General features: G+C 38.6%; 7 protein-coding genes and 1 long non-coding RNA gene across 16 annotated transcripts; 3 read left to right on the top strand and 5 right to left on the bottom strand.

Moving 5' to 3' along the window:
* Positions 1 to 21,712: 21,712 nt before the first annotated feature.
* Positions 21,713 to 70,338, bottom strand: FNIP2 (folliculin interacting protein 2). 2 transcript variants are annotated; one of them, XM_040063759.2, is made up of 18 exons: positions 52,912 to 53,193; positions 47,876 to 48,002; positions 45,770 to 45,901; positions 44,607 to 44,707; positions 44,453 to 44,524; positions 43,744 to 43,844; positions 43,455 to 43,544; positions 42,260 to 42,331; positions 41,526 to 41,655; positions 37,831 to 38,032; positions 37,165 to 37,253; positions 36,155 to 36,301; positions 35,849 to 36,018; positions 31,261 to 32,572; positions 30,319 to 30,475; positions 28,363 to 28,563; positions 24,639 to 24,754; positions 21,713 to 23,413 (listed from the first exon to the last, which is right to left on the bottom strand). In XM_040063759.2, the coding sequence occupies exons 1-18, from the start codon at positions 53,094 to 53,096 to the stop codon at positions 23,335 to 23,337; spliced, it is 3,483 nt and encodes a 1,160-aa protein (XP_039919693.1). In that variant the 5' UTR covers positions 53,097 to 53,193; the 3' UTR covers positions 21,713 to 23,334. The 2 variants fall into 2 exon arrangements, with proteins under 2 accessions (XP_039919693.1, XP_039919694.1); XM_040063760.1 differs by lacking the exons at positions 43,455 to 43,544; positions 52,912 to 53,193 and adding an exon at positions 70,219 to 70,338.
* Positions 70,339 to 79,462: 9,124 nt separating this feature from the next.
* Positions 79,463 to 93,826, top strand: PPID (peptidylprolyl isomerase D). Its single transcript, XM_040064657.2, has 10 exons — positions 79,463 to 79,599; positions 81,265 to 81,405; positions 81,857 to 81,963; positions 85,311 to 85,499; positions 86,245 to 86,367; positions 87,876 to 87,982; positions 90,518 to 90,659; positions 92,869 to 92,955; positions 93,034 to 93,076; positions 93,596 to 93,826. The coding sequence occupies exons 1-10, from the start codon at positions 79,515 to 79,517 to the stop codon at positions 93,682 to 93,684; spliced, it is 1,113 nt and encodes a 370-aa protein (XP_039920591.1). The 5' UTR covers positions 79,463 to 79,514; the 3' UTR covers positions 93,685 to 93,826.
* ETFDH (electron transfer flavoprotein dehydrogenase) lies at positions 93,007 to 113,346 on the bottom strand. The gene is made up of 13 exons (XM_040064655.1): positions 113,234 to 113,346; positions 111,175 to 111,321; positions 110,537 to 110,766; positions 109,600 to 109,681; positions 109,210 to 109,328; positions 108,822 to 108,899; positions 106,175 to 106,321; positions 104,261 to 104,401; positions 102,178 to 102,321; positions 97,493 to 97,661; positions 95,625 to 95,807; positions 95,063 to 95,284; positions 93,007 to 94,753 (listed from the first exon to the last, which is right to left on the bottom strand). The coding sequence occupies exons 1-13, from the start codon at positions 113,265 to 113,267 to the stop codon at positions 94,590 to 94,592; spliced, it is 1,860 nt and encodes a 619-aa protein (XP_039920589.1). The 5' UTR covers positions 113,268 to 113,346; the 3' UTR covers positions 93,007 to 94,589.
* Positions 113,347 to 113,556: 210 nt separating this feature from the next.
* Positions 113,557 to 114,232, top strand: C5H4orf46 (chromosome 5 C4orf46 homolog). The gene is made up of 2 exons (XM_040064658.2): positions 113,557 to 113,718; positions 113,814 to 114,232. Exons 1-2 carry the CDS (start codon positions 113,557 to 113,559, stop codon positions 113,967 to 113,969), a joined length of 318 nt encoding a protein of 105 aa, XP_039920592.1. The 3' UTR covers positions 113,970 to 114,232.
* Positions 114,233 to 115,411: 1,179 nt separating this feature from the next.
* On the bottom strand, positions 115,412 to 162,667 carry RXFP1 (relaxin family peptide receptor 1). Of its 5 annotated transcripts, XM_040064654.1 has the most exons (19): positions 162,448 to 162,509; positions 153,344 to 153,429; positions 146,727 to 146,882; positions 133,855 to 133,959; positions 132,950 to 133,055; positions 131,587 to 131,658; positions 129,948 to 130,019; positions 128,828 to 128,899; positions 127,910 to 127,981; positions 127,084 to 127,158; positions 126,733 to 126,804; positions 125,734 to 125,805; positions 124,913 to 124,984; positions 124,440 to 124,511; positions 122,337 to 122,408; positions 121,877 to 122,106; positions 120,064 to 120,474; positions 119,336 to 119,554; positions 115,412 to 117,309 (listed from the first exon to the last, which is right to left on the bottom strand). In XM_040064654.1, coding segments are annotated over exons 5-19 (1,887 nt in total). In that variant the 5' UTR covers positions 132,952 to 133,055; positions 133,855 to 133,959; positions 146,727 to 146,882; positions 153,344 to 153,429; positions 162,448 to 162,509; the 3' UTR covers positions 115,412 to 117,007. The 5 variants fall into 5 exon arrangements, with proteins under 5 accessions (XP_039920588.1, XP_039920585.1, XP_039920586.1 ...); XM_040064651.1 differs by lacking the exon at positions 153,344 to 153,429 and having other exon boundaries at positions 162,448 to 162,667; XM_040064652.2 differs by lacking the exon at positions 153,344 to 153,429 and having other exon boundaries at positions 122,337 to 122,405; positions 162,448 to 162,652.
* A 12,795-nt stretch (positions 162,668 to 175,462) lies between these two features.
* On the bottom strand, positions 175,463 to 197,558 carry LOC120753245 (uncharacterized). Its single transcript, XR_005701031.2, has 3 exons — positions 197,435 to 197,558; positions 177,289 to 177,391; positions 175,463 to 175,866 (listed from the first exon to the last, which is right to left on the bottom strand). It is a non-coding gene; the product is annotated as an uncharacterized LOC120753245 (long non-coding RNA).
* A 20,094-nt stretch (positions 197,559 to 217,652) lies between these two features.
* Positions 217,653 to 233,044, bottom strand: TMEM144 (transmembrane protein 144). 4 transcript variants are annotated; one of them, XM_040065266.2, is made up of 13 exons: positions 233,016 to 233,044; positions 230,863 to 230,947; positions 229,257 to 229,450; positions 227,971 to 228,093; positions 227,517 to 227,616; positions 226,833 to 226,913; positions 224,757 to 224,838; positions 224,011 to 224,084; positions 222,994 to 223,112; positions 221,609 to 221,728; positions 221,015 to 221,112; positions 219,067 to 219,120; positions 217,653 to 218,197 (listed from the first exon to the last, which is right to left on the bottom strand). In XM_040065266.2, the coding sequence occupies exons 3-13, from the start codon at positions 229,393 to 229,395 to the stop codon at positions 218,114 to 218,116; spliced, it is 1,074 nt and encodes a 357-aa protein (XP_039921200.1). In that variant the 5' UTR covers positions 229,396 to 229,450; positions 230,863 to 230,947; positions 233,016 to 233,044; the 3' UTR covers positions 217,653 to 218,113. The 4 variants fall into 4 exon arrangements, with proteins under 4 accessions (XP_039921200.1, XP_039921203.1, XP_039921202.1 ...); XM_040065269.2 differs by lacking the exon at positions 233,016 to 233,044 and adding an exon at positions 232,152 to 232,517 and having other exon boundaries at positions 223,003 to 223,112; XM_040065268.2 differs by lacking the exon at positions 233,016 to 233,044 and adding an exon at positions 232,152 to 232,514 and having other exon boundaries at positions 229,263 to 229,450.
* Positions 233,045 to 237,895: 4,851 nt separating this feature from the next.
* On the top strand, positions 237,896 to 250,222 carry GASK1B (golgi associated kinase 1B). Its single transcript, XM_040064944.2, has 4 exons — positions 237,896 to 239,071; positions 245,580 to 245,794; positions 248,778 to 249,004; positions 249,306 to 250,222. Exons 1-4 carry the CDS (start codon positions 238,075 to 238,077, stop codon positions 249,511 to 249,513), a joined length of 1,647 nt encoding a protein of 548 aa, XP_039920878.1. The 5' UTR covers positions 237,896 to 238,074; the 3' UTR covers positions 249,514 to 250,222.
* The last annotated feature ends 12,121 nt before the right edge of the window (positions 250,223 to 262,343 follow it).

Raw genomic sequence — 262,343 nt, 5'->3', positions numbered from 1 at the left:
TTATTTTTATCTGCTTCTAGCCTAATAGAGACTTGACTATTTTGAGAACTCATAGGTTTCATTGCTATGGAAACTAACTCTGTATCTTTAGGTCAGTCTTGCTATCTCTGATTTGCAGAGTCCACTTCTAAGCTTTATTTTTTTAAAAAAGCATAGTTGTTTTTGCTGTTTCAGTCCCACTGCTCATTACCCTTTGTCTCACTCCTGAGTCCAACATTCTTTACAGGAAAGAGAAATTGGGATATTAGCAATGCAATGCCAGGTTACTGGTTTCCATGCGGATGAGAAGTGAGGGGATTTACATTGATAGTACAGACAACCAACACAGGATCAGCAAACAAGTCGACCTTGTCCAGGGGTAAAAAATCCCCGTAAAGATGACCAGCCTCATACAGCTGTCCTCTCCTTGTTTCTTTCTTGCCTGGGTGAGTGAGCCAAAAGTCTCACTGATGATCTGAAATGCTAAATAACTCTTTTCCAAACCTTAGATCAATAGTGGGAGGATTTAGCACTTGCATGGACAAGGAGACCTTCTGCCACAGGGGTGACTGAGCTGGCAACAACTCAGTAAAACAGCCTGGCCTCATCTTATGCTGGTACTTCTGCCTTATTATGAAATTGTGGAGCTTTTCTCACCCTAACAACCTTTCTTCTGCACAACTTCAGCTACTCTCATCTTACAGTATATCCAAACTTGGTCCAGAGACATTTCTGGGATGGTACAGGAGGGGCAAACATCCCTATAGGAAAACTGGGATTTGACACACCTCAGTTTCTTTGTAGAACTGACAGAGCTATGAGGTGCTTGCATTTCTTGGGGTTGCTCTTCCTTGGGCTGTTTTCAGAGGTAGTTCAAGGACCAATGTATGCTGGTGTTTCGTGGTCTCAAAAAACTCTTCTGCATAATTCAACCTCACAGAGAATTCACATCCAGAACTTTTTAAAACTGTTGGAATTCTACTACTCTAGTAACACCAGAGGTTTGTCTTTGTTTTTCTTATTCTAAAAAAAAGTTGTCTCTTCAATGACAGAAAGGAATGATTTCAGTTGTGATACATACCTACACTTCTGCTGAGAATTGCAATTCTGCTGTAGAAAAAGTTAGTCTTTTGGCAAATCTACCAAGAAGGCAGTGCCTGTCAGTAAAAATGAAACATCTTCCTCCAAAATGCCAACACATATACTTGCTCAATACATTACTCCCTATTATAGCACATATAATCTATATATCCTAGTACAGGACAAATATGCCTTGTCTCAGTGGCCTCATCTATAGGGGGAGTTCTGTCTGCATTCTTCTTTGTTGTTGTTTGATCTTTTCAGTTTTAAGTTATTTATTGACTTTTTTTTTCCTCCTTTGGAGTATGAGGTCAATCTCTTCTACTGGCTCAAAGACGGATGGTCAGGTTTTTTTTGTTGTTTGTATTTGATTTCATTTTTTTACCTCCACAAAATTCAGGCTGTATTCCTCTTAAATTGATGCAGGGATTTTTTGTTGTTGTTGTGTTTTGGTTTTTTTCCCTGCATTCTCCTCCCCATTGTGAGTGAAATCACTATCTCACGGTGCTCCCTTTTTATCCAAGCCAAATATTAAGTATATAAGATCACAGGCAAGCACTGAAATTTTTGGACAATCAGGATTATGCAATGGTGGAAAATGAGAAGAAAGCACTTTCTAAAGGATGAAGGGCATTCAGCTTCAATAAGCAGGAAAATCCCACAAGTTTAATTCCGGTAATGGATGGCAGTGACACTCACTCTGTTTTATGGGATACTATTCCATAAAGGAATGCAACATAAACCAGTAGTTAAACTAGCACAGATGTTGCTGGAAATATTTAGAAGATATTTACTTTATGCGATTTGTGATCAAATATGCAATGTTCTTGGGTATGTCATCCTCATGACTTCCCACAAGACATAATATTTTCCTTGTTGGAAAAAGAAAATAACTAAGTTGTAGGCAGCTTTTAGTAACCGAGATATTTTGGACTGGTGATGTAGTTGTTTAAGCATCCATCAGCAAGACCATCCCCCAGCCCAACCACTTCCCTGGGCTTGCTCTACTTATTCCCTGCCTTCCTTAAAAATGCTTCCCCCATCTCCCAGTCACCCTCTCCCAGCCCAGCACTGATACTTTTCCTGGTAGCTTTCCAAGGAGGAACTTCCAACCTCAGCTCTCTGGAGCAAGCTGTCCATTCCTCCCAAGGAATAATCTGTTTCTTACTGTAGTTTACTGGGTGGATATCTCTGGGCTTGACTTAAGAAGTGAAAAGGGATTTTTCTGATGAGGGTGTGAAACCAACAAATGGAGGTTTCCTTCACAAAGCCCACAAAAATTTCATCTGTTTCAGTAAAACTGCTGCAACCTTCTCCAAGGACATGCCTGTAGTCATTAAAAAAAATAATAATAAAATAAATAAAAAGCACTGCAGTTAATATGCTCCTGTAAAAATAAAGCAAATTTAAGACTTTCTACACTCAAAGTTGCATTAATATAATCCCCTTTAGCTAATCAGGTGAGCTGTATGTAGAATGTACCCAAATCCTCTACTGTAGATGAAAAAAGACCGAGCACCTGCAAAGAAAGGGAGGTGTGAAATCTACTTTCCTTTCTCTTTCAAGCCTCCTCACCTTCAGACCCAAAGCAGATCCTATTGCTCTGGAGCAGGGACAGAACTGAAGAATCATGGAATTTTTTAAGTTGGAAAAGACATTTAAGATCACCAAGTACCACCATCAACCCAGCACTGCCCAGTCCACCAGTAAAACACGTCCTCAAGTGCCACATCTATGCGTCTTTTAAATACCTCAGTTTTGGTGACTCAGTCATTTCCCTGGGCAGCCTGTTCCTGTCCTTAGGAATCCTTCCTGTAAAGAAATGTTTCCTAATATCCAATCTATACCTCACCTGGTGCAAGTTGAGGCCATTTCCTCTTCTCCCGTCACTTGTTAGCTGGAAGTAGAGACCAGCCCCCACCTTGCTACAATCTTCCCATTGCCCTTCTCTGGACACGCCCCAGCACATCCATGTCCTTCCTGTAATGAGGGGCCCAGAACTGGATGCAGGATTTGAGGTGAAGCCTCACCAGTGCTGAGTACAGGAGGACAATCCCTGCCCTGGTCCTGGTGGTCACACTATTGCTGATTGAAGCTAGGATGCCATTGGCCTTCTTGGCCACCTGGGTACACGCTGGATCAGGTTCAGCTGCTGTCAGCCAGCACCTCCAGATCCTTTTCTTGCCAGGCAGCTTTCCAGCTGCTCTTCCCCTAGTCTGTGACCCTGTGCAGGGTTGTTGTCACCCAGCCCTTCACCTTGTTGGACCTCATACATTTGGCCTTGGCCCACCAATCCAGCCTGTCCAGACCCCTTTAGAGCCTCCCAACCCTCCAGCAGAGCAACACACCACCCAGCTTGGTGTCATCTGTAAACTGACTGAAGGTGCACTCAGTGCCCTTGTCCAGGTCACAGATAAAGACACTACACTGGGCTGGCCCCAGTACTGAGCCCTGGGGAACACCACTGGTGGCCAGCTGCCAGCTGGATGGAACTCTGCTCACCAACACTCTCTGGGCCTGACCATCCAGATGGACATCCAGTTTTTTACCGAATGAAGAATGCACCCATCCAAGCCATGAGCAGCCAGTTACTCCAGTAGAATGCTGTGGAAGCTGTATCAAAGTCCAGACAGACTACATCCACAGCCTTCCCCTCATCCACCAGATGGGTTACCTTGCAACAGCAGAAGATCAGGCTGGTCAGTTAGGACCCGTTTTTCTTGGATCCATGCTGTCTGGACATGATCCCCTGGTTTGTCTTGCACCTGCCATGTACAGTTTTTCATGATTTTACTGGTCTCTGCTCCTCCGCCCTCCCTGTCCTTCACCACTTGCCTGGCATCAGCAGCGTCCTTGCTGACCCCAGTGACCTGTGGCTTCTGAATCCTCCCATCCCACTTTCCCCTGAATAACTGCCCTGACATTGTCCCAGGGCCAGATTAATTGCCTTTTTTCTTTCTTAAGGAATAATGGTCAATATCACTTTCTTGAAGCCAAAAAGCAACACTCTTTTTCCTATTTAATTCTTAATATGTACTTGTATGATGCTGAACTGCTCTTCAGTCTCTTACTTCCCATCTACCCTCCTTTTTTGGTTCCCTACCCACTGCTCAGTGACCTCCAGTCTCTGGGGCACCAGGGCCAGCATCAGAGCAGGGATGCACAGTGGGATGTCACCAGGCAGGGCTGTGGCTGCAGGGAGGGGATTGTCACAGGCCATGGCTGGACCTTGTGCTTGGAATTTGCCATACAAGGGTGTTACCTTCCGCTACAGCAACAGGTTGTGTCCCCTCAATTCCTCAGCCTCCTTCATCTTTTTCCTCTGTCTTTTGTTCTGCTTTCCAACACTAGGAAAGCACTGGAGCAGCCAGAGAGACTACAGCTGACCTTTCCCAAGTACCTCTCCTATGCATCTATCTTTTATGGGGATTGAATATTTTCGCTTGATTGTGAAACATTTTGGACAGTAGATGATGGCTGGTGAGGGAAGCTTGATTCTAGAAGAGCTGAAGCTCTGTGCTGGGGTGGAAAGTCAAAATATTGGGGAGAGCTCTCTATACCATTACTTCTTAAATGTTCATCTGCTAAATACATTGCTTTTATTTCATTTACAGAACCTTACCCTGCTCTGAGGCCTTTTCTTTATGTGTTTGCTGTGGTATGGTCATAAACAATTTTTGTCATCAGCCTGATGGCAGAGAAATTCATACAGCTCTTACACCACTGCAATGCCATTGACTTCACGAGAACGACTTCCCATTACAGCAAGTGAAATCAGAATGAGTAAATATGCCATTTCTCTGCTGTTCACCATTAACACTGTAATGTTCACTGGAGCAGTCAGAGAAAGCCGGCGATTGGCTCTTGTTTGACTCCGTATATCTTGTGTGATGTGCGGGGCACCCTCTTTCCACTGAGAACCAGAACTGCTCTGACAAAGTGAAGAGCCAATGGCAGAATAATTAGGGCCTATCTATTTTTACTATACATTTGGAAATACTTTTTAAAATTTTCTCTATCTCTTTATGGAATTCAAGTCATTCAGTAACCCACAGAAGCCTTTCATCCTGTTCTTTTAGTTGGGAAAACTCTGAGACACAGACATCTTAAATAATTTGTCCTTGGCCCTGGATGTGGTGGAGACAGAAAAAGTTCCGTGCCCTATATTGGCGCTCGAATACATTTAACCACTAGACCACCCTTCGTCATGACTCCTTAGTGTTTAATTTAGACACAAACATAAGAAGGCAACAAAACAAGTAAAGTTCAGTTTCAGATCTACTATGGATCAGACACACAGAGCTGCCAAACTTCATCCAGCCATCACATGGTTGCTGTAGGAAAGGCTGGCAGTTATCTCCCCGTGCAGAGGTCATTGACAATCGCATACAATGGAGATACTCCCTGGATGGGCTGTGAGTTATTCTGGAAGAGGAAGAGAAAGGATCTGTCAAAGCTAGACATGTTCTGAAGACACAGCCTCATAAACAGACCCAGGCACCACCAACCCAAGCATGTGCTAAGTGGATCTCAAGGTCACAAGTGCCTTGGGGAGCCCCTGCTAGGTCTACCTGCCTGCCTGTTTCCCTCCATGTGTATTAATAGAATAGCCTATACTAGATTTTTAATCCAGAAGTTACTAAATTACAGTATTTCCCATTCCAATTTTAATGCAATTTTTTCCCTGGCATTTTCCATTAAGACAAGAAGGAATAATGAATTTCTCAATAATTAACATCTCACAGTTCTTTGTAACAGAGGTCATGTACTTTCTCAGCAACTTCCCTCTCCACAGATGTAAGCAGGGGGGGTGATAAGGTCAAGTGGGCACTCTTCTGGGCTCTGCCTCCGTACTCAGCTGTATCCATTCAAGAGAGCAGCAGCAAAATGGCTCAGAACAAGGACACCTTCAGAGGTGAAGGTGGCAGTCCCAGCTCACAGCTGTCTTGTCTCACTGTACACAGTGTTGTGACCAAGGAAGAAGATAGTTTTCCTATCTCCACACTCTCAGCTGCACACTCATTCAAAGCTTCAAGGTTTTCTGCTCAGGACCTGGAATATATTTTTGTTTTAAGCAATGAACTACCAAAATTATTTTCTTGCCTGATACATTCTCAGCAGTGAGCATACCTTTCATTTTTGTCTAAAGTAAACAGATTCCATCTACCCTTCCTTCTCAGTCCCCTCCTCCAAGTTAGAAATGTCAGGAATCACAATTGTTGACACTGTTCTTGCTGCAGGACTACCAAGAACTGGGGCTTTGGTACAAGCAGAAATTTGACCTGCTGTTTTCTCAGCCTTCATCTGAGAGAAAGAGGATGTTGTCTCTCTCATGAAGGGGTTTCGCAAGGAACCCACAAAACCTGTTTTCAGCCACTGCTGGTTTATCATTTCAGTCAAAATTGTAAGTAAATGAGTAGGGATTTACTTGGCTTAACTAAATGCTTCTACTTAAAAAAAAAAAAACCAAAAAAACACAACCAAAACAAAAACATTAAAACATTGCAGCTCAAGTTTCTCCTGTCACTCACTCATGACTTAAAGGCTGCCCTGTAGCGAAACTGTAGAAGTTGAGATTTAATATTTGCAGCAACTGATCTGCACAGGCTACAATAAATGCATTTGCAGATTTGCAGAAGAGAATAAAGAGTCAAAACCAGGTCAGTCCCTTCGTTTCCACTGTAGTTTTTGCTGTTGCAAAAGGCAGTTCAATTTCGCATAATCACAACAGCAAGCAGCTATAACAGAATACATTAAAAACACATTTGTTCAATAAAAGAATGCCATTTCACAAAAGGTCATGCTTTCAGTTTTGAGGAGACTGCTAGTCATTTGCTTAAATGCCAATATATCATATCACAAACCTTTGACTTCTCTATTCCCTAGCTGCCTTGGCTACAAAAATGAGGCAAACAGTATTTACCTACCTTCTCAGATGCTGAAATATTTGGCTATAAATTAAAAATACATAGTACTGAATATTTAAAATGAGGCACAGGTGAAATTAGATATACAGTCCCATAAAGTGGATAACATGTGGGAAATGCACTGTTAGGAGTCTCCTTGGGAAAAACAATGATCTTCGTAATTATGAGTTTTAGCAGTTTACCTAATTGTGCACAACATTCCATGGCATTTAGTTTGAAGCCAGCTAGTTCATACTAAACTTCAAATATTTAAAGACAACCTGGCATTTCAGGGAGCTTCTCCCCTCCATCTGAATGACAGCAGCCCCTGCAGCCCCTTTCCAGTGACAGAGTGAAGAACATCACCATAGATACACAGCACTTCTGCATGATCTCGCCCATAGCTCTTCGGAGATATTCCCCATCATTTTAGCCTGCACCCTGTAAAGATTCCAACAGATCTGAAAGGTGACTTTTATACTAGAAGAAAATTTGGTTTTATCCCAGGGGTAAATTTATTGCTTCATTTAATCTGCAACCTCCCCTTGAATACAGGAACCTAGCTTTTTGTTCATTTGTCTCTTGGGCACTTAGTTAATGAAGGGGAAGAATTTTGCTGATTGTACTGGCTGAATTTTTTGTCTTTTTAAAATGTTGTCCAAGCAAAAAAATGAGTTCTCATCAGTCCAGGTAGATGGGGAGAAATATAGTACCACCTGTGATAATAATTCATTTCTTTTTTTGTTCTGCATGACATTTAAAAGAAGCCAAGTTTCTGTATTTCAATATTACTACGAAGAAGCACCTGTAACTATGATTACTTTTTAAGGAACTATTTTTGAAAAATTTAGATGTTTTCCATAGAAACCACTCAATTAAATTTGATGCATGGGTAGTCTCATTTTTAAAAGATCCACCTCTAATGGATCATTTTTATCTCAGAAACTGGGGAATGTAAAGGTATGTTTCCTTCCCTATATTACAAATAAACAAGTAGAAGGAATGGGTTTTGCTAGGTCCCACACGTAGTAACTCCACAAAGGATACCTGAAATTCCTCGAGTGTGCCGTCATGAGGAGGTTGTGCTTTTGGAGCTTCCACCAGACCAAGCCTACAGCTTGGGACACAGAGGTCATCATTCTCAGAAGCAATCTATAAGAATTTGTCACCTGAGTTCCGTGAATATGCCCAGTTCTGCATGTGCTCTGTGTCCTTTGAACAGGCAAAAGACAGAACAGGTCTAAAGATGAGAAGGTGTGGAAACAGTACCAAGCAGAGAGAAGGTGACCATCATGGAAAAAGATGAGAGTAGAAGAGCCCAAAGCCAAAAGCAGTAACAGAGGATGAAGAAAAGGGCTGCAAGGCAGGAGGGGACAAGACAGAAGCTGGATTGTAGAGGTGAGAACTTAAGAGGTTTTTAATAAGTCCTCTCTCACACTTTGTTTCAGAATTTGGCAATGAAGAGACATCTCTTGAACCTCAATATGCCTCTGCTGTCTAGCTAACAGCTACAAAACCCAACAGGGAAAAATATTTTTTCTCATTCCCCACACATTCTGCCTTTAAATGCTGCTTTCTGAAATCTTAATTTTAATTTGATTTTGTTTTTCAATGTAATAAAAAATCCATACTGTAGCAGCATTAAAAGACAGTGAAAATAATCAATAGAGTTGACTACCTAGAAGTTCTGGTCCCCTTACAGAATAACTGCTGTGTGGAAATAAAATCTTTGTCCTATCAGTTACACACAGGCTGTATTTTTTTTTCTTATGAACATCTTAAACATCAATTACCCATGCAACCTGGGAAAAGCAATCATAATAGATGCTCTCTTTTTCAAGGTAAATTCTAAGAGAAAAGTAATGCTCTAAGCGGGAAAATATTCAAACAAAAGCACTGATTATATCCCTGTTATTGATATGAGCTTTTAAATGGCATATGATACAACCAGATTGGTTCAGTAAGAAAACAGGTTTAGAGTTGGATGGTAGCTGAGATTTTTCTGTTGTTTTTTATGGCTAAGGATAGCCAGATGGATAAGGATTTTATTATAGGTATTGGCAACTTAATGCGCTGAAAGCCTGACACATGACGCATTGACTCAAAGTTGGAACATTAAATTTTCATCAACGCTAAATTCAAGCAAATTTTTCTGAAACTGCAGCCTGGATGTGCCACTGTGGTTTACATATTACCTACCTCAGATAAAGAAAACCCACAAACATTGGTAATCATTCCCTCTGAAGTGAAAAAGGTGAGCAAAGAGCATTCATGCCAAGGCAAGAAGCAGAATTCTTGAAAACTCAAGCATGCAAACACACATGCTGAGCTCTGCTCCCCTGCACACCCTGTCGCAGCCAGGTCACAGAGCACACTGCCCTCTCCACATCTAGCAGCCTGGAAAACAAGGTCTTACTGTCAGTCTTCTGCTGCCTTCCAGTCCAGTCTCCAGACCAGGAAGAAGCACTCCAGTAATCCCCCAACCTTGCACTGCAGATGGACCTCTAACCGACACGTGATTTGTTGAAAATACATTCGTGTATTCATCAGTTACAGACATAATTTCCTAACTAGGCATGAAAGCATTGTTGGCTTGGAAAACATAAACCAAAGCAAGAGTGCTGGACGTGCAAAGTCTCCAAAGGAGTCTCCCATGGGTGACATTTATGTACGTTTCTTCATTTGTAGTATAGACAAAGGGAGTCATTTACATTCCTGGAAGAACTTGTCTCAGCAGTTTCCCTTCTGAGACGGTAAATGGAAAGAGGTAACTAATCTGTCTGTGGCCTTCCAAAACCTTTATAGGCGTGGCCAGGTACCTGCCTGGGAAAGCTCGTGGTAATATTAGATATGCCAAAATGAACATGAGGGAAAGAATACCATAGCTAGAGTAGGGTTAGCAAAAAAGAATTCTGGTCAGTAAGACAACAGAGTAACTTGATCGGTGCGCTTTGCACAGCACGACATGTCATTGTTAACACAAAGGATAAAAAACTTCACCATTAGTATCACTCAATCTGCAGTGATCAAACATCTCCCCGGGGTTTCTCCTCTCATCAGAACAAGAATTCTTCCTAAATTTGGCCCCTATCTCTTAGCCAGCATCACATCAGGCCTTCTCCAGTAACACAGGTGTCAACTGCAATAATGAACACCAACTGTTATCTGAGTCCCTACAGAAAGTCTCCCTGAGCCGAGCCAACTGCAGCCGGCAGCTCAGAGAAATGATCAGAAGGCTGCCGTGCCTGAGGTGCAGCAGGCAGGGTCCACATTTTCCTGACTAATACTGGATTTGGGACAGGAGGCTTTAGCAATGAGGTAGGTTTTGGACGCTGCTTCCACCATACCCAGGATCTGCTTGGCTTGTGGTGTTCCCAGCACTCAGCAGCCCATAAGCACCACCGGCTCGGGCTCGTGACATCACCGTGGCACTGAGCGCATTTGTCACAAAGTTAGACAGCTCAAATCCAGCCTGTTAGCCAAGGGAGCTTATGGAGCAGCCAAACTGCTGGCTGCAGGTTAAGCTTTCTTGTTTTGTTGGAGTGACCACATTTTTCAGCTGCAAAGAGCTCATTTTTAACAAAAGAGTCACTGTCTTTATCATTGGTTACACTTGCACGTCAGAACAGCTAAAAGTTAATTTTTGAAACGCACATAATTCCTTCCAATTCTTCTTTGGTTTTCTAAAGGGCCTGAGGTTTTTGGTTGTAAATTTTACTCACCAGTAACTCAACTCTCTTGTGAAACGTGCAGAAATTGCAGAAAGCAGTTTGATAAAGGAAGGCACATATTTAACCTCAGTGAGACCAGCCCCTGGGAATAATACTCTTTTGTACCACAGCACGGGCAGTCTTGTGAAAGAGAAATGAATCAGCCACGCACTCTGCCCCATAGCCTCATGGAAGCTGTACAGAACCACTGGCTGAGGGGCCAGCTTTTCACCTTATTATACCTTTGGGGAAGAGAAATTACTATAGTTGAGGCATTTTGCAGTGTGCTAAGAGGTTTCACAATCCCTGGGCAGACAGAGATGGTGAAAGAGCCTAGACTTGTGAAGTTAAAGGAGTAAATCATTGCTCTGCTCACGTGTCCCTGGCAGCCATCACCCGCCGGCCTGCACTGGGGCTGCCTTTCCCTGGGCCAAGAGAGCGGTGCTGCCCATGCAAGGATGGCGGATTTGGCTGGGGGGAGGAGAAAATGCTGCAGCCCAGGTAGTAGACCTGAGGCAGAAAGGCCAAGCCTAAGCCTGGAGCTCTGCTGCAGTCGTGCAGACACCAACACATCTCACGGGAGAAAACCGTATCCTACCTGACACGGGGGCTGTGGCTGGCTCCTCAGAAGAGCTGGTTTAGAAGAGACCCATCTCTTGATTTCAGAGCCTGAGGGTTCACATCCTGCTCATGACCTCAGGTGAGAAACTCACAGAGAATTAGTCTTAAAGCTCTACTTAAGTCTACTTTATGTTGACCAGAGAGAAGTCAGCTGCTCAGCAAAACAGACTTCTGCCTGCTGTTCTATGCCGTATCTGAGGATGGCATAGCATCAGACCTTTGGTAGAAAATGATTTTTAATTCAAAGCTGTAGTGTTTCAAAGTTCATCTGCGTAGCTGGTCTACAGGTAATTTTAAATTGAATTTTTACTGCACCAGAAAGTATTGGGTGCCAGCAGAAGTGAAAGGCAGAAGGCGGCTCTATTCCTCCTGCTGGTTTAAAGGCACAGTTCTAATAGTTTCCAGTTCCCTTGGGTGAGGGAAGCTAGCTGCAAACCAAACCACAGAAACGAATGATTTGCTACACTTCACATATAACCGAAATAATACACTGCAAAACAGTCACCATTCTTCAACTGTAAAAATGTGACCAATATAACTGAGAACAAGTCACACTGAAGTAGAAGTTTGAAAAACAAATTTGAGGTTGATATCATTAGTATAATTTTTTTCTAAATCAACAAGATGACCAAGTACCAGTGACACTCCAATGTGCCAAACACAGCAGAGCTCAAGTGGTTACTACTTTAGTGTTCCCTACTGACTTTTTCTTTTTATAGGATGCCTAGTGCAAAATCTCAATCTGATGAGAACAACAACAAAAAAGCTTTGAAAGAGGAAGACAGAATTTTCTTACTCTCTGTTGGTGGCGCACAGCCACATTTCCATGCACAAGACAGCAGTTTAAAAAGACGTGTGGGCTCTTTTCTTCTACCCAGTCATGATCATTAGGGTCTGATTTAAGATATCTGAACTCCTGGGTGTACTCAGCTATTAAGGCACGATTTGACCTTGATTTCCAAGCAGTCACTGCTCTAAGCCTCTGCATTTTTCTTTGAATTGTTCCACCTCTTTATAGATTTTTCCAGCTGACCCTTTTGATCCTATTTGAAGAAGCTGTGTGGGGGCAGTTCATTGCATGAAGGAATACTAGGCCTGAAAGACAACAGCTGTAGCTCCAGCAGAAGTTAGAAAAACTTCTATGTGGCAGTGTTTTCCTTTTAATTCCTATGCAACTGCCTTCTGAGTGCAAAATATGCTTCGCAGTTCATCTTAATTCTCTGATGACTTTGCCTTTCCCCAGCCAGCAGGACAGCGATTTTGCAGCTGCTGCTACTGCACCTCATTTATCAGCAGCTTCCCTTGCTGGCGCTCGGAGCACTGACAATTGTGCTCATAATTCACACAGAACAGGGACTCCACTCTGGAAGGAAACAAGAGCCACACAATGCCCTTCTGCAGCTTTCACAGCTGCGGGAGATACTTGGATGAAGTGGTTCCTGCTCCTGCTGATGCTCGCTGCCAGCCCTGCGTCCCTGACGATGCTCTGTAATGGCCAGAGAGCAGAGTGAATATAATGGGAACAGAACAAATATATTCTGGAATTTTCCAGGAGTTACTCCTCTTCTTAGCGTGCTATTAAGGTCAGAAATAATGACAGCTACCCTCACAGAGTACTTCTGTGGTGAGGAAGGGAGAAATTAGGATGTATTTCCATAGGTTACCTTAGGCAGTCTCCGGCAGAATAACAATCAGGTCCGATAAAAACATCATAAACAGCAAATAGGGTTTGCAAAGCTGAGCTATTTGATGCCAATCTAGAGCTAGGCAGGCAATCTGAAACCAGCTTTTACACTAACTGCAGCTGGGGAAAAGAAACAGGACTGGCACTGGTCCCACAAAACACACGTTTTGGTATTATAGCCAGCTGTAGCTCTGGTACTTCACCAGCCCTTCGGGGGGCAGTTTTCCTGTTACAGCTACGCTCAAGTAATGGGGAGACGATGCTGGAAGGAGGAGCCGTGCTTCTCCTTCTCATCCTTACACCTGGCTACGGAGTCTCAAGGCATCACAGTAGCAGCTCTCATCTGACCCCTACTGCAAGCAGGTGGGTAAGGGCTTATTTTCACCAGCAAACACAAGGGATCAGCGGCAGTCTGGCTTAACTAAGGTGAAACTCACCGCCCCAGATTCCCGTTTCATCACTGCTTTAAGCAGACCTCAGTGAAAGGGGCAGACCTGCTGTCCTCCTCCCTGCTGCAGCCACTTCACTTCCCTTGTGCTGGCAGGAGCACCTGCACTGGGCGATAGCTGAGTGATCCAGCCTCATCCTCATCACGAGCACCAGGATCAAATACTGTTCATTGGCTGGGTGAGGCTCTGAGCAACCTGATCTAGCTGAAGATAGCGCTGCCCATTGCAGGGAGGGGTTGAAGTACAAGACGTTTTACAGGCCCTTCCAACCCAAACTATTCTGGGATTCTAGAAATACTACTCTTACACCAGGCACCCAGCCTTCTCTTTCTCTTGCTGTCAAACCTTGCATTTCTTCCCCTTGACACAGGGGGGGAAAAATTCAGTCTCCAACTGGGTTTGGCATTTTCCATCCTTTAGAAACTGGTGGTGTCTCTCAGGCATTTACTTATACAAGAGTCATTACTTAATCTCAAGCAGCAGGAAGAAATCATTTAATGGCTTTTGTTTTGAGACAGTTAGCACGCTTGTCTAATTATCCAAAAGGCACCTTATCCCCAGGGGGATTCACCATCTCCAGCTTCACAGCAGCTGGCCAAAATCAGCCATCTCCCCAACAGCAGCAACCAGGATTGCCATGGCAATTTATCCCCTTAGAGTACGACAGTCACATCTTGTCTGGTCACGGCTGCTTTTCATCTTTGGATTCCGACCACATGGATTAAAACAAGCAGCACCAAGACTGAATCAGGAACTCAGACAGTGGTACACAGTCAAATGACATTTAGGACCCATTTTTTTTTACTTTTTTGCTCATTTTTATATTGCCTCCTGCCCCTATCCTTTCAGATAGTTTAAAGACATCACACTGGCTGCAGTATTTCAGCCCATATGCCTAATTCCAAGAAAAACTGCATTATACCACTGTTCTCTATATTAAAATGGACAGATATAAACACGTTGCATTGCCACAGCACAGTGCCATCAGGGATACCTGCACACCAGTGTGTAAAAGCTAGCTGTTTCTATGAAGCAGTAAGTTAACATCTTGTACGATCCACACACTTGCCTGTAACACCTTCCCACTGCCTCAAACAAGGAACTCACTCAGACTTTGATCTTTCATTTCTGCCTTTATTTTTCTGAAAACTAGCACTTCCCTTGGGTGATTACTGACTCCTGCTATGTCTCCTGAAGTGTTGCTCAGCTGCTTGTCATGAGTTACTTTTTCCCACATAAGTCATGCATCTAAAGCAAAAAATAAAGATGCATAACAGCAAAGAAGCAGGTGTTCAGAAAAGCAAAATGCAGTTATTTGGCAACATCCACGTGGCAAATACTTTAGCTGAACTAGCCTTATAGGCAGAATTGTAATTATACACAGTATATAAGAATGAGCACACATTTTCTCTTTTTAAATTTCACAAAAGATATGTCTGAATGCCAGCCATGATGTCTCTGACTCTTTAAAGCAGTTGCCAGGAAAGGAAAAGGGAGGTGTATGCATCCCCCCCAGCCCAGCTTTGCCAGTAGGACTATTCCATGATGAAATCATTATTTGAGGACTCAGGAGATCAGGTACTAACCTTTGACACAGTATCCTTGTGCACCTTTGGCCAATTGCCCCATCCTTCTGTAATGAACAGCAGTAATTACCAGAACGCTGAGAAAACAAGCAGGAGCTCATTTTATGATGAGCCACAGACACAGAGGGAGAATTCCCAACCTGCCACCAGTGAAGCTTAGTCAAGAAGCAGGAATGGTTAATCAGCGTGGTTAACCCAGCACGGAGCTGAGATAAAGATGTGTTACAGGGTGAGTAGAAACCGGTTTAATGAATCCAGAGATGATCTCACTACTACTGCAAAGCGCTGTGCTATCAGGATACTCTGTGATACACATCATCGCAGAGTACGTAAAACTGCATTTAACTTGAGCAAGCCCAGCACACTGTAAAGTTCACAGCCATATCTCAACCTTAGCTACAATGAGCTCTGTGCCACAGCTCTAAGAAGGGCAGCAGTGTGCACTTTGGCAGCCAACCATCATCAAGCTATTGGAATTGTCACACGGCAAAGGGCAGGCTGGTGCTGCAGTGACTTCACCCCAGACCATTAGCATCTTTGTGCTTTTTAGCACAGTCCCCGATTGTTAAGAAAAGAATGGCACTTAGCAACACTCAGCAAGACGAAATGAGATGAACTGCAGGTGCAGATTGTTGCTTGGATTCAGTAGGACAGCAAGTCCTAGGGAGCTCTCCTCCAAGAGCTTTGCCTCCTGGGTGGGACCCTTCAGCTCTTAGCTCTCCAACTAGACCAAGATCTAAAATCTCAGCACTAATCGCAGAGCCCATACCAGCTTTTTTTAGGGCTGGCAGAGCAGTTGCTGGCCACAAAAATAGACATGCTGTAAAAGCTTTGTATATTTAGAAGAAAAGAGAATACTAATTTGAAGTGAAGCAAGGCAGGATGGAGGAAAGCCAACTTCCCATTAAAGTTTGGTATGATCCCAGGGATGAACTAGTTAGATTAGGTCCTTTGCAGCAATATAGACTAAACATCACAAGGCTCAGGACAGGAAGCCTTATGAAGTCAAGAACAGCCTTCTCTAATTACCAGCTTGCCTATATATCAAGAGCATCAGCACTTGCACTTGGGAAGCCACCAGAGCTTATTTAATTCCAACATATAATAATGCACTGCTACTCCTGCAGCCGCTCCCAGCAGCCAACGAATTACCTGCGAGACTCAGAATTTATTTAGCAACATTTACAAATGGGCTTTGCATCTTTCTCTTGTGGTGTTTGCCCACTCCTGAGCAACAGGAGACACTACTGCATTCTTGTGGGAAGATTGGCACACGGCAAACCAGGGGCAGCTGTCTATCTTTGGGGAGCAGCCGTGGCTCAGTGTAACATGAACGGTTTAAATACCATTCAGTGACAACCTCACTGGTGGTTATGCATCAGCTGTACCAGCACAGCTCAGTCCATGGCTTTGGCAATGGCAGCAGGGCAGGATCCAGAGCGCCCTGCCCAACAAGCCTTGGGGTTCAGTCACCCTTTCCACGTTAGGGACATCAGACTGTGACAGGAGACTGCCAGAAGTGTAATTTCACTTACAAAAGGACAATGGAAAAAAGCTAGCTTTCTCTCAGTGCTAATTCCATTTCTGTTTTATCCCTGCCCATCAGGCAGCCCACTCCCAATATTCCTGACCAACCAGACCATGATGCAGAGCTAGGCTCTCTTCACCCACATGGTGAATGGGTGCAATGATGTAGCCCAGGAACCTCTGCTCCCCAAATCAAAAGTTAAGGCATAATTTCTCTATTCGAAACAAACCTTTACAGAATTAAAGCACTTACACTATGACTGCAGTGTCCTTACATGAGCCAGTCCCTTAAAGAGGGCAGGAGGAGCTGATGGGATGGTTTGGAAATGTGATTTGTAATTTCACATTGCTTTCAGAGCAGTTGTGTTTCAAGATCAAAAAACTGGATGTTGTACAGAATGACACAACTAGTTCAACAAAATACATTCCCCTATATTTTTCAAAGCTAAAGTGAACAGTTTTAGATTTCTAAAGTGAACAGTTTTAGATTTGTCCATTTTGAGGCTAACAGGGCCTGTGCAGATCTTAAACAGAAAAAAGAGGTGATGTTATACTGTAGAAAATGAAAAACAAAAACATCTATGTGACACACAGAAAAGAAAACTCAGGCTCATTTTGCCTAGGGAAAAAGAGAGGAGGTAGCAAAAGAGAGCTAAAATGGTAACATTACAGATCTATTTGAAACAATTTTGTTATATGCAGGGTTGGAATTCAATCCAACAGAAAGCAGAACATTTTTGTGTGCCAAAATATCCCAGCCCTTGACACCATGGCACTCTTATCAGAACACACAAACCCACCCTGGGAAGATCTCAAGCAGATCTCAGTATCACTTCTTATTTCCATATCCATGACCATTTCTCTGTCCATAGGAGAGGGAGCTTTATTCCTTGGTGAAAAACTCATTCCTCAGGGAAGTCTGCTCTCTCTCAAACACCATTTTGTCAGATCGCAGTGGAATCTCTTTTATAGTTCCAAATGGGAAAAAATCCAGTTTATGGGATTAATATATGAGTACTTGACTGTCACTCCTAAGCCCTCCAGCCATGTGTTGACCTTTAGGATTTCAAGACAAAGTGCTACTCTATTTGTCCTGCTTAAACTGTTCTACCTTTGGGATTGTGCCAGACAGACAACTGACTGCAACTATTATAAGAGCAATTTTCCAGCATGTGGATTACTAGCATGTGTCCACTTAAGCTAATTTTATATGGGATCAGAAGCCTTACATGTCACAGCCTCATGGTTTGTCACTCGGCTTCGTGTCCTTTATATCCAAAATCCTGTTTGTATGTTTAGTCCTGATTTATCTCTTCAAAGGTGTTAAGTACAGAAAACCAAAGGATATGGTGCACAGATGATCAGCAGAAAGCTTTGCTATATAACTTTTTCAAACAGAGAGAAAAGTATGGAAAAAGACTGGCAGAATTTTGGCACAAGACTTAGCTACTTTGGAATAGAGTTCATGTTTACTGCTGTAGCCTTGATACCATTTTTATATATGAGAACTCCTCCATCAGGTCTGTGATCCTCCTTGCTGCTTACATAAGCAAGAAAACAGTTCAGTTGCTTGTTCACTATTAACATTTGTATTATTTCTAGTCACATCTTCTGAACAAACCATGGAATCTGACCAGAGTTTGAGGATTTTTCCAATCTAGGTATTATTTTTTCTTTTGCAGCTCTAAGTTCTAAAAGCTCTTTGGTCACCTTCTCAGCCATACCATGTAAGTATTCATTAATGCAGCTCTCCACCCTTTCCCAGTGCTTGGCTATTTTATGTCTGCTGGCGTCTGCATTGCCTCTTCCTAACTTGCCACCATCCCAAACATTTGGATTCTGAGAGACTGGCTAACAGCCCTGAAAAAAAAAAAAAAAAAAAAAATCAACCAGCTGATATGATCAACAGCTTAACTACAATTTTTTTAAAGCAGTGAAATCAGAGCAGAGGAATTTCAGGGACTCCTACAAGGTTTGGATGTAAAAACAGGTTGGTGAACTGCACAAACCACCAAGACAGCCCAATGGTTCACAAGTATCAAAGGTCAGGGACTGGAGCAGTCCCACCCTTTTAGCCAAAATAAACCTGTCTACCCAGCAGCACTTTTTTTACTTTGCAAACACACTTGACCTGCCTATAAGGGACTCAATGCACAACAGAGCAAGGCACAGAATAAGCAGCTTGCAGATGCAGCTGGTACAACTGCAAGAAAGAGCAGACAGGTAATTAAGTTTTCTCCTCACTACCAACTCCTTGATGCCAAAGTTCCTGGGCTTTTTGTCTTACTTCCAATCCTTGTTAGCCTGACCAACAAGCAAACATTTCAGTCTACAAGTAAGAAATGCTTAGACCCCACAAATCAGACTAACTCAGGCCTGCTCAAAGAAGCACAAATACAGTTGATCATCTCATCTCATTTCTGTTTTTATTTTGAAAATACAGATTTTCAGTAAACCTCATAATACCAAATAGATCTTCCATGTCCTGACTTTCTGAGAGAAACAAAAAATCTTTATTTGAAACTAAATCAGATCAAATGCACTAACCATTTCATAATCTAGCAGACATGAGGGGTCACTCCTGTTCAGCTGAGCAATTTTCAAAACTGGATTTATTATTTAATAGCAACACATTTTTCAGGTAGCTCAAATGCTTATGGAAATAACTAAGTACCAGCCACACAGGTGTGTGGAACCTCTGCAGCACCTATTCCAACAGACACTGTCTTCATTTTCCACTATTTTTTGCCCATATTTTTCACACTATAAGAACGCTTGTTTACATGTTATTGGGGTAAAGCTTCCAAGGATGACAATACTGCTCAACCAAGCTCCAAATTTTGTGCAGCCTTCCTGTTAAGACACTTCTCATAACAGTTACTTACTTTGTTAATGGGTTATCTAATAGTCCATGCACTGCTTCACCTCAGCTACAACAATAACAGCTATTTCAGAAGCTTTAAAAAGGAAGATACCAAATACCATTTCCGTTGATTTCAGAAAGTTTATTACACCAAATGCCGCAAAGGAATTGACCAAAATGATAGCATACATAAACAACTATAAGAAAAAAAACCCATGTAGTTTGACATTGGTATTCAGTCATTCCTAAAAAAAGCCTATGTTCTTCAAACATGCAATAGTAACACACATCTTTCTACTATGGAAAACTTGACATATACGTCAAATTACCGCATTTGACCTCAACCCTCCTCCCCCACAAAAAAACAAACAAAAAAACCACAACCCCCCAAAAAACCAAAACCAAAAGGAAAATGTCTAGACTATTCAGTAGTTCAGTCTTGATTTTCATTTGGGTCCTTTTAACTGAAGTAGGAGTTATACTTGAAGGGTAAATGATCATTTTGCGTAAACCTTATATACAAGTGTTTGATGCATCTGAAAAGAGGTTTGGACTTTACAAGTAAAGATGTTTATAACATGGAGTGAGGAAAAAAGTCGATCTATAATTCTGGATGATGCCATCAGAAATCTGAATTACAGCATCAGTGTCTATTAGTTTTTCGCAAGCAAAATAAAGTTGTATAGATTAGTCCAGAGAGTACCTACTTAAATGAAAATGTTTAAATCTTGGTATTGTTTGGGGTAAAGAATTAATTTCAACTAAATTCTACAATTTAGCAGTTCATTCTTCCCCTAGGTTTAAGTCTTGCCTGAAAACAGCATACATTCTTTAAATTTCAGTGTGTAAACTGCATTTATGTGGGATTTTGGAAAGACTGTGCACTCCCACCTAACCAAGAAAGTATGTATTTAAGTTTACAAAAAACCTACATAATACTGATAAAAACAACTTTGGAATATTTGAAAATTAAGCTACATTATCAACTTTCAACACAGCTGTACATTCATATCACTTTTCATCCTATTAAAATAAAACCAGAAACATGCCCTAAAAATGTCTAAAAAACACATCTGTAAATACTTACTGCCCTGTCATGCCATACCAATTTACATAAACATCAAGATGCTACCAAAAACAAGTTAAAGACTTCGAGTCAAAAAAAAAAAAGCCCTAGAAAGTGGAATCCTGTCAACTGAGGTAGTACATTTGGTGGAGGGGGATATAAGCAATTACCTTTCATTAGTTTAAAGCCTTTTAAAGGTAATAAAGAGCTTTCATTTTGAATTTTCTTTCCCCCAAAACTAAAACTGTGAGAATAAAGTAGTTCAACGTGTAATTTCTGAAGAGCAGCAAAACGTTAGAGAAAGCAGCAAGAACTATAAAGTTTTAGCCTGGGCTGAAGAAAATACAAGTGCTTTCGACCATCGGTTCACATGCCACCACGAAGTTAACTGATGTCTCAGCCAAAGGCAGATTTTTTTTTTTTTTTTAACAGCTGATGTGGTAAAATCAGGTCTGTTATTGATTATGGTACTAATCTTGAAATCACTGAATGTCTGCAGATCTCTGCCCCCTTTAGTAAACTCTGAGATAACAAAAGCACATCTTTATGTTAGCATATATTTCTTCGAACAACTGTCAAAGTCTGTTCAGATAAAAACCCCACTTTAAAAGAACTGTTCTGACTTTTAATGATCTCAGTTACTATTTAAGAGTGACATGAGATAGAGATAGTACATGAGGAATTTTATATACACTCAGAAGCAGTTTCATAGTCTTACACATGCGCACACACATTCTCTATCAAGAGGGTAGTTTAGGAATAAGTGACTTGCTCTATGGTTCTTACTTCGTTTTAGCCTTGTGAAATAGAAAGTGGTATCTGCCAAAAGCCATATGCAGAGGTAAATTTACTTTCCAGCAGATAGGATTCACAGATCAAAGATACGAAAAGTTTGCTTAGCTATAAAGCAGGAGGAAAAAACCTGAACCATAGAAAGATTTTAGCCTTTTTAGGCAGAATACTAGGGAGACGTATGAAAATGCAATAAAAGAAACATTTGGAATGTCAGGTCAGAAAACCAGCATAGATGGAACAGCTTTAGCAGTGTTGTATCAGAATATTAAGTATCCCTCCACGTGGAAACAACCTCTCTTCACAGTAGGCCAGTCTACCTATTTCCCTCAAAAAGCAACACAAGGTTAATCAAGACCCCCATCACATTTAAACAATTCACAATAAGCACATTTCATTATTTCAAATCATTGAAAGTTTACTGTAGAAAAGTCCAAACATCAAGGTAGTATGAAATAAAAACACTTTTAATAAAAGTGTGTCCCTTCAGTGTTAAAAATCTGTAACCACCAACAAGGAGAACTCACAACTGGTGACCAGGAGTTTCTTATTAGAATTCACTATTTTCAAGCAATTGTGTTGCCAGAAATTTGCTTGCAAGATGACAATTACAGACACCGTATTCACAGCGGCTCACAACAGAACGGTCCAACATTGAGTTTTCCATTTAAGAATGTTTTGATCCTTTGTTCTCTCCTCAGTCTGGTCCATAGTTTCATATCCAGCTTAACAGTGCTTTATGCAAAAAAAGTGGTTTCTTACATTCATTTTAATCAACCACGTGAAAACAGTGAAGTACAAAATTTTATTTTGCTTTCTACAAACACCAAAGGCCAGTATCAACTAGTGGAGAAGTAGTTTCTGGTGTCAGAGTAGTTAACCTAGTAAGGAAAGGCACCTGGATGATAGTTCAAGATTTCTGTAGAACCAAAAAGGGTAAATTCAAACATTCAGAGCAATATCAAATATGGAGGTTTGCCCCCTACATTTCATTTTACTTCAAACAACGTTCCTCCTTTATTCCTATTCAGAGTGACAACTCGTAGCTGGAAAAAAGTAATACTTTTGATAAAAGTTTGGTGGGGGTTGTTTGTTGTCTTGTATTTCCCCAATATGATTGTCTTCAGTTTGTGCCAATTGTTTGGTGTATGTGCACACGGACACGTGCTCACAGCACTGGCATCGTTCAGAAGGTTTTCAAATTCATTCTCCTTGGAGATAGCAATACTTGATGACACCAAGACAAGTTTAGTTCCCAGGACCACAGTCATACAGCAAATCAACAGTTACTGAAGTTGCATCAGCAACAAATGTAAACTTGTAGCAGAAGTTCCATAAGGCTTTCCCACAAAATCCCTCTCCTAGAAGTCCATTCCATTCCACTTGTAGCCAAGGGCCCACTTGAACTCCTCCTCATTAAAACAGAAGCAGCCACAACTCTCAACCTCTTGCCCTTAAAGGAAATAGTACTATCAACCTCATGCACACCTCCATTCCAACATGACATTTGGCTGCTGAATCCAGGTGCCTTGTTCTGAGCCCATCACTTCTACTATACAAAACCACATGTATGCTCTGCAAGAAAATTGTGTCCCACCTAATACACCTTTGTAAAGGAATGCTATATACAGAGTTTACAGCTCCTCCTCCTCCTCCCCAGCAAAGAAACATACACCACACTCACAAGCATAGTATTACGAAATCCATTCTAACCCACTTGTTCTTTTTAACTGGTACTTCATGGTTTTGAGCAGCGTTTTGGATGGCAGCACCCAGTCTGCCACATAGTGTTAACTTTTGTCCTTTGAATAAAAATAAAATGCAAGGATACAGTCTCCTTAAGTCAGAAGTGAGACAGTAAGAAAAACCTGAATGCCTTTTGTGTTATGTAAACTGAAGTCCTCCGATAAAACTTCCGGTTGAAATCAGAATCGGAAGATGGTACAATGTACAGTCATCACCTGCTTTCATCAGTGCTCCCCTTTACCAGTGTTTGGCACCTCTGTTCTTCATTCAACATTCCCATTTTCATAATTGTACTTTAAGGGAATGACTATCCTGAGAATTTAATTTATAAGAGTATTTGAGCAACATATGGGGAATGAGTACTTGCTATAGCAGCCAACAAAGGCAAGTCATTGGATTCAATCCTAGAAATTAAAAAAAAAAAAAAGAGAGACAGATTTTAAAATAATATACAGTCACTTTTTCAAGAGAAATACAAGATGATACTTTTCATCCACTTTAAAGAAATTGGAAGTGTCTTGCTATTACTAAGTTCATTGTTTAATCATTATTTACTGTCAATAATCATATAATACCAGTAAAGGTAGGTAAATAATGCTTAAACCCAAGAAGTATGCTAGCACTTTAATCAAAAGACAGCAGTAATACATTCTGTGCTATATAATATTTTGTGGTTTAAAGAAAAGATCTTTTATTTATTTGCTAAACCATAAGCCTTAGATTGTAGTCTTACCAGTGAGTAGGCACCAATAAGCCCAGTTTAGCAAAGTACTAAGTATCAGTTTATGGAAGATTATGCATTTTAGGTTTTGAATATAACTCAGTTCACTACATAGGAGCTCTTTTGTACCAAAAATGACCAAGAGCTGAAATTATTAATTATTATGCAATAACAGTTCAAGGAACGTCTCTCAAGTGCAATGGTCAGTTTCCAACTATTTCCAAATAGTGAAGCTGCTCAGAGGCCAAGATTTCAGTACATATTTATATGTATTTAACACGTACACACACACAGAGAAAAGTGCTTATTTTAGGGTTTCATTATTTACATTTCTGAGCATGAAGTCTTGTACAGTCTGGAAGGAGATAAATTAGATTTAAGCAGAAGTGCTAAAAGACATCTTGAGAAAGTGTATTTACTTCTTCCCCCTTTTCTGCTGTCAGCAGGCAGATACCTAAAGGTTATATGCCATCAAGTACTATTATTAGAAGACAGCTGCTGAACTGGACACCTGTTTATTTTTGAGACCCTCTTGTCCCTCAAGATACAAATGCACCCTTTTCATTCCAAAAATCCTGAAGTATTTGTTGGGATGAAGTTTCCATTAAGAAGATCACAACAGAAGAGAGTGTATATGAATGCATGGATAACTTCCTAATGACCAAAATCCAAACTCTCTTATTTCTAAAGATTTTAAAATGACAAGTATTTTGTTGTTGCTGTATAAATGTCCCCTCCTTCAAGATAGCTCCGTAGAACCCATTTTTGCAACTTATTAGGCACATGAAAGAGGAGTGTTAAATATGAAGCAAACCCTTGTGAGAACAAGCTGTCAACACTCAGATGAAAAGGAAAAATAACTGCCCCAGCTTTTGCCATTGCTTAAGATTGATACCTGCAATACTCACCCCAATACAATTCCTAGTTCTTTTACATGCACTCTTGTATGTCCTCGCAGATATTCTGAAAGCATTTTGCTTTTGAGATACATCTCTTGCAGTCTATCCTCAAGATGCATTATGCACTGTAAACACAGACCAAAAACCTCAGAACAGCTTTTGCAATTGCAGGCAAATATAACAGAAACATAAGCATATTGATTTACCTTCAATCTTAGAAGATAAGCTAAACCTCCACTCCAAAATCTAGAAGAGGAACTGGATTTATTACAACTGTGCTATAAACATTAAAAAGTTACACTACCCCAGAAAGAGGAAACCCCTCATGGAACTGGGGCATTCCAGCTCTCTTGGGCAGCAAGTTTGCTGCACAAACTGCACCTCTACCTCCATTCAAGTCTCTGCATTTCTGCCAACTTAAACAGTTTTATACCATTCTGTATATCTTACTAAGAATTAAGGCAGAATTCTTAGATCAAGATGTCTTTGTTATAAGTCAGTACTATTTTTCTGAAAGACTTGGTTTAGACAACATTTCCTAAAACTATCATTCTAGCTCTAAGGCTCTAGTGCCATTCTACTAAGAAACAAAGACTAAAGAAGTGGAAGACACCAGTACTTTATTCATCATAGAACTATAGCTCTTTTGCTGACTGCTTTTCTCTAGCAACTAAGTTACAAATCCATTTTAGGCACTTGTTTTCATACTTCCTAAGTACTTTCAGTTTAAAATTGCTTAAACATTTGATGCTGATTGCCAAAAGGTAATAGTTCAAGTGGAAACATCAATTTAATCATTCCACTTTTCTTCCAGCAGTGGAATGCTAGAAATGAATATTATTTTTTAATGCAGTCATGTGATTCATGGCAATTTCTCATATCCCAACTACAAGAGAGCAGATGAACCTTGGCTTCAAGGAGGGAGAGGGGTTAGTTATTCTGGGAAGACAAGGTCAGCAGGCAGCATGTAGTAGGCAACATGTAGGCAAGCTGAGTGGGTCGGAAGTCTTACAAAGTATTTTGTTCTAGGACAAAGGTACTTTCAAATTTGATACATTCCTTCTTTTCACAGGGACGACCACTTCAAAAAAGTTAAATTAGTTCAGCTCTCTGAAATCTGGAGATGAAAGCAGGAAGCACATGTAGAACCTCACATTATCAAACATATAATCATCCAGCAGGCACAGACAGCAATTAGAAACAGTAGCAGCAAATAGCTTCAGGCCATCATCCCATGCACGGGAGTTGAATGAAAAACCCTAAGTATTAGAAGTGAGATCTGGTGAGACCAGTTTTGTTAATTAAAAAACTAATGAGAAAAAAAAAAGGACTCAGACTTGTAGGTAGCCTAGTATGTATTTTTTCTGATCATCTGGAGTAAGATGAAGATATTTAATTATTCTTCCAATGAGCTAATATTGAGTCTTAATAACGGAAAATATAGAACCATTTTAAAAAACGTGCTTCATGGTAGTAGAGGAAAATCGCTGCTGCCAGTGGAGGAAAGGCAGAAGGTTTTTGACAACAGTTTGATCCATTTGCGTCAAGCAAATTTTCACTCAAGTCATTATAATCGTAACATTTTAGATTCTGGCCAAAAGGGAAGCAAGCACTCTTATCTTTTCCACGACAGGTAACCCTCATGCAAAAAAGCTATGAGCACTTTCTCAGTGGTTCAGGGGGGCATGAAACTGAATCACAAAGTAGCAGTTCAATCTCTTTCAATTCCAGTATTTGTGTTAAGGATTATGGATTTTTTTTTCAAGTTATGAGGGAGCAAGTAAGGAAGAACCCCACATTCTTTTAAAAGAAGAGTTGTTTACATCATATGATCTATTCCTTCTGAATACCAGCAAAGAATCAAAAGACATTTCTCCCCACAAGCTTGGTACATTAACCCATCGTGTTCAGCGTCCACAAGTCCTTTCTTTTTTTAATATTAGCTTCCTCTGTAGTTTCTCATTGACCAAATGGAAAAAAAAAAATCAACTTCTAAAAATACAAGAGTAGCTTAAACTGAGTTTAAAGGTGCAGATAAAAGTTTTGACATATTGCTGAAATGCAGCAGTTGCAGTCAGCACTTTACCAGGGCATACTGTAAAGCTCTCTCCAGCACAACTGTCTGAAGTGGTACAACAAAGATATCACCACAAAACCCCCAAAATACTTATTCATCTGAACAGTAACTGCCTGTAAAGAGGTATGCACTCCTAAAGGAAACTCCAAACATACAGCATTGTGGTCATCACTGATTGATATGAGTACATCAATACTTATGTTTCTATCCAAATTTAAATCTATAGAAATACTACTATGAAAATGTAACACTTCTAGAGTTTAGGAACACTTAGCTTCCATGCACTAATGCTGTTTTAGCAGATTGCAAAATCCCCTGACAGAAGGATCAAAGTGTCTCTAACACCAATTACGAAAAACTTGCAAACTACTAGCACCATCACTTCACAGTGCCTTTTTGTAAGAAAAAGGAAATAAAATACCCTGAAAATATTCTGCCTCCAGACATCTCCCAAACCACACAAAGCATATAGAAACTGCATATACAAATCCTAAGGTAACACTGGAAAGAACACTTCAGTTGCAAAATCAACTACGCAGTTTAAAAGTGGCAGGATTTAAAGTGTGACTGTGCTAGTGTTAGGATACAATTTCAACCACAGTTGCATATTTTTCAATGCCCAGAAGAATCCAGAGAAAACACTCAAAAATGTACCCACATATTTTGCCTAACGCTTGACTTGAAGAACTTAGTGTAGTCAATCCCACCATTTTAACCCAAAACAATGCCAACCAATACTATCTGGAGCTGTTAGTGTCTAGCTCTGTCTTCCACTTTCATCTGCTGGTGCAGCCATTACACAGGATTCCTACAGAATTTCTCAAGGCTATCTGCTGCTGGAGGACAAATCAATTCTGTGTATTAGAAAAGGGGTGACCACTGAAAAAACACTCTATCTCCCCTCACCAACAATCATGTGCTAAAAACCAAATTACAGTTATTGCAGTCAGACTTGTGGGGAATTTTGTTGTAATCAGCAAAACCAGCATTACTGATTTGCTCTGATGAACTCCACTACAAATGAGGACAGGAAAGGATGCTGTGGGATAGGGAGTACGCAACACGACAAAGTAACGTTCCCTGCTGCAACCCACCCGCTCCCAGGAGTCTCATCCCACCAATAATATGGAGCCATTAGGAAAGCTACCCAAGACAGCACTTGCCAAAATGGAAGGGTCAAGTAAATAAACAGAGGCACAGTTAGTTGGAGGGGAGAGAGAAGAGGCATCCACTGCATAGGGTTGAATAAAAACCCCGAGAAAGCTGTTTGCCGGAACCAGGATTTGGTAGATAGACACTTAAAACAACTTTCAGAGTAGAGAAGTGTGTAACTTAATCAAAAAAATATTAAAAACAAATGTAAGAGTCCTAAACATAAACACATGAGGACCATGCTAAAACTGCCTAAACAACTTATGTTCTGGCAAATGTATTTTGGAGCTGTTAACTTTAATCTGATCTATTTAATGTAAATTACAGGCAAACCAGTGTCCAATACTGGGCTGTAGCGTGGATTCCTTACAATATGTTACAACAGCTCTGGATTATATCAGGCATTAGTTCATGGATATCACAACACAGTTTACAGAACTCTGTGTTTGCTATCTGAGCTAAGCAATTTCCATTCACTTCGGCCTTCAATAAAGAAATACTTACAAAGTCAGCGGGGACGTTGAGTTTGTAAAGCTGTAAAATAGATTGCAACAGACTGGATACTTGACTCGAAACTAGAACATCCTTGCCTAACTTCACACTGTCCATCATCTTTCTCTGGCTTGTAGCTACTTGTACATTCCATTTATCTGTGTCGGCAATAATGCAGACAGCTTCTGCTATGGGCTCGTCTAGCACTGGATGCTGCAACAGAAACAAAATACAATTATGTGATACTTTTGTATACATTTCCACAGTTGAGTCTGAGGTTCTAATTTTATTCACACTGTTGTAGCAAGTAAGGAAGATTCAATGCATGTTTTTGTCCATTAGGGAACTAAAGTAATCTCAAAAAATGACAAGGAATACCAACTTTAGTGACAAGATTCACATTCGGCATTCAGGAGCACTGGATCTGCCAATTTGATCAAGACATTTGATTTTCATTAGTGCCTGAAAGTCACTGCTCCATTTGGTTTTTCTTCATGTATTCCCCCTACACTGAAGAGATTAGTTTCTTTCAAAATGAAGAGCATAATAATTACAGTGACCCAGTGATGGTGAAAGTACATTCAATGTTTCAGAGATACAAGAGGGATTTTACTATTCACAATCAAGCAGGGTGTAACAGAATAGCTGCGGTTGCAGGGGACCTCTGGAAATCCTCTAATCCAACCCCTTGCCAAGGCAGTGTCCATTAGAGCAGGTGACACAGGAACAAGTCTGGGCAGGTTTTGAATGTCTCTAGAGAGGGAGACTCCATGACCTCCCTAGGCAGCTGGTTCCAGTGTTCTGCCCCCTCAACAAAGAAATTCTTCCTCAGAAGCTGAGGTGGAACTTCTTTTGCTTTAGTTTATGGCCATTGCTCCTTGTCCTGTTGCTGTGTGGTCCTGAGCACCACTCTCTTGATACCTGCCTTTAGGATATTTATATGCATCAATGAGATCCCCTCTCAGTCTAGTCTCCTCTGAGAAGAGAGATGTTCCAGATCTCTAATGAGCTTTGGGGCTCTCCACTGGACTCTCTTCAGTAACTCCTCATCCTTGACCTGTGGAGCCCAGGACTGGACACAGCATTCCAGATGTGGCCTCACTAGGGCTGGGTAGAGGGGCAGGTGCACCTCCCTTGGCCTGCTGGATTGTTCCTGCTATGCACCCCAGGAGAGCCCTGGCTCTCCTGGGAGTAAGAGCTGCGCAGGCTCATGGTCCACTTGTCATCCACCAAAGAAGAGCCAGCACCACACTAGATCAATGTGATGTTGCCTAAAGAATGTATATACAGACACACACATGTATCACTGTTCTGGATAGTACATGCAGTCATGCCAACAGGATGATTTTTAATTGCTACAGAGAGAAGCTGCTGCCAATTACTAGATAACACTTTAAATTATATACTGAGGTCACACAGTTATTCCAGTGAAAGTTTAGTTATAAATTTTATAATTTAGGAGTACTTACAGTAGAAAAAGAACACACCAAAGTTCTTATATATACAAAATTACCTTCTGTAGTCAGTCATTTCTGCTACAGACTAATATCATACAGGCCTCAACAAGACTTTACCTCATCTGCAACACATGCTACTAAGTGGCAAAATAAGAAGTTTCGACTTGCATATAATTTTTCTGAAATACAGATAATTTTGTCTGCTATTGTGATGTAAAAAAGAAGCAGCTCAAAGGTTTTCTTCCTTGTCTGTAACTTGAAGTTGCAAGCAATCTTCCTTGTGTTAATCTTTGAAGAGAAGCCTCAAAAGTAATAAAAGAAAGCACATGATTCTTGCATGAACAGACTTTGCATATAGTGAATTAAGGGCTTAGATCTTTCAAAAAGGAAGACATGACAGGTGTGGCTGTTCAGCACAGGTAAGTAAAAAAAATTAACCTACTGAAATAACCTGTTTCTGTAGATTTCAGTAATATCACAACTCCTACTCTGACTCAGTACTTTAACTCACATGCATTGCATGAAGTAGATCTGCTAGTAGACACTGCTTGAGTTTTTCATCGTTATTTATTCCATGCAGCACTAGATCAGGTATATACGTATGACAGTAACCACCCAGGAGTGATCTTCCAAAGTTTTTCACACATTGACTGCTGATGGTGTTTGACCTGAAATACAAAAATACAAAGCACGTAAGACTCTTGCTTGACAAACTGCTTTCAGATTTTGCATGAATGTAAAGTCATGCCTGCTTCTACTGCAAATATTAATCAACAGTTCTACTCCAAGCATACAAAAATGTTCACACCAGTAAACATCTGCTGGTGCTCTTTGAAATAAGAATTTTAAAACTGAAATTTAACAATGTGTTGATTTCTTCAAACTTGTAAATAAGCAAATTTATATGCAGTGGAGTTCGCGGGATGTATGAGCTCCATGCTCTGCAGATTACAATTTTGCTAAATTTGAATTTTCTTTAACTCTCATGCTTAAGGTAAGTCTAGAAACTGACCTTAAGCACCATCAACCTCCATGTGCACCTGTAATGCTCAAAAACTTTCAATTAGCATGCATGTTTATTCCAAATCTGTATTTGATTTAACAATTATGTCAAATCTAAACAGTTAGCTTTTTAAGCTAAGTTTTGCTAGTCCTCAGATGTTCTATCTACATGTCTACATTAAATATTTCAGTCAGTTTACATAAAAAGCCTGATCACCTTTTGTTAGGCATTTGAAGTATACCTTTTTTATAAAACTTTATTAAACCTGCTCTGTTTTCTTTCTGCCAAATCTCCTTTCAAGAATTCTAACCACATCGCTGTCTGCTACTGATTTGTTTGCAAGGAACTTAGTCAAGATCCTAGAAGATTTCAGACTTGAAACTTCAAATAACTCCAAAGTAGCTACAGCTTTTGACTCCATTTAGTTCTAAATTAATCAGACTTCAATACCTTGGCAAAGGAAGTTCCACTTCTGCAAATTCTTCAAGTCGTTTGCTGATGTTATGATGCACTTCATCAGGGATACAACAATCACCTTCTTCATCACTAGCTCCAAGAGCACTGTCCGAACTCTCATTCCTTGGAATGTCTCCTTCAACTCTGAAGGAGGTTTTCCTTTCAGAATCCCCATAGGGGACATTTTTAGCACCTGCTTTAGGGGAATCGTGTTTGACAGCAGAATCTGCTTCTACGCAGTCAGAAGAATAGTTCTCCAGATTGCCAGAGCATAAAGTTCTATTTTCTTTCACGTTTGGCAATTTTACAGTTTCTACATTATCCGTGGGCAAAAGCAGTTCACTAGATATTGAGTTAATTAAATTCACCTCAGTTCCTTTACTTTCCATATGTTGGTTAAGTATGCTTTCCTTTTCCTCACACAGTGGGATTTGTGCATAACAAACATTATGTTTACTGATGGGTATAAAGGCAGCTTCACAACTGTCTTCTCGATTCTGAGAAGCATCCACAGTCAGATTTGTGGAGCTTGAGGCACAATGTATGACCTCCAGATTTTTAATTAATGCCTTCAGATTTTCTTCCATTTCTCTTCTATGAGTTTCTACGTCTGACTCTGGTGATGCTGAACTTCCAATCCGAAAAGTGACCTTTTCTAAGTGTGAACTCCGGTGGCCAGACCTTTCAGGACAAGGTAGGGCAGACGACCTACTAGAAAACTGATTTTCCACTTTTCTCTCATTCTGGTTCTTGTTCTTTACATCCATTACATCCTCTAATTTAGATGATTCTTCAGAGTGGTAGGATACCATTCCTGTATCAGTGACAGTTCTTTCGCTACCATCAGCTGCTCCTTTACAGAAACTGCTAGTTAGACAGTCAACAGATGTTTCAGATGTCTGAGTGGCCTTTCCTATTGCTCCCCTCTTTTCTTTTGAAGAGACTGGGACAGCCTGAGTGCTTTCTGGTTCACGCACCCACTCTGCAGTACTGTTGTTCTTATTTCCATCATTCTTTGGAGGTAGGATTGGAGGCACAAGAGCAGGTTCATTTTTAACAGTGACAACCACATAATCAGATTCCTCTACCTCTCCCTTTTCTAGTGCAGTTGTGATCTTGCTTCCATTTAGCACCTGCTCTCCTTCCCCAGCCTTCTCAGACCACGTCAGCTGGTTTTCCTGCAGCTCAGAGCACCGGATGAAGTAAGTTAGAACGTAGAGCAAGCGCTGCACCAACTCCTTGCGCTTTCCAACAATAACAGTTCGAGTCAATCTAACAGGAGAGCCTATGGCACCATAAAGATCACCTACATAGGAAAGCAAAAAGTTCACAGCTTCATGTTGCGTGGTAATACAACCTACGCTGTTCAAATTCAACACATTTTGAAAGAGCATTTATTATGGACACAACTAGCCAGTCAATTTCTTTCACAGTAAATTCATAAAAGTCTTAAACAAAGAAAAACAAAGGAAGTCCCTGAATGTTTCTTACACCTGGCTTTTGTCTGGAAGGGTTTTTGTGAGGAATCAGCTGCTATTACCCATTTCTTTCTGTTAAGAGCCACTAAATTTGATTGACGCAATGCTTACAAGATATAATCACCTGGAAACTGACACAAGAGGGGGCAAAGAAGAATGTAGATCCAGCAAAACTCTGAAGCCAGCTATACTATTTTCTATTAATTTTCTTTCACATCAAAATTTTTCTGTTTTAGTGCAGTGACCTTTCTGATAAAAATGGGCATTTTTACACAGACAAAAATCTTAATTACATTTTTCAGGACTAAGGTATCAAAAAAGAAAAAAAGGAATAAATATTAGCTTAATAAATGAGGTTCAGAAAAAATGAGGCATGTAACAACCCTACTGAGCAAGGCACGTGCTGTGTATGTGGGAGCCAACCTCACTCACATGAGCATTTAACTTTGGCAGGGGGCAGTAGAGAAGTAGAAAATCAAAATACAACTGCAATATGAAAGGCAGGCGCTACTACATCATCATCTGAGTCCCCCCCAAGAACAACTTATTTATTATTTTTCCTGAAGAACTGCTCTTTTAACAGAACTAAGATCATACGTATCCTACTTTTAAAATATTTTTTGGGACAGTGGCAATTATCTTCCAGCTGCTTATAATCATCAGCTAAAGGATTCCTACTCTGGAGTTCTGGGAGAAGTAAACATAGATAGCCAGTAAGGGAGTGTTCACATGCCCTATTGGTCAAAGATCAGCTAACTCAAGAAATACCTATTCTTAAGATGAGTTAACCCAGTTCTCTTCACATGACACCCATCAGAGAACACTCACTAAATTGTCTTAGCTTAACCAAACTATGACTGATCTCACCAGACATAACAGACAGAATGGCTGATCTCACCAGACAGCCAGAAAAAACTAAATTTTCTTCAGCTACCTGAAGTGTGGAAAGCAGGCTTCTCTACCTTGAGGCTTGATCAGCTACCTGCTAATCTATCAGACTGCTTTCAGGTGCTAAATCCTTCCCCTGCTGCTCAAATTCTGTTCTGAATAGAGCTTGCCATCAGGGTTTTGTACTAGACCTCAAGAAGCAACATAATATTAAGAGTTATAAACAGAGCTTCAGAAAGGTTTCTTCTGAGGACAAGGGGGCCTCTGGTTTCAACACTAATGCAGCAAAAAAAACCCCAAACCAAACCCCAAAAAACAAAAACAAAACAAAAAAACCCCCACCAATCCCAAAAAACCAAAGAGCACATTGATGTCCAGCCTCTTTCTCATTATAGAGAACATAAAAGGAATAAGGCTCCCAACTCCATTCCTACAAAACAAGGATCAATGAGACAGCAATTCCATGGCTCTCTTACTGTCCCCCTTGCTAAGATCTGCCACTTCCCATGATGCCAGTGAGGCACCGGAGAGACTCCTGGGTGGTGGGATCAGCGGTGCCATCTTCCCTCAGTTAGGGACACCCTTCCAACCAACCCCAGAGCCTAACAAGTCAGCAAGTTCATTCCTCAGGAGCCAAAAGTGGGCTTCAGATTCCTCAATCTCAGAGGCTGGTAGGCCGCAAGGAGAAGCAATTTGGAAATTAAATTTGAATATATTGTTTTACTTTTGAGTTGAGCACAGTTGCTATGGAAATCAGATTCAGGCTTCAAGTTCATTTGCACAATTTGCTTTTCTATAAATACTAATAAGACAGTACAACAAATCATGCTCTTCAAAACATACTAATACTTGTTAGTACCATTAGATTGAAGCTGATGTTTAAGAGACAGTATGTCTTCATGACAGAGGGACTTACAATTGCATCAGTATGTAATTGCAATTGATATGTAATGAAAATACAGGTCTGAAGGTGGAAAGCCAAGTACATCAAAACCCTGCCATTTCCGTTTTTAAGCACCAAAGTTTTCCTCCCTCTTCTTAAAGAGAAGGACCAGCAGAGGGCAACATCTCACTTTCTCAATCAGTTTTTGCAACCACATCAGTAACAGATTTTCGGGCTTTATAAGAATGAAACAAAATAGAGAGCATTTTGAGTTCAGGCACTGAGAACTTGGCAAGACAAAAAGAGAAACAGACTCTTGATTAGTCACCAGTGGTGACTTCTGAGAGCGACCACAAGAGCTACTGCTGAGCTTACGCCTCCAGTCCAGCTGGTTTTTGTAACTCCAGGCCGGGCTTCGTCCTCAACACACTTCTAATTTCCCCTTCAGTCTAACCTCCGCACAATGTTTAAAAGACATCTTAAACCCAGAAACAATTCAACTACAACTACATGGGTAAAGTAGCAAATCCTTCCTAGAGGTTACTGAGAATAAGAAGCCTGAGACAATTAGGAAGTAAAAATACCAGCACCACAGAGTAAATCACATCATTGCCTCAGCATGCACGTGTGTTATTTTACATGGCAATATAGTTTATCAGCTAACGTGAAGGGCGGTCTGATGTCAGATTTTCATCTGCTGCCAAGAAGAGGAGGAATTTTCAAATATTTACCACTGACAGGATTACTTTCTCAGCTTTCATTCACCTACTCATTTCACATCAGTTATGTAGATCCTTGTACCAAGATAATTTACAAGCTATAAAATATTTGTCAGAGACCAGCCTGGGGCACAGAGCATAGAAAAAGAATCTTGCTCCAAGCCCATTCATGTAACAGTAAGTGAACAGAGGTACTGGCAATTGCCAGAATTCTGATCTATTGCCCTGCTCTCTATCCTAGCTATGTGAGAAAGAGACAAAGGGACGTAGCCAAATTTAATTACAAAGGGCCTCCAAGGCCCAAGTAACTCCTCTAAATCCAGTCTATTTCATCTTACTCTTTCCCAAACTGCTCAGACCATTCACAGCATTTGCACCATCTTAATTCCTCTATAACAAGTCAACCAGACAGTGTAACAGAGGATGTCAACAGGAACAAGAATAAAAAGCAGGCTATGCAAAGAGGCCGCCAAATGCTCTGATTAATCGGGCAAAAGACACCTATTGGTAACAGGAAATGTGACCTGGATAACAAGTAGCCCTTATCTAAAAGGAGTGGATGCACAAAGGTGCTTGTTACAGAAAAATCTGAAGCCCTTCCAAATCATACTGACCCAGCTGTGCCCAGAGAGGGTTATATGGGTGGGATTTTGCCAGCATGTTCACAGACTGGGATGTGCGCTTCTCAGAGAAGGCCTTGATGGGAGGATGGTCAACAGGCATCACTGTCGGGACCCAAGCCAGGTGATAGGTCAGCACTGCAGTCAACAGAGCAGCAAAGAACCTGGGAGAAAAAGTAAAAAAAAGGCATGTCCAAAGTAATACCAGCAAAAGAAAACCCCATTAAGTGCTTTAACATTCACATGCTCTGAGAAGCACACATGCGCTTTCTTAAGAAAAAGGGATTGGGGGAAGCTTACTGATTTTTGTTGATCTGTTCTATCAGAAATGTAAATTCTTTAAGAAAACGCTGGCATAGCTGATTCTTTTCCAGGGTGCTGGACATCATATTAAGCCACACAGGCTCTGCAATCCTTGGAACAGAATATAGGTTCCAGATGGTAACTCTGCTCAAAGAAAATTCCCAAAAAGCAAGTGTGAATATGCACATTTAAATTCTGCAAATAAATATAAGTAGCCCCTTTCCTCATCTGTTGTCCAGATTTTAATTTGCTTTGTTTGTTTTGGGTTTTTTTGGGAAAGATTCAGGTGGCTAAACAAACTGGAAGAGTTTTAACTCTTCCAGTAACTGCTAGTGTCCAGAACACTAGTCTGTTTAATTCATATTATCAGTAACCCAGTGTCTTCATATGAGTTACGTATTTGGCTTCCCTTTTTCGCAATCCCATGTGAATTTCATTCAGAGAAACCATTCAGAAATAAGTTTGAGGGGAAGAAGAACCCACGCTATTCATTGCACAGACTCAATTCTGCATTCCAGATATTACACAATCTCCATTCCATTAAAGCCTTCTCCCTCTCCTAGGCTGACTTTCTTAGCATTTGACCATCCTATCCTTTCTCAAGTACAGAAAAGAGAGCTTTTGACTGCAACTTTCTTGCCAATTACATTGTTCAGCATCTATGGCTAGGAGTAGACACATCCATCTGCCTGAGTACATCAATCGACCCAACTGTGCAGGCATCAGCAGAAGCCAGCTCTTGATGAGATGTTTAGACTTTAACTGACAATCCTAGGAACATGTGAATGCAACAGAACTACTTTCATTCTCATTTGGAAAGTGGCTGAGCTGGTTTTGCTAAACTTTTCTGAAAACATTTACCCAATGCAGAAGATTCATTCATGATAACTTCAAGACTGTCTAAAATACAAGACCTTACATTCAATTGCTTATAACTGAAAGTGACAAATATCTTTCATGGAGCATGAAAAGCCCTCTCCTTGTAATTCAATATTCCATCAACTCACCTGAATTCTCCCAGGGCATCCATGACACGGCTGATATAAACCTGCACTCTCTGGCTGGATTCTGCTATTTTTCTACATGAGATCATGGCCTTGATTAAAAGTTAAAGACACAAAAACAGCTGCTTAAAGGATTCACATGCTTCATCTCTTTAAACTTCATTAACAAGTCAAAATTACTAAGATCTAGCCCCAGTCCTATACAGCCACTCTGGAGAGCAACAAATGCCAACCTCCCTCCACCTCCTAGGAGACCAATCCCTAAAATATTGGACAAGGGGACAGAAGAGAACATTTCTGAGAGTAGGAAGACGGCAACAAATATTTTGTGTCTCTCTTTTAGACACTGCATGAAAGATAGAGTACCATCACTTCCACAGTCTCCAGGGAGTCAAGAAAACCTCGAAGTAAAATACGGCAAGAAGGAAACAAGGAAAGAAAAACCACCCATAGCATAAGACTCTCCATTCTAATTCTGTCTAGAAAAGAAACTGCACCTCTTTCAGCACATGCTGAGTTCCTACACTGGGCTCGAGCTCAAGACTGCATGTGTAAGGAGGGAGGCAAGCTTGAAACCACGCACCTTCTCCCACTCTTCATCTATCAGATTCTAGAATACTTCATTCTGATTGACATTTTTCCACATTATGCCAAATTAGTATTCTGTACCTTTTCTATTGCATATTTCAGCTTGTTCATGTGAGACTCAAAAAGAGGAAAGTGAGAGAAAAAGAAATCCTGGAAGTTTCTCTGTGCTTCTTCTTTTTCAGGCAGAGAAAAGATTATGCTGATTGCAATTTTTTTCCTCCGAACCATTGCAGGATTGGAGCTGCAGCTTTCATCAGCCATACTAAACATTTCTTCAGTGGACCTGTAAGACAGATTTGTAAGGACAGTTACCTGTGTACTGAGAGATAATTCAGCTTTTATCATAGCTCTCTATATAGTGGCAGGTAATTAATTTGTAGGACTCCTTTGACTGACTACATGTTTGCTGTCACATGTTTCTGAACAGAGGATACCTGACATATTGATGGATTCAAACAGGAAAAAGACAATCCCCAGAGAGGCCTGGTGTGAACACTTTCCTCTGAAACAGAACTATTAGATTCTCTCCTGGCATTATCTTTCAAGGAGATGAAGAAAAGGGAACCGAGATACATCACACAAAATCATAACCAAAAAAGATTAAAAGTAACTTTGGACCTCTGAACTGCATCCAGCACTTGAGCTCCTCTCTAGGTGCTCAGCAGCATATTTATGATGCTCTTGAATCTGGACTATTGCTCATGAGGGATGCTGGGAAACATATAACCTGTACTACCTATATTGCTCTGGCAACTTAAGACTGATGTTTGCACTTAACCATACAAAAGAAAACCTTCTATATTAACTGAAGACAAAATGTCACCACTTAGGAACTACTGTGAAAACACAAGCTTAATGTCTACAAATACATGCTTGTACAGCTCAAAGTTGTGTAGACTTCAGCTTAGAAAGATTTGTTTTCTGCTTAAAATGATAAAAAAATACAAAAAAAAGCCCCAAAAAACCCAACCAAAACAAATATATCAAACCAAACAAATAAAAACCCAAACACACAAACAAATAACAAAAAACAAACAAAACCCCACCCAGTAGCTATTTTACAACAATTATTAGTTCCCCGAGTTCTGTTCATTTCCTTGATAGTTCTGTCCCATTTCTTTCAACAATTTTGTCTCTTCTCAACATTACACATGGGTTGCTATTAGGATCAATACTGCTTAATGCTTTGATTATCAGCCTGGCCTGTGGATCACAACACACATTCACTGAGCTTGCAGATAATGTCAAATGGGGGGAAAATGGTCAGTGAAGGGGACAGCAGTGTCCAGAGAGGCTGTGGAATCTCCATTCTTGGAGATTTTCAAGACTCAATCATGAGTCAGGTTCCACAGCCACCTGATGTAAATTCCAAGCTACTGCTTTGCACATGCAACTGATGGATGACATCCACAAGTTTCAGCCCAGTTTTAATGTGATTATACAAAAGGGTGGCAATTCCCTCACCCTGTTCTTCTATAAATACTGGTCTTCCAGTGCTAGATACTGATACTGCTGAATTCACAAAAGCGTTAATTTTTCTTCCTTAAAGAGTCTTGATAAATTTCACTGAAAAACAATGATTTTTATAGATATATACACACACACACATAAATAAGTAAAACAGCATGGACAAAACGTCTGTTGGAAGGGACTTCAACTGAATAATGGGTTTTAATCTACTGAGAAATTATAGGAGAAAAGGGTAAAAAAGACAAAAAGAAAAGTCACAGAGACATTTTGAGCAGCAGCTCATTTGGAAATAGCTTGGTTTTATAGTTTCTTTTAACTTAAGACTCCAATACCAGTGAGTGGTAATTAAAAGTTTGAAGTCTTTTCATATCAGAATTATCCTGAAATGGAGTCTGTAGCATTTATAGAACACTGTGAAGCAATTAACAAAAGGAAAGACTCAGGGCTAAGCATTCATTCTTAGTCCATTCTAAAAATAAGTGGTTTACAGTTTAATTGGTTTGACAAAGTTAAATATACAAAAAATTCTCATCACAGAGGCATGAGTCCATGAACACAGGATAAAACACACAATTAAACCCCAGAAAAAAACAGCTTGTGGGAAAACAGAGTTCAAGACAAAAACATAACCTCATCTGAACTCCAGGAACTTGCATACTGAGACAGAAATTCTCAAGGAAGTCGGAAAAGGATGGTCAGTCAGCATCTAAGAAACATCACAAACTTTTGTACTGCTTCCCAGGAACAGAAATTGAGGAATTTAGGTCTGAGAGAAGCCTTTTCAACAAAACTGCTAATCTAGCTTGCTTGCCAATCAACTATGTAGAGTTCCAGCTAGACACTTCAATTTCTTTGAGCTATTGGCCTAAAACACCAGTCACAGAGACTGTAGAATCTTGGCTGTAACAACCTGGGGTGCAAACTCTGTGGCACTGAAGTATTCAACCAGAAGCCTACTGTTTCTCTAGCAAGTAACCAAAAAAAAAGTAACTGAAGAGGCTTTTTGGCTTAGAAAGAATCCCAGTTGAAGAATAGTTCTAGACAGTGAAAATAATGGTGTGCTGTTTCCAGTATCTTTCACCAGCACAGGATTTCCAGTGTGGAAGAAAACAAGCAAACAAACAAAACCAACCCTGCTCCCGACAGCAAATAAACAGCCCAAAGAGGCTACTTCCCTCTAAACAATTAGTAACTTTCAGAACACTTTGTAGAAATCTATATTCACAAAAATTTGGCTACTTCTTAAACTAGGTTGAAATGATCTTATTTTGCCTAGATGTTTTAACTTTTTTTACATGGGGTGATGTCCACCTTATTTCTTTAGGAAACTAGACTAAAAAGTACTTCAGTTTACCCAAAGCAACCAGTTCACTCTAAACTGCAAGTGTGATTTAGAACGCATAACTGCTACATTAGTACCATGGCACAATTCATGTTAAAAATGTTTCACTAAGAATACCTAGAATAAGCTGCAATGTTGGTTGACACTGGGGAAAGAAGTCTTTTCAAACAGGGTTTAATTTTTATTTTTTACTGACTACATATTTTAACTGGCAGCTTTTATGCTTCTCTTAACTGAATAGGGAGACAGGCCAAATAGCATGAATTTCTTGTAGGTCTCCATTAACTCCATTCTGTCTCCGGGTACAGGTGGATGAGGACGGAGAGAGGATAATCAAGAACCATTTGCTATTTTGCAAATGACAAGGGAAGAATTTGCTTATTAGCTATGAAGAGTCTGCTGCATTCCATGCTTTGTTATGCCACTGAGCTACAAAAGCTAATAAAATTCCAAAACAGAAGCCAAGCTTTTTGATCACAGCTTTTTTTCTTCCTGTTTTGGCAGAAGTCACATCAGGAACATCCTGTACCAGCCAAGAGAGTCATCATGGGCTATTACTCCAAAATTTCACTAACTGCTCACTAGTCAGACTTCATCATAGTATAAAGTCACTATGGCAGCAGTGCTGTTAATGTCCTTTTCATCTCAACAGGATGCTCTGCTCCTTCAGAAACAGTTTAATTTATTTTTCAGAATATGGCCTCATACACAGCCTATACATTCACACCATAATAATACACAGCCAATGTCTTAAATAAAAATAATTATATTCCAAATTGGGCTTTGGAGTTCACATTCAGCCAAAACTAATCTTTTTTTATATTGGCAATCTTATGTAACAAGAAGACGGATTGAGTCAAGAATGTTTAATAACAGGAGTTGTACTTTTAAAGAAAAGAGGCTTAAGCTCTGTTTAACTTAAATTACAGCCGAACAGTTGTAAGAAGAAAGACGCTATACTCACCACCTTGGAATAATTCCATTCTCTAAACTGGTTGTCTGACTTCGGAGCCAACGACGTTGGTAGCTGCTAGAAGATGATGATGAAGAGCTTGGAGATGGGAAAGGAGTAACCAGAAGGCTGCTCAGAGATGCTATGAAGAAAACAAGAAATTCCACATAAAATGAATCACAAAGAGTGCTGGTTAAATACTTTTCTTCATACTCTAACAATAATTTCTCACAAATATTGCTCTTGCCTGCTGATCTTTTTCACACAACTCACTTGTGACAGGAGAGACAATTATTTAAATAAATCCTGCTTGAGGACATTCACTTGGTATAAAGTAGTACTGTCCCTACTAAAATATACTAAAGTGTATCTTATTCTCATTAAAAGGGTTCTCTCCCAAGAGTTGTTGTACTCCCACTACAATAGACAGGATGACTTCTGGTCTTCATTTCCCTATTCAGTGTAAAAAACCAATTCCTCTTCATTTGCACTAGTAAAGGCTCCAACCAGTTCTTCCTCCAAATTAAAAATTGGTTAAGAAACCAGAACATGGTGGCTGTAAACAAAGAATATAATTACAAATATTTTTGCATGAAGGCTTGGGGCAAATGAAAAAGGCAAACCACTTAGCAGATAAAAACAATTGTGGATTTACAGGTCATGAGGTATCTATATTTCAGGTGAATCACTGCAGCAAAGAATTGTAACAATTTAAAAAGCAGGCAAACAAGATAGACAGCAGATACCTGACCGAGCAATGCCACTGTCTCTGTCCTCATTTTGTCCTCTGCTAGGCATATCAACAGGTGTGCTGTGTGCTAAAACAAACAGAGCAGATCAATAGAAAATATTACATAATTCATCATACTATTTGTCAGCATTAAAAAAATGTTTACATTTAAAGGTCATACACCAAAAAAATTACATCCCGTCCTGTTGCTCAAAATCAGCATGGTGTGAAGAGAGGTGGCAGCAAACCTATGCTGAGTATCATGTCACTAAAGGAAGATTATTTGCCCCAATGTAAACATAAAAAACATTTCTAAGGAGCTTAAGAATATGAATGCAGTCTGCATTATCAGAAATCAGATATACTTTGAAAGTGAGGGCTGGTGGTACTCCCATCCACCACTCTTGATAAACTCTGAGTTGCAAGGATGTCCTTTAACACCTTAACACCTGTCCTTAACAGGTTAAGAACATAATGAAATAGTCTAGCACAAGGTCCATTAAAAGCTTCTGTTTCACTTGGTGAGCTGAGATTTACTGTCCACAAAGCCTCACAGTCAGAAACATCCAACCTATGTCACGTTACATTGAAGTGTTAGTAGTGCAGAATCACACAAATTGTAGAGCATGCAAGATTTGCAAAGGCTGTGAAGAAACTGCATTGGTATTTCAGTTCACATTTTTGCAATTAACAGAAGAATTAGGCCTGAGATCTACCCACCTGCATGGATCATCATTCTGCCTGTAAAAGGAGACTTTATGTAGCTTAAGGCTTTGAGAATTAAAGAAATTGATATTGCTTGAGAAAAAGAAAGCCCTTAAAGCCTCCCAGACTCAGCCCAAGAATTTTGAATGTGTGTCATCAAATTAAAAAGTAGCAAGAGATAGAAGAAGATAAAGCTGTACACCAGCAAGACACCTGCATGTTAGCAAGAAACCAGCAATAAGTCAGGAAACATAAGTTCTCTAAGAAACATAAGGGCTAATTCATTTTTAAAAACACGGCATAAAAATCTCTTTTAAATTAAACACTGTAATTTAGCGATTTTCTCAGAAGACATATTTTTAAGCATACGCCAGACACACCTGTTGTCACTATTTTAGCCCTCTGTTTCTAGAGACTAATTATGCATGTCCTGCAAAGATTCAGAAGGAGCTGGATTTGTGTGTGCATATGGATGGGTTACACCGTGGCTGGCATTCCACACAAACCTGCAAAGAAAGAAGCACTGCGGATGAGCCGGAGGGGACCTCCTTCAGACACACCCTGCAGCAGTTTGCTGCTACACAGCTGTAACACACCTACGAAACAAAAGCAATGTAGAGAAAATGGAAAAAAATAAAACAATTAAAAAAAAAAAAAAAAAAAAAAAGACACCACACAAGAAAAAGAAAAAGTAAAAAAACCCAAGGAGGTGATGTACTGGGAAAAAAAAAGGCAAAACTGAATGAACAGATGGCCTTGTGTCATCAGAAAGACATAGAACCTGGAAATATTTACCTAAATTACTTCCACTGCGACAGGTTCCCAAACCATTCTGATTGGAGCTCAGCTTCCCCAGGCTGGGATCTTGGTTGATGTATTCAAAGCTATCTTGCAAGCTAAAACATGGGGGAAAGCCAGTGTTCCTTGAGAATGTGATCAATAGGCATTAATATTAGCTTAAGGTTAGGTTCATTTTATAAAGAAAAAAAGGCTGAATGTTAACTTTACAGCCAAATTAAAGGGTAAGTAGGTTCATGAAACTAGAAGGAAACAGGCAATTATTTTTCATATTTGAATTATTGGAAGCTTCTTTTTATGACATTTGGGATTCACTTTATTCATATTTACCCATTTTGGGGAGGAGTTACAACAGAACAGCATATCTGTTGAAGAAAACAGAAGTGGGATACAGGGACCAAGCAGTCTCAACATATCCCTTCCTCATCCTTCTGACGGCAGGAAGAGATGGAGGTTTTGATTGTCCAAAGCACCTAACCTCTGAACTTCATTGCATGTGCTGGACAAATTAAGAAGTAGAAACTTGGAGATTTTTAAAATTTTTTTTATTAAAACCTTGGCTGGACTAACTAGGATCTATTCAGAGAATTCTTCTCCACAGCTGCCTTCCCGATTTTCTACCAGAACTACAAAAGGAGAAAGAAAGACAGACAACAGCACTGGCTGGGAAAGGAAAAAAAATACATATAAAAAAAGATGTTCTTACTTATTGTTGCTTCCACTGAAGCTTCCTACCCTGGCTGAGAAGACTTTACTTATCATCAGCTGTGGGGGAGAGCTGAAAGGATAAACAGACATTTCAGTGAGTCATCAATTCCAAGTGCCTAACGAGACAGTGTATCACAGAAGAGGACACTCACCGTATGTAGTGAATTTTCAAGGTGGAGCCTTTGTAACTCATTGCCACTGAGCCAAACATCATTTCTCCCAGCATATTGACATCGGAGGCTGGTCTGGTGTACTACACAGACAAGAAGATAGGAACAGCAAAGTCAAAAATAACTTGGCATACTATTTTAACTTCACATAGTGCCAGAGCCATGCATTTGGAATGGAGAACACAAAGAAGTTCATCTTTGCTATGCAGAGTAAGATCAGCGTGCACTCAGTGTGGGTTTAACACTCTGGGTTTAGCAAGTAGAGCAGGAAGAAATCCTGCATTTTGCTCACTAGATGAGCAGTACTACCCTTTTTCCAGGGGGACCTCCAAAGGCAAGAGAGAAAAAAAGACCCACTGCATTTCTAAAGAAATAGCCATGCCCAGCAACAGTCCCATATAACAGAGTGTGTGATAAAAAGCTGTAAATGTTAACAGGACTTGGATTCTGTGGTCTGGATCCCCAAAAATAAACTGCCTTCCTTACTCAAACAAGTAAACTCACCTTCCCTGCCCTTGCAGAAAGCTTCTTGGAAATGCTTTTTATTGGAAAATGGTTTGTGATTATACTTAGAAATGCAGTCTTCAGATCAGCTGCTTATTTTGTTTCAAAGACTGATCATCAATAGCAAATACAAAGAGGTTTGTTAATTCTGAGGAAAATCATCTTCCAGTTAAATATTATTTTCTTTTCCCACCTTAACTATGCTTCAAATTCCATTTTTAGGTGAAATGCTAACACTTTTACTAAGAAAAGAGCCAGAGTACCTAAAATTTAATGTTATACTAAGACAGACTAAAGGGACTCCTAATACACTATGTTCAACAGCTTCTTTAGACCTGAACCATAAGCAGACATGAACAGAGAACAGTATATTGCTTCTTAAGACCTTCTTATGACAAAATGCTGTTAGATATATTTCACAACTCCTTGAAAGATAAAACCACAATAGACCAAAAGGTTAAGATGCACCCACACATGTTTTTATTCTACACTTTAAGAATATTAGAGTAGATATCTCAAGGTTCAGATTAATCTGTAACATAATAGAAGCCAAAGTCATCCAGTGCATCTATTGATGTCTTTAATAAACTAACTTCTTTGGTAAAATGGAAAACCAAAAGCAACAAAGTTACAAACATTACCTGATACTTCGGTATCTGTTCTTTGATATTCTGCACACAGCTTATAGAGGGACTATGGGAAGAAACGGTGTTCCCATTGCTTGCTTGGCAGCTCTTGGCAGAAGTCTTTACAGAAGCCTCATCTGCCATTTTCTATGTCAAAACAGAACAATGTGATAAAAACTATTAAAGTAAATCTGAGAAGTCCCATTTCTAAACATATCATGGCAGGAATCTTCTTAAAACTACAGGAAAGCAACAGAAATAAAGAATACTCTTATTTGGTTCAAAAATATGTATCAGTTTTAAAATATTTTTTTAAATGCCAGCATCAGAGCAAGTGGAGAACTGCTCTCACATTCACACTGTCAGACAGGTTTTCATAGGAGTGAAATATAATTGGACTAATTGGTCAGTTTCATGGTAAGATCATTCCCAATTGTTATGAATTACCCTTTGTAATATTTACCAAAATTTATGTAAACAAAATCTCAGCTTTTGGGTTTCTTACAAACCAATTCCTGTAATCATTTGCACAATTAATCACTCAAATTGCACATAACTTTTGCTCCCCAAATAATTAACGGATTTCTAAAACAGAAGAACAGCCAGCAAAAACAAAGGATGAATAACCTATCATTTGGTACAATTAACAGGTTAAAGACAAACAATGTATACGAATATTCAATGTGAATAAGCTTTACTATATTTCAGAAAAACCCACAGTATACACACATACGCTTCCTTGACTTTAATTTAAACAGGACTGAGTTTGAAAGTAATTTTGCCTTAATTTTACATGAATCAAGATTTAGTTTTGCTATTTGATAACAACCAAACACTCAAAATCATTTTTAATGTCTATGTGTTTGCATGGCATTCAAAGTACTGGCTGTTTTAAAAGGGTACCTAGATTAGTGTCTGGCTAGAAAACAGATTTATAGTCTGTATCATGTGTTATGAGGCAAGCTATAATCTGTTTTATGTCAGTGTTGCATAGAGAGTTTCTGACAGGACATTTCCTAGTTAACTTTTAGCTAAAGTATTCCAGCAAGTGGAATAATTTAAATATTTAAATAAAGCCAGAAATGTATTTTTTGCTAATGCTGTTTGTTTTAAAACAACTTAAAATACAAAGTAATGACCTTGATTTTGGGAGAGGGTGGAGCAAGAGGAGAAGCAAGATTAACAGCCAGTCTGACCCATTTACGCTCTTAAGTAGATGATCAGACATCAGCTGATGATGCTCATCAGTCTTACTGATTCAGCACAATGGCATATTTACAGTGTGACTGAAATAGAGATTGTTGCTTTTTAAGCATCTTTGTAAGTTCTACAAGTTGTGACTATTCTTATACAGGTATACATGTAGCTCTGCAATAATGCTAGTCTAATAAGATGAACCTGATGGTTCTGAAAAGAACTTCAAGCAAAAATCTGAAATAATTCAGTGTAGAAGAGAAACAAAGGCAGTAGAAAAAAACAAGCAAAACTGCCACAAAACAGAAAACACTATTGGTTTACTGATCTTAAAATGACCTAAGTTTGCTGAAAGCTTTACTCCACAATTTGTGTGCTTGGAGAGAAGCAAAAAGAATTTGCATCTTGACAGCATCTGCTCTTGCTTCTATGTGTCACCAAAACTTACACTACCATATATATCGCCATGTGTCATACTTACACAATACAACATGGTTAACCAGAGAAGTTGTTTTAATACACATAAAGACAACAGCTTTACTAATCCAAACACCAAAGGAAAAAGATCACCTTTAGACACATGGTGAACATCACTGAAATGCATTGCACAGCCAGGACTAACAACAAAAAGCAAACCCAATCAACATTGGAAAGGCTGAAGAAATACTCAGTTTAAAGGGAAACAGATTTCTTTGCCTGAAAGCAAATTTGGATTGTTACATTTGAATACCATATTTATATTATAAATACCAAAATACCAAATATCAGATATATTCATAGGCTCGTTTTAATCTAACACATGCTTGTTGCAGCTATCACAGTGAAAGATCACAAGATGAGGAAGTTGACACTGTCCTATTAAAATAACTGCTTTTGAAAAGGAAAACAAAAGAGCAATAGGACAACAGCAAAATGAACATTTCATACCTGAACCACAGTTTCATCAATTTTGCGGACTGCTTTGGAATCAAATAAGACCTGTCTGCCCCTCCTCTCACAGTCTTGGTAAACTATCAGACGGATTTCATTCAAGTCAAACTCCGAAGAGGACCAGCTACGGATTAGAAACACAAGATGTTAAAATAGTGTGTTTACTTTGCAGGTGCATTTAAGTGAAGAAGCAGCTATTAGGCAAAGACATATTTTACTTATTGTTCACAGAATCCAGGGAGCAAATCACATAGCTCCAAGCAAAAAGGAACTCCAAAGGAGTGCTTAAGCTCAGTGTCACTGACAAAGCCAGGCACAGCCAGACCAATTTTCATCCAATCTTTTTCCAAAATTTTCCAGAACATGAAACTGTCACAGCAATCTGCTCCAGGCCTTATCTCTTATTATTCTCTTCTCTGTACACAGCCTGGATCATCCTTATTTTAAGGTAAGCGTACTGTTTTATGCAATACCCCCAGTGGCAATAAAACACAATGGATTACCATCCTCTCTACTGCAGCCTTTCAAAAGCACAAGGGTTACACCCTCTCTTCCTTCTCTAAACAGCACAAGCCTAATTCCTTTTGACCTATTCCTGACAATGTAAGTTAAGATTTTTCCCCAAGTTTAAGTCCTGCAACTGAAAAGGTTTATGTTGTTCCATTCTTTTTCCCCCTTTTCTGAGGCATTTCAGTTGTTACAGAACAGCCATTGATTGCTGAGACTTGATCTCCAGCTACAATAAAAACCATTTAGTACATGAAACCAAGATACTTGAACTTCAACCTGAAGCAAAACAATCCTCTCAAGCCAGAATCTGACCATTCTCCAGAGACACAGTATGCCTCACTGCACTACCACAGGGGCTGAGGAGCCAAACTGATCACTGTGGCAATGACAAAAAACCTCATTTCCTAATTTCAAAAGCAGTCAGTCTGCACATCAGAGCACGGACATTTGCTTGGCCTCAGCTTCAGCTACAGAAAACACTTTTCAGGTTATGTAGCTGACAAGCTGAAATCAATGGAAAAAACCTAGTACTGCATAAAGCAGTGCCACAGAGCACTGATGCTCCGTCACACTGCCCCAGCCCTGACCTGGATGGACTGCACCTGGGGGGTGAGAGTACAACTGTTATTAATGGTTGTTGGTTTAACAAACAGCATAACAGACTTCAGTCAAGGCCACACTCATCTGCCATCCAAAAGGAGTTTGCATTTAGTAATAGCCCCCAACTGTGCTCTACAGAAATGGAAGGTAGATAATTGAAGGAAGAGCATAAACCCCCCATACAGATGAAAGACTAGAATTTATGAAGCTATTTCTTTTATTCCATGCTGTTGTGTCAACATCCATAAATCAATAGTGAGGTAAACACTATCAAATCCTGCTAGAGTCAGGATAACTGTTTTAGAAGTACACTTGCAGAGTTGTGGTTTTAAAATAATTTTAAGCAAATCCAGCTTAATTTCTTCTTTGTGCTCTTTTTACATAGCTAAAAAACCAAAATAAGCATCTTTTCCAGACCTCAGTCTGGAAGTCTATTTTTGAACATCTTTGGACAAAATAAGTCAGATACTTACCTTCATTGTAAGGTACTCTGATACAAGTACGCTGTATGTACATAATATGCAAGGTTCCCCATCATGGAACAATGCTAAAGGCTATTTCGGCATCCACAGTGAGGAAACTTCTTGATGTGTATGTAACACGTTGCCTCCAGAACTGCTGAGGGTGCCAGGCAGATTTCTTTTCAAGCCTTCCCTTTCAAAGCCAGTCACAGCATTACGTTAACTTGCATGAGACCAGACCTGATACCATTGTTGATAGTGACCCAACAAAGATCCTACACACCTTGCTTACACAGAGAGCTGCAACTACACCATCTGTTTAAGAAGTCTGTTACTAGTTTCTCAGCCCACTGCCTGTGCAGTGCTATTACAAAATCCAGTTACACTGAATGCAAGAGAAGTCAGAGCCATCAATACACTTCATCCTAGTCTGTCACATGAATCTGAAGCTCTTCAGTATCAGATAACCCAACATCTCTTCAGTTACACAGCTAACTATTTACTTACTTGCTGCAACAGACAACCTGAAGTAACTATGCTGTTTTCTTAAAAAGGCTGCAGGTCCTTCTTCCTTTAACAGCAAAGGTACATCTCTATGGCTTTTGCTTAAATTCTATGCAAGAGCAAAGCTTTGTTTACCCCCATGACTGGCACAGCAGCATCCATACTTCAGAACACAGGCTTGCAAGTCTAAACTGAGACAGATTTATTTCAGATACAGATTGAGCCAGTCTAACCCTGCATTTGCCTTCTGATGCAGGGTTGCATGGATTCAGGTTTCCTCATGTACAAATGAACTCCCTCATTATGCACTAAAGAAAACCTCACGTTGTTCATGCAGTGCTGACTTCTGTATAAGACATGAAGTGGATTTTATGTTAAAGTAGAAGCAAATTTAACAGCCTTTTCCACACAACATGCTGGAACTAAAGATTGCTGCAATCTGTCAGAACTACAAAGAGATTCTCTAGTACCAGACAGCAATGAGCTAAGAAATTACATAAAATCTATCATACAGAGCTTTATGTGACTAGCAAACCAAATCTAGGGAAGATAACACTTCTTTTAGTTCTAACCAAATATCAAACTTGTGTTGTACTGATGCCATTGCTTACAGGTGCACTTCCTGCAGCAGACCTACCCATTGCAGAAGAGATCCTCATTTGACAACATCAAACCTATCTATAGGCAATTTATACAGGCATACAAGTCCATGTAGTCCCATTACTTCCACATGGAATCCAGCAGCAGCCCAAGACTAGTCAGATGACCGGGATGTTTATGCCCATCACAAAAGCTGATGAGCACTGCGTACAGTACTTCCACCCTTTATTGGTTAAGTGAGATTATGTAACACAGATCCCCAAAACAGGGACAGCAGGAGTATTCAATCATCTCCTAAAAGCAGAGTGTTAAAGAATAGAGACAGTATACAGATTTATTGGTCAGCTCTGTTTTCACATGCATAAAAACGAAAACCCCAAAATGTTACTTATCTCTGTATCAGCTTCTGTATCAGGTCCTGCATATTCTTAAAAATCAACTGAATTAACTAAATTAATATGTTCTTGTGTATATGATCACATTTCTGACTGAACATGTTTTCTTATTTGACCACAAAAGTAAGAACTCCACATATCCTTTCACCCGTTTTTGTAACTATGCGACCCTTCCTGTTACTTGTATCTAGTCTGGTAATTGTTGGACCCTTCCATATGTACACTGAATTCTCCACAGCAACAGAAGTCTGTCCAAGCACATGAAAATGAACCAGAAACATGATTGGACAAAGGAAGAAGTAGAAGGCAGTGGAACCTGCACCTCTTGGTGGCAGCACGACTTACACGAACTCACTTCGTCCATGGAACTGTACCCTTAGGAAAGGTCACAAAGAAAACGTTCCAAATATAGTCCTAGTAAGTATTGAGGCTAGTTGGGATGTTAATTGAGTTTTCTTGTTTCCAAGTCAGTTCTCTGTCTGCTTAGTGAGTTGACTCCCTAAAGGGAGACAGTTCTAAAAGGACTTGAAAGGCCAAGGCCGGAACAAGGGGGAAAAGGACAAGAGCATGATGCCAAAAATCAAAGGAAGAAGTGGCTCCTTCAACACCATCAGTCTGTTTGAGCAGGTAAGTTTAGCTTCAGACTGTATCTTTACTGTATGTGGAAGATGCTAGAACTAATAAACATTATCTTCAAGTCAAAAATAAACAAACCAAATCAAGCTGTCTCTATTCATACAACAGTAGAACCGGGTCTAATAGAGATGCTGAAATGCTATGGATTTTGTTTTATTTTTTGAAAGAAAGCCACAAGTTTGGAACAGCTCACAGATATCCTGAAAAGTTTTGTCCCCAAAGAAGATTAAGCTTGCTTTATTTTCTCCTACACATGCATATAAACTACTTTCCTTTGGCTTGTTCAACATTTCTTCAATTACAGTTATGAGACATGGGGGCAAGATCTCCCTTACTTAGGGGAAAGCAGATTTGTTTGTTCCTGGAAAACATTCACAAAAAATTTGCCTCATTCTTCCCAGAATAAAACCTTTCAGTTAATATAGATCTCCAAACTCTAATGTTTACCAAGAAAGTTTTTGCTTCACCTTTATAATTATCAGCATGCATGCAATAACTGAAGAGTGACCTATTCATTTATATTCAAAAACTACTTCAGTTGACCTTAAACTGTTTTTGAAAGTGATTAACCCCTCACTTCTTCACAGCCACATCTACATACAGGCTAGAGAATCAAACAGGCTGAAACACCCTTTTATATTTATCTATATTTTTCAGCTTCTTAGACCAGCGGCCCTGAAAGTAGAATACTAATTCTAACACCCTTGGGTGCTAAAACTTGGAAAAAGCCGCCCTGAACTGTATTTTCAACACAGCTATGCAGCTATAAAGAGTCAGACATTGGAGACATGCTGGCACATGTCTGAAAAGGACAACACAAAAGTTAAATAAGCACTATTCCCACTTCAGATTACTCTGATGTAATGCTCAAATTAGAGGTAATTAACAAGTAAAGCAGAGGATTCCCCTCTCTGTTCTTCCCCCACTTCACAGCATTCTCTCCTGTCAGCTCTGCACACTGTTAGTACTTGACCCACTAACACAGGAGATGGCAAAAAAAAAGTAAAAGAGGGGAAACTAATTAGCATACTAGAAAGAGAAGGTAAGATTATTTAACCTTAATTGAAAAGAAAGGCAATTACCCTTTCTGCCTCCGTTTGCATATACATAAATCTTACACATCAGAGTCAAGAATGTATGTTCAGTTTCAAGCAGGAAAGACTTTCTGGAGTTTCAGTTAGCATCATCATCAAGAATAAGCTTCTAACAGAACTTTTTCAATTATTTATAAAATAGCCATTCAGGCACATGATTATAAATCTAGCGTTACATTAAAATGTCCTTTCTTTGTCAAAAATCATATACATCAAAAAAGTTACATGCATACCTGTTTTGCAGCAGTCTAGTCACTTTGTTCGCACAGCTGACACTGTCATCTCTCAAGGACTTCCTAATTCTTTCATCCAATTCGGTACAAGAGAGATTATTTCCAAGTGGTACATCGTTGTTGTTTCTTGCTCTTCCTATTTGTCCCCCAGTGCCATTTGCAGTTTTTGGTGTACCCCCACACATTTTCTTAGCTACAAATCCTCTTGTAAAGCTCCCTCAAAGAAACTAAACACCTGCTGAAGAGAAACAGCCTCAAGCAGATTTTTTCACTATCGATCAACCATTAACAATGATAATTTACCATCAGCTTTCTTTCCTATAAAGAAACACAGTCTGCTGAATTTCCAGCTGGGGGGAAAAAAACCCAAAGCAGTCTTCATATATTCTATATGCCATTAATACAAAAAGAGAGCTGTAGCTAATGTACTCCTGCAATTATTCCAGACAGAACAGACATGACTTTCAGGTTTCAGAAGCCATCGTGGACTTGCTCCTGCTGCTGTCAGAGCTTTTCCTACTAAGCCTGGTGCAAAGCTGTAGCAGATACAACAGCTAATATTGACTTTAGCTATGTTTGTTTCCTGGTATGTGATTTAGGTAGCTGGCAATTATGTAGTCACAAGACTGAACCATATGGCCTCTTTAAAAAAAAAAAAAAAAAGAAAAGCATAGTTGCTTTTGCAGTGACTCGCCCTTAGTTGCAAGGTTGTTCTAACACTGGCTACAACACCCTGTTAATGGCTCTCATGTGAGCAAGTGTCATCTGACAACCCCTAGCAACCTCATATAGCTTAGAAGCAAGTAAGAATCTGTCATCATTGCCATATGGTCACCAGTTTTAAAAAACCCAAGTACCAACACCGAGGAACACACTAGATATTCTGCACTGTAATGCTTTTATTTCTAAGGACAAATACTACTTATACTTGGTCAAGAACTTGACATTAGTACTTTGAAAAGCTTTTTTTTAACAAGTATGAAGTGAAAACAGTGAGAAAAGGTTTGTTGCAGGCTTCAAGTTGCTTGATGAGGATTTATAGTCATGTGCCTCTTAAAATAATTCAATGGTAATACTGATGTCAAAAGTATCTAATAAAATACTCCTGACCAAGTAAATTTAAAATTTTGAACAGAACAAAGGAATCAGATCACAGAAGACAGAATATCAAGTCCAACTCCTGGGCCTGCACAGGAGCATCCCCAAGAGTCACACTTATGCCCCAAAGCATTGTCCAAAGGCTTCTTGAACTCTGTCAGGATTGGTGCTGTGACCACTTCCCTGAGGAGCCTGTTCAAGTGCCCAAACACCCTCTAGGTGAATAACTTTTTTCTAATATGCAACCTATACCTCCCTGGCACAGCATCAGGCCATTCATTCCCTGGGGTCCTGTCACTGGTCACCACAGAGGAGAGCTCAGTGTCTGCCCTTCCTCTTCCCCTCATGAGAAAGGTGTAATTGCAATGGGGTCCTCTCTCAGTCTCCTCTTCTCCAGGCTCAAACTGAGTGGCCTCAGCCATTCCTCAGACAACTTCTCCCCAGGGCACCATCCCTGCTGCCCTCCCTGATAGCTTAAATATCTTTCTAGTATTGGACTGACCAAAGCTGCACACAGGATGTTCTGTTAGGCTCTGGTAATTCTACTGCAGAACAAAGCTCTCTTCCCAGTCTTTGCTTTTAAAAAAGTTACCCAGACATATCTGCTCATAATTCTTGTCTCTCATGAATTATGATGGGCTTTCTCCCCAACAGTAAAATTTTAGACATTTTATAAGATAACAGCCCTATTGCAATTTCCCTTCTAGGTTAAAAAGGGAAAATAATTTTGTTAATGGTCAACCAGACCAGCTCTAGAGTTAGAAGCAGGATTTCAAAACCCAGTGCTACGTGCTACATGTTAAGCACAGCACCCTTAAAATGATTTTGTAATCATAGTTAACCCCAACCTCTAAAAACTGGACAGAAATGAAGCAAAAAAACTAGAGCAAGGTTAGGTTGAACAACTTGCTCTGCTGCTGAGGGAAACCTATAGCAATAAAAAGAACAGCTCCACTTCAATCCCCAGAGAAGTGACAAGAACCGGATCACAATCACTCCTTTTCCCAAGTGTAGGAAACAAGTGAAATATTTGGCGTGTTCTCATATGATTTAAATGATCTAGGAGAGGACAACTTTAGCCCTCACCTCATTGAGGAAGACTACTTTAAACAAGAGTCACCAGTCATCTTTGAAATGAGAATGAAATAAGTGAAATATTACACTTCAACTAAGATCAGGAAATCAGAGCCTTCAGTCCTGTACTATCTTTTCCCCAAAGAAACCAAAATTCTGGAACATTCCTCAAACTATCAAATTCACATCAGACATTAGAACAAGGAACTCCTGTAAACTCACTAAATAGATTACAACACTACCTCATCTGTAAATGCAATCATCTGTAGAATAATATAAATACTCCAACAACCTGGAGAATTAACATTGCAAATCCACAAAACAGATTCTAAACAGCAACAAAATAATACATAAATTCACACATGGAAAACACACAGAGTCCATAAATAGATAACAGAGAAAATGGAAGAAAACGTCCTGCTCCGCAGATATAATCCTCTGTGAAGCAGAGTTTAATCACTCTTTTTCTAGGCTATGCGAGAGCATGTCACCTGCTCTGTTTGTAGGTCATTTCCTGTCCTTCATCTTCACTTCGAGACAATTGCCTAAATGATTTCAACTCAAGGTAACACTTTAGCAAGAAAATTTGGGGTGGGGGAAAGAGGAAATAAATATATGTGATACAGTTAAGAATAATCTTCTGTAGAAGTTACAGCTCTCTACTAAAACTTAAGCACTGTTTTCAGATCTAAGAGAATATTTTCAGAGATCCTTGCACGATTTTATTTTCAAAACAGCTTTTAGAAGTGGCTAGAGAAGCTTAGGAAAAAAAGTTTGAATCACATCTGCTGTTTCAGTGAGCATTTGTTTTTGCAGAACATACATTTAGCACAATTGATACACAAAAATGCCTTGACTAAGACATTCAGAATTAGTGCCAAAACACATGTTTAAAGATGAAGTGCAATCTCTTTTGGATTGCTTAATGATGATTTTCCCTCTTTCAGTCCATTGAATACCTTATGTGGAAGACAGAGGTTCCAGTCCTCCCTCCTAATTTGAATCATTTACCCTGCATTGTTTCCTCTCTTTCTAAAACCTCAGATATGGAAGACTGGTGCTGATGCCACGCCACATTCCTCTTCCACAATGACTTAAAGTAGTCCTAATATGGCAAAGCTCTATTAACCTCAGATGAACTACCTTGTTCAAGCATGATACATAGTTACAAGTTTCACACAAGTTAGGCGGGATACATTGCAGATTAGTCACGCAACAAGTGAAGGAAGGTATTACTTGGAGCACTGCTCTCTCTCAGGACAGATTTTCCAGAAGAAAGAGTTCAGGAGGAGAAAAATGAAATTCTCAGTATCAAATCAATGTACAGGAAGGTAACTTTTTTTTTAGGATAATTCTCTATGTTCCTCTACGAAGTCCAAAACAATATGTATATGTTCATTGAAAAGCTAGAATTCCACAGATTCCCTGCTTAGGAAAGGACAATATACTGGATTTTTGAAAGGCTGGAAGCATTTTTTCATCATCTTTGTTGCTACAAAACAATATCATCATGGGCATGCACAAAAAATGACAAGACACACACACTGCTGATAGAGGATAACAAACAGATCTACGCAAGTCAGAGTTACCATGAAGTGCACACATCAGCCTTCCACAAATAAAGAGCAGCCCATTAAACCAGTGCGTCACAACTCCTCTAAGTTATCAGGAATCACTGGCTTATCTACAAGCCTGAAGTTTGGGAGCTAGCTTTCATACAGTATCTCAGTAATAATGTAGAAATAAAAAAATAAAACCCACAATAAAACAAAACCCTAAATCAAAGAAAACAACCTGCAAGTACATTGTTTGAAGTTGAACCACAAATAGCACAGAGACAGCGCACTCAGCTGCTAGCTCCAAAAGTGGAATCCTTCATTAGCAAAGAGAAGAGCTAAAGGCTTGTAATTGCATGGAAAAAGGCATGCATTTAATTGTATTTAATCATTAAGAAAAGTGTGTTTTTTGTTAAACTCGATCTTTAAACAAAGAAAGGTAAAGTCTGCAGTAAGGTTAGCACCCTAAGTCCACAAACTAGTTCTTTCCTCCATACAGATAGCCGTGCTTAGTCTTAAATAACTTTCCCCTTTCCATCCCGCTTTCTGCCATCATCTCCATAGCTTCTAACAGCGTCAGGAGAGCTCAGCTGACCCAAAATAAATCAAGTATTTTGCAGAAGCTGTTTCAAAGTGATGATCTTCATCATTTCAAAGACCTGAAAATTTGCTCGCAATTTAACACTCTCCAGGATTTGACTCTCCTTCTTTCCCTGTTTATTTTTTCAAGGCACCTGCAGTAACCAGCTTCCAGCTTTCACTGGAGCCAAACAGCAGTGGCCATCCAGGAGCAAGCAGCGCTGGGTCCGGCGTCTCTGCTGCGTGGCCGGGCACGGGCGGCCGGGCCACCCCACCTCCTCCGGCACGCAGCACTGGGTCTCAGCTAATGCATCATTCCCGTGTCACTTGTTCCAGCGGCGCCATGTGACTGGGCCAGCGGCCAGGAACACGGCTACTAAATACAGACACTGCCAAGGCACGTCTGGGAACTGCCTCTGCCAGAAAATGAGATTAAGAGAAATTTTTTATCCTGCCTCTGCCTTTCCCCACCTCCTCTTGAACACAAGGAAGAACTACACATTGCGCATCTGAAGGAGAATTTTGAGCAACAATGCAAGGCAGAATCTGGTATTTACAACACTGTACTAAGCTCTTACTCCATTGCAATGCTCTATAAGAATACTGACAGATCTCAGACCTTAGTATCTCCTACATAAGTGAGCAGGCCAAGACAGACATCACCACACCTTAGGGCTGGTATCCTCAGGCATGGGTTTGGTTGCCTGCTCTTTCCTGTTCCTTCTCCCTCCTCTATAAAGCCCTATATTCTGTATCTTATTCTTTTTATTTAAGAAAGAGTCTGTGCACAGCTTTCAAACCTCTGTTCAAAGGATTAATTTTAGAATATGAAAAAAATCACTAAGAAGAAAAATAATTTATTGGACATAAGTAAATACATAGATACAGAAAGATGAACAATTCCTGGTGTTTAACATTCCCCCAAATTTTTTCTAGCTAAATGAAAAATATCTTCTCTGCTATAACACACACAAACACCTTCACTCAAAGTAGCTAAAAACCCACGTGTCAACAGCAACCATTTCTTTACAAATTTCCTCCGCTTCTACTATGAAAAGGCCACATTCACCAGAGGCCTTTGTGAATTGCAAAGGCTGTGGCACTTTCTCAAGCCTTACAGACAGAAGTTTAGGGTACTTTCTCCAGGGGCACAGAAAGATTGCAAATCCCCATCTCTCATTGTTGTTCTGAACACGCACTCCCACTGCACAAAAGAGCACTTTCAAGGAGGGCTAGAGGCAAGTGCTATCCAGGGACCCCACGTCCCTCTTCCAAAGGAAACTGCTTCAGAAGGGGTCAGTTTCATCTAACCCAAAAGCACAAACTCAGCAGTACCACTTCACTTAAAAAAGAAATTAAAATTTACCTCCTAAAGTCCTGTTCTATGAAAATAAATCAGAGGTGGCTCTCTAACAGTGCTGAGAGCCCAGTTTTTTTGACCAGCTAACATAATATTGGTAAGACCTCTGTAAATGGTTATGTTAAACTGTTATAAGAACAAGATGTGTCTTGACCCTTCTGAAACAGATTGAAACTGAAGTTAGTCTGCAATAACCAGGAAGGGAAGGAAGAAAAACTAATGTGAATATTTATGAGACAGTACTGATTTACCCAACCAGCAAGAATATGGGAAAGAACGCATACACAAGGAGCCATGCTTGATCACCCAAAAGCTGCTATAGCATGAACAACAAAATCCATTGCTTCGGTCTAGATGAATGCCAGGAAATCCTGACTTAGATTGAATGAAGTGATAACATGGACGGATATAACGTCAGCTCCGGCATTTTTCGCTAGTTATAGCCAAAAATGTGTTTTGCTCCTCTTGTTGTTGTCATGATAATTTGTCTATTCCATCCAAAACACTTTCCTTAACTCTCTCTTGTAGACAGCATAGAACGTAGCTTTCTAGTAGCTAGAACTGAATTTTGAAGGCTTAGACAGATTTATTTCCAAGTTTCAGTGGAAAGAGAAGGAGGAACCATGTGTTGGGACCGTGTGCAGAAGACCATGGTAATTAAATCACTCATACCATATACCTTCTCAATGAAAAAGACAACACACAAAACCAACCAAACAAACCACAGTCCTGCAGCTGACTGGCATGGGCAAACCTAACCTTGCTGCAAGCCACTATGCTAAAGACTTACGTTCTGTTTACCACCAATTGCGTAGGACTTTGAATGTATAAATAGTCATTAAGTTATGAAACAGTCTCCCCTCCTTAAAGCAGGCCAACCACTCTAAACTACTCACATAGGATCCCAAACATTTTCTCAAAAACACTGGTATTATAGTAGACTTAGGAGTTTATCCAGTCAGGTTTGTACATAATTACATCTGACCACACCCAGTAGCATGCTAACATTTGGACGCCAAGTGTCAGTCCATCAATCCTGAAATATTTGAGGAAAAAAAAATAAAATTTGCACAGCAAATCCAGTTGCACCCTTGCCCTGCAATAAGAATGATTTGTACATTGACAGGTGCAAACAAATTTTAGTCAGCAAGCTTATGTTGCAATTATTTAGACAAATTAGAAAGCTTTCTCCTCAGAAGAAGGTAAAAATTGGTCAAGCTCCTTTAGCGTTCCCCAGAAAAACAAATGTAAAAGAAAGTCCTTTATAACAGACCTGACTGACTTCAGAGATGAAGTCTACCAGGGCAGACTCACTAGAAGCCATCCTAACAACTATAGATTCAGGATAACTTCATTTCATTACAAACAAAACTTTCTTTTCATTTTCTGTTAAAACAGGACCAAGGATACGACTCTAATGAAGACTAAGTCAACTTTCAGTGCTTCAGTAACACAAGCAAAAAGCCAAAATCAAATCAAATTTCTAGTTCGCATGCAAACATACTTCAATACAAATACAGAATTTTTTCTTTAAGTAAACAAAGTTTAATTCAGAGGTTCAAGTCATCTTGGGCACTCCACACAGCCATGTTTTGCTTAAAAACAAAGAAATTTGGCATATGCATTATCAATCTGCACATGGGTTCATTGAGTTGACTGATTGTTTCAAAAACCCCACATTTACTACAAAATACATTGCTCTGTTTGCATTTTCATCTTCTTTGCATACCTATCCCTGCACCCATTATCCAGTCCAGCTATACATAAGCATTTTACAGCATTTCCACCAAGTGCTACCATAAAGTTACAGACAGAAATACTTATTTTCAAATATACGTTATTTCCCTAGTTCTATTCAAACGCATTCCCAAATATATCCTTGTCTGTAAGACTGCTTACAGGAACTTCTGAACACAAAAAATTTAGTATCTGAATTTTTTTGAACTCAGTTGTACTGTGATCTAGTCCACAGGAGGTCACTGACATCTGTCCCCAAGCACCAAAGTCATTTCATATTACTCACCCACTGCCGAAGTTAGAATTGTGTCTGAAATCATTTTAGTGCTTTGTAAGCATGATTTATATGCATGCGGAGGCAAATCTCATCAGTACCTTTATAAGGAGAGAGGGTTCATTTTTCCCACTCTTTAACTTGATGTGATCTAGAAATGCTTTCAACAGTTGGGAGGGTAGAGGTTGCACTCCTGAAGCTGTTTCAAGCAGCTAACACAGGAGAGCAACCTTCCTCCAGGCTAAAAGCCAAGACCAAGTAGGAGCTAAGATGCATGTCACTGTGGCTGTCTGCTAAGTGAACTGAAGTGGCCACCAAATCCCTGCTCTTTATTCCAGCCTTCTCAACACAGCTGAGGACTAGCCCTCCACAACCATTCCTGCATATTGTGACAGTGTAACACAGACTACTGTAAGAAGGAGCTAGTTCCATCACTGACCTTTACACAGGCAACTGAGAGGCCTTTAATGCTGTTCTATCAACACAACCATGGAAGTGACAAATGTCCAGCCAATACCCAAATTCCAGCACAGAAGAGGAGAATGCAGCAGCATCTTGTAACATTGGAGACATTCACCAAGACCAAGCCTTCATGTGCATGGACTAACCCTGCTGTTCCACAGCTGAGCAAAGTGGCTTCTCCACCAAATTCCTTCTTCCTTGTGCCTACACCTTCCTTTGCAGCACCCTCATAGGACTCTGCCCACCTTGTTCAACCCAAGCTGTTAAACAAGACAGGACACTACAGAAACAAAAGGCTCATGACCTTTCCTACAGTAAAATTTGTCCTAAAAAGTACAACTCATTTTAGAGTGCAAGTTAGAGAGCAGAGTGTTAAAAGTGAAAATTTTAAAAGGTCATTTTGACAGAATGTGAAAGGAAAGGCAAGCAAATGTGACAGAAACAAGCACTCAACTGTTCAGCAATAGTTGGACAAGCTCATGTGCCCCCGTAGAAAAACAGAAGATACAACAAAAAATTGCCTAAACATAAACTAATTTCTGTGAATTGCAGCTTTCAAAAAGTTCCAATAACTGTCTTTTCCAGACCACAGAGGGTTTTAACATTACAACACTGTATTAAATTCTGTAAAATTATCTGCATTCAGTGAAATAATAATAACTTAAGAATAACTAGCTCAGAACTAGATATTCAACAGTTTGTACAGCCTTCTCTCTGGGGTTTCCTTCAAAAACTTTATCTAATGTACTCCGCTCAGATTTTCTGTACTCCTGGAGCTGTGCATTAACAAACCCAACCCCAAGAGTTGAGCAATTTCAGGTGTTGGATAACATCCAGATTCAGAATTCAGTACAAACACCCTGCACAGAAATTTGGAGCACTGAGTTCATTCAAGCCTCTGTTTTCTTTCATAAAAGTCAGTAAACTCAGTGAAAACAAAAGCTGAGTTATTATAAGAAACTTCCCTATTCCTTTATAAAAAAAATAAGTACTACTGTGTTCAGATTTCTAATTTGAAAGTGCCAATAGCAAATTTAGACTGCTAGCACCTCTACTAGAAAAATAAATAAATATTGTCAATTGTTTACTTAATACAGCTGATTTCGTTAGTACACCTAAAATTTCACTGAGCACCTTGGAGGAGAAAAGTTGAGCTGTATTGCACTGAAGCGAGAGCATCCTGCAGAGAAAGCTCCACACTGATTTAGTAATTACATCACACACAGCTCAAGTTTCACTTCAGCACAGCCCATGGAAGAGGAATCATGACTCAGTTTTAACAGTGGCAAGTGTGATGTAAAGCCCTCATGCCCGTTTATCAGTACAATTCTAAGAACCTAAGAATTGTGCTGACTGACCAAAGAGATTTCACCTGCTGGTCAGGTAAATGCACCTGTACTCACCCTAGTCGATGTGGGGAAGACACAGACACTCACTGCTGCCTGAACTCCTAAGCTCATTGTCTCAGTGCCTCAGAACACTTTGCCTTGTAGCCTGCACAAGAGCTTGTCTTGTGACCTCAGCCTTGCACATTAAAACATGACATTACTAAGGTATTCAAGAGACAAACCCAGACAAACAGGGCAAATGGAGTGACTTGAGGAAGGCATTGTTAAGGGGGCAGAGAGCAGAACAGAGAAGAACCTTAGCATGTAGATTAAGAAGAAGCATAGGCAGAACACACACAGATTCATGACAGGCAAAGGTGAACTGCATGTCCATGCCTGTTAGTCAGATCAGCAGCAATCTGAAACTATCAAAGGAAGCACACAGAAAAAGTACAGACAGGTATTTGCTGTTTTCACATGAGTATCCCATTCAAAATCTTCCTTCTCCTGCTTATTCTCTCTAGCCAGCCTGTTCACCACCACCCTACAGAACTGCATTCCTCATCTTTTGCCTAAGAAGTGTACCCATGGAAACCTTCACACAGCAAATGTTGGTAATTAGGACAGCCTAAGAACATTCTTCTCACAAAGCTTCATTTAAGCTCCACACAAGATAACAGCGTGCTCTCAATCAACGGTGCACCTAGAAGTAATTCTTGACAAATATAAAACACAATACATGACTCCAAATCTGAATTTACTCTTCAGAAGTTACCCATGAACATCACTAAGGTGCAAAGTACATTATGAAAGTACGTGATTATTAGTGTCGGAAGGAATTCTTAGAGGAACAGCTACATCACCAAGGTTTGTAGCACATACAGTGAGTATTAATTCAAAGAATTTTCTTTGCAAAGGAAGTCCTCAGCAACTTCAGCAGTACTGAAATGTCAGATCAAGGAATTATCTATATGAGAAAAATTACCCCATTTTCTTCACCCCTGACCCCAGCTACTTTGTCACTTCTGCTGTCTCAGGGCATTTGGTCTGCTGTTGCTGTTCAAACCAAAGGAACAGCTCAAGGCCACTACCATCACTGGAAATACCTACATCCCACAGCATCAAAGTGGGATGACATGATGACTAATGACTAAAACATTTTTGTCAAAACTCTTCCACCTTCCTTTCCCCTAAATTTAATAAAGCTATTTTGTAACTTTAACTTAGTTTACATAAGAACAGTTACAAAGTTTATGTAAGTTTATTTGAAACCAGCCTCTACTGGCAACAAAGCTCTGCATCGATTTTTAAAGTGTTTCTCCACAAATTCAGCTTTTATGAACGTTTGTCTACATTTTTCAGCCCCAAGCAGCTTTATTTTCTCATCTGCATCAAGCCATTTATGTCCACCGGTATTCCCTTACAGCACTAGCATGACTGTCAAATTGCAGTGTTTCTTACTTTAAGTTGTGCCATCAACAAGGAAAGATACCTCCAAGGCTTTCAGCTGCAACTATTCCCCAAATCACTTTCCATATCACTTTTGAGCATAGTATGTGGCACAGTACTCACCCAGTTTTGGACACGTCAATGGCAAAAGTGCTCTAAGAATAAGGAATCAAGCACCTACTATCCAACTGCACACCAGTTTGAAGAATCAATGCATGGAACTCCACGGATAAGTTACCTGTAAATCAGGAACAAGATAACCTACAGGCAAACCCCATTTGACTACCAGGCAATAAAGCATCTATTAATGGAATTAAATAACCAAGGTACATCCATCCCACTCAGAATGTCAGTAACTTGTGCATTTCCACACTTTTTTTTTTTTTGTTATAGGTGGCAAAAAAAACCCAAAAAACAAACCCAAAACAACGACAAAACCCACAGGGTGTCTTCTTGCAACTTTAGGAGAGATGGAGCTAGACTCAGAGCAAAGCCAGGGGAAACCAAGAGGTTGTTCAGTGACAACAGTGTTTAGGAGACAGGAAATCCAAACAACTAAATAAGAATGGCCTTAGTTCCTGCAAAGCTCAAGACCAGAGGACCTGGGGCTTGTTTACCTTCAAAAAAGCCCCAGGCTGGAAATGTGGTTTCCATGTCAAAAGACCATACTTTCAATTACTTCCTATCTAAGCTGTTTGGTTGTGGTTTTTTTTTTTTTTTTTTTTTTTTTTTTTTTTTTTTTTTTTTTTTTGTTTTTTGTTTTTTGTTTTTGTTTTTGTTTTGTTTTTGTTTTTGAGTGAGACTGTAATAAATCTCTTTCTGCAGAACTTATTCTTTAGCTCACTTTACTGATGAAAGAAAGACTAACATCAGCACAAAGATATAACACAGCAGCCTAAGGCTCATCTCCAGCTGTGAAATGGTGTACGGTTTAGATCTGCTCCTTGACCTTTCCTGCCCCCATGCTCAGATCTGGCCCTGGGCTGGATCACCCTTTTACAGCATATAAACCAGTCATTTTCTTTCAAATATTTTTCAAAGGGTTTACAGCCAGATGTTTATGGATATTTCCACGTATGAAGATGTACATGTGTGCTCAGTAGGGTTATCGCTGTGTGGATCCCTACAAAACTGCAAGAAGCTCAAGAAAATACCCAATTAGGTCACAAGAACATTCTGAGGAGTGTTTCATTTGAAGAAACTGACATACAAACAGACTCCAAGCTCACCACTGCTTTCTTTCCTTTTTCAGAAGGTGGAACATTGCCAGGCTGGTAATAAATGCTGTGAAATAATGCTTAGCAAGTAGGATCTCACCAAGCATTTCAGCACGATGACCAAAGGAATCACTAGCACCAGCCGCCAAACAAATGATCTCATATACCAAAGCTAACAAACTGTTACCAGATAGATATCCTGCAGCTACAATATGACATCCATTCCATTATAGACACCAGAAGGAGTAGCTGATACTTAAAGCTGAAGAAATAGCGTGCATGCAAGTTTCAGACACAGGTGAAATATACAACCTTTAAAAAAAAAAACAAAACAAAAAACACATAAAACAAAGTTATTCCCTATCTTACCACATATACCAATATCAAAGAAATTTAATCACATGTCACAATCCAGAAATTATATATTCAGCAGTGAAAGCAGTCTTCCAAAAACTCCAAGACATTTATTTTCATTTTAAAAACCCAAAACCAAGTCAAACTATCAGAGACTGAAATTAAGGTGAAGTGTGAACCTGCAGCTTAAGGATAACCTCAGACTTTATGTTGAAAAGTACAGAAAAGCACTGATGTGAAATTCTTCTAGAATCAGGTAAACATAATTACAGAAAAACTGCTATCAATTTAATTAAAATCAAACTATATCAACTCATATCAATTTTCTTAAAGCTACCCCCCCAGTACCTTACTCAAATAAATGCTTAGCATTAGAGACATTCTAGTCTTGAGATACTATGTGCTTATACTCTATGTAATCCCCAACACTTAATGGACTGTTCAGTGGGTAAGGAATTGGTTGAATGGCCACCTCCAGAGGGGGGCGGTCAATGGCTCAGAGTCCTGACAGACATAGTGACAAGTGGCGTCCCTCAGGGAATATCAATGATGGAACAGCGTGCACCCTCAGCAAATCAGCAGACAGCACCAAGCTGTACTTGTCCGCACACCAGAAGGATGGGATGCCAGCCCAAGGGACCTGGACAAGCTCCAGAAGTGGGCCCATGGGAATCTCATGAGGTTTAACAAGACCAGGCGCGAGGTGCTGCACCTGGGTCAGGGCAAACCCTGGTATCAACACAGGCCGGGGATGAACAGATTCAGAGCAGCCCTGTCCAGAAGGACTTGCCCAGGGTATGCTGGTGGGTGAGAGGCTGGGCATGAACCAGCAATGTGCACCTGCAACCCAGGAAACCAAACATGTCCTAGGCTACATTAAACAGAGCATGGCCAGAGAGACTATTCTATCCTTCTACTCTGCCCTTGTGAGACCCCACCGGCAGTGCTGCATGCACCTCTGGGGGCTCCAGCATAGGACATTGACCTGTTGGAGCAAGTCCAAAGGAGAGACACATGCTTAGCGGGATGGAGCATCTCTCCTATGAGGAAAGGCTGAGAGAATTGAGGCTGTGCAGTCTGGAAAAGGGAAGACTTTGGAGCAGCTAATTGCTGCTTTCCAACACCTGAAGGCAGCCTATAAAAAATATGGAGAGATGCTATTTTAAAACACATGTAGTGTAGACAGGACAAGGAAGAACGGCTTCAATCAAGGAGAATAGGTTTAGACTAGATATTAGGAAAAATTCTTTACTGTGAGGGTGGTGAGGCACTTGAAGAGTTTGCCCAGAAAACTGGCGGATGCCACATTCCTGTAAATGTTGAAGGCCAGGTTGGATGGGGCTCGGATCAGTCTGCTCTAGTGGAAGGTGCCCCTGACTAAGGCAGCGATGGTTGGAACTAGAGGATCTCTAAAGTCTCTTCCAATACAAGCTGATCTATGATTCTCCTGAGTACACAACCAAAGTAGCACTCCAAAAAAGTGTACAAGCTACACTAAAGCAATCTTGTAGGGGAAGTAACATTTCGTAAGAAAATAAGAAGTTTTAGGTGAATTTATCCACATAAATACACATTGCTTGCATACAAAGTAATTAGGGTTTTCCCAGAGCCTCAGAGGCTAAGAAATATATTCAATTACAGCCACTCAAGTGCCTCTGTTGAAAGGGATGTGTATATACACACACATCTTTACATATGTATCACACACACAGATATATATTTTTTCAGTTAAGGAAAGCAAGAAGCAGCAGTAAAAAAAGAAAAGCTCAAGTCTGTACAAAACTGCTTAGAACAAATGTAATATCTCACTAATACATGCCTGTTGTCCAGTTGGTTCATAATATCATTTTGTAAAAAAAAAAATTAAGCTATTCTATAATTCTAACCACTACCCTTCTACCACTTCATATTTCCATTATTTTGAAGGGAGACCCGGGCCACTAGAAAATCCTACTATCCCAATAGCTCTGTATTAGGATCTACACCTCATGTTTACATTCTCCTCATCCAGTAGGTAAGGGTTGTGCTCATGGGAATGTGCAGTGCAGCTCAGACCAGTTCCAGAGAGTGCATTAATTGGTGCTAAGGACCCGACACCCACACTAAATGTATTCTGGAGTTATACTTTTGACCAGCTGTAGTATGGTTCCAGGGACTGAATACCCATTAGTGGTTGGAACACACTTTCTAATTTCATTCATTCCAACAAGAATCCATTTTATGTACTGAAGCCACCTGGCTTTGTGAGCCAAAGTGCAGTTAGTGGAGACGATTTAGAGGTTTTCTTAAAAAGAACACTCCTGAGCCAAATTAATATGCTAATATTCATGCACCCAGGAAATCATTTCCTATGGCTCCACATTCAACTATAGGCACCATGTCTCTTGCTCTTTGAGGCTGTATCAGCTTATCCTGGTAAGCAGCATGGACCTTGAAGCTTGATGTTTCCTTCAGAGCAGAAAAGACAAAGCAGCATGAACCTCTGGCCAAGATCTAGCTCCCATTAAAGGAGAGAGTGCAACAGAATGAGTACATGCAGTACTTGTTACAGGCAAACTGCAAGCCTGGTTGATACCCCTCTGCAACAGAACTTTTCCTGGTGTTCCTGGAAAGACTAGAAAACACAAAGCTTCCCAACAATGCAGTTGAAAAAAGTTGTCAGATTACATTAATTTGAGGGAGTATTATCTACTAAAGAGATTTTTGGTGATTCCTCTGTTGTTCAGGGTAAGGAGGGCGTGTGAATACACTTAAGCTTTCCAGGCTTTCATAACAATTGAAAGTCCAAGGATATAGATTGTTATTGGTCTCACAGGGCTCCTTAACAGAGCTAAACTGTTTACCTGTAAACACGTTGAATGTGGAGGGATCTCACTAATCAAAACCTGGAAGGAATAAAGCTAACTAAAAATCCTTAAAAAGACAATCTTATCATTAGAAAATGATTCTGCCATTTTGCATCTAACACTGACCAGCAGTATATACTTAATACAGGAGCTACCAAAGGATTATATCTCCTACTTTACTTAGATCAAATCACATCTCTCCACTCAGAGATTACTGTTGAACAGAAAGTCTATTAAAAGCATTGCAGCAAAGCTTCTAAGACCCCATAAGTATGCTCTTGCAGATCATGAGCAGATTGCTGAAAAGAAAAAGCACTATAGCATACTTAAAAGTTGTAATGAAGAAGCTTAATATTAACAAGCAATAAAAACCCCACCATTCACTTCAAATAATTTTATTAACCTTAGGTGTGTCAAAAAACATCAGATAGAAAGGGAAGGAGGAAAAATAGGGGATTAAAAGAGTGAAGGATACCTACAGTAGTATTTTCATTACATTAGCTTTTATGTGATGTGTCACATCATTTAAACATTACTCAAACTGAAAACCAAGCATGAAATATCTTACCCCCCCCAAAAAAAACGGAAGGAAAAAGCACAATCCCTAACTTCACTAAATACTCCAGATGGAATAATCTTACTGATTTTAAGGGGAAATCACACTGTGCAAGGAATCTGCCTTTGTGGAGCTACTTGATAATCCAATAACAAGCCAATAATCCAGAACATTTTTAAGTACAAAGCAAAATAATACAGTTAGCCTGGAACTGTCAGTTTCAATGTGGAAAACTGTTTTCTTCCATGTTCAAGGAGATATTTAACTCATAAGATGAATAAGTGCTAAAAGAAGTAAATAGCAGTTACACAAATGTAACCTACAGTTACGAGTACAGCATATACACCCCACAGCTTCACAGAATTCACCAGATTTGTTCTCTAATATGAATGCAGATCCAATACTGTCTCCAATCGCTTCCAAAGGAATCACTTTGTAACCCAAATACATTGTCATTTTCATCTTACATCATTGTTCTCTATGATGCGGCAACTTTAGCCACACAAATGGCCATGTCCCGTACAGACCATCTTTGAAATTGTAATGGTTCCACGACTGCGATCTTTCATACTTCACGCTATGGCATTTTGTGGATGAGAATATTGCCCACTGCTCTCCCTCACCATCCTTAGTAGTCTCAGCGGTGAAAGCCCAGATTCCACTTCAACCTCGTGTACCATCTGATCACAAGACCAGTCAACTCATGCCGCACAGAAAAGCAGGCACAGAGGTTACCGGGCATGCATGTGATTGTCACTGCGCTCACCGGGCCGCTCGGTCTTGTGAGCAGCACAGATGTCACACGAACAAAGCTCCAAAGCACCAGCCTGAGCAAAATGCTGTCCCCGAAGGTTCAGAAAACACTAACAGTTCAATAATACACAGAGAATCAATATTATATAAAGGTTATAGACATAAACCCTGAAGCAGGGATAGCTACTGAGCCTCACCTTTCAGCACGTGCGGTACCAAAAGCAGGGGGCAGTGAAAGGTGCCTAATGCTTAGCGGGTCACCAGACTGCGCACGTGTATTCAGGTCACGGCAATTAAACCGTTTCTTAATTTTCCTGTGCTGATGAGACCCAGGCACGAGTTATCACATCCACCGCACACAAACGCCAGACAGGAGGGCCGGCGCCTCTCCCCCACCGCCGCGGGCCCCCGGGCGTGCCGCCGCCAACCCGCGCAGAAAATGGCTGAGAGATCGAACGAGAGGCAAAGGCGGGAGAAGAGCCCCTCCGGCGGGGCCGTGCCTCCCGCCGCACCCCCTTCCCGCCGGCCGCTGCCCCGGAAACTGGGCGCCGGGGGACGCCCGGGGGCTGCGGCACACCTGCGCCCCACGCCGGCCTCTCAGGCGCCTCGCCCCCTGCCCCGCGGGCGCAGCGCCCGGGGGCCGCCGCCGTCCGCCCCGGCTCACCTGAAGGCGGGCCCCTCCCCCGGAGCCCGGCCGTGGGGGGCCGCCGCGCCGCCGCCCCTTTTGTTGAAGAGCTTCTGGAGCAGGGTGGGGGCCATGCCGCCGCCCCGCCCGGCGGCGGCCCCGCCGCGCCCCTCGCAGCGGCTCAACGGGCGGCGAGCGGCGGCGGCCGCGGCAGCATCTCCGAAGCCGCCGCGGAGCCGCCCAGCATTCCGCGGAGGCGAGGCGAAAGGAGCGCCGGCCGGCGCCGCTCCCGGCGGCCACCCGTCAGCTGACCGAGGCGCCGAGCGCTCCCGGCCGGTGGTGCCGACACCGGGCAGGGCAGAGCAGAGCGAGGCAGCGCTCCCCGCGCCGCCGGCGGACGGAGACAGGGACGGGACCGCGCTGGCGCCGCGCCCCTCGGGCGGTCCCCATTGGCTGCGCGGCGCCCCCGCCCCGCCCCCAGCACGTGGTAAGGCGCGGGGGCGGCCTTAAAGGGCCAGGGCCCGGCCGGGCCGCGCCGCGTGTGCGGGGTGAGCCGGGACTGGGTGTCAGCCCTGAGCGGCGTGCGCGGGTACTCGACCCGGAGAACCCGTGTGAAGGGACTAGAAGGGGCCTTAAAGGTCATCTAGTCACAAGCTGCACTCTCATGGGCAGGGACACCTCCCGCTAGACCAGATTTCTTAAGGTCTTATCCAACCCGGCTTTGAATATCTCCAGGGTTGGGTCGTCCACAACCTCCTTGAACAACCTATTCCAGTTCCTCATCACCCTCACAGTAATGGATTTCCTTCTAATATCTAGCCTAAATTTCCCCTGTTTCTGTTTGAACCCGTTATTTCTTGTCCCATCACTACAGTTCCTGACAGAGTCCCTCTCCAGCTTCCATGCAGGCCCCTTCAGACGGCGAAAGGTTGCAAAGAGGTCCCCACACAAGCTTCTCCAGGCTGAGCAGCCCCAACTCTCTCAGCCTGTCTCTGTATGGGCAGTGCTCCAGTCCTCTTAACCTTGTGGTGCCCCTCTGGACTTGCTCCAATGGTGCTTATGCAATGATGCCTTATGCTGGGGACAACCAAACTGCATGCAATTCTCCAGGTGTGGTCTCACAAGAGCAGAGCAGAAGGGGAAAATCACCTCCCTCAACCTGCTGTCCACTCTGCTTTTGATTTAGCCCAGGATTTGGTTGATTTTCTTGGCTGCAAGCACACATTGCCAGTGAACGTTGAGTTTTTCATCCACATCCACGCACGGATAATGTGTCTTTTACAATACATTTCTCTACAGACAGACCAGTGTGTGCGTACTTATGTGTGCTCTGTGTGTGCACACATGTAAATCATGTGTTTGCAATTTAGAGCACTGTATTTGTGCAGTCAAGCAAGAACAAGCAAGCACTGCCTGCATCAGAAGCGGCGGTTTCCCTGCTTGGGCTGACAGCAGAATGTGGTGTCCAAGTGCCCTCCCATCCTTCTTGCACTAGCCAAACCCACAGTTTGACAAAACTTCGCTGGGTTTCAGGAAGCTTACATGCCTTGTTTTGCTCAATGCACCAATCTGTCATTGGTCCAGGAAAATTTTCATGTGATTTTTTCCCTTGTCAGCACTAGGATATCTGTAATGGAGAGATCCTCGGCATATAATTGTAGAAGTACTGTGATTCCCTTGGAGAATCTGAACTTTTACTTTAGCCTTTGACCAGGCAATATTTTTGCAGGAAGGTAGGTCTGCTGGAATGGTGCCTATTTTCACACAGATCTATTCTATTCACAAATAATTAGATGAGGCTACAGTATGTAGGTATCATTTGGAGCTTTATGAGTTTTTAATTTGAGGGAAAGGATTGTTTGTGTGGTTTTGCCCAGCAGCAGGATGACACCTCAACACACCTACCAAGAGAACATGACTTCAAATGCTCCTTTTCAACCAGTTAAGTTACTACATACTGTGGTGGAACAAAAAACAAACAAATCCCCCCCAAAACCCCAGGAAAAGCAGAATCACAATAACTTCCCTTCCTGTGCTTTTTAGGAAACTGCAAAATGAGACAGGGACTATAGTGGTTATTATAATAGCTGTAAAGAATCATTACAATAGTCTGCAAACTCAGCATCTAGTAGTGGTAGAAGAGGTTTTTGTAGTCAGCCTTTCACTGTGTGGAGAAACCGATTTCTTTTTAAAATAAGAGGTGACTGTCTACTGGCCTGATAATCTGATCAGCTGCACCCTTGGCAGCACCAGACTGGATCTTGTAATGCTCAATTGATCCTGTACGGAGGTCCATTCTCAGCAAGACTTTAACCACTTCCTCTGTGAGACTGAATACCCAATGTAAGTGTAAATCTTTCAGCCTGGATGTTGTTACTGCCCCAGTCATTAGACTCCACTCCAACAAAGCTGAAGGACAGAAGAGAGAAGGTACCATGATGACAGCACAGAGAAAAGTGAATAGCAGGGTGTGGCTGGACAAGATGAAAGACATCACAATTGACAGTAATCAACACAAATGAGAATCTAGGCATCCAGCTCCAAAAATAATCACTGGACTGCATTTCTCAAGGAACCGTCCTGAGAAACTTAAAAGTTGCACACCCGTGGGTGCCCCTCTATGGTCCATCAGTATTAGCAAGGAGTGCTGACCTGTGGGGGCAGAATCAGAGGCTAACAACCAGTCATCTCCCAATGTCCACACCACAAACTGTTGGGGAGGATGAAACTAGCAAACATTTTACATTTTACATAAACACTTTACCAGTCCATTTATTTTGGTGCTTATTTTGCAGTCTGGTCCTGTCAGAGAATGCATGTCAGTGGTTGAAGAACACTGAATGTATTTCTGAAAAATATGTAGTTTAGTTTCATCTGAAAATGATCCACTTTGTATGCCTAAATGCCTTTCCAAAATATGAAGCAAGACAAAGTCAGTGAAGACAATTGGGACACTCTCTTCACAAATAGCAGTGTAAATGCACCCTACATGTTGGCTGATGCTCAGTGCAAAATTAGTTCTCAGTGTGTTCTGTTTATGTATGTTACCATCACCACTGAAATTGATAAAAACACATTAAGACACTAGTGTTCAGAAAGCTATTTCTGGGGGGAAAAAACCCACCACCACCAACAAAAACCCAAAACAAAAAACAAACAAACAAACAACAACAACAAAAACCACACCAAAAAAAGGGAAAACAGCAGAATCAGCAAAGGACTACAAAATAACTTTTCACAATCAGAATGCACTGTCAAACCCCAGAGTTGGGCTATACAGAACACCTGGCAAAGCCAATGCAGTGATTTTTCACTAACCCCAGAGTGCAAATAGGAGCAAATGTAAAGAAAAAAGTCATACCAGCTGTCAAGCAAAGATCATTTGCAAGCAAGATAGTGCATTTACAGCCCTCGCTCTTCTAGGAAATACAGGAAATAAAAATGGCATTTAAAGATCAAAAACTGATATTCTGCCTGAGGATCAGACTCTTTATGGGCAGAGAAAGATAATTCAGTTGTTTAAACTTCATTCAGAAAAGGATTCAGATTCTCAGTGCAGAAATAGATGGGACTTTGTTAGGAAACTGACAATACATAAAAAGGATCCTTCAAATCCAGGCACAGCTGAATGCTTGGAAAAGCATATTAATGTTTCATAGTGCATAAATCTCTCTAAAGATTCTCTCCTGAAAATGTAGCCAGATTTAATAGCCAGGACAGGTAGAACTAAAAGCCAAGTCTCCTAAGTCACACTTTGTCTCCCCATCACTTACACCTGGATGAACTGTTGAGTTCCTTTATGGATGCTTTCATTCCACTCTGTTCAGCCCTAAATGCACAAATCGAAAATGCTCTTAAACCTCTGTTGTCAGAACTAGGCTTTGGAGGTAGTGCAAAGAGATGCCAGAGGCCAGAACAGGTAAACTCTGAAGATTTAACAACAAGTTTGGTAATCCAAGATGTTTGTTGATTTACTGCTTAGTAATTCATGTTGCTTAGGTTACATGAACACAGGTAAGCCTTGCTACACTTTGCAATGCATCAGCAACATTTTTGATTCTGTAAAATAAATAAAATCCAGTTTTTAATGACAATTCAAACATGTCAAGTAAAATGTGATATTAAGAAATACACATAATTATTCTCTCTCCATATTGTTATTTTTACTATTTAGCACATTAAATCTAAATTACTCTCTACAGAGGATTTAAAAACCTATTGTAAAATGTATTTTACACTTCACAAGCAGAGACAGAAACTGACAGAAAAGGAGAGCTTGGGATTGCAGCCCCCTGCAAACCAGCTTACTCATCCTTCATTGAAGCATTACATAACTTGAGCTGTTGCTGCAGCAACTTTCCTCAACCCCTGAAAAGAGCCACAAAGGTGTTGCCATAATACAAATAAGCTGTATTATATCACTGTCTTTTTACATGGAATACACATTCAGTTAAAAACCAAAGAGAGTTTGGAGGGAAATATTAATTTAATTGTTTCAAAATTACTGGCAAATATTGATGTACATTATGAACATTTAATTTTCAATAGTCTTTGGTGTTAAAAGCAAAGAAAATGGCCAGATGAAGAATGTATTTTTTCAATCACCAAAATATAAATATCAAGTAATATGGAGAGAATTGGATTCTGGGAAGGTGATAGGTACAGTCCTCTGAAATCACTACTGTACATAAGAATCTTGTCAAATTTCCTAAAGCAAGGATACACTAGTTTTTCCTCCAGAAGAGCCTGAAAATGTACATACCTGTGAATGTTTAAACACTTGTTTAGAAGCTGGTTTGGTTCCTCTTCTCAACAAAACTCTTAGCATTGGTAAACTGTATTTGGAAGTCTCCTGCCCAGGACTCCATCCAGAGTCTAGCTGGAAATCCTCATGTTGCAGATTTTCAATGGTGAAATCCGCCATGGGTCTTCCTGTTTGCTGGCTGCACTGTTATCTTTGGGTCCATGCAGGTGTAATTCACTTTGGACTCCGTCCTACCCACAGGTAGGTGCAGACCAAGAAGATTTTCTACATGAGAAAGACTGCAGTCATCATAATTGATGTTTCAGTACCTTTTGGTGGTAACTGTGATAAACATGCATTTACATGAAATTGCAATATTATCAGGACATACATTTGTATCAAAACTGAGGGCAGGAATTTAGCAACTAAACTGACTGACATCCTGCAGGTCTGCAGCAGTGACCACCTGCGAGCTGATACTTTGGGCCTCTCCTTACAAGCCATGACTTTACTGTTCTCAAGAAGTTGCAGGCACTCTCTTCCACACCTCCTCACATCCTGAGGTCCTAAGCACTACTCTGAATAGTTGTATCGAAAACATGTTTTCAGCAGACCTAAAAATACATAACAAAAAAGTCTGCTTATTCTTGCTTGGTTCTTAACCATTTCTTCAGGGATCAGCATATCTGAAATTTAGTGCCAAGTAAATGCATGACTTTATTTTCAGTTTCTGTCATGTCAGCTCTGTGTGGAAAATTTTCTTTTTAAAACATCCTCAGACAAGAACATTTGGTTCTTTCATTGTTTAGCATCACATTTTAACTCAGCTTAGAGGAATCTGAACAGTTAGTAACTGCTCAGTATGAGTGTAATCTGGGCCCTTTTTATTCAATTTTACACAGAAAAATACTTGGTGCAGGTGGGTAACAATAAACCTGACGGTGAAAAAACAGATTTATTTTTCCTGTCTCGTGTGTCTCTCATGAAGGTGACATGCTTGATGCGCCAGGTCACATGGGACTAGCACACGATGCACCCTGTGTGTCACACGGCACAGGGAGGGCTGAGTGGCTGCTCTATTTCACAGCCAGCAGTGAAAGCGTCCTTTCCAAGAATGTTTGCATGTTGGGAGCTTCTTGATAGCTGTTCTGAAAAGCTGATGAGGTATGTGTTTCAATTGCTTGTCAGATGGATCCCATCAGTACTGCACCATATTCTGAAGCTGCAGCTCAGTCCAATGAAAACCTCACATATGATTGCTTCTGTACAATGCAATGTACATTCTGCAAAATGGCTTTTAATATCCTTAGACAAGGCAGTCCTGCACTGAGCCAAAGCACTCACTTTGCAATGGAATTACCATATTTAAACCTCTATTTTATTTGCAGTGTCAAATACATATTTAAAGGTGAAAAAAAAGCAAGAAAAACAAAACAAAAAATTCCTAGTCTGTATGTATACATATTTGCCCATCTTAACACAATCTGCAACAACTATAAATCTTTATTTTGCAGTCTATTCTCTTGTGAATGCAAACTGATAGGCTAGAATAATTATGAAATTGCTTATTGTGTATTCCATCAGAGTACTAATTTTAGAATTACATATGCATTTCTATGCATTTATCAATGATTGCTTGCTTATTTAGTCAGGAAAGGAAGAAGAGGTAAAACCAGAGATTTTATAACAGGCTGATCTTTGAGTTTAATTAGGCTGGAGAGTGATACTCCAGCAAGTATGATGTACTTGGTGGAAGGGAGACCTGTACTTGAAGCCATTTGCTTCAGGATTTTAACAGTCACAACACATTTATCTATTGATAATGATCAAACTACTTTCCTGGGTAGCCAAACCTGTATATGTGAGAAAATAAATAGGTGAATTAAAAACCAATTCAGTTACAGTGAGTATTTTAAATGTACTGCTTTACAGGCCTTTACTACATAAACTACTGGAAATGTCAAAATATAGGAGGTATTTTGGTGATAGGAAATTTTTTAAAATTACAAGATCATAAAGGATTAGAGGAACATAAGGGTGATTTCACTACTTGAAAACAGATTTTGGAGGACTTTATAATGGAAGTCTGACTTTTTAAGAGGTTATTATATAAATTCAGAGCATAATTTAATATATTAATTTGAACATGAAATCACTCAGTAAATTCTTGACAGAAGTCACATTATGCTTGTTTTTTACAATCTGTCAATGACTATGAATTAATATGAAACTAATTATGCTACTGCAGTCCTTGGGAGATATTAATTCAGCTCACATATTTTCCAGAATCTGCTACTGACATTGAGAAAATCACTTGATTTCTCTCTTGTTTAGCTCACATCTCCAAATTTTCGTGGAGATGCCTCTTCCTTTGTTTCTCTAAAGGGCTTTGCACATAAGGTCTTCCAAGCAACTAGTGTAAAAAGAATTACTCATCTAGAATCTAGACTATTCCAACTTCAGCAGTAAAAAAACCTGCAGGGACTGAATTCATTCTACTCCTGGAAGAATGAATCACTGCTTCTTCCTGAGAGGAAGCTGCCAACAGCTCTTGCGGGGGACACACACCAACAACACACACTTTACTCTGATGTCTGCTACAAAAATCTCTTCTAGACTCTACTCACTTGGCTGGCAACTGACTCACTGAGATCATAGAATATTTTAGGTTGGGAGGGACTTTAGAAGGCCTTCTAGTCCAACCCCCCTGCAATGAGCAGGGGCATCTTCAATTAGACTAGGCAGCGCAGACCCCTGCCCATCCTGGCCTTGAATGTTTCTAGGGACGATGCATCTGCCACCTCTTGGGGCAACCTGTTCCAGTGTTTCACCACCCTCATTGTAACACTCTTCTTTCTTTTATCTAATCTAAATTGACCCTTTTGCTGCTTAAAAAACCATTGCCATATCACAACAGGCCCTACTGTAAAGTTTGTCCCTGTCTTTCTTATAGGCCCCTTGAAGAACTGAAAGGCTGCATTAAGTTCTGCCCCAGAGCCTTCTCTTCTCCAGGCTGAACAATCCCACCTCTCTCATCCTTTCCTCATAGACAGGTCCTATAGTCATCCCTTCCTCCTTTACATGATCTTGGTGTCCTTCCTCTGGACTTGCTCTAACAGGTTGTCATCCTTCCTGTGCTGCGGACCCCCAGAGGTGCATGCAGCACAGAAGGTGGGGTCTCGTGAGGGCAGAGTAGGACAGAATAGTCTCCCCCGCTCTGCTGGCCACACTGCTTTTAATGTAGTCTAGGATATCGTTGGCTTACTGGGCAGCAAGTGCACATTTCTGGTGTGAGACCCCTTCTCCTACATCACTGCACCTCAGCTAAGTGTAATGATAAAAATATCTCAGCCCGTGACTGTGGCCAAATGCCTTGTGAATTACAGATGACTCAAAGCTTTGGTGGCCTCTGACATCGTGGAGCATGCGAAATCCCTGACACAGCTGCATGACCTGGCTCAGAGAGAGAAATGCCGTAGTGTGGTTCCACTGATTTCTCACTTAAGTGTTCCCATATGGTAGCAGATGTCTTTTCCTTCTGTTAAGGGTTCCCAGATGCAGTGTGTAACAGCACTCCGTGCCAATCACCTCTCCTACCCGACATCTGTGCAGATGTGTGGGAATGATTATAATGCAGTACATGGACTGCAGTTATTAATATCAATGGTACTTTATCTTTCAATCTGGGAATTACAACTGCCCTCTGACACATCATGTTGACAGCATACTGAGAGGGAGATGAAAACCAGCTTGATGAAGGTCAAGTCCAAACACATAGACATGAATTATAGGGGAAAGCCTTTGGATAACACAATGAATCAAAGAATGAATGTAGAGGTTTCTGGAATGGATTAGAAGAGTCCAAGAAATACAGAGGCTCATCAGCAGCATTCCCAGAAGGACTATAAGTTTGCAGGAGTCAGACCCCAGCACTCTTCTGCCCCTTTTATTTTTGCCACATGTACCTTGCCTCCATGATGCCATTCAGTACAGAATGTGGCCGTGTTGAACCCTTCACCTGCTTGGGAATCTACACCTTGAGGAGCTCCAGCCAAGTGCATTGATAGAACTCGTGTCTGTTGGTCAACACAAATGTCCAAAAGAGATTGTTTGCCTTGGAGCAATTATCGCAATAGTCATCCTTTGGGATGAAATTTAGGAAAAAAGACCTTAGGAAGGCTGGAGTTATTCTGCATTTCTAAACCTTTATGGGATAATAGTCACTTTTGACAATTTGCCCATTTTACCACGGATCACCGGTTTTAACACAGCCTGCCATTTCTCTCATAAAACATAAACCCAGGCAAAACCTACAATCTCTTTCCTTCCCCCTATTTCCAGGCCTTGTATGTGTGTATAACCTCGGGAAAGCAATGCTCCTCCTCAGCGGCTTATCTCCGAGTCACTCGAGGCCGCACAGAGGCAGGACCAGGGCCGGCCCGGCCCCGCAGCCATCTGCGGGCTCCTGGCTGCAGGGGCCCGGCCGCCCGCCCCCGCCGGTGGGAGGAGCGCCGAGCGGCCCCGACCCGCGGCGGCCGGGATCGCGGGCGGCCGAGCGGGCGGAGCCACCGTGCCGGCGGGCAGCTGCGGGATGTCGCACCGGTCCCCTGTCGCCCGGCCCAGCAAGGCCAGCAACCCCCGCGCCTTCTTCGATGTGGACATCGGGGGCGAGCGAGGTGGGGAGGGGGCGCGACGGATCCCGGGCGAGTCCCCCGGGCCGGGCCCGGGCTGCAGGAGCGGCTCCGGGCCGGGCCGCAGCGTTCAGGATGAGGGGGGACTCCGGGCTGGGCCGGGCGCTGCCCTGCGGTCTACGAGCGCACAGTCCCGGCAGCGGGAGGAGGAGGAGGAGGGCGGCCCCGCCGCGACCGGGCCTCCCCCGCCAGAGCGAACGGGCCCGGGGAACACGGAGAGAAAGGCAATATGGCAGCACAGGCGCCCGGCCGCGGGGTGCCGGCGGTGCTGCCGGGGGTCGGGGCACGCCCGCCGCCGCTGACCCCGTGCCGCCCGTTCCCCTGGCAGCCGGCGCTGCCCATCGGCGGCTCCCGGAGCTGCCCACGTGTGCGGCCGCTGCCGCGCCGCGCTCCACGTGCTGCGCTGTGCCCGGCGCGGCCTCGCTCCGAGCCGCCCCCGACTCCCAGCCCTGGGGCCCCGCCGGGGCCCGGGACCTGCCGCAGCGCGGCGGGCCTTGCCTGGCTGCCGGGCCGGCAGCGGGGGCCTGCGCGGTGAAAGCTCGGGGAAATTGGCAGCGCCGGTGCTGCCCGAGGTCATACAAAAATCTGGGCAAACGGTCAAAATGGAAATAAGGAAACAACACCAAGTTAGCTGGGGTACAACCTGAAACCGTAGGTTTAAGAAATTTAAAGGTAAAATGGATAAAGATAGGGACTGCCTAAATCTTGTTAGGATGTTGCTTTTCACTTAATCAGTTCTGTTACTCAGAGGAATAAAAGAAGAAGGTCTGTGAGATGATTTGCCTTTTATTGACTTTCAGTTGTCTAATTTGTTTTCATTCCTGTATTAATTAGAATCAATATATTTACATTTATCTTCCGGTGAAGTTATGTTAATTAATTGACTGTGAGGCTGATGAGAAAACAAGAGTATCAACTGATGGCGGCTGCTAGGAGTGAGAAACAGCGCTGTGAGAAGCCAGTTTGTGAAGGAATGACAGTTCGGCACAGAATCCATTTATCAGCTATTACAGGATAAGTTAGCTACTCAGGTTTATTTTCCTTCAGTTAAAACATGTGCAGTTTAGGATTTAACAGTTGCTTGTGGTGTAAATAGCCATGATTCATATGCATATTAAGTACCACTGTGTCTTAGTAAAATTCAGGTTTAAGAGAGTGAGGAGTAAGGGATATGTTTGGCATAAGCTTTTTTATGGATTAAAGGTCTCCACAAAACAGTCTTTTTGTATTGTATTTACTTTTGATTGAACAAACTATAAATATACTAAAATTGACATAAGTGTGCATATTAAAATTCATAAATTGGCTGTAATAGCTTTAATGTATGTGTGTGTGATTTCCCACACACCTTTTTTTGGCAGAAAATGTGTTTGACATTTTCATTAGTTTTTGGCAGAAGTTTTTGGCAGTCTTTATTTCCCCTACAGTATTCTTGACAGGTGAATTCACTGTTGGTAATAACCTTGCTAAAAACCCAATGTAGCTCTGCAAGCAATTGCCATGGAACAACCCCAAGATAGAAATTGAATAGTAATCTAAATAATAATAATAAAGCTTGAAACATTAATTTCTTTTGACTTATAATGCTCAATGTATCGCTGTGCCAAGGACAAGACTTAAAAATGTCTAATTCTCTCTTTGTCATTTCAGTTGGACGTATTGTCTTTGAGTTATTTGCTGACATTGTACCTAAAACTGCTGAGAATTTCCGTGCGTTATGTACAGGAGAAAAAGGAACAGGGGCTACTACTGGAAAACCTCTCCATTATAAAGGATGTCCTTTCCACAGAAGTAAGTTCAGTTAAATCCTCCATTTTCCTATTGGTAACCAAATTTGTCTACCATGAATATTTGAAATAACATTAAACAGTATTTTAAGTACCTGTTAAAGAAATAACTTTGCTGAAGGAAAGTTTTTCAGTTTTTGATCCTCCTAATGTCTACTTTTTCTTACAGTGCACTGACAATAGTAAATTATAAATCTACTAGTAATTTTGCAAAACTAGTTTACTCTGAGTTGTAAGCAGGTTGAAATGAATCTTGGGTAAAGGTTTAAATATCAAGTGATATCCACGTAACTGAAAAGGAATACTTAAGTGACACTTGGTAAATAAAAAATAGATTTTAGTTCCATTTAGGTGCTGGTGACAAGGATTGCTTTTCATCCTAAGAGTTACTTTTTTTTTCCCCCTCCTGCCTTTTGTGCCTTGCTGATACATTTTATAACTGTTTTATTTTACAGTTATTAAGCAGTTTATGGTTCAGGGTGGAGATTTCTCAAACCAAAATGGCACAGGTGGAGAAAGTATATATGGTGAAAAATTTGAAGATGAAAACTTTCATTATCAGGTACTCTATTGAAAATACTAATTCTGTTTGGTTTGTGACATTTCAGTAATGTTATTCCTGCTGCAGTAATAACAATTGTCAGCATTGGCATTAACCATTTTCATATCATGTTACATATGGTAGCATATGTGGGACTCTCAACACTGACTAAAAAACTTACAGACATCACTGTCCCATGGTTAAAGCAAAGCCCTGACTGCAGTTACACTTGCCCCCAAACAGTATTTTAGGTAAAGAAAATGCAGCAATCCTCCACGAATCAGATAATCAAAATCCCGTATCAGGCTCACAGAATCACAGAGTCTATTAGGTTGGAAAACACTTTCAGCATCAATGAGCCCAAGCCTTGATCAAACACCACCTTGTCAATTAGAGCATAGCACTAGGTGCCACATACAGTCAGGTCTTGAACACCTCCAGGGATGATGACTCCACCACTTCCCTGGGCAGCCCACCCCCTTCTGTCAAGAAATTCCTCACAGTGTCCAACCTTAACCTCCCCTCATGCAACTTGAGGCCATTTCCTCTTATCCTATTGCTGATTGCCTGGGAGAACAGACTTACCCCCCACCTTGCTTTCAGGTAGCTGTAGAGAGTGATAGGGTCACCCCTGGACCTTCTTTTCTCCAGGCTAAAAAACCTCAGCTCCCTCAGCCACTCCTCACAGGACTTAAGTTTGGAGCAAGAGCTGGAAACGTGATTCCAGTATTAATCATAAACATAATTCCAGTTGACTTCTCTGCAGTCTGACACTGGTGGTGCCCACAGCACTGCTGCTAGCAGTGTCTGTTCATTGGTACTGTCACAGGATCACGTCCCTGTGAAGATGACGTTTTGTCATTATGTTTTTAGTTGTTCTTTGCGATCTGGAGGTAATTATGAACATGATACAAATGATTCCCATTTCTGTACTTCTCTGATTTCTCAGCTCTAACAAATGTTGTCAAAGTGTCAGAGATGAGTTGAAGAATCCATTTGGATCCTGTACAGAGTCTGAGTCTTCCTGTTATCTATTTGCCAAGTATGGTAGGATTTTACTGGGAGTTTAAATGTCTCTATTATGTAGAAATTTCACTGGTTCTTGCACTTAATCCAGCAGCCCTGCAGTGGTCTCACCCACTGTCTTGGAAAACAAGAGAGTTGTTTCTGGTTATGTTGGAGGACACTGGAACTGTGTGTTCTTCTGCTGGCTGCATGGACAGTTGCAAATTGCAGTTAACTGCAAAACTTATGTCAGTAGTCAGTTTATCATCTCAGATCAATCCCACTAGGCTTTTCTTGATGCCGCTTCTCCAGATAATGGCACTGCTATTGTGGAACACCCAACTTACACAAACGCTAGCACTGTTACTGTGGCATAGTTTCACAAGCCTTGGATCTGTCAGAGAATCTGATTTTGTCCAGATTTTTTTGCTTGCTTTATGAGCTTACACAATAACAGCAAAAACCATAATGGGAAAGACACTGCATCTATCTGCAGTGTTTTTCAAAACACAGCAAGAAAATTCATGAGTGACAACAGTTTTCTCTATAGAGACTCTCATCATTTGGGACTAACCTTGAGATTTGGTCCCAGATGAAACAGGGTTATGTATAAGTGGGGAGACTGAAGACCCCAAACTGTTCTCTATAATTTCCAACTTGTCCCCCTACATCTTTACAGACAAAAAGTAAACCTGTGGCTGTAAGGCAACACCAGACCTTAACTGTTACTTGGGTTTTGTTTACAAACCATTGCCGTCTAGCGTTAGCTGTAACTAGGGAGAGAAGGGGGAGGGGGGGGACGGTAAGATTTATAGGTCTTGGGCAGTGAAGCAGTGACCAGCCTCAAACGGTATTTGCAAAAATCTGCTATGGGGCAACCCTTCTGTTTAACCTGTTTGCCAGCAGCTGCAATGCAAAGTGAGAGATACTTGTTTTGGAGGCTGCAGTCCTACCAGCTGCCTTCTCTTGCTTTTGAACACAGGCTCCTCTGTCATTTGCCATCTCTGACTCCCCAGGGTGAGTTTCAAGGTTAGAACAGACAAAGCCAAGATTCCAGTAGCTTTCTGTTGGCTGGCTGTGATTCTGGCTGTCAGCTGTAGAACCTTTTCTCAGAGTTTCTAAGCCAAATCCTGACTGAAAAGGTCAAGATTTACTGTGCCTTATGACCAGATGAACAGTTTAGGCAAGGAGGTTTCCCTACCACCATGGAAATCCAAACTGTGTGTGAGAAAACAGTTTTCAAAACAACAGGTTCTTTGAACTGGTAGAGAATGGAGGGAAAAAAACCAGATGCTTAAATACACCAGGCTCAGACTGTTATCTCAAACTAATCAACCTCCCATTGAGCTCTGAAATCTGTTTCTATGTCCTCTGTGCTGTCATCATTTTTTGCCCCTCCTCTCCTTCCCACAGTATCAAGTTTCTTAGCAGTACCACAGCATGATTGCTTTAGATGTGTACCAGTGTCTTAGTATAACATCCTCACTTACATTAAATGGAGCTCCTTGCACTTAATAACCAGACCAACTTGAGGAGAATAATATCTTCATGGCTGGGTTGTGCCAGTTAAACAAGACATTCACAACACATATGAAAAACACATTTTTGCAGTACAGGTGAAAACTAAATAATCTACATGACAGGACAAGGAAAGTCTTAGTTCAAAAAAGGAAAAAGTACTTGCAAGAAACAAGATAAACAGTATCTTCTTACATTGGGCTGTTTAACAATTTTCTTTTAGTTGGAGGCCCAGTGGTTTAAGTGGCAAAATAATTAGATGGTTAAAAATCCCAACAGACTAAAAACCGTATTCTAGAAAAGTGAAGGAAATAAAAAAATCTCCAAGCAAAATCACCAACCTATAAATTTTAAAGACCACAGTCCTGTAAACTCCACAGTTCTATACCCTACTTTGTGTGAGTAGCCCTTATAAAGTTCACATTACGTACCCATCTTAGCAGTGCAACGTCAAAGTTGGTTTCAGTGGTGTTTAGCCTCCTTTCTTCAGGCCAGTGGTCTTAAATAATTCAGTGAGGAACTTCACTCGTTTCTCAGGTGATCTGCTTAAACTCAGCAGCTGTGCAGGGGATGGAACGTAGAAGCAGCAGACAGGTGTTAAAGCATTAATTCACACATGTGGCTGTGCTTGCTAGATTGGTAGGGGGCAGGTAAAGACCCAGATCTGAGCATTTGCCCTTTTCAGTGATGGTAGGTAAAATTAGTTGTCACCTAGATGTAACTGTCTGGTTTACCAAGTTGTTACGGCTGTCCTGACCATGTTTATGATCAGCCTTACAGAATCTTTCACATGATTTTATAACATATTTTAAATGGTGATGGTGATTTTTTTCTCCCCAACGCAGCATGATAAACCAGGTCTGCTGAGTATGGCAAATGCAGGACCTGGTACTAATGGCTCTCAGTTCTTCATTACAACGGTGCCTACTCCTCACCTGGATGGGAAACATGTGGTATTTGGCCAAGTGATCAAAGGAATGGGTGTAGTTAAAATACTAGAAAATGTTGAAGTAAAAGGAGAAAATCCTGCTAAGGTAAGCAAAATGCAAAGTACTGAGGGGTGATATTTATTATTTCATTATATGATGTATAATAATTTCTTCTAAATGCTTGATGTAATATTTAGAACTATTAAATGTTAGTCAGTTATTTTTACTAACTGGTAATTTCAGTTTTACTGTCCTTGTTAAGAGGCTTTTGTTCTTGAACTGTAGATTTCTCTTGCACAAACCATTTATTGTTCAACACAGTGTGAGGGTGGAAGCCTTTGCTAGAAGTGTAGGATGGGCGATGAAATTAAAAGGTGGAATTCGCAATCCCACCTAAATCACATGTAATTCTTATCATTTTTATGTCAGAAGTCATGTTTCTGAAAAAGCAATTGGTGTATAGGTCATAGCTGTTTGTGGGTATTTGATGAATTAATACATCTAAGTTTAAAAGACTTGGCAGTTGAAGAAAGAACCATCTTCTCTAATGTAGTAGAACTTCCATGTCTTGTGTTTTGCTGCACTTCAGCCTGCTGCCAGTTCCTCTTCCAGCCTCTGTGAAGCGTGGGTATGGTGTTTTTGGAATGCTGATCTTCTGAACGCAACACTTTGTGTGATAAAAGCCTTTTGATGAGGATAGGCTAATGATGTGATGGGTTTCTGAAATAAATGCACCCAAACAACAGATGAAAAAGCCTTTTTATGGAATTTCAAAGAGCACTTGGAAGTTACTGCTTTTTTAAAAATTGTCTTAATAAGCAATAGTACTATTAACACTTCATTTTTTCAGTTGTGTGTCATCGCCGAATGTGGAGAGCTAAAGGAAGGAGATGATTGGGGAATTACTCCCCAGGATGGATCTGGAGATGCTCATCCAGATTTTCCTGAAGATTCCGATATAGACTTGAAAGATGTAAGTATTTTTCTTCTTGGATATTTTACAGATTGCAAGACTTGTAGGTAATCTGAGTTACATGGTGTCTGTGATGATGTTCATTAAGCTTTTTTTTGTAAGAATGGATCGAGGTCCTGATTAAATGGTGACATTCCATTTTAAGAAAGAGAACGCTGTGTGGGAAGGGATTGTTACCTCCTTTTTTTCAGTGCTAATTGCAGCCCATTTTTTTTCCCCAGTAACTAAAACCTCAGTTGCAATTATCACTTATTTTCTGTTCTTGATTTCTTTTTACTTTTGTTTGTGCTGTAATGTCAAATTGCAATTACTAGAACTCCATCCTGCAGATGACTAACTTAATGTTATTACCCACACACTTTTTAAAATACCCACCCATTAACAGACTCTGCCCCACTTATTAGAAATAAAGTATCAGCCTTTAAAAAAAGTTTTTACTATTTACTACATCAGAGCTAGTTGTTCTTAATTCCCAGTAGTTGTTTACCTTTTAGATAGTTCAGACTGAAGGAAGATCTGTTGTTGGGAGTTAGGGAGCAGACTGGTGAAAGCAGCTCTTCTGCAGGTTTTTACTTTCTCATGAAGGTGAACCAGGCAAACTGTGTAATTCAGTGATTTGTGAGAGGGGGAAGAAAAGGGGGCTGCATGAGTAGATTCCAAATAGAGAATTAGAATAGTAAAAATCCATTTGAGCTAGAAAACAAACTCCTTGGCTGTTGAGAAGCACTTCAACTTACGAAAATGTTTTTGGACAGCAGTTGAAGTGGTGCGGAATTGAAGTTGGCAGGTGCTTTTGCCCTTTAACTTAAAGCTTGTTCATACAGAGCAACTAAAGAAACCATGATGACATTGGTCTCACAGTGATGAGTTTTTGCAAAGGTTCTTGATTCTAGTAGGGTAGAATAGACAGCAGTAATTGTGAACTATTTATTGCCACTGGAGAAGTAACTTGATGTGTATGCAATTCTGGAAATAGAAGTGATGGATTTGATAAAGACAGGCAGTTGTTCTTTTCTCCTTCCATTGATCCAAGCATTCAGAGAGGAGAATTGTGTTGATAATGACTTCCAGTTGGAGAGTGTGTAGAGTTCACTTGAGTGATATTGTTTGGAGAAGCAGAAGACATTTCATCAGGAATAAGGAAGTCTTGGTTGAATAATTGTTAATATATCTTCTTTTCTTTGAATAATGGTCAACACCTTTATATATAGCTCTGTGTGGGTAGCAGCATTTAAGGAGAAGAGTTGGACTGCTATGTCTTCTCTAGTATTTTCTCACAGAAAACCCACTAGGAATTTCATCTTTCAGCCATTTGTGTTACGTAAAGTAGAGAATATTACAGAAGTGGTTTGAAGGTAGTATTTTGTCTAAAATTGGAGTATTTCTATTCTGAGATTTTATAAGCCTTGAAAGAGGATGGGCCTGGGATCAAACTGTTAAACATTAGTTAATTCATTGCTTCCTTCATAAATACATTCATACTTTATATTTCCCATCTATTTTATTAGGTTGGCAAGATTGTGGCTATAGCAGAAGACACAAAGAATATAGGAAATACTTTCTTCAAATCGCAAAATTGGGCAATGGCAGCTAAAAAGTATAGTAAAAGTTTACGGTAAGGCTCTCATCACTCAATCAGGTAGTTCCTGTAGCCCAAATTAATACCGCTATTAAGCAATGATTTGTGCATTTAAAAGGTGCCTGGTGCAGTGCTCTTTTCTTTTTTAAACAAAGCGCCTTCTGAATCTGGAAAACATCTGGTTGATTTTTAGCTATGGAATCAAGTAGGTCTTCTACTCACTGCTAGGTAAGAGCTATAGGCAGAAAGTATTGCTTAGAACTGACTAAATACTCTTTTTATAATACTGTCACCGTGCTGGTACACACCTGGGAAGAAAAGCACAGTAGCATCCAGGGTAGTTAATGGACAGCAAGAAAGGGAAATACTTTTTCTATGATGTATAAAAAGCAATAGGTTTAGGAAATTGATTAAAAAAAAAAAAAAGTGGCCATTACTCATTCATTACTATTTTTTTTCTGAGGGTCCATACCATTCATCCTGACTCCGTCTATAATTCAGACTTGCCTTCAAAACCATAGTCTTTCTACTTTTGTTTCCATACTGCTCCTTTCATATTTTCATGCTTTTTGCTTTAACTATATAAACATCTCCTAAAAATAAAGTTATACTTACTGACCTTTATCCTGACCTTCTTAATGAGCACTGGTTAAGCAACAGTAACAATGAAAGAAAAAAATTCAGGCATATTGAATTTCATGCTTCAGCTGAGATTTAGCGGACTGGGTTTCAAATAAATGTCATCTTTCTGAACCATAAAACAAATCCTTTCATTACAGATATTAACCCAAGATGCAGTGTCTCGATCTGCCCTCAAAAAGAAACAGAAACCCCAAAGTAAAAAGGATTTCTATGCAAACCTTTTGGAAATCATACATAAAAAAGGCTAGAATAGATCTTTCAGGATCTTTGTCTTGTATCTGTCCATTTTTTCTCCCCATTCTTAGGTAAATGCCAGGTATAATTACACCATCCCTTCCAGTTAGGTGTCTTGCTCACTTCTAAGCACACCTAGTGAAGGATCTTTCTGTCTGAGCTGCTTTGGTACTTATTTGTTCTTGTAGGTGGAAATCAGTAATTTTTCTAGGCTAAACAAATCTGGTCTTTCCTTATAGGCCATATTTTTATGGACATACCCTATTATTGTATTGTAGAATCTAATAATTTATGTAGGATGGTGACCTTCAGCTGGCACTTCACCAGAACTGACTGGAATAGAATAGCTCTTACCAGGGTATCTCATGGCTTAGGTACAATTCACCTGGCACACCATCTGACAGTGCTGACTTTTTCTTTTCACCTACAGTAACCATTACAATCTTCTGTTCTTTTTCTTGTTTTATTGCTTCTTAGTCTTTAAAAAAAATAAAATTACATGTTAGAATTCACACCTTTTTTTTTGTAAAAAAAGTACTACTTCCTATTATTTCCCTTGATACTCACTTCACTGATTTCTTTGACTTGGGAGCTGTAATCTTATTTCCAGAATGACTGCAGTTTTTTTTATGTTTTGGTGTGATTTATAAATATTATACATGTGTTCCATTTGATTTGAACATAGTACAGATTTGTGTTATAACTCTCCTTACCTTTTTACTGTTTGCTCTTTCGTCTGGTTCTCATCTTTTGCACGATGCCTAGCACGTGGAACAAGCACTGGGACTGCATCTAATTTACTTTTTAAGTACCGCTACTTTTTGTGATCCAAACATTGTATATGAACAACAAAAAAGACAGGGCATGCAAAAAGTGAACTTACATAGGTACTGATCTGCAGTGCCTACAAAGATTACATTAATTCATGGCATGCTTAAAATGTGAATGTATGCTAGCATAATTTTTGTTTTTTAACTAAAACTCACAGAGGTTCTATCAAATAGACCATTAAGGAGTTAAAACTTTTGTATCCACAGCAGACCTTTGCCACTGGAAATAAACACCAGACAGCATTAGCACATTGTAAATTAAGAAATCTGCTTTCGAAACAGAGATGTAGTAACTGCTGTGGCTCTGTCCTGAACCGGTGTCAGTTTTGAAGTTCAGGAAAAGTCATAAAGGAGGACAGTGGGAAGAAGGTGGTGTAACTAATGCTCATAAACCACACTCACTTACAAAAAAGCTTCAGCTTTTACCCACCAATTCTTAATTAAGAGATTACTGGGGAAACTCAAGAAGAGGTGAAGCTTCTCATGAACGTGTAAGGTGCAGTGGTGGTGTTGGTTTTTTGGGGACTGATGAGCAACATGTTTTTTGAGAGATAAACATGTAAACTGAGATAAATTCTGATGCTTTCCTGTAGTAGAATAGTTCTTTGTCTAAGAAAAAGAATGTGCTAGTACAGTGGAGGACTAAGAGTAACAGGAAAACATTCCTTAGTGAGTTGATTGGTTTTTGTTAGGGTGGATTTTATGTACTTGGTTTAATAAAGATTTGTACTAGTTGAATGGAAGCTGCTTTAGAAGTAATGTGGATAGGCCAGTTCACACGTATCTGTGGAGAAATAGCTAAAGTCAGGACAAAATGCAAGTTGCAACACTAATACATGTTGTGTGTGAATCTGTTTTTCTGCAGGTATGTAGAAGCTTCTGAAGCGGTGGCAGAGGAGGCAGACAAACCCAAGTTAAAAACTGTTGCTTTGACCTGTGTTCTAAACATCGGTGCTTGCAAACTAAAACTGTCAGATTGGCAGGGAGCCATTGAGAGCTGTTCAGAGGTAAACATAATGTTCAGTATCTTGGTCAAGAATTGGCCTGTACAGACAAAACTACAGAGCTTTCTTAAAGAGTCTTCTGACAAGCTTATGATTTGAAAGTAAACAAGTAGAAGCTCATGGTGAAGGTAGTACTAACTTTCCAAATGCAGCGTTTTAGAAAGATTTTGAAATTGAAATGAATCATTAGAAACAACCAAAAGAGGGCTGTTGCTTACTACCAGGAAAAAATGCACACCATTGTCAGTTTGGTTTGCAGAGCTGTGTCTTACATTACAGTGTTAAACTGTATTCAGTGAAAGAAGAATACTTTCCTCTGGAATAGTAGTATGAGAAAATGTTTTACTTGCCTCTGGATTTGATGGCCTTGTATTTTATTCATGGCAGGGACTTTCTAACGAAATAACTAACCTTTCAGGCAGGCTTAGTGGTGAAATAAAACAACAACTGCATAGGAAGAAACAAGGTAATGATAAATATGGAAAAAAAAACCCCAGTAGAATTAAAGAAAAAAATGAATCGTGACATGGACATAGTGCAAATTTAGTAAATTTGAGGAAACTTTAAATAATTCAATAAAACTCTTAATAGATTGAAGGAAACAGAGGAAAGAGTGCTCTTATCTGGTAGCAAAGGATCCTGAGCAGCATCTCCTAGGGCTTCCTGCTGAAAGCAGGAGTCTTGGCTAATCTGTATGAGGTCATTAGAAAGCTGTCTTGCTTTCTAACTTGCTGATAGTGGAAAACCTTCATAAACCTATATTCAGAATGGACAAGGGAATGAGGAAAAGAAGAAAATAGGAAAATTATGTAATGTGATATCTGTCACCTAGAAAATGGTAAAAAACTGACACAAACATGTTACAGGTAGAAATTACTACAACTAATACTTGCCATTGTGGGAAGAAAATCACACTTCCTTTTTTTAAGATTAAACAATTGTTAAATAAAGGCAACTCTGTGGCTATAATAGACTTCTGTAAGGTATTTAGTTTATGTCTCATAACTGTGTCAGTGCTTTAATCAGAACACCAGTTTCCTAAAGTTCTAGGTTAATTGTTAATGAGAAACTATACACTTAGACTTTTATGACTTCACAAGGCCAAAAGCAATTTAAATTAACAACCTGGAATACGTGCATTGTTTGGTGTAAATAATGAATTATGAACAGCTGAACCTGTTCAAACAAACCTTGCATTGAAATGGCTGTAAGCACAATGGTCAAGGTAAAACCAAAGAATGCTACCTCTGTGTATACAGCCCAGACAACTAATTAGTACAGATGAGGCTGAAGGCTTTATAATAGATGGGTCAAGAAGAGCACCCACAGTAACACTTCCTTCGTATTAACAGCCAATACCTAAGTGATTTAAAAAAAATATGGATGCTATTGATGATTTAAAGTTAATAAATTAAATTAATAAAGCAACACATTGCTGTGAAGACATTTCCTCTAAACACTGAGAAACTATTCTTAAAAATAATAAAGACACACTACAGAACTAACTACAACAAAAATGTGATTTTTCACCTGGAAAATAAGGTAACAGCTAGCTGACCAAATTATCTGAGGTACTCTGAAAAAATAATCAAAGTAATCAAATAGTGGAACATCTCTTTGCCCAGCCACCGTATTTCCTATTTTGACATTGTCATATTAGAGCTGGCATATACACATTATTGAAAACATTCAGCTCAAAAAAGGCGTAATGACTGGAACTTGGCAAAGTTCCTGAAGCATGACAAGATGGATTGCTTGCATGTACCTTTCTAGCCCACAGTGAAAAAAATCTTTACAGGAAATCTCTGTGTTTTATTTATGATGCAATTTGAGGAGGTTTTGGTGCGAAGGAAGGAGCTGCAATAGAGAGTTGCCCTGTGAGACTCAAGGTTAGGATAATTTGAACTGCAAACTAATAACTCCTCAGCCTTGACAGCTATCTATATATACACACACACACAGCTGTTCCATTTGGGCCTCGTATATGCTCATCCTTCACAAAAGACCACTTTTGGTGCAGTGGTACTGAAGCTGATTACTTGCTATTCAGTGTGCTGCATTATAGCATTCCTTTTTACACAGTTAATGTTTTGACAGCTTACCCTCAAACCAACTGCGAAGATTGTCTGCTGGTGTGAATTGTGCCATTTGTGGAGATGGGAGGCTGTGAAGTATAAGAAATGTTAATGTGGCAATTTTATTAAATTTACAGGCTCTTAAAATAGATCCAGCAAATACTAAAGCTCTCTACAGACGGGCTCAAGGATGGCAGGGAATAAAAGATCTCGATCAAGCACTGGTAATGATAAGTTTTTTTTTCTCCTTTTAAATTTAAAATACTGACAGATCATTAATTTATATTTTTCTTTTATTTAAGGCTGATCTTAAAAAGGCTCATGAAATAGCCCCTGAAGATAAAGGTAAAATAAGCTGTTCCTTTTAAAATGCCCTTAAGAATTTAAAGGATCCAGGGTAGTATTCAGTTGGAATTCATACCAGTGTGATGCCTAAAATGCTAGCTTCTTCAACACTGATGTTCTGAGCACAGATGCTTCTGTTGCACTGGAAGACCTGCCTTAGACCTGTAGGTCAGCAGCATTCCTCTTGAACTATGACTGTATCTCACTGGGCTCTTACTAGCTTAAATTTCCTGCTCTAATTGGGTGAGAGTTTTAGCTCCTAAGTCCTGTGTTGGCACCAATACCATGCTCGCTACACACTGTATGTGGTTACCTTAGCAGTTGAGATGAAGCAAGGGACAAGGCTTTTGTTGCTAGTATCTGACCTAATCAAAGACTAAATGCAGTTTTATGAAATAAATGTTTATGAAATAACACAGTGAAATTCCATAATGAGTGCTAGCAGTGACCTGGTGTTAACCTAGGAGGAGACCTAATGTGAAGAGATCACTGTAACTCTCTCATTTTCTTTTTGAGCAGCTATCCAGACGGAAACACTCAAAATCAAGCAGAAGATAAAAGCCCAAAAGGAGAAAGAGAAAGCAGCTTATGCTAAAATGTTTGCTTGATTTTTTTTCCTAAACATTTGAATCTATGCACTAACTCATGCAAAATGATAAATGGAGCTGCTTCTTTCATTTGCCCTCTGCCACAGTTTTCAGTGTTTACAACACAGAAGTCTAGTAATAAAGACAAACTGTTCAAAGGTGATATGGTTTTCTCTTCTTTTTTTAGCTGTAGTAACTTGTGTTTTGCAACTCAGGTGGTTTTTTTTAATGTGTAAAGCAGTGGTGGTTGTTTTTACTGATTAATAGTGCTTCCTAAGCAGCTTGGTTTCACATGAAGAGAATTTAGGCATTTTCACAGTTCCTATTACAGCAGGCCTGATATTTTGTTAGGAATAAAGATGCTGGTAGACATAGAATGAAGATGCAAGTTGTTGGGGGTTTTTTTAACCACTTTATAATAGATAGTCTCTATTATCATCATCAGGAAAAAACTGTAAATTTGATGTAAAATGTAACACTTTAAAGCAGTGAGTTTTCTAGACCAATCTATTTCCCTGACTGCCAGGTACAATTACATGTAAATCACTCCATCTAGAGAGAGAAAATACTTTTTTAAAGGTGGGTACTAAATTATTCCACCATACGCACAGTTCTGGATATGGCTCCTGTTATCACTGAACTTCAGCAGTAAATCCAAGATCCAAAGCTCCTTGTCAGTCCTGATAAGAACTTTTGCCTGCCATACAGCTCCTGTAAAGAAGTCCTATTTAAATAAGGCTAGGGTTTAACCAGAAGGCACTGACTTTCCATTTAATGCAACAGTCATATGTAAAATTCAGAATGGCAAATTAGTCTCAAACTCTTTAACATTCAGATCAGTGCTGTACATTAATTACGCTCCAGCATAAAATACTCCCAACATATTTGTTGGTGATCAGAAGTCACTGAATAGATCTCCTGTTAGTTTACATTCCATTATAAGCCGGTCCTCCTCCACCTTCAGGTACTACCCAGTTAATGTTCTGACTTGGGTCTTTAATATCACATGTTTTGCAGTGGACACAGTTCTGAGCATTTATCTGCAGCCTTGATCCTTCTCCTGTTTCCAGAGGAACATACTCATAGACTCCTGCAAAGACCAGAAGGGAGTTAATCATTTTGCTGAACAGCTTCTACCTGCATGTATAACTCTATTTACCAGCAAATGTAATGGGGGAAGTATATTACTAATGTGATTTAATTCTCTTCTAACACATTTAACAGTTATTTCATCACAAAAGTACTGCTAACATATTTTAAGACCTGCAACTGAACCCCCTTCTCGAAGGAAAATTGGTATAGAATGCTTGAAGTAAGTAGTAGGCCAGGTAGACCCTTCCTGAAGTACTTAGTCTTTTATTTTGGAGAGCCAGCTAGCACATACATTTTTGTTACCTACCTGCTGGACAGAATCTTTGCTCTGGTCCATCGAATACAGCCAGATTCCTGCTCACGGGGATGCTGTCATCTTTGAGAGTTAAATGAGCGGGCTGGTCATGTTCATGGTTTGTACCACTTAAAGCCACAGATGACAGGAGATCAAAACTGATTTTTCCATCAGGTTTTGGGTATTCAATAGGAGTGCAGTCTTTGGCTGGCTTGAGCTGAGCAAAATCTGGTCCTAAATATATTTTTAATAAATTTCAGTATAGAATTATTGCAATTTGCCGTTACTCAAGATCAAAGCTGTTTTAACTTCCCTTATCATCAGAATGAAGTACTTCATAAAAGGCCGCCTTTTTAATGAGACAGAAAACTATACCAAGTTATACTAAACAGTGGTTTAATATCTTAATTGACATTGTGTGGTAGCTAATACAAAAAAGTCATCTTCAGTGCTTTATCACCTATTTCTTTTGTACACTTTAGGGCCTCACTACTGGACCATGTGCACTAGCTGCAACTAAGACCAGAAAAGACTGACATAGAAATTTAGAATCTTCAGGAAATAATGAAATTACCTGGATGTTTTAATGTCCATGGTTCCATTCCTCTCAGCAGCCAATAAAATATGCCTGTATATATCATTCCTCCATACACACCAAGTACGCTATGGCAGGATGGTCGGATGTTTCTTACTGCATACAGCTCTTTCCACACCCAGGACTTTTTCAGGTTCTCTTCATATTCTTGCACATCAAGTCCTAAGGCAGTGCATTACTTGTTAGTTACAGTACATTAAGACTATCCTTGAAATCAATCAATAAATAAATGCTGAATAAAAGCAACCGCTAGCAATGAAATCCACAAAATAAGAATTTCAGAACTGCAAGCTAGGAGTATACTAGACAGCATGCTCTTGAATCAAGAGACCTGTTTTGTTGGCAGATACATACTGCTCCTTTGTAGCCTCTATTAAATGAGCCACAAACAGTAATAAACTGCCTTAAACCTCAGCGAAGTATAATCAGACAGGTGGCTATGTTGGCACCTCTGTGGGAAAACAGCTGCTCACTCTTTAGAATCCGAGTGCTGAGCAGCACAGTCTACCTGTGACCCAAAACCAGGTTTGCATTCTAGTGTCAGGTTCAAAAGCTTTTTCCAAAGAAGTTTTGCAACCAAAGTCTCACTTCAGTAACTATAGCTATGGCCCAATGGATAATGCCAGTGCTAGATAATTTCTCCCTTTGTAATCAGCACATTCATGAGATATATTTGACTGCAAACTTTTGATTTAAACTCTTTGATTGTATTCTTTACAAATACTAGACATTTCACACTTGACATATCTACCACAATGTAGTTAAAGTCAAGTAATTACCTTAAAAAAGAATGTTTCTTCAAATGAAAATTATTAGAGAGCTTTCCCTTCACCTTTCTCCATTACTACTGTATAGTAATCCCTGTCTACATATGCAAAGCATGCTTCACTCCATATTTCCCATAACACCTATTATCCCTGCAAAGAGAAAAAAGTGGGCTGTAGTAGCGCAGTCTTGAGAAGACTGGAAAACAGCATAAAACCTGTCCATAATCAAGCAGGAGTGGCACACTACCCACCAACAGTGTTTATAGCTTCAGATGGATTCTAAGCATTTTAGCATGTCTAGTTGAAGTTTTAATTGCTCAGCACACCTTCTGTGTATGGTGCATTTCAGCTGAATGAGAGCTCATTAGGCCTGAATCCATCAGTGCAGAGAGGAGACTTCTAAAATAATCATGTGGCACCTGGCTATAGTGTCTTACCTCCAGAGTGACTGAAAATCTAATTCGCTCTCTAAAGACTTTATTACAGATTTAAGGGGACAGCTAAGACTTAAACAAGTAACTACAAGGTGGTTAGGACCAGGTGATTACTACAATGTGCTTGTATTATGTATAAAATAAAATACATGTAGTCTCAAACTGAGATGACAAAGATTAAAAGATAGAAAAAGGGACTGAACAGGATCCTAACAACAGTAAGAGCAAATATGAAACATCTCACTCTCTTTTGCTTGCATTTAATCTATTCCTTTTTTTTTCCTGTTTTGGCAGGCTTTCAGTAACACTTCCTCAATCATAAAGCATTACTTTTTATTGTGTTTGTAGGAATGAAACTATTTTGGTTTTCTTACACAGGAAGCATAAGCTTACTTTTCAGATGGTCATTAGAGTTTCTAGCAGTAGGATCAAAACTTATGAATAACTGAGCAAATATTAATTTCTTTCATAAATAATTTGACATTATCAATAGTAAATAAACAGTAAGATATATTTTAAACACATCCATTTAATGATTTATTCACATTTCCAATTAATTCATTCAGCCAGATTAATTACTGCTGTTAGTTGGTGGTGGTTCTAATTGAACATAAGGTAGTTACATCTCAAAGTACAGTGATCTTACCTACTGTCTTTGATTGGAGATTTTCGTTGATTAATTGACTAAAAATGGCTTCTGAAGCCAACATGCCACTTTTCATTGCAGTATGTGTTCCTTTGATCTTGGGAACATTCAGGAGTCCAGGACTGCAACCAATTAATAATCCACCTGGGAAGGTGAGTTTGGGTATTGACTGAAGAGAAAACAGAAAGAAAGATGGTTGTTTTATTCTTGTTTGTTAAAGTGAAAATAACATTCTGGAAATTAAACTGGCATAAAGCTTGAGTGTCCTTTCCATTTTCAGACTTGGCATATGCACTCTCTAAACATACACTAGTTATGCCATTTACTCATGGAATTTGAGTATAGTATGTATATAGGAACAGAGACACTTTACTTGTGCTGAGTATGAAAGTGACAACCTTTTCCTTACATCATCTCTCCAGCAGCCTTATCTGCAGCAAAACTCCAGTAGTGTCATCCACCGATATGGTTTTCCCTCCTTCAACCTCAAGGGAATTCTTTAAAATAAAGAACCCAAACCCCCATTTCTTTTCCTGATTTCCATACAGTAAGTTGCACTTGTCTCATGCCACCTCACAGTGCTTTTTTCCACTAATCTTTTTCTGTGAAACTGCCTAATGCTAACATGCCTTCAAAAATGCAGACTGCAGAACTTGAGCAGAAAGCTCTGATCAAAGCCCAAGTCACAAATTGCTGAAGGGAAGTTTGGAACATACCCTTCCTCCAAAAGTCTTTAGTACTGAGCAGCACATCTTAATCTAGCATCCTGCTTTCATTAAAACTGTCTGAAAGAATTCATTTTGCAGTAACCTAAATACTAAACAAGTCATAGAATTTCATGAAAAATGTCCAAAAAATATTTCCCTTGGAATTTAAGATAACCCAAACCAAAAGTTTTGTTTCCTCGGCTTGTTCAATTGTTACCTCTTTGCTAGTCACCCAGGACTGCTTCCTTTTGTACAGTCATATAGCAATCAATAAAAAAAAGTTATATTACACAGCATTTCCTCTGTGTTTTGTGCAATTTGTTTAATCAGAGACATAGGGTTTTGGTTCATAGGAAAAGTAATTCAGGCTGAAAACACAACTACATTTACTTTTTTGGGATAAGAAGTTTGAAGTTCAGCTACGTCACACTATTTCAAAGGAATTAAGTATGTAGGATGTTCTCTCTTTCCACAGAAAACAGCCATTCTGTGTTATCTATTAGGATTCAATGGTGCAGCACTGACATAAGCATAGAAGGACTTCTTGACTGACTCTCTGAATTGCATAGAAAGATGGTGATCAAGTACTCTTCTTCTGCAGCCACTGTTTCACATAATATGAACACAGTGACCCAAAATACTGCTAAAGAATAAATGAGATTAAAGATGAGTCATATAACACACAAAAGGCAGCACATACTGCAGCTTTGGTAGTAACTCATTATTAGTACTATGGCACTTGGTGCCTGCTTTCACAGCGAGTTGAAGAAACACATCATACCCCTGAGACACAGACACTGTTTTAGAGAAGGGGAAACACCTGCTCCTTGCAGAGTCTTTTGTGCCAGCAGACAAGAAACCTCATGCTCTTCCTCCCCTTAGCTCAGATCAAGGCTTAAAATCTGCTAAGTGAGTCTAATATTTGACACTTAAATGGGTTGTCAGTATAAAGGTTTTTCCCCTGATACAGCATACACTGCTCAACAACTGCAACACCTTTTTTTCCACAAAACTCTTATAACTTTCAAGAGTTTTTGATAAAATAGAGACAAAATAGAGGGTGCATGGTGCATTTAAATGCCCTGCTTTTCAATTTTAATAAATGTAAGAAATAGTAGCTACAGAGATTAAGTTACTAAACTCTGATCCTTCCTTCCACATGCATTAAAAACCACATGCACTCTCTCTCCCCCTTCACTCTGTGCTAAAGACTGAAGATCAAGGTCATAAGGTTATCTATAACAAAAAAGCTGAGGTTGATGGTAACTTTATACACCTATTTGATGCAATTCTGTTACCAAAAATCAAAAACTGGAGCTACAGAATGACTTACATAAGAAAATATTCCTGGACTACAGTGATACAAATGAGTCAGACTGCTACAGCTATTAATCAAAGCAACACATGCAAAAGAAGAGCTAATCTTAAAACCCTTCCTAAGTGAATCATCAATAAAGCTTTTTTTTACTGAAGCCATGTATTAAAAAAAGTTTTTTAAAAAGAGTGACTTCATGATCACATAGACAAAACTATCTACAGGAAATAATAATAATAAAAAAAATTTAAAAAAAAATTTAAAAAAAAACCACCACAAAACCACCAACAAAACAAAACATACTTTTATATTAGGAGCAATGCAAAGTAAGGAACATATTGGTTTAAATCCAGCAAAGACCTCCAAAGATGAGGCAGAGACGTGCAAGATCTGTAGTTCTACTGCGTAACTTAGCACAATGCCTGTAAGTGACTTTAAAAACAGTGTGTTCTTTCAGCTATAGGTTTTGAGTAGAGGGAGGGTGCAACTAAAGTCACAATCTGGCTACTTCACCAAAGCCAGACATTCAATGACTATGTGTGGTTTTTGAAATAAGCCAGTGACACAGCTATGTTACAATGTGATATGACATATTTCCACTGCAGAGTGGACAAAATCATGCTCAGACTTATTAAGTGTACAGCATGGGTGTAATCAAGAAGTTGCTTCCTGAACCCACATGACTCACTGCCAGGAATGCAACTGGGGTCAAAGCCTAACTCCACATGACTGTGACAAGAGTGAGGCTGTGATGAAATTTCACTTGTATTGCAAAAACTGCGTGAAGCCACATTTATACTAAGGAGAGGTTCAAAAAGGAAAGGCAAAATAGTCAGAGGGCACAGTGACATGGGCCCACACACAGGCTGCAGATGATGAACACTCGGGCTAGTTTTAAGGTCCAAACTGAGAAGAGCATCTGGAAGATGGATCTGGGAGTATAGAACACTGCCATGCCCTGTGTTTCAAGATGAGAAACTAACAGGTTGAAAGTACTTTAAAACTGTTAAATGTAAACTACAGATCATTTTTTTGCAAGCTTTTCCAGCCCTTTTAAGGGACCTAAAGTCTTGATGAATACATATTCAAAATTTTTCCTTTTACACTACTTAAGTTAACAAAATTAACAAAGTATTCCACCTCCCAGGAAAGCAGAAATTCAAAGCTGTGCGTGAAAGAAACTCAAGGTACTTGTATTTGAAGAGGTAAAGATGTACCTGCCAAACTACAATACAATTTCAGCACCTTTAGTGACTTAAGGCTCAAGCACTGAAAAGGAGCTTTTTTTGCGGGGATAAACAAGTAATTTGGAAGACCCCACAGGAACAGATCAGTGGTACTACCCTGTCTTCCCCAAGATTCCAGGCAAAGCAGAAGATTGTCTGTGGCATCTTTGCTGCTGAACATACTTGACGGCCATATAAATTCCACTTTACTGGCTGATCATGGCTTGGACAAACACCCTGCTGGGTAAAAAAACTCTCTGATGTCTGGGCTCAGAGACTGTTGGTGAATGAAGTTACATCCAGTTGGCAGCCAGTCACCAGTGGGGTTCCCCAGGGCTCAGTACTGGGGCCAGACCTGATAAATACCTTTATCAATGACCTGGACAAGGGGATTGAGCACACCCTCAGTCAGTTTGCAGGCAGCACAAAGCTGGGTGGGAATGCTGATCTGGATAAGATGGATCTATGCACTGAGACCAATTACACAGACATCCAGTAAGGAAAAGTACTGTGTCCTGTCCTTGAATTACAACAGCCCCATACAGTGCCTTCGGCTTGGGGCAGAGTGACTGGAAAACTGCCTAGCAAAAAGGACATGGGGAGTCCTGCCAGCTGAACATGAGCCAGTGTGTGCCCAGGTGGCCAAGAAGGCCAATGGCATCCTAGCTTGGATCACAAATAGTGTGGCCAACAGGACCAGGCCAGTGATTATTCCCCCAGAGTCGGCACTGGTGATGCTTTATCTTGAATCCTTTGTCCAGTTTTGGGCCCCTCACAAGACACTGAAGTGCTGGAGTGCATCCAGAGAAGGGCAACGGAGTTCACGAAGGCCCTGGAGCTCAAGTCTTATGAGGAACAGCTGAAGGAGCTGGGGCTGTTTAGCCTGGAGCAAAGGAGGCTCAGAGGGGAACCTTACTGCTCTCTATAACTACCTGAAAAGGAGGGTGCACTGACGTGAGGGTCAGTCTCTTCTCCCAAGTAACAAGTGATAGGAGGAGGGGAAAGGAGCTCAAGTTGTGCCAGAGGAGGTTTAGATTGGATATCAGGAAAAATATCTTCACCAAAGGGCTGACAAGCACTTGCACAAGCTGCCCAGGGAAGTGGTTGAGTAAGACACATGCATGTGGCACTTAGGGACATGGTTTAATGGTGGATTTGGCAGTAGTGGACTAGTTATTGGACTCAATGATGTAAATGGTCTTTTCCAATCTAAATGCTTCTATGATTCAGTATTTCATTTAGAAAGCAAGTGAAAATGTCAGAAGATTTTCAGTATGACAGAGCCTAAGTCTAGCAAATCTCAGCAGCCAGTACTCAGCAAGACAAGAAGGTTTTTCTGTCCAGCAAAACATTTGGTACAGCATGCAATCCAAATCTACAGCACTAAATACATGGCTATAGAGAACTCAAAGATAAAAACTTCATGAAAAAGATTACCTGGATACCACCTTCATTTAATGCTCTGGCACCGTAAGCAATCCTTGTTCCACCTTCCAAAGTAGGCTGTACACTAGGATGGTGCTTCCACCTCTGAAATTCCCTAAATGGATTCAAATAGGGATTTTGATAATCTAAACCAACCTTAAGAAAAGAAAAAATGCACATTAATAAAAATAAGGCATGAAATGTCAACAAAAATATTAAATTAAAACAATTGCAAATTACCACATCAAGTCTTTAAATCTATTTTATACTAAAGCAACCTTAGGATCTACTTAAACTACTGGCAAAAATATATCCTATTAATGGTACAGCAAAAGCAAATACAAAAATCTGCTGCTACAAGTCTGCTCTCATCCCCACCTGAAAGATGGAAAATATTTAATTGCATTGTAACCTCCTTTCAGCTGTCTTTGGTATAAAAAGGATTAAATTAAGTATGATTTAATGGGTGGGATAAGCAGCAAAACTTGTTTTAAATTTGTATTTCACACCTCCACCCTAAAAAAATAGGTAAACAATTATTTTTTGATTGTTATATCCCTATGCTGTCATATTTTAAACAGTTCTTCAAATTGTTTAGAAGTCAATTATAATTTGCAGTTAGGTGAGCCATTGTAATAAAGCACAGGAGAGCAATGATGAAAGCAGAAAATGGGGTAAAAAAGATTGCCAGTGGGCTGGATGCCCAGGATTGTTATGCATTTGAGAATTTGCCCAAATATATCCCCTGCATTTCCCACCTGTAAGATACAAAAATAATCCTCTTGCCAAATTTTTCTCTTTTGAGAAAGGGATTATTTCTGGTTCCTGTGAGCTTTATTGGAGATAAGTAACAAAATATATCATGAGTCAGCAGGAATCAAGACTTTGATATCTGTGGGAGCTCACTGCTTTTAGAGCACGGCTTCCATCTGCGTTGCTGACAAGACAAAATTAATGCACAAGTTTCAAAATAAAGGTAAAATAACCCTACCACAAGAATCATCTCAGACTGAAATAGGTATAAAGTTCAAAGACAAGAAAGTGATTGTGTGTTCACGCAGAAGTTGATTTTTCCTCTCTGGAGAGAACATGAACACTACTGGTTAATTACCATCCTCTATGAGAATCAGAGCTCTCAGCCCTTCTAAAATCAAACAGAACTTGAATATCTACTGCATGTACTTATTAATTCCAATACTGGAAATCTGTACAGGACAAGTACATGTGTCTGAGAAAGATAACAAGTTTTTTTTCAATGCTTCTAACAAAACAGTTAGACAAAAATAAGAGTTTTTCCACACAGTCTGTAATCCCTCTGATATCTAGTAGACAGAAGTGTCAGCTCAGTCCCACGCTGCTGAAAGTCCAACTTGTATGCTTGACTCTTACAACATCTGTGTTAAAGCACGTGCACAGGGTAAATAATGGATTTTTCATTTTGAACTGTAGGCGATAGAGAATATTTCCAATCCTTGCTCCTCGCATCACCTGGCTGACAGAATGACACCAGACTATCTCTAGTGACCTCACTGCTTCTGATAGAGTGGCAATGAGCAGGAAGAAACCGCCTGCCCAATTTGGAAAAGCAGCTGCTAAAGAGGCCAACGCCAACATGGGTGAAGACTACCAAAAACAAAGTGAAGAGCTCAGAAATTACAGTGACATTGCTTGTAGCACTGCAGTGCTTCCACTTTGGACACTTCTCTCTAAAAGTGGCGTTACACACAAGGTTGACACATGAATTAGGAAATGGAACTGTACAAAGTGCATGTGATTTAGATTTCCTAACTTACAAGAATTTTTTGAGCACAGTTTTGATTAGTCATTTGGTTTTGCTGTTACCAAAATTTGCTTGGTTTGCAAAGAAATTATTCGTAAGTTTACTAGTTGGCCTCAATAAAAGACACTGGATTAAAGACAGATTAATATGACAAATTAGCCTTCCTTAATATGGGCATAAGCACACTTAAGATTGAGAAAGGACTAAATTTGGTCTGTTCCTATTCTTGTATTTACATTTTCTCCTTAAAACAGAGCAAAGAAATAAAATGAAGATCAAACAACATGCAAGAATGAAAAAACTAACTTCACTTACCACAAATCCAAGAGCAACTAAAGGCTCACGCTCATTTAAGTGATAAAGAAAGGATCCTCCATATGTATGCCTGTCTAAAGGCCAGCCTACAGTATGTTCCACTCTTCCTGGTTTCCATTTCTTTTCATCAATAGTCCATAACTGAAATGAAGATGACCAAAAAATTACTTCAGATTGCAAAGTAATGGCCTTTCAATAATATATTAAAAGACACACACAATTACATATAGGGGGGAGACTTAATTTACTCCTATGAGCAATGCAAAAATTCCTACAGCAAAATACCAACTGTTCAGTATAGTTTTTTGGATTACCATTTAGGATTTTTCCAATACCTCTCTTTCTTTAAATGTTGTGTATCAAAAAATGTGACTGAGACTCCAGTACTACACCCAAAATTTTCATTCAACCACAAGATTCCCAATATTAGTGACTTTGACAGATACTTCTGCCATGGAATGCTCATGTTGACTTTTTTCTTTGAAAGCATTATTTTTTCATACGATTCTATGAATATCTTTTTGAGTCTTTCAAGGTCAGGACAAAGCAATATTCCTGAAACTAATATAAATATTTTCTGTCAAACAAATCGTCGTGTCTCTGCTGTCTCCTAGACGCTTCCAGTGCTCCACTGACCCATGGTGAACTCAGAGAAGCATTTCCATGTTTTCAGAAGTGAGTCCATTTTCTGCTCATTTCACAAAACATCTTTGCACCATGGAGGTACGTGCCAGGCACAGTCTATTAACAGGAGGGCAGTTCAGCACCATAAGGTCAGCTCAAGCATGGAGGGCACATCTAACCATAATGTTCCAGTTTAGATTAAAGAGCACCTTTTTGAGCAGGACTTCTGATTCCTCCCACTTAATGTGCTTTGATCCACATCAAACAGCAGCTATGGAAGGCATGAACTGGATTCCTTCAATGTGAAACTAAAAGACAGGGTCCTAAAAGTCCATCTAAAGCATTCCAGTCATGAAAGGGCACTCAGTCCATGAGACTAGATCACAGTTAGTCCAAAGTAAAAATAAACCTGAGGCGTGCATAGTAGGAATATCAGCTCATCAGCAGCAACTACTTCAGATCCACTCCTACTGGACTGCACCATTTGCTAAACCAGTCTCATCTGGAAGCAAGGGAACTCTAGAGAAAACCCTTCTTTAATGACAATTTCAGTATTAGACACAGTAACTAAGATTATGTTATATTTACAGAGTGGTTATTCTCTAGAGAAGTGTAAACTCATCATTTAACAAGTATTTTGTAGCTGCAAGCGCATACTAAAGTAATAAAAAATATGTTATGGCCAAAACTCTGAACATATTCTAAAATAATACAGCTCTTTTTCATGAGTGATATTTCCTGAGTATATAATATTTTAAAAAGGAAACCTCATTCCTATCCCAATTTTATATGCCCAATGGAGTTGGTTTTTTTTTTTTTTTTTTTTTTAAACAAAGGCTCACCTGGAAGGTTCTTCAGAGATCACGACTCGTCATCTGAAACAGCTCTCCTCTCTTTCATTAACATACAAGCCCATAGAAAGTATTTTCTTCCTTCCTCATGCACTAAACTCCCCCAGAATTAGGCAGCACAAATCCCTCTCTCATTTAGTACAAGTACAGAAAACAGATTTCACAAACAACTGCAATTTGAAAATGTTAAGAGAGCACATTCACAGATACCTCTAGTTATAACAGATACAAGAGAAGCAGCAGCTGAAATGGAACAGTCATGATATTCAGGGAGCATCTGCTCTGGTCAGCTTGAGAACAGCAAAGATTCTGAAGTCTGAAAGTGTAACTCAAATTCTCTAATTCTTATGTCTTACACAAATTAGCTAGAAAGCAAACAGAATCTACCTTAGAGTCTTACGGTATTTTCTTTAATTGTTAAAATTATGCAAGTTGATACCTCTTTCAATCCAATGCCATAGCTCTGGGGTTGACAATTCTCCCTTAGGTTGTATTTTTTGTACAGCTGTTTGGCTAGATGTCCATGACAACCTTCAGCAAAGACTGTGACTTTTGCATGGAGTTCCAAGCCTCTTTCAAAGGTAGCCTGCAAAAGTACATCATTTTAGTACATTTCAACAGCAGTTAGGTCTGCGCCACACCAAACTCACAGCAAGAAAATGGAGAGTAATAAAGTGATTTTACACTACTTGGTAACACAGCTCAGAACCTACAAACCATTGCAAATTATGGTTCCAGTTCAGTTGTCTTTTCCACCTAACCAAGATGCACCCCTGGCAAGTCTTGGAAGGGGATTCCAGTAAAGCAGCCCCACAGTGAATTGCTATTCATCACTGAAAAAGAGAATCTTTCCAGATCAGAGGGTACTTATATCAAATCTGCTCATTCACAAGGTGCAATGGAACTCTGACAGACAAAGAATATTTACCTGTAACCTCACACTTTAATTTTTGCTCATGCAGTCACATTACAACAAAACATTGTGTGTACCCAAAGACATACCACAGAGTAGACAGAACTACCATATCTGAAAAACCTGAATCACCCCTGCTCCCAAAAGGACCCACTGCTTCAGAATAATGGTGTTACTCCAATCTGGCATGTTAAAACATACAAGAAAATTAGCCTAAATAAAATATAACTATAAAAAAATTATCACTAAAAATTCCAGTAATGAGATTGAGAACCAGGTAAGGGGAATTGGCATACTGCTGTATGAGTACATCATCTGCATCTGTAAGCCTAATGGACAAGAACATAGATTACGTTTACAATTTTTTAATAACAAAAAAAAGCTTGATTTCAGTCAGAAAGTTCAATGTTGAAAAAAGACAAGGAAAACTGTCTTGGATGAAGTTCTCCAGCAGTACCAATTAAACTATCTCAAGGTAAGCTAGCATAGGTTCAAAAGAAGCTTACTGCTTTGGTTTTGAATTGTCTCTCAGGTGCAATCTGCTGGTAACTTACAAATGAAAATGTTCCCTCTAGTTTAGAATTATACTTTAACAGGAGTCACTGGATTTTGCAAAATTTTTTGTACTCTTTGAATTTCTGATTGTCAATCTGAACGTGAATTAATTTTACAAAATACTAAACAAGAGTTACCTCTTGAATATATTATAGTGTCCACTTTGAAGTAGCTTTATAGAAAACAAATGAACTACAACTCCACATTGTAAATATTAGAAATTCATTCATTTGAAACATTTCAGTAATGTGACGGAGTTGTATTTCATAGCTAACAACCTTCTCCAGTATCTATACAAGAATCAATGTGGAACTTTCTACAATGTAGTTTACCACTGTCATTTTTATTTGGTTGGTGCTGACTGCAAGGTGAAATCTATTCATTAACCACAGTCTATTTGATTAGGCTCTGTATAAACACATTGAAGATATTTTTGCCTTGGAGGTTACACAAACCACACCTATCTACCTGAGCCTTTATGAACTGGAGGTAGGACCAGCTGACCTAACTGACAGCTAAAATACTTGAGTGATAGTGCAGTAAAAAACCTGCAGTAGAAGCATACTCATTATGTACCTTAAAGAGGTTAAGAGACACATTCTCCCAGAACAAATAGGAAAAAAAAGAATCTATGTTTTGCAGATGTTAAGAAATGCACCTAAAATTGTTCCTTCCCGTCTTAACCCAATGAAGCTTCATTACAGCAGAAGCTGCACACGTTACTTGTGCCACCTTCTGGACAAAGCATGCATTGGAAAACGAGAGTGTGTCTGTCCCCTACAGCAGATACACAATACTACACTGGAAAAATACATTACGTTGGCTATAGTCTCTCGAAATAAGAAAGAGCCATTTCTTCTCACTCCCTGCCTTGAATGGGGAAAAACAGCCCACACTTTATGTGAAACTCTTTGAAACTCTAGGAAACTAGAAACTTCATAAAAAAGAAAGTAAATGTTAAGAAAAAAACTTGTACTCCTAATTTATGTAGTCAAGTAATTCTGTGTGAAAGTTGTTCCAAGTAACTCTGAGGTGCCACATTCTCCCAACATATTATACAGGGAAACAGCACGCTGAGGGCAGGTTCTGGATTCCACTGAAGAAACAAAAATCCAAGTCTGACACTTAGGGCTGGATGCACAAACTTGACCAACCAGCATAAAGGTATAAAGACTCCGTGTGTACCTTGCCCCAACAAGGTAGACAGACTGTCAGCCAGTGCAACTGCAGTTGTAAATATCAAGGAAACCAAACCAGCCACATGTTGCTAGTTACCAGATGGACTAAAGCTTTCTACTTCACCTTTGGACTTTTTATCCAGGAGTTCCTGGAGCTCTTTCCCTTGTTTCCAGATCTCACATATGCCAAAACACCCTTACATAATCTTCCTCAAGACAACTTTTCTGAAAAGTTTTTTTCTACTTATCTCAAAAGAATTTTACAATGTTCTGAGACCAGAACTTTCACAGGTAATCAATCCAATTAAATAGAGAGGGAGGACAGGTACTGAATTTTACAACTTTTCTTATGCTGCAGCAAGACTACTGATGGCACTAGAAGCAGATGTATCACAATTTCCATAATTAGACCCCTAGCAATGCGGAAGATAGGTACTTACTTTGGGTGCTCCATCCTTCTGAATGCCTACATCATTAGTTGCTATCCCTTTCACGCTACCATCTTCATGAAAAAGTACCTTTGGAAATATTTAAACAAAAAACATTGTAATGAAACTGTAGTTCGAACCTATTCACTAAAAGTTCTAGAGCAGAACTTCTAAGCACTATGATTTTAATGGTCAAACATGAAGATTATATATTTATTCACATACTGTATTATCCACTTGCACTTTGCTGGATCAGAGCCAGGGAATTTAGACAGAGAAACACAGTTTTCACAATACATATCAGTTAAAAGGAATGTTGCATGTGTACAAATGATCATTGACTGCGCTGAAGGGGGTTCCAAAGCCACTTTTCATAAACACACACTGATGTCATCAGTACCTCAGCTGCTGCATAGCCTGGATATATCTCAACACCCAAAGCTTCTGCTTGTTCACCTAGCCAACTCACAAGGTGGCCCAGACGTACTATGTAATTCCCATGGTTAACCATCGGAAGGCCTAGGCAAAAAAAAAGACACACACACATATAAAACATCAGACACTAATCAAAATAACCAAAGCTGAATACAGCACATGTCACATCTACAGCTACTATCTTCAAGGTAATCTCATGTATTATCAGAGCCATGACCTACGCAGAGCGTATCACTGTAACCTGTCATATTCCACATACACTCGCTGCTACGTGCAATCAAACTTGTTTTGATTCATGGACGAGTTCAAAAAGACACAGAGGAAGCTGACTCTCCTCTCCTTCACTAAACTTTACCTGGAAGAATTGGCACTGGAATTCTAGATGTTTCTGTTAAAATTCCGAACTTGTCTTCAGTTACAGGAGTATTAAGTGGAGCCTACAAAAATTAAATAGAAGTAGAGAGTTGTTTTCTTAGCCAATTAAACAGAAACAACAAAATCAAACAATCAAACTGGCAGTCAAGTACAGGTTTAGTATAGCACTTCTATAGGAAGGTATCACAAGACAGAAGATAAAGTACTTTATGAGGCAGTCATCAGGCAAGAATCAACACAGCTACTGAGGTTAAAAAAAAAAAAATGGCTTTGCAAATAACATCCATTGTACACAGGCTTGTACCACATCACTATTCTAGACTTTCTTAAAGAAGGCATCTCAACTTGTAGATTATCACCATAAGGCAAACCAAAGAGTTGATGGTTGACTTCTTGCAGCCCTCAGGTGATAGTGGGCAGCTGGCTGCAAGTCAGATGGCTGTTCTGGGACCACTTTCTCAAAATCACCTTAAACCTTTTTTACACCACAGTGTCTGCACAGAAGTCAGTGTCAGTCTGTGCCATCTCCCTGAAGCGCTACTGTACAGATCCAGCAAGTCTGTCATTGGTAAGGATCAAACATCTCCCTGCTTGTACACAGGGACTGGATTTTGCACAAAGGTAGCAACTGCAGAGTACCTCAGGCTGCACCAGACATATTGTGTATATGCAGTAGGACTACTACAGAGAAGAGCAAAGGCCACAGCATATCTGCATAGACAGAAAACTTTTAGCATTGTTAAACTACAGGAAACAGACTAAAAAGAAGGTACCCATTTTTGTCTTGTTCCATCAATGCATTTTAAAATGGTACTAATCACGAATGGTACCAGGTACTAACTCCTACCATAATGAGTCAGACATGAAGTTCATTACCACCTAGTAATGAACTTCAGTGTTTACATGCTCATACATACCCCTCGCTCTTTCCAGTCTGGAAAGAGTTCTTCTAAGGCCCTTGGCTCCAGACAAGCACCAGACAACGTATGTGCACCAATCTGAGAAGCCTTTTCCACCAGACAAACACGTACTTCTTTGCTGTGCTCAGCAGCCAACTGCTTGAGTCGAATGGCTGCAGAAAGGCCTGCAGGGCCTGCTCCAACAACGACAACATCAGCTTCCTCTGCAAATCTTTCCATGTTTACCCCTTCAATGGAAAAAAAAAAATGATAATAACATAAACCAATCTCCAATTCCTTCCAACCTCTCTCTCACTAAACCTAAACCCTCAGGGTAAGAACAACTGAAAAAACCAAGCAGATACATACTGAGCAGAACTAAATCTTGTTGTGATAATCACTAAACCAAATGCTGCTTATATTTTTTTTTTACAAAAACAAGCATAACGTTTCTTCTGATACTATTTTATAGCAGTAAAGACACTCATTGTGAGATGGCAAGGAAAAATGTCATTTGGAATATTAGCACTGTATTTAAGCACAGAGAATTTCCATAAAGAGGAAAAAACAGCAACACATTTAGTGTCTTTAAAACTCAGCAATGACAACAATAATAATAAAAATAAAGCAGATTTTAAAGAATGCAATGTTTTTACCTTCCCATCGTTTGTCTTTGTCTCGGGGATGAATTGTGTAATGTGTAGTTATGCGAGGCACAGAGGCAGTAGAGGCACATCGTGAGACACACAGTGATAGAAGGCAATCTTTCTTTGTCAATTTTAGGGCATGAATGCACTGACGTGCTGCAAAAACCAGAAACAACTTTGTCAAATCAGTAGTTTTCCAAATTTTTCAACATTTCAGAGATGCAAGTAGCACAACAAATATGACAGCTTCCCCCCTCCCCCTCCCCCAAAGGCTACCAGGTGATACAAAGATGAGGAACAATAAACAGATTTTTAAATTTTCAAGTTAGGAGGATGCTGTGTAATTTTTTATCAAAGAAAAAAAAAAAAAAAAAGTTTCCCTGTTAAGCATCCTTTACTCAGTAAACAGGCCAACCATGTACAGCTGACACAGGATAATATGCATATATACAGGTGAAACACAGAGTAAGTTCTGATTAAATTCTTAACGTAAAAAGGTTTATTTCAGACTACATTAAAAGTGACCAAACAGCTGTAGAAACAAGACATGCAAAGTTTAGCTCTGACATCTCAACACAGCTTGGACACACCTTGGATTACTAATATAAGACAGTTCATCTAAAGTACATGTAAAAGCACAGACTTGAACCCCAGTGTGCTTAGCCAAAGCTAGGAACAGCAGATACAGGTAACTGTTACCTTTGCTGCAGATACAGTAATTGTTGTGAGAACAAATTAGAATTTCTGTGTAAGCAAATGGACAAAAAATTAAAGGTTCAAATTATCAAACCAGGACTCTTTTTAGAGGGCTATTACATATCATCATTTTCCTCTTTTAGAAACAAATAATAAATGTGTGTGATTTGTATTAAAAAACCCTAGCATCATTAGTATGAAAACTAGTTATAGTTAAAAGGCCTGTGAACTAGTGTGCCTTGACTAGTACTATTCCTTCCTTAAAGAATTCTCTGTATTCAGGGACGAAGAATGATCCCATATTTAAAGTGGAGTATTTTGGCAAACCTACGTAAGTAAAACCACCACCGTGCTTTGACTGAAATGTTTAGTTGAGAATGGCAATTGGCAAGACCAGCACAAGCATCCTGTGTCATAACCCTGCCTGGTGACAGGACAAAGGTCTCTATATGCATGGTAGCGGGTATTATTCATGCTGGCTCCTTAACAGGAATTCTGCATCCAATCAATATAACACGAAAGCTATTATTATACCACCTCATTTTTCTTAGTTATCTTTTACTTGCAACCAGGCAGCATCTGAGAACAAGTATTCTTTACAGTTGATAACAACTACATCTATACATATATACTATAAAGCTTTAACTTAGCTTTCAGGATTTTTTTATTTGACCATAACTGATGGTATTAAGACTCAAGCAACATATTAAAAAAATTCAATTACTTTGCACGTATGCAAAAGAAGTGAAACTCTGCTCTGAACACGTCTGATAATAACAGAGGTGGGTGCAATCGCCGGACGGGCAGACTCTTCCCCAGCGTGCGCACAGTGCCTGGGCCAAGACGCTTTTGGAGAGCTCACGGACTCGGAAAGCGATGGGAAACGCCTGCAAGGACCGGGCAATCCCCAAGGAGAAACTCTGCGGCAGCTCTTTAGCTGCCGGGATGCTGTCTCCACAACTACTTCCCAAGTAAGGGCACTAGTTCCACGGCTTTATTTCAGCCTTTAAAGCAGGTGACACCTAGCGTCGCTCACAAATCCCTCCCATCTTTTTACGCACCCCGCCGCAGGTGAATGACCCACGGCACTACCACAGAGCTGCGGCGCGGGCAGCGCTCCCGCACGGCGCTGTCCTCCCGCCTCAGGGCGCACAGAGGCTGCGGGCAAGGGGAGACACGGGGTCCCTTCCCGCCGGCCCCGCTCCGGCCCCGCGTCCGCCCGGACACCGGCGCGACCCAGCCGCGACCTTTGCTCTGCCTCGGCGCCGCGCCAGCCGCCGGCCCCACCCGCCGCGCCGAGCGGCCGCCCCAGCCCAGCCCGGCCCGGGCCGGGCCTCGGCCCCGGGCCCTCCAGCCGGCCCCGGCGCGTTACCTAGGCCGGCGGACGGGCAGCGGTAGAACGGCATCGCAGCGGCCCCCGTGCACCCTCCGCTTCCCGCGACCGCCCTGCGCGCACCCAGCCGGCCTCGGCCCCGCCGCGCCTGCGCGCCCGGCCGCGGGTCGAGTCCGCCCCGCCCCGTGCCGGGGCAGGACTACATCTCCCAGAGCTGCCCTCGGGGGCGGCGACTGCCGCCGCTGCCGACCCATCCGCGGCCCGGGCGGCTCTCGGCGGGAGCGGGGCCGGGCGTGCCGTGGGCGTGCCGTGGGCGGCGCTCGGGAGGGAGGCGCGCCCGGCGCGGGAGAGCCGAGCGGGACATGGCCGAGGCGGGGCCGCTGCCGTCCGCGGCGGTGCCCGAGGGATCGCCCGGCGCCCAGCCCCGGAGGGTCCGCCGCGGGAGCGAGGGGTCGGGGCCGCGGGAGCTGCCCGGCGGCGACACGCGGGAGCTGCTGGAGGAGGTGGAGATGCAGATCGGCGACGTGAGTGCGGCGCGCTGCCCTCGGGCGGGCTCCGGGGCCCCCTCGGGGACGGTGCCGGGCGCCGGCCACCCCCAACCTCTCTGCCGTCCCTCCAGGCCGCCTTCTCGCTGGCGAAGATCCTGGAAGCGACGTCGGCCGTGTCGGCCCAGGTGGAGGAGCTGGCCACCAAGTGCTCGGAGAACGCCCGGTTCCTCAGGACGTGGCGGGACCTGCTGAGGGAGGGCTACGAGTCCCTGAAGCCCAGCGGCTGACGCTGGCCCTGCCCGCCGAGCCGCCCGCTCGTCCCGGGCTGCGGCGGGGGTCTTTTCCACCGCCCCCTCTAGGGAACGCACGTGGAGTCTTGTTTTTCCCCAGAATTCTTTCACAGATACTTGAGGGCTCTCATATGGATGTTTTATGTTAGTCTACGGAATACAAATAAACTTTGTTTAGGGAATCTGTTTTGACTTTTAGATTCTTCGTTGAAGCTCAAGCCAGCTCATACTCTTCCTTCCTTTTTTTTTTTTTTTTTTTTTTTTTTTTTTTTTTTTTTTTTTTCTCCTCCTCTCTCTTTCGTGCTAACGTGGTAGATACAAAGTTAGTATGTGTGCTACGTTCAGAACTCATTCCTGGTAGGGAAGTCCTATGATAAAGAATTGTCAGCCCTCCTTTTTAAGAGCTGTCACCAGCAGAAACCCTGCCAACCGCAGAGAAACTTCAACTAACTTCAGTTTTTTGTTATGCACGCTTTTTCTTCATGTTGAGTATGGGATAATGTGGCAAGTTGTAGCTTATTTATGAGCTGTAAAAAAACTTGTATCTCGAGTCTTTTAGCAGTATTGCAATGTATGTCTGTAAAGCTGCAGATTTTTTTTAAAGCTGCAAGATGTTTTATTACTGCAAACAATTTTACCCTACCTTTTGTAATAAAGTGCCTTATGATGGACCATATATCTCTGCAGGGTAGAAGTTTAACAGCATTGTTTTCTAATAGGATGGGTTATTTTGAACTGCAAGTAAAAGCTTCCATTAGTTAGAAAAGAATCTGTGACATGTCCCATTGCTGGGGAAGCACGTCAGAGCTTTTCCAGTGTTTGGTCCTGGTTTTATCTTTGCCTTAAGCAGTGACTAGTTTGATAGTCTAGACCTTATGTTATTAGAACCTTTTGGAATGAAAGAGGCTGATCTGTAATAAATAGCTGTCCTGACACTCCTGTACCTTTACCAGACACTGTGGAAAAAAGTAATGCTGAGATGCAATGGCAGGCTGCAGGAGAACATGACTGCCATGACTTAATAGCAGACCTTATTTTTACTTATAGGACTTTGAGAAAGACCCACTGTAGTTTGCTTATCAAAACAATAAAGATGTTGCAAAAATTCTGAAGTATTGACTATTATTGTGTTACTGATGGAAACAAAGGTGACAGTGAATATAACCATAATCACGTGTAATGAAAAACAAGTAATGGCAAAGTCAGGGATCCTTGCATATTGAGATATGCAAAGGCAGTTACAGTCCTTGGGAGGGCTTGGCCCCTCGGAGTAAGGAGTTCTGTTGAATTGAGTTCTACTTGTCCCAGTTAAAGGCAATCCACGTGGCAGGATTTTGCTTAGGTGTTTTTAACCCCCACAACCCAAAATATTGCTAAACAGCTTGGAAAAGAAATCGTTTTGTTCAGCAGATAATATTTTATTTCAGTAGAACATACAGTAGTGGAAACAAGATGCTTAACAATCTTCAGTTTCAAGATAATCCAAAATTCTGTAAACAGTTGAAGTGTGAGTCACACTTCTTCAAAATTCTACTTCTTATACTGTTAAGAAGTTAAGTGCAAACATTGGAATTATCTTTTAACTTAAAGTAGTTTCAAATCAATGCAAAAAAAAGCTTTTTTTTTACCTTTTTGGGCTTCTAGGCCATCAGACTGAATACGGTACTGAAAGAAGAAGGGAAGTTGTAATAATTCATAACAAAAAAGATTCTCTTCAGTAAGAATGTGTGAAGGAACTGCCTCTATGGGATTGTTTCAGATGGGATATTATTTATTTTTCCCTTGTAATTCTGGGAAGTAAAATGCTTCAAAAAGCACTGAATGGCTGTGGTCTTTAAATTACTTTAACTATAATGTGCTCAGTCATGTACAAAGTGATTAAAATGTAGATGTCATGACAGCTATTAAAACTGATGATTTTCTGTTTGACCATCTCCCTTTTATGTAGAGAGACATCTTAAGACTGGAACTTGTTGAAGTCTGCAAGCTGTGTTGAGCTACTTTTGGTAGCCTGTTAAGGAAAGTGAGGAAAAGAGCAGCAGCAAGATATTGGCATACTCAGTCCAGGCTTTCCAGAGTAAGAAGAGGGAAACTGCCAACAGTTAAAGCTGGGGGACACTCACTTGGGAAAAAAAAAAAATCAAACCCAAACCTCTCCTTTTTATTTTTTTCTTCACCTTTTTATTTTTTTCTTCACCACAGTTCTGGTTCTGCCTGAATTAGAATCTTAAAGATCATCTAGTCCCAGCCTCTCCCTGCCACGGGCAGGGACACCTCCCAGTACACCAGGCTGATCGAGGCCTTGTCCAACCTGGCAACTGCATTAGAGGTATCATTACAATTTCACTACTGCCTTTACATGAGTGAAATAGTCTGTAAATTTATAAAAAGGAGTATAATTTTCACTTGTCTGGCTTTGACAAATATAGTTAGCTGACCAAATTGTGAAATTTAAATGTTTTTCTTACGGCTATTGCTCCTTAAAGCTTTTTAAGAGATGATGCAGCCTAAATAGAGACAGTCAGAAACTTTCTAGGAGGAGAAAATACATTTCTTAATGAGGAAACCAGTCAACTCTTAAAAAATCAGCTGTTGAAATGGGAACTTAAAAAAAGAAAAAGAAAAAAGAAAACAAACACACACACACACACACACACACACACACACACACACACACGCACTTCCCCATAAATAGATGGTTTTGAAACAATCTGCTTTCAGGATGAGATGCTTCAAATGACAATTTTTTTTTTTTTTTTTTTCTCCACACACTCTTGGCTTCTTGAAGAAAAAAGCCCCAAACAACTGATTTCTCATTCTGATCTAGGATGAATTGTCAAAATGTCAGGTACTGCTGTGAGATGGTAAAATGCCAGTTCTACCTGCAAACAGACACATGGCTCCCTCTTCTTCCCGCAGTGGTTCCTGTGAGCCCTGATGTCACACCTCTCTCATTTTCCTCCTGGCTGTAAAGCAGCAAGCCCACGGATGTGAAGCTACCAGTGCCGATGTCACCGTGAGGACTCAAAATGCAATTACGTGTATGAATTTAGTCTTGTGGACTGTGTAGTCACTGAAGCATCAGAAGAGTCTGTACAAAGCACAGGCTTCGTAACCTTTGGTGTGATTTCATGCATTGGCCACATCTCTACCCAAATGAATGACGGACCGTATGGTTTCTGGCTGCCTTTACCTCTTTTGGATCTTCTTTGTCTGTAGTTGTACCAAACCTGATGAATCATTTCTTTGAAAGGTCGTGTAGTCAAAGTGTAGAGAAGAGGATTCAAAGCACTATTTATTGGCAGTATAAAAATCACCACCCAAGAAGTTATGGTACCTTAGGGAGGGAAAAAGAGAGGCAGCTGTAATATGCATCCCAGTGTTTGCACTTGTTAGTTTGCATAAGCACTTGATGCCAACGCAACACAGCTTCCTGGTGAGAAGGGGAGGTCATGTGCTCTTAGTTCCTGGAACAACAGGTGCTTTTTCTTCTTTCTGTTACACTTGCACTGCCTCTTATCTCCCTCTGTTTCCAGTACTCCCTGCAAAAGCTGACATTTATTATTCTCCCAGAGTTCAATTTATCCCTCTTCTCTATGCCAAAACTTCCTATTTGCCCTGATAAACTTCTTATTCTGGCTGAGCCCCTTTTTCTTGCCCCAAAACCTTTTGTCTCTGCTTTGCTCCTTATCTCTCTTCCTGTGATCTCTGTTCCCCATCCTCTTCCCAGGACTGATGACATGCAGTCCTAATGATGCCCCTGATGTTCTGTCTTCCTGCAAAACTATCCTCCATTCCCTGTATCCCTTCAGAGCCAGGTTTTCTCTCCTGCACCAGGACTTCTCTATTCCTCCCCCTTGTTGATAAGAGTTTCTCTGTTCACTGCCTGCCTATGTCAGTCTGTGCTTCTTTACAACATCCCTTTCTCTTCCTTTACTGTTTGGGAGATAAGTTATCTGAGGGGCAGGTGGAGAAGGGATAGGATTAAAGTGCTGAAAGATGTCAGTGGGTGCCCTCCATTGCATTATTTGACTTATAAAATTGTTATAGAACTGTTCCAAGAGAGACAAAACACTTAGTTGATGCACTTCCTCTGGGACACCCCCCAGGCCCCTCTCCGGTTTTACAACTTTGTTGCAATATCAAACATTCCTGTTGACACCCATCACAATGGTTACATTTTTGGAAACAAGCGTGGAACAAGCGGGTGTTTGGTTCCAAAACTGTCACAAGGTATCACTGAGAAAAAGCAAATGCCCTCAAGCGGGGTTTACAATTTGTGTCAATTCGGTCAGTTAGCTGTCACGTCTTTAGTTTCGTGAAATGAGCGATTACTGCTTAATCTGGTTCATCTATCGCAGAACATTAATTTGCTGAACTCAAGATCACCCTGTGATTCCATAAAATTTCTTCAAGGTTTCTTGACTTATAATACAGCTGCTTCTACTTTTCACAATATTTTCTTTCAAATATCATAGGTGGTTTGGTATCTTCTTGAAGAAGAATTTTAAAAGATTTAAAATAACTGAGTATTTGACATAATCAGTGTAACTTCCAGACATTTGAGATACAAGTCTAAACTTTGAAAATCTCAACTCCCAACCCTCCTGGTCAGCACATAAGTCAAAATCATCTGATCTAAAACATTTTCTTGCCAATGAAATTTTGTCACATATATCTGTACTCTGACTCTGAATCCATTGTTGCTGATTGTTCTGTTCATGCTCACATGTCCTTTCTAACAGGGTTTACAAGCCCCACACAAAGAGGCTTTTTTTTCTGGCATCTACTGGTATTGCAAAGAGAAGGAAAAAATTAAGGGACAATTTTAGTCTTTTAGGTTACACTATTTTTACATGGGAATATATTCACAGCTTGAAGAAGATAAGCAGAGCTTTATGTAACTTAATGAGCTGAACTGTAAATACCAGCATGTAAAATAAAGTTATTTCAGAATAAGTTACATTATAAATTAGATGGAAAATACTATATTGTCTTGAGCCATTTAGGCAACAGAACCAGCAAAAGTCCTAAGATGAGAAAAGCCAATGCAACTCAGCCTTGATTTTCAAATATATTTCGTACACCTTATAGGTATTATATGCAGACAAACTTGAACAATTTGAATTTTGAAGTTTTTTTATGTAACTCAGAGGTGGTTAATCTTTCAGGATTACAGTAATACAGTTAATTAAATAGCAAAACAATATAGGTCATTATATTGTGTGTACATCTATATAGATAAAGAACCTGAAGTTAACTGCAGCAATATAGTTAATTTCATTAAATTATTTTTCTTTTGAAGAAGAAGAAACATTTCATGCAGGCACTGTTGAAACAGCTTCATAAAAGAAAGGACCTACCTGGTATTTCTACTCGAAGTAAAGAAAGGAGTTTCAAAATAAAAATAGGTATCCAACATAGCGCATCAGTAAATACAATGAAGAAAAAACGTTTAGCAAGGATCATCTCTTTTTTAATATGATTCCGAATTTCAGTAGCCATAATAGCTGTCTGGTGAACACTGTAGAACATGCTCCCATAGGAAAACACGATGATGATAAAAGCTGCCAAGTTTACACCTGTTTAAAAGTTTAAATTAATTATACCTTAAGATAACAATGGCAATTTTACATCACCTATTTGCAGTCTGGGTAATAAAGAAGAATATTTAATCTAAACTGCTAGTCCTATGGAATTAAGTGGCCAGAAAATCTAAGTCCGTCCTCATCTGAAGACTGCATTTTTGCCTCTACTCAGGTATTCATTTTATTCACTGATAACTGGCAAATGACTGCCATCTGATTAAAACGAAATAGTTCTCTGACCCTACTGTTGCTCTACTTCCCTAACTTAGTCTATTAATTCAAGAACATAATGGGCAATAATTTCTACTTTCTCTGCCCTTTATGCATTTTAAGATAAGTAGGTACACATCTAATACAGTAAAGTATTTATATTGGAAATAGTCTTTAAATGCTTCCTGGTGCATCTAAATCCAAGGAGGTGTGAACATCACAGCTATCTTATTTGTTTGAAAACTTGGTTCCTTTGCAGCTCTAGTAATACATAAAGAAGAAATGCAACTTACCTAAGAAAATCACAACAGAGTAAATCTGACTTCCTGAACTTTCTGATTGTTCTGAATGAAGAGGAAAACAGACGCCATTGGTGCCATAGTAGTTCCTGAAAAATTCCTTATTGCTCAGTGGGATAAAAGCAACAGCAAACCCAATTATCCAGATAAGAACCAAAATGGAAATTGTCCTGCATTTTCTGGGCTTCAAACACCTAAAAGGATAAACTATGCAGATGTATTTTTCCAAAGTCAGATAAGTCAACAGTAAGACTGACACCTCTGTAGACAGAATAGCCAGCGATCCAACCAATTGACAGTGAATACTGTCCATCCACAACTGAGCGTGCTTGTTGTATTCTCCACGATATTTAAGATCAAAAGCTCCAATCACAAATAAATATATTCCCATCAGACAGTCAGCACCTGTGGGCACAGTGCTTAACATCATTATTTACACATCTGAATTTCCCATTCTCTCTGTATATGTATATTGGAAAACAGACACATGCACACATAAATATATATAAGTATAACAAGTTAGTTAATACATAGATGTAAAATCATTATTGCATCTGGAATGCTATTATGAATTACAATTAAGGTAGTATTATTTTATATTCTTTTTCATTTTTTTTGTTTTCCTTTTCATTTGGACTTTCAGTCCATGTTTCAAGTTTGTTTTCATTTTTAAAAGCTCTGATAAAATTGGCTTGCAAATAGAAAAATATACAGCTGTATTTATATAAATATTCTTCCAACCCTTTTTTATTAGGTCTTATTTCTTTATTTCTTTATTAATATTTGGCTTAAGATAATTTTCTTGGAGTCGGCCATCTCTGTTGGATTCAAAGTTTATTTTTTTCCTCCTCATGTTAGTTCAAAACTCATGTCCATAGTGTTCTAAGACTAGTAAGGGGAGATGACCTGTCAACACAGAACTGAAGGCTTCTTGGGTATTTTGTATAGTATTCAGATTGTTTTATGGGAAAAACAAAGTTTCAAAATCACTGTATTTAGAAATGTTGCAATAATTGTTAAAAATATATTAAAAAGATATTTTATTAAATATATTAAATACATATAAATATTTATTTAATAATATTTAATGTCATTATTATTTATTTTTTTTCATTTACATAATGTCAACAGTGTTGACAACTACCTAACAAAATTAATCTAATTAATTGCATTTTTGCAATCCTTATAGACTCTCCTGTATCAAGAGACTCAGGATTACAGTGATTGTACTGCCAAGTAGTTCATCCATAAACTTGTCTTGCTTTCAGGACTAAAATTTAAAAAAAAAAAAAAAAAAAAAAAAAAAAAAAAAAAAAAAAAAAAAAAAAAAAAAAAAAAAAAAATAAAATCACCCTAATTCCTACTATTGGGGAGCTAAGATAGATGGATTTTCTATATTTGTATAAACAACCTTTTGTTTGTGCAAAGAATAGAATATTTGAACACAATATAATGTCAACATTACATATAATGTCAATCATTACTTACTGAGAAATGCATAGTGAAATATAGGTTCGTGGGCATTTGAAATATTGGAATTTTATTCCTTCTTGCTGAAGAAAGTGGGAATTTGACAGAATTCCCGCGGCACGAAAATCACACGTGAAACCTTTGGAATGTTGAAGCTGCCAAAGGCAGCTTTTAATGAGACCTCCCGGTATATGAGCCGCAGTATTTTGTGGTTTTGTTTGCAACATCACGAGAGCAGAGTTAATCCCACGCTGGAAGTATGTCACTATAATATCATAACAAATGTCATACACGCTACGAGCAGACTGAAAAGATAGTCGAGATACGGCGTACTCACAGCAGAGAGACATTATGGAGATGGCGTGCAGCTTGTTCTCAGATCTGATATAAGGCCTCATGCAGATAACAAAAATGTTTCCAAAGCAGGTAACGGCAGATACAACCCAGACAAACACTCTCTGTACGATGCTAGCTAAAAGATTCTCAAGGGAGGAAATCCCATCAGTGTTGGGTTTGCAGCTGCGCACATGGGGAGCGTATCCGCAGTACTGGAATTTCTTAAAGTATCTGGTTGTGAGAAACAGGTGAGAAATCATTCCAGATTCATCGTCAAAATATCACAACTATTTAGTAGCTACTCAGAAAACATATTCTGAAAGAAGAAATATAAAAATTTGTCAAAATTTGACAACTGCTCATGTGCTGCTTTTCATATACATTTGTTTTCAATTATCCAGTATTCCGTAATTGTAAAATTCAGGCCAAAGAAAGCGAACTTTCTAAAATAATCTACTTACATGTGGGAAAGATTTCTCAGGGGTTTGAACATTCTCCTCTGGATGTTTGTAATTTCAATGCCCTCCAGGCTGCTGTAAAAATATATTCTCAGTAAAAGGCCACAGAAACTCAGTAGTAAAAATGAATTTTTATGAGCATTTAGTTGTGATTTTATGATTATAGGAAACCAGAGAAGAACTTTAATTGCATCTAATCTGTCAATATTTCGAAACTTGATCAATAAGTCTGTGTAAAATCTCAAGTGGAGCAAAAAGGATTTTCAAATAATTTTGATAAATTCGCTATTCTTCCAGATTAATGAAGACTCTTCCAGACTCTTAATGCTGCTCTCAGTCATGAGAATTCAATGAATGTCTGTTTAGTATGTCACCCTTTCAAAGTACTATTCTACTGATGTTCTTTTATCATCTCTGGGAAAATAATAACCGGTTCTAGTAGTAATATTTTTACACAGATCTTCTCTCTTTTATCCCAGGGAGTGCTTTACTGGACAAACAAGCCAGGCCAAGAACTCAGTCTTCATATTGTCAAAAACAGCAGGAAGCTGGGACACAGAACACAGCATGTAAGAAAAAAATGCTGGCTTTTTTGTGACACACAGGTGGGATTCCTTATTTTAAAGTTATATATATATATATATATATGAAAGCAGAAATATTTTTTTCCCTGCAGTGCTAGATCAATAAAATTTAACTCTGTAAGACATTCTTTTAGAAATTCAGGTTCTGTATTCTTCCAGTCCATCCCATTCTCTGGTTAGATGTGCAACTTGTCAGGGGTCTTTGGATCTCCTTGTGGGGAGCCTTATTTGGATTTGTCGTTCAAAGATTTGAATGTAATACTCGTGTGAGTTCTGAACAAATTTAGGCAAAAACAGAGAAAAGTACAGACTTACTGGCTAGTTTATGTGGTTTGATGGGCAGAAATGAGAAAGCCCCAACATGGAAGTGAGCTACTTTCATCTAAGTGCTGCAATGAGTCCTAGGGAGTGCTTTCCCCAACCATTTTTACTATTTCAAACCAATGAAGAGGGCACTATTTCAAACAGATGAAGAGGGTGTTCTACAAACTGCCTGGTGTTCTATAAAATACAGTTGCCTATGGATCTATCCCAAGATTTAACAGTTTTTTTTTAGCTAAAAAACATGGAAGACCATGATCACTGAGTTGTATGAGTTCTTTGGTGTTAAATAATAGATAAAAGAATAAAATTGCGCTGTAGCTTGACTGTTAAGGGGGTAACTGGTTATTATTTTCTGTGCTCAGCTGCTTATTTTCATGACAGTTATACAGATTCAGTATTTTCAGCTCTTAAGCCATTTACCAAGTTTAGTTGAACTTGGCCAGGGTGTTCTAGTCACTGTGAGAGAGCTGGTCTGATCAGCAAAGGCATGTATACTGCTGGCTACAGCTCACACATAATCATCAGCTCAAATCTCAAACTCCTACTGCACTTCTGCCCAAGAAAACATCTGGTTTTTAATCTCCACAGCCATTTTTAATAGGGCCTGTTGCAATAGGACTAGGGGTAATGGTTTTAAACTAAAAGATGGTAGATTTAGACTAGATATTAGGAAGAAATTTTTTATGAATAGGTGGTGAAAAACTGGAATAGGTGGTCTAGAGAGGTGGTAGGTCAATCCCTAGGGATATTCCTGCTTAGGTGGAACAGAGCTCTGAGCAACCTGATCTAGCTGATGATATCCCTGCTCATTGCAGGGGAGTTGAACTACAGGACTTTTAAGGGTCACTTCCAAAACAAATTATTCTATGATTTTGAAGCGATGTCTGACAAGAACCAATGCTGTGCTATACACCAAGGGGGTTACTTCAGATGTGAAGTGACCAGTGAAGATGCACTTAAATCTACTGCAGGATAATTTCAGATTTGCAAGATTGTTGCTGTGCTGTCTCAGAGTTTTAGGAGGAGCTCTGCTGGCAGAATTCAAGTTAGAGTTGCTGTCTTAGTGCACATGCAAAAACTCCCCCTAATTGCACCAGGGGCAATTTCTTACCAAACATATTCTGGATCATGTGCTACTGAGGGAGATGTGCATAATCACAAAGAAAATAGAGCTAAAATATAAAAACTTGGTACTTACAGGGATTTGAGTTTAATTAGAAAATCAAACTGGTCTATTTGTATTTTCTTGATGGGGTTGTAAGAAAGGTTCCTATAAATACAACAAAAGTAACTTTGGCTACATTTCTTACAGTTTGTTCTAAACACAAAGTCAATCTACTTTTACAGTTTAATCCTGGTATCACATTAAGTGTTCCCATGCAATTATTAATTTCTCATGCTGTAGCTAGCATAGCTCATTTTGTATGTACTAACAAGACCTAGAAAAAGGTAGAATTTGAACATACTGTCTTTTGGGAAATGAAAATGCACATCTTTTACAAAATTATTCTGGACAAAATGCTATATAGAATTGCTTTGGGTGTGTTTTTTAGGCAGAATTTAAATGATGCACCTAAACAAATGTGTTATTTTTCCTAACATGTATGACTGAAAATATCATATCAAATCAGGAATGTACAGTTATGTATAATAATAAACAAGAATCCTTACAGTTGTGAAAGCTCCTTTAGTTCCTTAAATATATATGGAGGAAGTGATTCAATCCTGTTGCTGGCCAAATCTCTGCAGAAACACACAGGTTACAGTAAGTTCTTAATATACACAGTAATTTTACTGAAGAGTTTTGCAGTTTCAATATACAAAATTTTGTTTACTAATTACAATATTTATAGGTTATCAGAAATCTGGACTATAAAAGGATGATGTTAAAACAAGGTGGGAAGCTAGATCTATCACTTCTTGCTTTGTCTCATTAGTTCAGACATAGCACTAGATACATAATTTATTGTTAGTTTATTTCCATCAAAAAGAAAGTAAAGTACCATTATTTTGGCTTGTAGAAGCTTACAAATTAATTAAATATATTGTTACATGATGGCACATGGGCTAAACAGCACGTCTTTACTTTGGTTACTTATCTCTACCTTTCACCTTATTCTCACTGTGCAGAAATCCTAATAGCAGGGGAAAAAAGGTCTCAGTCCAGCCAAAACTGTCAAACTGGTCTAAAAGACACCAAAGGCACACATGCACCTGGATTGTAGTCATACAAGAATAATTAATATTAGGAGCTAATATTCAGGAATTAATATTCAGGGAACACAATGTGAGAAAAGGTCCAATATGATTGATACAGATGATGTATTTTTATTGATTATTTCTTTCCTGTTCAATATATATTCTAAAAAATATCCTAAGGAGGGATGTCATTTCCATAGCATGTTATATGAAATAGAATTTATGATGAATGATATTTCTAATATAAATCACAAAACTGTGTCTTGTACAAATAAGAGAAGAAATCTACTCACAATTCATCTAACATCTGGAGAGAAGAAAAGCTGTTTTCATTAAGGGAGCTGATTTTATTTTGTCTCATCACCCTGAAAGAATAAAACAAAGTTACGTTGCTTCTTCTTGGTGTTTATTTGATTTTGGAGATAAGGTTTTATAAACTTTAAAAGTTCTCTGTTCTCTGCATCTTCAAATATTTGCCCAATTCAGTTAACAAGTTAACTGCATCTAGAAGTTTACCATTTCATCATTTGATAAATAACTTTTTTTGCCTATACATCCCAAACATGCATGTACTTCTGTAAATATGTATATGTATACACACAAATTCACCCATGGCAGGCTAATGTAAGTTGACTGAGGGCAGGAGGAGGGCTGGGGCTTGTCACCTAATAATGTCTCAGACACAGGGACACGGTTATGCAACTTTTCATTCACCCTTATTTCATCTCCACTGAGCTTATTCCTTAAATGAACTACCTGGATTTTAAAAATTACGAGAAAGCCAAGAACATGGGTACTGCAGAAGAGTTAAAAATTGAAAGTGACACTCACCATGGAGCCTACTGATCTACCAAAAAGTAAAAGGGATTTTCTGAGGATGGTAACTTCATAACTGAAGAATCTTTGGAGAAAATTCTAAAATTAATGAGCCAGCCAACTCACCAGCCAATCAAAATATGCAACATGCTAAGTATTTTGTATGTTTGCTGGTTCTCATTATGAGATCTTTGACTCCAATAAAAAGGTTATAATGAAAATTTCTAAATTATAGTATCAGCCAAAGTCTCTTCAGTGAAGTCTTGTTACATATTTCAATGCTGATCTTTGCTGTAAAATATAAACAGTGGATATTCTCTGTGGTGCTCATTTCAAACCAAACATTTTAATTTAATATCCTCAAGAGATAAATAACCATAATACTCAGGAAACTTTTATATTGGCTGTAATGAATCACTTGACTGTTCAGAATAAGCACATCTCACTCTGGCTAGCTAGCATATCCAATTACTTACAGTACAGTTAGAGTGCTGCAGGACATGAAAGTGGCATTTTTCACATGATGGATATGGTTGCCTTCAAGGTCTCTGAGATATAAAAGAACCCCATCAATCATTGAAAATAAACTCAGGCACTTTTTCGAAGGTAATTGAGGAAAAATACTACTAGAACTTGACTAGACAGAGGAGAATGGGAGGCAGGCATGTAATACTTCTGCACACTTAACTGATGAGTTCAGGCCATCAGCCCTGCAGTGACCCAGCAGGCACTCTTCATGATCCAGATCCCCGTGAGAAAAATTGACGTGGAAGTGCCATACAAAGACAACAAAATACTATTTTTCTGGTGAAATAAGGTGGACTTACAGCCAGTTTAATCTTGGCATATATTGGCACAGAGGTTTATCAGGCAAACGAGCGAGAGAATTATTCATCATCTCTCTAAAAAAAGAGGAGAAAGAGTACAGCTGGTTATATTTGCACATACAGTATAGAAAAAAATTAATGTCTCTTATGTACTTCTGAAAAAAAAACCATTCCAATCTTGAATAATTTTTAAAGTAGTATTATTTTCTTCCACATATTTCCCCTGCGGCATTCTGTGCAGCGGTATTTTATCCTTAGCTTGTTAACGACCAGGTAAAGGAAAGATGTTCACTTCACTGCTATCAATATGAAACGTAGCAATCCAATACAAACCTACCAATCAGTCAGAACATGTAACTTCTATGGATGATGGAGGAAGTGGGATGTGGAGGGAGGTTTCCCTCTGGGATGCAGGGGAAGAGGGTCCCTCATCTTTGGGGCTGGAGAGGGCAGCGGCAGATCACAGACAGGGTCTTGGGGAGGGGGGCGGGCTGCCACCAGGGCAGGGATTGTGGGCCCTCTCCTGTCGTACCATGGCTCTGGAGGACACCTGGAACCCAGTGCTGCAGCTGCCTGGACCCTGCCCTCTCAGTGACACCTTTTATCATTTTCCCCACCCTTCTCCCTCTACTTTTCCAGACACCGTGTGTCCACTGCTGCCAAAATCCTCCTACTCCAGCGCATTTCGTCCGGGGCAAGGGAAAGCTGCAGGTGTACTGCCAGCACTCTGGGGGGAGCAAGCACAGTCGATGTAAAAAGGTTTCTATATGCATAAGCCCTTCCTATTCTGTTCTTTTAAAATTTTTAAGTCTTGTTTTATACTTACAGAAGAATAAGGGATTTGAGTCCATAGAATGTTAATGGATAGATCCGATTTATTCTGTTGTTTTCAATTATCCTATAAGTTGCAGCAAAATATGTATCAGATTGATAACTGACTTCAGTCTTAAATTGAAGAGATAATAAAAGGTAACAAGATTTGTAGTGAATTTCCTAAAAACTCCAGTCAAAAACTACTTAAAAAATTTGACACACTATTCCTTGACAGGTGAATATATTAATTGGATTATTTTCCTTTCAGAAAAAATAATTTTTTTAAAAAAGGTAACTTAGAGAAAATCATTTCTTTCAACTTAGAAAAAGTGTTTTCCTTTGAGGCTTTTAAATCCTTTGATCAAGACACTTTGGATGGATTCTCTGTAAAAACAAAGTAGCATAGCCTAATAGTATTATGTGACAATCCAGCAGTCCCAAACATGCAGAAGAATGTAAGACATATTATTTGCTTATTTTTAATAACTTAGTCAAAATCTCTCTGAAAAGCAGTAATAAGCAGTAATAAGTAATAAGCAGTAATAAGTAAAAATATTTCAGGTTATGACAGTAGTGTTGTCTGGACATTTAAAGCACTATTTACAGGAAAAGACCGGCCCAAAAAAATGTCTGTCTACTGTTTTATAGTACCTGGGTTATTTAATATATTCATTTGTAACAAGCAATTGCTAATAAACCTTGTTTACTGTTGTTATGAGTCATCACTCATTGAAGCCACTGAGGCTCAAGAACTATTTTCTGCTATCACCAAAGCCAATTGCATTTTTTACCACTCTAACAGGAGTTCCTTAGTTATTAGCTAGTGCAATGCTGTGCACAAAAATGAAAGCAAACAAAATATTTATATCTATTTATATTTAAATTAATTATTTATTAAGTAAATAAATATGCAAGTAAGAAAACAACATACAGCCATTCAAGTCTGTGGAGGTCTGCAAAGACAAAAGGCTCCAAATTTGTTATCTTGTTGTTGCTCAGGTATCTAAAACAAGACCAATCAAAGATGAATTACTGGAATGATTATTTAGCAGCAGACACATGAAGATGAGTTTTAAGATTAGTTTTCCTTGATAATTTACCAGAATACTCGTATTTTTAAAATAATTTCTTCCTTTTTTTGACTATGGTAATTTTCATGCCATTGTTTGAGAGCAAGGCAGGATTCTCTGTTGTGAGAATTTTAAGAGCAATTATATACAGCACTTTGTCTTATCTATAAGAAAGCATAGCCAGATAAATATTTTCACTGTGTCATATTTTAGACCCTTTCCAGTTTCCTTCTGTGGAGTGATTTGTTCCATGAAACTTTCCAGGATCCCATTCAGTGCTTGTTAACGATATTAGTCATAAATGCAGATACCAGAATAATGGAAAAAGAAAGGCTGAAAAAGAATGGGGAGGGGTACTATAAATGGTCTGGGAAGATAATAACAGCAGCTGTAATAACAGATAATCAGCCACACTTGTGTGATGGAAAGAATAAGAGGTACAGTTTTGTAAAACTTTCCTTCTGAAAACATTGCAGTAAAAGTTCTGAAGCAAACAGTGCAATTTATATGTTGTATCTTTCACTGAGAATTTACCTTAAAAGTTAGAAACACCTTTCAAAAAGTTGCTGCGAAATAAAGAAAAACGTTTTCCTTTCGTCACCTATACTGGCTACTTGGAATTGTATTTGCAAACCGAAAAACCGTGTTAAAGAATTTTCATCCATCACAAGCTCTTGCTTTCATTTTACTCCTTCTTCATTCTCTTTGACTTTCTGCAGGAAAACTACCGTAGTGCCTCCTTCCATTCTGAGGATTTGGGGACTAGGACTGAAGTATGGAGCCAGCTTGTCTTTTCAAAGTGCTGTCCTGCCAGATAAACTTGCACAGAGCCCTCTTAATCTGCCTTTGCTTTCTCAGTTCAACCATCGAATTAAAGTCTCAGAGTTTGTAAGTTCCTAATACGGAATCAAGTAGAGATTGAGAGAGACTGTCAGAGCTGTCTGCTGCTTTTTACTTCAGTATTCTAAAAGCAATACTTACAGTTTTGTCAAGTTGTATAAACCTTTGAAAGCACGTTCAGATATGGCTCTGATTTTATTATTCTGAAGATACCTAACAAGATACAAACCCCCCAAAAATTATACTCCAATCAAACAAAGTTAAAGCAAACATAACAAACCAATTAAAATCTATCAGCTGAACTGAATGCACATTTGATACTTTAAAAGAAGCTGTTATATTTGTTACATCTTGATTTTGACAATAACCATTTCACAGCTATAGCTGCAAAGATTGCAAGGTTGTTTTGAAAGAAAATCACACAAAGATCAAAATTACAAAAATCATTCCAATGGATGCTTGCTTTGCCAGAGATGAACAGTGAAGTGGTTGTTTGCAACCTCCTTGATTAACTCCTAACCTTGCAGTGCTCCCCTGTGTGACCTGATCTCTGTGTTCACCCAGATCTCCGCTACAAACAAAATTTTGCACAGAAAATGTAAAATTAAAATAGTTTCTGATTTTTTTTTTTTTTTGTGGTACCAGAGAATTCTCAAAATATTGCATTTGTAAGATAATATATTTAAAATATACAGCAAATCTTATTAATCTTCGGTAAACTAAAGATCTTAGTTTTTAAATTCTGGATTTCTTTATCTACTTTAATGAAGTAATGAGTTGAAAAGTATCAGCTGCAAATACTAAGTATTTTTCAAATAATTTTAAGGCATTATAACATTTTTCTCTGAATAATATTTAAACGTAAGTCCTTTAAATCAAATTCCAGCTAATGAAGCATCTAGATGCATTCCTGCTAGAAAGCAGTAAGAAATAGGACACTGGCTTTTACAGAATGGGTTTCTGTCAAACACTGCTCCAGACCTTTTGGAAAATGTAAAATTATCTATCAGAAGGGTGTGAAGTTGATATTAGAAACAAATGTTTTCTACAGACAGGTATGGATTTATTTCTTTTAGTGAAAACTTATCTTTCAGGAATTTAAGTGATGTAATGGGACTTAACTTTCAGAACACAAGATGGTGCTGCAGTGTAGCACAGTTCCCCTGCAAGAACTTTGAACTGGTTACATAGAAGTCCTACTCCAGGACGCATTTAATTTTTATTTCACTACTTCTATATAAAGAAAACTTGTTAAAGGCTATGATTTTTGAACAGCATGTATGTTACACACTGGAAAACATAACACAGTATTGCATTGGCATAATAATTTGACTTGTTGGGCATGATCAACTCAGTACCAGATATAATTAGGAGCAAAACCATGTGCCATGGGAATGAGCTTCCCATGATAATAGGAAGTTTAAGTTTCCAAACTTTTTTCTCCAGAATAAATCAATTAACTTACTTTAATTAATTTTGACACACTACTGTTTATTATAAATGTAATATCCTTCAGACAAAATTAAAATTTCGTATTTTTCTGGTATAAACCAATCTATAAACATTAACCATTAATTATGCAGTTACAGTGGTTTTGCAAAAAGACAAATGTCAGATCAAGGTACTTGAGCCAAACAGGGTACACCTGAGGTACCAAAGGGTGAGACAAACCAGACTTTCGTTACTTAAATGTTAAGCTCTGTGTGTGTACATACGGGCTAAGGAAAGGATGAATATTCAAGTCACTAAACAGGTATTTTATGTTATAGCACTCCCTTACAGATTTTTAAGATCCTGGTATTTCTGGAAAACATCAGCAGAAAGTTTCCTTAGCAGATTCCTCTGAAGAGACCTGTAGGAATGAATGCATACAGTAAAACTACTGTCTCAGCTTCCTACAGTGCTTTTGTTATTTAATTAGGGCAGTTCTCACACTGCTAAATAACAAAAGCAACATGAAACCATCTGAAAATGCTGCTTCTGTTTTTCTGTACGCTTGTGTCTATTTAAACAGCAAGCAAAATACGTTATATACATTATAATAAGAAAAATCCATGTCCCCCGGAAAAACGGACAAAATAATAGTTAAATCTAAGAATTCAAAAGATTTGAATATAAACAACAGATTTATTTCAAACGTCAATTGCATATTGACGCAAGATCGTATTTCCCAGTTCATGTGTCCCTATGTCCCATCTTCACTGGGGACACTCAAGTGTCCTGTCAAGAAAAAATTCCTTCAGGACATGGTTTGCTCAGAAGAGAATTTAGGCTGAAAGCCAGCTGAGCCAACTCACGGCTCTTTCTCCAGCTAGAATGTGGTCAATATTTTTGAACTCTTTTTTGACCCTGAGCCAGAAGCCAGTTAAAATAGATGTTTGACATTCCACATCAGTTTTTACTATGAAGTGTTGCAGTATTTGAATGTGGACCCAACAAGGAGAACTTCAGCCACATGTGAACATAGACTGGTACCAAAAGGAAAGATCCATGACCTGGATCTATGGGGGTGATCCTCAAGGTAAGGAGAAGGGATGCTGCTCCCTGCTCACCACACCTAAAACTGCCCCTCAAACAGCAATGTGCGTATCAAATGCACATCAACCATATTCTGGTCTCTTAAAAATAAGTTTAGCTTACATATACACATCTGCATGATGACTCAGCCCACATTAAATCCTTTTAAATAACAGTGTATTCAGAGACATCGAATGAGAACTAAATAGATTTGCTCCAGCAGGGAGTTCCACTGAGTTCAAGGTTATTGACTTTATAGACAGAAACAGACTAGGAATATTGGCAGGATCAAAGAATAAGAAACAGGTTCTAAGCATTGTATCTTAAAAAAGAGGCATTTCTTTTGTAGATCTCCTTAGATATCCTGAAACCGTTTGTTGCTCAAGTCACTATTACAAACATGAAATGATCAGTTCACAGGGTTTTTTTTTTGTTTCTTAGTTTCTTTTTTCCACTTTTCTGTAAGGAAAATCTGTACTCAAAATATTAAAGTACTTGTCAACAGAGAGACACAGTGCTTCCCAAGCATCAGCTGATCATACTTATAAGGCTGTAGTTGTGAAAAAGTTGTAGGATTGGCAGTCAAACCTGAACAGAGCAGGACACAAGGTTACTTCTCTACTTACATTGTGGTTATGTTTGGAGAGACTGATGGGACAGCACGTAATTTGGCAGCATCACAGAAGACCTCCAGGCCTTGGCAGGTACACTCTGCTGGCACATCCCCAGCCACTGCAGGAGGACAAGAACACGGTTGGGGCAATGGTGGGATATGTGTTGTGATGGGATGTGGAGAAAAGAAATATGGTATAAAAGAACAAGGAGCACAAAGACAGACATAGCAGGCTCTTCAAACGTAATTACGACACTTGTTTTTACAGGATTGATTTAGGCCTGGGAGGACTCTAACAATAAATATAAAGGGACACAAAAAATTTACCTCTGTGAAAGAGCTTGTAAAATCTATTGAACCTTAAGCATGATATACAGAAAGCTGGCATGGGATTTTTGCAACAGTTCTTTAGCAGATTATTCAGCACTCATTACTAGAAGGAGCACAATTTTATGGGTGAAAATGGGTCAAAAATGGGTCCGGAAGTCTTTGCTCATCATACTAGACAGCAGAATCAAAAAATCTGTACAAAGACCTGAACAAGTGGAAGGGGTTTGCAAATTGCATTTGATGTACAAAGAAGGGAACTGGGAGCAATGCTGCCTTCATTTCACTCTGAAATATATGCCAGTTCCATGGTCTCTCTAGCAGTATCAGCACATTTAAATAAACATTTATATCGCCCTCCTAATTGGCATATGCTAATTAAAATATGTTTGACACTTCTCTCGCACAAAATGAATCATCCTTAATGGAACTGAAATTAGCTTCATATTAGCATTTGTTCATTTGAGATGTTAGTTCTGTTTTGCTATAAATGAAACAGCACTAAATTTCCTGCTAAGCATATATTTGCTCTGTATTTCTTTCTAGGAATCATCATTATTAATCATTCAAATAATATCTATAATTACTTACAGCACTCAGGTGTCTTTGTCTGAAATGCATACAGAGATTTCAGTTTATTGTATTTGTCCTTCGTGTAATGTTTATCAAATTGCAGAGACCATCCATTGTTGTCCTCTAATAAAAAAAACCCATACAACATAAACAGACCATAAATAGAAGACATTAAAATAGAAGTGGAAGGTAGAAATATCTTCACTTAATTTACTTGCATCAATTTTTGTCTAATTATTAATACAGGTTTTTTATTCCAGAGCATTTCATACATCATTAGTCAATCTTATCTTTATACAGCTGCTTAGTCATACATATCCACAAACAAGATGAGCTGCATAGAAGTAACAGCTTATTATACCATCAATAACAACATTTGCTGTGGCAGTCACACTGAAAAAGTATAGTTGTGACCTCAGAAAATTTTATTTTTTTAGGAGCCTAAAAAATGAGAGGGAACCATATTTTCATACTTCCTTAAGCATGCAGGTTTGCCACTTTGTCCAGGAAAGCTGAAATGATTACTATGATTCTTGACTAGTTTGTACAGAAGGATGCCTTGCACTATCACAGCCTATAATTTCTTTCCTGAAAATCTAGATGAAGGCCAAAGGAACACTGCTTTTCTAGAGAAGAAGGGACTTGATGTAACATATTCGAGTCAGAGTGTTCATGTTAAGCTTAATAGGTGTCTTAAACACAGCATGATTCCATATTACCTGTTTGACGACTGTGCAGAGATGTACTGGAACTGAGTAGTTCATGGCTATAAGAGCAAAATTTAAGAGCAAACCTTTTAATTCCTTCCAAAGAATGGAAATTTCAAGATATAGTGGTGCTAGAAATAACTACAGATCGGTTAGTTATTTGTTTCTTGGAAATCTATTGTATATCTGAGACCTGTAAATTGACTGATCAGGTTGCTACTTTCCAAACAGGCTGGCAAGGGAATGGGAACTTGCCTTTAAAAGCTGTGATTGGATTTTAGTTTTATTATTTTGAGCCTGACTTTAGTTTTCTTGATTTCAGTCTGTTTTCTCTTCAGCTTTTAAAGCACCTCTTTTAATGAGCATGTAGCAGTAGCAGAAATGCTCCTTGGGATGGCACCCACTAGCCAGGGAGCCAAAGCATCTGTGGCAATTGAAAGCAGCACACTTTAAGGACACCTACTGCAAAATAACATTTCTATGAGAACTCTCAGGATGGCTCTGCTTTGCTAGTAATTACAGTCTCAGATTAACCTTTATGATGTACTGGCAATAGTTTTTACCCCAGCAATTTCACAGGTTAATAGTTTAGTTATACTTTAATACAATTCCTCATGGACATTTCTCTATAAATCTTTATATTTAACTAAGCATGATTACTATATATATAGGCTTAAATATAGAGGCAGGGAGAAATAAAAAATATTTACTCCTTTGCGACTCTTCCCATTCTGAAATGGCTTCTCATTTTTCATGTCACATTACATCTCAGTTGTTGTTTTCTCAGACAGGCAGGGAAACAACCTTGAAAGCATCTGACACCTGCCTGCAGATAAAGCTGTTTTTGAGAGATGCCTGCCTCTTTGCTATCTAAGCTGAAAAGATGTGTTATATGTACTGATTCATGATTTGATGAAAGATCAAGTAACTTCAGGCAAACTATCCTTCATCTAGTTATTTGTTTGTTATACATAAATTGAAAAGATGAAAGATTCAAAGCAAACAAACAAAGCCTGTCCTCAGGAACTGCTCCAGTGAGAGAAAAGACAGACCTGATAAGACATTTAAGAACATTTTTAAGAACATTTTACTAACTTCATCAAGAGCACCTTGCATGCTCTGATCCATTAGCAGTTTTGCCATTCTAGATCATTAAGCTAATATTCAGAAGCAGCCTAATGCATTTTGGACAAAAAGAAAGGTATTGGCAAACCAGCCTGCTTTAAATGCTCAAAAGAAGCTCAGTTTTAAGGCTGCCTGCAGCATGGAATCTGAAATTGATGAAGTGATGAGAACAGATCCTTTGTCGAGTGGCAAGTGCTTCAAAAGCCTACTGCCCCGTAGATGGACCATAATGAGATTTTCTCTATTGTTGGAGTCCAGGGCATTCCTTTGGTTGCCCTGGAGGGTCAGAAACCTAGGCAGGGGGGTCTGGGACCCCAGCCCAGAGCTCAGAGAAACACTGGCTTTGATCTCAGTCCATGGGAAAAACTACCTGCACTGCAGGAAGCATTGCAGGCCACAAGACTGTGAAAGACTGTAGTTTAGTATATCACGGGGTGAAAAAACAGTAAATTTATATTTCTAGCATTGAAGTGAATGGGGGCAAGATGGAGAATTTGGGGCGTTGTCTCCTTCTTCTTCATCCTTGTTCCCTCACTCCATTTCAGCAGTGACGTTGGCACAAAGTTTAATGGGGATTGGGTCAAGGTAGAGATGACCTGTTTAGTATTAGTAATAGGCATTGGTAAGAAATAATAAATAAAGAATACGTAGCAATTAGTATAAAAGATAAGGACAGCCCAGTTCGGGAAGAGTCGGGGAGTCGCCAGATGTCCAAGCCACGGCAAACATCTTGTTGGACACTGAGAAAATGGTAAGATAAGAAACAATAAACGAAGTATGCAACCTTGAAAAATCTAAACCTGAAGACTCCATCTCTTCCTTCGGTTTGGCACAGAGCTGTGCAGAGGCCAGAAAAGACTCTAAAACCACCTGAATGCCGGGGTAAGCCCCCGACACTCTATCACTATTCCTGAATATCTAAGTGTAGGACATCCATTGACTTTCATTTGTATGACTGGACTCAGCAATATGTGAGATTCAACATAAACAGAGAAGGTAAGATTTTTAAACAGAAACTTGGAAAGATGCTTTAAAAATGAGATTATTCTTGAAATATAAATTGCACCAAATGAACGCTTTGCAGTCCGGAATATGGTATGAAAATACTCTTGGATTTCCTAACTCATAATTATGTTCACAGAAAGTTTTGGACAACTAACCACTTGTTTGCAGATTCTGAACATACAGTTAAGAGCCATAAATACTAACCCTCTTGTTCTGACGCTGAGTTGATATATGAGATTTTATTCCATGTTTTCGTACTTTAAAAATATTTTTTCATGTGACAAAGCATGTACAAGAGGTGACCATCAATGCATTTCACATCTACAGAGAAAAAGGATGAGAAGTGCCTCCTACACTAACAGGAATGATGAAGCAGTTTGCTGTGAAGAGGAGGTGCCTCAGCATTTTTGAGGAAGTCTAGAGGCAGCTGTGTATTTTTGGGTGGCCATAAAACAGAAGGGGAAAAATTCACAGAGAAGATGGATTATTTTGTACTGGAAACATTCCGGCTGTTTGGTGTTTCTAGTAAGTTCATTTTAAATAATGGGCTTTTCTCATGGCGTGATTTCTATTAGAAATAAAATGCGTATCTGAACATAATAAAATAAGTTATTAAACATCTTTTGACCTCCAGAAAGATGTGCTTTGGGCCAAACTTTGTGTCCAAGCATGGGACAGTCTCTATTTTATCCTAATTGTTTTGTCAAATCCTGAAGGAATGTATTGTGCAAATATATGTAGCATGACCATTCGGCGAAACATTCAATGGCAGAACTGTAAATCACTTTTTTTGTCATTTAGAGTTTATATGAAGGTTTGTGACCTGTTTACCTCTTCTGAGGCAAGGTTCTCCAAACACTTTAAGAAATTACTGGTAATAGTACTGGTCTTGAAATCCTAAATCTATCATTTGAGGGTGTACAACTCAGATGAGAAATTACTTTTACCCTGAGCCTGTTCTAAAATAGATTATGTTGGCTGTGGTTCTGTTAAAAAAAAAAAAAAGATATCTGAGAAAACAAGACATCATTAAATTTTCTTCTACATGGGATAAGTGAAATAAGTAGTGGCAAACTGGATTTAACTGACTACAGATTAATATGCTCTTTCTTGCTGAAAGTTTCCAATTACCACTTCTGATGGGAATGAGAAAGAGCATGTTAATCCTGACAAACTACAGATCTGAGTAATCGTTTCAGTGACAGATCCAGCGACAGTGGCATCACAAGAAAGTATAATCTACTGTCAGTTAAAGACATATCTCTTAGTATGGAGTTAATGATGAGGATGCTATCTCTAGGACTTCCCCCTTCTCTCAGTCATGTTTTCATGGGTATTATATAGAGAAATGCTATCAGCTAAATGCATAAACACTCTAAAGAGAAACTGTGTCACCCTTTGATTTTGCCTTTTCTGTTGGTCATAACCCAGGGACATGTTTCTTTTTGTCAGTCGTTTGAATAAGATTTCGCTTGCTGCAAGGAATGACTTTTCACAAAAGCGTCTTTTGGTATAAGGAAAACCCGTGTCCTCCAGACAAGAAGAATTTCCTTTAAAAATATTTACAGATTAAGGAATAAAATTGTCCTTTTCCACAGTATTGAGGTATCCTGATACAGCTTCATAACTTACTCCACATGGAGATTTTAAAAAATCGAGGGCTGTGGTGCCTGGAGGGAGGGCGAAGTTGGGATGGGATTTCATTGTCTCAGTTTGAATATCCAAGCAGAAAAAATTACAGACTTAGAGCTGGATATCTTATCAGTCAATTCAAAGGTAAGTTACCCCATACCTATCTGCATCTCAATGCACATATACTGTGTTCTGTACCTGCTGATTAATTGAAATCACTTGTAGTTGTCTGCTTATATATGAAAATGCAATCATAGTTAACCAGACAGGAAACATTTTGCATAAGGTTTAAAGTCCTCTAGATGAACTAGATTACATACTTACACAAGGTTTTTTATGATTTTAAGGCAACTTAATTACTTAGTGCAACCTTAAGAAAACAGTCATGTTCAAATTTCCTAAAGATACACATCTTCTCAATGTTTCATCTTTATTCCTTGGAAACATATGCATAGAGTTTTCTAGTTCTATAACAATGCTTTTAATTTATATGAATTATTCTGATTTTATATTCTGTTTTTCTTTAATTATATTCAATTTTTAAAATTAAAATACCCTAATAGCATGGATACACCTATAGAACCTTTAGTTGCTTGAAAGTTCCTTTGGCAGTAAGCCACTACAGTGGAGACCAGTAGAGTCATAAGTACAGTGAAATGCAAGTTCCTCTTAGTTACCAACAATTTTTAAAAATTGCAGTAGCAAAATCGATTAAAAATCCTCAAAACTTCAGCAAAGCTATTCCATGTGCTCATGGAATTTCAGTGCCATATACTGTGGAGGGATGGCAATGACAATGAAATTTAGCCATATATAAAAACTTCCCATGTGAAGCTTGAAAATTCTGTAATTTCCCACGTATTTGATATATTTTGAGTATACTATCGAATGTCAAATATTTACTTTATGCTTCACAAACAGAATTTACTCTCTAGGGCTCAAAACTGAATAGCACCTTATACATTCAAATCTTGTATTTTAACTATGATGGGAAAACTGTCATGCCAGGAAAACATAAGACCAATTATGAGATTATTCATTACTAGTATTAATTTTAAATATAAAAACCATCAAAGTCGTCTGCAATGTGCTGAGACAAAATTGCAATTTCTCATCCCTTATGAGCAATCTTATAACATTAAAACATACATCTTTTGCATAGATGTTTTGAAATACCTCACAGAAATTTAGATCTCTGCTGTGGAAATCTAGAAGATGATTTAATGAACCTACAGAACTGCAATAATTCTGTGTGCAATTATAGACCGTCAAAGAAACACATACAAAACCAGCGTTACATTATACAGATTGTTTCTATGTTTATCCTGTTGAATTTTTATTGGCCCTTTTTAAAAAAAGAGCTGGTCTGTTGTAACTTATTTAGCAAGGCAAGCCAGTCACCTGGTGATTGTGTGGCACAGGGGAACAGATGAGGTCTGTGTTTTTAGAGGCAAATAGGTGCAAGACTTCAAACAGCCACTCCCTGCCCCAGTTCTTTTGGAAACCTCTGTGCGTGACCAATGTCTATGAGTGAATTTACAACTGGGGAGCGGAGAACTGTCTTTGTTCAGAGAACTCTTAGGACTGAGAGAAACACAATAGTAAATACATTTAGCCAGCAAAAAGCTCCTCTGGAGTCAGAAACAAATTAAATCTGCATGCCTGTTCCTGCTTCACTAGACTGGAAAAATGTGGCTATGACACCGTGATTAAAAAACAAATGCAGACACACTGCAACCATTGCCTAGCTGCCAAAAAACAGTTTTGCAGAACGATCAGAAAAATTGTCCAGAAGCCAAATTTTTAAACACTGAGGAAACTTGTGCTCTCAAAATAGCTCAGGCTACTTTGTTCCATTAACCGCTCTAAATAATTAAAGATACAAAAAAAGATAGAATTAAACACTAGCACATTTTTTCTTCCATTCTCCCTTTTATTATTGCTTGTATCTAAAGTGTAGTCAAAGGTGTAACAGTAGTTACTGGTTTTTAATGTCCCATTTATGGCAAAAGAGTCTGGTTTGCAGAGGTGCAAGGGATTAGGGCCAATGTGTGTGACTTCTGTTTTGAAATTAATAAGAATTCTGGTGCTTGCATTTTTTACAATTCTTATGTTAAAATACTTTTTTATTCTAAGTAGGACTTATACCTGCGTTACTTGCTCATAAACACTTCCTCTAGAAATTTACTAGTAATAAATGAAGAGCCTATATTAACAAGTTCTGAGATGGAGCAGAGGAGCTATTCAGTAGTGTGATGTGACAGTAATACTAATTTTAAATGAAGAATAAACTGTGCCTCCTCGACCAATTATGTTTGAGATAAAAAGGACTGAGGCATTTATTTATGAAATCTCAGACTGCATGGGAAGATACTGTATATTATACCTGATGTTTCTGTGACAGGTTGCACAACCTAGGTTTCTTCATCTAAAGTGAAAGAACCCCTCCAATAGCACAGTGCCTCCAGCCTTTTCCAGATCTATTGAGGAAGGCTGGTACATGAGTAACAAACAGTGGGTTTTTGAAACATATGAGCTTTTTATTAGTTGCCTAACTTAGGTAAATTATGATTCTTTGCTCTCTGAAGACAGTGGGAGTCTCTCCTTTGATTTTAGTGGAGTCAGTCCAGGTCAGTTCTCACTGGGCTTGGCTTTGCTTTGTAAGCCAGGTGGTGTGACTGAAGATATCACATCAGTCATAGTTTGCATTTTAAATTAGAACAGAACATAGTAAATCCAATAACTGTATAGATTTTTAGCTGCATGTTTGTGTGCTAGTAAACCCTAATGGAAGTTAAGAAAAACTTTTAAATCTGAAAGCATGATTATTTATAAAGAAATGAGTGCACCTCTACCTACAAGGGATTTTCAGAACCTGTAGCTACAGGATGCTGACACACAGCATTGGTTATATTGGTGACAGAGCAACAGGGATTAATCTCAGTCTTCCAGACTCATAAAATATGTTTTCAAATTGGCCAGGTGGGATGTAAAGTCCAGAAAAAAGCCCAGTACCTTTTGAGGTCTGATTATGTTTCTATATTTTTCCCAATCTAAATTTGACAACTGACGGGTGGTTTTGAAACAAGAAACTAGATGCAAGCTTCACTGCATTTACTGGGAGGCTTCTCCCCAAAAACTGGCATCATATTAACAGCACAGCTAATTTACAGTTCTGATGACCAAATTGTGCTGATGACCCAGCAGAATGTATAGAATATGAGGAACAATACTGCCACAGAGGTCTTAGAAAATCAGATAGGTAAAAAAATCTATTTAGTCCCTCAGTGGTTCAAAATTTACTTGCATTAGGAATTTCTGCAGCACTTTTTAATTAGTATGTTATGACTACAAAACAGCAACTGACCCAGTGTTGTATCCAGCAGAGATAATTACACAGAAGTTGTTCGACTGAGAACATTGTGCTTTTATCACTGCATGCAGTAGTAGAATAATTTTAGTCAGGGAAGGCTGACCCTTATCTAGGACAAAAACTTGTTCATTCAGCTCTCTAAGTAAAAGGCATATCAGAGAATTGAAAAAAAAAAAAAAAAAAAAAAAAAAAAAAGTGTAAGATCTAAAATTTAAATATTTAATGAGGAGCATTTGAAAGGATATTTTATGTGTGTCTAAAGCTACTCTAGATATTTTGAAAACTGAAATAACCATGCATCATTACTGACAGTGTTAGCTGTCTACTTCCAAATGCATTTATGTTATGATTAACTTTTCATATTTTTTCCCAATATTTTACGTATCAAGATTTGTTCATCTAGAGAAACACTTTGTAATGAGAAGACACGTGTAGGCTCAGTGCAAATCTGCATCATAAATATTGTTGTTCTGTTGTTTTTGTTTTGCATTAATCAACTGTTGTTTTTAGCTATTGTTAGTTTGGGATTTTTTTATCATTAAAAATCACTGTGAAGGCAGAGATCTCAAAAGTCTTTCCATGAATTTGTACTTGGGAATACATACCTGGCACGTTCAGTATGCCACTGGACATCAAAGAGTTTGCCTAGAGATTGTTTAGACTGCATTGACAGTCATATTGCAGCAGCAACATCTTCGATGTGAGAAACACTTGTTACTTATTTTAGGAATAATTTCCATGTCAACGCTGCCACGGCATTATGCGAGCAGAATTTGTGATTATGCCTATTTATCCTTGCTCAGGTTTAAAAAGCAATGAAATAAACAGAAGTTCTAACCTCCCATCTATAAAAGCCAAGTAGCTACGGAATCAAATCTTATAGCTGTAAATAAATGGGAAAAGCTCTTCCCTGGAAAATCAGGTTGAAGCCGTTATATTTGAAATCAAACTTAGTAGGACTAAAGAGTATCAAACTTGCTCTGCATTGCCAACTTATCTTTAAACAAGCTTGGGCACAGAAGGATGCTGTAATGGCTATATCTTGTTTCCCTACACCTTTTGAATTTTGCAAATAGATACGAAAATAACTCCAGCTGAAACATGAGAGAAGTTAAATTGCTTCACAGTGGCCTCAGCCTAATTAAGAACTCAGCGCTTCAGCAAAGATGAACATGGAATAGAATAGCAGAGAAAAATTTACTGCTCTCTCAAGTCTAAAAAAGGAAATTCCTCAAAACCATTAAGTGCTATGAAAAATTACAAAACTTTGAATTATTTTTATTTAAAAAATTATTTTCACGACAGATTTGCAGAGATACTCACTTCTACTTGGGGGACTAAGTTTTTGAGTTCAAAAGGTAAGATTGCATTTTCCATGCACATTTAAGGTTATCCAGCCATAGTTCAAGCAGAACCTCCCATCACTGCGGGTGTGATAAATTACCAGCTGCCTCCTCTTATTGCAGTTTGCTACACTGCCTCAGGCTCTTCCCCATCAGGGTATCACACACAGTATTTTATTGATTTTGGAGAGCAAACTAGGTTGCAAATGCATGAGTTTTCAAAGATGAGTGGCTTCACTCTACTATGAAATAACAGCTATAATTCACTCATTTCCAGAAGGGGAAGAAATGCTGAAGCTGAGCTGGCAAGCAGGATATCCATACCCTGAGGTTAAGCACTAACAGTAGTCTGAGTCTGTTCCCAACTCTACCTATGATCCTAATTTGAGATCTTCACTACTCTGGACCTTAGTTTTATGTATATTGTTTGGATGTGGAGAGGATGGTGGAAGTGAAAGAGGAAGCAGGACTGAAGAGGGCACCACGAAGCCAATCTCCGTGCGCCTGGGCTAGATATGAGCAGTGATTACAGCACAGGTGAAAACATCGCTCAGTGAGGATTTGGTTTAGTTTGAAATATTCATTATCATGTTTTGCTGTTACCAGGCACAGAGTGCCTGAAACAGGATTAAGTACTGCAAATAATCTCAGAGACTGCAACAACAATTTCTTACAACAATCATTTCTTACAGATACAATCTTACAAAGATTACAACTATAACTTCTTCATAGAAAAGGAGTGGCAATTGAGACAAATTTGTTCATTAAAAGAAGAAAGGAAGCACTACATGATAGTTGGAGTGAAACATCTAATGACATATTTTGCTTTGCGTTTCCACACTATACAACTGGTTTTACTGTAGGCTTGAGATAGTGCTTTATCATTACTGAAGAAATTAGATGTGAAACAATTGGTTTGGCTAGCTTTATTTGAAATACATGCATTAAAAAAAAAAAAAAAAAAAAAAAAAAAAGGATGTTTCTAGACTCCTTTGAGTGTCTACATGGATTTTTTTTTCCTTCCCACATTTGTTGGATTGAATCCTGTAGACTGGTCACCTCAAAGTTCCTCAAATTGATGTAAAAGTGTCCAGGAATTGAAAAGCTGAGGTATTTAATTAGAATACCTTGTGGATAAGATTAAGATTTCCAATGGCACTGCATGAAACAATTACTACACTGGAATAATTTAATTTTTAATTTCTTTTCTGTAACCAAGAGCAATGACTTCAACTGAAAAGTGAAAAGTCATTGTAAATTCAAAAACAAAAAAAAGAAAGAAGGGGAGAAGGAGCCAGATATAACTTCCGGCATGCAGCAGGCATACTGAAGTGATCCTGCGAATGGCAGGGGGAAAAAAAAAAAAAGACAGGTGGTTTTTCTGTCTCAGGAGCTAACCACTGAGGCCTCTTTTCTTGTATTTTAAGTAAGATGAATAATCATAAAACAGATTTACCCCACAAAGATCCCCCCCAAATGTAGAGTCATTGCAGAAAATCTCACCAGGACATTGCATACACTCAGACAAGGAAGTGAATGTAACACCAATTTCTGAGAAAACATTACTGCTGAATATTACATTAATGAATTTATAAATCAGAAGAGGGAGTAAAGATATGAGCAAAACACCAGTAGCATAGTTTTTCCCAGTATGAATACAATGACTCTTCATCTTTTGTAATTTAGGTTTTCAAAAATCAAGGTTAACTCATTCTTGAATTACTATATACAGAAGAGGTTTCAATATCACAGCTGAATTTTCTTGCTTGTTCATTTCTATAGAACACTAAGGCATTACTAAGGACTTTGTTATTCATTGCTCCAGGGTTCAGTATTAAATCACTTCTTGCAGCTCTCCCTGCTCACTGACAACCCATGTTACTTCTAATTGAATTTTTGAAATTTGTTATTCACAATCCAAGAATACCTCTGTTTTGTGTCAGTGATGAGATGCAAAGAGCTCTCTGATTAATGGTCTTAATGATCTTAAATTTCTTTTCCTGCCTAAACAATTCTATGATCCTATACGGTCTTGTACCTCCCATTACAAACTGTGTATATCCTAATTAGCCACATATTAAGCTGTGTCTTTCAGCAAGTCCTTGTATGATGGACTTTGTCATATTATACAGAAATTAAATATGGATAAAGCAACTGTTCATTGTCCTTGGACTTCTAAACATGAAAGGGCATCATAATTGGCAATTTCTACTACTGTAGGTCAAGATGACTACAGAAAAATAGAGCAAGCTCTTTTTGTTCAGGATTTTGATTATTTACGAGAGAAAGTAGGTTTATAGCACCAGAAAATGGTATAAAACTACAAAATGGTGCAGGTCCATTACATGGGATTAGAATTTAAAATCACTTTCATATGGAGTAAGACACTGAAATTGCACAGGCGTAAGAGTAAGATACTTTGCGTGGGTACACAAATCAGCTTCACATGCAACAAGAACAACTACTTTCAAGATCTCGTTGACTTTGGTGAAAGTCCTGGTGATAAATATCTTTACCATATTTTGTTTGAAATTCCTTTCAGAAAATTTCTTTCAGTATACATAGCTCGGAATTTTCACCTAATATTTTAAACCTTCCCACTCAGATCTGATGGTGATGTGCCTGTCTGGGAGAGACAAACAGTTCAGCTGCTTGGCTCTGGGGAGCTGGAGGCAGCGTGTAAGGAAGGACACGATGCACCTGGCTATCCTCCACAGCTACAGGAAAACTACTAAGGAATAGGAAGCTTACTTCCCTCATCTGCCACAGATCAGCAGCTCTGGAGAGCACCTCTGAAAATATCTAGGCTGTAAGTAAGGTGAGAATAACAATATATAAAGTGTGTTAGTGTCAATTTTCACTCCCCGTGGTCTTAGCTCACAACCAAATGGTGAAGACCTCTCCTCACAGAATATAGGGGTTCCTTTCCAGACTATCCCAGACTATCTCTGAGCTGTGTCCAAACACTGCATGAGAGATGCTACTCAGCATAGACAAAAGCTGTGCCAGGGCCATGCTCACAAATGAGCAGCATGGACAGGTCAGTGCCAATGCAAAGCCCTGGCCCTACCTGGCTTGCAGCAGAAGTAAAGCCAAAGCCTACAAGCCAAGTCAAGATCACAGGTGCCATCCAGAGAGGCTAGGGCTGACAAGGATCAAAACAGCACACATAAGTGACCTGACTATGTGTGTGCCCTGGGATTTTTACACCTTCAACCACCAAAGCCCGCCAGTAGCACAGCTTGCACAGTACACACAGAGACGCACATTTCTCCCAAATTAGGGCACATATAATTTCTGAAAAAACTTGAAAATTCTTCTAAATTATGTTTCCTGCATTAAGTCACATTAAGCTTTTCATAAACTCTGTCAGAGCACACTTACCTCTCCTCAGTAACAGTCTTTGATAGATCACATACATCCATTTGTAGACATCAAAATGACATGTACAAAGTAGTTCAAAGCAGGGAAAATATTGGATACTGATAACTGACACCATATACAAAGAAAAATGTGGCCCATTCTTCTTTCTCTTGCAAATGGTTTGCTGGGTGGCTTTATCAGCTAAAGCAGACCTGCTGCACCCTCTGCAAAACATTTGACTTTCCTATTCCTGACACTCCACAGCCTCCTGTCTGGTGTGAGCGCTGCCTGGGTTTTGGTGACTACAGGTGCTAGGCACAAAGAAAAATCACAGCCACGTACCGCAGTTGTCTTCGTCAGCCCGATTCCCGCAGTCATCCTCACCATTACAGTGCAGCTGTTGGGGCAAACACTTTGTGATATTGCCACATGGAAAGTAGCCCAGGGGGCACCTAGTGCCATCTCCAGAAACATGATCTTCCAAAGAGTCACAGATGACTAAATAGGAACAGAAAAAATATGTTTATTTTATGATGTGTTTAAAGGTAATTGATATTATGCCTTTGTAAGTACTCATTTACATTTGAATGTGAATATCAAGCAACAAAAATCTATTAATTCCTTAGACATGAAATTACAGAAAGTAGATGAAGCACTCGTTAAATTTGGCAAAAATATTTTATATTGTTAGCTAATTAAAATTTCCTCTGATATAATGCAAACAGGTAACTCCTCTCTATGCATCCTCAGAATAAGATCAAAATGTTAATTATACAAGACAAATTACCCAAGGCCACTATTTAAAGATTGTTTTGTTATTTATGATAACAATATACCAGATGAGCTATAGGTATTCTTGCCCATGGAAGAATGGTTGGAGCTAGATGATCTCTAGGGTCCTTTCCAACCCAAACAACTCTATGACATTAATTTGTGCTGAAATTTTAGACCCGGATAGATAAGTCCCTTTATATAAAGTCAAATCTATATATGTTTGATTATATTCTAATTTTAAAGAAATTTCTTGCTGTAAATGGATCAAGGATCAAAGGTAATGAAGATCAAATCTGTGACAGAATTTTTCTGAAAACTGAGTAAGACATCGTGAAGGGGTCAATTATGAATCCTTCAGAAGAGTTGTCAGTCTTATCCAAAAACTGTGGAGATATTGGTCAGAATATATCAGTGTGAAGTTTAGATAAGGTGCTGTTCTGCTGAGCCCATGCTTTGTAGGAAGGACCTTCAGAGAACACAGAACTTCATTCAAGCGGTGCTGAGGGGAAAGGCAGAGGGATGCTGAGGAGGGACAGCCAGGGCAGCTGGAGTGCTCTGCCTGCCCTCCAGTTCTCTCTGCTGCAGCAGCTGCAATTACCCGCTTGCGCCTGATGCATCATGCCATGCATGATGCCTTCCCATTCCCACCAGTGCACCTGAGGGACAAATTCTGCCATCACTATTTTTTTTTCCAAGAAAGCATGTCTGATCTACTGCTTCTGTAATAGATTGTGGGGTGCCAAGTCAGATTTCTTGTCATACGAGATCAACTTCTTCCCAAGAGAATACTTTGGAGAGGGTTTAAAATTACTCTAGAATTAAATTTGTTCAGTCCGCTATATGTTGGAAACGGATAAAAGCATCATCAGGACAGAAGGCTATCCAGTGTTCTGCACTTCCAAAACTTTCCTAAATCTACCTTTCTGCAAGGGTCTGCTAATTTAATTTTCAAGCATTTTCAAAAAGGAGTATCACGTTCTTATTAGAGATACCATTTGACTTAATGCATACTGTTACAAAACTCCCCCAAAATCAAATAGAAATTCTATTTTAGATTTCATAGCTGTTTTAGAACACTTCAAATACTCTCTACAAACTTTATTAACTGTAATATGATGTTTGTTCAGATAGTAAACTGCTAATTCTGAAACACACAACTATTTTTACAGGCTATTTTCAAAGACAAAGTATAAATCTTTCACACAACTTTCTCAGATTAACAAGGAATGTTCTTGGATAACACCTGATTTTTTTTTTTTGCACTCATTTTTCTCTTGGACTAAGAGAAATCACCTGAAATTCAATTAAGTACTTCAGATTCATTAAAAAATCTCTCACTGAAAAACTTTCTTCCAGTTAAGCCCTTGACAATGTTTACAGCTCTAAAAAATTGCAATGTTAGAGCTGTAGCTGCAGAAAACTGAGATAAATATCCTCTTTATGTACAGAATAATCCTTGCTGTCAGAAGCATCCTGCATAGAAAGTCATATATTCCAGTTAACCACCACTGAATGATTTTGAAAAATTGATTTGCTTTTATCCACAGCTACATAACCTATGCAATTCCTCAAAGAGCATTAGTTCCTCAAGACTTTTATGTATAGGTACCAAAAATAAAGTTATATCCTAATCACAGGGTGAATTCACACTTGCATATTGTTCATAAATTTCTCTGCTGATCTGTGCTTGTATTCAGAACATTACAATTAACTTGTTCCACCCAAAAAGGTGTAGCAACAAAAGCTTATGTAAGCATACTGTTAGGCAAACATTGTATGTGTAGTACTTAGTGTCTTAAGTCTCTTTCTTAGCAAACAGCTGAGCAGGCAACTGAGGCTCCCTTAAGTTCAGTTACCTGCTTCCATCTGAGTACCTACCAAACCATCTGGTAAGAGACACCAGTATGGAAAAAAACCACCATAAATGAAAACATCCCAAGCAGACCATCAAAAAAACTCTCACATATTGTCAAGCTTTTTATCCTACACACTAGAGACATATTTAGACTGATCTGAGCCTTGTGCTTAGAGAGGCTGCTCTCCATGCAGTTTAAATTTCAGAGGAAAGCCTTTATCTTCTTGCAGTACCATTCAATCGAATTTCACAGCATTTTCCAAAAAAAAGTTATTAATTATTCAAATACTATTAATCCCTGAACTAATTAATGAATTTCTCTTGCATTTTAGAAATCTGTACTTTGCCTCAAAAAATAAGTCCCTCATGATGTTCAATGTTTTGAATTCTCTGTACATTTATAGCCTTGATGATATCTATTCTGAATCTCTCCATTAGTCATTTTGTGCTATGTTGGATTACCCTGGCATGTAAATATCTGCCTGGGAAAGGAGATAACACAGCTTCAAAACTCAACAACTTCATCCTAGTTATAAAATCAGTGAAAGCACTGGTCTTTGTCCACTGACTTGTTAACATCATTTTGTTTATGCAAAAAAAGACAGAAGTTTGGACTCCGCTGATTGCAGGAGATTTATGTATGGAAAAGCCCTCAACTCTCTCAGGAAATATTTGGTAAAGCTGACAAAGGTAGACAGGAGATAAGAAGGTAAAAACTCTTGTAAAATTCTAGGCAATATTCAGACAATTATCTTTTGCATTGAGGAAATTAAATTTTAGTCTTTTATGTGATAAAAATGGAAAAAAGAGCACTGCAACAATGGCAATTAAAAAATATGGTTATTGTTTTGCAAATACAGACTTTACTGACACTGGAGTTCACCATGCCAAGATAATGATCAATCACTCTATCTTTGTGATGTGGTATTAAAATTGTTGGCTTTTCTACATTTGATTGATTTTCCACTATGAACAAATTGAACCACTTTTCTTGCATCTTGTTTGTACTTATTTTTTTAGCAGCTGAAAGAAGATGAAAAGTGATAAACTGTGACAGACTTGTTTATCAGGTTTGCTTTTATAGATACCAAGTAAAGAGCCACTTCTCTGTATACCTCGTAGAGAAAAAAAATCTCTGCCTTCCTGTGACATAGAGGTAATTGCATGCATTTCAGCTATTCTGTACCAGAAAATTTCTTTTTCATAATGCTCAGCATAAATATTAAAATATTTGCAATTTTTCAAGAACAAAGAAAAAAGGAATAGGTTTGTACTGGTATCAGTAAAAACAGCATAACCACAAACAAACCTCTTTTGTTGTCTCAATACAGAAAAATGTTCTACTTAGCAACGTGTTCATGATACTGAAAATTAAATATTTCTGACTATCATGTATTTAGGATCCCCTGCAATCTCCCAAATTCATCTCAAAATTTCAAAAAGAAAACAAGAATTCCTGTTGTGCACCTTTTAAGCTTGTCCAGACTGGCTGCTCTGAGATGCTTATTGCTATAAGATGCCTGCAGTGAAGAAAGTGGATAGCTTTCCCTGCTTGTCTTTAAATATAAGTTAACTCTGCTTTCCTTTGCTAAAGGAATAAGCATGAGTTGGGCTGTCATCTAGTATAGATAGTAAAGCTTTTTCCTCTGTTGCATGGATGCAGAATCACTAGGGAAAGAACATGACAGCTCCTCTTTAAGCAGTCATAAAATGAAATTGAAAGAAGGAACGCATTTGGGAAAGCCAAGAACAAGATGTTCCCAGGACAACATGGCTTGGCTTCCAACTAAATTGATTCATTAGGCTCTCTAGTTTTGTGCATTCTTTAAAATACAGTGATTGGGTCACAAGTGCTGTTTGAGAAACCAAATAAGGCACATGTGCACTACAAGAACATAGACTTAACACGGTTACTTGTAGGTTCCGTAAAACAAGCAAATATGACCCTGTAAAGGGAACAGTTCTGGGCTGATGGGACTGAGTCATGAGCACTGAAACTAACCAAAGGCATTACTCATTGCTTGGTACCTACTAGTCACACCAGTCTCAACCGTGTTGCATACAGGTTCAAATAAAGACATATCATAATTTCAGGAAAATATTTTTGTGTTTCCAAGAATTTGAATAACATGAAATCCAGTGTCATGAATCCAAAATGATGAAAGAATTCCATCAGTCAAATAAGCAACTTGGTTTTCCTCACTTTAAGGAGTAAAGTAACTCACTTTAAGTGAGTTAGCACTTCAAAATGGTTGAGGAAATTCAATTGCTTTTTAAAAAGGCTTCTTAGATGCCAAGAACCAAGGAATGATCTTGGTACTAGAGAATCCACCCGGTATTTTTCTGATGGAAAATTATTTTACCTACAAAAGCCCAAGTTCTTCAGAGAGACTCATGCAAAACTGGTAGCACATTTGCAATCTCACATAACTTTTTTTAGTTGCTGTACTTCTAGACACAGTGGGAGATGGGCTACAGAAACAGAAGACTTAAAATATTCTTGCTTTGATACAGAATGTTTTGTTAGAATAAAACAGAATCAACTCAGAAAGTATAGAAGTTAAAATTGATTTCATCTGTAATTTTTGTGCTAGCTTGACTACTTCAAGCTGACAGTTGATTAAAAAATATCCCCTTCTGCTGAAATGTATGTTAAAGGCACGTGAAACAGCTTTGAAAAACCTTTAGCATAACATAGAAGAGGTCTCTAAGGCCTATCACCATCATTTGTAAAGATGAATCATCAGAACAAGGTTATAAAAGTTTACAACTATTAATTATTTTAACTTACAAGATGTTTATTATTAACAAAGAATAGAAGTGACTAGTGACCGACCAACTTTGATCAGATGCATTTGCATCACCAATAACAGAAAAATAGAAGATATAACTTAAAAAGATGCTTTTAAAGAATAATTTGTTGTCTGAATTTGACCATTAAAACAACACGTAGTAGTGAATTAAGAGATGAAGCTCATTCTTAGATTAATTTTCGTGGTTTCATTCAGAATTTTCCCACTAAACAAGGGATTTTTGAACAATATATAACTGAGACAAGGATGAAGTTAGCCCATTGCATTTCAGGATAGAAACAAAGAGTTAACTTCTACATAATTTAATTTAAATTTTTATAAATTTATCAGTGAGAATCCGTTTTTTCCCCATGTAATTTAATGAAGACTCTTCTAAAATTTTCTTTTAGGAGAAGCTTCCTAGTGATATCTAGGAAAATGTACCAGGAATCTCATATTATTAAACATCAATAAATCTAAACTTTAAACTGTCCATAAATAGCATATTGAAAATAGATTCCAGTTTCATATGAGAACAAAACAGAGTTTATACATTTGTACTTTAGTGCTAATGTGTAACTTTAAGGTTAATGTTCACACAATGGGAGTAACACCTTGGAAAATTTGTTTACCAAAATAGACCTTGGTCTAGTGGCAATAGATTCTTTGGCATTAATCCTTGAGGCAAAGTGTCTGTGGCTTTAAAGCATGTAAATTTCTGTACAGTGTACTCACAGAGGTGTAGTTAAACTCTTATCACCATACTGCCTTTTCTGTAATTTGCTCCTCTGTTCTGGTAGTTGTCCAGCCCTGAAATCTATAACATTTTCTAAATGTATGTATTGCATATGCTTTGTGTTTTTAATTTTAGGTTTGATTGGGTGAAAGTGTCATTTATTCAGAATGACTGATTAATTTCTAAAACAGTAGCAATTTTTTGTATTTAGCTGTTACTTTTGAAACTAGAAATACACTTTCAGTTTTATTGCATTGCATTTATCTTTAGCAAACTATATTAGATATCACTCTAGAAATATGTAATACTTAACTACACACCTAAGTCTATGTTTGTTTTCATTAAACACAATATAGTGCAATGGATTTTAGTAAAAATGGTGCATATATTATGACTGTTGCACACCAATCTAGTAATTATCTCAGATTTTAATTTCATAAACTACCTTTATATCTTGCTGTGGGTTTCATTTTATTTCAATGCCTTAATTTCAGAAGCATTTTCCAAAGCAGAAAATTTGTACTCTCTTTTTGAAAATATCACCTCAAATCTCACAACAATGTCACTAGTTATCAATCAAGCCACAGATAATTCAGTCTAATTAATCCAATTATAGGGTTGGAAGATCCGTGTTGTCTAAGTGACAGATAGATCCACTCCAGGACCAGAAACTGCCCGTAAAACAACTCAGACTGGTGACATGGCACCTTGCCAGAGGATTTGGTTTTTATACCTTTTATTAATTTGTCATTTTGTTCTGCTTGCACAGAATTTAGAATAAAAGAACTGAAAGAGATAGTACCTCAAAAGTCCCCAATATGAAGAATAAATTCCATCTGAATCAAATTCTGTAGGGCATTCCCAGAGAATAAGGGTTCAGCACAATGTCTAAGAAATACACAAATTAACAAACAGAGCCAAACATTTCTATTGCTTCACCTCCCCTTTTCTTCCTCTCCCCAAACAAACAGAATTTAAATGATAGCTATTATTTCTGTTTAGAAATATGCTCTAGCTCCATATTCTGACAGGATTTCCAATAGAAAAATTCATCAAGGTAAGCTTTCCTTTGCCTTTGCATTTTTTGCATCAGTGTAACTCCTCAACTTCACTTATTTCCTTTTCACAGCAGAGCAATATCAAGAAGAAAGCTGGCCGTATGAAACATTAGGGTTTTGTTCAAGTGGTGTTAGGTATTGAATAGAAATGAAGGCACCAATCCAAATGTGTTAAATACCCTGTGCTAGTCAGTACCATCCAATCTGGAAGGCCTGGAAAGGGAATGGTTAGCCATCAAAATAAAAGAAACTCCTCTCCCAGTAGTTGATTCTCTCTCACAACCACTACTGAGTTGACCTGGTTCTCTGAGCCCCAAAGAGAAAAGAAATTTGTTGCAAGTAAAGTTTCCCCCCCTTCATTTGAAACACAGCATTTATGAGCTAATGATTTAAACACATGTAATAATAATAATAAAATAATAATAATAAAATATATATATTTGAACCTTCATACCTGGAATTTCTGAAGTTTTGTCATCCTAGTATAAAAGGTTACTTATATTGCAGTATTTTCCAGGTATATTACATTTATTTTTATGTCTTATACTCAATAGCAAGGTAAAGGTTTTTTTTTTTTTTTAATCAGAGCAATTCAATAATTGAAAATTTACTTTATCCAAAAAGATTAAGGACAGATGTTTATCAATAGATTAGTGTCCCTCAAGCAACAATCATCCACTTCATCTAGTTGACCAGCATTCTGAATTTCAATACATAATAGTAGTTAGACATTACTGTAAAGAAGTTCATTTCAGGCATGCTGCTTTCAGCAAGTTAATCCAGTCAGCCATGCATAAAGTAAGCAAAAGTGAAACACTGACTAGTGAAAACTAAATTATTTAAATTAACAAACAACAGACATTTGTAATATTTCTCTTAAGTTTCCATAAACAAAAGGCAGATTTAAGTGACTTCATGACACAATATCATATACAGGAGGAAGTTTGTGTACATGTGCATTCATACATAGAAGTAAAAAAGAAATCCAGCAGATGAGACAGAAAACACTTGTAGGAGAGCCTTAAGAGAATGCTGCAATGAGAAAGAGGAATTAAATTAGAAAGGCAATGAACATGGAAATTACTTCCTGATATTCAGATTGTAGGATATTCTGAGAACATATTATTTGCAAAAAAGCAGAACAGCAAAGAATTATTTGGGTAACATTAACATGTCCTCAAGGTAGAAACAACCTAAAAGATTATAACCCATTGCCCAATGTTTCTTCTGTCAAAATGGGCAAGTCTGTCTTCCATTTTTTTCCGGCTGAGTATCTACATTCTCACTCCCACCTCAAAACAGAAGTTATAGCAAAGTTATGCCATTTATTCCAACTTTGGAATGTTCTTGTGGTGGGGAAACAAACCCAACAAAACCCCAACAACATGGCAGAATGAGCAGCCTGCAATGCTGATGATAGAAAAACAGGTTTGAGAACAGCCAGCCCAAGGAAGTCTCCCAGTCTGAGGAAAAGAACCTGAAGGGCAGCTGTGGGAGATTCTATTATCTCTTCCTCCATCCTCTTCTGCTCTCTAGCCTCTTATTTTCTACAGTCACTAGAGCTAAACAAGCTGCACATCAGCCACAATTTCAGATCCCACTATTTTTCCTCTTCTTCCAAGTAGCACAATCTCAAGTAAGTCTCTAAAAAATAATCTTAGTTATGCTTTTTCTAGGACTCCAGACAGAGGAAAAAGTGTATTGGGAGCCCTAACACTGTATTTGAAATATGAACCATAATCTGTTTTTTTTTTTTTTCCTCTTTTTATTTTTTCTCCCTCCATTGTGTTTTTAGTAAAGACTAAAAGGATTGCAATAATAATTCTTACAATGGAACTAAGCCAGCATAATTTGAAGTGAAGCTCTGAAGTACACTCAAGATAAATCTTGTAACAATGAAAATATATTATTTTTTGGTGAGCCAGAGACAGGATTATCTGATATATTTTATTTATTCACATATTTTTATTACTAAGAACCATTTATAACTATTAAGAATTTAAATTTAATATGGAACTGCAAGTTCAGATTTGGGAGGTGGTTGTGCCCTGTGCCCTATGAGATTCCACCCTCCTGAAGTATTATAAAATATGGAACCCTGTGTTGTTTTGTTTTGAAGTAAAATAATTTGAAAGTATTTTAGCAAATCTGTTTTCTAAGAGCTCACAGAACTATTTTGCAAAAAATCAATTTGCAGAATGTGCTTAAAGAAAAGCATTATTATTGGATTCTGACTAATTAATCTTTGGTTTGATTTAAAAATTACAAGTTTTCTCATCTCTGTTGTATTCTACTGTGAGTACACATAACTCACCACTAAAAGTTGTGACACTCCAGTTAAGTACATAAAACAGAAATTATCTCATTAATAGGATTTCTGACTTTCTTGAAGTGGATAATGGTCAAACCACAAAACTGGGGTATAATTTAGGTTGCAAAAAACCTCTGAGATCAGGTAGTCCAGCTGTTTGGATCCCATGACCAGAGACATCTGACTTATTTCTGCTTTTGCAGGTTGTATCAAAACGTGCATGCAGATTAAGAGCAATAGATCTTTAAATTACAGCTTGTAAATTTTATGCATTTATTAATGCACATAAAGAAATGTCACATTAATAAATGCACACATTCGGAAATTTGGATATCCAGATTAGAAACTATAACAAGAAACAGCATTCAGAAGTGCGACTCCATTTTGGCTGCACTTTGGCTAAGCAATATTCTTGCACGGATTGCTGTGGATTTAACTTCCACATAGTCTGTAGTTCCTCCTTCTCCTCCGTTCATGCCCCTCCATCTAACCTAAAAGAGGATGGCGACTGTCTGTTCCTGACACTGTTTTCTCATTGCCAGCAGTGAGAGCCTGCTCTGTGGAACCAATCTAGTTAAATGATGATGTGAAAGCAGTGAGTATATAAATGAAAGATTTAAAAAGAAAAAGTGAAAATTTAATCAAAAAGTGATAGGACCAAAAGATGTACAAGCTGTTTTACTTTTGCTAAGCCATATTAAGAAAAAGAAAGACCTCATGTGATGTCTAAGTCTTAGGGGTGTAGAAAAACCTGTTCAATACCTGTTTCTAATATATTTTTGGAAAAGTAGAAAATGGCTGTACTCTTTCTGCATGGTGTTGAGAATCCATGAAGAAAAAGCAAGATTTATAAATGCATTACAGTTTACAGTTTTACTTGATTACTAGAAAAGAATTAGTTTCTGAAAACCAGTGTCTATAATTTCTATATAGATATGTCTATAAGATTATATAACAGAGGATTCACATGTTTTAACAGGGAATTGGAGTCCAGGAAATGAGGTCAAGGAGCGTATTTTTATAGTAGATGGGCCTTCTTGAATGAAACTTCTAAAAATACAGATTATCTTTGTCAACTCTATTGCCATTGAGTACTCCCAACTAATCAAGTCATTCAATCATGTGGCTTTTAAGTACATTAATTTAGTCATTTTCTTCCCCATACACACACATTTTGGCTTTAACTATGATGTGGACAGTTTCATAAAGGGATGCCACTCCTGCCTTATTCCAAAGAAGAGCTGACCTATTCCTACCTATTTTTTTTTTTTTAATGGAAACTGAATAAAAACCCCGGGCAAAGATATATTTCCAATTTAAAACTACCACTTCCACCCTTCCAAGCACTATGCCGTTTTCCCTACATTGAGCATAATATTGACAATCAGTTCTGCGACGGGAAATGTTTCTTCTCCCAGGTCAAGCCAGTTATTTCTTCGGCAGAACAGAGGAGAAAGAGGTAACGTTCACCCGCTTTGACCGACTTGTGCGTATCTTTGAGCCGCAGTGACTGTACAGTCTCTCCCACTCCTAGTGCCGCATCCGACACTTGCTCTTCTCTAGAGGAAACAATTGCTTGACCAGACAAAACATTTTGACCAAATAAAGCCACATCGATACAGAACAGCTGTGTGGAACACAACGAGCTGTGCTATAAGGGACTGGGTGATTTAACATCCTCTCTGGTTAAACACTGCTAAGCGATCTCACAGGCACAGATCCCTCAGCATGAGTATAAGGCTTTAAGAGCAAAAAAAACGGGAAGAGAAATGTTTTCCACAGCAGAATTCAGTTGCCTTCATGCAATGGCCTTCATTTTGTGATCCCCAGCTTCATCCACTTTTTACCTTAATCTTCCACAGTAAATGAAGAAGGGGTCATTCAGGCAGCATAATTCACCGTAATTTTTGATTCATCCTTTTAATGCAGGACAAAAAGCACGTGTTTTTGTGGAGATATAACAAGAAGAAAATTCAGTATGACTACATAGCACAAATTAAGATTGTGTCCTTCACCTAAATTCCTAAGCATTAAGTTAACAAAATTAATAACTTTCTCTGATATAGGTGACATTAACTATTAGAAGAGGAATCAGTTTCCCTCCAGCATTTTATAATAGGACACCATGCTGCATCACTAGTTCAGATCCTTTAGTTCTCCAGAGCTTTATTTTTCAAGAGGGTAGAGCAATCTGACAGCGCTGATCACCAGCCTTTGAGCAGAGATGTTACTCAGGAGGAGACATTTTGAAAGAAGTCAGTAAGTCACAGGGCAATCTTGGGCTTCATTCTGGCTTTGTAACACAGTGCTCACCCTACCAAGCACAGCTCCTTTTTCTGCTCATGCTCATCTTTTCCTCACCCCACCTTCTTCACTCCTATCCTTTCTTGTCTGATCACTACCTGCTTCCCATCATCTCATCCCCTTCTCTCTGTACAGAAGCCTTGTTCTGATCTCACCATCCTCTGACTTCAGATGCTCACTGCCCTCTCTCAGAACTTACTGTCCTTCCCTTCTAACTAATTTACCTTTCCCCGCTGGCTCCCTCTCTCACATCCCTTTCCTCAGTCTCTACTCTCCCAGACTGATAGTCCTCCTGATTTCCATTTTCCCTAAGCAGCATTAATCTTTTCCCTCAGCTCTCTGTTCCATTGGCCCATCTACCTGTCCATTTAGTCTCTGCTTTCTTTGTCCTTTTTCAGTCCTTTCCAATACTTTTTCACCTCCTCTGTCTTTCAGACACAGAAACTATGACTTCCTGATCCTCTCAGCTCCCTGTACCTCCCAGCCTTGCACCAGCCATTTCAAAGTCTGATTTGATGGCTTCCAAGTCATGGCACTCAACTAAAAATGCATGCTGAGATGACAGGTGACAGATCCTCGTCCTCTCAGTGTCACATTGGTCTCTAGCAACAAATAACATCTACTAGAAAAGGTTATTTTTACTTTTCTGCAACCAGGCTTGAGCAGCCTCATCAGCTCTAGTGGGATGACCCGTCAGAGGATTGTCTCTCAAGCACAGCGATATGGTAGAGGGATACTTCAAAAGAACTGTTTAAGAAAATGTTTTGCTTAAAACAAGATTATCCAAATTGACCAATGTAGGCAAAATACCAATTCCTCATATTCAGAAAAAAAAAATGGTAAAGTTTTGCTTGTCTTCTTGCTCAAGGACCACATAAAATTTCAAAGCAAATGGTTCCTTCAGTTTGTCATAGTGCAGATTTTCCACTACCCTCTAACTGATATTAGAGCAAATTTTCCTCAGGAAATCTAGCCTGGTTTTCTGTAAAAATAGTGATTTTCATGTCATGCATATAAATGTTCACACAAGATTCACATTGTTCTTCCAACTACAGGAAAGCCAGACAGATGAATGCCCAAATTAAATGAAAGAAATAGCCAAATATTATTATTACACAATGATTATTTGAGCTTGTGCAAAGGCTGAGTTAATTTCACTTTCCTATTTACAAATCTGGAAGGAATCTTAAAATATTTTACAAACTATGTAAACAGGAGCACAATCATAAACTTGCAATTTTCCGAAGGATTCAGGATTGTCTCTTTCCCTTTCCCACGTCTGACAGAAAGCATTTGGTATAAAAGATCTTGGCCTTGAGAACAGCTGTCACCTGCATGAAGTACCAGAACAAGTAATGAGATTCAGATGGTTTAAAGAGAGTTGTCCTTGGCATTTTAATGTGAGGGTAAAGGAAGGAAAAAAACATGATGGGAGAACAGAAAGAGGAGGCTGAAGGAACTCCAGGTACCAGCAGAAATAGGATTGGAAACATCAGGCAGAGGCACAGAGCATAAAGGGTTAAAATTGTAAGAGTTGTAATTGTTTTTCACAATGAGCCTGCCAAATCCCTTTTGGAACTCACTTTGAAAACTTTTCAATACTAACCTTCTTCTGTTTTGCTTAATGATTGATAAATGAATTGTTTGAGATCCTGTCACTTAGCCAAGGTCCAGGAGGATAAAATAGCTTTTGTCCCGAGAAACCCAATCAAAGGGATGCTAAAGGCACAACCCTGCACTACAGTGGTTGCAGCAATTACAGCTGATTATTTTGCTAAGAGAAAAGATGCAGCAGCAGCCAGCGCAGTGCCAGCCACACACACCTGAAGTGACCTGCTGGCTTTGCAAGGGGGGTGATCCACCCAGGCAGAAGTTCATCCTGGCTACACCTCCTGTGCTGCCAGTTCCACAACTGGAATCTGAATTTACTTATCTCCATGTTATAATCACTGCTTTTGTGCTGACAAAAATCATGATACAGATGCTGCTTTCTTTTCAGAGAAACTTCTGCCTGGGATAGTGTATTCCACTTGATAAGACAGTCAGGTGGTTGCCAGTACATACAAAGCTCAGTTGCTTGAATTAGTTTGATTATTTAGATTTTGGAGGGAAATGTTTTTTCATATCTAAAAAAAAAAGATTTAATGAAGACTCTCGAGGAAGACAGTAAAAAAAACTGATTGAACTTTAGCTGTTGAACGGAAAACTAAAGAGACACAGATTGAATGGATCTGGGTAAATCAAATGAGTAGCTTTTGTACAATATCTATCCCTTATTCTACTTTTAAAAAAATTAGAAGGATAATTAACCTTGTAGAAATTAAAAAAAAAACAAACCAGTACACAAAAAAACTCCCAAACATAAAAACTTCCACAACAAAATGCAGCTGAACTCGCAGCAGTCCACAAAAAAAAAAAAAATATAAATTTCTAAGGAAAGCTATACTTCCTCCAGGAATGTTTAATATCAGCTAACCTAAAGGCTTGAGCAGAGCTGAAGTCTATTGAGCAGCTGAAATCAGCCAGCTTGTAGGTGGGGTTATAGTTTGCATTGCTGGCTAAAACTCTGAAAGGCTGTGAAGCTGTTGACTGTGCACTGAGCCAGGTGAGGAGACTTGACACTGAACAGGAGCTAATTTTGGTGCAACACAGAGCTCTAACAGGTGCCAGAGACTTCAGGCACGAATGTGCTTTAATCTATGAATTCACTGCTTCTCACTTTAACAAATCTAGATGAGCCACATTGTTTTCCTATACTCATCACTATATATGATGTATATATCTAAAAAGGTAATGGCCATCATAACTAGTAGGCCTCTAGTCATTCACAGTCCTCATCTGCTATCCTATTTTGCAGTATGCTTTAGTATATTCAAATATGTTTTATAAACTCCATAGCAGAGATGAATTTAACAGCAGAAATTATAGCAACAATTTGCACATCTTTTATTAATGTTTCTATATTTTAATATTTTGGCATAGAAAACAGTAATGTGAGAGGCTTAATTTGTTGAAAACACTTAGCTTTTATTCTGCATAACTGGAGGTACTACTTTAAAAATTCAATTATAGCTCACAGAAAATGCAGGTGCCTATGGAACCAGACCTTGCTCACAGGTTTGATACTATGTCATTATTGTTGCTTTCTTAATTCCAAATACACTAATACCACTGGGTTTTTTATGCATGCAGTTTGCAATTATGTATTCCTCTAAAACATACAGGAACTGCTTAGAGTTTTTCCACTCATTTCACTGAATTTTGCAACTCGAAAAATAGCTGTGTTTGGAGCTCCATTTCCCAAACTCCTAGTGGGGGACAAATCTTACCTTAAGCAGCATCCTATGAACTCATGAATCCAAAATGATTTCATTTAAAAGCAGGAAAGAGAACAAGCTGTTGCACAATACAGAGGAAGATGACAGAATCCAACATTTTGCTCCTATTATTTTAACAAAACTGTTCATAACATAAAGAGTAGCAATTTTCATCTACCCAATTAACAAAACACTATTTTAGTATTGACGTTGTGCAATAGAAAGCAATTTATAATTATTACTACTAAGAAAATGGAAATCATTAGGAGCATTCAACATACAGATCAGCATCAGCAGCTTCACAGGGACACCTTTACCAAGTGATAAGAACACTTACAAACAGGGTACTCAAGTGAAATGAAGAAAACATTACTAAAGTAAGCAGTATGTCCGGTGTAACTCCCACCACACTGAAGTGATTTGTATCTGAAAGAAAACTAAAATTGAATTCAGTCTCCCTCTTGTATGTTATACTGCCTATCAAGCTAAAAATTCCTATCACTTGAACACATTCTGCCCTTTGAGAGCTACTAGTAGCACTTGCACAGTATCACTTCAAACTACTGAACTGAGTCTAAAATGAGGATTTCATGGCATCTGAGTTAAGTCAGTTCTGTAGGCACCTTCAATAAATATTTACAGCAAGTATTTAAGCTGTTTCTTGTTTTTAAATTTCAGCTCATAACTATTACTAGTAACTCTCAAGGCATTAAGTGCAAAAATATCTGATCCTGACACGTAGCTAGTAACCTTGAGAGACTGCATTACACTTTGATTCTATTAAAAAAATAATTGATATTAAGAAATGTAAAATAACACTGAGGTATCGTGGTTTTTAAAAGAAATCCGCTCCTGGAGTTTATCAGCTATCTGCTTTGCAATGCTCAAAACAAGAAAGGAAGCCAGAGACACTTACCCTTGGTACCAATAAGCAAGAACATACAGAAGCAGCAGTTGGGTGTCATATCTGTCCTTCAGCGATTCAATGAATAAAGTCAATGAATGTTGTCCTTTGAATTGCACATCAGCCAGAGTGCTGCACGTACAGTCTGCCTCTGGGAGCCTTCAGCAGAGCGTGAAGCAAGCTCCCTTCTCTGCCTGCCTTCCTCCCTACTCGCCTTTGCTCTAGGTCTCCCTCTCTCCCCCCTCTCTGGCACACATGAAAGTTTCCAGGATCACAGTGTCTCAGGCTCTGCCTCACAGCCTGGGATCTGCTCCGTGGCAGGCAAAGGCTGGGCTGTGTGCATGGACACGGCTCTGCCCCGAGAAAAGCTGCTGCTGCAGCTGCACGAAACACAGCCAGGTCCCAAGAACTGTCATCAATAGTCCAATCGTTTTTCCTTCTCTTTTTTTTTTTTTCTCTTCCTAAAATTGCAATGCTACAAGAAGTCTGAGAAGCACAGTTTTATTTAGTCAAATCTCTTTGAAACCAAATGTTTTCTGTAGTTTAGATAAAACCTGGAGGTTTTTCAACTAAGGGGAAGTGAAATTTATAAATACAGTCCCTTTGTAGCAATCCAGACACTCACTGAAATACAGAAAAATGCACAATGTAATTTATTCCTAATATCAGCATATCCCTGCTTTTACACACTAACCACTCTTCATGACTAATGTTGTGGAAAACAATCTGAAAGAGCAAGAGGAGTGTTCAAAAACATATTCTTTATGAGGAAAACTTTTTTTCACAGATTTTTGTCTTACTTGAGTACTTTGAGACATTCCTATCTGGCCCTTGATTTTACTCCACCAGTAGATCATGGCATTCCCCGTTTCATAAACAGTCACACGGTTAAAATCTGGTTTATGATGTGAAGGCTAACATTTAGCAGCACGGCAAGACATGCTTCAAAACAAGTTGTCAGTTGAGATGAACTCGAGAGAGGAGTTAAATTTTATGTAGACTCAAAGAGTTTCAGACATTTTTTTTTTTTTTTTTTTTTTTTTAAAGCCTGTGAGATTCAACAGCTTGTCAGGATGCCAGAGGTCAGAAAGCACAGGTAACCTGTGAGCAACTATGTCAGGTACTGAAGGAAAAGAGCTTCTCTGACTAAGGAAATATGTGCATATGTGAACACACCCACAAAATGGTGAATGTAGAAAATGAGATAAATCTTTATCACAGTCGAAATCTAAGTCCCCATTGTTTCTATGGGAAAGTTGTCTACAAAATATACATTATGAACTGCCAGTCTCTTGATTTCTGATACGGAAGAATACAGAACAGAGAGGGGTTTACAAAAAGTTGTTGTCTATGGAAACCCCAAGAAATACCTTGACATCTACTGTAACAGCACCGGTAATAGGAAATGTACATGCAAAAATGGATCAAAAGGATTAGACAACCATAAAATATTTCTTTTATGAGGCAGGGACTAGCTTTTGAGCATATCAAGTAAGATTACACTTGCTTCCAACAACTGTTTAAGAGTTAATCTAACTCCCACACTCTCTAGGGCTAATGCCTGAACTGAAAAGCTTTTCCAAGGTGAGGAAACAGAAGAAACTGAACCAAGAAAGTGAATAATAAGTGAAATAATCTTTCGAGGAAAAGTAAGATAAAAGCTTTACCTCTTGAGTGCAGGGTGAGGCAGACCTTACATTCTAAATAAAGGATTTTCTTTCTTGTATAGTTTCCTCTGTGGCTTTCTGCTTCTGATCTAGTTATAACTACTTGAGATGTGTGGGAACCATACATGTGTTTGGAATAGATCCTTTCACCTGATAATATAATAAATCAAATGATGCTGCTTTAAAATGCAGTCTGACCCACTACAAAAGTTGAAGATATTCTACCTCAGAATAAACAAGGAAAATCCCCCAAATGTGGTACATACCACTCACACGTATTTTCTGAAGCTCAGCCCCAGTGGGAGTTGTCACTTTTCAGCCTTCCTCTTTTTCAAGGACCTTTAGTGATCATTAAAGTTAATTTTGCTGCAAATAAATGCTTCCTCTCTGGAAAATCCACTGAGATCTTCCCTCTTCTAAACTTCTTACACATTCATAGTATCACAAAAAGATGCAGCAACAGTTTCCAGCTCATTCTCTCAGTGTAATTTTATTTAAATCAAGAAGCTAGAGTTACAAACACACGTGTTGCTGAACTATGGAATGCAGAGCAGAAAAAGGCAGAGAGACCAGTGTTTCAAAAATAGTTTTGGCTTACCTCACTTGAATGAATTTTTGCTTCTTGTTAGAAGAAACATGTCTGTGTATTAGAAAGGCAGTAAGTGTTTCCCTCCTGACTAAAATGTAAAAAATTATGGCATGTTGGTGCTTAAGAGCTCTTTTCAAGAAAACAATATACTTTATAGACTAATTCCTTAAACAAGAAAGAAACAACTCATCAGAACTGCATGTTTTCCAAACAGCTTTGAGAAGACATTGGACTTCATTGGGATGGTCAGTATTTGCTTTTATTTCTACCTACAGCAGTTCTATAATTAAAATTCAGTCTAAAGAGTATCTAAACTGAAGGAGCTTAATCGTCAGATCTGCGGGGGACAAACCCCACCAAACGTTCAACAGCCATTGTGCCACCAAACCACAAACTAACATTAATGTTTCATTAAATCCAAATGATTGCCATTTGCTATCAAGAAGAGTCACCTCATCTGTCTATGACAAAGTGTTCAAAATCAAATTTTGAACTAAGAATTAAACAACTGCAATTATTAGACACTTTCAAATAAGTTGCTAATGAAGTTTCAGCACCTTGTAGTCTTTTTTCTATTGTTCACATTAGGTGCTAGGTAGAAGGAACTTCATAAAAGTAAAGAAATCTTTGCTGCATGGATCACCATTGTAATTGTCATTATTAAAAATAAAAATACACTAAACCTGCTACAAAGGGAATAAGTTAGAATTCTTTTTCAGCTTGAAGAAAAAAGGTTTACTTATCTGCAGGCTGCAGCTACTCCTTTGAAGGTTAACAAACAGCGTACACCAAACTGGCTCAGTGCTACCACTGATAAGCTTCGAGCTGATGCAGGGTAGGTAGGAGAGAAGTTGTATCCCTGAAGTTTTAGCCTTCATGAGGCAGATAGAGTCAGTCAAAGTCTACCTGTTGCCATGCTTCTCCAAGTAGTGAGTAGTATGGATCTCAGATATACATCTGCTCTTTCCTAATGCTAGATTTTTCCTTGGTTTAATCAGGAATGCTTTCAAGGATGCTTTATGTCAAGCATAAGATCAAAGACCCACAAGACAATTGCTATATCAATGGTGGTTTTATTGCTAAGAGTTGCTCATTAGGTAAAGCAAATTTTCAGCTGGAAGTGATGACCACATTGTCAGCTGTTTGGTTGTGTTTCTAGTGAAACACAAAAAAGTGCAAGATGAAGCACTGAAAGTAAAACTAGGCCCATGTTGCCATCTGCAGTCATGAAGATTATGTAGTTCATACTTAGAAATGACAGCCCAAGAAGTGACTCTTGTTTTCTCAGCCATTTTATGACCAAAATCCAGGTTTTGTATTATAGCAGTGTGAATAACTAAGGTACAGCTAAGGCTTCAGAACACAGCTTTTAAAATCTAAATCCTTCATTATGTACATCAATCCTACAATCCAAGAAGATTTAGCTGTGGAAATGAACATAATTGGCTTAGTTATATTTAATTTACACTGCATTCAAAACTCTATCAGCATACATAGTACAACTGAGACTAAGACATTCTTATTTTACAGGACAACTCTTACCTTTAGAGGATTTAACACCAATATCCAGGTTCCCTGAGTTCAGAGCAAAGCAAACTAAAGGACTTCTTAAGAGAAGCACAATGGTATCTAAGCACAGAAAGATAGAAAAGACCTCATTTACAGCAGCTCCTTCCAAACGCTAAGCCGTACTATAGTACCTCTATCTATCTCTCTATCTCATATACTTGTGCCCCAAGCAGTACTGTAAAAATGGGCTATTTTTGGATAAAGATTACTCTTCCCATTTCACAAGTACAGAGATTTAATAGGGTCTACCTTGCAAAACCTGAAGAGCCTGGAACACCTGACCGAAAGGGCCAGGCTAACTGTGCAGGCACCTCTGCTGTAGGACCTCCTGACTTCTCACTTCCCTCTCCAGACCCTTTCAATCAGCACAGCTGCAGCTAAGCTGGGATTACTGGCACTTGCTTTGGAGAATGGGGAGAGAAAAACTGAGCTATAGTCCCACCTGGAGGACTTTCCTACGGGAACAGTGCAGAAACATTTTTTTTGTTTGTTTGTTTGTTGGTGGAAATGTATATCCACCAAGAGTCTTAAAACAGAAATCAGTCCTGCCAAGTTATTTTAAGCTAAAGATATTGTACAAAGTTTGTCTCTAGTAACAGCTCCCAGCTGCAGCGTGACCATAACTCTCCTGCTAGGTTTTAGGCTGCAGCCACGGAGGGCATCACAGAGAATGAGTTTCACTTTTCCTAAGAAAAAGGCAGGCAGAAGAGGAGAGATTACTAGGTGACTATTTTTTCCCTTACATGTCTTTTCTCTGTGGATGGGACAGTAGATTGGCTGAAGACACTGGTGTACAAGCAGCAGTAATTTAGTTCTGAGCTCACAGGAACAATTTCCTCTCTTCTGCAAAAGTACCCTCTGCCACTGGGTGCTTTGGTGACCCTGCCCAGCTGTCCTTCTGTGGCTGCTGTGGAAGACGGCCACAGTCAGAGCAAACTTGCTCATTTCCTTCCTCATTCCCCAGTTTTCTCCAGCTGTTTGTTCCAGCTGGGTGTTTTGACTAAATCAAATAAAACTTCACCAGTGTGCTTGACTCAAAGCTGCCGCTGGAATGTTGAAAGTACATTTCTAAAAACAATGAAACATATAAGCTTTGATAATGATATATCTTCCTAACCAGCCATTTCCCAGTCTTCTGACTGATTAAAGATTGTAACAGTATTTTTATGGCTGTGTATGATTGGAGGTGTGATGTTAATGGCTTTGCTAAGTTATTATATCACTTGGGAACATTATAGGGAACTGTATATGAATGAAAGATGCAAGATTAAATGTAACTTGCTTTTTCAATATGACTCTTTCCAAGTTACCCATGTTCTTCATATTTGAGGCAGTGAAATTTTTGTTTTATAACACCTAAACTTCTAGAAGAAAAGGAAGACCTCCCAAGTATGAACAGCTACATATCAAAAGTGCAAAGTTCCTAAAATGTTCACAAGGAATTTATTTACATATTTGAACATGAGATGGTACCAACCGTATAAACATTCACAATTAAGTCCCACTTTGATAGAATGTACTCTAAAAAGATATAGTATATACAGTTTTGAGAATGGAAGGTATTTCAGTAACTCAGCTGTGAACCCGCTGTCTTAGAGAATTATCAAAGTCAGCTTTGAAGTCAGAGAAATTGATGTGTGTTAGCAGAATGGCAATACATTTGGGCTATCACCAGGATTAAGGAATTATCCTCAGTGGACACCAAGAGCCTTCTGAACTGTTCACAGTTTGCTTACTCATCCGAACCCACGAAGTTTCTTCCAAGGAAAAAGTTGAATTGAGGAAATACTTAACCTAACATCAAGAAAAGGAACAACTAGACGTGTGGGACAAACATATGTTCAAGTGACACCACCACCCCCCCCTCCACCCCCCACCCAAATAAAAACTAAAACACCAAAACACCTAATAACATCTCCCAAAACTCATAACAAGTGAGGAGGAATAGGCTGTTACCAGATGAAGAAGCAGGGCTTATTAGAGGGCAAATACGTCATATGAGAAGACACTATCAAAAGTGGAAACCACTGAAATGAAGAATGTAGTTGAGATCGTATTTGTAAGACTATCCATTATTTGTAAGACTATCCATATCCACAGTTTGCCACTGCACTGTTGTGAAGAAAATAAGTTCTCTATCATGACCCCACATTTTGTTAAGTAGGTATGGTTTCCAATCCAGGGCCTTTATATAATGCCTAAATTTACAATTCCAGTTTTGTATTTCTGAAACAGCCTACAAAAACCAGAACAGAGACAGCAGAAGGGAGCTGTGAAATTCAGAAATCCCAAGGTCATTGCTACATAATTACAAGTGATCAGTATCATAACATTCTCCTAATGCTGGTAAATATTCACTAAATTCACTGGGCTTTGAGTTCGTTGTTAGGGCTACTATTTAGATTATTTTTTTATGCAGATACACATTGGTTGCAATCAGCAAATAAGTATAACATTTATCTGTATCTAATACTGCAGCTTGGAGAAGTATGAAATGAAAATTGCTTGAAAGAACTAGCCAAGATACTGGGTTTGGAAAAAGCTGATACCCTGTTGTGAAGGAGTTTATATTAGCAAAGGTGGTGTGTTTTTTTTTTTTTTTTTTTTTTTTTTTTTTTTTTTTTTTTTTTTAATGTAGGTGAGCTGCTTTTCTTCCTTTCCTTCAACTAAATTGCACAAAGAAAAAAACCTAAATCAATGTTTCTATGAGCAGCTTGAACCAAAATGAGAAATTGATTTCAATATTAAGCATACAGTTCTAAAGCCCTGGGAGTAATACAAATGGAGAAAACCTTTTCAAAGTAACCATACAGAACGTATGGTTAAACCATAGGAAACTATGACCTATGGTCCAGGGTTCTTTTTTTCTTATTTTGTTTCTGTATTTTGTTTTGAAACATAGCTGAAGTTTACAGGTTTGCAAGACTAAATAACAGTTTTACATTTCAAGTAAAAATATTTTATGTTTTCCTCAAGTGTCTGGCTGACTAAAACTATAAAAAATAATTTTTTCCCCTTGATGGTATTTATTTCCAATATCCTTGAATTTTCTAATATCACAGAGGATATAAAGTATAATCTTAATGAAGAGTAAGATAACATCAAAAGAATGCATTTAGCCTGGCTTTTTATTTCATCCCAGGATGATTTCTCCATTAATCATAGGAAATATTTTTCTGGTAGGGATAATAAAAATTCTAGACAAATGCTTGAGCAGCTAGAATTGTAGTGGCATGCTGTGTTTTGTGCTCTCTTTTTGGCTGAGTCTGGGATTATTTTTGTTCAGGAATGTATCTTTGTTAAAAGAAAAAGCTCATTCTGTTACCCTTGATCCCTTTGGTACTCCCCTCACAGACGAGAGCGTTGAATGAAATTTTTCTCACCTGCCTCAACAGCCTTAAACGCTGGGCTCTGACATGCAAGGAGACAACACAATCAGGACTGTTTGGTGCTGACACACGCTCATATTAGAGGAAACAGCAGGGGACATCATTATATTTTGTATGGAGTCTGACTCCATCTTGTCCTACAGGTGAGCTCTGAAATTAAGTCTTCAGAAGGCTCAGGCAGATGAATGCCTAGATTCTGTATTTTGTTGAAGTAAAGTGAAGTAAAACTTGCAGATAAGGAACTGTATCTCCAGTGGCCTGAAAGCAGCAATTTAGCAATGAATTTTACTTGTATAAATGCTCTGGGATTTCAAAAAGCTGATACAGTGTTTTTAGCTTCAGCCTTTATTGCTTGCTTAAAAGATGCGCTTCATATCTAAAGGTTTTGATCTCTTTAATGTATGTGTTTTGACTATCTACATTTCTAGACATCAGCTGTAATCATCAGGTCTCTGAGGAAAAACAGATTAATAATTATTATTCCTTTTCTGACTTTGTAATTGCCTAAAATGTTAAAACAAATAAATAGGAATGGATGGGTAGAATTCTAAGAATGAATAATTATTGTATTTCTCGTGCTTTATCATTTAAATGCCTCATAGTGTTGTCTTCCTCAAGGTCTCTATTTCTCTATAAATATATAAAGCCTTTGAATTTTCTATTACAAAAGATGAATCAATAACTGTGTGCTGAAGTAGTTTTAGCTTAAATAGTTGCATTGCAATAATAGAGAATTCAATCCAAAACCTCAAAGCAGAAGGTGTTCTGCATAAACCGTCCACACTGAGCGCATCTGGAGGTACTCTGGTGTCCTTGCAGAACAAGGTGGGAAATTTGTACCTTTTAAAAAAGTATTTGTAACCTGCAATCTAAACCCATGGCGGGAATCCATGGAAACATCTATCTGGTTTTAAAATCAGATAGCCAGATTTTAATACCGCTGCAACCGATAACAGTTACACTTTGAGCTATCTGCTCATTCTCTTTCTGTGGAATCCCTTTCATTGACAGGTATTGCAGGTCAAATCCTTCTTTGGACATCTCACCATCATTCAAGTTATAAGTCTGGGTAATTTTTACTAAAGGTCACAAGATTTTAAGCAAACCACAAGATTTTTTTTCAGAGGTTTTATTCATGTCTGGATCATGGAAAGTCACGGAAAATCAAGGTGAGGTAGGGAATCCCACCAAAAAAATTTTTTTTTTTTCTTTAAATTAATTTGGTGCTTCTTTTTGGCATAAGATTCCCATTTCATTCATGTGGTTTTAGCTGTGTGTATTACTGCATGTGCTTTAAAAATGTTGCATCTTGGCTGCAATGATGCACAAATTTTTCCTCTGGGGCAAGCTTTCCTCCCCTGGTTATTTCCTCATGAGATGAAATAAAAAATATCACAAAATCCTTTGAAAAGCTGCCACCTTTAGGCAGTCATAATTCCCTGCATGCTTATTGCACGTGCATGATTTTTTATTTCTTCTTTATAGCATCTGCATGTGGTTCAACAAACCCCAAACTGGTCTGAAAGTTTTGACGTTTGGACAAAATACAGCTGTGGGAAAACTTTGGCTCAAAAGGTTGGTGCAGTACAAAAAATAAAAACAGCAGGCTTCGAAAAGCAGACTTCATAAATCAGAGGTTTCACAGGTGAAGTCTTCTGGGGCACTGATCTAAAAAAACCCTGACGAAATCTGGCAGCTCCTTAGTGATGCAGTATTTAGAATTAAAGTGTAAACAATACTATTCGGGGGGGAAGAAAGTCATAGCAGTGAAAAAATCAGATAGGTTTAACCGGTAATTTTTAATTCTCCAGTGCAGGAAAGAAAGGTACTGGAAATTTAAATTAAATCAGACTGTTGAAGATGATCTATGCTTATAAAGGTATAGATCAGGCATGCTGGCCAAAATCAAATAACCAAAGGACAAAACCAAGGCGTCCCTTAGCAAAGGACATCAAGAGGAGCAAGTAATTGTTGGACACATAACTTAGAAGAAAGGGCAAAATTTGGGCTGTGCTTGCTTTTAAACATCTAGTGAAGGCTCGGTAGTGTAATAGCATTTAAGAGTTTTCAATGCTCTTTATCTGGATGCTTTCACTCAAAAGTTCAAGGTGATCAGCTGGCCAGCATAAGAGCAACAAATAGAGGCACGTAGGTAAAGAACATTTTGGGATACATATAAACAAGTCCAACATCTTTCAACTGCTTTGGACTGATGATCTTCCCCTTAGAGTGCCTCAAACATCTGGCTAAGTTAATTACAGAGTTTAATGATTATCTTTGCACACAGGTTCATGAACACTTGACCTACTTTCCTGACAGTTTCAATAGCTTAAATTAGTGAAAAGAGAAGTTAAAAACAAGTAAAAAGTGATGAGAACATGCTAAAAAATAATATAATATCTTTAGTGAGTTTCTTGCTCTACTTTCCCAAAACAGAGTTCAAAAGGTAACTTGACTATAGGTTATAAGCACTTTTTGCAGTTACTACTTCTGCTGGGTACTAATGGGATATTTAATATAGCAGAGAAAGATGTAGTATGAAACAGCAGTGAATAGCTGAAAGTCAGATAAGCACAAACAAGAAATAATGCATGACTTTCTCAAAATGGGGATAGTTAGTCAGTAGAATAAATGAACAGAGGAAACACCACATAAACTATGCTTTACACAGGTATAGTTTGGGCTCATTTGGAGTAAATTTTTGTAGAATTATGTGTGCTATATTCCTTCCCTCTTCCCTTCAGCTGTTGTTTGCAGACTTAAAACTTATAAAATTCTTTTCATTTATCCACATGGCGAGAAATGACATAAGCACCCTTTCCATTTGGAACCATGATGGCACACAGAAGCCCTAGGCTACATTTCAGAACAGAAAATATATATTTATTACTTATTGCCTGATCAGAATTTGAGTACTTTACAGCTAAGGCATGCATACTTTATTTGGATTATAATGAGTTTATAAGAACCAGAAATGTCATTTGTCATGTAAACATATATAGTTTGTGGCGTGGCAAACACTGAAACGCAATCACATCCATTCACAGATGCTGTGTAAATGCCACTGAGAATTTGGGAAAACTCTGCTCCTTTCTTTTAAGGACCAAAAATATCATAATACTTCCCCAAAATCATAATGTTTTTTCAGCGTGGAATTTAAGACTTTTTCAGCAAAAGTCCAACTCAGTACACAAAACTGCAAGCTAAAATTTAGCACAGTCCACATAGCAACTTCATGGGTATTGCTACTCAATAGTTCAAAAGTTGTCAATTAAAAGTGTGAAGAAGAGATGAAGAAAAGATAGGGGCATCTTCAGGTGTGAATGTGTAATATATTTGGAACCAGCAGGCAAGGCTGGTGTAAAAATAGAACAAACAAGTTTAATCAAGTCACAATAGAGCTATTGCAAGTTTACTTTGAGGCAGAATTTACCACAAAAGGAGCTCTGATAATGGCTATTAACCAGACCACTGAGGCAGCAAGAAGTCTTTTCCTTTGTATATACCTCAAAGACTTAAACACAAAAGTTTTGCTATGACAACATGATGAAGGGGTTACTGAACACTACCAGAGGCAAAGCTTGTGACCTCATGGGAGTGGTTCCCTCCCCTGGAAACAGTCAACAAACCCTGTTGGTTTCAGCAAAGCTGGTGTGTATTACAGCTTTCCCTGGGATGAGCCAGAGGCAACAGTCAGATCACTCAGGTCTTGTTTTTCGTCTTCATTCAAAGTTTTGAGAACAGAACCAAAGGAAGTCGAAGTCAAGCAGTACTTATTTCATTGGGTTTATGTTCGGGTTCTTTTTCTCCCCACTTTGACAGGTGCTATTTGCAAAGTATTTAAATCCTTCATAAGTTGTCAAGGCAATTTTTACTTGAACACTGCATTAACAACGGTCAGCAGGTTTGAAAAACCTTTATGCAAATAGAGGAACTAATTTACTTGTCTTTGGTGCTGTAAAATACCTTTATAAATGCTTAATTACCTATAAGGGATGTTGCAGACTTCCATTCTAGTAGTGCTGCACTGCTCCTATCCCTGGTCAAAGCCAATAATACTTCCTTGGGACACAGATTAAGATCTACATATAGAAGAAACAGTAATGTTTTTCTGTCAGCCTCCACATTTTAATTTTGTTGAGATTTCACTTCTCATATAGTAAAGAGAACCCAGAAAAATCTTGGGGGTTATAGATATGCTATTCATAAATCAATATATTGGTAAATGGAAAATTTGAATACAATTGCCAGTAGCAACCTCCCTCTCCATTTATTTGAAGGCTACAGTTTTGTCAAAACACTGCATTAAACTAATAAGCAGTTTCAAATGATCAATGCAATCCAATTAAATGTGACTCCACATTTCTAGACAACAAGCAGAGAGCTACGTTTAAATTGAAATTTTATTCCACAAAGACATAAGCCCCTCTTCAACGTGGCCTTTTAAATTACTGGGTACAATATGCCCCATGCAGATTGGCAGTTCCCTCTCTGTAGGGGAACAAAAAAATACAATCAGCAGGAGTTTTGAAAGCTCCAAAATGTGTTAGAACATTGTACTTTGCCATATTTCAATATTGGCAAAATTGCACGTGACATAGGAGTCGATCATTCAAAATCTCCCCATGTGGCGTGGCCACTGATTATGTGCTGCACATCCCACTTCCTCTGCCACCCTGAGGCTCACCTCTGGTTAGAACAAGGACACTGGAAGATGCAGCGTGCCAGAGGCACAGAGAAAAACATTTGCCATTACTTGAATGCTTTGCTTCCTCATGCTCCTACTGTTACGTGCTGTCCGGTGGTGTTCATAAAAGCTCATGGACTTTCCCTGGCATCTGCATGAGGCTGCTCCCAAATGCAGCCGCTGTATCTGCTGGTCCTCTTAGAAGGGCTGTGGAATCAGCTGATGTGTGCCACCTCAAACAGACCCACAGGTGTGTGTAGATACGAGTGCAGCAGTGCAACAGACATGTGCACAGTTCTGAGGCTGCTAAGCCTCATGTGGTTTCCTAGCTGGGTTTATGTTGTGGGCCACAGAGGGTGAGTAAGTATTCCTGATGACAGCACAGCCATCAGGCTCGTCTTGATAAAGAACTGCCAGTTTATACATGAAGTTAATGTAGAAATCCCCACTTTTGGAATTCTTTCATATGTTTAATGTCAGCATCCTTGCTGTCTATTTGGTAGGTAAATTCCCCAAACAACAGTCATGAAAAGCTGGGCTACTCTCACATGATACTTCTAAAGAGATCTTAGGCTTTGTCATAAAACCTCTGCACACCAGCAATGCCTATGAACCTCCTACGTGACCCTCCCATAGCTTCTTGACTATAGCCATCAAAGGATGCTCAGCTGCTCTGTAATGATTCAGAGAGCAATACCTAGAATTTCCTATCATTAGTGCAGAGACTAGAGATGAAACTGAGTCACAGAATCCTTACTGGCCTCTAATTTTTTTTTTTTTTTTTTTTTTTTTTTTTTTTTTTTTTTTGAGTAAAAATATTGGAACAATTTAGAGATTTCATCCAGGCAATTTGATTAGATAACAAATACAGCTGAGCAAAAAATATGGATAGCAGGCTTCTTATACTCAAGTATAGGAACAATGAGAAGACTGTTTCTTTGTACTGCCTTGTAACACCAGCTCCTTCTCTCAAAAGGACCCCCAAAAATCCAACAAAACAACAAAAAAACCACCAAAAAACAAAAAAACCAACCAATAACAAAAAAACCCAAAAAAACACAAGAAGAAGAAGAAGAAGAAGACCACAAATTAATGAAACAGAAATAGCTAATTAATATATTCTAGATTTGGGCACCCAGTCTAGATGTCCGTAATAGGAACTTCATGTTCCTGTGTCTCCAGCTAAACTCACAAGGATTATGCTAAATTTCTTCATTCTATTGGAAAGCTCTACTGACTGTAGGGAGATGTGAGAGGGTAATTGGAGTTAGTTTCTATATATGCACTCCTAGAAGTTCTAAACAGCGATTATAAAATGCTGGAGACTGCTGAAGACTGATGTTTACATTTTTACTCATAGTCACCAAATATTCTTGCTAGTGTCCTATTTTAGAGTCTGCCAGACTGCTTTCAATTTGGCTCGAGATAATCTATTTGATGAAAACAACCATCTCAGCATTCCTCTGATGTTTCTTCTTTTTTGCTTCTCTCCACTTATGGCCTCCTTTATTACATGCCATGTGTATTTTCCTAAAGAAAGAATTGCTGTTTAGCAAGCAATGCAGTCTCCTTGTGTTGGAAACTACACAAGCTCTTGCCCAGAACTAACTTCAAATCAAGTATATTGCTTAAAAAAGGTCAACTGAGTTAACGTTGAAGTTCTTTTTAAAATATATGTTGAGTAGTATAACTTATTCAGGTTTAAGTTTTAAAATATTTGGGTGCACATGATTATTTTAACAGCAAATAATAAAAGAATGTAAGGATAACAATGCATTCAATGCATTAGTTATATTTTCTGTTTAAGAAAAAATTGGTTTCTGGGTGCATTCAAAGAAGGTGCAGGTGTCTTATGCTAGTTTGTTCATTTCCTTGTTGGGTCGCTCTGTGAAAATGAAGAGTGGGAAATAATAGGGAAAAAAAGGAGAGACTTTCACTGGTGGCAATTGCTTCCCTAAGGACCTACCACAGCAACAGTGTTAAGGTTTTCTTGAAATTATATTGGGGTTTACAAGTGAAAAATGCCATGAGCTGCTCTGACTGAGCTGAAGAAATTTTTGAGTTTCAGTGAGTTCCCTGGAGATTATTTTTTCTTTCTTTTTTAGAACACACAAGTTCAGTACAAGGGATCGATGAATGAAGAAGATTACATCTTGTGCAATATTTTCATGTGGGAAAAGTTATACAGTTATTTGACTTTGATGCGACAATCAGATTTGGCAGCATGAAATTCTAGCTAGCGCACAGATGGGCAACAATACAAAACCGTAGAAGTGGAAAATAGATTTGTTTTGAAATCTTTTTTAAAAAGCACAGTGCTCTCCTGCACAGACATTTTCATCTGCCAATTCATCCTATGAATGAAGAAAAGCCACCAAGAAAACTCACTATGTTGTCTGTCTTTCAATATGTTGGACAGTCAGTACAGCAGAGATGGACCATCAGTGCTTATCAATCATTCTTCCAGTTTTAATGGATCAATATTCAAACAGATAAATATTTTTTGATTCTAGCAGAGGTGTGAAATACTTTGATTTTGTTTTGCTTCCCTTCTAGGATATACCCTTCCAATATTAAAAGGAGTTAATGGAATTTCCTTTTGTTTAATATTCTTTAAAAATATGACATAATATAAATTATCTTAAGGAAGCAGAAAATACCTTTTTGGTACAGGAATTTCAGAGAACAATTTTATGAATTCGGGGAATATTGATTTTTATTGCATTATTTCAACAGAAAGATAGCAAGTATGTTGTCCTGATGTACAAGACTAACTGAAAATAGTGCCCACGCTTCTCTAATTTTATTACCATCTGAAGAAAGATAGTGCTGTTACTCTTTTTTTTTTTTTTTTTAATTTTATTTTATGGTTGCATATCTTTTCCAAGGAATCTTCTTTTTTTGCCTTCACAAATTCTATAGATTTTCCTTAGTGATCAAAAATCAACTCACCATGACTCAATCTTGATGGCTTTGATTCAAATCCTTTACTGTGATCCAGCTGTTGGGTTTAGTGGCTGAAGCTCCAACTGGATCCCATGACTGCTCTGTTCATCTTAACGGAAGTGAGAGGGGAAAAAAAGTAATTTAAGATTGTTTCAGGATTTTAGCATTTGCTGCTTAAAATATCCCTGTACTCGTGCTGTTTTTAATAGGGAATCAGAAAATATTGTTTCATAAATGCAGAATACCATGTTTCTCAGCCTGTTATTAGAACAAAACTACTGACAATATGGTTTACGAAAAACTGTACTGAATTGCTAACAGTAAAATGATTAAGCATTCATCCTGAATACTAATCACTTTTAAAATGTAAGCAATTTAATTTTCACAGGATAGCTGATATAAATCTCTCTCTCATGCCAATTAACAAATATTCTGAGGAAAATATAATTTACTGCAATTTATCTTCCAAATGAGTACAAAATATTTTTGTTTTGCTTTACTTGAATTTCACAGATATCCTATTCCTTTTTCATTCTTAAATACTTTTTCATTCTTCTCAATACTTGTGGTAAGGCAGCAGAATGGTTATTAAAAAAAACCCTCTCATTTTTATTATAATTTTGAGTAATAGTGCATGTCATTAGCCAAACTTTACATTTCTTTAGTTCGGGCAGTGAAGCAACACCTGGAAAGATACCTACACTGAGAGTTGTTTATATATTTTACTACAAATGAGATCTAAAATAAAGACAGATTTTTTTGTGTTTAGTTAAAAGTGAAAGCAAAATAGCCCCAACTTGACATGAAAGTGATGAAATTATCTCAGACCACAGAGAAAACATGAAACAAAGGGTAACAAATCCCAAATCCATGCGGGTCTTCAGTTCAAAGTTGAAGGGCCATAAAAAAGTAAAGCTTTTTTAAACCACTTCTTGCACAAATTTTGTTTACATGAACATGTAAAGCCATTGGAGAAGAATAATTATATTTGTAACTCTTACAGGAAAAATTCTGAAGGAAACTATTTTTTGATCAGACTTCCCTTCAGTGTGGCCCTGGAGTCCCTTGCAATAATATTTCCCTTGTATTTTCTGGACAATTACGCTTCAAGTCACTGACAGTTCATATGATTTAGTGGCTATCTCACAGTTACAGAGCTCTAATAACTGTTTAATGCACAGTGTCTGACATCAGAATGTACTTTAAACAGAGTAACTTCCAGTAATAGAGATAATTGAAGTGAAAGATCATGAACCAGGAATATTGAGCATCTGATAATTGCACACTTTTCCTGAATATTGTTAAATCTAAAGTAGTTACGTTAATTTTGATTAACTTTCCTTTGACTGATATGCAAATAAAGGCTGTTGCTTTGAAAATTCTTTTATTCCACCTGTAGTAGACAGTTTCTGATATCACCTAACATTTTAGGGAGTAATGCAAATACTTCCTGAAACCATCTGTTCCTGTAAGGTTACTCATCCACAATAGGCTGAAGAATGGGGCATACTGACATGGGTCCTCAATAAAACTGTATTTGTTGCTCTTATGGTGGAAAGTAGCAGTTATTTCTGATGAAATTCAGAAGATCAGTCTCCCACTCTACTCCCTAAAAGCTTCCATGGTCTGCTCAGAGGGAAAACAGAAGCTAACATGCATTTTGCACAACAGCCACTGGGATCAGTGAAAAAAATACCAGCTGCTACACTTTGCTGCACAAATTCAGATAGGTTAGAACTTAAATGCTTCTGGGTATAAGAGGTGCCTAAAAATGTAATTCAGTTTCTTTGCCAATATTTAAAAGGAAAGCAGCAGACATTTTCCAGAGGAATAAATTTTCACACACACCTACACAATAGTACAAACAGATGTTTGTGGTAGTCCCAGAAGTAGCTATCAAATCCACATTTATTATTTTATTTAGCTGAGGCACTGCAGTTTTCTTCTGTTTACTGGTGAATAGCAATGATGACTATTCCAGAAGATAACATCTTTGTCTATTGAAAGAATGATAAGGATGTTCCCAAGTTAGTTATCTGTATGGCAACAATATATAGGCTTTATATATGTAGACTGATAAATTTTGCTTGCAATCAACTTGACTTAGTAGTATATGAAACATTGGTAATTGGGAAGGGCTCATAATTCAGTACCTAAATATGGCTTCAAAGAGAAAGAAGAAAAGAAGATTGATTTCCTGACTCAGGCATGGGCAAGAATGCGTATAGGGAGTATATGATCAGAACTTGTTATCATATCTGATGAACAGAAAGAATTTTGGTTTGAATACGTGAACTACTCATCTCTACGTTAGCTGTGTTTGGCTTTCCAGATTTCACTTACAATTTCACTTATATAAAGGCATAGGAGGTGAAGGTCAGTGATTTACACAGGGATTTTAATTTCAGATTCTCTCTTAAATCACTTCATTGAAGTAGTGTATGGAAAATATACACAGTGCTATAGAAAGTGTCAATAAATCATTAAAAGTAAAAGGAATGAAAATATAGTTCAGCGAATTCACAAGTCAGACGTGCAAAGCTCTTCTTGGATTGGCATTTTTTTTCCTCTCATTATAACTTTTGCTAAACCATTCGTAGATTTTCAGTCCCCAAAGTTTATCTTATAATTAACACGAGGTTTTGCTAGGAGCAATAATGCTCCTTTCTCTTGCTTATCCAAGAAATTCTGTTTAAAATGTCTGAAATTTTTCCAACTAAGTCAAGGGACTGAAATCAGAGAAGATAAAAACCTTGTCCTTCCCATTTTCCTCTGAATTTCTAGCTACCTTTAAAAGTTTCTTACACACAGAAGCCTCATTTATTGTTGCACATAAGTCTTCTGTTTTTTCCTTCTGGGACACATAATTTTCAGTGCATATTAACATCACTTAATTACCTCAAACTTCCCCTTTGACAATTAAACCCCTTTCTCAATTACTATAAGCATAACTAATAAGATTAGATTACACAGATGTCTTTTTTATTTTTTGCAGCTTGTTCTACCTTTCATCTTACTTCATTTTATAAAAGACTTGTTTACTGTTTCCTTGTCACCTGCACAAGTGGAATAACATATCTCCAGTTCTTAGCTGAGCAGGACTCATCTTTGATTTCACTGATATCTCTATCTACCATACCAGCCATGTAAGAAAGCACCTTTCAGGCAAGAATATTTTTCTATCTACACTAAGCCTCAAAACCTTTAAATTTTCAAACCTTATTTCCCCTTCTCCTTTGTTTGTAGAGCCAGCGAAAAAAAACCCAGAAAGTTCTCTAAAAGTGGTATGATGCAGTTCATAGTCCTGAGATTGAAAAAAAAAAAAAAAAAAAGCATTAAAAAAGGCTTGTGTATTAAAATGACAGACTCTCGGCTGTGGTAATTTACTATAATGATGGTCAAGGTGTCTGTATGAGTCTGCGAAGTGAACAAAGAAATCTTAGTGTGATATTCATCCTATTTTCTCTGCAAGGTGTGTTGATTATAATTTGAATGCCATTTAGCAATTACAGCTCTTTCATTTTTCAATAAAATAGAGGTAGTGGTTGTAGATGATGAAGACTTCTGGTATATGCAGATAGTTCTGATTTACATTTTATTTTGGTGCAAGAATGAACAGAATAGCAAGACCCTCAGGTAGAAATATTCAGGCGTATTCAAGGCATTCTTAGAATGAAAGATTCATCTGAATAAACTCCTCTGACTCCAAGGAAAACATATAATAATATTTTGAAGAATTAAATTATAACCTCAGTGATTGCTATCTTATGATTAGGATAGAAAAGATATAACATTTTTCTCTCCTAGTATTCAATTTCTTCCAGACTCTGAATGTAGTCTGACTGCACTTAACAGCATGTCTCTGCTAATAAAGATGAAGAGTTGCAACAAACATTTATCTGAAAATATTTTTACATAATTCATATTCTAATGTTTACCTGGTTTCTTATGTCCTGAGTTCTTCAAATAATATAGAACTGTCCACATGTTTCAAGCCAGACACATACTCCAATATACAAAGCTGTGCATCGTTCTATGGTTTGAGGTCATACAACAATGTAATGAAAATGCACTTATTGCACCATTTTTCTACATACCCAATGCTAGTATAATATTCTTTATTTGTGTATATTTATTTTTATAAATCATTAAACTTTACTATAAGAAAAAATATAAGCAACTCTCATCCTTTTTATTCATCAACTTCCCAAAAGAAGGCTTCAGGTCACATATTGGTTCTATGCAAGGTGGGCTTTGAAGATAACTGTTTAATTTTCTCTTTCTTTTCTCTTGACCCCATTGAAACATGGAAAGCTTAGCATTAAATACTGTGTAGCTCAGCAGCTGCATGTTAACACAATGTTTTGAAATATGGTGCAACACCAGTACACGAAGAATAAACATATTTAGAGTATATACTTTTTGACACTCCCGCCCCCCCCAACATGTGTTGAATGTGGGATTTATGCGTGTAAAACCAAATATTCACTCCAAAATACATCCTAGTTCTCAAGGTGAAATAAAAAGCACTCTCTAACAAACTGTCTTGTTTGTTGGATGTCTAGGAGTACAGGACACTTAGCAGAGGGGCCAGAATATTACTGAACTCTTCTCAGAAGTTATTGACCTTCTGCAACATCTACTGAATATTCTCAGAAGGAATGGAAACTAATGAGGAGTTATGAAACTGTGGTCTCCGTAAATAAATCCTTCTGCTGTGTCTATTTGCTGTGTAATTGCTAACCTTAAAAAGCATGGGGAGAAGGGAGGGAGAAAGCAAAAAAGCAGGCATAGCTGCCATTTGGCCAGCTTGCAATTTATAAACAGCTTTGCACAGACCATTGGCACTGACACGGTACATAAGCCTTGTCTCCTATTCCCTTCTTAATATTACCTCTCAGAGTCTAGCAGCCAAAAGTTAATGACAGGTTAACAAAATGGTTTCTAGATAAAGACTTGTGCCTGCCCTGCGTGTACAAGGTATCTAGTGACCAGTGTGGCTATTTATTATAATTCTATGCTTTAAATGAAGTATTTGTTTTTCATGAGTGATTAATTTTCCCTTTATTCAGCTCTGACTCCCAAACACCAGATCACAGACTGTTCTTCTTACCTTTCTTACAGATCTCAGAGTATTCATGGCCGTGGTACACTTTACCACTGAAACTTGAAAGCTGTTTTTCCTTCCCATTTCCTCTTTTTCTTATTCTACTCCCTTACATTTTAATATCTTTTTCTCTTTCCCCCAGACTTTTACCAGTGTCTAAACGTTCTCCTCTGTTGCCCCTCTTCTCATGCTCTCTTACTTTTATGCCCCTGCCCCTTTCTAATATTTTTTCCCCCTTGTTTCCTTTTACTCTCTCTGGAGGGGCTTGTATTATCACACAGAAAACAAAGCTGCCAGAGCGCTCCCCAGGTCTGCAAGCCCTTGGGCTCTGAGCTTTCTGTCCCAGAAAACTTCATGGCCTGTGTTCTGCCTGGGGATATGTCTCTGGGACATATCCCCAGAGTTATATGAGATGAATAGTCAACTAAGAAGTGGATAAAAGTTGCGTGCTCAATTATAACGTGATTTGAAGATGAAGACTAGAATAAAAAAAGTAAAGAAGTAAATAAAATATCTGAAAGTTCCTGAAAGTAACTTTAGGTTTGAGTTCTAAAAGAAAATCCACTACAAATTTAATACTGAACAAACTAGTAGTTCCCATTTCCACGATGAAACTCCCAGGCTTTATGTTACTTTTATGAAAGGCTCTTCTGTCAGAAAACAGCATTACATAGCATCACTAGATTTTTTTTTTTTTTTTTTTAATAGCACTGCTAACTTATTTTGCACCAAGGCTTTGTAGGAAAAAAAATCACTCCAGGGAGCGGCTCCCATCAACTTCAGATCTCTGCTGTCTTTTTTTTCCCAGGTCTTTCCTCCTAGGTTTTCTTCTGATCTGTAGTATTATAGCAGTATTTCAAAGGAAAATTAGTGAAAACCCACTACCTTATATAAGACATAAGGCTTGAGGGGACACGGAATTTTGCATGGTTGATTTTTTTGGTTGTTATCCACTTAACCGTGCCCTCTTGGATTGCTTATACAGGATGAAAATATATAATGGAGTAGTTAATAGAGAGAAATGGTATGCATGTGCAAACAACATTATAAAAATGAATGCAGGAGCAGTAGCCACTTGGCAATAGCCACATTCAGACATTAAGTACTACAGGCTGCTTCTTAGTATTGTTAGAAGAAATACAATAATATAATATTTGAAAATGCTATGAAAACCAAATTATTTTTCTAAAGTTGGTTTTTAACGGCAGAACAGGATTATTTTTTTTTTTCCCCTTCAGTGTCTCAGTGGAGGGTGCTGATTCTTAATGTTCTTTCTAAATTGTACCATTCTATAATTCTAAGATACTCCTTCTGAGTTTCATGAGATTTTGAGATCATGAACAGAGACTGAATGAACTAAATTTGCTCTTGGCATTTCCTATCTATGAATTAAAGGAATTGACCAAGAATCTTCTCCTGAAATTTCACCAAAATCTGAAAGTGAAGGGGAGACTATCCTCATGACTCAGGGTCTAAAGTAGCTGTGTCATTCCAGCACTGTTGAAATAGGCATTAGCTAATAATTCTGTAGATGTGAACTCTTTGGGAGCTGGTCTACTCAGAGTAGGAAAATACTATTCTGACTGGAAGAGAAGATATACCATTTGGCCTGACTGCAAAATGAAAAGGCATTGTATATGACAAAATAGAAAGCAGAGTGTTGGCGACAGCAAAAAAAAAGCTATTAGTCCCTTATTACATCAAAGTCCTTTAAAGGGACTTGTGATAAATGGATGATTTTTTATTCTCAGGTTTTCTGTAACATGCATCTCAGGTATAGATGACCTCATTCTTTTAAAGTAGCACTTAGGTGCAAAGAGGGATTTTACATATTACTGCAATGCAGAAGCTTTTGTAGGATTGCCAGACACTGCAGGTCTAGTCTTAGAAGGAATTCTGACCGATTCAGGTCAGCTAGCATCTTTGTGACATCGCAGAATAAACTGAATTTGAAAAGTTGAGGTGAGCGTCACAGAGGGGTTTCTTTTATACATTTTTAATGTGTAACCTGAAAATTCAGATATAATCAAGATCATATCTGATCTATTGCATGAAGCTCTAACAAAGATATTCCAAATATGCTTTCCTGGATGAGCATATGGATATAAAGGGTGCTTTATCTTCTCCTTTTGAAGTCCAGTATTCACCTACATGTTGCAAAAGCACCCCTAGATGTAAAGAGAAACAAAGGGAGTCCCTCCACACCCACTAAATCATGCCACTAACACAGTTAAGAGTGCTAAAGTTGAGTTATTCAGGTAATGAATTTAGATAGCAAGATATTGAAATTACGCTCTACTAACAGACGTGCCACAATATTTCATGGTAATAGCCCAGAGCTGAATCCATTTTCCTTGTGCATATTTAAGTCTATTAACAAATGTAAATTCATATACATAGACTAACAGAACATTAGAAAGGGATTTTTATCTAGACCTTATGAACCTCTGCTACTTGATGTGCTTTTGCTTTGATGGATTTGCAGCTAGACTGATTAGCACATTTATATCTATGCATTAAAGACTGTAGACATGATTTTAATATCTTTCTCATTTTCTTCTGCAGGGACTTAGAACTGATGTTTGTCTTTTCTAAGATAACTCACTGTAAAATCAGGTTAAACATGGAATGAAATAAAATTACACATTTTTTTCTTTTCCTCATGATAACAAAATCTTTAAATTTTTTTATTAAAAAAAAAAAAAAGACTGAAAAGGTAACATACAGGGGTTGTCAGCTAAAAAAGAATCACCTGTGTGCACTTTAATAGTTTTGGGGGAGGATATTAAACTGTTAGATTATTGAATGCATTATTTATTAATGCAATCAAGCAAGGCCTTGGTTGTCACATCTCTTTCACCATTGGAAATGAGGCAAAGAGAAAGGTCACCAAAACTTTGGCACATGTCAGAAGGATTTATATGAGCAATGGAAGAGATTAAGGAAAACTGTCCAGCCTATTACAGCTTTAGCAAATGGTGGTATTTCCTTGGAAGGAGAACAAAGCGGACACCTCCTAACTCAGGACTTCAAGAATCCTTATTTGAAGGCTCTCAAGTTTCCAGGTAGTTGGGAAGGTGTCTCTAGTGCTTAGGGAGAGAATGAAAGCGTGACATAAAAGTTTCATAATGGAAGTCTGTAAAGCCATGCAAGGGACTGTGACACAACTGCAGAAAGAGACAAAAAGGAGTTTCTGTGAGCTTGCAGAAGGCAGAGGAGAGAAGATGACTGACTTGTCTGAAATTATCAGAACACATAAGGGAAATGACATGGGGACCATATACAGATATTTTGCATTTCTTTAGGGATTTTTCTTTTTGAGTGAGACATGATTATTTCAAGATTTAATCATATAATTCTCAGAAATAATAACCCCAAATTATCCTGAAAGCCTTGAATGATTTGCCTCACTTGATTTGTCCTGTAGAACTGATTTATGAACCTCAAGTGACCATAAGGTGGTAGCAGTGAAAAATGTTGCACTGGTGATACAGCAGTAATCCTTAGGATGTACAGGAGCAGGGTAACTAAACCACAGTTTTGGGAAGCAGCAATGTCCAGAAATAGAAGGAAACTTATGTCCTGAATATATGTCTAAATAAAAAAAGTCATGGTGAGGCAGCTCAACTTAGGTTTGCAGCAGTGTTATTACTTATTTTTAAAGCCAGTGGCAAACTGACCTGATTTTTCATTTTGTTTAATTTCCAGTTTCTGTAATCTAAAATCATCCTCACTTTATATTTCATACCCCTCACTCAGTGCTTACAAGACAAGTCAACAAAAGTTATCAACAAAAGAGCTGATGTCCCTTAGTTGAAAATTATTGCAGTGAGAGAATCGTTGAGACAAAAAAACCTTTTACGGACCATAAAAGATTTGAGCTTTGGTAATGTTTGTTTTAGGATGAATTGGAATTGAAAAGAGTGGCAAACAGCATATTCTTGTGACGTACACGTAAAAGAAAAATGAATTTCAGTCACAAAGAAAATAAGAATGAAGCAGGATGATGGCTGTATTTCCCTCATGGCAACCTATAGAGAAAGCAAACAGCACCCAGAAACCAGCTGGTGTTTTCCGAAGACAGAGCGACTTGTGGAACCACATAAATACAAAGAAGTTTGAGTGTATTTTTCTTGAGATAATTCTCTTCACATCACTTGATATTTTAGATGCAGATTCCTCCCTCCCCCTCCTCCCCCAAAAGAAAAATTACTTGGAAACTCTTCCCTCACAATATGGAAAAAATTGGCTAGAAGGTAAAAAATAATAATAAAAAAATCATCACAATTATATTCAGAGTTGTGATCTTCAAATTAATCTGAGACCTATTAAAAAAAAAAATCTTTAAGATTTAATTGTATGACAAGAGAAATGAAAGCCTGGCAAGAGTGTGGTGGGCATTCCTAGGCATTCCCACCGTGCAGCAGCAAAATGCTTTCTTGGTGAGAGTACATGGCATGTGAAATGCATTTACATTTCTCATAAGATAAAGAATTGCTTACTACGATTTCCTGTGAGTGGAATCCCAAGTCTGGAGAAAGAAATTCAGATTATTTCTACTGAGAGAAAATAAGATGAGATAAACATAGGCCAAAAAGAAACAATTAGAAGGAAGAGGAAAGGAAAGTAAACACATTAAACTCAAGAGTTTCACGTAGATTATTGAAAGAAGAGAAGTTGAAGAGACAAATTTGAACAACAACTTCTCCAGGACTTCTTGTTCTACAGTATCTCTTCCATTACTTTTAATCTGGCAGTAACTAGATGATCTGCAGCAATAAATTAAAATATAATCCTCCGACAGAAACTTGAGAGATATCTCCAGTAAATGTGCCTGTACTTAGGACTGGTATTACTCTTTGGGTATTAATTTGGGGATGTCATGTTTAAAACAGAAAGGACACTTGAGGCAAATGGCTAAATGCATAGATTAATCTTCGCATATGAGGAGGTTAACGCCAGATAGCAAGCCCATAACTGAGCAGTGAGTCATTTGGCATTGTGCCTGGTGAGCAGGATGGCTTTACTCCATTGCAGGTGCTGACCATCCTTATTGCTTTAGAAGTATCCCTTTTAACACTGACACATGCTTGTCTGGCTGATTTTGAAACTGAACCATCCCTATAATCTCTAGCTATTAATTATTTTTATTAGTTGTACTGCAAAGACACTGCCCTCTTGTATAGCTTGGGATCAAGCTGTTTCCTTGAGCCATACCATGTGGAGAGGAATTGCTTGAGAAGTTTTCATCTTCTAACAACATCTTTATTCAGTTGCCTTACCCAAAGGCATGACAAAATAAGCTGGACAGAGGGTGATTTGCTAGGAAGAACAGATCCTTCAGAAGATTTTTTCCAGCAAACTCTTTAAGATCCTTGAATAATTACTGAAATAAACGAAAGTGGCATCATATTTCCTCCATTTCAAGCATAAAAGAGAGTTATAAAAATGGAATTACACAGCATGTTGGTTTTGCAGAAGCTGCTAAAGCGAGTACTGTATTGTTTAAGAGTGCAGAATATTCTGTAGAAACTTTGTTGCTACCAATTAATCCCAGTGGAATAAAGTTCCTTGTTTTATTTCAGGAAACAGGATAGGCAAGTGATTTGAGAACTACATTCTCAGTCTTGAACAAGTGAGCTATGCAATATATAGAAGTGCAGTAAAATTCTGAACATCATTCACAGAAGTGGGATCAAGTTTCTGTCAGGGGTGATAGAAAACCATCACCATTAACCATAAGGTAGTCCAAACTAGACTTCGACATTCACAGGGCAAACAAGGTTAAAACTGCATATTCATTTTCCCAGGAAACTGTCCTCTGAGCTAAAACCCCATAAAATGATGTTGATACAAAGCAGATGACAGCACTTTCATGGTTTAAGATTCTTGAAATTGTAGTGGTGCTGCTCTGAGATGTTTGACAAAGTACAAGAAAACACACAGCCCTATTAGTCCATTAAAAAATGGAAAGTTTTCAAGCTAGGACATTAAATGCAAGAATTTTGATGGGGTTATTTTAGTTTTTAAATCCCCAATGACTCAAAATTGATAAAGAACATTAAATTGCCTGGATATAATTAATTATCAGATTCAGCATATTGAGTGTGAAACTTAAAATTAAGGATCTTGAGAAAAAATTCCTCCTACAAGTCTGATGATTAGCAAACAAGTTGAACTAAGAACTCTTGCTTATTAGTTCAACTGAGGGAGGAATACAATTTCCAGAAAGATGGAAATATCATTAACCTTAAAGTAGAAATGGAGCTGAAGTTTAAAGCATGTGAGCTAGTTTTCTACCCTTTTAAATAAAAACTAGACCAGGTAAAAATTACACCAGCTTTTGTCTGAAGGACTTTGGGCAGTTGAGAGTGAGGATTTGGAATTACTTGAGTGACTCTAGTTTTGTATGCCAATAAAATTCAAGATGATAATTCACACTCTGGTGAAACGTAAGTTTTAGCTTTTGACTCCAGTCCCAATCACTTCAGAAAGATAGAATCACAATTACATTTTCCCCTCAACTAGAATCTCTAAAAAATTTTACCTGATCTAGTACAAACTCCTACAGAAAAATAATAAAAAATTTACATTCATAGGAGACTTACAGAAGATTATCTTACCCCATTCTTCAGTGAGTATTGTTAATGTCAGTTATTGATGGAACAGAACGAAACAGCCTTTGATGCACTGTTGAGGACTCCACTCCTCAGTAAGGTCCCCTCAATTACTAATACCCACAAAGTAGCAGGAATCTGTTCGTATAAGAGTTCTCAGTAAACACTGTAGAATTGCTTTTTATACCTCTAACCAGAAAACAAGTGTAATGTCTAGGAGAAATTCCTTGAAAAGTGATTCCTATACAGAGAACAAGAAGCATTGCTTGTTGAAACTTCTTTGCCACAAACATGTCCTTACGTACAATCATGGTTCACAGACTTTACTAGCAAATCTAGAAAAACCAGGAGATATTTAATATTGAAGTGCTAATATGTTTGCATAGAGAGCGAAAAAGAATAAGTTACCCACAATAACCTGATTTTCTTTCATGATTTCTTCATTACTCATAGAATCACACACCCTAACTCTTAAAAAAACCAACCAACCAAAAGTCACAACAGAACAAAGCAGCTGCCAAGACAAAATTTGGTTGAATATTGATAGCCCCACACTGTGCCTCTGGTTCATTGCTACCAGAGTTGATATCTATTTCTGTAATTTTTATGTCTTAATGAAGTCTCATACTTCCTTCCTTAGAAGGATCTATCTCAAACTCAGAATGATCAGAGCAACTTCAGCTACACTCTGAGTGTGGAGAGACTTTATAACAATGTCAGGGAGAATTGTAAAACAAGTAGAAAGATTTGGGCAAAGTCATTGTATGTGTCTCTCTCTCTCTCTAAAAGAACCCCTCAGATGTTCCATGGGAACAAGACAGGTCCACATGTGTACCATTATTTAATATTTTAAATAATTAGAGTGATGCACATATAGAGAGTAAGAAGGCAAGGTTTATGTAGTAGCTTTAAAGATGTTCAACATGAAGCTAACATCCAGGACAAATTCAGATGTTAGAATGAACCAAAAACTTCAAAGCATATAGATTGTAGCAACACTCCCCACCCCCCCGAACCTCAATGTGACACTGATGCATATTAATAAGCATATGAGGAAGGGGGTATTCTTTTATTCCAGTTGATGCTGGTGAGGTATAACTGGGACAAGACTGGGTGTGTTTGAAACATGTTCTGAAAGGAAATGGCCAATATAGAGTCCAGAAGAAAAAGAGTGAGAATGATGAGAGATTTATAATGTAAGAAGGCAGCTTATTTTCTTTGGAAAAAAGAAGACAGATTCTTGGAAAAGAAGTATTTAGATGAGAGAAGAAGCATTTGTTGTTAGCTCTTCAGAAATGAAAAGCAAAAAAGGTCAAAACATTAGGGCTGTTAGTGTTCTCAGATCCCAAATAGCAGTGTGGGTAGAGAAGAACGAGAAGGCAACATTATCCCAAAGGTAAGCATCAGAAAGTGATGCCTGATGCCTACTCCACAGCAACATTCTGTATGAAGAGAGTGTAGCATATTTTTAGTTGGTGGTTTGTTTTTTCTATTTTTATAGCAGCTGGAGCTGAGACTGTCAGGCACACACTGTGTCCAGTGCTCTCAAAGAGGAGGAGCTGGCATTCCACAGATGCCTGCATGGCTCATGGACAGGTCCAGCAGCTGCCAGAATTCAGCCAACACAATGCCTGAGCTACACGTTCATTCTGTTTCTTTCCTGGCTTACAGAGACGTTACACACTGCTGTAATTTGCTCTTAAACTCTCAGACTCCATGTAACCAATTTCATACCATATCTGTCTAGAATGCCTTTGCAAACTCCAAGCTACGCCTTCACTTGCGGTGCCAGGAAATTCTGAATCTGAGGATCTTCTGTCAGGGGAGGGCAGAGTGGCTGGAGGAGAGAAAGGGAAAGAAGCAGCCAGTGATAAGCTGATACTTGACCCAATACCAATAAAGGACCCATTTATTTTGTCTTGTGGGGACTAAAAATTTGGCTCCATGAATTCCTTTTAGGTTACAATTCCTTTTGCTCCAGATAACAAAACTCCCCTAGAGTAACTTAGAAGAGCTAAGTTAAGATGAAGGCCCAACTATGTCAGTTGCCTTACAAAAGGCCAAGAAATTTCAGTATAATTTCCATGAACGGAGAGTTGTTAATTATGGATACAGGTCAGCACACCCAGTTGCTGCTTCTTTTTATTTTCAAGACTTACAAGAATTCTGTTGCCTATGAGGCTATCCGAATAAAAATACAAGTACACAAAGCTGGATTTTATGTCTGTTAGAACTCTAGATCTCTTTTGAAGTAGTCAATATTCAGTTTATAAGCAGCAGCTCTGACAATTAGGAGAACTAGGTGCTTCTACTACAAATGCAATGTGGCATTCTTTTCAGAGTCATTCTTAAGGAAAGTATTTGAAGCATATTTTCACCTCTTAAAAGAGATGACCAAATAACTATTTACATTCAGTTTGAGTTCTCTTCCCCACCAGACATCCTTCAAGATATGTCATTTTTTTCCAGGATCATAGGTTAGGAGAAAGCTCTATTGCCCTTGTTGAGTTACAGCCCTACAAAAGGTAAGTGCCTTGAAACAATATCTGGTTTTTTTCCTTACTCAACTTCTAGAGAGCTGCTCTGTCCCATCCTCATCCTCTCTCAGGTCTGACCCCTTGTTCAGAGTAATGAGTCTGGTTTAGGATTGCTCCTCCTCTGCAGTCCATTTCTCAGTTTACAAACCCCACAAAAAATTCACTTACTTCATGAACACAAAACTAAAATATTGACCAGAAACTCCATCTGTCTTTCTGTGCAATAGTTTTTAAAGCAATGTCAGTTCCAACTGGGAAGGGCTGCTACAACACCTGTCAGAAGGGATCCACAGGTTCGTTCTTACAATAGGGCAGAAAAGAAAGTGGTATAATTCAGCACAGAAAAAATGAAGGCCAAGGGAAATAAACTTAATCCCTCTAGTTCTATCTGCTGATTAAACCCCAGTGAAGGGAAAGAGCTATAAAACAATATTACCTTGAGAATAAATGAACATATGGTGGTCATGTGCAAGACTGGGACAGGTATAAGGAGAAATTTTCTACCATGATGGGAAACAGGAGAGGAACCCTCTGTCCTTCAAAAATGGCAGAGGTGAGAAAACTAATTATGGTTAAGATGTACTTGTTACTTCTCTGGATGTGCTAATATGACATTATTGCATGGGACAAGAGGGCAGTGGAAAATGCCTGTCAAAACCTACAAAGCTTCTTTATAGCTATAAAGTCCTTGAAAGGGAAACGGAGTCTGCTGTGAAGTGCATCCCACAAACCATATCCAAAAAGTATTCGATGCTCTAAAAATGTAGAGACCTTATGCATCTTTGTCAAACTGAATCAAAGTTATTTTATCCATTGTAAACCTCTGCAGCACATTTGAATTCTTGCACCAAAAAGACTGTGTCCTTTGGTCTAAAGAAATGAATAATTTATTTATATATATATGTGGAGATTTGTAACATTATCCTCACAATAAAATTTAGAAATATTATGTGTATCTCCAAAGCAAGAAGTAGCATTTGCCGGTTTAAAATGAAAGCTATTTGGATATTCTTCATAAGATGGTCTTAAAATTCAAGGACTTTCAGGGAGATTTAAACAGGCATTTTTCATTGAAGAAGTCCTAGAGATTGCATTTGTACTTCTTTAAAAATCTCATGGTCCTCATTGTAGAACCCTTGCCTCAAATTTCTTGACCAACTTGTTTAAGTCATTTCCCTAGAATCCATCTTACTTGCCCACAGGAGAATGAAAGGATTCAACTCCATGACTAGTTTCTTATCTGTACAGAAACAAGGTTGTCTAATAAACTTTCACAGCCAGAATAGATATAAGCATATCCATAGCAAGATGTCATTAAAACTGATAGTAAGAGGAGAAGACATTATTCTAGATAAGAAAGGTACAAAAAAGACTATATATATATATATAAAACAATATAATGAACAAACCATCATCTCACAGGTGCTAGATTAGGTTAATAAAGAAAAATCAACACTATTACAGTTTATGCTGTGTGGAAAAGTAAAGAAGACTATCATCTCCAGCTCAGCCAATATGAAACATTTTAAATGCATTTTAATTTTTAACAGGAATAAATTACTGAGAAGTGCCCATATCTGCTCTGAAAGCAGAACATATGCCTTAGGAGGATGAATAACGTCTGATGAAAACACCAGCCAAAAAGCTGCAGAACTTCAAAGCTTAAAATGGTTTTAATAAGTTTAATAAAAGAAACAGCTACACAGTGCAGAGAGAAAATAACTTTTGGTTAGCATAGATAATTTCCTTGGGAGCTGGGATTGGCCTCAGTGCTGTTGTTACATTACGCAGCATGTATGTATTTTAATTAACTCCAGCTCTGATACATCTAAAATGTAGGACAGATCATTTAGTGTATCCGTAGAACATGGTGCCCTGGGAGATACCATCCTTAAAAATTAACCAAATTGTGCCCTACTGTGAAAAAGGTCGGGTCATTTAAGCAATAGATCTGTTTCGATCACAAAGTGTACTGGGTGAAAAAAACTTTAAATGCCCTCATTGTCAGCCAAAGAGAAGCATGCCAGCAAAGCCCCATTCTCTTTTTGCCTGGTTCAGGATTGCCTTGGATTGCAGGAAAACCATTAACTCGTCTGCAGGGAGAAAGTGAATGAAAGCAGGCTACAACCTGCAGCAGGAACGTGCCTTACGAAACAGATTGGAGTGTATAATCAGAACATGATTTAGAAGGGGTTTCATTGAAATTGTATTTACCATAAAGGCAATCTCTTCCCATCATGTAATCGCAGATTATAAAGTGATAAAAGTTAACAGGAGAATGCAGAGGTCAAATTTACACTTCCACAAATTTATGTGCATTTTTGGGTGTGGGAGTGATGAAGACAGAGAGCAACACAAAACAAGTTAGCAAAAAGAAAGTAGTTAAAAAGCAAGATTAAAAAAAAAAAAATCTCCAGTCTTTTCAATATCAAAAGCACTTACATATTGCAAATCAGGAGGCTCAACACTAACTACTTTTTAAAAAAATTTTTTGCTACAGGAACTAGAGAATCAGCTTTCTGAAATAATCATTCAGGTTTGAAATACTGTTCCATTCTTGACTCCTAAATCCAAAGTGTTTAAAATACATACTGATTTTCTGACTCCAGCACCAGGACAAACTTAAGCAACTACAGTAATCTACGGAAAAGGGTGATGGGAGACTATATATAAGGAATTTTTTAAGCCTTGAAAAATTCTTAATTTGCCCCTTTCCCCTCTAAGTTAGAGGTGAAATATTGCATCTTGAATGAAGCATTCAGATGCAAACTCACCTCAGATAGAGGAAAACCAGAGTTTTGAAAACCACTCCTTTAAATGTCTTGAGAAAGACCCAGAAAAACCTGCTATGGAGAAAACCAATTTTTTTTGAAAACAAATTTCTGTGTGCAACAATCCAGTTATTTTTCCTTGCTTGATAAGATGATTACGAAAGGGGTGTTAACCCCTATAACACCCTTTGAATACACTCTACCAAGAACTTTGTCTTTTCCTACAGAACCTAGTCTCACAGCTTGGTAGCTCTGACAAGAATTCAGCTGGTGCTCGCTCGTTGCTGGGCATGTATGGGAGTGTGCTTTCAACAGCAGAGCAGTTCCCTGCCTGCTGCACTGACTCACTAAAAAGGTAAATACTGGTCACAGTCTTTCACCACTTCCAAACGGATTCTTTTTTTCTTTGTATCCATTGACAATTCTCTTTATCCAGACGGTAATGTTTTATTTAAAATAATATCCTTGTGTTCAAAAAATCACAATAGCCAGTGATTTCAAAATCAAATATTTGCTCTGTCCCCAGGCATCTGACATTTTTAGTTCTTATTACTTAGATTTTCCTCACATCCTTATTTTCCTGCAAGTGATTAACCTTTCAGAGCTCTAGAGAACAATTTGTTTGCCTCTGCTTAGAAGGAAGGGAATAAAAAAAAAAAATTAAAAAAAAATTAAAAAAAGCTTAAAAAATAATCTATTTCTCATTTGCTTTAGTCTTTTTTTTCTTGCCTTATTTCCCAAGAGATGGATATTTGCAATATTGTCAAACTTGTAGACTACTTTTCTTTTCAAACTGTTCTGCCATAGCTGTTCACAATAGCACATTTGCTCACATATCTATGCTCAAATCACATGCTGCAAAACAAAACTGTTTTAATTGAAGACAGAAACATTTTCTATAGATTGCCCCTTCCCTGCATCACAACATTTTTCTATGGAAGCATTCAACAGTTTTTGATTTGTGGAATGCTAACTAATGAAGTTTTAAGTAACGTACAGTAAATTTAAGCCTACTGTCCTTTCACGTTTGTCTTTGAAGAAGTCTGTAGACCAAAAGATTTTCATCTTTCATCACATCACACATTTCAGATCACAAACCAATATTTCTCTTTTTCTCCTAAATTAATTGTTTATATACTGGCAGGTGGAAAGCAGAGGACTTTTATTCTGTTTGCTGGTTTTTTCCGTGGTTTAGAAGACTACTAAAGAAGCTGGCAATCAACATACTCAGTGCTACGCCTTGGTCTTTCAGTCTTGGCTTGTGGAGACCCTCTGATGACTCTGTCACTGAATTGTAGCTGTTCCCACTTTTGGAACTGCCTTCCTGTAGCTTGTCATTGAATGAAATAACTGGAATGGGATCAAAGCAGCCTTAAGCCAGCCCTCATATCAAAGAAATGAAAATAAAATTTGTAATTTCTCTCCTGTGTGAATCTGACTGGTGGCTATTTATCTATCAAAAATGAAAATTCACTTGCAAAAGAATAAAATTATAGTCCCATAAAACCCCCAAACATCATGCTATTTTCTAGGTGCCGCAAGACTCCCTTCAGGAGATATGCATTTTACTGTAGTGTTTGCAAAAAAATAATTTGTCCTCTGCAGCAAAGCCCTTGAAATCAAAAATGCTGCATAATTTTTTGTTGATATCCACAGAATTTGGGAATCAAAGCCCAGCACAGTTTAATCTACATTTCTCATCAGATTAAAAAACAATAAAAAACCCTTGTGGAGGGATTTCCTGTAATTTTGATGCCTTCTCCTCCTTTACTTATTTAGGCATAACATGCCCCAGGAATCTCAGTCTAAGACAATCATTGTGTTTTCCTTTCATTAAATGGTACATATCAGAAGTTGTTTAAAGCAGTCTTAGAAAGCACATTCTGGAAAACTCTGCCCCAACAGAAGCCAAAGTTTGCTCTCAATTCAAATTCTGGATTTCATACTACGGGTTGAGCTGGACTAGTCCAGCACTGTTGCAAATAATGAAGACATCACAGAATCATAGAATATCCTGAGTTGTGAGGGTCCCACCCAAGGATCACTAAGTCCAACTCTTGCTCCTGAACAGGACAGCCCCAAAATCCAGACCATGTGCTGAGAGCATTGTCCAAACACATCTGGAACTCTGCCAGGCTTGGTGCTGTGACCACTCCCCTGGGGAGCCTGTTCTAGTGCCCAGCCACCCTGTGGGTGAAAAACCTTTTCCTTAATATGAAACCTAAACCCTCCCCTGACACAGCTTCAGGCTATTCCCTCAGGTCCTGTCACTGGTCACCACAGAGGAGAGATCAGTGTCTGTCCCTTCTTGTCCACTCCCAATGAAGCTGTAGATCACAATGAGGTCTCCTCTTCTCCAGGCTGAACAGACCAAGTTACCTCAGCCCCTCCTCACACAGCTTCCCTCAAGGTCCCTCACCATGGAGCCCTGAGGAACCTCACTGGTGCCCACTCACCAGCCTGACCTTAACCCTGTTAGCAACCACACAGGATCAGCATCCCCCACTTCTTTAAAACTATGAAAGAGCAATCTGAAAAAAAGGATGGTGCATGACAAGCAGCACAAATGGAAAGCATCTTTGATAGCTTCTGTTTAATTCATTCTTCCCAAAGACTGCCCTCTGAGAAAAGGGGTTTTTTTTTCCCATTATATCTTTCTCAGGATTTAAATTCAGCAGAATCATAAGAGTCAAGATTTAGAGTGGCTTTAAAATTAATGATTATTAGCTGAATTCTCTTTCACTAAAACATAAGGGTTTTTTGTTTGTTTGTTTTGTTTTTGTTTCTGTTTTTAAGGAAATATTTCACCTGTCTAATAATTTCCCATCTCAAGTAGCTTTCATACTAAAAGCATTCTCAGCTTGTACCCTGAAATATCTGATTTTTTTTTCTTGAAGGAACAGTAGAAATCCAATAACGGCATTCAATTTTTTTTGTTTTGTTTATTGTAGGTGCACATCAAACAGTTTTTCAAATTCTTTGCACTATGTATGCAAAATATAGGAGGCTCATAAATTCTTGGCATGATATTACAACTGAAATCACTCAGTCTTCCTACTAAGCAAAAGCAACAGTACACTATAACCAAACCATTAATATGATATTCTAAATAATACCTACCAATCATCAGATGTCTCGTGAAACCTCCAAGAGCTGAAAGTAAACAACCTCTTTGAAAGGGTATTTGTGAAAAACAACCCTCCTAAGTACAGTATTAGTCCACATAAAACACCTTGGCAGGGCATAGGTGAGGAGAAGAAACCTCATGCCTGTCAGGTGCCTTATTTATAGCTATTAGACTAATTGTCTTTATATGTGGATGAGAATCTAATTAACTGTTTTCCAGCTGACAATGGAGACAATTTTTTCCCCCCCATATGTTAAAGGAACAGCTGTGTTGAGAAATAATCAATTTAAATAAGCCCATGTCTTCTCAGAATGAATATAACTTCCACCAACACCATACATTTGCAGTACAATGCCTATTAAAGGAAAACTTGCACGCAGAGAAATTTTGCAATACACTATTTATATAAAGAAAATATGCTCAGCTATTACTTCACTTTGCTTGTTAGGCTTCTCTTGTTCATAGTATCTTGCAGTGGTCATAATTCAACAGCAATTACATCATAGTATCTTGCTAAGGAAAATGTTATGAGGTTATTTCACTAAAATGAAAAGTAGTTGAAAGCTGACTTTTTATAAAGGAGGAGGTCAGCAACCTCAAAGTTTAAAATTCCTGTTATTGAGTTAAAAGTGTCAGAGAAAATTGTTACACTGGAAAAAAAAAATGGCAAAGTACTCTGTAAGTGACATTTTAAAACAGAGATATGGTCTTAACCAAATTCAGAGTTCAGAAATTGCTTCTTTTAAAAATAATATACTGACAGCATCTCTTTAAAATAGTTGAAAGATCATAAGAAGAAACAAAAGAGCAAGCATTAGTAGAAATGTCCCTGTTTAGAGAAAATGAATTTAGTTAATGGGTCTATTTGTAATGGAGATCAATTTGAATGTACTTTGCTAAAGGGAATTGAATAGAGATGTCTAACTTGAAAGTTTTTAAAGTTCCTTGAAAAGATTTCGGTGCAAATTTTCAAAAAAATTCCAAGTTGTTAGCTGTGAAAGAGAAAATGCTTCCCAGGGAAAGGCAGCACACGTTATGTGTCTTGCTCCTCTGGTATTAGTTCGATCTTTAGCCTGTAGCCCCGCTGCCCAGGTAAACTGGGGACGTGTGGCACTTGGTTAATCGCTGCACAGGGTCTCGTCAGCTGGGTGTGACCTGGGACCAGCAGCTCAGTACAGCAGCTGTCAAGCAATAATAATGTTCAGCAATGCTGATCTGAAACAAACCCAGTCATCTGGAGGTTCAGCATTGTGCACCCCAAACTGTATCCTTTTAATGCAGTTTTGTTTAAGATTCCTGCTCCTCAAACGTTAAATATTCATTTCACCTTTTATTGAAAAGTTATGTCTCATGTACTTAATGCTTGAGCTATGCTGAAATGCATAGGATGTGTGATTAAAATGCATTTGAAGATTAATTAACTTTCTTTGAGGAATCAAATTGTGATTTAACAGTCAGCAATATTATCTTTAATACAGTGATAAGGCTTTTCAAAGCCAACTTTCTTTCAAAGGACCAAAAAAAAAGCAGCGTTCCTTCTGTCCTTATCCTTCTGTTGATTAAATCTCTTTCACAGGCACCTCCTTTAGAGAAGCAAATTTGTCTTTAAAAATATAAATATCAACAAGCACAATGATAATAACATTGGAAGGGAACTATCACAAATAAAATTTGTAAGCTGAGCTGCAGATAGTAAACAGAAATAGAAAAAAATACATGGGGAAACATGTCTCTTGCTTAAATTGCTCACGATGGAATGTATTGTACTGCCTGCACAGGGGTTTTTAAGGTTGAGAAATAGTATGCATTTGTATTCTTAAATGTTTTCAATTCAGTTGTGCTTTACCACGCCAGCATAGTCAGGTATGGAAGAAACAAAACACTCTTGGTATAAATGAGGGTGTAGTAAAGAGATCACACCGTACCGATCTGGTAAATGAGTTTGTGAGCTCTACTGAGAAAAATGTCGTTTTCCTGGTACAGCTTCTCAATTTTAAAGACTTTTGCTGATGTAATTCAACTGAAAAAGCACCACAACATTTTAAACCCCACAGTAGTCTAATGCTGCTGTATTAACTTAGCTGTCAGTAAAGGAGAAATACTAAACTAATGCAGGTTGCAGAGACTCAGACAAGCACCCCAGCCAACATTTGCTTTTTCCCTCTATTTTGCGTTATAAAAACCCACAAATGGGCCCATTGTAATTCTGAGTTCTGAATCTCCCTCATATTCTGGAAAAGTAATCCAAAGCTGTTGTTTGATATACTTTTTTGTTGTTGTTCTTGCTTTCTGTATTCTTCTGCAAAATTAAATTAAAATGTTAATGAAATATTAATTTCTTCAATTTAATTTAAAAAAAAACCCCAAAAAACAAAGGAAAGAGACGACAACACAGAAACGAATACAATGTGAATAATCGGGATCAAGAACAAGTCACTTCTTTCCCTAGTAAACCACAACAAAACAATGATGTCACTGCGGTAACCACAGAGAAACATCGAAACCGACCATCAGGAAACTCAGGGTCCACCGAGGCTTGGCCCTTTCCCAGTGGAATCCTCTGAGAAATGCCCATTCCAGGCCAGTTTTCCTTTCTGTCCCCATTCAGAGAAATAATCTTGTCCTAATTAAAATAACGTGAGACCTGCAAAGACAGGATTCTGATATGTTTCTTTTGCTTTTTTTTTTTTTTTTTTTTTTTTTTTTTTTTTTTTTTGCTTTTTTTATTGCTGCAGAGAGTGAACGTAAAAGGTTTTGGAGGCCCCAGATCCCACACACAGGGAATATCTGATAGCACTGGGTGGAACAAGGGCTGGCCAGGGCTTACCTGGGTCTTCTAATACCTGCATCCAGAACTCTGCTTATGGTTTCTCATGTACTCCTAACTTATTTCTCTAATTTTGAAAACCTCTAAGATATTTAAGCAGATAAGTCTACAAAAAAAAGTGTGTCAATTACTTCCTTTTATCCTTGTTGTCAAACACTCCTGCATGCATGCACTGTTCTGCATTTTGACAAAACTGAGCAAATCCATTCTGCAAATCCATTCTGCATTCATGACAGCTTTACACTCAGTTTCCTGGTGACTGCAGCAGAAAGCTCACTCAGGAGAATTTAGGGTAATCTAGTTGCATCTAGAGGGTTAGAAAGAAGTGGTAACATAAGAAAATTGCATTAAGGAATTTAGTTTATGAGTGGAAAGTCAGGAGAATGGTTTGAGAATAATTTAGGATTTATGACAAGAAAGAAACTAGAAACACGGTTGGTCAAGTTGCCAAAACATTTTATTTTAACTTGAGAAGAGAAAAAAAGTCCACAAACACGCAGATTTTCCTACACCTGGCAAAATGCAGTAGTAGTCTGCTAATGGTATTAACTCTTTTTGAATTTAATGCTAACTTGTTTCTGTTAATTCCTGTTTTTAACTGAAGAGATTATCACAAATAAAACAATCTGCTGTTAAAAAAAAAATGTGGTCACACTCCTCTCTGAGAAGGCCTTAGTTTTCAAGATCAATAAACTGATATCTGAAGAATGTTGAAGCATAAATTCAAGTTAAATCACCTGTTTATTTAGGATCTTCTTGTCAGCCCTCTGTTGGATTTATTCAGCTTGTTTAGCACCTTATGTCCACATAAAGGATCTCTGTTCAGTATCTCTAGTTTTGTTCCTCTTCTCCTGTATGGCCCCAATATGTCTGCTAGATAGAAGCATAGCTTCTGGTACTGTTCTGCTTATTCATGGTGCATTAACTTATAGAAATAAACTAGTAATGAATAGACTCATAATCAGCATACAGAATTTCCAAGAACAAAGGTTTCTTGGAAAAATCTACAATCCCTACCTGTAGACTCAAGCATTATATTTTCACAGAACTGCAGTAAAGTCTTGAATATCTCTTGCAAGTTTACCTTCCTAGCAGGCTACACTTTCTGGTAAAATGATTAAATAAAGTATTTTCCTGTCTCACAGGGCGAAATTACATACTGTGTTCTTTAGAAAGTTGCACAAACATTTTATTAAACTGCCAATTCCCCCAGCAGCATTTGAAACGAAATAATACATGCTTCCTAACAGCAACATGTTTACAACCACAGTGGAAAATCTCCTTTTGATTTTATGTTTGAAAGGGTAGGATGGGTCTATTTATTCTCCTGAAAATGCACCAAGTGGCTACATAGTGGAAAAAGAGATCTCCAAAGACAGCAATTTAGGAATTACCTACTATGGCAATTTGGGCTCAATTCCCCATCATTTCAGTATGAAATTCTTGGTGGAAGGATACATCAAAGAGACTAAAAAAAGAATTATTTTGAGAGGATTCACAACTGCTTCTTGCACATAAAATTTGTAGTTATTTAGAGAGAACAGCTTTTAGTACCTAGAATATTCACCCAGTGAAACAACATTTACAGGCATAGTTTTTGCCAGTAGAAATAAGCAAGTCAGTAACATGCTGAAGAGAGAAAGCTCTCCAGAAAGGGTCAAATAACTGAGAAAGTTTTCTCCACTGCTGGCTTCTGACAGATGAACCACAGCCCCCCCTTACAAATTCTGCTGCACAGATGGAAGAGTTAAGAGTCCATCACGCTGTTCTTTGTACATCCTAATGCAGCACCACAAATAACCTTGTCTGCAAATCATTTTGTGTGACACAATATGGAATTTAAACAGACAGGAATCAGACTTTAAATTTACAATTAAAAACCTAGGCTTGAATTATTTTCCACATTAGTTTTGTAAATAATTTGTTTTCCTTTATTATGGGGGAGTAGCTGCCCTATTTTTTTTCATTAGAAACTATTTTAGAGACCTGAGGGGGGAAAAAAAAAATAGAAAGACATCTGTATAACTCCAGTTTATGAGTTTCCTAATATAACTTCATCTTAGCATCTAGCAAATACCTTTCAACAGAAGACTAAAATCCAAGAAATTCCATTAGAAAGACAGTTTTCTAAAGCTCTCAAAACCAATTAATAAATTTTTACTATATTTACAATGCAAACATATTAAAAGCAGGAAAATATTTTTTTTTACTGAAATAAAAAATCTAATCTAGTAATAGTTAAACCATCTTCCATCTTAGGAAATCTCTCTTTTTTTTCAGTTTTCTGGTGATTCAAGGTACATTCAGAACAATACTTGTAAAACAGGTGCAAACATTTTGAGACAGACATGTAAGATGGTCTGGAAGAACAAGATTATTGGTTCATTACTTATCTAGCATAATGGAGAACAATTATTTCCCAGTTACCTTCCTGATGATATTAACCTTTTTTTTTTTTTTAACAGGTAGAATTGTATTAGCATATGAGCATTCCTAATTATTCATGGATTCAAATAAATGCCTCCAAACCTCACTCCCTGTGCTTGTACTGAAGCAACCTTAAAGTTTCAAGTTTCAGATTGTAATTATCTCAGCAGTTCTACTTACTGCAAGGCATGCTTTAACAATATGGAGCCTTGCTAGAAGTAACTGTGATTCCTAGCTTGTAATGAATCACTCTGTAGATCAACAAAGAAACGTTGTTCAGATGTTAATTTGCCTGAGTACAAGGTGTAACAGAATCCCAGCTTGTGAGCTGAATTCAGCCACAAACAAAAATCCATTTCTGAAATAAGGTGTCTAAATAAAGTGCAGTTCAGAGACTGATGCCTTGTCGCAGGTGCTGGGGTAGAATACTAAAGCTTATGCAGCTGGAAGACCTTAGAGTACATTCAAAGGACTATGCAGTAATTATGTCTGTGAATTAATTTTTAAATTTGAAGCCAAAGGCAATAATATCTAGCTATATAAATAACTTTGGGTGTTTAAGCACAGCAATCAAACATTGTTAAATGTCACATTAGAAAAGAGTGTGATGTGCCAGGAATTTTTTCTTTGTGTTGGGTATAAATAATCCTCCCCCCATCATTCTACCTTAACAAATAACCTGTGCAAAATATTTTGGAATTATTCATCCCTTCAAAATAAACCTTTTCAAAGTAAAAAAATTGCATAAAAGCAAGAAAATATCTAGCTGCCTGGCTTTCTGTTTCACTTCTATCTTCCTAGCCCACAGGTAAGGTAGATTTGCGTTAATATAAAATATTAGAGTTCCGTTGGGAATTCTACATACTTCAGAGGATCTGTAACTGTTTACTTTAGAGGGATGGTGGGTAGTAAAATTAAAAAGATTATAGCAGATCTTGAATAAGACTAAAATGTGCACAAAGAGCATATCTTTATTTTTTTGGTTGTTGTTGTTTTATATTGCAGATGATGTCTTATTTACTTTTTATTGGGAGTTTTAGCGACAACAAAATCACTAAATATTCCTCAGTGTGCTCTCATTATCACATTTAAGAACATGATGCTCAGCCGTCCACAGAGAGATGGTCCTTTTGAAAGTGTCTTCCCTTTTCTTTTACTTGTTACCACTTTTACCATTGTTTGCTAATACATAGATCCAGGTGTCATACACCTAGAGAAAGTTGAATTTTGAGGTAGTTGTTTAGATTTACTGGTTTGATTTTATTAATTAAATAAAAGAAGGATTCGATAAGAAGATTCTTAGATGGACCTGTCCGTGATTTGCAAAAATCTGGAATTTTGAATCCGTAATTGCAATTCTATACTTTTTTTTTAAGCCTTGTAGCATAGCAATTCTATACCACAATCAAAAATTCAAGCATTCCTTTAAAAAGAAATGAGTGAGACACATAATGTACTTATCTTTGTAATAACCACTAGATAAATTATTCTAAGCAAACAATATTAAGGGATACTGATCTTTATTCTCTTACCATAAAAACACAAGTGTTTGTATACTTTGCAGTAAAGGAACTTTTCATGTAAGAAACATCTGAAAAGTATAGAGCAAAAAGAAACTTTTGAATTTTGAGTGTGTGTATAAAGATGTCTTCTATGATAGTCTAAAAATGGATCTTCGTGTACTGTGAATGAGAAAGTGAGGCAGGGAGTGTCACCTAAACAGGATGGTTTATTTGAAGTCTTTGAAAGAGACTCTGCCCATTCACTTTATATCCCTTCATTTAACTGATTCAAACCATGAGAGGAGAGGAAAGAAGTCACCTCTCCTCAGAGATTACATCCCAAATTACCTTGGCCTCTGAGCCTGCAATGCTTTAAATTTCCCCAGGAAACATCTCCTTTCTCCCAAATCATATAAAAAGGCTAATTTCACATGTTTTCTTCTTTGTCAAGAATTACATTATGAGATTTCATCTTTAAAATGCTGTTTCCTCAACAGATGATTTTGCAATGCTTTCCTATCAAACAGTTTTTACAAGCTCAACAAACAACAGTGTTTTAAAAGTCCTATTTCTACCTAAGTTAAATAAACCCCACACACTTCTCCAGCGCTTTTTTTTGTCTTCCTAAGCTCCTACATCTTCTTAAATGATCTTAATCCAACCTCCATGCCTAGAAATGAAACCAAGCAAACAAAAAGATTAGCTCAGGATATAAGTGAATTTTGGGTGAAGATGAATGGAGGAGAAAATCAGAAATATGGATGCTTAAGGCAGACTCTTGGCAAGAATGCTGTTGTTCTGATAATTGCTCATGTTCCATTCATGAGAATTTGCTGAAGTAAATGTTTTTCACTGTAAGAGCACTTTTAACTTACACATATTTAAAATTCATGTTTTATATGGAACGAAACAATTTGAAAGCTATTGAACTGGAAAATCCTGCAGAGAAACACATCTGGGAATTTATTGAAAAAGCTTAGAAGCAAGAGCCAGCAGCTAAATGTAACATTTCTTGAGATGATTTTGGGTGGGAAAGGGCACGTTAAAGCTTAATAGTTAGACATCCTTCTTCTGATGGCATTTTGAATTTTAGCTCATATTTTACCTGGGAATGCCTTTTCTTTTGCAGCTGCCTCTCTTTTCTAAAGAAAAGGATGTAAACAGTGTCTCTTTCATGTTTTAGCTTTTATTTGTTTCAGTTTCTTAGTTAGCCAATAGCAGCAATAACAATATTTTTTTCTGTTGGTTTCAAATATATTCTGTCTAAAAAATGTAGGAAAGTGGTGGGTGTTTTTTTTTTGGTTTTTTTTTTTCTTTTCTTTTCTTTTCTTTTCTTTTCTTTTCTTTTCTTTTCTTTTCTTTTCTTTTCTTTTCTTTTCTTTTCTTTTCTTTTCTTTTCTTTTTCCTTTCCTTTCCTTTCCTTTCCTTTCCTTTCCTTTCCTTTCCTTTCCTTTCCTTTCCTTTCCTTTCCTTTCCTTTCCTTTCCTTTCCTTTCCTTTCCTTTCCTTTCCTTTCCTTTCCTTTCTTTCATTTCCCCCTGTGTTTCCCAGAAGGAAAATCAGTCAAAATCTTAATATACACTCTCAGTTCTGTCCAGGCAGTATGGATAAACAGCTTACCAAGCCAAAATTTTGGATCTCCTAGGCTCCAAGGTGAATGGCAACAAAGAGTTATTCAGAGTAACAGGCTTTTTTTACCCCACTAAGTCTTGTCAAGATTTACCTAAAGTACATCATGGTATATGACTCAGCTTTCCTAATGTTAAGACCTATTCCAGTGTGTTCCGACACTTGACCCTTTTGCACGGCTGTGAATCAGTTTTCCCTCAGGAAAAACATCCAAGAAGCAGAATTATCAGCCAGTGGTTGGATTCCTACATAACTAAAACAATAAATACACATTATTTATAAAACTATAATAATATGGAAATATTGTACTCATCTACAGCCTCTGTTACACTTTGATGGAAGAGTAGTATTTGAACCTTCTGTGCTACAGTAACATCTTTTTTCTCCTGTCACCATCACACTTTCCTAGTTGCAGCAGTATTCTGGAATAAGCACAAACATTTTTGTATCTCAGTAAAAGTTTTGTTTGTTTGTTTGTTTTTTACATATAATGAAAACAACTCTATATTTGCATTGAAGTTCAGGCATTTTAGGAGTTTTAGCAAATCTTTATAGCACAAGAGTTTCCTCCCTAATTCTTCCTTTGTTTTGATTCTTTGCTGTAAGGAGATATTCTGGTATGAAAAAAAAAAAAAATTTAAAAGATACATAAGTAAGTTAAATAAGGGATTTCTTTATGGGCTAGAAGAGGATTTACTCATATACACACACCCACCTCCCCCTGATATCAAATGCAAAAAACACCCAACCCAAACTCTTAGTACTGTGTTCAAACGGAAGTTTCATAGGACGTTTGTATCTCTTTCCCAACATTTTGCAGATGTCACAAACTTATTACAAGGCAGTGATACCCTGATCCAATCTGACTGAAAAGCAAAACCATCCAGGAGCAACACTCCCTTCTCTATTTGTTTGACTTGCTAATTGATCACACTGCTGAAGAGGAGAAAATTCAGATTAAACATGTCTTCTGGGGGTATATATAACTCTTCTGCAGAAGCATTTAAAAAATGCATTCCTACTTACATTGCTTTGGGCAGTGCCCAAAGTTTTCTTCTTCCTGGCACTGAACAGTCCAAGCATAACGTCCTTAGGTTGGTTTTCTACCTTACTAGAAAAGCCAGAATAATTTTTCTTCCTCAGTGTGAGACAGCAACCCAGAATGTAAATCTGCAATGGTTGTTTGCCACAAGACATCTTTGATTTTACTTTTTTGAGAAAATTGCATTAGAAATCTCTGCTCATGACAACTGACAGTCCTGAATTTGTAATGCTGCTATGCATATCTTCACTGCTGTGAATTTTAATGTAGCAAAATAAGTTTGCCTTCTTTATATATGTATATTTATGCTTCAAGTCTACATACACATCTATTTTTTCCTCAGATCTTATTCCATAGGAAGATAAATAAAAATGGGAAATGTAAAAAAAAAAAAAAAGGCAAAAAACCCCACACCCAAACCAAAAATCCCATGCTGCTGTTTTGGATCATTCTTATTGAGCATTTTGACAGCTTGGCTTAGGTGATGACAATTTCTCTGAATCTTTAGAATTTGCAATTGATAGGAAAATTTTATTCTAAAAATATAAAATAAGTGTTGCAGGAGATAACCACGTTTACTTGATCTTGCAAAACGTAGAAATACAGAAGAATTTAAGGGGAGTATAAAAAAGCGATGATGAAAATTGCTATGAAATCAGTGGGGTGTTTCTTATCCATATTTAAAAGGGAAAAAACGGTTTATTCTGATACCTGCTGCAATATGATAAAAAAAAAATCACTTCAATATTAATGTCAGAAACAGGCAGTGATTCTAGGAGTAGCTCAAATTTTCTTATCTTTCTTCTGTACAAGTCATTGCTGCATAAGGGTGTGGTTACAGAGAGAGACAGCTCACCCACCCTTTCTGCCCTGTTGCTGCCCAAGTTCACAGCTACCAGTATGGCCAAAATAAGAACATTTTACTAAAGAGTTCAAAGCATCCTAGCTACTAAGAGACATTTTTTATCATTTCCTGATCAAAGCACATTGTTACTCCTTAAAATTACCTTGCCCTTGCTTCTCGTCAGAGAAGATGCTTTGGAGAATATCCTTTCTTAAATTATATTTCTTCCCCTTGCACTTCAATTCACAGTGCAGGAACAGGTTGGGCACACACATTTTGTCCACCTGACTCACTCTCCTGTCAAGACTGGCACATTTTAGCTACCCTTATCAAAAGCTCTGGGGTCATACCATTGGACAGCTGCAATTCCACCCACTGCTGAGCTCGTTACACTGCTCATTCAGACCCTCTTGTGAAACTTCTCCAGCTGAAGGACATGCTCTCAAACCTCATTTTAAAGTGGAAGACAAGATTCTGGAAAATAAGATAATCCTTTCAAACTGGCATCAATAGGGCATACAGACACATAGTTCCTGTTTCCAGGTACTGGCTCTGGGCCTAGGCTTAAATATTTAAAACCATGAAACCCAGCAGATTTTTCATCACAACACCAGCAGAAGTACTTTCTTCTCTGAAGCTATTTTTAAAAAAAATGATAATGTTAAGACACTGCCTTATCAATAAAATGATAGCGTGATGCTCAGTTCAATACTATTTGTTAAGAACTATACCTTAAACTAAAAGATTATTTTCCTGGTAAAGTAATATAGCATTTATTTCCCTTATGAAACTGACAGAAATATGACCTAACTGTGGACTCATTTTTAGTGGCATACAAGGAAATTTTTCTAAATGAATTTGCCTCTAATAGTCACTCAAGTAGTCATAAGGGGAATAAACCATTATTTTTCATTTCTACTTTGTCCTTTCTCTAATAGGCTCAAACATTATAAGCCAGCATTAGTGCCTACAGATTTCAAAATGAAGGCACAATGGAAATTTTTGCCATGTTGGAGAGAAAACACACAGAGAAATAATGGAATTATAATTGAGTAACTAGGAAAATACAGTTATATATTTTTATATATAGTTTTAGTTATGCTAAAACATGCCACAGTCCCTAAATTAGAAGCATAATTGGCACAATATGCCAAAGTGAGTTGCTCAAAGTCCCCTTAACTCAGATTATCAGAATCTGTTATTGTAAATTCCTTGCTTCTTAATTTTATTACTGCACTGGAAATACAATCATCTTCCCCTTTGTTTGATCTGTCATCTCTACTTCTGGAATTTCTGCTTGACTGCCACATCTTAATTAAAAGCTCATTGTCCTTCTAGTGGAAGTCCTACATAAATGTTCTGCTTCTGTTTCTCATCACAATTTCTACTAGCTTGTTCCTTCTGCTTTTCTCAATCATCTCTCTTTAACATTTTCTGTTTTACTATCTTCTGGAGTTTTGCCTTTTGACATCCCCTTCCTTGTGCTTGTCATCACAATGAACACAAAGCATGGTCACTAATTTGGACAGAGGTTATAGAAAAAATACAAACACCCCTAATCAAAAGTAGTCCCCACCTGTATTAAGCGATCACATGATTCCACGGAGAAATTGCTGTGCAGTGAGTAGCAGGACAGAAGCCACGGCAGATACAAAGCAGTGTAAGCTTTCAAAGGCCTGGTACAGTCTGAGTGATACTCACCTGTCAGAAACAGCCTCTGCTTTGTGCAAAGTTCTGTGTTAGAAGGAATATTTCAGAATTTTTACTAAAGTTTTGACTTCTAGTTTAATGCTCTTGGTCTGAGTAAACAGATTTTAAATGATAAAGTTTAGGTTCTAGTTTAAGCATTGGATGTCAGTACTACCCCCGGCATTTGCACTGTTTGGGAATATCCTAATAATGAGAGTTGTTGAAAAATTACACTGAAAAGGTGCTTATGTGCTTAACCGGCCATGGAATTTATATGCCCTTCTTAATGAAATTAATATAATATGCTCTCTATACATAGAATAGCTGAAGTCTGCAAATATTGTTTTTTGAATGATTATGTCTGGAACTAAAAAGCTTCTCTCATGAAATAGTTCTTTCAGGAAATCAGGTTGCTTAAAGGCTTGAGCCAGAGGTTCCATTCAGATTAGCTGTAGTGACTGATAGTCAGAAACAGCCTTATCTAATTGCCTCAGAACCCATTTATAATACTAATGGGTACTAAATCTTCCGAGAATAAGTTTCAAAACATTGATTATGCTTTCTTTGAAAAACTTACTCTCTTTTGTCTTTTAAACCTCATTTCTAATAACCTTATTGTATGTTCATCTTTTTTTTTGCATAACCCATAGTGACTAATCAATCCCTATTAACATGTTTCTTCTTATTAATGTCCACACATGTTATCATATTTTGGTTCTGTAATTCAGGCTGGGTCTTTTGCTATTTCAAGTAGGAATTATTCTGTAAAAGGGAAGATTGTATTGTTTCTGCATGACTTAAAAATCCATTAAACATGTATTTCAGTGATAGGTGAATTGAAACTATACACTGGCACAGTGATATTTCCTCATTTACTGTTTGGTAATTTCAAACATACTAGCATTTTTCAACTGCTGTTAATCACTGAATTGACATTTTCAGGTATCTACTTGCAAAAATTCCCAGATCTTTTTGAACTAAAAGGACCTAATTTAGAGTGTATTGCTACATGTCTACACACATATATTGATATTTACACCTTTAGGTAGTGGCAGGTACATATAACTTCCTCACTTGAACCTGTGACATTCCTTGCAATGTTTTGATGGTAGCCATAAAATTTGATATTTTGACTAATTTTCCATCAGCGAATTGCCATTAATCTGAAAGCTAAGGTTTCTAGCAATGTTTCTAGATATGTAGACATAACTAATGTAAGACAGAGGGGAACAGTTTTGCTGAAGTGCTTTATTCTTTTAAATAATCGAAAGCAATTTCATGGCATGGCAGCTCTGTGCCTTCCAGCCACACAGAAATCTAATTGCTGGAGTCTAACCATGCTCCTTTCAATCTTCCTCATGAAAGAAATGTAAGAGATCTCCAAATCCTGGTCAGGGCATATTTCATGGAGGCCCAGTAAACAAGACACTTTCTTGTCTTTTAAGTTGCAGTTATCATAATGAAACTTTATGAAGACTTAAAACTGAGAAACTATGAAACTTATCACATCTCATCCTTAAACAGCCCCAGCCATAAACAGCAGACAATATTTAATATGCAACGTGCAAGGCATAGCTGATAAAAACAAATTATATGCAAAACTGCGTTCAAAGCAGCCAGCATTCTGAATTCCTAGTAAAATCAAGATGTTATCTGTAAAGGCATGGAAATTATACTAAATAGGACAAGCAGCAAATAAATTTGCAAGCCTAGCAGGGCACAGTAAATTTATAGATGTTTGCAAAGTGTTTAGCTTCAGACTTAAAAAAAAAAAAAAAAAAAAAAAGCAGCTAAATCTTCGCACCAAAGTAAAACAAAGAGGAAAATAAAAGGTTTCAGGGAAGAGCAGTTCTGTCACAACAATCAGGTAAAAAGTAGCAGGGACGTGCTCTTAATGTGCTAGGTTAAAGTGTTATTCCATCCCCCCAATCCCAATTTCCTCAGGTGACCTCTTCTCAGTGCAGAAATTTAATGTAGCTGATTTTTTGCCTTTAAGTTCACAACCTTCCTTACAATCCTATCCACCAGTTTCACTGCAGTTTCTGCTAGTAGCAAACAGCTGGGTAGTGGCATAATTTAATCAACTTGACCCACATAATCAGAGCAATGAGTGAAATCCAGATGCAATAGCAGAAGTTTATTAATTGGATCAGTCTAACTGGATTACCACTATTTCCTGTAAGAAAAGGAAATGCTGGGGACATGACAATTACCAAATAAAAGTATGAAAAGGTGTGATCTGCTGAAGAATAGCATGGCATGATGTCACCAACCCCATACAGGAATACATCTAACATAGTTCAGCTTATCCTCTTTGTGAAATTCTCTATTGCTTTACTGAATTGACTGTTGCCCACCAAGTTAAGAAAAAGAATCTATCTGGCTCTAAACTACAAGCAATGTAGTGAACCAAGAAGAAAAAAAGACAAGTACTTTGCTTCAATGTCTGCAAAGTTAGAAGAGTACAACCAGAAACTTCGTGGCCTCTTGAAAGTCAAGAAAACACAATGTATGTTGCAAGTGCTTAATTTATTTGTAATAAGTATCTCATTGCTCACATTACCAACATCACATAAGGTGTTATGCTGCCAACTTCTAGGAACATCCAAACAAGGCCATTTTTTAATTACATAAAGCTTTAGTTAGATAGAAATGCTAGTTTTTGGATTTATGGACTAAATTTCAACCACTCCACTGAAAAATGCTAGACACAAACATCTGAAGCAGAAACTGATGATGAGGTCATGCATGCTCACTACAAGTACATCTGGAATTAAGGCAAGCCAACAGTCTAAACCATTTCCTTTGAACTTGACAAGCACAGTATGCTGCAAGGAACACAAGCTATGATACGCTTCTATCCAAGTTCCAACCCTTCAATTGCCCACAAAATCAACTGCAGAGTCAGAGCATCAACTGATGTGAAATATTGCTATCCAGTTAAGGACTAGATCAGCCCTTCTCCTAGGATGGATCTGCAAAGAGCCTGTGGCCTTTGTACTCCCCAGGCTCTTCCTTGGCAGGGATCAAAGCTCAGGTGTACAAATACAGGCTGGGAGCAGTTACCATTCTGCAACTCCGGAACAAGTGCTCCTCTCCCCAGCCCCTATCCACAAACAGCAGCATTTTTATTCTGATCCCTGAATGGTGTCAGTGTACAATGCCCTTTGAGGTTTGCCTACAGGCTCAGTGAGACGAGCTCAGAGTGAGTTTCCCTCACTGTAGCAAAGCAAGGGGCACAGAAAAATTGCTGCCACCAGTTCTCTCATTTTATTAAGTAGCGAGGTGAAAAACCTCTTCCTCTCCACCTCTTCCCTGCTTTGGCCCTGGAAGATGTGTGGTTTGCTTCCCAGTTCTGCAGAGGATGTTCTGAGAAGCTCTGCAGAATGCAAAACACTAAGATGTGGGAAATAACTTACATATGTCTAGGAATGGCTTATGTCAGTACCAGTGAATTGGTTCCAATACGAATACCAAAACCTGAGGTCATGCCAAGTTACTTGCACAAGGACTGCCTGAATCACTGATAGCAGCAGGACTAATGCAGGTCCTGTTTCCTTTATATCCTCTCTCAGGTTAGACTTTCAAACAGGCCCTCTGCAGCAGTAAGAGACACAAGAACTGTTTGGTATTTACATTAAAAATCAAATATAATTTAGATTTTAAAAAATGTTTTATGATAAGCATGAAAATGTAAGAATCACCGCTTCAGCAATTAAGATAAAGTGCTCCATAGTCAGTCACTATCTATCAGCACTAGATATAGCTAAAGGAAATTGGAATTCATTAGTCATTCAGTAATTATGGAATAGGGCATTAAACATCAGTTTTCAATTTGAAAACAAGGTCAAAAGAAAACAGACACTAATTGTTAGCATACATCATCTTACATTTTATTTTCAGGCCAGATGCAAGAAAGCTCAACGATCAGGTCAGACAGTTGAAATAGTATTTAATCTATCCTGAATATCAGTTGAAAAATAAAATTATGATATAAATAAAATTATGATATAAATAAAATTTATATAGGAATAAAAATAGTTTTTACTGTTTACATTTGAAGATAGCAACAATTGGATTTAAATTAATTTTCCAGGTACAATATTTTTTACTAATAATACAAAGAAATAAAACTCTGGAAGGGCAGTGAGCCTCAAAATATCCACTGATAATAAACACAGGGAAAGAAAAATACATATGAGAGAAATCTAAAAAAAAAGATGACACTGAGTTCCCCGGTTCACAGGACCACACGAAAATCTTAAGGAACTCCCAGTTTACCAACATTTTAAAGGCTACTTTGCCTCTAAGTATTACCAGAAAAATATTCCTTAAGCAAACTCAAATATATTCTTAAAAGTTGTTAAACACGCATTAAAAAAATAGTTCAAAGTTTAATTTTCTCCAAGAGATATGATTCTTCCATTTATACAAAAACATGTTGATATAAACAGAATCATGATAATTTATATTAGCTGTAGAATTTTCTCTTATTAAACTCAGTTACTGCCAGACTGTTTTGTACAAATAGCTCTATAAACATGCTGTTAATCCAGCATCCTCACATGAGAGAAGTAACAGTGTTATTTCTAACTGGAAACGTCAAGACCAAAAAAATCTCAGAAATGAGTGGAATATTTATACAACATATTCCAAGTGAACATCACAAAAACTGTTCTGGAAAACCACATGGGATTTTTCACAGAAAACTGCTGGAAGAGGTGGGATTTTTTTCTTGCAGTCAACAAGTCAAATCTGATAGGATAGCTTCTAAAAAAACCATTTCAATAAAGGTCATACTTGAGCTGTTACAAGCAAGACTTTTAATTAACACCCTAGCAGTCAGCAATTAAGTCTGCACATCTGATAGCTTTACAACACAGACTGGAGAACTGCAGACTACAGACATTTATTTACTTGGCAACTGCTACAGACAGGAGCCCAGGTGGGTTTGTTTGTTGTTTTGTTTTTTATTTTCAGAAAGCCAGTGATCTTTTACGAAAACTAGGAAATGCAAAGGTGCTCCTGCCCTGGAAGATTTAACTGCTTCCTGTAATCATATCCAGTAGACGGATGCTGTGCTCCTATTAGAAGTTAACAGCATCCCTCAAGAGAGACAGCAGAGGCTGTACAATCATCTATCCCAGGGATTGTGTGGAGGATGGGGGAAAGGAAAACCAGAAAGAATGAAGTTCTGTAGTTTCGTCTTTCATGATCATGGAAATATTGGCAGCCACAGGACCACATACCTTCTCCATAGCTGAGCTGGGTCCATGTCTATTTGTGAAGATGAAAACCCCACTGGTCACTGGTTTGGCTGGGATTTTTTCCTGTAGTCAATCAAATGACCTGATCTTTTAAAATCATGGCTGTTATAGAGATGATGAACAGAACGTAAGGTTTTTAACACCTCCCATATGCTAGGTCAGCATGGAATATTGCACCCAAGTTTCTTTATTTAAAAGCGACATTTCTTTACCTAAAGTGATCATAATTCCAGACACCATGAAGCCCTTGAGTAAGCTCTGCAGTTTCAAAACTCTGGAAGCATGCCTGCATCCATGTTGGTCCTGAGGCGGACCAGGCACAGAGAAGCATGGTCAGAAAACCAGCACCCTCTGGCCACCCTCCCTGCAGGGGCACTGGAACAGCCCGTACAGGGCCCACAGCACTGGCCCGAAGCAGGAGAGACTTTTCTTGCAGAGCTCATTGCTCACTGAGACTCATTCCTGCTGGCCAGGAGAGGGGCTGGGGGGCAACAAGGGTTGTGCAGGACAGGGACCTTCCCCCCTCTGCCCTGCTGCTGCCACCTGCTTGTCCAAGGCAGGTTGTCCTGCTACTGCCTTTGCACCTCCTAAGGAGCAGGACTGAGGCATTACTATACATAAACTAGTGAAGAGTATGCACCTCACTGCCACATTAAAGCAAGCGAATCTGAGGAGCCTGAGGATATTGTATTTTGGTTTTGCCAGTTCTTTGTCTATCAGCAAGTTTCTGGCATGGACAATATTCCTGGAATAATTAAAAATTGAATCCTTAAGACTGTGATCTTTAAGAAATTAAACAGAACCAAGGAAATTAATAAATGTCCCATTTTATTCATGTTATTTCAAAAACACAGTGAATATATTATTTTTCCTTGTCTGAGTCAATAGAATAATGGCTAGGTAAGTAACAGTCAAGCATCTGTCAAGGAGAAATTGTGCCTGACCTGGGTACTGGACAGAAAAAAATACCAGTTTTCAGTTCAATATCAAGTATTAGAACACATCATGTACCTTGACTTGAACAGTTCTATCAGATGTTATATAAAAGCTCCAAGAACACAGTCTAAACAAAAGCTCTGCAAGACACAGGAAAATTGTACTCAAAGGTTAATCAATTGTTCCCGAAAAGTAAAAAAGAAGTATTAGATACCAAAAAGTAAGTAAAGGCCAGTATCATGCAGCATAGTCATTAATTTTTTATAGCAACTAGAGAGTACAATTATTAAATTTGCAGATGACATCTGGCTGAAAAATGCTGCTGCCTTGATGGAAGACAAGGTTAACATAGAGACCAAAATTAGAGAAATGCCTTAGAGGGGGGAAAAAAACCTGTCAAACACCAAGTTCTAACACCTAGGTAGGAGTAAACAACACAAGAAGGGAAAAAGCAGGTTGAGTAGCAGCTCTAAGATCAAATCTGGTGCAGAGCAGACATGGAAAGGTGGGAGGGAGAAAGGAGAAAGAAATTATGATTGCAATCTAAATATGTTAACAATATCAAGCCATGATGGCAAAAAGCTCTGTGACAGAGCTTGCAAATTGCATGGGGAAAAACACATGGGGAAAGGCTGTAACCTGACTGCCATGTTTGATGTTCTACACAGACCTGGGCCACTGACTGAGACATCAGCATGGAGAAGGCTTCAACAAAACCTCATTGCAGCCTTCCAGAAGCTTAACGTGGTGTATAAAAAGGAGGGAGAGAGACTTTTTATACAGGCAGACACTGACAGGGCAAGGGGCAATGGTTTTACACTGAAAGAGGTTGGGTTTAGATTAGATGTTAACATGAAATTATTTACTCAGATGATGGTGAAAGACTGGAATAAGCTGTCCAGAGAAGCTGCTGCTGCCTCATTTCTGGATGTGGTCAAGACCTGGTTGGATGAGGCCCTCAGCAAGCTAGTCTAGTGACTTGCATCCCTGTCCTTGGCAGAGGAGTTGGACCTAGATGATCCTCAAGTGTCGCAGTGTCCCCTCACGCCTGGCAGGCGCTGACCACAGGCCAGCTCAGTTCTGCACTGCGGCAATGTGGATTGGTCAGGGTTACAGGCAGGGCGAGTAACCTCCTCCCGGTGGGTTCTTGGTTCCCCGCACCGGCGGATGGACCTGATGGTGTCACGACTATGGCAGTGGACAAAGGGTCAACTCTCTTCTGAGCAGGGTAAAAGGTGGTTCATTAAAGGGGAGTCTGGCAAGGAGCTCCGCCTCAGACAACTGCTGCCCAGAGAGATCCCAGATCAAAGCTGAGCAGAGACTTATAAACAGGGGAGGATCCAGGGGTGGTGACAACGGATCAGACAACCAGGGAACACGGGGGTGTAACAGGGGGTGTCAACTTCTGAACAATGAACAAATAACAAGAGAGGAGGAGGGGATTCCCCATGCACCAGCCTATCACTCGACACCTCCCCTGGATCTTTTCAGAATCCAGGGAAGGGTCCCCAAGTGACAGACCACGAGGAGAGAGGGGGATTGACAGGGACAGGTGCAGGGGAGGAATGATTGACATAAAACATCTGGTTATGTAACTAAGTCATAGGGGGAAAACCATTACAGAAAATGGGGAGGGGGCACAGTGGAATGAACCATTACAAAAATAACTTCTTATAAATCTTACAAAACTAACTTAACTTAATAAAACAACTCTTGCACCACCACACTCAAGGTCCCTTCCAGCCAAATCATTCTATTTTCAGGGAAGACAGAGAGAAATTACAAGCAAGTTACAAGCAAGGGAAGACTGCGGGAGCTGGGGCTGTCTAATGAACTGAAGACTAAGGAGAGATTCAGACAACATAGTCTGCATATATTAGCTGCCACAAGTAAGAAAATAAACAGTCCCTGTTAGTGGTGGTTATGGAAATTGTTGTGAAACAAAAGTAATTTAGTTTCCAGCACCTTTTTTACGCTCTTTCCTTCACAAGCCTGAAGCATCTGAAAGATAACATTTTTATGTAAAATAATGATTTTTAAGAATAATGCTTCTAAATAAAAGAAAAGCTTTGTTATCTTCACGTGTATCACTTTCATAAGGAATATTTCAAGACATCTTATATTTAAGTTGGTAAGAAAATGTTTTAATAAACAAATCAGCTTGCATACACTTGCAGTATTATAGACTAAAATTAAAATCACTATCCACCATCACAACAGCAAACTGCAATTTATGATGACAAAGTTTAGCTCTTGAATGACAAAAACTTAATAATTAGTAACAATAAAATCATTTCACTTTATTAATCAAAGTCCTTTGATTTTCTTACTGTTCCAAGAAAAACAGAACCAAATATTTTCAGATTTTGTTTCATGCCAAATGTTTTCATTTTCCACTTGGCTGAAGTAAGTTAGAGTAAATATTGGACATACATCATGATGTATTGTAATCTACCAATACTGTCTATTTTGCTAAACGCTAGCACCATCTACTGGTCCAGAAGGTCCTTTCAAACTTTAGAAAAAGCTGTGGAAAGTGATCCAGCCAAAATGATGCAAAATGACACTGACAGCAACACATAGTTTTTCAGTCCCTGTACAGGCAAAAGAAGAGAAAAAGGGAAATATCATCTTTTCATTATTGATACCACTTGAAAAAAAAGTAGAACAAAGTACTAAGTTTCAGTTAGGCAGAGATTATTTGAAAAGAATGAAAAGCTTAGAGTTGCAAAGATTTGGATAATGAACATTATCTTCTACTACGGTGCAACATTAATTTGCATTGGGAGACACAGAACTTCTAGTTCTAGACCCAATGATGTCTGATGAACAGTCATCAAAAATATTGGGAAAGATTATCTCTAATAGCAAGTTAGGTACCTATGGATCCTGGATAGATTGGCAAAAAACCCCCCTGGTATTACACTGCTAGCATTCAGTGCTTCAAATTCCACCATAAAACTAACTTCTGCCCTATATGTTAAAATCCAGTAAACTAGCTCATTGTAGACAATCACTGCTGTATCAATTTAGGATCTTTATGTTACACTTTAATAACAAAGGTCATTAACCTGTTGCATTTTTACATCCTTTGTTCAACCTGACCTAAAAATGTAATCTCCTTGCTGATTGGGACAATGGATCATTCCCCTGTCCCCCCGAAAGAACTAGCTCAAACGAAAACTGTCTTCAGGCAGTGCCTGGCATCCTGCCTCCTGGCTGTGCTACAGTCTTCATTTACATCCACTGCTCCTCCTACAGCTATGGAACTAAAATATTCATTCCTGTAAAAACTGTTGACAGTTCTTCAGATTTCTTGGAAAACTTAATACTACATGATATCATTTTCACAATGCAGTACTTGCAAGGAGAAGAAATCTGAGATACAGCTGTATACCACGTCATGCTGTTTCTAGAGTTAGAGGCAAGCAAGAGAAATTAGCTAAGAGACCTATAACATTACCTTGATTTCCTTAAATACAAGGACTCCCCACATTGCAGCAACAAGGCCAGGACCCTAAAGAATAAGATTAATTTGTATGTTACAGCATTTCACTAAAATTTACTCATTCTCATTACTGCTTTCAGGGTGGTTGAATTTTGCCTGGATAACACATTTAGGTCTATTTTGTATAAATAAAGCACCCATGACAAAAGCATAAACATCACTGAAATATTTACTAAATAAGATACAATAAAACCTTCATGAAGGGCTAAAGAGTCAAGAAACTGCCTTTTTTTTTCCTTCAGTAGGCACAGCTTCTTTCTAAATGACACTGTGGAGTCTGCTCCAGTAGACTCCAAAAAACATGCCTCACTTTAGTCCAAATTAGAGTCCACAATGTTTCTTAACATTTCCTTTATTAGCATGACTAACTATTGGACAAAGTTTGATTTTATTGCTCAGTATGATATCAAGAGACTGAAATATAGATGTATTTCCTGTATAGCTGGCATCTGGACAAAGCAGAAAGCCAGCCAGTGAGACAGGTCAGGGAAACTCCTGATTTTCAATGATGTTGTTGTAGAGGTTTCCTGGCTAACAGCAAACAGTGATACATAACAGCAACTTCCAGGCACTCTTGGTAATACATTTTTTCCCCTGAGAGAGCAATGATCAGAATTTTCATCTCTGATGAGAAAATATCTGAATATGAAGCAAAAACTGGCTCTGTTAATGCTTCCCATTAGAGCTGTTTTGAGAAACACTTGACAGATGTTTGGCCAGTGACCATCCTCAATGCAGCTGATGGGACACAGATATAGACAGCAAACAGTGTCTCATGCTGAATATAGGTGTGGGTGCTGTGAAATTGCCAGCTATTATTTGAGGGGACATTTCACTTCCTAGATAACGTGCATTGTGAGAGGAATGCACTTTAAAAAACAGAACAAAGTGTTGAAGGGATGTGATGAATACCTCTCTAAAGATTTTCTCCAGGGTGAAATAAAGCAGCAGTTCTGAACCTGAAGTCCAGATAGGCAGTTTCTCATCAGTGCTATCCTTACATTTTTCATTTTGTGATTTACATCCTCGCCCTTTAGGCATACTGATAACTAAATTACTAAAGCTGCTTTCCATTAATCCTTCAGTTTCTAATTGGAATGATCACAAGGTTTTTTTTCCCTCATTGCATACTGCAGAGTATATTTTGACTTACTGCATCTTGAGGCAAAGCTTAATCCCTATTAAAGTTGTTTCACTAGTTTGCTTCCAAAATACAGCTGTAAAGCAAAACTCTGGTCTTAATATTTATTAACTCTCATTTGCTGCTCTTGCATCACCAACCAACAAGTGCAGTGTCAAGAGAATAAATGCAGTTTACTTTTACCTAGTAATTGGAATTTATGCTTTAAGGGTAAATCATAAACAGGAATAAAACAGAGACAGAATGGGCCAACCTATTTTCCACACATTTGCATAAGAACATTGCTTTCAGTAGTACATAATCTGTTCTGTTTGTCCAAGAACCGTAAAAAAAAAAAAAATGCCTGACTTAAGCAAAATGACAACTAGGGGATCAAAGTCACAAATTCAAAAACATCCAGACAAAAATGTACTTCCTGGGATGAAAGCACAAAATAATTCTTCTTTTAATAATTTCAATTCAATAGTTAATACTGATATAATTATGTTTACAAAGCTTTGGCATGTACATAACCTAAAGACTCACACTCTGAATTCTTTTGGTTTTCCTTATGGTTGACATCAACCAAGATAATGCTTGTTGCAGTCATTCAGGTTTCTAAAAAACCAAAGACTAGCACAGACAAGCAGAGGAGGCACTGTATGCTTTTGACTAAAAATGCTTTAGACCCATCATAATTTCAACTCAACTCCAAAAAAAGAAGGGTAAAAAAACCTAACCAGTTTTAATTCTAGTTAGAGATCTTATTTTCTATGTACTTACTGCAGTAATTATTGGAAAGCTGACGACAGCACTGAGATAGTGATTGGCCAGGAACCAGCAGCAGTTGGCTATTGCCCAAAGCACACCAGAAACAAATCCTAGAAAAACAAATCCCAATCAAAAACATGCATAGCAAGGTACAGGCAGCAGTTTGTGGAAGTTTTATACTTATAATACAGCAATTGTATATATGTATTTTAGTATGTTAACTACTTTAACAAGCTGGCTTTGGCAAACTAAACCAAAGCTCAAAGGATGAAAATCAGCTGCTCCAACTGAAGTAGCAAACTAATTAAAGTTCATTATTTTCAGGGCAATGTGCTCTCCACTCTAGCAATCAGTTTTTGAAAATCTGCAATGTCACTTTGTTCTAGTTTCAGATTAGAACAAAAGTTGTCACTGTCTCCTAACCTTAATTACTTAACCTAATAAAAATGCTCTTTTAAAAGAAACAAGAAGTCAAATGAAGATACTTGAGAGGTGAACCACAACTCCTATACACAACTTGAACTAATCACTGCAAAATGAAGTCTGCACATCTGATAGCTTGAAGAAGTAGCTGAAATGAATTGCTAATATAAAAAACAGTCATACCTGGCAGTATGGCTTGGGGATAAACATAAGGTTTATTTTTCCTGACTGCACAGTAGATCAAAAAGTAGATGGTACTTGTAAGAAATATTCCACTGAAGTGTGCAAAAACATAATCTAAATCTGAAAGAGAAATTACAAAATATTAGTAAAAACACCAGTTATTAATTTTAACAAAATTATTTTCACTTATAACATTCTTATAGACAAAAATGCATAAAGGTGCTCCTCCTAAGAATTCAAATCTCATTGCGCTGAACGCAGCTGCCAGTCTGACTGTGGATATATGCAATCAATGACACCTATTAAACATGAACTAAAAGCTGTGTTGACTTACGACAGGCTTCTAAGCATTTCTATGCTGCGCTGTTATTTTCAGAACTCTAGTACATATTCTGGAATTAATTTAATAAAAACGTGAGAAAATCCTCAGGTGAGGCTACAAAACTGGGGTGGAGATTTTACATAATTGTAGACGGTCAAGAGAGGTTGCAATTATGTTCCTGTATTCCTATATCCTTGTTTTGTACTGTACATTTAAGGGCAAGACAAGTGCACAGACTACGTAAGCTAAATATAGTTCAGTTTTATCTTTTTTTAATCTTGAAGGATGTATCACAACTTTGATCACTATAATAATGAACAATGACAAATCCTTAATAAATTTTGTATGCACTAAGAGAGTATTTTCAACATGGTAAAGCAGAAACATGTGGGCGATCCTTGTCCTCTGGACAGGAAAGACAGCTATGGTAATGACAACATCTGTTTTGCCTGGCTGGGGAATATACACATTGCAGCATTCAAGAGAAACTGTATATGGCAATGGCCACATTATGTGTTCTCAGAAGTACTTTCCTTTCAAGATGCTGCATGCATTACTTGATAGAGTATAACCTGAATCTTAAGAAAAAATGTTTCTGGGGGGAATGTTGTTTGAAAATGGCAATTAGGCTTATGTTAAATAGTTTCAACTTAAAAAACAACATGGTTTTAACTACTTATGTTGTTACATATCTGCTCTCCTCATCAGTTATGCTCAATCTTCTCTTCCTTTATTGCTGTTGGCAATTGGAAAGCTCGCGCCCTTGTTTAACTCACTCTCCCCTCATACAAACTCTGTATTTTGAGAATGCTAGTATTTAATGCCTTCAGAAACATACCTGTGAGTTAAGTATGATAGTCTTTGGGCTGTTTCTCAGTGTTTTTTATGGTGCAATTCACCTCTGAGAAAAAGGGAGTGCTAGGGCTATGACTGTAACAAGTGAAGTACTGCAGAACTGATGAATTGTCACGGTATAGTGTCAGACACATCACGAATTTCACCCTAAGCCTTCAAAAAAGCAGGAGAACACAATGAAATGAAGAAGTGATCTATTAGCTTTTACCAAACTGACTTGCTCCTGTGTATACAGTTTCATTTCTTCTTCCATGGTCCTTGATGTAAAGTACTGGTACAAAACTGGAACCGTAGAGTATTCCAGCTACTACAGCCAGGCTACAGCCTCTTTAAAAAGAACAAAAATTGGAGAAAATAGCCTTGCATGAGTAAAGGAAGTAGACAATATATGTAAGCCCAGTACTGCAGGTAAAAACTCTGCATCATATAAAAACTGCTAGCTACAAAAATAATACATTTTAGCATATTTTTATTTTCTAGTAGAGAAATAGTTCAAGTAGTTTCCCTCTACTTTGTAGCCAAGCACCACACTGTTGTAAAAGCCAGCAATCTAGATTAATGACATGGGAAATTAACTAACTAGGATTTCTTGAAAGCAGAGCTAGGGGACAACAAACTGAAATTCAATTTAAAATGCTCCCACCCTCACCTTTGTTGTTGCAATCTATATATTCCTTATAACTTCACAGGTTCATTGCCTCTTCTGTCCCCTTCTCCACAGACTGCTGTGCTCCTGACAGTCTCCATGCTCCACAGTGGCTTCTTGGTAGCTTGCTTCCATTTGGGAGCACTTTTAATGTCTCCTACCATACTGCCACACCTTCTCCAGCTGTATTCACTTGGAAACCACACCTGGAAGCATGTCATTAGCACAGGCCTCTTCTATGCTGCAATGCTAATCAATCAGGTGCTAAAACTCATCTCTGTAATTACTGAGTTGATACTGTTATTTACTTTGCCAAATGATATTTTTCACAGTAGTACCTAATACTTAATTGGTAAGGTTGGACACACTCCACAGTGCCAACGGAACAATCTAAATAGCTGTGCAACTATTCATATATAGATTTGCACACTACACATGTGTAGTATGTAAAAACCTGTTATTTATTAGTGTTTGACTTTGCTAGGAAACCATAAGACACAAATTCTGCTCATACACTGTGTTTAACTACTTTCTCTGGCTACTTTCTATGCACCACTGAAATAATTGTTAGCAACTTACATGAGTCTCCTTTTTGCTGGAGAAAGTTTGTTCACCCATGAGTCTTCAGTGGTATCTTCAGAAGCATTAATAGACTGCAAAAAACAAGAGTTTTCACACAAGTTTAGTCTAGTTTGATTTCTTAAAAGGTGCAATTTCTTAAAGTGTCTTCTGTGATTCAGTCTGGTAGACTGGAATCTCCAGAGAGCATTGAGCACAGCTAGAAAACTCAGGGCTCTCTGTTCAGGTATCCCCTGAGCACTGATCTCTAACAGTAAGGTACAATGCCAGCAGGAGCCTGTGGTTCTCCAGCTCTCTTGCATACTTTGGGCTCCCTGAGGAGCCAGTCTGGTACCCCTCAATGGCCTCCAGCCTGTGTCACAGATGATGATGACAGTCAGGCACTCCTGACAGATGCGGCCTTTCACCTAAGCACCCTCACCAGCTTTACAGCTAATGTTCAATTGAAATTGCTTTCTCTTCTCATACATGAAAGTAATACACTTTTATATAATCTCTACCATAAAGAAGGACGACTTTCTAAGCCATCTAAAGCTGACAAACAAGAAAGAACACTTGGGAATACCTCTTCCGTTGCTAATATTCAAAATGATATCCAAGATCCACATATTAAAATACAAGCAGTACATATTTATGTTGTTTCACATAGTCTACCATAAATCCTAGCAAACCTAGCAAACACATTTTTTGTTTTAAAATATATATGTATTTTCACTGCTGTAAAATAACAACTGTAGAGTACTTACACTTTCTCTCAGTAAAGGTGTGCTTTCTAAGGAAGGTGAAGAACTCTGGACTTCAGTTTTTATAAAAAGAAATATGACAGCACTCAGAAGAGAAAAATACACCAATAAATACCATGTCAGTTCATAAGGACATAACATTTAGCGTCCAGAGACTAAAGTTTCATTTGGAGGCATATTCCTTTGTTTTCATTATTACCCTAGAGTCACTGCAGTGTACTTAAAAAATGCAATTGCTTTAAAGTCATAACTTACTATGATTATATATATATATAAAAGATATAAAAGATATAAAAGATATAAAAGTATTAATTTTAAGTTATTAATTTAACTTAGCTAACAGACAACCTAAGTGAAAGTAAGCAAATAAATCAGGTTTTGTATCACTTTCATAGATCTTTCTCCTTATGTAATGTGATTGAAACATCTGCTTTTAACAGTGTGTAGTTACAACCACACTAACAGCAGATGCTTTAGCTAACAGTGCCCTTTTGTACCAAACCACACATAAATGGAACACATACTTGAAATTTCTATATGGAACAGCTTAAGCCTGCACAGAATTGTCTCTATACGCACAGAGAATGTTAATTTTTAGTCCTGCATCATATGTGAGGGATGGAATACTGCTGCTACAGGGCCTTGTGAGCCTGCAGAAAGAAAAGGGATATTGCTCAATGCTGCTTAGTGCATTAAGTGAATAAAATGGAGAAGAAAGGATAATATTACTACTCCTAACCCCGCCTCCAGGAGATCAGGTAAATACACGTAGTCAGAACTGGAAGGATCTGCCTCTAGCTTTTTTTTACTGCTTTTTACTTTTATGAAGAACATTTTAATCATCTAGGAATTTCTTCCCCTAGCTGTAAACAGAACATTTCCATTTGAAAAAGGATTAATCTCTCACTGATGGAATAAACATTGGTATAAAAGGATGCCAGTTTCCTCCAGAGGAAGGATACAGATTCCACACAGGAGGCTAAAATGAAAAGCCTGCTTCTGAGCTCCACAGAGCAACGTACATAAGCTTTGTGCAGTTTGCCAGGAAAACGTTTGCTCACTATCTCTCTCTCCCTGTTGGTCACTCCTCCATGATATCTCAGAAACAGGAAGCAGGTGGTGAGCTGCATGAATTCATCAGGCAGGAATAGCAGTACTGCTATACTTTTCTCAGTAACTCCCAAAATCATGTGCCACACGTAACAGGAATGGATACAAAGCTGCAGACTCTTAGAAAAGAAGAAAACTGGAAGCAAAAATCATGGATCTAAGACAGAAGCTCTCTCCTATCAATCAGAAATGGCTTATCTCCAGGTTCTTAATACCCTCGTTTTCCGAAAGGCATTATGTTCATGTTCTGTCAGCATGGTTACAGTAAGCCTTTAGGATTTAGGGCCATCTTCCCAGCCACCCAGTTGGAAAGCAAGAACACTGCTACATAATAAAGATCCTCTTTCCCCTGTGTTTAAACCAAAATGTATGCACTCATACAAAGAGCAAACACGCAAAAAGAATAACGTCCTTCCGAAAATGCTGAAAGAAGACGCTGCGTGGGATTTGGAAATGTGCCACAGAGCTACTACAGGCAGGAAAACATGCAAAGCCTCTGGCCTTTCGTGTACCACAAAGTACCAGGGAAGGGGTTCTGTGGCATATTCTGTTGTTATGAGATTAAGATTTGTACCCCTGACTGAGTGAAGTGAGATAAGAAATCTGAGGTTTTTTCAACAAGATTCTTTTAGTCAGCCTGTCCTCTGACAGGATCTGAGGAAAAGGGACCATGAGAATAACGTAGCTAGGGAGTCAACCTGTGCATCTCTGCTTTGCCTTGAACATGCCTACCAGCCAAAAAAATATACTTTTGTGTTTATGGATAAGCATTTCACTCCTCTCTTGGATAATATGTCGGTATCTACATGAACACTGACCTGCTAGGGATGAATAGCTCATGAATTTGGTAGTAAAATGATTTGCCAAAAAACCTTCAATACATTCATTCTCTTGCTAAGTCATTCTGGTGGTTGGTTATTAAATATATATTTTACATAACAGAAATTCATTACAAGTATCAATTTTTACCTTATAAGTGAAAGTCCAGCTCCAATATAATTTAAGATTGGTCTTGATACCTCTTCTGGGTCAATTCCAAACCAACCAAACCTGGAACATTTAACCAGTTTCACTTAGATGCACTGACTTTATACAAATAGTTAAATTATAACCTAGCCTTTGAAGCCGTGACTCATGTAAATGATTCTGCTTAAGTATATATTTTCAGTATTAGATCAGTTCTTCAGTTGGCTCTCAAAAAACTATGTCTACTGCACAAAAACAACTTTTAAATTGATTTTCCTTTTTTTTAATATGTATATTTATAAACTGAAGTTAAACTTTTTTTTCAGACCAGATTGCAGAAGAAAAAAAATACAAATATGTACTTGTTTTACATTAAGAAATACATTATTTATTGACTCAGTAACTTCACTGGGCATTCTTCTTTCTATTAAAACAGAGGAAATACAGAAAGCTAAAATAGTTAACTTGAGTGAGAAGGCAAAGGTTTTAATATATAGGATAAATCCTCTTTAGTGGTAGACTTGGCAGTGTTACATTAATGGCTGGAGTTGATGTCTTAAAGGTCTTTTCCAACCTGAATGACTCTGATTCTACAGGTGAGTTTTCACTGCAGTTATTAATGAAGACTTGGCAGCATTAATGATGGTATTAATTAATTAATGACTTAAGATTTAAAACATACTTAACCTTGAACTTGCCCAACCAGTCAGCAAATTGAAAGAAGCCCATATCAAAAGACCAAGAGCTAAGCCAATAGTCTTAACAATAGGGACAACCGTAACATTGCCTGAAATAAAAAACCACAAAACTGAAATCAGTTAAAAAATAGAATGTGATCTTGTATATGTTTGCTTTAGGTTCCATGCCTGGTTGGAAGGCAAAGAAATTTAGGAAGCTACAAGGTAGTAAGAAATAGTGTTTTTAAAAAAATAAATACACTGGACATGGACTTTTTCTCCATGTAGTTTTAAACATTACCTTTGTTGCGAATTTGCCTCGTATACAATAAACATAATAAAACAGTGTTTACTATAAGGGTGAGGTCCATTAACAGCGAGGCTTTAACGAATTGAATAACTACTAAATAACTACCACCCAATATTTGGAAAAGTTTCAAGAATTGGAATCTCTTTATCCTCACCTGTAGCCCACACAAAACCTCCAACCATAGCCAGAGGCCAAAACCGGGGGCAATTCTGGATCAAATTGACCACCAAAGAAACCATCCATATGGAGGCACAGAGAATCCATTGGAAGAACATGCCTGTGGAAAAATCAAATGCACACAATAGGGAATTTGTAGAATACTGCATGTGTGAAACTCTTAACAGGGTATGTTTATCTTCGATACAGTAGTAGAGAAAAAAATCAAAAAGGCGGCCACTGCCTTTGTGAATGTCAGGAAACCTTGTTAATTTATCCAAGGGATGTATTTTTAGGGTGGGTAATAATTTGCTTAACCTTTTCCTTATCATGCATTCTTCCTACAGAGCTGCAAAAGACACTGTGCTGGCCAAAGTTTACACAAGCCCTGATTCTTAAACACATGAAAATTTTGATGGACTTCTGACAAAGATCATATTCAGCTGCTGCAAGCTTCTCCCACCACCCCAGTAGTTGCTAACACAGATGACTTCAACAGGATGAAACTTTTTCAAAGCTCAAGCTTTCTCAGTAATCCCAGACACTGACAATGATCAGTGATAGATCCCTTCTATCTCTGTAGATTCTTGAAGGGTCAGTTAGGCAGACCAGTTAACTTCATTCCAGCTGCGCTAAGATTTTCCCTTTAAAGTCTAAACTTTTTAGGATCATACTTGGCACAAAGAGCAGAGGCTATATCCAGCCTGTAATGCAGGTATTATATTGCAATAACATAATGGCAAGTTTATTCATATAGGGATCTGGTAATTGGTTATGTTTCACATAAACACAGAAATTTAACATAAACATAGTCAAGTGGTAATATTCCAAGTAGGAAAGAGGAATGGCTATTTCCTGTTACCAAGTCACCAAGTAAAATTATTAACATTTCAGGTTTTGTTTTTATGTTAGGTTCACAATTGAAAGGCAATGCTCCAAAGTCCAAAAACTTCTACCTTATTTTTAAATAATACTCTATGTATCTGAGAATTCCCATAAAGGTAGAACAAAGGACATTCCCCTTTCCATTGTGAAATTCTCATGAAATGTACATCATCACTGTCAAAGTGCACAACTTATCAAAAGGCTCTTCTAAAGATATGCCACATCCTGAAGCAGTATTACTGCTTTATAACCTAACAACAGCAGACAAACACAGTCTCTGGATTAAGGCTATCATGATTTTTTTTTACAATTAGCATTGCAAGTCTAGTACTTGCTGGTAAAAAATTATTCCTATTAGCAAAAACAGTAAACCAAACAAAAGAATATAATTAAGTTTACCATCACCAGTATCATATTTCTTGACAGGCACAAAGTTTGTCCCAAACAGAAGGACAGCTACTGTGGAAGAAGTAAAGCCAATAGCTAGATCTGTTCCATTGCTGACGTTAACAGCACTGTAAGCTTTCCCGATATTCATCTTTGTTCCAAAGGTGCTTCTTTTTGTGTTGTTTTGCTGCAGATCCTAACAGAATCTGAAATCAAGGAGTGGAATTAACTAAGTGCACTGTTAAATAATACCAACCTAGTTCAGAAATCTAAACCTAAAGGACCTGACTTATCAACCTTTTAAAAGCTGAAATGATCTACAAAGTGTACTGTAGAACCCATGAAAATCTGCCATAAAACATGAATTAAGTGACTTAAGAACACATGCACAATAACCCTCAATACCATGTTTTGTCTGAAGACACAGAAAGTGAATGTAGAGGTGCACTCAAAGGTTATGAGGATGTGAACCTGTGAGGGCTATGGGAAGCACTGATGCTTTAGTGTAGCCAAAGGGGTGGGGGTCACACAGGGGTGTGTCACAAAAATGGGGTTAGATAAAATCTTAATCAGCAGAAGCAGTTACAACAGACCCATTGTCAAGAAGTCAGGAACTGGTGCAGAAATTTCACAGGTGGGATCAATATGGAATCATAAAGTAACCACAGGGATTGCTCTAGCTGATACTAAATATGAATAAAAGTTCCTATTTCTGTGGGGAGCAAAGTGAAAAGCTGCCTCTAAAATCTCTTTGTTCATTCCACATACATATAATAAGACGAAGATCACTTTAATTCTAGAATACCTCTGACTTTTTTAAAAGGGGGAAAATCATCTTGAGGTTACAATCAACAGAGGTGCCACACATATACTTTTGATATGGAGTATAACTTTGACAGAAAAGGTATCTCTGAGGACAACCACAACAATGTGAACTTTATAAATAATCTTAATACAACACTCAAAAGACTACACATAAGAAAAGCATTTGGAAATTTAAGTTCAAATGGCAACAGGATACTTAATATGCTGTTATAGCAATACACATGAAATCCTCTGGTCAATGTAATGCTATTTACACTGAATCAAAAACCATGCCAGTGCAGTTTGTTTTTCCCCATTGTAGGTGGACTAGCTACTGCCTGGAGAAAGAAGCTGAAATAGGACGGTGGAAATTTTGCCCAGTCTTGTAAAAGGTGTTGTGACTGCACTCCCTGCACAAGAGCTGAGCTGCTGAACACTTTCATCTTATTTTATCTAGTCTTACCTTCTCCACACCCCTTAGGACACTGAGAACTGTATCTGCTGAAGTTATACTTTTATCCACAGCTTCAGCAGGGCCATCTGCTGAAATTATTTACATAGCAGATGAGAAGTCTGATTGCACAACTAATATAGCAATTTAATCTCCAGAATTCTTCCCCTTGAAAGACAATATATTTTTACCTTGAGTTAAACAGTGATAACATTTAAAAGACACATCATTATGATGGCACAGCTGTTTCCATTAATATTATATTTTTCTCCCTCACTCTTCATCTTTCTTTCCTACTTAGAGGATAAGCTTCTCCAATAACTCTTCACTGCATTTAAAACTCTTCTACAAAGTATGTCTTACCCAGGACCTGTAGACACTGAGCAGTTCAAATATTAATGCTACGACTTCTTCAAAGGCTTGACTTCACAGGATACACTGTGACATGCTGTGAACAGATTAATACACAAAAAGGCTGACATAAACTTTTTCATTCCATCAAACTTGACTCACTGAGTGAATACATTTAATTCATCTAGTGGACAAGTAAGGCACAAGAGTTGGGTTTTGCCCAGAAGACCATCATTCTGTTCAGGATGCAGAAATAAAGCTGATTAAACTGCAGCTCTTTGAATGCAGAAATCATCACTTTCGCCTTCAAATTTTAAAGGTCATTAGTATTTTATCTGCATAATAACTTATTTATTTAAAGTGGTTATCAGTCTTTTTAGTTCTGCATGGAGAAACGTTACTTTAAAAAATATTTCAGTTTTGTATCTACTAAGAGAACTGGGCAATATATTTTTCTGCTTGTTTCCTATCTTCCAAAAAATCTCTATATTGGGCACAATGAAGACTTTTGCACAATTGGAAAACCAGAATCATCATCTCCACCACAAACGTGGAGAGGAAAGACAACTTCCACTTAACTAAGAGGACGCTTCATTCACCCCGCCTAGAACTCTGTAACATTCTAAAACTTGGGACACCTAGTGCCAAATTTGGCTAAATTTCTCACCCAACTTTCAACTCCATTTCAAATCCTTTGAGAGAAAGCTTCATCTGACAAGGCCTGAAGCAACCTGCTCTAACTTTGATGACAGCACTGCTTTAAGCAGTGAGTTGACCTCTACAGGCCCCTTCCAAGCAAAGTAATTCTACTATTGTATGAGAAAATGTCAACAGCAAATAATAAATTGTTACACAGCATTGGCTGTGTAACAACTCTACATACTTTCTACTTCAGAGAGCTTCTGATAATTCACTAAAAGCATCTTTTCTTCAATCCTAGGTTATTGCCAGATGGACTTGCATATGTGCCTCCAAAGACTTAAGAGGTAAACAAGTACCAAACTAGAACATTTGTTGAAGCTGCTACGCTCTTAGAGCTTAGTGGTTGTATCTGAAACTCAGGAAGATGCAAATGCAATTGATACTGTTATTGAAGGCCTTTTTTCCCACTAAGTTGCCCTTGCTGAAGGGCACTTCAGGACTCCCAAGCAGCAGAAAAAACAGTTTTATTGTCGGATATTGGAAATTTGTTGCTCTTTTCCTACTAAGTTCACTGGCTCACCCACTGGAGTGTTGTGGTCTGCACTGCCACACTTGCCTCAGAAATATGACACCCACAACAAATCAGGATGCTCACTTACTGCAACAGCAACACATCGCTGCAATCTCTGCAGACAGGGACAAAATCAAGAGGCCTCGTCTCTGAGAGCTTTCATCTCAATGGAGATCCAAACTGCTGCTAAGGCTTCTAAGAACCTCTTCGCTAGTTGAGTGGGTATGTTTAAATATTGCATGTCGAATTGACTGTTTACTTGCACATTTCTCCTTTTATGCATTTACCATTAAGGGTTGATAGTTTCACCCTTAACTTAGGACACGCCTGTCAGTTCCGAGATGGCTCACATCAACCCAAGTGACACCATAACCATTGCTCTAGAAATGTATCTTTGCTTCCCTGAGCAAAGGGAATGTTGTTTAAAATGTCTTTTAAAAGGCATTCTTCGGGCACTGTTTTCACTAAGCGCTATCACGGAACCAGGAAAACGCTCAGCTGACAGCTCCACCCGGGCCGCTGTGGCTTCACTGACGCCACCGCACCGGCGCTGCGGCGGGGCAGGCCCGGGCTGCGGGCGGGACACGGCCCCGGCCGCCACGGCGTGGCAGGGCAGGGCAGGGCAGGGCAGGGCAGGGCAGGGCAGCCCGGCCACTCGGCACCGAGACCCGAGGGGATACCCGAGAGACCCCGCTCCAGCCGGACGCCTTCCTTCCCCCAGCGCCCTGTGCCCGGCTCAGCGCCACGGCGAGTTTCAGGGCGCTCCGCTCCGGGGCGGAAGGCGGCCGGGATTGGCCCGTACCAACAGATCCCCGGTCCCGTCCCGTCCCGTCCCGTCCCGTCCCGTCCCGTCCCGTCTCTCCACGCGCACAGCCCCCGCTGTCCGCGCCCCCCCGCGCCCACTCCCGCCGCGCTCCCGCCGGGCCCGCGCACAGCCCCCGCCGCCGCTCACCGCGGCCTCCCGCCCGCGCCTGCGCCGCCCGCGCCTCGGCCCGCCTCCAGCCGCCTGCTTCCTTCCATCCGCTTCTTCCCGCGGGCCTCTCCTTCCCCGTCCGGGAGCGCGGCCCGGTTTTCGACTGCCTATGTCTCGCCGCCATGGCGGAGGCGCCGGCTTCCCGTCTGGCGGGGAGGAATCACTGAGAGGAAACTTAAATTAAGGCACTCATGTCGTGATAAAAGTACCTTTGGTCCTCCCGGCCGTAAGCGCGTGGATGAGACTCCTTAGTGGAAGTGCGGCTGTGGATTCAACAGGCCGGTGCTGGGACCATAACTGAAGATTCACAGAATCAGTTAGGTTGGAAGAAACCTCTGGAGACCATCGAGTCCAGCCTGTGACCCCGGACCACCAAGTCAGCTAGATCATGGAGTGCACCAAGAGTCACATCCCGTCTTAAGCACCCCCAGGAGCAGTGACTCCAACACCTCCCCGGACAGTCCATTCCAGTGTTTAATCACCTGCTGAGTGTCATGTCCAGTCTTCAACACCTCCACCACCTCCCCCTACACTGCAATGCTTTCTGTGAAGAAATTCTTCATAATGTCCAACCTAAACCTCCCCAAGCTGAGCTTGAGGCTATGTCCACTCATCCTGTTTCTGGTTGCTTGGGAGAAGAGGCCAACCCCACCTGGCTACAACATCTGTTCAGGTGGTTGTAGAGAGCAGTAAGATCTCCCCTGAGCCTCCTCCAGGTTAAACACCCCCAGCTTCCACAGCCGCTCCTCGCAGGACTTGTACTCCAGAAAAGGCACCCAAGTTTTGGCAGCACTTGCCCAGGAACATAGACAGGGTTGCAAGATGGGGCTGCTCGCAGAGGGGACAGCATGCCCTCCTTGCAGCTCCTCCGGCCCCTGAGGTCCCCCCGGCTGCTGGAGGCTGTCACAGGGCTGGGGCTGCAGGCACCTGCGGAGGGGAGCAGGCATCTCAGGGCAGGCAGGGACATTTCAAGGCCATGCAGCAGCTTCTGGCCCTGTGGTGCGCAGCAAGGCAAGGAAAGCACCGAACCTTGTCAGGGCATCCAGGTTTTTATTTTTCTTAAGCACAAAAATTGCCACTTGGTAGTCTGGAAGCCCTTTATGTTGTTTGGCAACCAAAATCAAGTCGGAAAAAAATCTTTTGCATGATGTTAAGAAGAGATGTTTGCAGATTTCCCTGTAAGGATTTGATCCGGACCAGTTAAAGCACAGACTATTAGTCAGCATGTTTAGTCACGAAGCAAACATTTCTCTCTGTACTCTTGAAGTACAGTTTCCAGATGGCAGCCTAAATTGATCTCCTTACAAACACAGCATGAGCCTTCTAAAGTAATGCTCCATATTTTGCAAATCAAACCTACATTACCCATAATAAGGGCTTACTTTGTTTTTCTGGAGAATAAGTTGTCAGTCATAAAGCTAGAAATGCATCATTTATCAGTCATTTTAAAATAAATGTCTGTCCATGTGTCATTTAGAGATGAATAGCAGAACAACTCTATGGAAACAGTATGGCTATAGTGCATCCAAGAGAAATAATGTTCCCTATCTTAATCAGAAAGGTAGCCCACAGAAAAAAGAATTCTAAAGACACTGCAAGTATTTGTGTTACATTATTTTGTTCAGAAAAAAAGTGGTAGGAAAAATGTTAACCTTTTACATTGGAGTGTCTGCACATAGAAAGTAAGAGCACACATGTTAAGGAACCTAGTCTATAACCACATCCTTTCAGGTGCCCAGGGATAAAGAGAAGTCAAGATGCAGGACCTTGTGACTCGTGGGCATTGGCACACTCCACCTGTCTCTGCAGACTTGCCAGAGACCTCCTGCCAGGAGCAGTGCAGGCCACCTGCTGCTTCAGATTCTGCAGCTTGTCTAGCACCAGCAGAAAACCTCTTCAAATGCAGGTATAGGTGGAGATGAATTGCAAAGTTAAACAAAAACTAAACCAAGCAAAAGAAAAAAAAATTGCAAATAGTTAATCCAGCTGTTCATTCCCATTTAAAAACTATACCTAGGTGAAGGACTAGAAAATGCTTCTTTAATTCCCCTCTTCCATTCAGTGCTATTTTGCTATTTTCATATATTAGATTTTATATTCTTGTATTTCTCACCTTAGGAAGGTACAACACTGACCATGACATATAGGTATAAGAAGAAATGACATGAAAAGCTGAATTTAATGGATGCAGATGGCATCCATTACAGCATGGAACAAATACAAAATCTGACAGACATTACAGGCTAGCTGTAGGTAGCAAAGTGAAATAATTTAGGCCAGAATTTGGTCAGACAACAACTGCTGTTCTGAAAGTTTGTCTTAAATATTTTATTACCACAGAGGAAGTATTGTTCCAGCTTAGTAGTGCCCTTCAGTGTTTTGCTGAAGCTTTGGGTTAGAAGATTCCAGAAAGAAGAATAGTACCCACCTGAAGAAAACCCATTTTCTTTGTTTCTTATGAAACGCAGTGAAATGTTTTATTATTATTTTTTTTTTTCCAGACAACTCCATAGTAATTTCAGCCTTCCTTATTTTATGGTATCTGCTAGGGTACTGGAGCTGTACACCATGAGGGCTGAAATAAAAAAAAAAAAAAATTCACTTGATATTTTGCCTTTTAAAACTCCAAAATTAGAGGCAAACATCTGTTAAACTAACAAGATACTCTGTTCAATTTACTTGATTTTCTACCACCTTCCATTCCAAAGAACATACCTCAGAAGAGAGTTCTCTCTTCTGAACATGGAAAATAAAGGAAATACCATTGCTATTATCACATTTAGAAAGCCTCAAAAAACCCCAGCAGTCAACACTGTACATCAATGTGTACACCACATTACAATTTCAATGCTACAAATGAAATGAGAAGTGAAGAACGACTCTTCATATCCTTTTATAATTTCCTCCAGATAATCTTTAAAGAGTAACAGTAGAAAGATCATATAGATTACAGAGAATTTCAGAGAATTGTTATAGCAGAGGAGAGCTGTTACTTACTGGAGTGTACAGTGCTTTGGTGCTGCTTGGTTGTAATAGACAGGTGCTGTGTACATGCAGGAGCCAGTTATTTGAAAACAACTGTGATGCATTTCCAACTCAAGCAACTTGTCTAGAGCTTTTGGAATAAATTCTCTTTGTTTGGGATATGTCCCATCAGTCAAAGTTGAGCTAAAAAAAGACAGAGAGAAGAACTGAAGTGGAGCAAGAGATTTCTTACAATCCTGATTCCCCCAGATTTGGAGAAAACAGGTGACAGGAAGGCTCTTTTACTGGATATGGATACTAGAATTTTAACCTGACAGTATATATTTAGACAAAAAGTAAGGATAAGTGATGGCTTGTGAAAAAAAAATACACTCATAAAGTTTTATAAATTCATATTGGACCAATATGAAACATAAGCTAACTTCTTAACTGTCTATTCTCCTTTAGTATTAGCAGTGGAGAAGAGAATATCTCCATTCTTTGAATTACAGTGAACATATACATTTTATTATTTTAAACTTGGACTAGGAAAGGAGTCAGATGTCAGAGGTTTGCCCTTAACTTCTGTCTGCCCCAACTTTTCCAGCTGTACGGGATTATGCTATGCCTTGCTTCATAAAGCACAAACAGAAGACATTCCTTGAGCTGTTTAATAGCAGATTAATAGCATTTTAAAATTGGCTATGTGTTTTTTCACTTCTCATCACAACAATATATGATTCCCAAAAGTTCTGAAATCCAGGGAGTGGGCAGTACTTCAAACTCAGAAAACCCCCAAAAAACTATTCAGGAAAGGGAATTTCTTCAGTACATTTGTATGCAGTGCACTAGAGGGCCCTCAGGAGTTAGAAATAGATGGAATGCACTTTTGAAAGGCACATACCTCACAGAACTTTTCATTACAGAATTTAAAATAGAAGTTGCTGTGGTTTTGTGTGTGGGGTTTGTTTGGTTTGGTTTTTTTTATAACGTGAGGTTCATGTAAGTTTATAGCAGTTCATATGCAAGCACCTCTCAGTAAAGTTAGCTTCTCAAGAGTTCTTAGCTTGCAATGAAATACCTAAATGTGAACCACACTTAAAAGTGAAATACGTTCTAGATGCCAGCTTTTACTCAGTTACTTTTATTAATCTAAGGAGTTTACCAGAACAAAGGATGTGTCAAGCTGAATAGGTAAGAAATTTTATTTTTATAGCAATATATGTACAATATGTGCTTATTCTTTGTTTCTTGGAAAGGATATATAAGCCACTGTAATTTTATTTTTAAAACTATAGCTAAATTCTTTTTATGGTTTCACAAGAGTGAAGAGGATTAACCATCTTTCAATTTTAATGTGCATTTATGAATTATGGGAACTATATTCATAGTCAGCTAGGGAAATTTGGCACTACTAATATATTTTTATATTAGTGAATATGTGCATATTTAATTACTAGTCACTGATTCGTATTTGGATCATTTACAACATTTCCATAAAATGAGATTTAGTGAAGACTTTTTCTCGTAAGAAAAAGATAATGATCTGGTTTTGACAAGCATTTCTTCTAATGCTGGAATGAATCCAGCTGAGTTTGAAAATTGAGCCTGTATTTAATGGTTTTGGTGTTTGATTTATACTGTAATGAGAAAGTAAAATATGTATCTTGACAAATTCCTACATGCATACTTCCTCATCTAGAACTTCTTATCTCTGAAAAATATAGAGCCACAAATGCTATGTGTGAGTAATGAAAGGAAATGCTACTATTTTCTTTTTGCAGTTTGCAAAGAAGATACATAGATCTTTTAGACTACAAGTCAGTAAACTTTGCTTACGCAGCTGGCTCCATTCATTCTCTGAAACCAATCACTTCCCCTGTGGTGGCTGATAAGAATTTAACAGTTTGAGAAGGTGGAGTGTCAGCATCCTTAGTGCTGACCACTTTCCCAGGCATATCAGTAGCCTCTGTCCATCATCCATGCTGGAAGCTACTTGGAAAAGGAGAAACAAAAATTGGGGAAGGGAAATCATGCATCATCATCATCCTGGTTGGAATGTACAGAAGACTTTATGCTGTTTTCATCATGTGGATTCACTAGAGAAATGACCCCTTTTGATCAGCCAAGTAAAATCAAAAACTTGTTTATTTGCTGCCTGTGGCCCTCACGGGTGCTAAGGCTCTGGACTTGCAGGCGCCCAAGGACAAGGAGGAATCTGCTAGTGGGCACTGCCTGTGTGATCTACCTGGGATTCCTTGTCAGCCAAGTGGGTCATGTTTTACCTCAGCTCAAAGGAGGACATCAAAAGATCGGTTCCAGGAGTCTCCAAGATGCAGCTCAAACTCCTTTTCTGGGCATCCCACTGGATGGCACCCTGTCACCACCCAATTTCCAGGAACCCCAGCTTGGTAGCAATGGGACCTTGCTGCCACCCAATGTAGTTTATATCACCCTGCGGTCCAAGCGCAGCAAGCCTGCCAACATCAGAGGCACGGTGAAGCCAAAGCGCAGGAAGAAAACGGCAATCCCTTTGTCCTATGGGCAGCACTTTCCAAAAGCCACTTTTTTGGGCTGGGAAGAGGCCTTTGCCCAACAGCCGGGGAGGGCCACACATGCTGCAGGCACAACGGGAGCAGCGATCGCTCTGGAGGCAAGAAAGCACCGACTGGATGAACACGGACATAAAGGAATGGCTATCAGGGAGAGAGGTCCCCAGAGACCTGGGAGGATTTCTGGAGCTGTAAAGGCGCAGCTCCAGCCTGAGGAAAGCAATATCAGGATTTACAGTGAGAGCCCTCCCTCATGGATGAGCAAAGATGACATCCTAAACATGCGCATGCTGGCAGATTCTCCCATAGAGAGCATTCAAGAAGTACCTTCACACAAAGCAGTCCTGGTAGTATTTGCAAGAGGTCCCAGCACTATGGGAACTGCTTGTAACCAAGGACACTGTGGAATTGTCAAAAGACCTCTCGACATGAGTGAGGTGTTTGCCTTTCACTTGGACAGGATCCTGGGGCTAAACAGGAGCTTACCTTCTGTAAGCAGGAGATCAGAGTTCTTCCAAGGTAACACATTTGTCTGGTTTTCAGCTTGCAGGTGGGATGCAGAGGTTTCCTTCCTGCTCCGCGTTGGCCATGGGGCAGCAGCAGCCACTCCCTTTAACTCCTGCGAGCCCGAGGACTAATCCCATTGTTAGTCAGGGAAATAAAGCCAGTGTCTGTGTGAAACTTCTGCAGTGCAGTTATCCTTTCCAAAGGATGAATACCCCAGAGTTTGCAGCAAATACCATAGAGCTGCTGGGAGCAGTAACAGTTTCCTCACTCGAGTCTGGAACAAAAGAAAAGAGAAAGAGCAATCTGTAGATTGCATGACATTTCACTGCAGACTGCCTGAACTGAAAATTTTTTAAAAAGTACTTCCCTTTCCTCTGGTAGCTAAAACCCAAATAAACTACACTTCAGTGAATTCTGCTGTACATTTTGAGGTTCACTATGTGAACTCACTATGAGGTTCACACATCTATGTATTATCCAAAAAAGCCACACATAGTAAATATCTCAATATGCCTGTTACATGATTAGTATAGAGTTTCCAATTAAAATTTTGATTTTTTAATCTTTAGTGAAATTAAAGACAGAATTCAGACGTGTAATATAAGTTAGAGTTGTCTAATTTAAAATTGCTACCTTCTTAAATATGTCTTCAACATAAGTCCTATTTTTGTACAGTCACAAATCCAAAAGGACTAATGTTGCATTTTAGTGAATCATTGCAAAAGTATCTAGCTGTGTTTTTGCTGTTAATTTCTTTCTTTGAAATCAGCTTATACCAAATATTTTTATATCAGTCTGCATTTCTTAAAAAGAGGAGTAATGCAAGAATGATTTTCTGAAGTCTGACAGCAGGAAGAGAAGCTCGTGATCTCCAGTGTTTTCCTGCTTAGTAAACCTTCCCTTTGGCAGACTGGACAACAATGGGAATGAATCTCTAGGAACAACAGTTTGGACGCTTCTGAATATTATTCATACTTGCAGAGCATGGAAGATAGATTATGCCTATTTTATTTTTAGGAGCAAGATCTATTGCTACAGAGCTGTCATAAGGCATTAAGGTAGTTCGGCTGGGGGAGCTCTGCACAGTGTGATAGCAGAGATGACAGACTGCAAACCTTGGAAAACTGCTATTAGGCTAATTGTGCATTGTGTTGCTCAGTGTCTGTCACCTTACAGTATGTTTTGGACTGTCTGGGACAGAGTGTGTCATTCTGCCCTCTAATTTTCTTTTCCTCATAACTGGCTAAGTTCCTATTGCAAGAGGAGTGTTGCTAGGTGATGAGAAGAAAAATAACGCTATTTTGGTCTCACTTCATTTTTTCCAGCTAAAGGCTGAGCAGAGCACTTGGAACAGTGACTGCACCTTGTCTCTCATGATTTCTTTAGCCTGGAAATATGCTGGAACTCAGACGCCTAATAACTACTTGAGCTCTTTACTATTTACCTGCCTGTGTCTATCTAGCATAATGTGAAAATATCTGTGTTAGGAGAATGAGCAAAAATATAATTCTTAAAAATAACATGAGCAATTAGCTCATTTAAAGGACCTGTACGTGTTTAAGTTAAGATAGGTGGGCTTTGTATAGTTTTTTAGAGTGGCTTGTGTGAATCAGTTATTCACATGGGAAAGCAAGCAATGCAGGATTAGAGACTGCATGTGTGTATGAATGTACACTATTTCTGGGCTGACATATCTCTATCCCCGACACATCGCTTTAGCTTGCCTCAGTTGTGATGTGATCCAACAAGACATGTTTGATGTAGCATTAAAATCTTAAAAAATGGGCTTTTCAAAACTGTCATTCATTTTGTCAAAAGCAGTTTCAGAGAACTGCTTAGCAAATCCCTGTACAGGTTCTATTTCCCTTATTCCCACAGATCTGACACTGACTTCTTTTTAAAGTCTAGCAAAATACTGTATTCAAGTTCCCTGTCTGCTGCCCTCACCTTCCCTAGTCAATTGTGAACCCTTTCAAGTGCTAACTGAATTTTTTTGTGGCTTGTCTAATTTTTCCATCATCCATCCTGGATGGAAAAAATCAGGTATGGTAACTCTTTCTCTCATACTTTTACAATGAATTGACTGAATGTAAAAGGCCTGAGTAGTATAGGTAGGAAAAGCCCTTTTGAGCTGGGCATAACAGTTTAAAAGGGTATGATTTTGTGCATACACAAGCAGTCATTCATTACTTCCGTTGCTACCTATGAGATGTGAAAAATGTCTCCAAACATGTCTAAAAAAAGAACAAGCCTGTAAAACACCAAGAAATATTCATAAAATTGTGTCTATTGTGGAATAAATGAAGGCCGACCCTTATGTGTCTGAGTTTTGGGATGGACACCTTAGTAATACAACACTAAGAAGCTTCATTATTTCATACCTGAGGAAAAGAAGAGACACAAGCGACCTTGCGTGCTTGTCACAGCCCTACCTTGATGACCTTTGCACAGGAGCTAAGTCAAATGAGTGTGTGCATGGCCTCCAGCTCAGCAATTGCATTTGTGGAGTGGGTCAGTGACAGTATTTGTTAGGCTTGAGCTACAGCTGGAGTTCTGGCTCCTCTGTCTCAGCTGACAGCTGTAACAATAGTGCTCTGGCTCCTTGGATAGCAGCAACGAGGCTGGGCTCTTTGTTCAGCTTTTGGTACAATAGCTGTTGCTATGCAGTTTTGTTACACCACTTGCTGGGGGACTGAACTACTGCGTGCTGATGGCTACTTCTCTTCCCCTCTGGTTTTCTGATATCCCGAGTCTGACTAAACTGAGAATAATGAGCACTTGTGTACTCAATCCACTATTTGTCCAGAACCTCCTTTTCCCCCCATATATGCAAGAAACTCTTCCTCTGAGTAACACCTTTCACGGTTGGTTTAGAGCAAATGGGTGAATGATACTCCACTGGTTGCACTTGTTTTGCTTTACTGGCCTCTGTGTGATCATAAAAGGTGTCCTAGTTTTTTCTGTGTTGTACTCTGTGCTATCAGCTTGCTCTTGACATCCCATCAAAAATTATGCAATATGAATCACTAATGTCAGGACAAAGAATAAAAATCTAACACTGCTTTATGCATTCAGAGTGCTCTGAAATGCTTCCACATAGTGCTGTACCTCTCAAAGGGATACAAGAGGCATATTTCCAGTGTTCCATTGGGTAGAGAAGTTCATGTACAAGCAGTAATGCAGTCCATAGTCTAGAGAGAGACTAATGCACATTTCATGCATTCCTTAATACTGACATTTGTATGAACACAGGACAGAACATTGCAATGAGGTGCATGGGGACGAAAGAAAAATAAACGGCCTAACTTCTCTCTGCTTTCGGCTTCTGTTCCTTATATTTTCCCTAAAAACTTAAACTCTCAAAATTGCGTTTTGTATGCTGGTCCCTCTCATCTTCCACACTGAATTATCCTTTCCTGCTAATACATGGACAGCTAAACTCTTCTTGCAGATGTGGCAGTGGTGAGATGTACTGCCTTACAGTGGACAATGGTGAGTTTGAGAAAGGACTTTACCTACCTCATGAAAGATTTTCTGGTTTTAGTGTTGATCTTCTGAGCATGTTTGAAAATATTTTCTTTCAAGGAAGTTAGAAAAAGTGCTGTAGCTGTAAGTCAGAGCACAAGATGAGAGTAATGTTTGAAATAGCAAAATGTGGTTCCTAACCACAAGAAGTTCAGAAGCATACAGTTTATTCTCAAAGTGATGTGGGGTGTGGAAATCTAAGATGATGCCTGTGTTGAAGCCATGCAGTGATACATCACCAAGCAGCACATGAAGCAGTTGGAGTACTTGAGGTGGTCTAATCTCAGCAGCCTGAGGTTTCATCTGTGTTAGCTTATTCAATTTATCTAAGACATTTTTAGAAATGTTTTGATGTTCAAAAATGTGTATGAATTACTAGGAAGATGGTTTTAGCATGATTTTTGAAAAACCTTTCCCACACAATTTTGAAGATTGCCTTTGGATAGTTAAGGAGATATATAGATCTAAAATGGCAGATAAAAATAAAATTAAGGCAATCAGCTCTGGGCGAGATTCAGTGCGCTGTAGCAATAGAAAAGCAGCTCTGTCTTAATAGGTAAAGCTAGCTAGGAAATAAGCACATACAGAATACACTGGACTTTTTCTGAAAGGTACTCAACCTTCCCAGTTGTGGTTGTGGGTCTCTTCACTGTTCAGGCAACTTCAGCCCCATCCTCATGAGGCTTGAATCAGAAAAGCTCCACTGATTTCATTGGGATCATGCCAATTCATGCAGCTATGAATCAGACCCCTTATCTCCTTTAATTCAGCATCTTTGTGTTTTTCCTGCTAGTGTCAAAAATTTGAGTCACAGCTCTTTACTGAAACTGCTGTTTCATATTCCTGTAATCCAATTTATATTACAGAGTTGAAAGATTTTTTTTATCATCTTTCTGCTCCCATTTCCTTTGAAATGCAAACATTTCCTGTATTTAACCTTAGTATTTTTTTTTTTTTTTAATCTTAATGGAAACTGGCATGATATTATTCATAGTTTCAAGTATTTATATTACTATTGTTTATCATGTCCTTTTTGGTTAGACAGGAGATGTTTGTTTTCTTAGAAAACTGTTGATGTATTTGATTTGTAGAAGAATTCATGAAGTTACATGAGTTGTTACTGGAGATACAAAAATAATAGATCAGATTATTCCTGAGAAAAGCTGTCCTTTTTGTGTGTGTGTGTGTGTGAGAATTTCCAATGCTTAGATAGACTTTCTCCAACTTTCTTAGGAAAGAAGTCTAGCCCATAGCTGACCTAACTTGGGAAAAATCATTTACAATGTAGGGGATAGACCCAGAGTGAGAGAGATGGAGAAATGGGTAGGATTTCCCAAATAAGTTACCTAAATACTTATTCAGGCACCTCAGTAGGTGAGAAGCCCGATTGTCATGAGTGCTTAGCTCATTTTTTCAGTTGAGGAGAGTGAGGAGTGTGCTGATAAAGGTAATACTGATCATAAAGAGCAATTGATGTTCCTAATGGAAAGACACATTCTGTGGTTCTAAGGAAACACTGGGCAGTTGGGAGGGAAGTTAAAGAGGTGGTGGGTTGTTGGGTTGGCTTGGCTTTGGAAGGACTACCTTGTATGTGCAAGCCATGGCAGAGAGATCAGGACTCTGGTTTGGAAAGGAGTTGGCTTTTCTTTTGGGCTGGATGCATGAGGGGCCAATCTGTTGTGCTTGTTTGGTGAATGGGAGATGGAACTTTGCACAGGTTTCAGTGCAAGGTACAGGCAAAGATAACTTCTTACCTGTTGTTTTACAACAGTCAGCATCCTTTGAACAAGTTGCTTTTTGATTCAGCTGTGTGGAGATTGTTTTTCACAGTCCTGGCTGCTTACAAATGGAGCATTGACATTGGCAGCTTTTACCTCGCTATTGGCACTGATACCTGTTTTCCATGGGCTATTTTCTGTCTGGTTTGCTTCTGAAGAAGGTGGCCTGGACCTCTTGCCTTCATATGTTTCTAAAAGCTTTTTTGCAGATCTGTCTCTGTCACCATGGGCACATGGAAGACAAAGAGACATTTTAGGCTGCACATAGCTATGCAATAAGTTGTGCAATAGTGTAGATTAAGTTCAATGAACTTCAAGATAAATATGAATAATTTTTAAAGCTTTATATGTGTTCCAACACTTTTTAGTAAACAGCAGTTAAGCTTTGCAGTTAAATGGTTCTTCCTCTCTGTACCAAAACCTATTTTGATCTTCTGCCTACACACCCTAAAATATAAATGATTTCTTTGTTTTAATGTGCACGGTCCTTAGCAGTTCAAGCAGCAGTAGCATTGCATCAGGAATAAAAGGAGAGTTTCCTAATAAGATAGGATGTTGTGTGAAATATATTTAGCAGTTCTTATACTGGAAAATCTAATTTTAAGTTCTTTGATGAAGTGAAGCTTCACAGTGAAGCTTCACACCAGGATTCACCAAAGAGAATGCTAAGCTCACAGTCTCTACTATCCTCATATATCCTTTCAGAGCTGTGGAGTAATACATTATAGGTTTAAAATACTAAAAATAACAGAATAAATCCACTTTGAATATAGGATTTGTGGTGTCTCTATGACTGTGATGCAAAGAAAACCCCTTTGACATAAGTTTCCAGCTCTTGAAAATCAGCAGTTCACTGACATCAGAGGGAAAATAAAATTGTGGATTCACGGTGGCATTGTAGGCTTTTAACCTACCTAGAAACTTTTTAATAGTTTGGTTTAGTATATGATTTGGTACATTAATCTCTTGCTTCAAACAAGGAAAATTTTCCATATATTGAAGGTATTTATGCCTATGCTTCCATTCCTGTGGTGGCTGGTTATGGATGTAGGATAAGGCCACATTAACCAAAGAATGTCAAGATATTAGTCCTTGGCTGGTTCTCCTGCCAGATTTGTAAAATGGTATAATTACTAATGCTTAGGCAATGTCTAAAGAACATTCAAATAAAACTGACAGTATTGTGCTATAATAATGATAATTTTTCCTTTTTTCAGGTGGTCAAGCCTGTCCTGTTATTCTCTGGGATTCCTCACTGAGTCCAACAGATAATAGTACCCATTCTTCAGTGAGGTTAACATGGGGACAATATCAGCAGCTATTGAAGAGGAAATGCTGGCAGAATAGTAAAGTTCCCAAAACTGAGTGGGGCTGTACTGAAATTCATCATCATGAATGGTCCAAGATGGCACTCTTTGATTTTCTATTGCAGGTAAAATGTTTACTGAACACAATTATTTGCCTTATAAGTCATGTGAGCAAACACAGGATTTTTAGAAAAAGTAGTTTTACTATATTTCATTTTTTTAAAATGGGGAAGAAAGGTATTTACATACTTTGAAATGATTTCTGGTTATTTCTTATGATTAAAATATCCAAAATGCCGCTTATAATCAGGCAGGAAGCTTAACTGACTCATTTCTTTTTAAAGAGAAAGCAAAGGCTTTTGCTTTGATTTATTTCACCTTGAGGAAGGCATACTGTTTCTCCTTCACTCCTTGTTTCTCCAAACAGAGGTCTTGGCTGTGTTCACAACTGTAAATGTTTGTTTACTCTGTGGTCCTTCCTGCACCTCCCCAGCCCCAAGAGGTGACTGAAATGGTTTTGGTGAGTTGCAGTCTGGATCAAGGTAACAGTTGTAGTGGATAGTTTTTCCTTTTTTAAAAAAAAAAACCCAAACCCTAGACAATGGCTTACTAAAGAAGGAGTAGAGCAGCAACTGCTGAATGATAGATCTGCTGTTCTATTATTCAGAAGGAGCGGTTGGTTAAAATAAGATACAACAGGATTGAACTTCGCATGACAGGAGACAAATTACTCTTGTACTAATAGCTGGTATCAGAGTGATTTATATCTCCAGTTGCCTACCAGACAAGAACATGCATTCCAAAAAGTGAGTGAAAGTGACTCTCATAGTTCTTAAAGACTACAAGTTTATTTGTGTGCTCTCAAAGTTTATCAGCAGCAGGATATGAAAACTTGAAAACAAAAAATACCAAGAAAGGGTTCTGTACTAAAAAAAAAAAATAAAAATATCTGTGCTTCATGAGTCATTCAGAAATAAAGAATAATGTGAAAAGTATTCTCTATTAAGCATAATTTCCTCAGAAGCATAGGTTTAGCACCTCTTATAGATCTTCCTAATCTCTGTTTTCAAATGCTGCAAAACATAGGAGCAGGGTATAAAATGCTTATAGTTGACCTTTACTTGCCTCCTGCAAGAACTCAAGCAAAATGGATTCTTTAATTTTGGGGGTTGGAACCTCATGTACATAAATGTATGACAGAAAATTCTGCTTAACTATGTGCATCAATTCCGGAGTGTTTTATCATTATGTCTTAGCACTGAAATGGTGCAAGATATTATGAAGAGGTCTGTAAGAATGAGATCTCCTTGTCTATTTAATGCAGGTAGGGAACTGTAAAGGAATGGGGTCTTTACATTGAAGGAGTCTTTCTTGAAGAAAGACTTTACTTTTTTACCTTCGTGTGGATTAAATAAGAGATCCTAGGAGAGAGAACTCTGGAAGCAAGAGGGGCTCTTCAGCCTTCAGATAATGAATGCTGCTCATGAAGGGAGAAAGAGGAAGAGAAGTCTGTTCCTTTCCTCAGGGTTTTGATATTTGGAAACAAATACTATCATAAATACAACTAGAAATAGAACTACTTATAAAAAACCCAAAACAAAATCAAAACAACCCCAATTCTCAGACTTTCATTTGATTAAAGAGGCGGCCTTTTGATTTCAACATACAACGAAGTTCTGCATCAGGTGGGATCCTAACGGTTCATTTTGCTGGGATGTTATAAAAATAAAATTGTACTTTTAGAAGGCTTATGTGAACAGTAATGCTTTTGTGCTTAGAGCAGTTTGAAGAGTTAACAGTAAACATCAAAGGACAGAAAAAATGATTGACCTTTGATGAGCTACTCATTAAGTCTTATATGCACCAGACCAGACTTCCACTCCCTAAACACCTGTTAGCAGGAGCAGTTCTGCTCTCTGGGACGATGAGCTGGAGCCAAAGGCAGCTCTAGGACCGGCAGGGCCAGCAGCAGGAGAGGCAGGTCAGCAGGAAGGATGGTTGAAAGCCACAGGACCGATTTGTAGCCCAGTGACGATCAGGTATAGACGAGGCAGCTCCAAGACTGACTGGCAGTAACCTCAACCAACAACCCAGGAACAAGCTGCACGAAACAACCCCACACACTCCCTCTTCTGAAGGACTCAAAGGAGAGCTGAGCAGTGTGTGCTTAAAGAGGGCTCCTGTGCCCAGCAGCAAAGGTGGGGCATGTGGAAGTCCAAAGTGAGACTTCTAAGGGCAATCCAGGTCTATTTGTGTGCTCAGGACTGTAGCAATGTTGAATTGCTACTCATCTACTCTCAAGGGATAGAGGCACTTTCAAGGAGTGATTTATCCTTCCTGTGTTAGATGGTTATCCTAAAATGGCATCCATTGCTCTGGATGTGCCTTGTTCTTGTCATTGTTTTTAAGAAAGGGAACAGAAATGACCAAGTCAAAAGAGATTTATTTACACCACCAAAGTTAGGCCAGATTTATGTATGCTTTCCAGCTAAGTGCTGAGTGATGAATAATCAAGGTTTTGCATGGGAAAAATTAGTCTAGACCATCATGTCATAAAAGTATGTACCACAGGGAGGCTGCTCTGAGATTATAAATACACTGTTCTTACATTTTATAGCTTTTGATGGTTTTGTTGTGCCCCTCGCTAGTCTTTTTACTTATTTTGCATACTGTTAGCCTAATAGAGTCTACAAAATGAAGATCCTATGTGTGTGTCAGACTTTGCTATTTCTTTCTATTGTTCTCCAGCAGAGAAAATGTAAAAATAACCAAAACAACAATCAGCTTCTGACAAAGAAAATAGAATTGTATTCATCATCCTGTTACTCCACTTACACAGTGGTATTTTTCCATTATATTCAAAGAATTTCTACTGATGTAACAGATAATGGCTACAAAATGGATAATATACACAGTCTGAGAAATTGCTTTTAGCAGTACCTGAGGTATGAGGACCACCTCTTCAATGCTGTTTCACTGTGTTTAATTGCACTTCTCCTGAGCTTGCTTTCCTGTCAGCTGGGTTAGAGAGCAATGTCTTACAGTGACGCTTTGCCCCAAGTACTTGGGTATTGTTTTCACTTGGCGCTCTGCTGTACTTTGTTTTAGATCTATAATCGACTAGACAGAAATTGTTGTGGATTCAAACCTCTCAAGGAGGATTCCTGCATGCAGCAAGGACTGAAGCTGAAATGCAATGATCAGGATGCCATTAACCTGACTCACATCATTCAGAGAAGGCATGACCAAAGGCACTTGGTCTTTATAGACAATAAGGGTTTCTTTGACAGAAATGAGGACAATCTTGACTTCAAAATACTACAAGGAATCAATGAGTAAGTTTTAAATTATTAAAATTTTGTAAAGGGATTGATAATTTCTTCCCAGTTTGAGTAGGAGATACTAAGTTACTGGAATATACATCATTGGCCCAAGACATTGACAGGAAGTATCTAAAAATGTATGAGTAATCCCACAGCTGTAAAAGGTACAATTAACATACATATGATTAGGCCTGCATGGACTTCCTTTGCTGAGTTGCAGCCTATATTTGTACAATTGATTGCTAAACCACAACATAAATACTGCATTTCAGAATAATGGCAAAAACTGATGAATTTCTTTGTACTTTTCCAGATTCCCTGCATCTGCAGTTTCAGTTTTGAGGGGCCAGCGTTTACGTGAGAAGTTGCTCCAGTCTTTGTTCCTTGACAAAATATACTGGGAGAGCCAAGGAGGCAGAAAAGGAATTGAAAAGCTTATTGATGTAATAGAAAGGAGGTCCAAAATTCTTCTTACTTATATAAATGCACATGGAGCCAAAGTATTGCCCATGAATGAATGAAACAGTCTTTTTTCCATCTGAGAGAAAGTCTTTAAAAAAAAATTTATGGGGCAGAAACTGACGGTAAAATTGATTTAATTTATAAGCATTATTTTTTCCCAAACTTTCAAGTTTACTTTTAAATAAGAAATCTTACATGTTTTAAAAGCAACATTTAAATGTCAGCTGCAGCTCCACACAATGTAGTCTCTTCTGTGTTACCAGTGAAATGAAAAATAACCAAAGGACAATATGCAGTAATATGTAGGTACCATGAACACTCATTTTGTTAAACTGTTTGGAAATTAGCAACAGGATTTTCAGTACATTAGGCTGGATTGCTCTTACTTCCCTCATGGAAGTCTGTAGAAGCTTTTATTGCAAGTTTAAATGGGAAAAGAGATGTGTAAGCACTTGATACATTGATGACACTTGGTGAAAAATATCTAGTACAGGAATTTGTTCTTTTATTAGGTACACTAAAATGCTAATATTTCCAAGGGCTTCTTTTACTTTACTTTTTTTTTTTTTTTTTTAATATTTTGAAAGCTGAGAATTAAATTCAGAACTTTTAAATGCAGGAGTGTTTGCACTGGACATGAGGGAATTTTAAACACAGAGTGAGGAGAACATGGCTTTAACAATAATAATTATTTTGACAAATACAGTTTTTACTTGTCCAGTATGGAGTAGAATTCATCATGAGTCACTCATTGCAATGTATTTTTTCAATGCAAGTTGTTCTGATGTGTGGGTGGATGATCTGAGATTTTCTGTCTATTGATTAACTAGGTATTTTTTTTTAAAATAGCTTTAGCTTTGCGTGAATAGGCTGATAAATAAGTACTTTTTTTTTTTTTTTTTTTTTTTTTTTGCAAAATTCTTGACAGTATTTTTTGAGAATATTATTAAAAAGCAGACCTCCTAACAACAGTGTTGTTAAACACAGCAGAAGAATAAATCTGTGTGCTCAGCTCTAGCCAGCAGTTCAAGCTTGGGTTTCCATTAAGATTGACCACTTTGGGGTGATGATTGGCACTGAGAACTTACCCCAAGTGTTCCCACTGTTATGGTTGTTAGGGAAGGTTGGATAAGCTTCAGATTTTTACCCTTGAAATGCTCCAGAAAGAAAATATCAATTGACACAGCCTATCATTGCATGCACATTCTACCTGTCTGTTTAGAAAAACTCTTACTGTCTTTCTAGAGAAATATCATCTTTTTGCCATGAGGTAATGGTAGAAGTTGGATACTTTCATAGCTACTTTTGTCTTTATGTATCATAAAAATATATAGGGTGTGAAAGAATTTTGAAAGTGCATGTGTAATGTTATTAATGACAAACTGTCTCATGTCACTATTTATGTGGATGGGTGAATTTAATGTTTTAAATAACTGCAATTGCACTGCAGCTAAAATTAGTTTTCTTTCTTAGTATCAGAAAACCCATTAACAATAATTGCATTACCAGAAGAAATAGATCTCATTATAGGCAGAGTTAAAAAGACTTAGTAAAATTTTAAGACCTTAGCCAGCTAAATAATCTTTTATTTTGTCAGCCAGAGACAGATGAATTTGTTAAAACTTCCTAGAACTTAAGTATTGCCTTGAGAGGATGTGTTTCAGAGTGCCTTGGACTTTTTAACACCAAGGTAGAATTTTACAGGGTTTTTGATTTATCCCTTTTTAAAAAGTGTTGTAATTTATTAGCCAGATAATTTTCATCACAGAAACAAAAATATGACTTCGGCTTGCACTGTGAACAGAGTCTAGAGAAAGAAATAATCATCAGGATACATTTCAGATGGAATTCCTGTTGCAGTGAATTTCACTCTATGATAGCCATCACAAACACGATTTTCTAACCTATCCCACAGGTTTCTTCCTGCTAGATACCTGTTTGAATGGATTATCCGTCACTGCTGGGAGTGAGAGAAAGGCATGACTCTTAGCTGCACTCCACTTAGGAGAGGGCCCAGCAGAGCTGTAAATGTAGCTGATTATGACAAGGTCCCATGAGAACTCTCTCTTCTATCTTTAGACTGCACATCCTGATGCTGAGTCACTGCCTCACTTTGCCCAGTTGTAATTTTTTTCCAGAATTGGCTCATTGCTGAAGAAGACAAGGAAATCCGTTATCTTTCCAGGCTGGATCATTTATTTTTTGTGGTGATAGCTTGATGCATTCTTCTCCATTTCTTCTGGACATTGTCTAGTGTTTTCTTAAGCACGATACATGCTTTTTTATTTGCCTGGCAGTTTAGTGCCAGCTCTTAAAGCAGCAATGTAATTTCTATGAAATTGCCCTGACGCTGACCTGAACCAATGCCTCTCAATAGTCCTGGGTTCAAGAGACCTGAGTAGCCACAATGCTGTTCAGTTACTTAAAAATCTGACCAAGCATGAAAAGCATAACTGTAAAAAGCAACATTTCTGGAGACTTTCAAAGGGCAAAGAAATACTCCCTATGCTGTGTTAGCATGCCATATTTCATGTATGAACACTCTCATAGTCTTCAGGTAGACTCTGTGAGATTGGACAGTGAGACAGGATTGCAGATTGCTTCTAGTTCTCTCATTTTCATAACAAACTCCAGAAAGTGCTTTTCCCTTATGATATTTATCCTGCTGCTGTGGGGCTTGGTACGTAATCCAGAATTTTAATAATGCAAAATGTGATTGCAGTAGCTCTTACGAATGCATGCTAGCCAGGTTCTAGTATTTTTTTTAAATTAAGATGAAGAATTCTGTATTTTTTGAGTGCATTTGCATAAATGGGATAGTTAAAATACAAAAGGATCATTTAAAGTTTGTTTATTCTCTGCTACTACATTTAACATACCTGCTTCACTAACGGGGGTAAAGTTTACTGGGAAATTGGTTCACATCCTTTGGAAGTAACATGACTTGGGACTGAGATGAACTGCACTGTAGCTGAAGTAATATTAACTGAGAGGAAAAATCCTAAAGAAGCCTTATTCAACCTATGGTGATTGACGGAAATCCAAGAAATTGTGCTTTAGTCTTCTTTGCTGGGCTGTCTTCCATTTCTGGGCATATGGATTCAGACAAAGATTGCTGTGGCATGTTACGTGCAAGGGTGTAACCAACAGCAGCAGGGCAAAACCTGTGGGTGGGAAAAGGCGATTATGTCATTCTTGAATCTGCCTGAAAGCCAGAACCACATGAAATGGAATTACTAAGAAAGTCAAAAGAGTTTGCTCTCAAAAGAGTTTGAGATTTCGTAACACTGGAAGACAGAGCTTAAAATAAGTAGCACAGGCACAGATGCCTTGAAATTCCTTGGGAGCCTGCCAGCAAGTTAATAGACTTAAATGTTTCAGAAGCTGAGGACATGAACACTGTGGAGCCCTGTGAGAGCAGTTTCCTTCATTTCTTGTGCGGGTATTCTATAATACACCATATTAAAATAAATAAATAAAAACCAGATTAATTCCATGGTTTCAAACTTACAAATGCAGATTCAGGGTACATTAAGGGTCAAGGTTCATGCAACAAACCTGGGAACACTTTCATGCATGTGTGTGTATGCAGACATGAAAATACATGTATATGTATTTTTACTTTGGGTTGTTTCTAAAAAATGGTCATTTTGGCTAATAAAGAGTGAGCTGTTTATATATTTTACTGTTTACATGTTGAATTGTATTTGTGAGACGAAGTCAAATTTTGGGTATACACAAGTTGAAGTTTAAATAAAACATTGTACTAGATAAAACATTTTGTTCTCAAAGGATTAGCTCTACTTTTGCTAGCACATTTTTATAATTTTAAAAGTTTTTTACTGACAATTGTAGAGAAAAAAAGCAATATGTTTTTGTATTTGTGCTAAACTTCCAGAGTGATATCAACTCAGATGTTTTTTAAAGCTTTATACTAGATATTGAATTTCAATTTCATTTTGGAATTTGTGAATATTAGGAGTCAATTTGTCTTTTAATTGGTAATAGTAACAGTAATGACTAATTTCAATCTCTGCTGCTATTGTAATGTAGTATGTAGGAATATACAAAATAAAGAAGTATCTTTTCAGATCTCTAAGTTGCAATAAAAACCCCTAATACATGTTATTGTAATATGTGGATCATTAGTTACTGTTTAGAAAGAACTATAGCCTTGATACTGCTTCTTCATAGAAACAATCCAAAACAGATCATAGGAATCTTTCTGTAGAAATATTTTCTAGAAATTTACTCATGAGACTCGCAATTCTTTCTCACTAAGCTGATTCAGTGTAGCTGTGAATCTTCTGGTTACTGCAGCATTGGTATTTACTACTTTCTTTAGCCATTTTGACAATACCTACTTGCATAAACATTGAGCAGAAGAGGCCATGCCCATTTATAATACCAGAATAAAAGTATTGGTCAGTGACTCGTAAACTTTCTAACATGCCATGAACAAACAGGAATAGCAGAGAGACCCTGGAATCCATGTGGAATAGAGACTCACACAGAGTTAAAGTAACCTAAAGACTTTTGGCCTTTGAAGTTTATGATTTTTGCCACCATCCAAGGGAGGCTAACGAGAAACACAAAGATGCTGAAACATTCTTAAACATTCTCTTTCCCACATAAAGTGGTTTTGTTTTATTAAAAATATTACTTAGTTTTGCACATTACTGAATGCTTCAGGCTAAATTCTGTCAGATACATTTGTATGAATTAATTTCAATTTCCCTGAATTATCCCATTTCCAGATAAAACAACTTCTCAGTTAGGTTAATCTGTGTTCTCAGAGGCTGGAGAATTGAGCCCTCAGGTCAAAGGGAGATCTTAGCAGAGTGACATATTAATAAGGAGAGTTTCCTGAAAATTAGCATGAATATAGAACTTGGAATGTAAATTCTCTAAACAATATCCATGGGATCCAAGAAGGTTCTACAAGTGTTCTTGAAAGACTTTCAGTCTGTTCCACCTGTATTTCTGTCCATCAGGATATGCAAAGAGGATTAGACAAATTCAAGGACAGCAAGTTTATATATGGACTTAGAATAAGGTAAGCTTTTATTACCTAAGGTTCCTAATACAACAGTTCTGGGTGCTGGAGAATATAAGGGAAAGGGGCAACAGAAAATGCCCCAAGCTCATGTGCTTAGCTCACAAGCTGAGATGTACTGTTGGGCTGGGTGGCACCCAGCAGGTAATGCTACATATTTTTGGTTTTGAAGCTATTTAGCCAGATGCAATGTTGTAAGCTCTTCAGGCTTCCCCTTTTTTATAAGAATATATGGAATTATCTTTATCAGCAAGTATGGGGATGCTTGGGGTGTTGTGAACCTGCTTTGTCCTTGATAAGAGAAGGAAAACAGGTGACAACCTTCTATTGCCTAAGGATAGTTTTCCAAAAGCAGTTCTATGGATTTTGTTCTTTTGGGAAAAAAAAAATGAACAAAAATGCAGAAACATTTTTTTTCCTTACCGTGATGCATTGTTCTTTCTATATTTGGCACTGGGTATACCAGTACCATTAGGTGACTGAAATAAGGGGCTTTCACTAAAAATTTGTTCAGTTTAAGTAGTTATTTTCTTTTTAGTCTTCTGCAGTACATTTACTTCTTATTTAATTGTTTAGTTTCAGCATTCACTGTTCAGGAACATTATCTCTATTTCCTTCAATGGAAAAGCTGGCATGGCATTCCATGGGGGTCTGTAAAGCTGTACAAGCACGCCTTATCAGAGGTATTCTTCAGCTGACTATGTGAAACATTTTGAGATTTGGATGGAATTTATTAACTGTGTGAAATCCAGCCTTCTGAAGTGTGAGGGTTATGTCTGACAGATGGTACAGGCTGGCAGTCCAACGTGCTCCTGTGCTCTGGGAAACAACTGCAGGTCACACAGCTTAATTTTCCCATATAAGTGGATGTATCCCATATTTGAGACAGGGTCTTTCTAGTCACCTGGCATTTTTTTCCCTACCTCAGATCTCCCAAAATAGAAATATGCAATGAAAAAGCAAAAGAGAGAACTGGCTGAAGCACACTCTGAATACAGCTGTTGCATAGTTGCTGTAAAGAGGTGATACCCAAACAAAAGCTAGACCTGCCTTATAAAAACATTATCCTGAAGGAAGATGAAAGTATTCCTTCTGTTATATATGACAAGACTTAACTTTAAAACCCCTCATTATGTGAGGAAAATATCTGAGGCTTTTGATCTGAGATATGATCAGGCCCAAATGACAGTAGCAGCTCCCTTCCCGAACTCCTGTTCACTCATTCTACTACTTCTTTTCATGATCACATGGACAACTCTTCACAACTCACTGGACACCACTCAAAAACATGGAGGTTTTTGAACTTTGGCAGCTCTATATGTTTGAATACACAGTATACTCCTAAATTTTGCTGATTCTTTCAGTGTAATAGGATTAACTTTTTCTCCCTCAGGGGCTGAATCACTTTCATGAAAAACTCTGAACCCTGCACCTGCAGTTTTTATGTTGCATTTTATCCCCACAAAATGCAAATCTCTTCTGCATCTGATCAATAACCAGGAATTTTTCTCTTGGTGATCTCTAATGGTGTTAAGCATCGATACCAGTAATTTCTCAGATTTCAACTACAAATGTGACATCTGTTCCTCTTACCAGATCTTCTTCCTCCATATAAGGTCCATATAAGGTCCTATTATAGCAGATGTAGCTGCTACTAACCAGAATTTCAGTCGCAACTTGTATGGAAAAATGCTTGGAAAGAATCTCCCAATTTATTTCTTTTGTATCATTATTAGCGTGTACCCAGCTGAATTTTTGAAAAGAGGGCTCAGGTGAGAGATACATTGTTATGAGAAATGTCAGAAGCCTAATCGTTGTGGTGTTTGGTTTTTTTTTTTTTTTCCCCTTATTTTCTCTTTTCTTTCCGTTTATTACTTTTTTTTTTTTTTTTTTTTTTCCTTTTCTTTTCTTAATAGTTCAGTGAAAGAATGTTAGACCTGTTATAACAGAGGTAATCCACAAAATGTTGCTAGGTCCATCTTGACTGATCACTGTTGTGGCCCTCATTTCTCCTGCTGTGGGTTCTTTTTCTCCTGTGGATTCCTTTTGTAGTAATTCAGTTCCTGCTGCACTTTTGACTGGGAGACTTTGGTTACAGAGTTTTTAGACGAGAAGGCTTTGTGTCTTAAAAGGGACAGGGAAATAAACCTCCCTTATTAGATACACTAAAATGAAGTATTCTGTTTTCTCAATAATCAGACTTGATAGAATTGTGTTGTAGTCCTGTTTCAGTAATGTTCTGCCTTTCTCTGACCTTCTGCAGAGCAGATACTCAGCTGGCTTAGCAGTTCCCCCAAACTCAGTGCACTGCCAGCTGCCTGAGCCATTCCTTCTAAAGTTACTTTCTGTCTGAGCTCTGAGGCTCTTTCTGTCCTGCTGCAGGAGTCGCTGCACTTGAGATCACAGCTGGGCCTCCTGGGCTGATTCATGGGATCTGTACCCCATCAGCATGGGCAGTGCTGATAAGACTCTTGTACTTGCTGTTAGAAAGCGTGCAATATACCATCAAACCCTGCACTGCAGTCACACTTGAATGCTTGCTTGGCTGTATCAGCACGAACTAAGCCAATAAGGCAACTCATGCGACAGAAGCGTTGGTATTCTGAGAGCCGCAAAAGGTCAAAGAACAAAAGAGATTAAATCCCCATTAAAATCACAGCTTTCCACTTCATTTTGCTTTGTGTGCTTGTATGTCCAAACTTGAACTTGAAATGCTAGTTTGCAAGTAGGTCTAATGTGCAAACACAGCTTTTGTCAATTTGTTAGTGTTTGTGTTGTGAAGCAAGAGATCCGAAAGCCAAAGAACAACAGATTAAAGCTTATGCAGTGTCAACACCATACTGGGAAAGAATTCTTACCCTCTATCACAGTCTTATCGGAGTGATAATCTGCATGGCCATGAAGAGCTGACTCCTATTTTTTGTTACACTGTTGGCTTAGTGCTAAGATTTCTTTGATTTTCTGCTGTTAGCTTTACCACCCAGTGTAGATATCCTCGGGCTTTCACAATTGCTCTCTTTCCTGCTAAGAAAACAAAACTTACATGTGTTTCAGTACTTTTTGGCAGCCTGCCTCCCACATATAGTTGAGGGTCAAATTTTCAATCTATTTGCTTTCCCTGATTTTAAGCATAGGTAATGGTATAATTAGCAAACAAAAAGAAGTTATTTTTTTCTCTTGGTTTGGGGATAAGTCCTGCCAAAAACTGTGTAAAATACGCCTTGTAAGAAGGGACTGCAGATCATCAGAGAAAAGTGCACTTCAGAAATGTAGATCTGAAAATGTGGCTTGATACTCATTCAGTTTCACAAAAACAGCATGTGGAGCTCAATATTATGGCTATTCTGTTTTTTTTTTAAGGACTGGATGAATGTTTAAGAAAACAAAGAGAATCTCCTTGACCAATTTTTTTTATAAACTGCCACCCTCCCTGTCACTATATGTTGACTAAAGCCTGGAAAAGTCCTGCACTTTGGATGACTTTCTCTGTGGGAGCCAGATAAAGGGAGGCCATAATTTCTCACGTAGCTGCCTGTAATCTGCTTTCCTCCAGCCCCCATCCCTGGGGGACACTCTTACAACCTCTTGGAGCCACAATAGGCTTGTGTTACAGCACAGTGTACAGTCAGCTTTGCTAGATTCCTTCCTTCTCATGCATATATTTCAGGTCCATAATTAAGTCCTTACTTGCATTAGTGAAAGCAAAGGCTGCATTCTTTAAGGCTCAAATCTGAACCTCCAGTTCTAGGGAAACTTTGACAATTGTTTCCTTTTTCTCCCTTGGCAAACAGATGTCACCAAAATCCTTTCAAGCATTCTGGAGTGAAACAGATTATGCAATTTTCATATTTTTCAGTGGAGAAAAACCACTAGGATTGTCCAGAAAATGACCCTTTTTGCCAAGTTTGCAGCTGTTAATTCCCAATGAAAATAGGTAATTTCCTCCAGCCTACATGTAGACATCCAGCTTTTACCATATTCTTCTGGCTAAATTAGGAGATTGCCCAGTCAGAGTTCTGTGTTTTGTGGTATGTCTCTCACATCATGAGTCACAAGCAATAAAGGGTCTAGCAAGGTAATTTGGAAGGAAGATGGCTAATGGAACATTAGGTAATGGTGGGTTGTATCTAGGTTCTCTCTCAATTTACCCAGCTCCTCCCTAAACATTAGAAGCGTTTAAATACACCCCTGGGCATAATTTCACAAAAATGGAAACTTCAAATTATCCACATTAGTCCTCTATGTGTTCCTAGTGGGGTTCTGATTCTCGTTTATGCTATCAATTTTTAATAGAGAATTCTTTACAGTGACTTTAGTATAAGGTGCTTCAGCACGTTAAATGATCCCCAAATATATTCTATACTTGCTAAATTAAGTATCAACTTTTCAGGAGCACAGTAGATAACACTGAATTGCTAGATTAAACATGGTGTGACACATCTTTCCATTAACTCCAGATACAAAATCTTGTATCTGGAGTTAATGGGAAGATGTGTCACAGAGATATCCTGTGAATGCTCTCCAAGGGTCTCACAAGAACACATGAAAAATGAATATATTCTTATCTACACATGAAGATTGTCAGTACATGCATTTCTTACAAAATGCATGTACTGATAAAACAATGGAAAAAGGCTTCAAACTGAAAAAGAGAAAAGATTTCAATTAGAAAAGAAGGAAGAAATTCTTCAGTGTCAGTGTGGTGAGACACAGGAACAGGTTGCCCAGAGGAATTGTGGATGCCCCACCCGTGGAAGCAGTCAAGGCCAGGTTGGATTGGGGTTTGATCAACTTGGTCTGGAGCAAAGTGTCCCTACCAATGGCAGGAGGGCTGGAACTAGATGATCATTAAGGTCCTTTCCAACCCAAGCCATTCTATGTGTCTGTGAAGCCAAATGTTGTTCTACACATTTTGCAAATAAGGTTCAGAGTGGTTTTTCATTTAAACTAATTTAACAGCCTCCGATGTAGAAGGATATGATAAATTAGAAATTGCAAATATGGTTCACAAGGAAGGACAACATTAGTGCTTTCTGGAACGTCTTCCACCTTTGAATTAATACAAGTATGTAGTACCTTGAATTTTTGTCCATTTAACACTCTGTTCTTGTTCAGGTTTCATGATTGGTTCAAAAGCTGCTAACCTGTGTGCTACATTTTACATAATGCTGCAGTTTCAAATTGCGAAGTAGTATGGATCAAGTATAGAAGAATATTTGCATCAGAAATCTTAAATTAATTTCATATCAACATACATTTCCAACTAAAACAGGATGTCTAAACTGTTTGGGCCATTTTATCTGGAGGTCCTTCCTCATTTAAAATCTGGTAGAACATTCCCTGAAGACCTAATGGCATCAGGGAATATGGTAACCATTGGCTCAGGCTTCCTAAAATGGTGGTACACAGTCAGCTGAGAGTCAGGCTAATCTGTTCTTCCCAGCATGGTGTGTTAGTGCTGTGATTCACAAAATAGATCATCAAGCACTTTGCTCCAAGGAGACAATCAAAATCTAAACCCAAATAAGTAAAATAAAGCAGCAAACTAAGTCTAAATATAATGGAAAATATGAATAAACAAAACAGGCTTAAAACCAAGGAAGTTTTCTTGGAGAAAGCTCAGTTTTGTGTGGGTGAATTTTCTTACAATACACAGATGCTGGAAAACTTTGAACATTTGACATTTTTCAGCATAGCCAGTTGAAAAACTATCCTTCTGTTTGTTACAAAATCTCTGGTGACAAAGTGTGTGCCCATCACAATGAATTCTGAGAGCGGAACTTCTTTTAATCAATAAGTGGGAGTCATTTCTGCCTGACACCACAGGAAAAACTATCAAAAGATAGAACTGTGCATTGATTCTCATACTGCCTGCTCATAATACTTTTTTTCTGTGCTCATTCATACAATTTGTTTGATTTCTATTTCATTAAAGATGTAGTCTCAGATGCCACATCAAATTAATTAATTAGTTACAAAATTATGCAATCAAACTGGTCTTAAAATGGACATTCATTACTTACCATCTTAGATAATACTCTCGTAACGGTATGGCACACTGAAACAGTTGGCTTCCCCTTCAATTCTCACTTTGATGATGTGATGGGTGATTTTCAACTCTAATTAGAAAATATTGCATGAACCTGTTGTTACTATTGAAAAATATTTCCTAAAATGCTGTGAGTTACAGCTGATTTAGGATCTGATTGCAGCTTTGGAAACCAGTCAATTGAGTGATTGACAATGCATGACAGCACAGCTTCAAATCAGCTTTGAAACTATCACAATATTATGTCCAGGTGAATACCTGCAGTTCCTGAAGCTGCAATCGAATTAGACAGTTTTAATTTTCTTGAAAATGTATGAAAATATTTTTATGAATTCTCTGAAGCATGGGAGGAGTTACTAATTTTTGTCAGAGAGCATTAAACTTTAATTAGTCCATTCTGATTTGGAGCCGAGTCCTGGAAAGGGTGACACTTGCCAGCTGGTTGGCTCAAACCAGGGATGTTGGGTTGTGGAGCAAAGCCCCCAAGGGACAAGAAAGCTTTTAATGAAGCCCTGTGTGTTTCCACTGGCTCTTGTTAACGCATATTTCCTTTTCATCTCCTACTTTTCTGTGGGTTTCTTCTGTATCTCTACAGGCAGCTGCTTTCTCGTAGTGATAATTTTCTGTTGTAGCTCTGAGAGCAGACAAAAGTGTGTTTCAGTAGCTAGCAATATCAGTGTTAGAGCATAGCATCAGAGCTGTAGGCATTTTGTCTGTCAAATAGTTTATCTACACCCACACAGATCTACCTCCTGTTAAATGGGCCTGTTTCCTGGAGCTTGGATATAGTTCAGAACTTCAAATGTATGAAACTTTTCACACATCCAAGACATTTCAGCTACATATAAAAGAGCATTTAGTAAATATGATGGATTGAAAAAAGAAGAGCACTCTAAAAATTACAGGCATTCAGATGGCTTTTATTCGAGTCTTGGAAGCACTTGTTATCTTGGAAGGATTCAGATTCAGATCCAGCTTCAGGTTTTACACAGTTATTGTTCTGTGTCATTTTCTTTATGCCTGAAAGTAGGATGCAAGTAGTTAAAAAACTAATTGCATATAAAAAGCATTGTCAGAGACACCTAATTATGTTGTGTAGGAATGGGAGTCCAGTTCAGGTACAAGTTGTACAAGTCTCTTGCACTTCAGGTGCCCTGCATGTCTCTCTGCAAACAGCTAGAGCACAGCTTTGTAGGTGTAGTTAAGTCTCTAATTGAATATCACCTGGGAAAATGGTGACTCTTGCCTGGTGTACTGACCTGTGATAGTAACTACATTAAAAATTGAAACAGAGGTATCATTGAATTACAATTGGTTAGGGTTCTGAGCCTGAAAATTTTCCTATTTTTTTCCAAGTGTATCAAATAATGCCTCAAATATTATCACCTATTTATTTAAATTGCTTTGCTTAAAAATGAGGATGCCTAGTACAATAAAGGAAGGCATACATTGGATACATAGACTTCTTTCTACATTCTAGTTAAGTGTTTCCTTAGCCTCGATTCCTTAATCCAAGCTTGATCACGCTTCCAGCAAATAAAGAGATCTGGTGGGGGGGTTGCAATACATGTAATTTTGAGAATAAAATTAGTGATACCCTTAAAAATCATATGTTTTATAGACATATTTGAAGTTGTTTAAAAGCCAGAGGTAAGATCCAGAATAGAGCAATGCTTTGAAGACAGGCTTTAAAAAAGGAAAAAGGAATCCCAGAGAACAAAACCCCATAGAAAATGAAAAATCCAAGAAGACATCTAGATAATTATGGTATTAGAATTATAGTT

Source organism: Hirundo rustica, chromosome 5 (genome assembly GCF_015227805.2).
Source record: "Hirundo rustica isolate bHirRus1 chromosome 5, bHirRus1.pri.v3, whole genome shotgun sequence".
In the NCBI taxonomy this organism is placed as follows: domain Eukaryota; kingdom Metazoa; phylum Chordata; class Aves; order Passeriformes; family Hirundinidae; genus Hirundo; species Hirundo rustica.
This window is presented reverse-complemented; position numbering and strand designations above follow the sequence as displayed.

Coding starts and splice junctions, on each gene's coding strand:
- C5H4orf46 (XM_040064658.2), top strand. CDS start 113,557: ATGGCCGAGGCGGGGCCGCTGCCGTCCGCGGCGGTGCCCGAGGGATCG. Junction 113,719..113,813: donor TGGAGATGCAGATCGGCGAC/GTGAGTGCGGCG, acceptor CCGTCCCTCCAG/GCCGCCTTCTCGCTGGCGAA.
- TMEM144 (XM_040065266.2), bottom strand. CDS start 229,395: ATGAATATCGGGAAAGCTTACAGTGCTGTTAACGTCAGCAATGGAACA. Junction 227,617..227,970: donor AGGTTTTGTGTGGGCTACAG/GTGAGGATAAAG, acceptor TTTTTATTTCAG/GCAATGTTACGGTTGTCCCT. Junction 226,914..227,516: donor ACTGGTTGGGCAAGTTCAAG/GTTAAGTATGTT, acceptor TAAATGTTCCAG/GTTTGGTTGGTTTGGAATTG.
- ETFDH (XM_040064655.1), bottom strand. CDS start 113,267: ATGCCGTTCTACCGCTGCCCGTCCGCCGGCCTAG. Junction 106,322..108,821: donor AGAAGGATGGAGCACCCAAA/GTAAGTACCTAT, acceptor GTACTTTTGCAG/GCTACCTTTGAAAGAGGCTT. Junction 97,662..102,177: donor TAAATGAAGGTGGTATCCAG/GTAATCTTTTTC, acceptor TTTTCTCTTCAG/TCAATACCCAAACTCACCTT.
- PPID (XM_040064657.2), top strand. CDS start 79,515: ATGTCGCACCGGTCCCCTGTCGCCCGGCCCAGCAAGGCCAGCAACCCC. Junction 87,983..90,517: donor AAGTATAGTAAAAGTTTACG/GTAAGGCTCTCA, acceptor GTTTTTCTGCAG/GTATGTAGAAGCTTCTGAAG. Junction 92,956..93,033: donor AAGATCTCGATCAAGCACTG/GTAATGATAAGT, acceptor CTTTTATTTAAG/GCTGATCTTAAAAAGGCTCA.
- FNIP2 (XM_040063759.2), bottom strand. CDS start 53,096: ATGTGTGGGGGTACACCAAAAACTGCAAATGGCACTGGGGGACAAATA. Junction 44,708..45,769: donor AACAGATACCGAAGTATCAG/GTAATGTTTGTA, acceptor TTGTCTGTGTAG/TACACCAGACCAGCCTCCGA. Junction 23,414..24,638: donor GAACTAGGAATTGTATTGGG/GTGAGTATTGCA, acceptor TTTAATTTCTAG/GATTGAATCCAATGACTTGC.
- GASK1B (XM_040064944.2), top strand. CDS start 238,075: ATGCTGTTTTCATCATGTGGATTCACTAGAGAAATGACCCCTTTTGAT. Junction 239,072..245,579: donor GAGATCAGAGTTCTTCCAAG/GTAACACATTTG, acceptor TCCTTTTTTCAG/GTGGTCAAGCCTGTCCTGTT. Junction 245,795..248,777: donor TCTTTGATTTTCTATTGCAG/GTAAAATGTTTA, acceptor ACTTTGTTTTAG/ATCTATAATCGACTAGACAG.
- RXFP1 (XM_040064651.1), bottom strand. CDS start 162,496: ATGACACCCAACTGCTGCTTCTGTATGTTCTTGCTTATTGGTACCAAG. Junction 146,883..162,447: donor CTTGCTTATTGGTACCAAGG/GTAAGTGTCTCT, acceptor GTTCCTATTTAG/TCATCTGTGACTCTTTGGAA. Junction 117,310..119,335: donor ACTTCGAGTAGAAATACCAG/GTAGGTCCTTTC, acceptor TCCCTCCCTAAG/GTACCATAACTTCTTGGGTG.